This window comes from Bactrocera tryoni, chromosome 5, assembly GCF_016617805.1.
Source record: "Bactrocera tryoni isolate S06 chromosome 5, CSIRO_BtryS06_freeze2, whole genome shotgun sequence".
In the NCBI taxonomy this organism is placed as follows: domain Eukaryota; kingdom Metazoa; phylum Arthropoda; class Insecta; order Diptera; family Tephritidae; genus Bactrocera; species Bactrocera tryoni.
In genome coordinates, this window is record NC_052503.1 from 31,372,754 (window position 1) to 31,661,111 (window position 288,358).

Below are 288,358 nucleotides of genomic sequence, written 5' to 3' on the forward strand. Positions count from 1 at the left end.
ATACGTGTGCGGCGACACGTGGACCGTAGACTTAAAGTGACACCCATAACAACACACACACACACACACACGCATATTAGCATATAAAAACACGCATAGACGCATATTTGTTGCGTCGGTGTTGGCACGCATCACCAACAACAACAACAGTTGCCATCAGGCACACTGCAGCGCTCTTTAATAGCTGTAATAATACACTTAAATTTCCTATTATTTTGGCTAATTTGCACACAACTCACTCACATCAAAATTTATTGTTTTTTGTGCGCGAAGTGCATGCAACACGCAAACACACACACACATACTTTTAAGTATACAAAATCATTACCATTTAATTATGCCGTAAAGTGAAACATGTTATTATATTCAAATAGTATTTAGTTGAAAAAGTTTTATTTGAATTATGCAGAACACCATAGACTCGTATAAAATTATGCTCCACATCAAACAACAATATTCATCACTAACGTTAAGATACTTTTTAATACTGTAATAAAATCTATAATATTTAAGTTGAACAAAGTGAAATCTAGAGCAACGGCTTGCAAGTTGTCTGACAAAAAAATAAAAAAAATAAGAAAAATATTTTTTTTTTTGTAAAATGTTCAGTTTTATTTAGTGTAAGAAAAAAAATTAAGAAAAAAGTGAAAAAAATATTCAAAAGCGCCACACAGCGTTATAAAAGTAAATCGTTGCGTTAACTTTAACTGGAACGCAGTTTTAGCTTTTTTGAAAAACGAAATTTCACACAGTAAACGTAAATAACTAAAAAATAGCTATTTTCATAAAAAATATAATGAAAATTAAATTATCATGAAAAGTAACGAATTAATTAAGTGAAAGGCTACACTGACGCAAACAATAAATAAAATCAACAAAATAAAGCGGAAAGTTTAACTGAAAACTTTAAACAAATTGCACATTTTTGTAAATTTCTACCTAGATTTTCTACTATTTTATAATTTAAAACGAAACGATATGAAACAAATGCTTATAACTACTTACTATTGTAATGTATGTCTGTATGTAATATTGAAGTTGCGCTCAGCTGCTTTTTGCGGAAGCAATTAAATTGTGTAATCAAAATTCTAAAGTAAACAAAACAAAAAACCAAAACAAAAACATTAAATAAGCAACCAATACCAATCATGAGTATCTAGCATGTATAAAAAGTAAGCAAAATTAAACGAAAAAATTCAAGAAAAGTGAAAACGTTTGCGTATAAGATTTTGTGTGCGTTGTTAAGCGTTAATTTTGATTTGCAAAAATAAATTTTCAGTTTTGTTACGCTCGAACCGCATATTGTACACTGTAGTTGCCTTCCGTATTGCATAGATTGCCTGTTAAGCCCACGCCAGCAGCGCTTTGATACGCATTTGTGTTTTTTTTTTTAATTTGTTGTAATACAGTGGCATTTTTTTGAATGTGTGTTAGCAATTAGACTGTGTTCACACGAGGACATTTTTGTTGTTGATTGTTGTTGGCCGTATGCAAATCCGGGTCCGTTCCGATTACAACGACCCGAATGTCGTGGGAAAGGAGGCCGCTTTTTGTCGTACAAACCGTTTTTTGTCGTTAAGAGAACAGCGTGGAAAGACTAGAGTGCCGGCCAAGGACTGTCAACTCGGGTTTTTCTGCCGCTACAACAATAACAAATGGGGGGAGGAGGTATGTTGCTGGTGGCACGTGTGGTTTGTGTTTTTGTGCGCAACAGTTCGCTATTCTGCGTTCCTTTTCTTTTAAAAATTCTATTCACGTTGCAATAGCTCTCAGATTTAAATAAATATTTGCATTATGCTCAGAAATTTTAATTTTATTACCTCGTTTTTATATGTAATATAAAAATATCTTTGCAAATATGCATAATATAACAACAATGTTTTAAAAAAGCTTAAATAAGAGCAAAAGTTTGCTAAGCCAAAATATTTTTGTGCACCGCCTACATGAAGCGTACAAAAATTTGTGAATGTTATATGAAGGATAATGCGAAAAAATTGTGTGGCACAAGTTGTCGCAGTCGTGTCGCTCGTGAGAACGCAACCAATGGTGAATTTGCCTCTGATGAGCGACAAAAGTGTCCACGTGTGAACGCAGTCTTAGTAATTTTGAGTCGACTTCGCTCGGCTGCTGCTAAAGCCCGCCACACCGCACGTACCACAAAAAAAGTATATTGTTCTTGTTTTGCGCCGCAACTATACGTTTTGTTGCACGTGCTACCTGCAACGTAGGTGGCAAGTAATGCTCTTAAAAGTAATTCACACACGTACATATGTACATTAGACTTAAATAAACGCAGTCACACACTGACATTGTTAAGGAAAGAAAAGTAATTTCTAATTTAAATATTAATATATAAAGAAATAATTAAAGAAAGAAAGAAATAATGAAAGATAGAAGTAAATAATAATTATTTCTAAGAAATAATGAAAAATTAATTAATTAAAAAAAATAATAATAATTAAACAATTAAAAAAATTAATAATAAAAAAATAATAATTAGGTAATAATAAAAAGAAAAAAACAATAATAAAAGATCGGAAGAATTAATAAAATAAGAAATTAAAAATGAATAAAAGAAAAATTAATTAAATAAAAAACAAAAAACAAAAATAAATAGTTAACGAAAAAAATTGAAAAATATATAGAAAATAAAACTAAAAAATAGACGCATAATAAAAAAATTTTTAAATATATAAATAATTTAACCAAAAAAGAAGTAAATAATTAAAAGACGCATTAAATAATTGCAAAAACATTTAAACATTGTAAAAGCGCATACACATACATAAAATAATTGTTAAGTGAGTGAAAAAAATAATAACAATTGCAATTATAATATTAAAAAACGAGCAAAAGAAGTTATGTTATAAATGTAAAATCAGTAAACAATAAAAAAGCGAAAGTAATATTAGATCGAACACTTTCTTTTTGTTGCTTGTACCAAGATTATTTATTTTCAATGTAAAGTTTTTTTTCATTTTTGTAAATAAAGTGATATTGGCGATTTTGGAGCTTTTCAAAACGAATGGCATATATGATTTGTACGTTTGTATGTATACATGAGTATGTATTTACAGTTATATTTGGCAATGAGTATTTTATTTTTTTGTAAAACTGGAATACTTATAAAGAAGAGCAACGCTGTCCAAAATGTGTATGTATAGTATATATGAATATACATATATACATATGTCAGTATATATTAGTAAATCATGTCTGTATATATGATCCAGCAATTGTTAGAGGAAAAAGTCGACATAAATTGCTGCAGAACACCGGTCCGCTCTGAGGTTCTGGGTGCAGGAGAAATTGTCCCAATCTCCCAGCCTCTGGGTCAATGCATGTCAGTTATACATACATATATACATATGTACATATATGTATATGTATGTCAGTAGGTCATGTATGCATGTTAGTGTATCGGTATGTACCTGAGTTAGTAAAGATGTGTGTCAGTAAGTTATCCATGTTTGTATGTACGTATGTATATCAGTGTATATGCAGCTCAGCAAGTGAGTATGTACCTCAGTTTATTCATATGTCTGTCTACCAATAGTTCTTCCGGTACTTTCGCTTACACGCATACTCATAGAGTATCCGCATTTCGTCCTGTGCTCGAAAGTAGCGAAATAATTCTGGATTCATATCAACATATTGACATAACTGTTGTACATTACTCTGTCTTGGCGGTTTGATGCACTTATTTTTCACACAGCTACCAATACAGTCAAACCAGTGACAATCGGTGTCGTACCAACAAGATTTGCCGCTACCCAGCTCCTTAAGCAGTTGAGTCTCCAACATCAAGTAGCGCGCGTTCTGAGCTTGGACTCTAACGGTAAATAAAAAAATATATATATATTATATATATGGATATACTAAGGTATTATTCATCTTGTCTCTATTTGAGAGAGTTTGGTTACCTATGGTCTGCCGTTAAGCCAAAATAATCCAACCGCACTTTGCAGATTTTCACCGGATCCGGTTTGAGCATGTCCAAACGCAATACATATTCGTATATGGTTTGAAAGTTCAGATGTTTATGTGTAAAACCACTGCAAAGAGAAAGAATGCGACGATAAACTATTTTTATAAGTAATACAAAGAGGTTCAAGAGTTATTCCGCAATTAAATACAATAAATTTTTGAATATTGGAGGTCCTTATGTTTAATTCCTTTTTAATATTTGACAGCTGTCAGTATAAATTTTCCTTCTTTTTATCTATAACCCACTCTATAAGTCACTATTTTTTTTGAGAAGTCGTCATCACTTATCATTACCTTAGACAAGTTCTATAGGCTCTTGAAAAGTTCCGAGAAGATCCGTCGTTTTCGAGCCAAGTTTTGTTCAGCGATGTGGTCCATTTCTGGCTTAATGGGTACGTAAGCAAGCACAATTGCCACATTCGGGACGAAGAACACCCTGAAGAGATTCAAAAGCTGACATTTCATCCAGAAAAAATAACGGTTTAGTGTGATTTGTGGGCCGCTGGAATCAACGATCCATATTTTTTCAAAAATGATGTCAATGAGAACGTAATCGTCAATGGCGAGCGTTATTGTCATGATAAGCGACTATTTGATGCCTGACAGCTCATGATCTCGGCGACATTTGGTTTCAACAAGACGGCGCCACTTCCCAAACATCATATCAATCAATGGATTTACTAAGAGAACACTTCAGTGAGCAGATAATTTCACGTTATGGGCCAGTCGTTTGGTCACGAAGAACGCGTGATATCGCACAGTTAGACTTTTTACTGTGAGGATATGTAAAGTCTAAGGTCTATGCGGACAATCCCGCTTTGATTGAGGCCTTGGAGCAAGACATCACTCGTGTTATTCGCTAGATACCAGTCGAAATTCTCGAGCGAGTCGTCAAAAATTGAAAGCAACGGATGGACCATCTGACACGTAGCCGCGGCCAACATTCGAAAAAGATAATCTTCCAAAAATAAATGCCAAAGAATGTATTTTCGAATGGAATAAATATGCCTCATTTAATTTGAAGTTGCTGTGTTTTCATCACCCTTTATAACTCTTTCTATCAGTCAGTTAATTCCTTCACGCTTGTTTTTTTGTTCTTGAGGTCGGGTTCACTTATCACTACCTAAGGTCGAAATATCTAACAATATTTTTAAAGTATATGACAACCCTTATGGAGTTAGTGTTCTGTTAGTGGTTGTTATCGCAGCGGCCCAAAATATTCTAAACTAACTTTAAAGAATTCCGCCGAGGTGAAATTCTCTCGTCGGTTAAAAATCCAGCTCTTTCTCGGTTACCTTAACCTAACTGTTGTGGGAATTTCAGTCTTTCATATATTATCTATAGTGGTCTAGTTAGAAACAAAAGTGTCATTGCATTCTACTTTACTTTTCAAATCGTCGGCTTGCTCACGTGGACTCCTTCTTTTCCAGCTCCATTGTGGTTATACAAACAATACGATTCAAAAAAAAATAGGATTTCTATAAAGCGCTGACCGAGATCTACCTTCGCTGAGAATACTCAGCTATTTTTTATGACTAAAGAATGAGCTCAAGCTCATATTTGTGTTTCGAACATCAGGTAAAAATTGCTTGAGCCAAAACTTAAAAATAAGAGAGATCGAATGGTCACTTCTCTGTTTGTTGTGCAACAATTTAAGTATTTTGAGCAGAGTCTGAAAACTTGAGTCTAAACATTGTCCGAAAAGAGGTAAATAAATGTGGATATTACTGGTAGGTATTTAGTTACTCGCAGTTACTCACTTTCTTATCTCAAATGGAGTATGTAAATGCTCCGTTACATACATGCTTCCGCAAGTGCCCAGCATTGTTGGCAGTATTGCTTCATCTTCGAATAGCTTAGTCATCACATAGTCATTGTCATTGAAAAGGTTCCAGAAATCTTTTATTTGAGTCGGTTCATTTTCATCGACTTCGTTGCTGATCAAGCGTTTCAGCTGTTGGTAAAGAAATTGGAGAAAATAGTTTGTTTAAAAAAATACTTGGGTCATATTTTATATAGCGATGGACATTTGAACCTCAATGGAAGTTCCTAAATGCGTATACTATAAAACTATAGCTTCTGGGTTCAGTAATTGCTGTTGTTGTAGCGCAAGAAAACATATCTGCTGTTAGGCTGGTGGAATGTGTCCTTGGCCGGATAAAAATCCGAGCCTGTTCCGGTTCAAACCGTCTCTTCTACGGAATATTTTAGGCATTTCGCAGCCCGCTAATTGAAAGGTTTCACAACTGTGGGCTCCGAAATTTTAATATATATTGCGGAACGCTCAAAACTTCGGCTAACCGAAGCTATGGTACATTTCACAAGTGATTTTCTTTAGCACAAAAGGATTTAGAAAGATCTATATCTTGGTTTTAAGCGTAACTCATCAGATATTGTCATCGTCCGTGCCTACGCACCGTATAGAAGGACGGGAATTATGGGTGGCTTATAGAGTTTGGTATTTTTTTCGTCGAGAAAGGACTTTGTTTCTCAATTGTCTACTCAGTCCGAAGTAGCATCTGTTAGCAAGAGTTATTCTGCGTTGCATTTCGAGGCTGACATTATTGTTGGTGTTAATACTGGTTAAACACCATTATTATCTACCATTTCGAAGTTATGGCTCTCAACAGTGACGTGGAAGCTAAGTCGCGATTGCGACGACTTTTTGTTTGATGACAGGAGATATTTCGTCTTGTGCTCGTTCACCACCAAACCCATTTGCTTTGCTTCCTTATCCAGTCTGGAGAAAGCAGAATTCACGGCGCGGATGTTGAGGCCAATGATATCAAAATCATCAGCATATGCCAGCATCTGTAAACTTTCGTAGAAGATTGTACCTGTTCGATTAAGTTCTATAGCTAGAATTATGTTCGCCAAGAGCAGATTGAAGAAGTCGCACGATAGGAAGTCGCCTTGTCTGAAACCTCCTACGCGCTGTCAAAAGCAGCTTTATAATCAACGAAGAGGTGGTGTGTGGCGATTTTCTTTTTACGGGTCTTTTCCAAAATTGCCACACTGTTAAAGTCCAAACACTTTGTTGGGTGGGCTTTAATCTTTCACACAATATGCTCGATAGAATCTTATATGCGATGTTGAGGAAGCCTATCCCACACTTGTTGGCGCAGATTGTGGGGTCTCCCATTTTGTGGATTGGGCAGAGCACACTTAAATTCTAATCGTTGAGTATGCTTTCGTCCGACCATATTCCACAAAGCAGCTGATGCATGAGACTTATCAGTTCTTCGCCGCCGGCAGTGGGGCTGTGGGCCCGTGAGTATTAAAAAATCCGGCACTTTTCTTCTCCTACCTACTAACAATTCAAAATTTACTTAAAACTCACCACATTATCTTCCAGCGACACATTATAATTGACCAATAGATGCATTTTGACCATGTGATACAAGTCTGCAGATTTTGGATAAACATCAACGCCGTTCTTATCGCGCCATGTCAGATCGTCAAGCGATTCCGCCACCAACTAAAGGTAAAAAGTGAAATCGGTTAGTTTCGTATTGCTTTTTGCACTGTACCTTGTTTCATTCGTTGCTTTACTTGGAAATTGTAAACATTCCCATTTCTTTGAGCGGTAAATGCGTCTGGAATCCCGCGAAGGCAGTGAAAATCGCTAAAGGCCGATGGCTTCATGCAGAACTCGTCGCACAAGGCGCCGCTGGTGTGATTTAGACTGTAAGACTCGCACTGCAAGAAATCTCCATTATAATGTTCTTTCCGATATGAAGTGAAATGCATTCAATAATTTTTCAGCGATTTTACTTACGATGGGGGGTATTACACTATGTTCTACGTAGCTCCCGCAAAATATAGTGAACACACCGATCCCAATGGGTATGAGAAGAAGAAACAATAAAACAGAACGGTACAAATTGCGTAGTGCACGCGTCATTCGCATGCATGGGTACATCATTTTGGGAAGCGCCTTTTAGTTGCACAGTGTTACTGAAAAGTCTTACTACACTGCTTAATATTTATGTTTCCATTTGCATTTGCTTTGTGAATAACTAATTTTCTTTTTACCGCCGCTTTAAAGTTGTTACTCTTATGTTCTTGTACCTTGGAAGAGCCGAAAAATTCCACTAACGGCAAATTGCTGCTGTATCTAGTTTCGTTGCGAGCAGCGTAGCGAAGACGCTGATAGGGGTGGATTTGGTATATTTTGACAGATGAGGGACATGCGCAGTCGTGCCAATTCGAATTATCCCCTTGTTTTTTTTGTTTTTGAAAGTATATGTATCTCGATTGCAAGCCGGTACATATAAATACATATGCACATACCATACCTAGGTGTAAAAGGCTTCGAACGACGCTGCGATACTCCGAGTTTTTTAACTCATCTATGGAACATGTTTCTGCAGGTCTGCAAAGTAGGCCTCCGTTGCGGCGTTAACTTCGTCTCTCTGCTATATACTTGCGATTGAGGGAAGGACTTACTGCAGGAGAGAAGCAATGAGCTTTTTACGGATCAATAAAATTCTGCGGGAGAGTTAGTGGAGGAGTACCTACACTGTCTATCAGCCTATCAGCTCCAGTTTTCGGCATCTTGACCACAGCAGTGTCTTTCAGCGGAAGTGGCTGCCATAATAGTAATGGTAAATCTACTGCTCTGGAGTAGACCCTCCTTCAGTGTGGTGACCATTCACTCCGATAATAAGGCAGCGATATTAGATAACTGCGTGTTATCTGCGTTTGCTATCTGTGGTTTACTACTGGCTTGCTGTGCTTCAGACCAGCTCAGTAAGCGTTGGTCAACTACTAGCAGCGATGCACTTGAAAGATAATTCTGGTCTAAGATAAACCGTAAGAGGTGTAATGTGCTTTTCACTCTCATCATATCTTCTTCTTATTCTTCTTTAATGGCGTTTCTGTCGAAAACTCGTAACTTTGACTTATCAGATGTTGTCATCGCTTATGTCTCCTCACCATTTAGGAAGACGGAAATAACGATATTTATCGAGAGAAGACTTTACTTCTCATTTGTGTACCCAGTCTGAAGTAGCACTTGTTAGCAGGAGTTATTCTGCGTTGGATTTCGAGGCTGACATTGTTGTTGGTGTTAATACTGGTTCCAAGGTAGACGAAATTATCTCTACGACTACGAAGTTATGATTGTCAACAGTGATGTGGGAGCCAAGTCGCGAGTTGGACGACTGTTTGTTTGATGACAGGAGATATTTCGTCTTGCTCTCGTTCAAAACCAGACCGACACGTTTCGTTTTACTATTCAGTCTGGAGAAAGCAGAACTAACAACGCAGTTGTTGAGGCCATTGGTATGAATATCATTAGCGTATTATTATAGAAGATTGTACCTTCCCTATTTGACTCTGCAGCTCGTAGTATTTTCTCCCTAGTTTGGTATCGAAGGGCTCGGGTAGGACCTTCCCGATCCTGATGGAGCTTTTAGTATTGCTCAACGTCAGTTTACACAGCCGTATTAGTTTCATGGGGATACCAAATTCAGACATAGCGGCATAAAGGCAGCTCCTTTTCGTACTGACAAAAGCAGCTTTAAAATCGGCGAAGAAATTGTTTGTGTCGTTCCTCTTTTCAAGGGTGTGTCAATTCTCTTTTCTAAGATTTAGCATATGGTGAATATCAGGTTAGATTGTGACTTTCCAGGCCTAGAGCCACACCGAAAATGCTCAATCAGTTTGTTGACGGTGAACTTTAATCTTTCAAAACGCTCAATAGAACCTTATATGTGATGTCGAGGAAGTTTATCCCACGTTTATTGGAGCAGATTGTGTGGGCTAACGTTTTGTGGATTGGGCAGATCATACTTAAATTCCAAACGTCGGGCATGTCGACCATTTTCTATAAAGAAGCTGATGGTGTTAAATGTAATGATGTTAAATATTTTACCGGATACCAGTGGCTTCAGCTGTTTGGAAGAAGATGAGATAGAATCGTCTCTGTACAGCCTCCTCGAATGAACTTTGCCAGATTAAGGCAAAAATATATTGGATCTCATTATTTTAGACATCCAGGGTAAAGAGCTTAAATATAAATTAAACAGCGCTTGCGTGGCCATCTGGCAGATATACTGGCATTCGGAATTCAGTACGCCTCATGATTTTGATCATTTATATTTCCCGCTATATCTCTCGAATAGGTTTGGTCCTTACACATAACGAGAATAGATTATACTCAAAAAACTGAACACCCTAGGTCACCTACTTTCTGTATATACCACATACATATATATTTGATTGTGGGGCATACAAGTATAATTATTCCATTATTTAACTTTTTGCGTTTTTAAAATTTTCCACCTTATTTTCCGACACTCTGTTTTGTAACACTTGAGTTCTGGAATTTCACTAAATACATGTATCCATGTTACTCATCTTTTAGTTCTGTGCCAAACCGAAGGTGTTAATTAAGATTACGTGAGTCGTTCAATAAATTCTGGGCTGTGATAAATGAATGCCGATTGCATAGAACATCGCATTTCGGCATTCAGCTAATGATATAAATGTTCGGTTCTAGATATATAGTATAACAGTAATCTGTGTTTGCGCACTTAACTGATAAGGTTTTGACAAACTTTTCGCTAGTTGTTTTTGGTTTTCTTGAAGAAAGCCAATGGTTAGAAACCGTTTGTACTGAATACGACTATGAGTGTAGTGCATACGACGTTTAAATCCTTCAGCAACATAAACCACACTTGTCCATATGTGGTGAGTTACACCAATCCATTGTTAATTATCGTATTACTTGATGTTGTTGTAAATTCGAGTTTCATTTACAGGGCGTTCAACTGTTGTTGAACTTTTATCCCAAGAATGAGCTCGTTACATTGTATCTACCGAGCAGTGATTATATTTTGCTTATGGACTGGTTCTTGAGCAAGAAGAAAACGTTCGCTACCAATGTATATTTCTCATTTTACGGATGAAATGTTGAAAGTTTGCAATCATTTTGGTTTTTTAACAAACTATAAATAATAATTTATGATTAAAAATAATGGGCCTGAGATTTCAGACACGCAACCTTTTTAAACGATGGACATAATTTTAATCATGAACATGGTTATACTATATATGTACTATACATCTTCTTGTTTAATGGCGTAGACACCGCTTACGCCAAGTTAACTAGTCGCGCAAAAGGGAGGCGTCTGAGCGCCAGAACCGGGCAGCCGTTGGAAACTAAATCAAGCCTTATCCAACAACTCAAAAAATGTGGTCAAAAAATCTGGTGTGTTCCACTTAGTTGCTCAATGTCTCTTTAGATGGATCATAGGAGCAGTGGAATATGTCCCGTTTCAGTCGGCTGAAAAAGCTCCAGTTTCTCATTTCGCTGAATCTACTTTTCCCATTTCCGGAAGTTACCTACCCTTAAGTGCCCTGTGCTGACTTATAATGTTATTAAGTTTGCTTTTATCTAAAGTTTAGAGGTTTTTGGTCTGAACCTCATCAATACTATCTCAAAGTAATGTGCATTGGCATTCAGCTATCTTTTTCGTAAGCTGAATAAGTGCAGATTGCCGTAAGTCCTAAAAAGCTTGGTATAAAGTTTCATCCTTTACATATGTACATAATTTGGTTCATATGAGTTGTCTCCGAGCATCTGGAGAGTTAGGATAAACATTTTCGTGCGACGTGTTACTGTGAGTGGTGCAAGCCGAAAATGCAACGTTCGTTAGAGTAGAGGTACGCTGCTCATTGTTTTTTCTGACATCAAAGGCATCGTTCACCATGAATTTGTTCCTTCTGGATAAACCTTCAACGCTTAGTTTTACGTAGAAGTCCTCAAGAGGCTCAAACGAAGGGCCGATCGGGTCTGGCGAGACATCGCAGCCGATTGGAAGTTGCACCAAAACAACACCCGGCTCACACCGCCTTTCTTGTGAACAGCTTATTAACCAAGGCCGGCAACCCAACTTTCCGCAGCCGCCCTCAGCCCAGATGTGTCCCGTCCGGCCTGTTTTGTTTTGTTTACTTGCCTTAAAAGGCCGTTGAAAGGCAAACACTTTGAGGCGAAAAAGGGGATCCAAGCAGCATGCACTTTATCTCAAGACTATTCCGGAGAATGCCTTCAGTGACGCCTTCAATGCTTGGAAATCGCGCTGCAGCCACGCAGAAGGAGCTTATTTTGAAAATTATTAAAAAATTGTAACGATTGGTTCAATACATTTTTTTAAATCGACTCGGTTCTATTACTTTCCGAACAAACCCTGTATATACCGTGCTAGTTCATAATGAAACCGTGTCGTAATTATCGCGTTGCATTCGCTGATTAGACTGGATAACTTTTTAAAATTTTGAACACGCTTTGAAAATTGCAATTACTTAATGAGAACTAATTATTTTATGGCTCTTTAGTCAGTACCACAGAGCCTGCAAAAAAATTCACAGAATTGTGTTTTGAGACACATAGCTGCATGAAACCTTTGGTCCGCGTAATGATTTTGTCGTCTAATATCTTTCTAATATGCATATTCTTGAGTGTGGTAAGTGCGATTTCTTATACGATCAACTTATGAAATTCCATATTATTTCCATAATTAACAGACATGGGTGGCGGCCGAACCGAAGGTGTATATTAAGTTTACGAATGCGCACTGCGAGTCCTTCAATAAATCCTGGGTGGTGATTAACGAGTGTCGTTTGCGTGCGATAAAACGAGATGTGACGGCGCTCAATATAAATATATCATTTTTGCATCCAGCCGACGATATTAAGGTATGTTTGTTGTTATGGGGATTTCTTTTCTGAAATTACAATATATCAAAGTCGTTTTCTAATCATTACTTTAGTTGAGCATTGCTTACTTGAAGAAAGCCAACGGCTATAAGCCTTTTGTGCTGAATACGACTGTAGATACTTGCGAATATTTCCAGAAGAAGAATAATCCCATTGCCAATTTGGTGTTTCCATTTTTTGTACCCTTCAGTAATTTCAATCACACTTGTCCATATGTTGTGAGTATATACATACATATGTATTTCAGTATTAAATATGTATTTGGTTCTTATATATTAGATCTGTTGATTTTACAGGGTGATCAAATCGTAAAGAACTTTTATCCGAAGAATGAGATAGTTAGACTGGTTTTACCGATGGGAGATTATCTTGTGATGTTGTCATGGATTCTAAGCAAAAGGAAGACTTTTGTTACCAATGTATATTTCACTTTTAATGGGTGAAATTTTGATCTGGACATTGGACTATATAATATACTGTACATCTTTGTTTTATATAACTTCTCCACATTTTTCTATAAGTATTTTGGGTAGCAACTTTGTAGACGTTGAGGACGTATTTCAGTATCACTAGGGTTTGTTGTTTTTAAAATCGAATTATATTTATTTTGATGTTGCTCACGATTAATATTTTGGGTTTATGACAATCTGGTTTTATTTTAGTGTATTAGCATGATCTCCAAGCGAGAAGCAATTATCTTCTTAAATGATGGAAAAACATTTAACAATAAACTCCACAGGACGGTCCTTGGTCGGCAGCACTTCAGCCATCTATTTGGGGCTCCGCACTAACTTAGCCGTTATCTCTTTATTCGCTGAACTACTTCAATGTCTTTGCATATCGTTCCATCGACTGCGGTATTCGCCGTTACCAATGCGCAAAGGACCATAAATCTTCCGAAAAACGTTTCTCTCCAAAACTCGTCCATGACTCTGCACTATATAGCAGGACGAGGATGATGAGTTTCATGTAGAATTTGGTCTTTGTTCGCCGAAAGAGAGGAAATTACTTCTCAATTGCCTACTAAGTCTGAAGGACCACATGTTGGCAAGAGTTATTCTGTCTTGGATTTCGAGATTGACGTTGTTATTGGTCACCATTGCCGGTTACGTTTTAGCATTGGGACGCTTCATTTTTGAACAACGCCAAACCGTTGTTTTTTTTGTGAATGAAATAGAGCGAAGTCGCTTGGGAAGGTCGAGCAGTTTTCGTTCTTACACAGACTGTATTTTGTACATTTTCAATTTAAGGTCTTATCGAAACTGCGTCAAGTTGTTTAATAAGTCAATCCGAGTTGTTACGAATGGTACCGAATCGACTCTCCACGGTCTTCGTGTACACACTCGCAGCTAAGACTGCGAGCAGTGATTCTTTTGCCCATGGCTAAGTTTTCAAGCATATCTTTTGGGATCTCTCTCGACTTTCTTTTTGCATTAGATTTGGGTCTTTTAGTACGAACATTGAAACGCTTCATAACCAAAACATTAAACAGAATGTGTTAAAATGATCCATATGAGGTATTAAGATCATTTGATACTTTTCTGTTGCCAACACGACGATTTTCAAGCTCTGTTAATTTTCGCTTCACTGAATGTTTTGGGCCACTCAAATTCTCGCTTTCGTGATAAAGCAGACCTTACAAAGCACTGCAACATTTTCAACGTTTCCGTTGCCGTTTTTCATTGGAAACACAAAATTTCTGGTGATTTTTTCAACGATTTCGTGGCCGCTTTTCAATGGAAGCACAAAATCTTTGCTATTCAGTAACAGGTAGGAAGAAAAAAATTTTTCCCGGTCAATTTTGATCAGTCGGTACTTGCTATTCCCCTCATCCCCACATACCAGCAAATGAAAGGCTTTAATGAAATTGTTCTTAACGTATTTCTTTTATTTAAATTGAGTAATTTTTATATAATTTATTTTCATATGTTGTAATTTTATTTATTTATTTGTATGCCTTCATAATCAATAATGTTTGTTTTACGTGTTGTTGTGTTTCAAATTTCGTTACTAATTTATATTTAATATTGGTTATACCTAAAAATAAAGAAATTCATACTCAAATAATTTGATAATAATTGAAAAAAGTAATAAAAAAATAAAAAAAATTTACATAAAAAATATTTAAAAAATTTTTAAAATTTTGAAAAAAAATTAAATAAATAATTTGAAATATAAAAATTAGAAGGAAATTTGATATCTAAAAAAAATTAAAAAACAATTGGAAACAAATTTAAAACAATTAGAAAATTTAAACAAATAATTAAAAAATTAAAAGCAAAAAGTAGATATTGAAAAATTAAAAACTTTAAATAAAATCAAAATTTAACAAATAAATTTTAAATAAGTAATTTGAAATTTAAAATTTTAGTAGAAAATTTGATATTCTGAAAGAAATAATTGGAAAACGATATAAAGATTTAAAATATAAATAATAAATAATAAAAAAAACAAAAAAAATGTAAAAACCAATATTTAAAATTAAAAGTTTTGAAAAATATAAAAACTTAAAAAAAAATGAAAATAATTGAAACTTAAAAATTTATAGAAACAATTAAATATTTTGTAAAAACAAAATAAAAAAATTAGGAAAAATATTGTAAATTAAAAACAAAATAAATTTAATTTTAAATTATATTGAAAATTTCAAAATTTTTGAAAATTGATTACAAAAATATTTGAAAAAAATTAAATAAGTAATTTGAAATTTAAAAATGCAGAGAGAATTTCATATTTTGAAAAACAAGTATGAATAAAAAAATTTAAACACAAAATATTAAAAAATTAAAAGTTTTAAAAATTCCAAAATTTAAAAAAAAAATACTTACAAATTTGAAATTAAAAAATTTAGAAAAAAATTAATACAAAAAAATTTGGGAAATATAATAAAAAATAGACCAAAAATAATGAAAAATTAAAAATTTTGAAAATAAATTTAAAATTATTGAAAATTTGGTATTTTGAAAAAAAAAATAATGAAAAGAAATTAAAATAATATAAAAAAATATATTTTTAAGAAATTTAGAAAAAAATTTTGAACCATTTATAGTTCGTGAGTTTGCAGCTATAATATTTTCGTCTACGTTAGTTTTTTTGTTTTTGTTCTTTTTTTATTATTTTCATATTCTGTTTGTGTATTGCATCCGTTATTTCTTTTGTCATTATTGCATTTTTCATTTATTTATTTAACTTGTTTTTTTTTTGCAGTTTTAAATTTCCTTTATTTTATTTACTAACGATATTTTACGCTATTTTGCTCTATAGTGTATGTTGTCTTTATTAAATAATTATGTGTTCAATTAAATTACTTAAACTTACGTTACGTTTACGTTTACGTTTTGATGAACATTAAAAATTTTTATTTTTATTTTTATTTATATGTTTGTTTTATTTTTCATTTTCTTCTTTTACTCTCATATTTATATGTATGTATGTGTATATATATTTTCTAATTCTATCAACTCGTATGTCTTAACTGCAAAACAATGATTTATTTTTGTTATATACATTTAGAATAACACACAGCACTGCTTGGCATCGTTTCCACTCACGCCACAACTGAACCAAGTGAGATTGAGCTTGGTTTGAAGGAATATTTGAAGTTCATTTACGTTTTAAGTTCGTAATGGGAACGGTGTTGTATGTTTGAAAAAATTTTTGTTTGAAAAAATGTGGTCATCTTTAAACCCACATGTAATCAAGTAATTACAGCCAGCTCTGTCGCATGGAAAGCTCAACCACGCAATGCCGTTAGAGTCGATTTTTAATTACTTAGAATATTATTTATGTAATCAAATATTCGCATGAATTATTAGTTTCATTTCTCAGTGTTAACGTTTGGTTTTGATTTCGTGGCCTTACTAAATAATTTCAATTTTTACCATATTTTTTTTTTTGAAAAACTCGAAAATCTTTAATAAATAGTAGTAATGAGTTAAATAAAAATTAAAATATTAAATAATTGCAAAAAAAAACAAAAATATTCTTATTTAAAGCAAATTACAAAATGAAACTGAAAACTAAATACGAATTGTGTTGCAATTTCAAAATTGATGCTTGTCATAATTGCAACAAGAAAACTTGGAATTAGGGTTTGGACAGACTGAGGAAAAATACTTAAATGCCACTGATTACAAAACTAATTTTATGCTGAAGTAATTAAAATCAGCTGTAAAAATATTTTAATTAAATAGAGTTTGAATAGAAATCTGTTTTCAAACTTAATCAATGATTTTATTTTTCTTGTCAAAATATAATAATAGTAGTTAAAAAATAAAATAAATAATTGAAATAATAAAAACTATTCAAAATAATTTCATAATTATGTCTGAATAATGACATGAATAATTCTAGAATACTTTGTAGCATTACTTTCTCTTTCTTCCTTATAAGCAAGGAGGTATCTACATAAGTAATCGGCAAAAAATTTGTTAAAAGGTACGGTCATTCCCTAAAGCTTTTTTATGAAAATAAAGTTCTATATAATCACTTAATAACGGCAGCTATTCGTAAATGTAGCCTCATTCCTTTCATTACATTTTCAGAATAGTGCTTTGATCAGATCAGATTACTCGTAAATGTCGTAATTAAAAATTTATTCAGCTCAAAATCAATTATAGATATAATAATCATATATAATTTCAAAAACAGAAAATATTTCAGTTAATTGTTATTAATCGTTAGACTAGTTATCTATAGGTGATTTCAAATATTTTCCGTCTCACATGGGCAGTCAACGCTGACGATGCATACAAAAGTACTTACAAGTAATTATTATGACAAAATTATAAGTAATTATTTTACATACTTTATAAAAAAAACCAAAAAAAAAAAATATTTTAGTAAAGTACTTTAGAAGTATTAGTGGTAAGACTTCAGAAGAGAATTGGACGCAGTAATACCCAAAACCATACACTTTCAGTTATTATCCCTAATCGCACTACATTTTACTCAATGGAGCACATTATGGTATATAATTATGGAACCATAGACTTAAGGCCATCTCTAAAATGTTTAAATAAGCATGAAAGAATTGTTCAAACTACTCAAACCACTAGAGTATGTGCAATTGAAGTGAAACAACTCTCGATAAGGAGATGCCGAGGGTGCCGAGTAAAGTATAATTTAATTTTGACCATGAGTTAAGGCTTGAAGTTTAATGCAGAACAATGGAAAGGAACAAAGGTCATAATTTTCACTAAATAGGTATTGACCCATGTTCAAAAAAAGTGTCCAGCTGTCTCCATATCATCTTCTTCAATGCATATTTGACAAGTTTGAGGACGCAACTTATCAAAATGTTAAGTCTCACCGAGGGATTTCAGTTAAGACACCTATTTTCCGAAACATAACTTTGTTATACTTTAGCTCGACAAGATAGTAGTGCTCATTAAAGCGAGCAGAGAAATGTTCGATGTGGAAGAACTTTTGCTCAGTTCAACATGAACTCAAGAGAATTTTGCGAGTATGAGTGGGAAATGACATGCTTAAAATTTGCTTGAGCGACAAATGGTCCGATCGCTATCAAATCTTTTTTTGCATGTTGTATATTTACGTCTATCTACCAGTTTTCCATGCAAGAAACGAGCAAAATTTCGGGCAAAATTAATTTTTTTTTTAACCGCGAACATTTTGTCAATTTTTTTTATATTCTGTTTTCGAACCTATTCATTGTGTGGACTTCTAGTGAGAATTTTAGAAATTTAGGGAGAAATTTAGAATCTTAGAAGGCCGATATCACTGCAACTGTGGCTGATCGTTTCTTAGTGCCATCGGAGATCATGTGTAACTCGAAAAATATTTTATTTTTTCTTCAAAAATTTTACTAAGTTTTCTTAAAATATGTAAAAATATAAGCTTAAAGCTTTAACAATGGATACAGTGGTTTTTTTTTAATCCCAAAAATTGTCTTTTTTCAGGCTGCCACACTTAGCTGAAATTTTTCAATTACAAAAACGTGAAAATTTCAAAATTCTGCAAAAAAATTATATGTACATATCTATATAAAAAATGAATCGCCAAACTGTATGTACACTCATAACTTTTATACGACTGAACCAAATTTGATAATTCTTTTTTAAATGTTCGTCGAGGTTCAAGGATGGTTTTTACGGAGAGAAAAATTCGACTAATTGCAGGAAAATCCCTAAAAAAGCACTTTTCTTTTTCCTATACAAACGAATGAATGTTTGTTTGTTAGTAACGCTAAGAGAACGGCTGAACCAATCTTGATGAAATTTTTAGAGGATTTTCGTTGTGGATCAAGGAAGGTTTAGAAATAAAAATACCTTATACTTTTCATGAAGAAAAGTCGAAAAATTGGACAATTCCAAAAAGTAACTTTTTTCCATACAAATTTTTTTTCAATTTTTGTTTGTTTTTTTTTCAATATTATGATTTGTAAATTATTTGAATCGTTCAATTTCGGTTGCTTACTTTTTTATTCCGGCTATTCAAAAGAAAAATTATTGAAAATTATTCAGTGAGAACTTTACGTGTGTTTCACACAAAGAGGTCAATTGCAGATTGAACTTTGTTACGAAACCACGAAGAGTTCTCCCTAATATCGGTCGGCATTCTTTTTGACATCAACGTATGGCAGCCCAAGGCAAGGCAAGGCAAGAAGTACTTTCAGGATGCGGTGACAAACGTGCGGAATTATGGATCGTGGCCGATCAGCAAACGACACGATGTCACAGCATGACTTTTCAAACAACAGTTACGATGTTTGATTGACTTTATCTTGAAGCAACGTATGTGGATGTGGTGCTGTTGGATGCTAGATGTACTTTGTTGAGTGGCAAAAGAGAGGTTTTCCGCATTCTTCTTTGGATGATGGTTACACCAGATCAAATTGATGAAATCATTTCTGCGGAAATTCCTGATGACGAGAAAGATCCAGTATTATACGAAGTGGTGGAAACCAATATGGTTCATCTTTTCGGTTTGTATGTCTGACAATAAATGCATGAAACACTATCCATGTGCTTTTCTTTCGGAAACACAAACTGGAAATGATGGATATCAACTCTATCGCCTCGCTCACCAGATAACAGAACATTCAGCAATCAACTTGCAAGATTGAATATCGAAGTTGACAACACATGGATCGTACTATATTCACCATTATTGTCTAATTCACATTCAAAACTCATATCAACGTTTAATATTGCAGTTTGGTGAAATCGATAAAATACGTTTGTAAGTACATCACCAAAGGAAGCAACATGGCGATTATTGGTCTTGAACGATACGGTCGATACGTGAACTGCAATAAAGCGCTTTGTAGGATATTTACTTTTGCAATTCATGAACGTTTTCCGACTGTTGTGCGTCTCGCAGTCAATTTGGAGAATGGCCAAAGAGTGTATTTCAACCCAGAGAATACAGTACAGTCAGTGGAAACACCGCCAGCAACAAAACTAACATTGACGAGTTTTTTCTCAACTTCCGCAGTGATCCGTTTTTGAGAACATTGCTCTATTCGGAAATACCCTTATATTATACATGGCAAGGCCAACCAGTAGATGTACATTCAGGTGCGTTCTCAACTAATGCATTAGAACGAATTTACACAATCCACCCGAAAAACTACCTTCGGTTGCTATTGATTAATGTACGCGGTTCAACTTTATTTGAGTCATTGCGTACTGTGAATGGTACGGTGTGTGCAAGTTTTGGAGAAGTAAGCCAGCAATTACAATTGCTGGAACACGTTAATCACTGGAATGAAAATGAAGTTCGCACACTTTTTGCGATAATCATTTCGACATATCAGCCTTCAAATCCGCGTCAATTATGGGATTCTCGTACGAACAAAAATAAAGAAATTTAATATTCTAGGCGATTTGATACTCAACAGGCTAGTGGTAGTTGAGCCGAACACATACATATCTAGCCTATATATAAATTATTCTATTTCTGTCATTCAAAGTGACGTGTCATTATGAAACCGTGTCATTATGATCGCATTGCATTCGCGAATTAGACTGGATAACTTTTTAAAACTTTGAACACGCTTTAAAAATTGAACTTATTCAATGAGAACTAATTATTTTATGGCTTTTTAGTCAATACCATACAGTTTGCAAAAAAATCACAGCATTGTGTTTCGAGACACAAAACTGTATGAAACCTTTGGTCCGCGTAATGATTTTGCCCAATATCTTTCTAATATGCATATTCTTGAGCGTGGTAAGTGCGTCTTCTTATACGATCAACTTTCGAAATCGATGTTATTTCCATAATTAACAGACATGGGTGGAGGCCAAACCGAAGGTGTATATTAAGTTTACGAATGCGCACTGCGAGTCCTTCAATAAATCCTGGGTGGTGATAAACGAGTGTCGTTTGCGTGCGATAGAACGAGATGTGACGGCGCTCAATATAAATATATCATTTTTGCATCCAGCCGACGATATTAAGGTATGTTTGTTGTTATGGGGATTTCTTTTCTGAAATTACAATATATCAAAGTCGTTTTCTAATCATTACTTTAGTTGAGCATTGCTTACTTGAAGAAAGCCAACGGCTATAAGCCTTTTGTGCTGAATTCGACTCTAGATGCTTGTGAATATATCCACAAGAGGAATAATCCCATTGCCAATTTGTTGTACCCATTTTTTGTACCATTCAGTAATATAAATCACACTTGTCCATATGTTGTGAGTATATACATATGTATTTCAGTATTAAATATGTATTTGGTTCCTATATATTAGATCTGTTGATTTTACAGGGTGATCAAATCGTAAAGAACTTTTATCCGAAGAATGAGATAGTTAGACTGGTTTTACCGATGGGAGATTATCTTGTGATGATGTCATGGATTCTAAGCAAAAGGAAGACTTTTGTTACCAATGTATATTTCACTTTTAATGGGTGAAATTTCGATCTGGACATTGGACTATATAATATGTAACTTCTCCACACTTTTCTATAAGTAGTTTGGGTAGCAACTTTGTAGACGTAGAGGACGTAATTTAGAATCACAAGGGTTTATTGTTGTTATTGTCGAATTATATATGTATATATTGATGTTGCTTGCGATTTTATTTGTGATTTATGGCAATCTGGTTTATCTATAAATATATATATATATCGGAATATATATTCAGGGCAAGTAATGGAATCTGAAGCGCAGTTTTCTGTTTGCAAAACAGAAAAAAGTCATATGGAGTCAAATCTGGCGCATACGATGGCTAAGCGAAGTCAGTCTCAGTCATGCTAGAATGTAGCGGTGCATTATCGTAGTGAAAAGACTCTGTATTTTCTGCCCACAAATCTGATTCTTTACAATGAAATATTTTACTTAAGGGGTTATATCCACTTGCGAGGCAGAAAAAACGCGTTTTTTTGTGAATTTTTTCCAAAGAGGCATTTTATTTTATACTTTAATGGAAAAAATGTACTTAAACAGAATTTAATGTACTTTAACAATCAGTGGTTTATTTAAAAAAATATTGGATCCCCTAGCTCCTGTAGATGATGTGCGGAGAAACGTCCAAAAAAGTGCTTGGCGGTGATCAAGATATCTCTGGTCCAAATTATCTGAAAACCAAAATCCAAAAATATTTAGTTTTGTGATAAATAAATACAGGTAATGATCGAAGGTCTAGTAAAAATTTTGATTTTTGACAAAATGGCGGCTGTTCAAAAGAAAATTCAGTTTTTCGAAATTATTGTCCAAAACCTTATTCCTTCGATCATTACCTGAAAAATATATCTGAGTAAGTCGTGTGAAAATTTCAAACCGATCGGTTTAGCGGTTTCGGAGAAATTTTGATCACCGACTTTGAAAACACGGTTTTGAGATAAACGCGTTTAAAGTTTCGGGAACGGCTACTCCGACTCGTGCTCCGCCTACTTTCGAACGCTCATATCTCCGAAACTAATTTTCGGATCGATTTGAAATTTTCAGAGAATATTCTTGAATATATGTACATTTAAACAATGAAAAAAAATCGATTTTTTGAGAATCACAAGTGGATATAACCCCTTAAACATTTCGAAAGGCAGTGTTAAATTTTAGTTGAAATTTCTCCCGTGTCAATTTTGATCAGTCGATACTTGCTTTTCCCCTCATCCCCACATACCAGCAAAGGAAAGACATTAATGAAATTGTTCTTAACGTATTTTTTTATTTATTTCATTTTCTTTCATTTCTTTATTTTTATTTAAATTTCTTGCTAAATTGAGCAATTTTTATATAATTCAATTTCATATGTTGTAATTTTATTTATTTATTTGTATGCCTTCATAATCAATAATGTTTGTTTTACGTGTTGTTGTGTTTCGTTACTAATTTATATTTAATATTGGTTATACCTAAAAATAAAGAAATTCATATTCTAATAAGTTGATAACAATTGAAAAAAGTAATAAAAAAATCAAAAAATTTTAAATAAAAATATTTAAAAAATTTTGAAAATTTTGAAAAAAAATTAAATAAATAATTTGAAATATAAAAATTAGAAGGAAATTTGATATCTAAAAAAAATTAAAAAACAACTAGAAACAAATTTAAAACAATAATTTGAAATTTAAAATTTTAGTAGAAAGTTGGATATTCTGAAAGAAATAATTGGAAAAAGATTTAAAGATTTAATATATAAAATAAATAATAAAAAACCAAAAAAAAGTAAAAACCAATATTTGAAAATTAAAAGTTTTAAAAAATATAAAAACTTAAAACAAAAAATTTTAAATAATTGAAACTTGAAAATTTATAAAAAAGTAAATATTTTGCAAAAACAAAATAAAAATAAATTTTAAGAAAAACATATTGAGAAATTCAAAATTTTGAAAATAGTTAGCACAAATATTTGAAAATAAATTTAAAAATTCAGAAAAAATTTGATATTTTGAAAAAAAATATGAATAAAAAATAAAACACAAAATATTAAAAAATTAAGCTTTTTATGAACTCTAAAGTTTTGAAAAAAAAAAAAAATTACAAATTTGAAATTCAAAAATTTAAAAGAAAATGAATAAAAAAAATTTGGGAAATATAATAAAAAATAAACCAAAAATAATGAAAAATTAAAAATTTTGAAAATAAATTTAAAATAATTGAAATTTTAAAATTTGATATTTTGAAAAAAAAAATTAAAATAATGTAAAAAAGTATTATTTTAAGAAATTTTGAAAAAACTTTTGAACCATTTATAGTTCGTGAGTTTGCAGCTATAATATTTTCGTTTACGTTAGTTTTTTTGTTTTTGTTCTTTTTTTTATTATTTTCATATTCTGTTTGTGTATTGCATTCGTTATTTGTTTTGTCATTATTGTATTTTGCATTTATCTATTTAACTTGTTTTTTTTGCAGTTTTAAATTTTCTTTATTTTATTTACTAACGATATTTTACGCTATTTTGCTCTATAGCGTATGTTGTCTTTATTAAATAATTATGTGTTCAATCAAATTACTTAAACTTACGTTACGTTTACGTTTACGTTTTGATGAACATTAAAAATTTTTATTTTATTTATGTTTTATTTTTCATTTTCTTCTTTTACTCTCATATTTATATGTATGTATGTGTATATATATTTTCTAATTCAATCAACTCGTATGTCTTAACTGCAAAACAATGATTTATTTTTGTTATATACATTTAGAATAACACACAGCACTGCTTGGCATCGTTTCCACTCGCGCCACAACTGAACCAAGTGAGATTGAGCTTGGTTTGAAGGAATATTTGAAGTTCATTTACGTTTTAAGTTCGTAATGGGAACGGTGTTGTATGTTTGAAAAAATTTTTGTTTGAAAAAATGTGGTCATCTTTAAACCCACATGTAATCAAGTAATTACAGCCAGCTCTGTCGCATGGAAAGCTCAACCATGCAATGCCGTTAGAGTCGATTTTTAATTACTTAGAATATTATTTATGTAATCAAATATTCGCATGAATTATTAGTTTCATTTCTCAGTGTTAACGGTTGGTTTTGATTTCGTGGCCTTACTAAATAATTTCAATATTTATGTACCATATTTTATTTTTTGAAAAACTCGAAAATATTTAATAAATAATAATGAGTTAAATAAAAATTAAAATATTAAATAATTGCAAAAAAAAAAAAAAATATTCTTATTTAAAGCAAATTACAAAATAAAACTGAAAACTAAATACGAATTGTGTTGCAATTTCAAAATTGATGCTTGTCATAATTGCAACAAGAAAACTTGGAATTAGGGTTTGGACAGACTGACGAAAAATATTTAAATACCAATGATTACAAATCCATTACTAATACTATGCTAAAGTACATAATTAAAAACAATGATTTTATTTTTCTTGTCAAAATATAATAATAGTAGTTAAAAAATAAAATAAGTAATGGCAAAAAAATTCAAAAACTTTAACTAAAACTATTCAAATAATTTCAATTATGTTTGAATAATGACACAAATAATTCTAGAATAATTTGCAAACATTACTTTCGCTTGATTTATTCTCAGAGAGAATGTATGCAACGTTACCTTCTCTTGCTTCATTCTAAGAGAGCAGGTATCTACATAAGTAATCGGCAGAAAATGTGTTGAAAAGTACGGTTAAAGACTGTATTCCTTCCCTAAAGCTTTGTGAAGATAATAACGTCCTATATAATCACTTAATAACGGCACCTATTCGTAAATGTAGCCTTTATGGGAACCTCATTCCTTCCATTACATTTTCAGAATAGTGCTATGATCAGATCAGATTAATCGTAAACGTCGTAATTAACAATTTATTCGGCTCAAAATCAATTATAGATATAATAATCATATATAATTTCAAAATCAAAAAATTCTTCAGTTAATTGTTATTATATCGTTAAACTAGTTATTTATAGGTGATTTAAAATTTTTGCCGTCTCACATGGGCAGTCAACGCTGACGATGCATACAAAAGTACTTCGAAGTAATTATTATGACAAAATTATAAGTAATTACTTTATCAAAAAACAAAAACGAAAAAAAAAACATTTTAGTAAAGTACTTTAGAAGTATTAGTGGAAAGAATTCATTTATAGCCAGACCTCAGAGGAGAATTGGACGCAGTAAATACCCGAAACCATACACTTTCAGTTATAATCCCTAATCGCACTATATTTGACTCAATTGAGCACGTTATGGTGCTCTTGACTCTCTCGATAAGGAGATGCCGTGTGCCGAGTAAAGTATATTTTAATCTTGACCACGAGTTAAGGCTTGAAGTTTAATGCAGAACAATGGTGAGGAACAAAGGTCATAATTTTCACTAAATAGGTACTGAAACATGTTCAAATTTGTGAAAATTGTTTTGTCCATCCAAGGCTGTTTTGGATTTGTGAAACCTTGGAAAATTGTGAAACGAACAAGCAACTGGTATTAATCAAATAGAGTGGCATTAACAGAGCAGGCATAGAATTTCGATATATAGCTTGGGTTAGGTTAGGCTGACACAAATAATCTCACTTGGAAAGCTAATGATGTCCGTCCGTTGTGATGTCCCGAACTGCTGTGTATGGATCAAAAAGACCGTCACATAACGATAAAACGCCTAGAGATGATTCCTGAACCGAAAGTTCGACATGAAAAAGTGTCCAGCTTCTTCGTTTGAGGACGCAACTTGTTAAAATGTTTAGCCTCACCGACGGATTCCAGTTAATACACCGATTTCCCGACAGATAACTTTGTTATACTTTAGTTCGACAAGATAGTAGTGCTCATTAAAACGAGCAGAGAAATGTTTAATATGGAAGAACTTTTGCTCAATACAACATGAACTCAAGAGAATTTTGCGAGTATGAGTGGGAAAAGACATGTTTTAAATTTGCTTGAGAGACAAATAGGGCGATCGCTATCAATTTTTTTTGCATGTTCTGTATTTATGTATGTCTATCTACCAGGCGTTTGATCTGTTAGCAGCTTATGTATACAGCTTTCTATGCAAGAAACGAGCAAAAATTTCGGACAAAATTAATTTTTTTTTAAACCGCTGACATTTTGTCAATTTTTTTTTTTTTTTTTCGCGAACATGTTCATTGTGTGGGCTTCTAGTGAGAATTTTAGAAATTTAGGGAGAAATTTAGAATCTTAGAAGGCCGATATCACTGCAGCTGTGGCTGATCGTTTTAGTGCCATCGGAGATCGTGTGCAACTCGAAAAATATTTAATTTTTCTTCAAAAATTTACTAAGTTTTCTTAAAATATGTAAAAAATATACGCTTCAAGCTTTAACAATGGATACAGTAGTTTTTTTTTATTCCCAAAAATAGTCTTCTTTCAGGCTGCCACACTTAGTTGAAAATTTTCAATTACAAAAACGTGAAAATTTTAAAATTCTGTAAAAAAATTTAAATCTTAATTATAAAAATAATTTTAATGCAAAAAGTTTTCAATGGCATAAAAAATAACTAATTACACTAGTCAACAAATCTGAAGGAAAAAATTGCGACTGTTGTGTTAAATGGTCTGTTGGGTGTTTGAGTTGTCCTGATTACGAATTTGAGTTCGAAATTTTCCATCACGTACAGCCATTTTTGTCATTTTAGTAAATCATGGTGGTTTTTTGACCCCCACACCCCTTGACAATTATACATGTTAGTGTTTTGATTATCGGTTTCGGTTTTAGTAACCCAAAAATTAGCAAGAAACGGACGCTAACATTAATTAGTGTTATTGTTTACTCTTCAGATTGCAGATAAAGAGCTTTATAAATATTTATTTATTAATGTATTGGGTATTATACCAAAAGAGTAAGTCAACATTACAAAAAAAATATATAAATATATTATAAAACAAATTTCAAAAAAATAAAAATAAGAAAATTAAAAAATATTAATAAGTTAAAACAAAAGTTAAAATTAAAAAAAAAAAAAGTATGTAAAAACTACAAGAGAAAATTAAAAAATACTTTTAAATTTAATTATAAATTAATTCAATTAAAAATATTTGTAAATTTTTATTAATTAAATTTAAAAAGTATTTGTTAATAAAATTAAAGGCATTTTTGAACAAAATTATTCCAAATTTAATTAACAAAAAATTTTAAATTAATTTTAAAAGTATTTTTAATAAAAGTTTTAATTAATTTAATTAATTAATTAAATTTTAATTAATTATAATTAAATTTAATTAATTAATTAATTAAATTTAATTAATAAAAAAATTACAAATAGTTTTAAATTTAAATGTATTTTTTTATTATGATAAAATAAAATTAATATTTAATTTATTAAAAAAATATTTTTAAAAATTTTTTCATGCAACTGACTTACATAATTGTCCACTATTCAAAAAATTTTGTATACCAAATCTATTTTTAATAATTATCGGTAAATTTTATTATATTTACTATCATTGCTTATGCTTCAACTATTCATTACAATAGTGTTATAATTTTTTTAATTTTATTGTTATTATATGTATGTATATATATATATTATTTAAATATTCAAGTGCAATAAAATTATACCGTTACGAGATATTTCCACTACCGTTAGTTATTAGTATTTTAATTACATTGTATTCATGTTTCATTTTGTGTTTCCTTTTTTTCATAATTTTGTTTATAATGTTATATTTTTTTAATTATTATATAATATGTACAAAAAGAACATAACATTGTTGTCGCTATTTTCACTTTAAAAACCTTTTTTGGCAGTGCATTGAAAATTTTAACTATTTACGAAATGACTTAAATCATTATGCGATTTTGTTGTGTTTTGTTTTGTTGCTTGTTTTAATAATTATTTATTTTGTTTTTGCTATTTATTTGTGTTACTTTAGTTTAATGTCATTTCACTATTTGTTTTTATTTTTTTTTTTAATTTGCATTCTTATTGTTTTGCTCATTTTTTGTTGGTTAACTGTGGCGCTAATGTTGTTGTGATTTTTTGTTTTTTGTATAATGTTTTTTATTTCTAATTTTTGTATTTTTATTTATAATTTTTTTATATTTTTTATTTATAATTTCAGTATTTTCAATTATTTTTTTAAACTATTTCCTTTCGTTTCATTACAATTAATTTGCCTAATTAATTTATTATATTTGTTAATAGCTACGATTATTGTTGTCACTATTTTAAATTTACTTGTATTATTTTTCAATTAATCTAATTATTTTTCCTTTAATTAAATTATTATTTAAATTAAATCATTATTTTTCATTATATTTTACTTCTATTTTTTTAATTTTATTAAACTTATATTTACATACAGTGTTTTTTCGCACAAGGTACATTCGATTTGAATTGTTTTTCCTTTTTTAATTAATTTTATATTTATTTTTCGTTTTTGTGTTGTTGTAACACTTGCTTGTCGCGCATTTTTTGCTTGTTGATTTTTTCTTTGAATTTTCGTTTAAATTAATTTTAGCTTAATTAATTACTCAAATACGCTTATACATGTGTGTGTGTGTGTGAGTGTGGACTGGTGTGTGTCATTCAAAGAAATGCAAAAGTGAGAAACATACAACAACAACAACGAATTGCTTGGTCAAATCAAGTTACTTAAATGATTTTTGTTTTTGTTTTTCTCTTTTGTTACCTTTTCTTCATTTCATTTTAATGGAAGACAGTAGTCGTATTTATAAAAAAAAATCACACAAAAATTGCACACCGATTGCAAATGCGAAATTCTTGGTTCAAATTGCGAGCAGTGCCTTTAGAATTCTGGTTAAGTGGCAAGTGTGTATTTGTTGTGCTTCTAAGTACTTTACATATGCCTATTTTGCTTCGAATAATTTTTTCATTCAAATTACTGTTTTTTTTTTTAATTTCAGCCATTTAAATGTTTGTTGAAGAGAAATTAATTCGCAGTATTTTTTTTTTAAATTATAGGAACTTTATAGCATGAAGCTGCAGTGGTGTGTGTATTAAGTGTGCGCTCTTAAAGCTTAAAGCCCAGAAAAAAGTTCGCGGAATATCGAAATTTGTGTTATATTGTGTCACGGATTCATATACTATTAAAATTTTAACATTCAAAAAACAACCATAAAACAAAAATAAATTAAAATTTTAAAAACAGATATTTTTACAAAAAAAAAGAATATTGTAATAAAAAATAAAAATAAACTGATATTTAAAAAAAAAAAACAAATTGTATTATTTCGAACAAAAATTTTCACAAAAAATTTAATTAATAAAAATAAAAATAAATTGCAAAATTCTTAAATTCATATTTTTACAAAATCAATTTTTAATAAAAATTTTAATTATAAAAATAAAAATAAGTTTCAAAAGATTTTTTAATTGGTGGATTTCAAAATTTTTTTTTTTTTTTTTAATTTTAAAAATATATACATAAAAGATAAAAATAAAATGAGAAATTTTTAAAATTTAAATTTTTCCAAAAAACAAAATAAGTAAATCAAAACAAATTTATAAAAACAGTTTTAATATCAATTCTTTTATATTTTATTATTTCAAACAAAAAATATTACTGAAAAAAATTAAAAAACTTACACAGAGAATGGAAAAAATTTCAAAAATAATTGACAAAAAAAGAAAAATTAAAACAATATTTATTTAAAACAAAAAAATATCCTTCCAAATCTGGAGTCAAATTATTTTCGAATTTGAAAACATTTTTCAAGTAAAAACTATGTTTACAAAAAAATTTAAATATAAATATATACAAAAACAAACTAAAAATATTCAAAATTAACATTGTCCATAAAAAAATTATTCTAATAAAAAAACTAAATAAACGAACAAATTTATTTAATAAGATGTAGAATCAAATTATTTTTTAATTGAAAAAATATTGCGACGAAAAAAAATTAAAAAACAATTTGTAAAAAATTTTAAAAAAAAATATTTATTAAAAATATTTAAAATTTTATTTTATTTTGTATTTTTGTTTCATTTTCAAAAAAATTTAATTTTTTTATTAAAAAATTTAAAAAATAAAGTTTTTTTACTTTGTATTTTTGTTTCACTTCCAAAAAAAATTGTAATTTTTTCAAAATATGCAGAAAAAATATTATTTTTGCATTAAAAATAGATATTTTACAAGAAGAATTATTTAAATAAATTTCTAAAAGTAAATATTTGAACAAAAAAATAAAGCAGAATATTATTTTATAAAAAAAATTAAATTAAAATATTATAAAAAATTATTTTTAATTAAAAAAAATATTTACGCAAAAAAAAAAATATATTAAAAAAATGAGAAATACATAATATTGAAAAAATAACGATATGTATAATGATAAGTAACGGCTTAAATACTATAATAAAATATTTTTTTCCCAAAATATTAAATAGGATTATTTTTTTAGTTTCAAAAATATATTTATTTAGACAAAAAAATACAAAAAAATTTCTCAGAGGCAAAACACATGCTTACAAACTAAATAAATATTGTATACAATCAAATATTTTTTTAAAAGAATAAAAAAAAATATTTCTAGTAAATAACAAATATTAAAAAATTAACACTGAAAATTAAAACTAAATTTCTGTTTGATTTTTCCAAAATTAATAAAAAAAATACAAATATTCAAATTTACTTGAAAAAAAATTTTACAAAAAAAAATTATTTTATTAAAAAAAATATTTAAAAAAATACAACACAAAATATATAAAAAAACAATATTTACAAAGAAATAATTTACAAAAGAAAAAATAATTAAAAAAAATTAAAAAACAAAATTTTTTTACTTAAAAAAACTATTTTAGAAAAAATAAACTGAAAAAACTTTTCACTAAAACAAAAATATTCATAGTTTTGCATTATTTTATAAAAAAAACTAAAATATTTTCACTTGGCGCGCGCGTACTTTAACTTTTAGATTACTCCCTAAATACTTGAAAAACATGTATTTGTTGTTGTTTTAACACTTTTAACCTATTGCGCACGCATTTTGCTCTTTGTTTGCATGTACTTTAACGTCTTATCTAATTTATTTGTATTATTATTTATTATTATATAGTTGTGTTTTTTGTATTTTTTTTTTATTTTCAACTAATATTTTGCTTTTGTAATTCATTATTTAATCATTAATCATTACTTCTGCTGAATTGATATTACAAAATTGCGTCTTTTCAAATTCCATACGATTTACAACTGAAGTCGACTAACAACTTTACACATTTACTTATTATAAATCTACACTTTATCGTTATTTAGAATATTTTTTTGCAATTTCTTAAAATTAATATTTTCATAAGTATAATTACATATATAAAAAGTAATCTGTTAATAATCGAGCGAGAATGAGTCGTAGTCAGTGCGAGTCAAAGTAAAAGCTTTTGTAGAATTAAACGAACACACAATAAGATCAGACTGAAAGGTTTAGAATTTGCCATCGACCGATTATTTAGCTAAAGGTTGTGTCGCAGGACTTAATTACATATATGTACATACTTGTATGTTCATATTTTATATATTACAGGAAACATTAGGACAGGAAAATGTAACTGTTGTGGAACGATAGGCAGCTGAAAGTCTCCACAGAAGCTTCAAGGAATAGTATTATACTTAATATGGATCGTTTTTATTGAACATCGATAAACTTTGATGAGTAACGAATCGAAGAAACAACTCGCATGAATTATTTATTCTAGCACAATTGGTATGTGAAAGATAATACGACATTAAGATAGCAGTAAATTTACTGTTCCGGAGTGTAGCCACCATCAGAGAAATGACCATCCACTCAGATAGCAGCGCCGCGATAATAGTCAAGACTCGCTATTATAACATCGAGTGTCTTTGTGATAAGATTAGTATGGGAGCCAGGACACAGCGGAATCACATGAAATTGTAAATCTAATGAGCTAGCGAGGAAATGGGAGCGGGTCGGTGATCCCGTAAGCTCTTTTGTTCTACTACCAGATAGCTGGGCTTCGCGGGGGCTTGGGCAGCGCTGGGCCACCGTCGGTAAATACGTTTTCGGAATATCCTTTTGGACCAAGATCGATCGCAAAAGATCTAGTGATCTCTTAGATCTCAGTAAGGTGAGCCTTTCCCTAGTGGTGGGGCTTTTAACAGGCCATTGCCCTATTGGCGTCCATTCTGTAATGCTAGGATTCTTAACACACGCCATCTGCAGAAGTTGTATGAAAGAAGGTGAGGTGGAAACAATCTTTTGGAACCATTTAAAAAAGACTAAATACTAAAAGGTGCTCCATGTATGGTTGCCATACGAGTCAACACAAAAAAATACTAATAGCCCGAACTCCCATCTGCATATCGCAAGAAAATCGATGTACTTCTGAAGCGAGCGTTTACTGGTGACAAAAAGTAGGTCAACTACGATAACGTCAAGTGAAAGCGGTTTTGATCAAATCGCGGTGTGGGAGCGGATACGGTGGCCGATTCAAAACTGACGGTTAGAAATGTTATCCTATGTGTTTAATGGAATTGGCAAGGAATCGTCTACTAAGAGCTCTTACTCTATGGTTAAACTCGTATTTCGGAACTTCGTCGACCTGGAAGAAAAAATAACTACAAGGTCTGACCAGAGACTTAAATATGATACTATACCACGGAGACCAGTTAGCCCTTGAAATTCGCTCCAATCTGTTTATCGGGTTTGACCTTCTGGGGGATTCGTGATGACTGTGGCTTAAACCTAAAGGACATAATTGAAAATTCAATTTAGTGTGGAGTCGCACTGCGGCCGGGTGCTGAACTCACAGCATGGCAGAGGTTTAAGGTCGCCCTCGCACCCGAGCAAGGTGAAAACGGTTTCCCTTACCTGGTCAATCGGAGCCAAATAATATTTTTAAACTTCTTGTATTATTTGGAAGTTGATCAATGCATTGTTTTGATCTATGTGCCTTTAAGCACCGTGGGGTAAAGCCATCGCCGGCGGGTATACATATAAAAAATAACAACGACTGTTCGTCAGCAATAGGATCGTCTGAAAGAAGTTATTGCTCAGCAGCGACCAGCTTTGGTCGATAGAAGTGAAATTGAGTTCCGTCAGTACACAACCAGCCCACAAACATCGGCAGTGACTCGTTATCAGTTCCATAGGAGACTTTATTGGTGAGAAATTCGAAATAGAAATAGAACTAACTTTATAAAATACTTTCGTGGTATTAGTAGACTTATTTGAAGATTTAGATTGATAAAACATAACTAGGCAACAGAAGATCTTGCTTAATATTTTACTCTCAGCATGCTTACTGAGAGTTGAAAACTCATACTATGCTCTCTCTCATTTACGAAATGCTCTCGGCGTGTTCTTAACATCACGATCATGTCATTGAACGATGCATTCTTATAATTAATCAAAGTAAATGTTCTGTCTGGAGACTTGCATATTTTAGCGCTGTCCCCTGCTCACGAACATCTATCGCTGAGAGATACTTGCAATTGTTAAAAAAAAGAGCGGAGTTTTGTCGCGTAGTCGGACGAGTAATATTGATAATGAGACGCGGCACCATGGAAAAGGTAAAGGACAAAGCTTTCTATTAAAGATCGAACAACTGCAGTTCTTTTAGATGCTCAAATTACAGTTATGCGTAATAAAATACCAGCGCAACAACGATATGAAATTTGAAAAAAATTAAATTTTGTTTTCTGAAGAATATGTCTTATATTCGTAGCCAATGTATTGGTGCATGCGTGTACGTATGAGTGAAAGCTTAGTTATTTCTAGTGTGTGTGTGTGTGGGGTTTTGGGGTTTTGGGGCTTTTAGGTTTTCGTTTTTTGCTTCGTCGAACAGTTTAAAATCAATGTGCGCTTTAACTTAGCCTTATGAGAACTGCAATGCTGCTTGTTTTAGGGACTTTACGTTTTTTTTTGCTTGCTGTTGTTTTTGTAAATTAACTGTACAGCATCTTTACTATGTGATTTATTTAATTTTTGTTTCTTGCTTGCTTTTTTTCGAATATAATTGGAAAGTACGAGTTCCTATGCCATGAATGCCAAGTATTTTTATGCATATTATTATAATTTTTGTTTTTGTATTTTATTGACTAATACAAATTCATTTGATGCATACCTTACGCTAAGGGTTCTCACAATAATCACCTATTTCTTTTGCTTGCCTTAATTAATTTAATTATTTTTAATTAAAATAGTCGTTGTGTCACAATTTCGCATTTACTTTTTTTTTGTTTTGCTTTTACATATATGCTCGAGTGTTTTTTAGCTTTGTTTTTGTTTTTTTAATTATTAAAGTATAACTGCTTATTTTTTATTTTTTTATTTTTTAGTTTTAATTTTAGTTGCTTTTCGTCAAGCAGTCGTCGGCGTCGATCTTGCGCACTGCACGCCTGCTGATCTCGTGTTCCGGGCAACTATTTGCAAGCTTTAATGTGTGTTTACCGTTATTTTATGTCTTTCTGTGTATGTATGTGTGTTTGTGTACAGTAGAAAAGAGCGTGCGCAGCCACGCCCCCAACAACTCACACAGCACTTTGCAGCTCACTATTTGGTTTTTTGGTTTGTGCATACGGAATTTGGCATTTAATTGGGTGGTGTTGCCACACTTTTGCATTTCTTATACATATACATATATTACTCAACTTCTATTGTTTTTGCATACATTCGCATATTTAGTTTTTGGTTTTCTGTTTTACAGTTAGATTTTGTTTTGTTTGGCAGTGAACAAAGTAAATAATTTACGTCTGCTTATGCTTCTAGGTCCTTACACTCAATTCAAATAACGGGATAACACGCCGCACCTACCCAAGTATTGTGTACATTAGTAGACACTCTTCTGCTTCTTCTTATTCTTCTTTTTCTATTTTTCAATACTTATCTACAGCTTACTGCGCTTTATTGCTTTTCAAGATTGATACAAAATACATATTGACATATGTATGTATGTATGTATGTAGGTTTGTTTTTGTATTTCGAATGTCAGCCGCTCACCGCACGCCATACGCTTGACGCCTGCTGCTTGATTGCGAAGATCAAGCTTGATTGTGTAACACCAAGGAACGCTAATTGATTGCTTAAGTTCAAATACATGCCATGGATGAGTGAAGATAGGTCGCCCGAGCGCCAACTGTAGCCATAAAACGTGCTGGAAGTCGTTAGATCTGGAACTAGATCACATAACGGTAGAGCAGGAACACTTTCAAAATCAGTATGAAATAAAATGAAAGCTTGTTGGCCGCACAGTTACGCTTTATGTTTATGCCAACCGCCACTTGGGAGTCAATGAATCCAGAACTCTTAGCACATAACTGTAGTACGCGCTCAGTTTGAAAATCAGCACAAAAGTAAGTGAAAGCTCGTCGAAAGCTCCATTACACTTCGTGCTACAGCTGCCGCGACTTCAATTGCCAGCCTCGTCCAAACTAAAGGCGCGTCGGTTGAGCGCCACGACCACATACCGTTTGCCGAAGTAGGGAGAATCTGCACAAAATAGAGACACGTATACACATAGCAAACTTTTACAATTACTTCGCGCTAGCAAAGCGTCGTTCAAACGATCCAAGTGTGTTGTTGGATGTGTGCTGACAAACGATCGATGCACGTTTGCTGTCTACGAAAACTGCTCAGCGCACATCGATCGTTGGGTCGTTCGATCGGCTAGCTCACTTCTTGCGCAGGAAATCGGTATATTTGCGTGCACGCTTGCGCACCTTTTTGAAAGCATTGCTGATCTTAAAGCTTTCGGTGAAATGCTGATGTTGATGATGATGATATTGCTGGTGATTGTGATAATGATGATGTGCACCGCTGTTGGGTGAGTGCTGTTGATCGGCGCCATGCGCCTGATAATGAAAATATGGATGATGTGCGTTCACATAGGAAGCGGCAGCCGGATTGATGGAGGCCGACAAACATGGTGAAGAGGCTGGCGATGCAGGCGATAGTGGTGAACGTGGTGTTGGTGAAAATTGGCAGCTGCCACGACACGATATCAAATTGTGATCGGAAGCAGCATCGAATGATTCGAAAGAGACACCAGTCGGTACAGGCGATTGCAGTAGGGATGAGTGATGATCATCGCTTGTGGCGGTGATCGTTGGCGAGCCACAAGTGGCGCTGGAGCAACCACCAATTGCGCCTTCCTCCTCGGCAGCAGCAGCACTGCCGGCAGTGCTAGTGAAGTCTTTGGGTAGCTCACCAATGCCTAGCGGCTTGTCAAACTGTGAGTTTGCCGACATGTTTGTGTAGTCGTAGCTTGGGTAGGTGTATGGCAAGTACCCGCTGTGATGCGCCTCGCTTGAGACCGCAACTGTATCACCGCCGCGTGTGGTGTTAATGAACTTGACTTCGTTGGCGTTGCGTTCGGTGTAGTTGCCGAAGACGATATTAATATTATTCGTGCTAGACGAGAGGTTGATGTTGGTTGGTGAGAGCGGTGTGCTGCTGCATGAGGACGCGGCACAGGCTGTGGCGCCCTCAGACTCGCCAATGGCTGTGCCAGCAGCAACGTTTGAATTCTGATTTAGATTTGTCTCTTTGCTGGAGTTGCGTCGAAAACAGAATTCGTAACCGCGTACGCTGTCACCACCCTCCGAGGAGGCAGCACCGGTATTATTGTTGGCGAAATTGTTTTTATACTGGAATTCCAAGGCATTGCTTGGTTGGAATGGATAATTTTTAGAATTGTTCAACACATCGTTGGACTGTTGATTGCCCTTCGAGAGATATTGATGTATGTCTTCGCTGGTGATCTGCAGATCTTGATCGAGGTAGGTGTTACATTGGATGTAGTTATTGCAACAGTTATTGTAGGAGTCTGCCTCCTGATGGAAAAGCACTGTGGTTGATGTCTCCTCAAAATCACAGTTCAATGGGCTTTCGCGACATTTGCGCGCCGCCGCTGCTGCCGAAGTGCTTGGGCGCTCATCGTGCGTGTGCTTGCGGCTGCTGTGCTGCATGGTGTACGAACGATGCTCACTGCGATGTTCACTGCGGTGCTCACACTTAGTTGGCTTCGGTTCGCGTGGCATACGCGTTTGCTCATCCGCCGAAGTCCACGGATCTTTGGTGTCCAGCTCGCTCACTGCGCGTTCGAATTCGGTAGGTGACTTACCATCGGCCAGGAAGCTCCAACGTATTGGTGACGGCGAGCACGCATATTCGGGCAGATCATTGCTCAGCGCATCCTTTGATGTTTGTCGTTCGATGGTCACCTTTGACGGCGAAACCACAATTTTGCCGCCACTACCGCGTTTGTCCAAATCGGCGGCATCGATACCCATCTGTTTGGCACGATCGAAAACGGAAGTTAGTGAGCCGGGCTGACTGCTTGGACGGCCAGCGTTTAAGCCACGCAATGAAATCGATGTGTAACTGGGTTGTCGCTGGTGCAAACGACGTTTACGCAACGCAACCGATGCCGACTTAATGGAGTTATTGCGACTGAGCGATGAACGTGAGCCATACAGACTAGTCGAATCGGTCTGATAGCAATAATCCGAAGACGTGCAACACGACGAAGGGCGACGTGTGGAACCATACAGGTCCTCTGCGAAATATTGCGCGAGCTCAGTGCGCGAAGAGTTGCAACAGGTCTTGCGCACCAAGATCTCTTGCACCTCACGATCCACACAGGTTGGATCATGGCACGTGTTCAGCGAGGTGCTGGAAATATCTGTGGCTGAGCGATGACGTCGTGTGCAGCTGCTGCCATGTGTGTGGCTGTGATGCCGATTTGAGGAACGCGGTTCGCTATGCTGGCTATGTCCATGTGGACCATGTAAGCTTGAGTTACCGCTGCCGCCTCCGCCTCCTGCATTACCATTACCTGTACCATTTCCATTCTGTTGATGACTGTGACGCGAACGTCGGCGCCGATGATTATGCTGATGATGCTGATGTGGATGATGCGTGGATGAGGTTGGCGCATTGCCTGCGTGAGGACGTGGTGGATGCGTTAGGGATGAACGCGGCAGCGAATCGGTTTCGTGCATGTGATGATGCGACTGATGCGGTGATGAGTGCTGGCTGTGCGAGTGATGACTGTGTGGCGATGTATGGCGACTATGGTGTGGACTGTGGCTGTGCTTGCGTTGCGCTTGGTGGCGGTGTGGCGTCGGTGTGGTGGTGGATTGTTGAAGCGGTTCCGCGTAAGCAATGTGGCTGTGACAGTGAGTTGGCTGGTGCATATATGGCTGATCGCCGTGCTGTTGTTGTTGCTGCTGTTGCTGTTGCAATTGCTGCAGGTGCGCTTGCGTGTCGTCACATACAATATCCTTATCATAGCTACAATGTACGTGATGATGTTGCTGTGACTGTTGCTGCTGTTGTTGTTGTTGCTGTTGGCGTGATGTTTTCGATTGTGTTGGGTGTTGTTGTTGTTGTTGTTGATGTGGGTATTGGTGTTGTTCAGCATTCGTTGAATGTACACTGGCAGTTTCAGGAGGTGAGGCGTTCCTCAGTCAAGGCCCGCTGTTCGGGCAGACAGGTATTTGCTGACGATGGTGATGGGGCGCAGAGGCACCGCTCCGGCCCTGGAGTGTATTTCGGCCGCCTTCTAAACAACGCTCGGATGCAGCTGCATATGTTGCATAAACGAAATTGAAAAATACATCAAAATCTATATGAACCAATGAACGGAAAGCATAAAAATACTGTGCGTGGAAATAAGTGTGTATGTGTGCCTGTGTATAGAAATGTGGCGCAAAGCGTCTTCGAATAATTCATTGGGCTTTCGAAGTAACTTTGTGTGCGTGTGCCTTTAGCTAGAAAGCATTGTGTGTGTGTCCTCTTCTGTCAAGCACTTATAAATAACATTTATTCTGTCTTAGAACTAAGAAGTTGCATGCAAGTTTGAAATATCATGCTAGAAAAATCACATGCGATATCTGCTAATACTATATGGGGGCACTGAGCGATGAAAACCATATTATATTGAATGTCATGCATATACTCTATAACATATGTAAGATCTGGTTATATCATATTGATCGAATTATATAATGAAAGTGATATAATGACTACCTATTTTTGATGAATGGACGGTATATGCATGGCAGTGAAGGAGGTGAAAGTAAAACATAGAATTCATTATTTTTATGTATCGAATTTTTATGGTTATATGGTTATTTTTCTTGAACTTAGATTCGGATATGGAACACCCAGGTATCGATAAAACGCTTTGAATCTAATGGAAATCTGTTGAATCTTTACCTACTTGAAGAAAGTTGTACTCCGGAATTGTATCTCCAATAATGGAAAAGCAACCGCCCGGGGTAGGCTCGGCGAAGCAATGATCCAAGCAGAAAGAGTAGTTCTCCCTAAAATATTACTGACCTGTTTTGGTTCTGATGATATTAATATTAAATACGTTTGAAACTTAAGAGGTTACATGGGCTTACGGGTTCCAAAAAAGCAATTTTATTTATTGTTTTATTCAATTCTGCAGCATTTCTAAAGTATTTTCTTAAAATTTCAAGTTGATCTGAGTAATAGTTTCGGAGATACAGCCTTGAGAACTTGTGCGCCTGAGGCTAGCTAGGCTAAGTGTTTTTGAAGTTGGTTGTAAAATTTCTCAAGAATTACTAAACCGATCTTCATGAAATTTTACACAGGTCTTTGAGATACAATTCTTAAGGACTTGGACGAAGGATTTTTTTCGATTACAACTATTTGAACTATTTGAATTTGTTTTTTTTTTGTCTGCCAAAAATCCAATTTTCAGTTTTTTTCTTTCGTCCAAGATTTAAGTTAAGGGTTGAACTCAAAAAGTTTTTTTTTTTCACTTTAGATTATTCTGTAAGGAGTTATCCTGCCAACGCGAGCGTCTCAATGGCGTCTCAATGGCCGAGTTTAAAATATTTTTTTTTTCCAAAAAATTCTGAATTCTTTTGCCAAATTGTGTATGTTTGTAACAATTGAAAAATCTAGTGATATATTTAATTTTTTCTACGAGATAGAAATTATTGAAAAAATACTGTTTATTACCCGAGGAAACCCACATTAACCCTTAAAATGTATTAGCTAGCTTTTTGATACAGAGAAAGACTTTGTGTCAGGTTGGGTGGATTTCATAAAAATATGTATATTTATATCCTTAACAGAGTATTATATAGCTGCAGTACAAAATTAACTATCAGAATCAAGAAAAAACGAAAACATCATAACAGTTTTCTTATGACGAGATATCTTCATGAAATTCCTTTCTATGATGTGAAGGGTATTATAGCTTCGGTGCAACCAAAGATGATAGTTTTACATAAAACATATAAATTGGCGTAAGTTGAGTTAGGATGTAAGCTGGGTTTCTTTAGTTGAAATGCTGTGCTTGGGAAGTAGGCCGATAGCAGAGCTTTAAGAAACTGCTTGCTCAAGTCTATACGAATTAGGTTTAGATAGAAAACGCTTGTAATAAATTGTTGTACTCAAAAGTTTCAAAAGCTGAGTTAAGCTATTTTTTTCCATTATACATATATGTAGTATATGAGCCTTATGAAAGCAAAACACAAATTCATAAAATTCGATTTTTTACACTCTGATAGGGTGCGTGTATATAGGATATTTTCACTGTTTCCACTAACTTAGCGAGGTACTGTATGCGAATGCGTGAGTGTACGTGTATGTATGTGTGTGTGTGTGCTTTTGTGTGCATTAGTCTGCTGCGGCTGCTGGTGTCTCTTTGTTATACAAAAATTTTCTTCTGTTTATTTTTTTCATATTGATTTTGCAGTGAGCTTTTGTAATTGTTGTGAACGTGAAAGTACGGCAACTGCAACTGAACGCTACCTGACATCCTGCCGTGCGCCGAATGTCGTCGAAAGCTGTCGCGATCGTACGCATCATACTCGTAGTGGCACTTGCGCACCGGCACGGGCGTGTGTATGTTCGTGCCATAGTTGGTGTAACAGGTTGTACTGCCGGCCAGACTCGTTGTCGGACCCAGAAGATTTGTGCTATCGCTTAGCGGATATGGACCCATACCTTCAACCGTTAATGAGAACGAGGTGGTTCCAAACACTTCTTAGTTAGATATTTGTATTTTTTTATAAATGGTTCGTTGGAAATTTTCAAATTGCAGTTTGGAGTGGGAAATAATTTCATTGTGTGTAGTGTGTTTCAAGTTTTTTAAAATTATTTTTCGAATATTTTCGCACATTTTTATTAATTTATTTTTGTTTTTGGTAGTATGTAGCCCATACAATATTCATAGAGTTCCGATTTTAGTTTGTGGTGAATACAATTTCATAGGTGTTTTTATTGATGAAAATGTGCGATTTTTTGATTTTGTGTTTTTGATTGCAATACAATTTGTGACGTCAGATTGGAGCGTTGTTTTGCGCAGATACATTTGTTGTTTTTATAATATTTTAATATATATTTGATTTGATCCAATAGTATAACCCAGTAAGTTTGTGATATCATGCATTTAATATTTTACCGTAAATCAAGTAGTAATGCCGAATTGTTTGAAAAATATGAAGAATAATTAGTCGATATTTACTTTTAATTCATAATAATTAATGACACAACGGAAGACTACTTTTTTCTACAAAACATAACACAAGACATAAGACTACAGACATTTTTTTATTGGTAAAAATGAATAAAATAAATAAAAAATAATAATAAAATAAAGACAAAGAAAATTCGATGAGTAAAGTTAGTTGAAAGCGACCAACAATCCCCAAAAATTAATATATGTATATTGTAATTAAATCCAGTGAATTGCAGCTCAAAGTTAGTATGGTTTGCTTCTCTATTCCCTCCGGCAAATTCTTTTCAATATGACATTGCCTATAAGTAGCCTAAGGGGCAACGAAAAAAAATCAAATGACAGAAGTTTTCCAGAATTTAGAAAAAGTAAAAATATTTTTGAATAATTCTTGTCATTATTTTTTCTTTTCACCGATTGTTGCTCTATATCATCTGATCAAATTTGATATGGTCTGATAAAAATAAAACATTTTCAAGAGTTTTATTTCAAACCTTTATTATCGCCCTCAAAATAGGGAGCTTTAGAATCAATACGAACATGGCAATGCAATTTTCCATACATTTATTATGAGACTTGGCTGAGATGGACTTCAGTGCCTCTAGCGAAATTTAGTTTCGGCTCAATTTTGGAGTGCGATTCACTAGATTTACATATTCGACATCATATCATGCGCAACCACATCATATCTCCAGTTACCATGCGAAAATTTAGATATTTTAGTATGAGTTTAACATTGACCTTCACAGTTGTGTGGAAGAAGGAGAGGTGGCACTTTATCCTCCATTGTCCAGCCTTTGTAAGAATAAGGTTGAAATATTTCGACGGTTACAACGTTGGCGAATCAGGAGACATAGCCGAAACTGACATTGGTCGCCTAAATCAATTTTTGATCGGTCTTTACAATTACCCGGCAGAAGAACAACAAAGCGGCGGGGGTCATTGTATTGCCGGCCGAGCTGTTCAACACCGCGGCGAAGAACTGACAAGAAGCATGCATCAGCTTCTTTGTAAGATATGGTCGGACGAAAGCATGCCCGACGAGTGGAATTTAAGAGTGCTCTGTCCAATCGAAAAAAAGGAAGACCCCACAATCTGCGCAAACTATCTTAGGGTAAGCCTCCTCAACATCGCATATAAGGTTCTATCGAGCGTACTGTGTGAAAGATAAAAGCTCACCGTAGACAAACTGATTGGACCTTATCAGTGTAGTGTTAGGCCTGGTAAATCAACAACTGACCAAATATTCACCAAGCGCCAAATCTTGGAAAATACCCGTGAAGAGAGGATCGACACACATCACCTCTTGGTCGATTTTAAAGCTTTAAGAGACTGCGGCTTCGCTGGCTAGATCATGTCCTCCGAATGAATAAAAACACTCCAGCTCTGAGAGTATTCGACATATTCGAGGAAGACCTTCTCTCCATTGGAGAGATCAGGTGGAGAAGGACTTGGCTGCACTTGGTGTCTCCAATTGGCGTCAAACAACGAAAAGAAGAGCGACTGGCGCACTGTTGTAAACTCGGCTATAATTGCGTAAGCGGTGTCTACGCCAATAAAGAAGAAATATAATATTGGTAACTACGACATAATACATATATACTAGCATTATTTTCTAACCTCTTCAGCTATAAACAGAACATTTTGATACTTAAGTCGCTCAATATTCAAATACTCTCAAAGTTTTGGCGAATCGAGCACAGATTATGCATTATTGGTGGGTTAAGCTGGTTGTATGATCTCTTACACTTATAAACAGCTCTCTCTTTCACAATATAGTTTAGCAATTAATTTTTTTCTCACTGAATTTTCTTTCCAAAAATTAAGACGAATTAAAAAATGAGCAATTGAATTTTTTTTTTTAACAATAAATACAATACAATGACATATAGAAGTTATGATAATGATTACTAGTAAAAACTCAGAGTAATAAGTACATATATATATGCATATAAGCAACTAATTTAATGAATATCGGAAGCGTTCGTGATTGATTAGTAATGATGACTATAGCACTATGTATGAGCGAATGAATGGTGTGGCAAATTGTTAGTAATGAATTTGTGTAGGCTTCACACGTTGCACGAAAATAAAGTAATAATAAAATAATTAATTTGTTAATTTTTGTTAGTAGTTAATTGCACACATGACACGTTTACATCTTTACGAATACATTCTGCACAACAACACATTTGTTTTTACTTATGCTTTTTTTTTGTTTTTAGTATAACGAATATACATATCTCTATATATATAAGTACGAATATATGTAAGTAGAAATTTGTTAATTTTTCTTAAGTATATGTGGTTATACAATATTGTAGTGAATCTTTGTTTATTTGGTAAGTTGATTACTGTGTACACGAACACAAAACGACAAACAATACGGTAAAAAAACGAAACCAACAAATTTGGTGAAATTTTAGAAAATTTATTGTTTGATTCTTACGTGAGTCATGTTGGGTCTTTTCCTCAGATACCATCAATGCGGCATGTTCGATGCCAGAATTCATACTTTGTGGCTCCAAGCTATTTGTGCAGTTTAGCATACTCCTGAAATTCGCACACTCTACGATTATGTTTTAAGTGTATAGGATTTTCTTTTTAAATTTCTAAATTTTGTAAAATTTCAATTGTTATTGCTTTTTCATGTTTTGTATTTTGTTTTTGTTTTTTGGTTCATCAGTGTGACTAGTGTGCTTATAGAGGGAGTACCTTTGCTTCACTGTTAGTTTGTGTTGCTGTATGAATTTACTCTGTGTTTCTCTTTGTTTGGTTTGACTTTGTATTTTGTTGTAAATTTGTCTAGTGTTTGGCGCAAATTTTTTATTGTATACCTGAGCAATTGTGGAATCTGCGGTGGTTTTTTATCTCTCAGTGGCTTTTAAGAGGTCTCTCATTCATTTTATAAAACCGTTATGCAAGAGAATGCGTTAGAGAAATTGAGTTTAATTAAAAATGAAATCAAAAGCTTTTGAACATAACCTCAAAAAAAAAGAGTTTTTAAGAAAACAAAATTTGTGAGACGAAAATGCAAAAAATATAATTTTTGATTTATGTTAGTTTGATAAATTGCTATTTCTAAAGTTTTGAAATAAAATTAGATTAATTTCTTTAATTTTGAATTTACGGTTTTATTTGATTTTTATTAATTTTAGTTTTGTTATAGTTTTTAATTTTAATTTTTTGTATTAAAACTTACTGTAATTGAAATGTAAATTATTGTAAATTTATTTTTCATTTCAACTGTAACTTAGTTCAGTGTTGCGTTAAATTCGACGTCAATTTAATTAAATTTAATACTATTAACTTACTTTTAATTATACCAAGTTAAATTTAAAATATTAAAAAATGAATTTAAATTGAAATTTAAGCCTCAAAATTAATTTTATATAAATTTACTTAAATTATAATTATAATTTTTTATTTAATTTGAATTGTAATTAATTTTAATTTCGACTTTTTATCTAAATTTTATTACAATTAGTTTTATTTTTATTATTAACTCTCTATTTCAGTTAGTTACAGTTAATTTTATTTTTTTAACTAATTTTTATTACAATTATTTGCTAAATTTTATTTAATTTTTTATATTTTTAAATTCGTATTTGTAGTAAATATTAAATTCAATTCTGAATTTTGGTTTAAGTTTAAGTTAGAAATTTTTAGTTTTAATTTATTTTAATTATAGGAATTATTTTGATTCTTTGTTTAAATTTAATTATAATTAATTTTAACTTTTATCTAAATTTAATTATAATTAATTTTAACTTTTTATCTAAATTTAATTATAATTAATTTTATTTTTAACTTTTTATTTAAATTTAATTACAATTAATTTTATTTTTCCGATCTTTAATTTAAATTTTAATTATAACTAATTTTATTTTTCAATATTTTTAAATTCGAATTTGTATTAAAGTAAATTTAGTTTTGAATTTGGCTTTGAATTAGAGTTAAAATAATTAATTTTGATTTATTTTAATTTTAAAAATAATTTTGATTAAACATATATTTAAGTTAAATTGAAATTAATTTTAATTATGACTTTTTATTTAAATTTAAATATAACCAATTTTATTTTTAACTTCTTGTTTATATTTTATTTTAGTTAATTTTATGTTTTAATTAATTCGAATTATCATTAACTTTAGTTATAATTAATTTTTAATTAATTTTTTTTATTTTTAAATTCGGTTTTGTATTAAATAGTAAGTTTAATTTTGAATTTGGGTTTGAGTTAGAATTTTTTTAATTTAATATTAATTTTTGTAATTATAATTATAACTAATTTTAAATAAAAAGTTAAAATTGAATTAGTTATTATCTTATTTATTAATTATTTGATTTTATATAAAATTTATTTAATCTTAATTTTATTTTTAATTTTGAATTTGAGTGTGATTTTAATTTTGTTTTGAATTTTAATTATATTTGTTGTAAAATTAATATTATTTTTAATTTAAACTTTTTAATATGTTTTTTAGTTTTAATTTTTTTTAATTACATTAATTTTAAGAGTAAATTTTGTTTTAGTTTTTACTTTATGTCTACACTTAATTTTACTTTCTATTTTAATATTAGTGTAAGTTTTAATTTTAATTTAGCTTTAGTTTTAATTTAAATGGAATTATATACATATATAATTTTAACATTTTTGATTTAAAGTTTATTTCTAAATTTGAAATTTGAATTTCAGTTTAAGTTTGAATTTTAATTTTCATTTGAATTTTAATCGTTTTACTTTAGTTTTTAAATTTTAGTTTAATTACTAATTTTAAAATGAAATTTAATTGAAATTTAAATTATTAGAATTAAAACTCAAATTCAACTGCTAATTTTAATTCAAATTCAACAATTAAATTTAATCTTAATTTAAACTTTAATTTAATTGAAATTAATTTAATTTAATTTTAAAATTTCTTTTATTATCGATTAAAGTTTTAATTAAATATTAATTTTAGTTTTATTCTAATTTAAATTCAATTTGGTTAATTTAATTCTATTTTAATTTTTAATGTAATTTTTAATTTGAATTTAATTTTGATATTGATTTTATGTTTCTAATTTTAGTTATATTTTATTTTGTTTATTCTTTCTATGTAACTCAATTTTATTTTTAATCCTAATTATTATTGTGTATTTAATTTTAATTGGAACTAAATTCCTAATTAAAGTTGTTTATATTTTAATTGAGAATTCATTTACCTTGCCATTGTTTTTAGAATACATATAAATAAAAAACGAGTTTTCCTTAAGTTAATTTTAATTGTGATCTTCAACAAGACTTAATACAAACTAAATACAGTTTTAGAAAAACGGATATGTGTGTATGTACTTTAAATATATACAAAATTAAATGGGATATTTGGAAAAAAATAATTATGAAAAATCAAGTAATAAAAGTGGAGGTTTTTTTTGTGGTTCACTGTTGTTTCGAGTGCTCGGCAGCCGCATTGCGAGGGGAGATTTCAATATCGGCGGTGGAATCGCTTTGTCTGTGCAGGGATTCATCATTGCTACGGAAGAGGACGTGAATGCAACGGAAAGTAAATTAAGAAAAAAAATATGTATATAAATAATAAAAAAGTAATTAAAAAATAGAAAGAAAAAAAATTTTTTTTTTAAATAAAAAATGTAGAATAAAATTATTGTGTAAGCGAAATATATGTATATATTTTTTTGTTTCTTTTTTGGCGGTTGGCAACCCCTTTCCGACAAAAATATTCAAGCTAATAAGTATGTGAGTGTAAGTGTACGAGTTGGAGGGTATGTAGAAAATGAGAATGCATGAAGAAACAACAATTTATGAGCAAAACTTTCGCCTTCTAACTTCGCATCGTTAATGAAACTTCGAGCTGAATGACTGAGAATTTGGAATTTAGAAGAGCAAATGTAAATAGTTGAGTATGTACATTAAATTTTCAATGTTTGATGATAGATTTACGTTGAGAGTGACACGAAAGCAGGCATTCAAAGCATTCAAAATCGTCAAAAATATTAAAGGAAGGCAATACATATTTAAGTAAGTATATACTCAATATAGAGAACGAAAATGAAAACGATTCGTAAATATGTATCATTGTATTAAATTCACTAAAGCGTTTCATGGAGAATAATCCAAAACACAAACTACAAATAACGGTGGTTTAACTACGGCAAAGGCATGGCCAGTTAAGGAAGTTGAAGACTTAAAGAGTAAGCTAAAGAGAAAAGATAAACTGTATGCTAACAAATTCTCAGACTAATTCGCAATGATTTTCAATAAAAATTGTCTTTAGTAGTTTTTAAAGCGATTTTTTTTAATATTTTATTTTTATAGAAATTATTTTAAATTTCAAAATTTCGCTGCGTCTAAAAATTGTTTTATTGAGAACAGAAGTTTGTGTTTTTGTATTTTTTTCAATTTGTTGTTGTTTATCATGCAACTTACCCATACAGTCTACTATCTCGGAATGTCCTTCTGTGTGTTAACGTACGTTATTTTATTTTAATTTTTTTGCGTTTTTTTGATTTTTTTATAATTTTTTTTTGTTGTAAACGATAATTAATTAATTTTTGGTTTGTTTGTTTAACGTTTGTTTGGTTAAATTTGTAAAAAAATAATAGAAATCTCAAATTTTATTTCTCAGTGACAACATGACAAGAAAATGCGTTATGAAATTAATATAAATTTGTTTAAAACAATTTAAGTTAAGTTTTTAAAAAACGGAAGGGTTATAAAATATTAATTAATTCCTAAATTAAGATTAATTTAAAAATCGTGCAAATGTTGGCTAAAGGAAATTATAGCGAAAAAACCGAAGATGTCATGGCATATATGACTTGGCCGACAAGTGAAATAAATTGTTTTCGTAAAAAGGCATATTCAAAATTGAAAAGCCCTTGAGTTTTAGGCATTGAGAGAGTTTAAAAATATTCACAGTTTGACTATAAAAAGGCAGCTAGTTGCGAAACTAATACCGGTTGAGATTCTTTCAGTTCTTAAACTAGATTGGAATATGTTCAAAACGGACTATAGTTGATCTAAGCATAATTCAAGATGAAAATATACATTTTTGTCATAAATACCAATCATTAGCGACTATTACAGAAGAATACAAAAACTTGTAGATAATGCTGCCGAATTGTTAGTTCTGGCTGCACCACGCCATCTACTACTGAGAGGGTACAATCTTTTAAATTTTAGAGACATGATCGACCTCTCACTAGACAAATTCCGTCTCCTTGTCGTGCTCTATACAGGGCTCAGAAAGCACTTGTCCAATATGGGTATAGTCTCTTGTTAAAACTGCCCGTTTTCCGACATGGAACATGGAACTGCAGAACTCCTGATTCTAGATTGTCCAGCAATTTGTAGAAGTAGAAGCGGGCTCATGGCTCTAGGTTCCATCTACGTGGACAGGGATCACATCACCTCAGTCGCGCCCAGCAAACTCCTGGAATTGTTCGGAGTGCGGAACTTTGTGACCATGTGTGCTATAGGAGAGGGCACAATAGACTATAGGACGCAGTGCAAAGCCTCATTGATGATTTTCTATTTATCTACTTATTACTGCTCATAAAAGCTGGTCTGTTGTGGTGCTAAAAATCTAACTGTGGTAGGAAAAGTGCCTCCTCTGCAAAGACTTTTGATTAATTTTCTAAACTCACTATTGTTTTTTGTCTAAAATATGTTCGAAGCTCTATGGTAAAATATTTGCCGGGAACTGTGTAAGATTAAGTCACATTCTGTCGGCTTAGTGGCAGGTTAGATTGGCATTCATCTCGAAGGCTGGTCAAACCTCTCATGTCATTGCTAAGGACTATACCCTTTTCAAACTCCCCTCGTTTCTATTGTAAACGCTAGAGAGACTCATGGACCTGTACATTAGGGGTCGAATTCTAAGGAACGGGCTATTAAGTGCTTAGCATGCCTACAGGTCGATCGACACAGTCTTCCACTCAGTAGTGATGGAGCCCTTGTATATAAATACTACATATTACGTTGCGTTATCGAGTGGGCCTTCGAGATTATTGGAGCTCTTAACAAGCCTCAGGTCGAAGCATAACCTCTATTGTCCCTTTTGCAACAGAACGTCTGTGGCATAGTGATGAAGTGACTGTCACTTCGGAAAGTGAATTAGGGCACCCCGAAAGGTGACGAATTTTCCCTTTTGGTGAACGACCTTTTGAAGGAACTTGAGGAACGGTTCTACCAGGTGGTTGCCTAGGTATACGATGCAACTCTTTTGGTAAAAGGAAAATTCCTCAACACCGTTTACGAGATAGCCTAAGGGTATCTAAATATGGTTCCATAGTGATCAGAGAGGAATGTATTAGCCATTTATCCAAACAAAACTGAGCTAGTTTTATCTTCTAGAAGTTCCAAAATCCTTGCCTTACGTTACCTTGAGAGGTTCTATTTATCCACCGGATGACAAGGTGCACTACTTGGGTCATGTCTTTGATAAGAAGCCCTCATGGAAGCCAAACATCGAAAAAAAGTCGTTTACTAGATGGGTACTCGGTTACATTGCCGATGAGACGCCCGCATGAAATTATTTTTGAGTATATGTATGTGCTTTTTGGTTATATGGATCACATTTTATGTTTTAGATAATTTAAAGTCAAAAACTTAAGTTCCTCTTGCCGACCACTGCTCAAGTACCGATGATACTGAGATAATCTCTTTCGGATATTCTATTTAAAGGGAGGATACTCGTAGCAGCAAAAAGCCATCTTTAGCTTAAATTAAAGAAATATGCCATTTCTCCATCTCGTATTAATAAGGTACATAGTTAGAGAGTGGTAGAAATTTCCAACTGGGGTTTAGTTTTTGGTCTACTGATAGTTCAGGCTTCATTATATAATATTAGATTAATAGCCAGAAGCCAAAAATGCGTAAAATGTTTATTTATCTATCAATTTTAAGCGGAATTAAGCTTGATTCCTTATAGAATGATGTGCGGCTTGGCTATAACACTCTTCGCTTCATTCGTAATTATCTACACTTCAATAGCAAGAATAATGAGGAGTCTAGAAACCTTATTGACACTCTACCGACAATCTTCACAGAAGTGTATCGTCAACCAAAAAATATCAAATCTATTTATGCACTTTTTACGTTAACAAATTATTTACACTCAAATTATTCATATTTTACAAGTAAAGTTTAAGAACAACATTTTCAAATTGATTTAATGAAATGAGAACCTCTTACACTTCAATATATCTTTTAGTAAGTAACTCTTAAGCACTGTCAAGAAATAAGTATCTGTGGTATGGAGTTAGTATTATTGCAATTATAATTGGCAATTTGACTGATTGGATGAGAATTAGTGTATGTCTTTTTTGGCAATTTTCAATTAATTTCTCGTAATTATAAAAAAATTTTGCTCAAATATAGACATATTTATATGTAAGTAAAGATTTTATGTATGGGTTTTTATACCTTCCATTTCCGTGGCGGAACAGCGCGCATATCTCCTCGAATGTCTTATTCTTAGTCTCAGGAACCTTCTTGTAGGTGAATATCCAAAATATAGCTAAGAAGACGCTAAATGGCAAGAACGTGTAATTCTCCAATTCAGCCTGTGGGTGGGAGATTAAAAAATTTTGATTTAGAAAAGTATGTTTTTTGAAATTAAAATTAAACAATTATACTTTTTTAGATCGGAAGAGTTTATAAAAAAATATTTTTATTCTTTATAATATTTTTTTAAGTATTTTTTATAACAATTTTGGTAAATTCGTTCTTAAATATTTTCTTTAAAAATATTTTTTAATTTTAAATATAAAATAATATTTTTTTTTAAGTTTTAAATTTTTTTTAATCATATTTTTCTAATAATATTTAATTTTTGTAATATTCTTTTAAAAAATTTTCTTTATTTTTTTAATTTTATTTAAAACATTTTTTTTAATTTTTAATTTTTATGTTTACTTTAATCATATTTATTTTATGTGATATCTTTTGTAAGAACTTTTATAAACATTTTTATAACAATTTCGTAATATTTTCAAAAGTTTTCTTTATAAATATTTTCTAATTTTAAATTTTATATAATTTTTTTAGTTTAAATTTTTTAATTTATTTAATCATATGTTTGAAATAATATTTAATTTTTGAAAATATTTTTCTGAAAATTTTATTTATATTTATTTTTTTATTTTCAAAGTTGTTTAAAATAAAATTTCTTTTAATTTTTAGTTTTCATAATTTCTTTAATTATATTCATTTTATATTTTCTAAAACAAATTTTATATGATGCATTTTATAATAATTTTTTTAAAATATTTTATCGGAAGTTTTTTAATAATAATTTCTGATAGTATTTTTTTTTTATAATTTACTTTTTAACTTTAAATTTTATTTTATATATCTTATATTTGCTTTTTAAACTTTATAATTTCTTTTAATCATATTTTTAAAATAATATTATTTGTAAATAAATTCCATAAATAAAAACAATAATTTTAAAGAAAAAAAAAAAAAATTATAAAATGTATTACAAAAAATAGGAGAAAAATTAATTTAATAAACATTAAACATATATTTTTTATAAAAAAAAAATAATTTATTAAATTAAAAAAAATTATTTAAAAATTATAAAGAAAATATAAAAAATATTTAAAAATTATTAAAAGTCATTAAAACTATTGATTTTGTAATAAATTATTATTATTAAAATTCATAAAAATATTTTTATTTATTTTAATTTAATTTTATTAATTTATAAGATTATCAATTAAAAAGAATAATTCTAAAAGAAAAATATAAAAATATTACAAAAAAACTTTAAAAATTTATTTTGTTAATATTTGTTTTATTTATTATAACCTTTTTTGATATTTATTTTATAATAATTTTTTGTAGTATATTTTTTTTTTATATTTAATTTTTTTTATTTACTAAAATGTATTTTCTATGATGAAAATGCAGACCTAACAATTTTTAATAGCATTTTTAACATCTTTTAATACTTTTTAAAATATTTTTTTTTTAATAATTCTTATATTTTTATGAATTGGTTGCTTTTTATTAATTGTTTATAGTGTATTTTTTAATATCTGTTTTGCAATAATTTTTTTGTGTGTTTGGTTAAAAATATTTTTTTGTTAAAAATCTTTTTTTAATAATATTTGAAAATTTTTTTTTATATTTTTATATAAATATTTGTTAATTTTATTTAAAATATTTATAATAATTTTTTATTTTTAAATAATTATTTGTTAAGTATATTTTTTTTATAATTTTTTATAATAATTTAGTTTTAGAATAAAAGTGCTTTTAATTTACCTTCATACTGGGGAAACCAATGCCGACAACAAAGTTCGCCATCCAATTGACTAGTACAGCGATCGCCATCGCGCTGGGTCTTGGGCCTTGCGAGAACAATTCCGCCGTGATCATCCACGGTATGGAGCCGGGTCCCACGGCGAAGAAGACGACAAAGCCGAGCGTTGACACCACCGACAGATACGACATCCAATCGATCATTTCCTGTACATAACCAAAAAACTCCTATACAAAACGTGTAGTTACCGATTCTCGATGATTTGTAGGCTTTTTCTTGTTTCGTTTTACATTACTTTTGTTTAGGTTTTGTTTTTTCAAATGTAATTTCAACAAATCAAGGAGAATAAAATATTCGTAAAATATAATTTCAAATAAATAAAACATAAAATATATTAAGTAAATAAAGTGACTATGGCGTATTTGTCTAGAAATGGTATTGTTAGCTATTTTAAAATAGTTTCAACACATTGGCGCTTTGCCTAATATACCGTTAGCCTACAGAAATTTCATACAAAGTTGTTGCAAGTTATATATTTCTCATAAGATAGGGTTCTCTGTACAAAATACTTTTTTTACATTGCATTCTGTGGGGCCCTACTGCTACGGACGCTTTCATAAGCAGCGCTCCGTGCGAAAGCTTTAAAAGTTGAAAAGCTCAAAGCTTAAACAAGTTCTGTACAAACAATTGGGTATCTGAAAGCTTTAAATTTTTATTTAATTTTAATCGGTAATTTTAATTTTTATACAATTTTTTCAAGTTTGTTTTATTAATTTGCTTTATTTATTAATAAAATTATTATTATTTCGTTAAAATGACTTTTAATGTAGTGTTTGTTGCTGCTCGTGAAGCTTCAGCTGTGTGTGACTTTTAACAAAGTGTTCATATATTTTTTGAAAATTTTTAAATATATATTAAATTAACCGTTGCTTCAGCTTGTGTTTGCTTAAAATCCTACTCAGTGAAATTTTGACATTTACAAAATGACTCTGGCTTGCATTTCTCGCTTTACATACATACATATGTACATATTGCTATATATGCATTTTCTGTGTTTTTTTGTTGTTGGTGGTGGCGTTTAGCGTTTTGTGTGTAATTTGCTGAACTAAAAATATTTTGTTAGTTTTTTTTCAATAATTTGATTGTGTGTTTGCGCTTTTGGAACAGTGCATATAAATGCTTTGTAATTTGCTTTGTTGCGTGGGTTCGTGTCTAAAGTCTTTTATTTCGATTTGCACTGCTTGCCGAATTGCTTTGATTCAAGTGCTTGATTAATTTCAATTAAAATTAATGAAATTAAAAATATAATAACTCATAAGCAGAAATTATTTATTTTGCGCGTATAACTGTAAACCGTAAACCTTGTCACATACATACTGAAAACGAGTAATCTTGTAGGTGAGTGAGGTCGGCAATGCAGTTAGGACGCAGTTACAGCGCAAAATAAATGTTTGTTGCAATTTTTAAGCCATAAAATAAAAAGTAAGCACTGAAGAAGCCGAAATAAATTTAAAAAAAATTTAATTAAAAAAAATATTTTCTTGTGAGTGTGCTTTTATCGCTGAGGGTAAAAAGCCTGCCAAGTCGAGAATTTCTTTCATTTTGCAGGGGAACAGACATTTGAATAAATGAGTTTCGCTGTGAATTTTCGAATTTAAAATTTTTATACTTTTTTTAACAAAATTAATTTTGTTTTTATATCCATGCCATTTAAAAAAAGTTATCTTCTGGTAGATTTCATACTCTGGCAACTTGTAAGAATTAAAGCCAGCGTAGTACCTTCAGGTATATAAGGTCTGTTAGTTTTATGGGGTCTAAGCCACGTTTTCATCCGATTTTATTTAGTCTTGAGTCTCAAGATATGTGTTAATCTAAAAGTGAGCGGTGCCACACCTGTCGTCCAATTTTTACTCCGACTCCACTAAAGCGCTATTATACTATCTCGCGAGGAAGTGAAAGGTCTATGAGACATAAGGTACTTCTTTAATCAATAAATTAAATAATCAAATTCTGACCATTGAGAACTGGTTTTTTTAAATAACAAACGTTTGGACTCTCTTGTAAAAAGTTGACTCAGAAAAACTCAAATTTTCAGCAAAAAGCTCTTGGAGTGTTCAGCAATTATAAGCATTTTTCGCGTTTCTTTCATCAAATATTACACAACACCAACTTTCAAGCAACTTCAAAAGCTCAAAGCTTTGAAAGTTATCATCTCTTCCTATTTTACTTTCTTTCATTTAATAAACCTTACATCTTCAACTTTCAAGCAACTTTAAAAGCGTTTAAAGCTTTATTAGGCTCTCATATCTTCCCATTTTTTCTGATATTCTGGAACTACCTATCGCAGCTTCACTGATTATTCGCATATTTCTGCTATCTTTCATTAAATAGACCTTACATCTTCAACTTTTAAGCAACTTTAGAAGTTCAAAACTTGTAAAACTTTATTAAGCTATCGACTCTATCAACTTCTCATATTCTGGAACTATCTATCGCAGTTCCACCTATTATTCGCATTCTCCTATCCTCTTTGATCAAATAGAACTCTACATCACCAACTTTCAACAAACTTTAAAAGCTCAAAACTTTAAAAGCTTTTTTAAGCTATCATCAGCATTTTAAAAACGTAAATCTTTAAAAGCTCTTTTAAGCTGTCATCTCATTTTTTATATGCTTCAATATTATTAATACAACGCCCGATTGCTTCGGCATTTCTATGGGTAGAAATTCGAGGATAAAATGAACCGCTATTTATAAAGTGGTTGAGTATTATATATCAACTATTTGAATAAAATCATAGCTCCACAACCTTTAAAACGCAGTTATGACAAGTTTTTAATTTTTGTGAACTTTTGGAACAGTGTCACTAATATTTTAAGTGGGTGAGAATCGCTGAAAAATTTAATGGTTAAATGAAATTCCGTGCTTATTATGCACTTAGCTGTTTTCTCCCGATACACCAGCTTCCAGTTTATTGATATCGGTGCAAATATTTGTTTTGGATATTAATTTCATAATACCCGTTTCGAATTTTCCGTCACACTTTAAACTCATTTATTCAAATACTTAACCTAAAAACATAATATAGTGTAAACAACTCACAAATACTGAAGCATGCAAAAACAATGTTATCAGATAAGCTAAAATAGAAACAAAATAACTTCGTGAACACAACTACAGCTGAGAAAAGTCAACGAGTGTTTGGATTGCAAGCAAACGAAAAAGTTGATAACTCAAAAAATATATTTTAGGCTATGAAAGTATTTGAGAAATCAGAATTACTAAATTGAAGCGAAATGCTATTTAATAGTTAAATAAATTAGATGGAATTTGCAAAGCGTGCACATGCGTTTCAATGACATATTTTAATTTTAATATTATTGTTGTTATTATATTTATTTTTAGTTAAGAACGAGTTTATAACATTTCATGCTATAAAATATGCTGGGTATTATAACGTTCATAACGGCCTAAACTGATTATAAATATTGTTATATGATTTATTATATAATTACTAATATTTCTTTAAAATATTTCAAATTTTAAATTTTTATAAATTTTTTTTTTCAATATTTTTAATTTTTTTTTTAATATTTTTGAATATCAAGGACTAAAAATTCGTAATTTTCATTTTACTAAGCATTCCTTTAGCATGCAGTAAAATTTACCGCTAATCGAACAATTATTTTTCAAAATATTTTTCGAAATAAACATAGAATATTTTTCAGCAACTAAATCGGCGCTCTTTAAATATAAGACGACCATAGATATTATTTTTATATTTTTTCTAAAAAATAAATGCTATACAAACCACATAGACTCTTAACGACAAACGGTAAATGCACGTTTCTTTAAATTTTTTAAATTCAATACTTGCCCTTCGCCGTAAGTGGGCCGAACATTCATTGTACCGAATGTTGGCCCAACTCATTTGTTTACTTGCCTTAATTAAAAATGAAATCGTTATGAATATCGAGAATATGAACATGCCACCTAAACCGTATAGATGGAGTGTTCGACGACCGGTGCGATCCATTAACGGTATTGAGACGAGCGTCATTAGTAACTGTAAAAATTTCGAATAAATATAACCAAAAAAAAATCAATCAAAAGTTGTGCGTGCAAACCATTATGGCGCCGATGCCTATCGTTGAGAATTTGGCGCTCTCCTCCGTCAGGCCGGAGCTCATGAATAGCGATGTCGAGTAGTAGAGTACCGCATTGATACCGCTAAATTGCTGACTCAGCTGCATAACAATGCCGATAATCAATGGCGGTCGCAGTGTGGGCGAACAGATGAGCTCCATGGTGGAGATGTGGCTTTCGGATTGTTGAGCGCGTTCTTCGGCGCGCATCTCTTCGATGTCTTCCTCAACCGAACTAGAGGCACGTAGTCGTCGTAACGCTGTAAAAAAATTATATATTTATAATTTTGAGAGATGACAAGAAAACAACGATAAAAATTAGCTTTGTCGAATTTAGTATCGCCTTAAACGTAGGCAATTGTTCTCGTTATAAAACACAGCATACATTTAAGCTGTTAGCAAAGTCTCACACCTTATACACTTATTTAAGACAAGGTAAAATAAAAATTCTTATACAAATACTAAGCTAGAAGTAAACCAAAAGTAGACAACGTTTTCATTTCTAATAAAACTCTGGCTACAAAAAGGCATTTCCGTTTAGCACGGTTTAAAACCTATTCAATTTATTAAAGGAAATGAACAGTCGGGCCACTTTGAGGAACACTTTACCTAAGAACGTATCATATACATCATCTGACTTTAATTATTAATACCGTCTGAAATATCAATTTTGATAAAAAATAACAGCTTGAAATTAATTGTGCCCTAAATATAGCCAAGTTTCGCACTTATTACTTTAATGACTAAAAATAGGATCATTTAAAACAATTCGCTCCCTTTCTAGCATAAAATTATGACCTTCTATCTTAACGCTTAATATATGCAACGTTTTGAGCTATATTATGTTCCTTTACAGACCAAAAAATCAATTTGTTGCCTACACTTAGGTGCTGATGTTTAGCAAAGTCTCATACCCAAATTGTTAAAAATAGTTAAAACAATACTAATTTCTTACTATATTAGCCGCCAACTTACCTCTTCGGGCTTCCTCCTCCCATTGTTTCGTTATAAGCAGATATCTGGGCGATTCCGGGCATACCGGCAGTAATATTAATTGCAATATTGCTGGACATATGGCTAGACCAAGTAAAATTGGCCAGCCTTCATTAGTTCCTAAAATTTGTTCGATTCCCAACACTTGGGATAGTAGTAAACCTATTGTCACAGCCAATTGATTTACAGTACCTAATCCACCGCGTAAGTTCAGTGGCGCTATTTCGGAGATGTACATTGGCACCAATGATGTATTAAGACCTACAAAAAATAATTGAAAACACGCCACATACATATTTAATGCATACGATTATATATTTGTATAGAGTTAACGCACCGCAATTAACACCAATAATAAATCGGCCAAGGAATAACATTTCATAGGAATGACTAACTTTGGTAAAACCCATTAGACAAGCACCCGATATGCCAAGTACATTATTTAATAATAATCCGCCTTTTCTGTAATGCAATAAAAATTCGTCAAGTGATTACTTTGCATTAAGTATACGAGTAATTAATTATGTAATTATATAATTACAGTAATTGTATTTGAAAAATATCTCTATTTTAACTCACTCATTTGCGGCCTTTTGTTGCACTTACCTGCCGAAGCGATTGGCCATCCAACCGCCGCTGAAACCACCCAACATGCCGCCAATGGCGAATATCGACACCGCCACCGAGTACAGCTGTTGTATAAACTCCTCGCTAATATCCTCACCATAGCGATCCTTGTATACATCCTTCATGAAATTCTCAATATTCTTTTCGGGCGCATTTATCACACCGGTATTGTAACCGAACTGCAACATGCCCAGCACCGCTGAGAATATCGAGTATGTTAGGAAGAAGGTAAGACCCTGTAGAAAGCGAAGGAAAAGAGCAAAAAAAGATGCGTTGTAAATAATGTAAGTTTCTTAAAAATTTTATGGAAATGTGCGCAGTGGAATATAAAAAATTAAGCTGAGTGCAAAACTCAAAATATAGAAATCATATTAGAAACAAATTTCTTATTATAACTGTTAAGCCGAGTAAGTTGTTCCAATGTGAGTACGAGGTTATGAAGTGATTTCGTTTCTTCTAGAAAAAAAAAAAATACAATAAAAACTTGTAAAGTAAAAATTAAATTATTTGAGCGATGACAAAATATATATTTTTTTATTTACTTAGTCTTTCTACTTCAGCTAGAAGCCTTAAAAATTATATGGGTGTAGAGTTTTGGCCTTTCGTATAGATGTAGATAGATTCCAAGGACGTAACTACCATGAGTCGTACCGATAAATAATTGGAATTTATATTTTTTTCTTTTCAGGGCTTTCAATCAAATATTTGTTGTAGAGTCGAACTTTTTAGTTGATATCAAAAATGAATAAATAGGTGGACTAAGCTAGAAAAGGTTCAGTGCTTGGATAGAAAAATGATTCTATACTTCGGATTCGGCAAATTTCATGCTAAAAGCGTAAAAACTTGAAATTCTAAGGCTGACTCGAAATTTTCGTGAGAGATAAGTTTACAAAGCTTGTAGCTATTAAAATCACTATTCTGTGAATTTGACAAATTCAATATTTTGCTAATTTGTCATGATTTTTCAATACTTTGTCATAACTAAAAAGCTCTTTTCTTGATAAATTGTCGAGATGTCAAATGTTCCTGACAGTGTTTTTCATCGAAATGTTTCGAAATCCTGTAGAATTAAACTTAAATGTGTTCCACAATATTGTCTTCTCTCCCAATGAAGAATGGTGTCCAGAAGTGGTGAGGTGGACAGGGATACAGCGATAAGTCTCTTATACGGATTGGTCCAAAGTAGATAATCGGGAGGAGGTGCTTTTCAGAAAAATAAGTTACCAGAATCGCCTTTTGACTACCTGACCACTGCAGTATCTTCCAAGCATAGATCACAGATTCCTGTTCTGTCAAACAAGATATATATATTCATTTATAGTATACAGATAGCCAAGCGGCTTAGAATTCACAAAGACTCTCTTAGGGTGTCATCAAAGATGGTAAAAGAATGCCAAGATTCCTTAGTGGATCTAGCATCCTACTTCACCATAAATCTAAAAAGAATTCCAGGACATAGTATAATCCTTGGTAGCTGTGAAGCAAATGAACATGCCAGATCAGGCATACCTTACAATTATAATCCTTAAAAGAGGGACTTTATATTATAGATATTTCATCAGCAAATATGAAAGACTATATCGCTGAGAGAAAGACTATATGCTTGTTGGTTGGTTGGCTTGTCGATCTCTAACTTGGTCAACAAGCACGCAGGCATATCATAAATGGAACATGGACCACATATGTATGTATGCCGACTATTAAAATTGTAACGAAATGACATAAGAACTTTAGCAGGAGTGATTTAAGGTCATTGTTTAATTGGTAGACATCCTAGCAGACTGGGAAAACATGCAATGACTAGAGTTGAAGCTTTCCGGAGGTAGAAAAAGTAGAGAACGTAGAACAAATTCTTCTATGCAAATTTGAGGTTTAAGCTTATAGTAGGGACACAAAAAAAATATCATCAGAAAATTCCCAAAAATCGTAAACTGTTAGAGTTGGTTTGGAAATTTCGTTTTCATGACTTTATGGTGTCACACGATTTTTGGGAATGAACTCCATGCTAAGTTACGTTGTAGTTGCTGTAAGCTTATAGTTAAGACATGAACCTTTACAATGCTAAAAGGGGTAGAAATAAATATTTATTATTAGAGATTAGAAGATGAAGCTTTCTCTTAACGATTTTTTAGAGTTAGCTACGTAATTTCGATTTCATAGCTTCTTTATAGGCTAACACGATTTTTGGGAATGAACTCCATGCTGAGCTTCGTTGAAATCGCTGTAAGTTTATAGTGGAGACACGAACCTTAGCAATGCTAAAAGAGGTAGGAATAAATATTTATTCATAAATATCGGAGGATAAAGCTTTTTTTAATGATGTTTAGGTGAGTAATTCTTCAAGCAGAATATCTCGCTAGGCTCAGCTATATCTGTATGAATATATCCATATAATGCGGTATATAGACTTGATCGGTCTTTTGAAAAGCGGTAATGGCATGGCTGTAAAAGTTCAAAAAAAAAGTTATAAAAAAGGTTATAAAACATTTAAAAAATAAATAATAAATTTTTCAAAAATAAATGAAAAATATTTATTACAAAATAAAAATGCAAAGTAGAATACAAAATCAAATATTTATTTTCATTAGCTTTTACATGAGTTTTGGAATTTTTTAGCAAAAAACTATTACATAAAAATAATTATAAATAATTAAAGAAAGGATTATGAAGAAGCGGTCTGTATTGATAAATGACATTATGCGCTCAACTTTGTTGTCATACTGTAAAAGTAATAAGCAAGTGTATGTAATTCGTGTACCGATATGAGAACCGATTGTATATGGCTTTTTGGGGGTTTTTTTTGTTGTTTTATAAAGTTTTGAATTTGGCTGATTTGCACGCATAATGAGATTTTACATATTGTTGTACATGAATATAAATGAAATTCAAGTATTAATTACACAACATGGCAAATAATTTAAGCTACAAACTTGTTCTAAAAGTCTTAGCTTCCGTCTGTGTGTGTGCTCCTCCAGTCTGTCGACGTATTCGCGCAGCTCTTCGATTTCCTCTTTGACTTGTTGCACGGTGTCTAGTTCGTGCTTGATCGCCACCATGTCGCGTTTCACCTAAAATATTGTGTACAAAATGAGTTAATTGGGAAAAATTTAATGTAATATGAGGATATTGTTTTTGGAAGTGATCTTTTAAAAAATTTTACTTATATTTTTAGTCTTTAGTGATATACATTGTATATAGTACAAAATAAAGATTTATTTTAATGCTCTTAAAAATAAGTTTTATGGAATTAAGTGCACTTTTTATTTGGAAATTAGTAACTCTCTTGATGGTAGTAAAATATCTGGCAACACTGAAGTTCGTTTACTCTCGATATGGTGGATTTGTTTCAATTATTGTGTCAAATAACTGAATAGAGAGAGTGGGAGAAGGAGATAGAGTGGTGGGAAATTTAAGATTTTTTGTTGCAGAATTTGTGATTTCCAAAGAGTAAAGATCAGGGTATGATGCTAATATTTCATATATTCAAACAGCTGAACTATCTATTAATTGGTTTGAAGTTCAAACCTTAAAAGTCCAATCTTTCTAAATCTTTCAGTATATAAATATATCTGAAACGAGAAAATATGTAAAAACTCTGGAATTGTTTCTTTCTTCAACTATTCTGGGTGCGAGGTCACAGCGGAACCACAGGTAACTGCAAAGCTGACGAGCTAACAATAAGTGCTACTATCGGAGCTACAGTATCTTCGAATGTTCTACTATTGGAAAGCTAGATTTCGCGGAAGCTTGCCCGTCGCTGGGCTATCATTAGTTCTCGCGCTGTTGCAACATTTTTCTAACGCAAAATGGAACGTAAGATGTGAGCTTTTCGCCTTCAGTAAGGTTAGTCTTTCACAAGTTATGGTGTTCTAACTGGTCACTGTATTTTTCGTGTTCACGGTCTGAGGGTACAATTCTAACTGGATAGCAGTTGTAAAGGTGAAACAAGAGGTAGAAAAATCTCAACACTTCCTATTTATTTGTCTCGCGAGATCAAGGCCTAATTTCCTCGAAAGTAACTCTTTAACCATTGAGCTGGTGGGAAGAGAAAAAACACCTAAGCAGATTTTTAATGTCCCCAAGGTGCTTTTCGATTTATAGGAACTTATTATGGACATTTTTTTGCGGCTTCAAAAACTACTATATTTAGTAGTCCAAGTGCGAGTCCCATCTTGAGAATTGGCCACAGAACCTAATATAAGTTCCTCAACAGTATTTCACTAATAATGTTTCTCAAAATTATGAACATATATTTCCAAGCCTTAACAACAACGATACTCCTCAAAAGTTTTAGAGAAATTAAGAACATTCTGAAATTTTCGACTGATTTAACTTTTGAACTTTTATAGAACCGAGGTTCCCATTCCATTTATGATTGAGAAATATACGTATCAAAGAAATGTAGAAATTGTCCATAATGTTCAGAAGATTTGAGAAATCTCAAAAGAGAGAAAGAGAGCTGAATTGCCAAACATCAGAGTAACCTTTTTTTTTGAAGAGCATAGAAAGTTTAAATGAGTGTATTCAAAACTTTTGGGGACACAAAAAGTTTATAAAAATTATACGAAGAAGATTTTCAATTATTATGAAAGTATATTCACGCAATACATGTAAGTAGGAATCATTATACGTAACACCACTCGTAAAATGCATCGAAGAGCACCTTTTTTTCCTCACTTTTCGAACAGATGGTTTTTAGAGAGATGGTTTGGCTACTCGATTAACGACCAGCTGTTTTTGGTGATAATTAAAATTCTTCAGCTATTTTCCATATTGTCAATGTACACAACCAAATTGACAGCCTGGACAACAACCCTCTCTGACAGATCGAGAAGACTGCGGGAAATGCCTTAAGTAGAGCACCATGGAAACAATAGAGCATCTCTTGTGCACTAGTTACGCATTTTCAAGACTACGCTGTAAGCATCTGGAGTCTCCACAGTATGATACACTGGAGGAGGTATCGACAGTGAGGCCGCAGAGTATTTTAAAATTCGTGTTAAGCGATGACTACTCCTTTTGGACTCAGCAACTGAACTCCATCTGGTATCGCATTTGACCAAACTGGTCTATGCGTATCTTAATGGCCTACCAGATTAATCTAACCTAACCTATGGTCACTTTGTTGGAATTATATGTATCTATATACATTAAGGGAATGTAATTTAAATCTACAAATAATTAGTAATAAAATACTTACAACTCTAACTACTTATATTCTTATTCATATTAAAAGTTAAAGTATTAAAAGTTCACTAAATTTTCTCCGGACTTTCATGAAAGATTTATTTGTTTATATGACATAAGTATCTAAACTTACCACATCGCCAAAAAAAACTCACCTCGGACACTTCGCTTTGACAGCTCTCCACGGATTTGGTTAGCTCCTGCAGCTGTGTACGTATTTCACACAAGGCGACTGTCGTCTCCAAGTGTCGATCGCCTCTCTGAAGCTCATCCAGTTTGGCTGATAAATTCATGCTCATCACGCTAACTTGCTTTTGCAAACTGTCACGTGGTAACGTTTTGTAGCAGTGGTATGTTACGTGGCGCGGTGCGGCGACAATTGGACGACCATTCAAATGCAATTACATGTTATTAATTTGATTGGCGATAATGCAGTTGCAGCAAGAGGTCGACGGCAGACAAGTTGATGGGCCGCAATTGGTGTTGCAAGCAGGTGATATGCAATATTGTTTATGTTGTTGTTGTTGTTATTGATAAGTATCATTAAATCACGGTTACAGTTACAGTTGTGCAGCGGTCCATAAACACATACACACACACATGCATGCATTTAAATACATGAGTTGCATGTTGCAAGTGGCACGTTGCAGTTGATATGCATGTGTTTAGCATTATTTATGTGTAGATATATGGGTGTGTGCGTCGTTATTATTGTTTGACAAGTGATGGCGGCGTTGTGTGGCACACAAATAACGGTGAAATTCCGGCGCACAGATTGTCACGGAAATGCAGCACCGAAATCAGAGCGCGACATTTGTAGTCATATGTATACATGTTGAGTTGTATATACATATTTATATAAATATATACATATGTAGGTATGTATTGCGATTTTAGTGATTTCATGTTGCACATTGCAAGTCGAATTTGCAGGTGGCGCGGCAAGAAATGGAGAAATGTATTATATATAAGTAATGTGGCATGAACGGAGCAATGCAGTAGGGGTAAGTTAGTTAAGAATGCTAGACATTTTTTATATATATGTACTGCAATTATGAGCGAAAAATGCGAAAATGCAATTTATTTACAAATATTTATGTATATATGTATGTAGAAGAAAGTATATATGTATGTATTGCAAAATTATTTTTGAGCAATTTACGTACGAAACGCGCAAAGGAAGCAAGAAATTAAAGCATTTCACGGTAAATAAATGCAAGTAAATATATATATGTACTATATACAGGTGTATAAATATGAGTATGGAAAATTATACGAAAGAAGCAGCGTTACAACAAATGCCTTATTTATGAGTTGTTGCACGTGAAGCAGCTACATTTGTGGCAGCAATGCATGTCAAAAACGCTATATTTATTTTTATTTATTTGTAGAGTATATGAGGTGTGGATATTTTTGTATGTAATATGTACATGTATGTATGTATGTACTATATATTTTGCAGTATTTTATACCCTGAACCGTTTCAATTTGGCAAGATATTTGCACAAAATTTGGCTTGTAGTATTGTTTAAGACAGCGGTATAATATCTGAAGAAACTGTTTAGATCGGAACACTATAGCCTATAGCTGCCATACAAACTGGTCGTTCAAAATGCAGTCCTCGTATGGAAAACTACTTTATTTGACAAGGTATCTTCAAGAAATTTGGCATGAATGATTATCCAACAAAATGGTATAATAAACAAAGAAATTTTACAGATCGGAACACTATAGCCTATAGCTGCCATACAAACTGGTCGTTGAAAATGCGGTCCTCGTATGGAAAACTTCTTTTTTTGACAAGGTATCTTCAAGAAATTTGGCATGAATGATTATCCAACAAAATGGTATAATAACCAAAGAAATTTTTAAGATCGGAACACTATAGCATTTAGCTGCCATAAAAATTGACTGTTAAATATTCAGATCTTATATGGACAACTTTTTTATTTGACAAGATATTGTCATGAAATCTGGCGTGGATCATTATTGTAGGTAGATGTAAAATGTATGAAGAAGTAACTCTGATCGAACTACTATAGCGTATAGCTGCCATAAAAACTGATCGATTAAAAAGTACTTGAAAGAAATCTTTTATATTTGTGAAGGGTATTATAATTTCGGTGCAATCTAAGTTACCTGTTTTTCTTGTTTATTGCTTATTTCCATACCGCCCCCTTTTTTGTGCCCCTGCTAACCAGCTATTATTACATAAATCATACGAATAAAAACTAAATTCAGCGTTGCCGTTGCCATGGCCTCTGCAAATGAATTGAAATTCCAGTCAAAGCAGAGGACAAATGAAAGCGCTAAAGCGCTGCAGCGAAAAGGAAATTTATTGCATTCTTATTATTATTATTTCATGTGATTGCTTTATTGTTGTTTTTTATATTATTTTGCGTTTTTCTTTTTTATTTACTTGCAACATTCTTCGGCACGGCATAAAAAGCTTGGCAGTAAAAATAGCGCAGGCAATCAAATGTATGTAGAAAATAACGGTTTTTAAAATTCAGGTGAAATAGTGAATTGTGAAATGTTGATATTCATAAATTTCAACTCAAATATATGCATATGGGTGCGTGTTGTAGTGCATAAAATATGCTGTAACAATTTGTTTATATTAACTGCGGTCGGTTACACGTGATTGTCGCAGGAATGGCTTAAGGGCGTCGAGTTTTGAGAAAGCAATGATTTTTCTTTGCTTGTGTTTGTTGTAAATTTATGAAGAAATACTTAAAGGGTGACTTAAAGGGTGTTATAATATTTTCTTAGCCTCAACGCTAAATTTGTATTTTGTTTTCAGATCAAAAACTTTATGTGAGAAGGCTACAAAAAAGTTATTCAATTGAATGCAAAACAGTAGAGTAATTGGTTGCCTCCTTACAGCGGTATAAGCCCTGACTAACTTAGTTTTTTAATTATACAAATATGCGCGATTTATACCAGTTGTTTGTTCGATTCACAATTCTTCAAATTTTGAATTTCAACATGCCAGATTTGCAGGTTTTCAATTCAGTACCTACTGGTGGAAATAGAGGAAGAGGAACAGCTCCACTTCGTTAGAGAGTTGGTGGAGTAGGACCTGGCTGCACTTGGTATCTCGAATTGGCGCCAAATAGCGAAAAGAAGAAACGACTGGCGGGGTAGTTGAACATTTCGAGCGTAGATTCTTTTCAATGAAAGTATTGCTGCCGTTCACACAAGTGTAGCTGAAGACCGCAATTTGTAGATTCCAAGACGTTCTCATGAATTGAGACTGCCTCAAACCACAACCTGATAGATTTTGAGAAATGATTTGTTCGTACACAATTGTTTTCACTTAAAACCTGATGCCATTGGACCACCGCAAACGTCGTGAATTTGCTAAATTTGCATTGGAACAACTTGAAAACGATTTTCTTAAGAAAACCATCTACTCCGATGAGACTCACTTGCAACTTAGTAGTGCGTTAAATAAAAAAAAAATTGCCGATTCTGGTGTGAAGAAAATCCATAAATTATTCATAGAAATTCAATAAATTTACTTAAATTGACAGTTTGGTGTGGTGTTTAGCTTGATGCAATCATCGGTCCGTATTTCTTTCGAAAAGAAACTGGTGAAGCCGTGGAGGACATGTGAATGATGTTATATTCAGAACTTAACGGTTGTATTAAAAAAAAACTCTTGGTAATGCGATGTTTTCTTTGAAATGACTTTATTGTGAATTAAAAAGTTTGCAAATTTTCTGTGGAGCAGTTGAGTGGCTTACAGTACTCTTAGAGTGTTTTTAGATCATACAAACCTTGTGTCATATATCGACTAATGGCAACATTGTTAAAAAACTCAGTAAAATTTTGTTCGAAAATCAACATATGGATCGTCTCAATAAATTCTAATTAAAGCTCTGATTTCTGATTTTACTAAAATGGCAGCCAGGCAAGCTAAAGAGACCGATGTTACATATGTACATCAAACACACCAGCAATGAAAATCTATGGTAACCTCGAATCTTGTAGTCCATGAATACAACAAGAAATCTCAGCAAGAAATTCCTCTTTTGAAAATTTGTGTTTCTAATTGAAACACAGGTAAGGAGTGCCTGAAACTAATACAGGAGTTTTTTAGAAAGTCTACTTTGTCACGAACAAAAGTATTTGAGTATTTGAGTTACACAAAGCGTTCTGTTAAGGTCGTAAAGTGATCGAAAACTTGCTTTATGAGAACTGCTTCCTGCCAACGACGGTAATCATGAAAGTGTAAAAATAAGCAGTTTTGAAAATGGGCATGTTGGGATCTTAGAGCTAGAGGAAGGCCTCAACTTCTCATATCGATCGAGTGAGCACTCTTACCAAAGGACCTCACATCGAGTAGAGGTCTCAAAAGAGATGCTCGATAACGTGGCTAAGGACCCTACATTGATCACACCCATCATTACTGGTGCCATGGCGTAGGTTCCTGATTATGACGTCGTAACTGTTCAACAATCTAGTAAATGAGACACCAAAAATTGACCGACACCGAAGAAACTAAAATTTGCTGAAGGTGCTGAAGGTCATCCCAGTTGAGGCTTATAACAAGTGTATAGAAATTGGAATTTAACCATTGGATTGAAGATTTGCTTTATAATATGTAAACTGTTACTATTTTGTCAGTCCGGGTCAAATTTGTTCGACCCTACATCTTGCTTATTTTTAAGACTTAACCGCCGAGGAGATTTTGGTTCAGGAGTCTATTTTGAAGACGAAAATTAAGATTTGCTTTATGACATGTGCCTGTCAGTCCGGTTCAAATTTGCAGAAACACATCCAACTAATGCTTAAGTTTTAACCGGCGAGAGAAGATTTGCTTATATATAGATAACTTTATAACTGCATTAATTGAAAATGTTAAGCAAATTGAGAGAAAAAAGGCTTCGAAATGCATCCTTACGTGAATATGTTCTGCATAATTATCGGATATACTTTTACGAACTCGTATTTAGTACAACAAAACTTTAATTCAATGCCTTGATTAATACTAAACTTCTTCCGTAATATTTATATCTCCATTGTTTATTGCGTATCCGATTATACTAAAGTCATTTGTGTTATTTTAGATTTTAGTTAAATATACTATATGTATAGGTATAAAGCAGAATTTCCGCATTTCAGCTGTGCGAAGGAATATGGAATGCGCGCTGCGTCATTGCAAAAACGCCTACTGCCGATTGGAAACAAAATTGCAACAACATACCATAGCATTACAGCAGCGTAGAGGAAAAACAACTTCGAAAACAAAACAAATTTTCATTGTTGTTGTTTTTTCTACCTTTTGCACGCACATTTCATGAAATTCAGGCAGCAGCATTTCCTGCATCCTGCATATTTTATCCCTTGGACGTGTGGCGCGAACAATGCGAAGCGAAAACGATAACAACATTTACATTATGGCCTACAAAATGAAGCGATTTAAGAACTTTTCTTTTACACATACAACCACACATGTCGTTGTAAACATTTTTTTAATGCAAATATTCGCAGCTAAATTCGTGAATTTACTGGTTTTTGTAAAATTGCTGCGTTAAATATATTTCTTTACAATATTTTCAGTATGTTGCTTAATGTTTCAGCTATTTTCAACTTCATAAATTTGGCTTACTATGCTAACTATTTCACAATATGTTTCATATCCTACAAACTGTTATGGGCAAGAAATAGTAAGACTTTTTAATATAAAATTCGCGTGAAGAAACATTCGACGAAATATTTTTTCTAGATTGGTGTGGCTGACAGTGACATCTGTCGTTTTTCTGCTAAAATAGAAAGTAAGAAGACCACATGTCGATCGACATTGTTTGCCATGCGAAAAATTAATCTTACTGTGGACAGAGAATGAGCATAATTTATCAACTAACTGAGGAGCTGTAGTATTCTGAAGTGTAAAGAATGCTATTTATAATTAAGTTTCAGATTCATTCGTTTTAAATTCTTATTGCGTTATGCAGAATTATTTTGCAATCCTTTGGGAGAAGCATAAGGCATGTAAACTTCTAAAAATTAAGAGAAAACTGACTTTGTCGATGAGTTTCAGAAATTTACGCTAATTTTCGGTCTAATATTATCTAATAGATGTTAATTGTTTTGCACAAAACTGGAAGGCATTCAAGGATCTACCATACAATTTCTCTAAAGAAATGTAGTCTGTCAGTTATATTTCTACCTCACTTTTTGAAAAAAAAATTGAATAGATAATATTCTGAACGATGCTACTAAAGGCTCCGTTGCAAGAATTTATGAACACATTTGCACTCAGGAAGATCCAGTGTTCGTTGAAATAAATATATGGAAGTCATGGCTCAGTAAAATAATGTATTTTTAGTGAAACATTTCAGCTTCTGAACAGTAATAAGTTCTAAGAAGGTTGTATGGATGCCAGGTGCAAGTGGAATCGCTGGATATTGTCAAGTTGTGAAGCTTCCACGAAATGTTAACCTCGTCTCAAAACATTACTCAACCAATCTGAAAAAGAAACTAGCGACTGATATGCTAAGAGGGCTGTGGGGTGTTTGGAGTGCTCTGAATACGAATTTGAGTTCAACAATGAACTAAAAACAGCGAAACAAAAAAAAAAATTCTTTTGCAGTGTTATATCTGTAAACATAGGATCCTCTACCAATCGTATAAAGAGGGCCAATAATGCTCTTGGTACTCCAAACGCGGTCTGAAGCTCCTCGACCATTACACGGCGTACCAAAATGAGCTCATTAAACTTCAATGTTAAATCTACATTATTCTACGACTGTAAAAAAGCGAATATTGTAACCTCGGATATTTTCTGAGAAAAGATCCAGACACAATCATCCGAAACGCCGCCAACTGGTATCCACAAGGCAACGGACCGAAAGTCAACTCTCCTCTAGCCCGTATTTAAAAGTGACGTGGACATCGAAGCTTCGAAAGATTTGGAGTCAACTTAAAAGGCAGTCACAAGACACAAATAAATGGAAAAGTCCATTGTGGCACTATGGACCGGGCGGAACCATTCTGCAGGTTCGTGGTTTCTGAAACTCTACTCATGTTTTTTAAATACTACACTGTTTACCGTTAAAATTGATTAATTAAGTGAGCATAAATTAAAAGTTTATTACTTAGTTCGAATGTGCATTTAAAGTACTAGCCGCTAGCAAAAGATTTCTTCAAATTCAATATTCGCACAGGTTTTGCTATGTAAATGTGTTGAGGTCTCGAAGCAGAATTAACTTTTGCTTGCCTGTATAAGTGAGTATGCAACAAAAGAGGTGACATTACAAGCCCAACAACAACAACAAGTCACACTTAAGCACCGGATAAGCAAAGGGAAGAGAACATATGCTGCTTTAGAAGACACACATACATACATACATACGTATATGTGGCACGGCATTGTGAGAGAAACGTGCAATGCGACAAAAAGTAACAAAGTTGCCATATCGAGCGCAATGCGAGCGCACATACACACATATATATATATTTGCATGCACGTATATGTGTGTGTGTATGACGTTGCACGCAAGTGTTCGTAAAAGTATCACAGCGTATGCACCAAGCCAAATGCCATGCGATTTATCGCTGTATACATATCTATATATATGCATGTATGACTGTGTGTAGACCTACACACACACAGTTGCATTTCCGCATGTATTTTTGTTGGAGTGAAAAACAGTGCAGCATTTCCACATTTCGTAGGCACACTTGTGTCGTCTTATCTCTGCAGCCTGTCAGTTGTTGCTTTTGTTGCGCGTTGTGTCATTGTTGTTTATGCGGTGGCAGCCACCTGTAGGCTGCGGCAAGATATTAATTTCATAAGTTATGTTCTATGCTTTTTTCCCATTTTTATTTATCTCGCTGCTGTTGCATTTTTCACACAAACACACACACGCACACACTTGTATATTTTTGTGAATGTTGGAGCCCCTCTCACTGCTCGGTTTTATGTGTGAATGCATTGTTGTAGGCATAAGAAAGTTGGTTTTAGGGCGATTACATGCAAATGCCATATATTTCATTGTAATGTACTTTTAACATTGCATACTTTTAGGATTTCAATCTCGTGCACCATTATAATTTATGCATGTGGAACACTTTTCTAAGTCCATTTAGTTTTTCCCCCCCCATTTTTTATTTGAAAACAATAAAAATATTTCCGAACAACAAGTTTTCTGGTATTTACGCAACGATTTCCATATAAATGGACCGTTGGCTGTAGTTTTTTTTTGTTTTTTGTAATAAATTCGCATAAATTATTGGGCGTACGCATGGCAAAATTGCACAGACATTTGAAATAAAAAACAAATTGTTTTACAAATACATAAAAGTAAATGCTCACATATGACTCGAGGGAATTTGGAAATATCTGCGGCATGTGTGCGGAACAAGTGAATAACATTTAAGTAGAAGTGTAAAAGTAAAAGAAAAAGGAAGAAAAAAAGTTAAACAAAATCAAAAAGGAAAAGCAAAGTGTGAATACTTTTCAAGTTTGATCGGCGATATTCGATTAAAAAGAGATCGAATTTTTGTTCTCCATAATTAAAGTGAGCGGACTATGAAATGGAGTTTGCCTTGGTCGAACTCGTTATAGAAAGATTATAATTCTTGACTACTTAAGAAAATCACGGCTTACGTTGACTCAGTTTTATAAAAAACACAAGTCTACTAGTGGTACAAAGCCTTCAAAGATGGACGAGAGATCATTCTGGACGACGCACTTTCCTCTTGAACTGATGAATGTATAAAAAAGTGAAGAATATGGTGATTAAAAATCGTCAGGCAAGTGTTAGAGTGATATCAAGAGAGCTCGGAATCCCTCGCGAGTCCGTTCGAATGATTTTGATGGATATGTTGGGTATGCAACGTATTCTTGCTCGACTCGCCCTGATAAAGCTGAGTTTTTTTCAAAAAAAATACAATAAACAGGTTTCTTTGGACCGAATTTAAAGTCGAAAACGCAAGGAATAAGTACCATATGGCTCCGTGTGATTTTTTCTTGTTTCTGAAACTGAAATTGCTGCTCCGTGGAACCCGTTTTTTGTCGATCAAAGATATGAAACAAAATTCGCTGAAGGAGCTGAAGACCATCCCAAGAGTGCTTAAGAAAAATGTCTCTAGGACTGGAAAAATCGTTGGCATAAGTGTATTACATCAATAGTAAAAGTAACAACTATAAAGCTGCGGAAATTTGCTCCATTTAAATGGATAAGTCTGAAGAGAAAAAAAAAACATGTATTTTGTAATAGAATGTAACTGAATATAAATTACAGAAATATGTAGCTCAACTGGAACAATATGGTATCCGCATAAGCGCAATCGTATCGGAGTCGGATTTTTATCCGACAATTTGGCAGTATTACGCAAAATTATTTAAGAGGGTCATCAGCAAAAAAAATCCTCAAAATATTATTTTTTTTATTATCTGGAATGAATTGTATTTGAAAACATCGAAAGAAAGTACGGTTGCAGACATCTAAAAAGGCAGAAACCTCTCAAAAATTAGTCAAACCAACTAACTGATCGACTTAATTTTTTTTTTTTTGACTCAGCCACAGGCTACTAAGTATTAAAACTGAATGGGAGGACTTCATCCTTGAAGACCACCATCGTAGGAGCACAATACAATGATATACGGACGACTAGTTTTCTTTTGAATGTGAAGGCTTTGGCTTAGGTGCAACCGGAGTTAACGTTTTTTTTTTATTTTTGGCACATATTAGATCAAAATATTTTACAAAAATTAACTGTTTTCAATATTGCTAGCTTTTAAACTATAATTCCAGCATGTAAGCAAAGCCATGAATAATGGCCATTCTAACTGTAATGTTAAATCAAGAGGAACTTGTCGAACTTGTGTGCGATTAACCACACATCCTCCACTACAGTATATTATCCCCTCCACTGTAAATAACTAAGCACTATAGAAAAAAACTGTGCAATTATTTACAATAACATAAAAATAGCAAAATCTGCATAACTATTTCACCCCACCCATACAAATCCACACATACGTAGTTGTTGCTTTTTAAACACAAACGTTTACTTTTAAATCCCTCGCCCCCCACGCTCTCGCCTGCGGCCACTGGTGACCGCCGTGTGCAATCGAGTAAATAGAGAGAAAAACTAGCGCAAATAAAAACCGAGCGCCGTAGAAAAATACGAAATAAATTAAGCGAAGATGGTGGAAGGCGCGCTAAAGCGTGCAATGAAAACTAACTGACAACACATTGCATTTCGCTTTTCATTTCCACTTCATTTGACGGCAACAATTGCTGTTTGCGCGCACGATGGCAGCGTGTTGCTGCCACATTTCCGCTGCTGTCTTACCCTCACCCTTGATTGCAGTGCAACAGCAAAAAATGCATTTATATATGTATATGCATTAGGATGGTCCAAAAAAATTTGTTTTTGTTTTGCTTTCATTATTTACTTGATATACCGTAGAAATGTCATCTGAAAGAACAGTTAAAAATTCTGGTAAGGCTTGAGCTTTTTAAAACTTATTATGCAAGGCCTGGTAGCCATACAAATTGGACATTCACCCTTAAGTACTTGTATGGAAAACTTTTTCTTTTGAAAAGATATTTTCATGAGATTTGGTACAGAAAACTAGCTAAGGCTTCGCTTTAATCTGCGAAAAAATTGTACTGCTCGGATAACTATATCATATAGCTGCCACGCAAACTGATCGATACAACTCAAGCTCTTGTATGAAAAGCTTTCTTATTTGATAAGATATACTCACAGAATTTGGCATACCTCACAATTCAATGCATCTCTACAATCTCTGAAAAAATCGTTCAGATCGGATCACTATAGCATATAGCTGCCATACAAACTGATCGATACAACTCAAGCTCTTGTATGCAAAACTTTTTTGTTTGATAAGATATCTTCACGGAATTCGGCATAGCTGACAACTCAAAGCATATCTACAATATCGGAAAAAATTGTTCAGATCGAATCACTATAGCATATAGCTGCCATATAAACTGTTCGCATAGAAATCATTTTATATGCTTTTATTTTATAAAAACTTAAACTGTGAAGGGTATTATAGCTTTGGTGCCGCTGCAGTTTATAATTTCTCTTGTTTCTGATGATTTTTTTCAAAGGAAAAAAATAAAAAATTTTATAAAAAAATTTAGGCCCACCCTGACATAAATATATGGTATACAAACATATAAAAATGTTTGTGTGTGTCACAGCGAGCGACATTTGCCATTTCTTTTGTACTGCTTCGCAATTCATTAAGTGTGGAAATAAATGAATGCTTTGGCGCAATTTGTAGCCATCGACTCGGCAACTCAACAGCTCAACAACTTGGCACTTGAAAGTCGCCTCTAAACGCTTCGCAGGCGTGGTATCAAATGACAATGTTTAACGCTACAACAAATAAATGTATATATATGTACATGTATTTGGGTGTGTGTGTGTGTGAATTAAATGCCAGTGCCGGCAAGCAGTTCCGTTATTAAAGCACATTTGCCGTTAGCTAGCAATCATAAATAATATTTTTAATGTCAACACACAGAGACACACGAACACATATGTATATGCAGCATCTTTTGGCGTCAGCACACCAACAATAATAATGAGCGCTTAAGACACAACGCTCGCTCGTTGGACAAAGTGTGGCGATTGGATGGCACGATGAAGTATGCTAAAGCAGATATTATAAGCATATCTGCTTGGCTTGTATTGTTTATGCGTTACGTCATTGTATGCAACGCAGCTATCTCATGCATTTGTATGCATGTGTGTGTGAGCTCGTATAAGTGCAAGCACCGTTATGCCTGCAAAGCACATTAATGTCTTGAGATGAGTTGGTTTCACGATAATCTGCAGTAAGGTTGAAACAAAGGCAGCTCATTTCGAGCGCTCATAGCCTCATCAGCACACACACAATCACATAAATATGTGTATATATGTATATACTCAAGATTACACAATGGACAATGCAGCATATGTATATGTATAGCATAAAAGCGCTAATAACAAATGTGTATGTGTAAATATTGTAAACTGACGTTGCAGCAAATGGCTTGTTTAAGGTTCGAGGCACCACGGGGCGTATGAGTACTAAATATTGTGTGCTTGAGGGCTCAAATGAAAGCGGTTACAGTGGGTTGAATGTGAGCAATTGGTCATTAATTTTTTTTAAGTTTTAGTTTGTCATTAAAAATAATGGGTTTAGTAACGGTACTGTTGATTTTAGCCCAACCTAGAATTTTCAAAAAATTTGTAATTTATTTTTTTTGCTTAGTAAGCTTAAAATAAGAAAAAACGTTCATTTCGGCTGCAACGAAGCTACAATACCCTTCACAAGTGCTCTTTATAGCATAAAAGCGTATAAAAAGATATTTAACTTGATTTTGTTCGGTCAATTTTTATGGCAGCTGTACGCTATAGTAGTCCTATATGAACCATTTCTACGGTTTTTGTACCCTTTCATTAAAGAATGCCAAATATCGTAAAGATATTTCGTCCAATACAAAATTTTTCCTCAAAAAGACTTGATTTTGATCGATCGGTTTGTATGACAGCTATATGCTATAGTAGTTCGATCTAAGCAATTTCCACGGAGATTGTACCTTTGCTTTAAGCAATAAGATATGCTAAATTTCGTGAAGATATTTTATCAAATACAAAAGTTTTCCTTAGAAGGACTTGATTTTGATCGTCAAGTTTGTATGGCAGCTATATGTTATAGTAGTCCGATCTCTATGATTTCTTCGAAGATTGCAGGATTTTTTTGCAAAGTTATTGCTGCGAAATTTCGTGAAGATATCACGCCAAATAAAAGAAAATGTATAGAAGGAGTGAATTTTGATCTATCCGTTTGTATGGGAGCTGTACGCTATAGTAGTCCGATCCGAACTATTTCTTCGCAGATTCCACCGTTGTTTTAAGCAATAACTCGAGCTCAATTTCGTGAGGATATCTTTTAAAATACAAAAGTTTTCCTTACAATTACTGAGTTTGGACCGATCAGTTTGTATGGGAGGCTTTCAAGCCTTAAAAAATAATGGTAATTATGAGATTTTGAAATAAGTGGTATTGCTATGAGTGTGCTTGGTTAGATTCAGATTTCTTAATCATACATCCTTTATTAATTTTGTATTTTTATTTTTCAAATTTAAACTATAGAAATCTTTTAATATTGGTATTTAAATTCTTTAACAAGAAGTTTCGTGAAAAATTTCTATAAAATTGTTCGATTTGCGCTAATAATTATAAAAGTAAAAAAAAAAAATGTCCAAAAAAATTTGCCAGCTCTTTGTTCACCCTTGCCCCACTGTGCCTTCGCATTCAAACAATAAGCGTTATGTCAAAGATGAATTGCTGTAGTGTGTGCGTCGAGTGAAGCGTTATATTTAAGCACCCATAACCACACACACCCACACATATGTACATATGTGATATGAGAGTGTGTGCACCGATTGCACTTGACTTTATTAATACTTATAATGAAATTGTGGTAGATTACGGTATATACTCCGGCATGTACATCCATCAAACCACATATCATTCGTGGTGGAGCAATGTGCACCCACACGCATGCATGCAACACATAGCAGCACACTTCGAGACACTCAATTACGCTTCACATACATTTAAGCGCTGCAAAAAGTTGAAACGAAGCCACAAAAGTGTTTTGTTGTCTTGCAATTTTATGTACGAAATGCACTAAAAAGTTAACAACGAAGTTGCTGTTGCCATGTAGACACATATTCGAACATATAGTACATGTCTGTTTGTATGTTTGTAAGCAAAGTTGCAACAATTGCATATTTACAAAGCTCAGAACTAAATATTCCTCTGTATGTGTGTGTGTTTATTACATCTTGGTTCCTGCTCGCCTTTGTGGTTACCATTATCATTATTGTTTATTATTGTAGTATTAAGCGAATGTGTAGCGTTTTTGTTGAGTGCATTTTGTGGCAAGTTAATGTCACTTTGTCATAGCATTAAAACTTGCAACGAATTCAATGCAACGCAATTATGCATGCCGTGTGGCAAAGATTTCAAAGTGAGAGGCACACACACACACACATCTACACATATTTTATTAAAGTAATATGGCATAAAGTGTGCTTATTGTTGTTGTAGCACAGCAGCAACAACACTGTGTTGCGGGTCGGATTAAAGCTGAGGTCAGCGGCAAATTTAATTGCAACAAGTCGTGTAATAATTTATGTATGAAACGATGAATATAAATGGGCGTAAATGTGGACACTTAATTTCCATGGTAGCGCCTCTCTTCATTTATATACGCCCGCGTAGGAGTGTATGTGCGCTTTAAGTAGTTGTTTGGCGTGGTACTTCAAGTGAGTGCGATATTTGCAAGCACTTGAGTCGCGGTAGGTGGGAGTGTGGCGCCATGGAAGGAGTTAAATTCCCATAAATATTAAGTGTTGCACAATTTTGCGGTTGACAATGACTTGGCGGTGTTCTTCATTGTGGCAAGGTGCACACATATACTTGTATTGCATATATGTATAACTATTAGGGTGCTCGTTATTTTCTGGGTGGACTTTGTTTATGCAGACGCAACTTGAACTTTCAGCTTTTGTGCTAAAAGTAAATAAGTCTTTTATTTTTAATTCATACGTTAAATAAATCATTTAAGTTTTGGATTTAGAACTATTTGAAAAAAATTTTTAGCGAAATTTTCTCTGAAATTTTAGTTGTTTGTAAAAATGTCTACCAAAATCCCAATTTTCAGGTTTTTTTTTCCTACGTCCAAGTTGTAATTATTTTTAACTAAAACACGTAATTTTCACTTTGGATGATCCTGTAAGGAGTTATCCTGCCAACGCGAGCGCATACTTTTTTTTGAGGGGTCACCGGATATGGCGTCTTAATGGCCGAGTTTAAAATATTTTTTTCCAAAATTTCAGAATATCTTTGTCAATAGTGTATGTTTGTAACAATAAAAGATTCTAATAAAATATTTTATTTTTTATATGAGAAAAAAATTGTTGATAAAAGGCTGTTATTTGCCTGAAGAAACCCGTGTAACCCTTTAAAGAAGTAGACCTATAACCTAAGAAGTTCATATTCTCGTAGATAATTTTTCTCTATAACCAATATTTCAAAAGTTATATGCAGTAAGAATTGTACATCAAGCATTTGAACTAGAAGTACAACGCTGCGTATGAGTGATATTTATTCAACCGAATTTTTTCGGAAATTTTACAAGCATAACTTCTGTTAGATATTTGTTGTATGTGTAAATTTTGTTTTTGCCTATTATGATCTGAACATTCCTACAAGTGAATTTCATATTCTGTGTTGCTCATACAACATGGCGTACTTAATGAATTATACAATATGTGCTGCTCATACGGCATGGTGTACTTTATGAAAGTAGTACTTTTGATGTATAATTTTAATTGCGTATAACTTGTAATAGAAAATTATTTTGAAATTTTGTATGAAAAAATCAGACCTTTTTTCTGAAGCGAAAAGACGTTTTTGCTGGAATAAAACATTTTCTAAGTTGCAAATTATTTTTTGGTGAAAACAAGAACAGAGATCAAAACTTCTCATATGTGAGGAAAGTAAAATGATTTTGTCAAGATTTAAATAAAAAAAAAATACATTTTTTTAATGTTTCAACATTTTTTTAGCTCGAAAACTGAAATTTTTTGCGGGCGTTTGTAAAAAACAAAAATATTTCAAGAAATAACGGACACTCTAATATATGTACATTTATTCAGTTGCGAATTCTTAAAGTTATACAGACATTTGATAATACAATTTCCGCTAACAACTCAAATTTAATGTCTCGGTCAGCCGGTTTTTGCCACAACTCACTTGAATGTATTTTAACCCACTTTATTTCATTTTAATTTAATCACGTCATTAATGCTGTTGTTGTGTGCAACAATGTAGCGCTTGAAAAATTGCGAGTGGCATGCCAAATACTGCTTGACGTGTTGCAACACTTATTGATTAAATTTGTTATCAGCATTTTGAAATGCTTTAATTTGATGATGACAAGCCGCAAACTAAATGTGCACAACGGATATTTGGTTGCAAGTCCAAGACTAAAATTGTATAACAACATTTCAACTAGATATGCTACTAAGCTATGAAGTTAATAGTATAATTTGTTGTTGTTTTAAGAAAATTTTGTAGTTTTCGCTGAAAAAGTAATCTAAGTATTTACATACTATGGAAAACTTTGATATTTTTGTACACGCATAAATTTGTTATTTAATGAAGTAGCAATGTAAATTTTCGGTAAATATTTAAAAAAATCTCCAACTTTAATAACCGAATACTAAATATTAGCTTAAATAGTTCTCGAGTACTATTCCACATTAACAGGGACCCCTGTTCTTCTTAAATTTTCTGAGAGAGACTTAAACTTCGAATCTGTAACACATTTTTGAAAGAAAGCCTGACTATTTAAAGAATTTGTACAATCAGAGATAATGTGCATTTAACTCAGCTGATTTGTTATTCTCTGGATTTATTGTTATTCTCTAGATTTCATATAGAGCCAAAGGGGTTTTTTTAGTGTTGCTGTTCACTTAATTATATACATATACATATGTAGTATAAAAAAATTTCTAACAGTTTGTCATATTTGTATGAACATAGTGCCCATCAAATATTGTCAGTATTGAACAACAATGGCCAAACTCGCTATTTTCGTTATGCTTTTAGAATGTATTAAAACAATGAAAACTATTTGTAACAGGTTTTTCAATAGGGACACTACAAAAGTAGACCGATAGCGACAACAAACTACGCCATATTCCCCCTTTTTTTAACATTTCTCTTAAATAACGTTTGTCAAGCGTTGGGCATCTCCGTGTCGTCGTTGTTGCGAATTTTGCGAAAAAATTTTGGCCTACATCCTTACGAGATCAAATTGACGCATGAAAGAAATCGCTTGACCACCAGAATCGCCGTAAGTTCGTGAATTGGACTCAGCAACAACTTCGTCGAAAAATCATTTTCAGCAATGAAGCTCATTTGTGGTTGAATGGCTTCATCAATAAGCAAAACATGCATTATTGGTCAGACAGTAATCGAAACATGATCAATGAGTCACCATTCCATCCCGAAAATATTACGGTTAGGCGCGGTTTATGGGCCGGTAGCGGCATTGTGCCATATTTGGTTGATATGGACTTGGACAATATGTGGTCCCAACAGGACGGTGCCACAAGCCACACAGTGCATATCTATGCCAACAAGCCAGCGACAGTTGATGAACTTCGTACGAATAACGAACGTGAAACTGGAGCAGTATCGGCTGACGTATGCTTAAAAACCGTCGAAAATTGAGTTCAGCATCTGGACTTCTGCAAACGTGCCCATGGTGGCCATGCAAAAGAAATCTGGTTCCATACATAAAGGCATTGAATGTATTTTCACAGAAATAAAGAATTTTATTGATATCCCAAACCGTTTTTGTTTTATTTACTTTTGTAGAGCTCTTAGTGAAAAACCCTTTAATTGAGTTAGATTACATATTAAGTCTCCATTTGATTATACTTTTTTAGCTTAATGAAAACAACACAACTGACGCTCTAATTAGCTCTAAATATATTCAATATGTTTCAAAGCGTTGATCTAACAAGAAAGCTAAGTTCGGGTGTAACCGAATATTTTATACCCTCGAAGTTGACAAATTAGATTTCTTAATAAGTATACAATCGGATGTTTGAAAATACGAAGTTTAGCTATATTGGTACTAGGGGAAGTATTGTTATATTTTCAGCTCGTTTAGCTTGTTTACGCCTTTTAAGGTGAGATGAGATTTTGTTATTAGAAAGATATTATTTCTGAGTATTATTAAGATTTCTTACATATTGACTTATTAATACGATATAAAGTCAACCATAATTGAGAAGTTCGAAAATATTTATATTAGTCATGAGGGGCTATGGGAAGTATTGATTCGATTGTACCCTTTTTAGGCACAATGGCTCGGTTTCATAACAAACATATTATTCCCAAATTTCAAAAATAGATTTCAAAGATTTCGATAAAAAAAATCAGCCACCGATGTCTACATATTTCGTGTGCGGGTATTTGAGGGCACTATTTGTGAAACATTTTCTTCTGCTAACTTAACCCACCACGCCCGTGGGTCAATTATGTATTAATGCCTGCTCCTACAAAGCGCTTTTATACCATCTCAGTTGGCAAGTTTAATGTTTGTGGCGAATTTATTAAGTGTGTTATTGAACCTTCCAATTATCCCAAGAAATATAGCTTAACCTAATCCAAACTAATCTATCCAAAACGTATCAGATATAATCTGTTATTAGTTTTAGGTGATTCAAACAACCGTTAGTTGAACAAAAATTTTATATTCTCCATTGTCAACATTTTGCGAGCATATAAAAATATCATACACGCATTTCTAAATTACAAACGGGCAAGTATACAACACATTAATACAATAAGTTCCTGCAAAACAAATGTATGTTTATATAAGTTAGGGTTTCCGTTATTTTTCAGACTGCATTTCTTTTTAGCAATGCTTTTTTCCTAAAAACATACCTTTAAAAGTTATACGCAGTTAAAGCTCTACATCAAGCATTTAAACTAGAGGTATACCGCTGCGTATGAGTGACATTTATTCAACCAAATTTTCTCGGAAATATTACTAGTATATAGTTTATACGACTGGGTCTTAGATATTTGTTTTCTGAGTAAATTTTTTTTGTTGTTTGATTATATATATATTTTTTTTTGATTGAGTGAATTGTGTTTTTTTTTCTTTTAATTAAATTTCCTCCTTCAAAATTCGAGTCATAATCAGATTACCTAATAAAACACCGTCATGATTTGAACATGTGCTTTGATTCCCACGACAGTTTAACAGTTTAACAGCTCAACAGATTAATTTACTTTTCACAGTTACACAGCTCGCGTTAGATAAAAATCTAAATTATAACGCTACGCACTTTTTAAATCACTTAATTGACGTGCGATATTTCCTAATTAACAAAATTCAAGTATTCAAGTTTGGATTGGTGGTAAGTGGAGGTTACTGGGAATAAGTACGGTCCAACCAATTGGCATTTATGACATTCACCAACATCAATTGCTTCGAATTGCACATTAACGGTATTTACTGTTTGCATATTTTTTGCTTTTTCGCGAATTGCACATTGAAAGAAAAAAACTTGTTTCCATTGAGAAAAAAAGTATTTTGCTACATAAAATATTTGCATAATTGTCAAGTCAATATTTGCATTTGAAAGTATTAATTTTTGTACAAATTTTCGCTTGTTTTTAATTAAATTAAAAAGCAATATTTGATTAGTTAAAATAAATGTAAATAATTATAAAATGCGCTGTGGCAACACGAATATAACGGGCAAGTATACAACTGAAGCGGCAATGTTAGACGGATGGAACGAATAAATGAACGCACAAACTAACAAACGAACAAACAAACGAGTAATTAATATTTAAAAATATTTGAAAAATGTTTTTTAATTTTAATTTAATTTTTTTTAAGTTTTTTAATTATTTTTAAATATTTTTTGAATTTTTTTTTCATGGTGAAAGGCCATTTTATGCCAATTAGTTGAATATATAATTTACAAACGCCTCAATAGTTATATTGACGCGTTGTTTTTGCTTTTATTTCAATTTTAAATAAATTTCGAAATAAACAGTTATTTTGTGTCGAAATTTCATAATTTTGAATAGGCCATTGAATGGGATGACAGCACATAAGCGCTGCACAAATGTAACGGTACGAATATAAGCACGATTCAGATGAGAGGGGAGATGGGGTCAAGAGTACAAATGGTATGCTAGTGTGGTGGATATGTGTTAGGTTGGATGTGGTGACATGGAACACAGGTATGGTGACACATAGTGGGAGTTATAAAATGCATTAGTTGTTATTTTTTTAGCTATAAAAAATATATTTATGATTTTTTTCATAGTTTTGTTTGCTGACTGATGTGTATATAGAATGAAAATATACATATGTCGGGTGGTGGGTTTGTTTACTGTAGTGTGAAGTTGGTTTGGCACGAAACTGGCGCTGCGTTGGTGTGGTTGTCGGTGAACAAGTTGGATTAACACACATATATGTTTTTTTATATTTAATTGTTTACATATTATAGACAAAGATAGTGTTGTAAAAAAGCTAAAAATACATAATACAACAACAAACACACAAAGGCTTATTATCGAAATAAATATATTAAGGCGTTATAATAATAATAACATGCAGAAAGGTGTTGCTTTCATAAAAGTGATACATACAGAAGTGTTCTTATGAGTATATATAAATGTGTATTAGGGTGGTACTTAAGATGTGAAATATTTTTTAAAAGTAATTTTCATTTAAAACTGAACTGCAAAGGCACTGTTTTAGTACAGGATGCGATAAATTTTTTTGGTAATTTTTATTAGGGTGACACTGAATATTAAGGAAACAAAGTTTAAGACAGATGCTGCTGCTTTCATAGAAGTGATATGTATGTACATAAAAAGATACAAAATTGGTTTTAATAATATGTATACATACATATGTGTATTAGGGTGGTACTTTAGATATGAGAAATTTTTTAAAGTAATTTTTGTAAGTCTGAACATGTATGTACATCGACACTGTATATTGCAGGATGTGAGAAAAAAGTTTTATTTTTATTAGGGTGGCACTTGATATGCTGAAAACAATTTACGACAGATACTTTTGCTTTCACAAAAACAATACGTACATACATAAGTAATATGTAAATGGGTATTAGGGTGATACTTAAGGTGTGGCTTTTTTTCAAAGAAATTTTCATAAATTTGAGCCACACTGGCAGTATTGTAGTGCAGGATGTGACAAAAAAATTCATTAGGGTGGTACTTGCTATACAAAAAAATGTTAACAGCAGATTTTAGAAACCTCGAGCGGAACGACACCGCTGAGGTTGAGTAAAAAAAATTCTCTACGTGCATAGTCGATTAGGGTGCGGCCAATTTCCTTCAAAAATACTAAAAAAATGTAATATATTGTCAAGAATTCAATATAATATAATATATTGTCAAGTCAGAAAAATACAAAAATCACGAAGTAATTAAAAAAAATGCACGTTTAATATTTAAGCAGCACCCTAATAATCACAACCACATACCATACAAATAATTGAAATAAAATTTATAGGTGTGTATGTATGCACATTATTACCAGCTTTGCAATTGCTCTTAATGCTGTTGCTAATGAACACTGACAGTGTTGTATTTGCTTTTTATTTTTCTTTCGCGTTACTCAATACTACAACGCGTTAATTGTTGTTGTTAGTAACTTCCATTGGTCACTTTGTTATTGTTGTTTTAATGTAATGATAATAAACTACGCTTTTTTATTCCGCTTTGACCATTTGCCGGTTGTTGTATGGTGTGTGTTGTGTTTTGTGGTTGAATTCATTGCTTTTGTTGTTGTGCTTTTTTCTTTGGCAGTCTAACCGCAATAAATGAGCGTCTGCTTTGAAGTGACGCTAATGCGAAATAAACACGCACTTTGAGAAATTAAGCAAATAAATGCTTTTGTTTACTTCGCCAAATGCACAACAGGTTATATGGGCGTGGCGTAGCACCGACTTAGTAACGCTAAAGATGTGGATTAGAAATACATATACTATATACAGTGTTCCCATAGCACTTAGTTGGAAATTGCGGTGTTCGAAATGCAAATGTGCTTTAAGAATAAGGAATTCAGTTGAACCAGTTTGATTTTATGTAAGCGTTGATCATAAAGATATATGTGCATATGTATATATAATTAGAATATTTTCAAGGTCAATAAAAATGTAAATGGCAGCATTTTATATTTAGTATTAATTTTTGTATCAAATGCATGAAAAAGGAAGAGAGTTGGCATAATTTCTGCAATTCATTTTATTGCTGAAAAAAATGAAGTTTAATACGTCTTTTGTTTTCTTTCAAAGAGTATTTTATACAGATCCACTAAGAAAGATTTAACTGTATTAATTTTAATATTAAAGAAAACTAATTGCTTAAGAAAAATAGGGAAAAGAGCCTTGAGGTGATGTATGTCTATGTTTAAGAAGAAAATGAAAATGCTCGGAGATTATACTGATGCTTTGAGCAAAAATCTAAGTCAAGTTTTTTGAAGTTATATCGCTAAATGACAAGGTTATCCATACAGGCTTTTGAGATCGATCGTTCGGTTTGCGTGGCAGCTCTTGTAGTCCGATCAGCATAATATCTTTGTCGATTGCATTATTGCCTTAGAAAATCACTCTTTCTAAAGTCTATGAAAATATCTCTACACGATTTTGATCGGTCGCTTTGTAGGGCAGCTATATCTTATAGTAGTCCGATATGAACGGTTCCGGCAAATGAGCAGTTCCTTAGGTGGAAAAGAACGCATCAACATTTTTGGATATACATTATATCCTAAAGACGGTAGGAACGTGATCGATGTACTAAATGGTCCCAGTCTGGTGTCGACACACACCCGTAGAAAGAGGCTGACAGATCGTGTAGACTGCATGTCTAGAGTAAAGCACCAGGGAAGCAATGGATCATCTCTTGTGCACTTGCCCCGCTTTGGCAAGACTACGCTGTAAGCATCTGGGGTCCCCACGGTATGATACACTGAAAGAGATGTCGATAGTGTCTATGGAAATTGGCGCCATGCGCATCCTAAAGGATGAGTTCTCCTCATTTACCCAGTAACTGAACTCCATCTGGTTTCGCATGGGACCAAAACTGGTCGATGCGTGCCTCATTCGCTTACCAGACTAACCTAACATATCTTAAAACTGAGAGACTAGTCAACTTATATAAAGACTGACATGGCTAGCAATGACAAACCCGCAAAAACTTGCAATAATAATCAGTTCATTGATTGCTTTCGTTTAATAATAATTTAGTGGGGAGCTAAACAGATCGTATTGTGGTGAATGCTTTACAAAAGCTTCTCAAAAAATTTAGTTCTTCGAGAATGTTTGCTTGCCACACTATTCAATGATTTTCCTAAATGTCTACAGTTGATGACAGAAATAGAAGTAGTTATCTTTGTTTGGCTTGTAACATTTCAGTCATAAAAACAGTTCATGAATGAATTAGCAGAAATCTGCTCCGAAAACAGAATATTATGTCATGGAAGTGGATATATAGACTTGATCAATATCAAGACTTATTCGATATGATCTCCACATGAGAGCCTACGGTCGGTTAAGTGGTTATCTTACGACAACGTGCTTGGAAACAAATAAGGCTCAACAAATGCAAGGGATTAATGGGCAGAAAATTATCCGAATCCGGTTGAAATAATAATCACTGTTAAAACAGTTTTTAATAAGCAATACGACAAAATCCATGCCAAACTGCCAAAAGCGTATAAAATGTTATTCCCAGGTTTTCAAATTGTCACCATCCAGCTGCTGTAATGGTTTGGTGGGTCCTATAAAGACCCTATCTTCATTTCTGTGAGAAAGGACTTAACAGTATGACATAATTTTATTCTTGTTTATTTCTTATAGTATGATGCATTCGTTGAGTTAATGGCATGTAAAGAGGTTATTAGTGTTATGGGAGAATGCATATCGCCACCTAAAATGTAAATTAACATAACATCACTTTTATAAGTTAACAGGTGAAGAAAAAACGTTGTTATAAAAACCACTCTTTTGAAACAAAATTTGAGTTTTGGCTATAAATTGGATATATATTGATTATCATACTTTCATATTGGGACAAAATTTGAGTTTTGGTTATCAAATGGTCATATATTGGTTATTATATCTAACAGCGATTTTCGATTTTTTTTGATGTTTTTTTTGTTACGTTGGTTTACATTTAGAAAATAAATAGTATGAAGTTGCTTTTGCTGAATGTGTCTTTATTTGACTATTATCTTCTATTTCAACTGGATATCTAGAAAAAATTATGCTCTAAAATATGCTGTTCATTAAGCACTTCTTTTTGGCTGAGTGTAAGCATGCGTGGAAAGCTATTCAGAGTCCCAATCGACTATCTGCAGATTACATCTAAAGTATTTTTTGTTGAAATCCGCAACCGAAAAGGGTTATATTATAAATATATATATATTATTATATTATAAATATAATATAAGAATAAAAGCGGTCTGTCTGCGGAAGTCGCTCTGCATGTTCTTGAATAAGATGTCTCTGTTTCGAACAGCGTTTTCTAATTTCCTATTTGCTAAGTTACATTAAAGGGACAATACGGTGCTTACCGTTAGTTTTTAAGATAAAATTCAGCAGCAGTATCAATTAGAGATATTTCATTACACGTTACAATCTAAGTTCTACAAAGTATGAGGTTTCCAAAGTATGTTGGCCTGACATAAAATAGATCTTCAAGCGTAAAACCAAATAATTTATTGATTTTGGGATCATATTTTCATGAGCACTTTATAAGGAAACTATTTTTGTATACTTCAAAAGAAAATGTATACATGTAGTAATCATTCTCAAAGGTGGAAAGGCAGCAACAATAAAAGTCATTGATTCGTAGAGAGTGCATGCGCTCTCCTTTTATTTTATTTAATTTTATTTTTTTTTTATAATAAGATAATGAAACCTATATAATATTTTCAAAACTCAGCTCTACCTCAATGCAGTATTATGTATTTTAACCCTAAAAATAAGTGATAAAAGAGAACATACATCTATAGACTCTTATTTCTTTATAAAAATATATAATAATACGATATAACTACAGTAAAGTTGTGCGGTGAGTGCAAGTTCGTCATATTTAAACTTATGAAAAAATATTTTTAATTTTTAGATATAAAGAGGGAAAAATTCTAGAGAGTTTTATTTTCAAAGCAGTTATCAAAACTATATATCAGAAAGCCAAAAGTATTTAACTAAGTGCATGAGAGAGAAAGAGAGACGTAAAGAGTAGAGAAAAGAGTTAATAGCTTGCAAAATGTATATATTTTTTTTAAATCTTAAGTTTTATGTGAAAAAGGAGGAAAAGTTAATTTCAAAATTGTTAAAAAATTATTCATACTCATTGAGTGGTGTTAGAACCATTCCACTTTGTGTTTGTTTTGTGAGAGAGTAGATAGTTGATGTACAAATATGTAGTAAAACGGTACAGATGTAAGTATGTATATATATATATATATGTAAATATGGCGAGAATACAACAATACAAATATGGTTAAATACATGGAAATGGAACAAATACGAATAGTGAGTGATCGGTTGAATGAAACAGTGATGTTAAGGCACAAATACAACGGTGTGCAATAACAATTAAAGATGTATTTTGTGAATGGTGAAAAAAAAACAAAAATATTAAATGACAATCGGAATATTTAAGCTAGACAAACAATTACAAAAAAGGTTTGCAAAGCAACTGTATGACTTTTTGTTGGGAATTTTTTACAAACAGTGAATTCATTTTAAAGTGTTGCGCACAAGTAAGAGGTTGAAAAATATGGTAATCAAATAACTAAAAGATATTAAATTATTATTTTTTGTAAACATTTGTTATGCTAAGTGGCACTGATTTTTATCTCCATACTAAAAAACTGAAAGGTAAGCACTAACTCTAACTTTAGACGCTTTGCAAAAATTGTCGTTTGGAGACTTAATAATTCTGAATTTATGTGGAGTTCGCAACAAAAATTATAGGTTCTTTCGACTAGCAACGAAGGATTTTTTTTGAGTCCACTTCAAACTGAGTTCTTCACAATAAAATCTTATCGTCCCCAGATTGCTGCAAGATTAAATCATTGGAGAGTTCGCAATTGATCTAAATCTTAATAATATTTTAATTTCTTAATCCATTTGAACGAACAATATATTAAAAGAGACACTATAAATAGATGTAAAGAGTCGCTATATCTATCTTAATATCTCATGCTGGGAACCACAACATGCTGGGAACCACAGCATTTTGAAGCAAATGATCTGATGAAACTCATAAGAATCTAGTAAATAAAGCTTTAACGCTAGGTAATTAGTGTAGATTGGACTAATAGATTCAGTATTTTACCAGCACTTTTTCATAAAGGCTCATGTTTTAAAAGACAAGTCAAACAAGTAAAAAATGGCAAAGTTCGGGTGCAACCGAATATTATCCAAATGTTGCTTTAGCAAGAAGTGTTGTGTTTCGGTGGCACCAGGCCTTTTTGACGTCTCCTCGACCAAAAAAGGGAATGAGGAAATTCAAAGTGAAAACGATGCTCATTGTCTTTTTTGACATCAAAGGCATCGTCCACCATATATTTGTTCCTTCTGGACAAGCCGCCAACGGCAAGTTTTACGTGGAAGTCCTCAAGAGACTGAAACGAAGGGTCAATCGGGTCCAACAAGACATCGCAGCCGGTTGGAAATTGCACAACGCTCCGACTTGCACCGCATCTTTTGGGGCTACCTAACTAAGGCTGGCATCCCAACGCTTCCGCAACCGCCCTACAGCCTGAAGATGCCTCCCCGCCGGAATTTTTTCATATCCTTGCCTGGAAAGGCCGATGAAAGGCAAACAGTTTGAGACGACATAGGAGATTCAAGCAGCATGCACGTCAGTTCTCAAGGCTATTCCGGAGTATGCTTTCCGTGACGCCTACAATGCTTGGAAATCGCGCATCGACGCAGAGGGAGCCTACTTTGAAATTGTTTAAAGAATTGTAAGGATTGATTCCATAAATTTTTTTAAATCGACTCAGTCCTATTACTTTCCGGACAAATCCTGTACATGTACTATATATAGCTCATACGCTGACCGACATGTTTGGCATATGGAGTCAAGTCAGCCGGAGGTTCGAAAATCTTGATATTAGTTATAAGGTGGCTAGTTCTCACCAATTTCGCCTCTTTTAGGCACAAAGATATACTGTTATGAGTAAAACATGCTCTCTAATTTTTATTGAGATCAAAGTTTGGCCGATATATTCAGCATAAAATCAGGGCAGTTCAAAAATCCTTATATCAGATATATGGGGTTTCTGGGAAGCATTGATCCAATTCAACTCACTTTGAATGGGTTTTAACTCGTCTCGTTATTCTGATCATTTTCATACTGTCATCATGTTGCAAAAGTATAAAAACTTTTGTGGATGAAGAGATCATTAAACACGATTTTTTCTCGTTAAGCTTGAAATGTCTGGTTAATCTGGAGTTATTTTATTAAACTAGAGTAGACTCGTTGAACTTAAGAATTCTTATTAAACTAGTGTTGTATTAATAAAGTCGAGTTGTCTGATTAAACTCGAGGTATTTCGATAGACTCGAGTTGTCTCGTTCAACTCGAGTTGTCTAGTTAAACTTAAGAAGTCTTGCAAAATTCTTGTTGTATCACGAGTCGAGTTGTATGGTTAAAGTCGAGTTATTTCGTTAAACTCGAGTTGTCAGTTAAAACTGAAGTTAATCGGTTAAACCCGAAATTTCTTGTGTCGTTTTGCCAAACTGCTGCAACTCTAACATTGCCATAACCAAAAATTTTGACATCTCTATAATGACGTTGATGATAGAAAGTAGGCTCGTAGTTATTCAGATTGATATCAAGCGTGTATTCCGTACGCAAAAAGGCTGGCATGATATAAAATTTTTATTTCATTTACATGCCGGTGTCCTTAGATCTACTTACGAAGCACTACAGAGAGTTTTCTAGTTCTTCTTTTAGATACTATTAAGGAGACATCAAATTTGTGTTACTAACTAAATAACCTCCAAATAATCTTCAGGACTTATGGCGGCTTCCCTGTCTTACCTTCTCTAACTACTACCAGAGGATAGCTTTTGAAATTTTTGATTAATAATTCTATTATCAGCTGACTTTGAATTATACCAGCTAAGAAAATATGCTCTGTAAAAAGTAAAATTTCAGCTCTATGGCGCTTCAAGCCTTCATCTCATAGATTATGGTTGCGAAATCTCTTTTTCCAAATTTTTATAGCTTCGAATTTGACGAATCGAGAGCATAACTTTTTGTCACTTCGTGATGCCATTCATTGGAAGATTTTAACATAACAAAGCCACTTGCTCGAGCACAACACTTTAAAATAAATAAATACATATGTGTGTATATATAAAAAAATTTAAAAAAAAAAGAATTACTTACAAAAAACAAAATACAACAAAAGCATTTTGCTTATAGACAATATTCAATATTTTTATTATTTTACGCAAATTTGTACAAAAATTAAAGACCAACACTCAGGTGATAAAGACAACACTTCTCGAAATAATATAAATACCATAAATGTTAGTTGTTTTTTTTTTTTTTTTGAAACATACGAGTATATCAAAAATAAAGGCAAGTACTATATCTAAAAAATATTTATACCTGGGTGGCATTGTGTCCATCATCATTTTGTTGCTTTGGCAGGAGGGTGACACTTGCGAGGAGGAGAAGAGAGTACTACCGAAACAATGCTGCTAGTTTATTACGCTAAGTCTTACGTTTACGCTTAGGATTATGTTACGAGTATTGGGTTAAAACGTTTTTAGGAGCTACTTTGATGTGCTTACAACTTATTTTAGTATTTGGTTGACTAGTGTTAATACTTGATTTGTTTTTAGTTTTTTTTTGTAGTTTTTCTTTTTTAATTTTTAGCCAATTGCTTCAAATTCCGTTAGCTTATGCGTTTTGCTACAAATATTCGTTAAAGTTTTCGATTTTTGCGCTAAAAGTTTGGCGATTTAGGTTTTCAAATTAAGCTGCTGGAATATTCTGTTGTGTTTCATTTCTGTTTCTGTTGCTGTTTTAACCTTTTTCTTTTATTTATTTCAATATACAACTTTTCTTGTTTTTTGTTTTCTCGCCGCTTGTTGTTGGTGAATGTCTTTGTTGCCCTACAACTGGTGGACCGCGTTGCGCCGCAACTTTTCGGCTTCGGCTCTAGCGGGCCAAAACAATAACAACAATACGCTACAGAATCGTAACAAACTTCAACTGAACAGACTAGTCTTCACTGCTAGCGCGTTAATACACCGTTAGGTCGCCGTTTTCAAAGCGCTCCTCACTTACTGTTCTTTTCGTGATCTTGCTTTCGTTTAATTTTTACTTCGTATTTACCGTTTCTGTTTTCTCTCTACTGTTCTGCTGTACTAATTATTATTGTTAATGCTAATTTGAATGCTGGCAATGATAATTGTAATTGACATATTGAGGGTGCACTTAAATTAACATAATCTGCTCAGTTAGTGCACAATTCTGTTGCCGCGCGACGACGTCGGGCCGTAGTTCAGTTGGGTGGGGGGTGAGTCACAAAAAAACAAGACGTGGACGAATTGTTGGACGGGCGCATTATATACGGTTATATTTAAATAGGCGTTAAATAGAGAGTGAGAAAGAGATGAAAAACACACGATGAATGGAGGAAGAGAAATACAAAAAAATAACTGTATTATAATGATTGCATTTTAATTATAAACGTGACGCGTCAGTTAGTATTGGTGAATTGCATATACACATTTCCATAACTACTATAAAAATGAGCAGAACTGTCGGATGGATTTATGTATGAAGCATGAAGAAAAAAATAAATTTTCTTTCAATCAAAATAGGTTATGCAACAATAAAAAGTATAAATAATGAACAAACAAAACAAAATAATAAAAAATGATAGAAAATATTAAATAAAAATAGTGTGAAAAATATTTATAAAAATAATGAGCATAAAAATAGTTGTGAATCAATTCATTATATTGGCATGAAGCACAGTGAGAGCTTTTGGTATTCACCTAACACCATTTTTATCTAAAAACTTTCACACCTTCATTTATCTCAACACTTATTTTTTAGACCCTTAATTACAAAATCATATTTATGATCTCCACTTCATACACATTTGTATATAAACTTAAATCAACGTATGAGACTAGCTAGAAGTTTTTAAATCAGGGCAGAAAGCTTTAAGCATTCATGATACATTTGTCAAACCTAATATAAGCTTTTTGAATTTGCCTCTCATAGAAAAGTTTTCAGTTGGATAATGTCCCTTCTATAGTCTGATCTCGTGATTTTAATTCCGAAAGCTCTTAAAGTTTATAATAAATATATGTATATGTCACACGTAATGCTTCTCATGGCTGCTCACCTATCACCTATTTGGCTAGAGAAAAGTTCTTGGAACTACGTTTAGAAAATTATGTTACTTTAGTCTGATCTCATCGAAGTAGAAGTATTATAAACAGTTTTCTGGACTTACAGTTATGTAGATAATATTATACAAAGTTTAGATCTAAGCTCAAGTGGCAAAATTTAAAACAAAGAGAGTCCTGAAGGAGTTACTCAGTCACAAAGTATGTATATGTAAATATTCTCATCTCAACTAGAGACATAGTATTTTTCGTTGGTATAACCTTTAATGTTTTTATGACAGATGAGGGGAGTGAAGAGCTTTTAAGGCCGGTTTAGCTTTAATGCTTTTACAGCGTATGAGCAGGTTTCGCCGATATAACCCTTAAAGTTTTTTAAACAGATGAGTTTTGAGAAGAGCTTTTGGAACCAGTTTAGCTTTAAAGTTTTTACAGTGGATGAGTATGTTTCGCTGATATGATCCATACGGCTTTTAATATAAATAAGTTTTAAGACGACCTTTTAGTGCCGATTTTACTTTAAAGCTTTTAGAGCGTACAAGTAAGTTTTGCTAATAAGACCCAGTTGTTAAACAAATGAGTTTTGCAAAGAGCTTTTAGGTTCGGTTTAGCTTTTATAGCGGATGAGTAGGTTCGCTGATATGACCCTTAAGGCTTTTAAAACAAATGAGTTTTACGACGAGCTTTTAGGGCCGGTTGAGTTTAATGCTTTTACAGCATATGAGTAGGTTTCACTGATATAATGCTTGCGGTTTTTAAAACAGATAAGTGTTATCAAGAGCTTTTAGAGTCAGTTAAGCTTTTACAATGATGATCGTTCCTGGCTGTATAAAAATATATATTTTTTTTGTAAAGAGCTTTTAGCTTTTTTGTAAAGAGGTTATATATATATGTATATATGTAGTTCTGCTTATCAGATGGCATAGTCGAAAATAATTTCAGTGGTTAGTATTACTATAGATACTGTTATTTAATCTTCTTATATTAGATGACGTTACCATACTAATTTCCTAGATAATTGTAATGACCAAGTTGATCCACTTGCTACATAATAACTTCTCCAGAATAGTGTTGCCTCTTATCATGTTGAGAATATAGCCATATATTTCCATTATTATTATTTTGAAGATCAAATGAAGTTTTGAAAAACAAATCTAAATTTTTTCACTACCGAGACTTATTTTTTTTTCAAATCGAAGGAAGAAACTTGTCGCTTAGTAATTTTGTGTTAAATGCAGAGGGATGAAAGCTTATCCTTTTTTATGCTTGAAGGAGAATGTTGCAATTTTCTCTCAGAGAGTATTCCTTTGAATTGTTGGACAAAATTAACATTTATTTATAGATTAAAGAATATTTTTGTTTTACAATTTTCAGATAAGTTTTCTTAGACTACTTCTTTCAACAATAAACGATGAGCGTAACGAGAAGCTCAGGGATATAAAATAATGTGATGAGGTATGAGAGTGAATATCAGTTTTTAATTTTGGGTAAACAAAACGGACCAACGTAATAAGCTGTCCAAATGAGATCGCTCGACCTTTTAGCTTCATATTTTTAGAATATACCATAAATTTACCCAGAACGATGGCAGGCAGAGTTTGAATTGTCTGCCATCGACCAGACATGCTGAACATATTAACCCAAGTTTAGTTCTGAAGGATACTCAACATAGTTCAGACAATATAAAAATATTTTTTATGATGCTACTTAGCTCACTATGAGCAAGTTTATGAGCCGTCATTTTAAAAGGCAATTAAAGAAGCGCTGCTCTCACTTTATGTTCCATGGTGAATAATACTCGCTTACTCATTCAAATTTAACTGCATTTGGCATTAAACGAAAACATTGCATTATTAACTCTCGAAAATATTTCCAATTTTTTCTCAAAGTGGAATTAAGCTAAACAACTTTCTGTTACTGCCAATTTGTTGGACCCACAAATTGGCGAGTGTCAACTTTGTCGTTGCCAAACTAATCACGACAATGCTATCAAATTTTAATCAGTGGCGCAAATATTTCGCAAATCGCTGTGCAAAATCCAAATAATGGCAAGCCATTTGGATATTGTACGAACTCGTTTTAGAAAAATGCATTTATTTTGTTGTTTTTGTTTTTTGCATTTCACCGAATAAAACTAAAATATTTATTAGTTTATTTGGATTGCACAATAAATAACCAAATAACGGCGCATTTGTTTTATGCCACTTTGTTGTTGGCGGTGTGTGTGTATGTGCGGCTATCGAATTTGGCTGGTCGCATAAATTAATTACAAAACAAATAATTTGCCATACAAATGGCAGCAATACGTAATACGTACGTGCTTACGTCACGCATTAGAATTGCACTCGCTTCACATATATGCTCATGTGTGTGCGTGTGTGTGTGGCGCGCGTAATTTGTGTTTGGCAATGGCGAAATGCAGTTAAGTAATTGCATTTGCATTTCGGTTGTGTGAAAATAAATCACAACAACAACAAGCATAACAAATGCTTATCAACTGCCAACGCTGACTACCCAAATCCAATAAATTCCACTTTAAATTATTGCTAGGTAGATAATTCGCTTTTAATTATTAAATACTTTAAGTGCTAAAGAGTACTTTTTCAATTAGAAATGCTCCGCTAAGCTTCCGAGGCTTATTTAATGCTCGCATGCCTCGTATGATCCGCGCCGATTTGATTGGCTGCAGAGGCACACGGTTGCAATTTTTGAGTGAGAATTGCAAATGGCACTTCAGCATAGCAGAGTTGTATTTTACAGGTGATTTTAACTCACTTTTTCGGTGCTCCAAGATTTTGCTGCCTTAAATATGATTGAGAGAGCTCAAGAACTCATTTTCAGTAACAACGATAAAATCTCAATTTTGAGTGTTGAATTCGCAAGAATTTGAAATTATTGAGTAGTGAAGCAACCTTTTAAAGCCACCCTATAAGCTTACGGCGGGAATTAGATAGAATTAAATCAACGCTTCATGGCCACCCTTATATGAGATAGAGAGTTTCCTGCTCAGAATCATCTCACCTGCTTAGTAACTGAAGATCAGCAGATGTTACAACTTCGAGATTAGACCTTGAGTAACATTTTTCCTTATAACAGACAATTTTAAACAATCTTAAGCTAGAAATAAGCTCCATAGAATTAATTAATTTGGGAAATACTGACAAAGAATTTAATGCGCTAATAGAGTGAGAGTTGAACCTAAAATTCAACTCAAAAAAAAAAAAAAAAATTACAGAAGGAAGAATTTTAAACTAAGTGTTCCCACATCCAACGAAAGGAGTGTTTTTTGATTTTTCTCCCGAAGAAAATGATGGACAAGACAAAAGAAATTTGACCAACATAGGCATAGCGTTTCAAGAAGTAATTCTCAGCAAATTTGTTTTTGAGATTACACTCAATGTTAAATGAAGTGAGTTTTTTTGGAATCATGCTCAAAGCATATGAATGTCAATATAAAAAAGTTTTCTTACTAACTACTTGTAACTTAGGCAGTCATGTTCAAGGTACTTTAGGTATATTCTCGAAAAAAGAGTGACCAAGCAAAAGAGGTTATTCAAAGCTGACTTAATTTCTCATTCACATAAGGAGTGATTTTTATAATTATGTTCGAAGTATGAATGAGTGTCGCCAGTCCGGTCCGTTGCGATACTTAAAACTCCGTTATGATAGATCTTAAGATAAAACGATCCGCACAAATCGCTTTGGGCCTATCACAAATTTGTGGAGAGTTTCAGTTTCGGCTTTATCTAATGGTACGCCGAAGGCTGGACAGTGGAAGAGAAAGTGCTGGGTTGTTTCCGCTTGACACGCTTCTATACAACTTTGACAAAATTGGTCTGAGAAGATTTTTTAGCTTTATCGCATGAATGTCTATTGAACAACGCCTGGTAAGAGCCTCTACGATTGGGACAAGTTAAACTTTGTCATGGGCAACAAGTAGATATACTGCATTCTGCTCTAGAGCAAAATAATCCTCTAGACGCACAAGAGCGGGTCGTAGAACAGCGCCTGCTAAGCACACGCGAAGTCCATTTTCGTACAGCAATATAAGGCAAACTAAGTAACAAGTCGTAAGAATTTTTTCTTAATGATAGGATGACGTCAGCCACCGATTGATGGGAGAGGAACGTCTTACACCACGTGGTAAAAAAAAAACACTTTGTTTAACTTGATTTGACAACCAAGCCGCTTCTATTCGTCAAGTTGCAAACCAAGTTAGGTTACACTCTTCGACGGATGTCCGATAGCCCTTATTGTTACTGAGGGTTCATTAATTTCATCTAACAAGTAAGGGAAAGGCAATAAATAAGAGAACAATTGCTGCAAGAATAAAAATTGTCCTTCTACTATAAGAACATTGTCATCACTTAACATTAGGCTCCAAAGCAGTTGCTAAACTACTCCACCCTGAAGGGCGCTCCTCTTAACCTATCGGTATATCTTTGCATTACCTCACTCCACTACAACCGTTCTGTCGCTAAGAATACTATATATGAGGTGTTGAGGTTCGTTTCCACCTCAAATTTTTCGGGTGCTTTAGCCACCACCTTCGGCCGCACATTGTTTAAGGCTGCCTCGATGACGAGAAAGATGTCTACGGCAAGTTGCATATGAAGTTATGACACTATAGCGTGCTGAGCACTATCACCGGACATGCCTTTGCTGTAGGCATGATGGGTCCTTAACAGTTCACCCCTCAGTATGCTACTCCTGAAGTAAGAGTCCATTAGCTCCAATGCTTTCAAAAGAAAGGAGGAGAAGCTAGTGGGCCGTAAAGCATATATTCATAAATTCTAATTGAGTAAAATATTTAATGGTGGTGCTCTGAGAAGTGACTTGAAAAGGTTTCAGAATCGATTGAACTTATAGTATCAGTGCAGAGGTGCAGAAATCTCGGACTGTCGTTCATTCAAGCAGTCTAAACATTGCAGTGTAGTGCTCTCATAAATATTTATGCGCTTATACTCGGCGAAATATCGAGTTTAAAATAGACAAATTAATATTTACTATGTAAAAAGTGGCAAGGACCATGAAGCCGATGGAAATTATATGTTTAATTCTCTAACAGTACCGGTCGAAGACTAACCGATGATTTCCAGAAATAGACGAAGGTCTTAGGTAAAGAAAAATTTAAAGACATTTTAGCTCTAAAAATTTTTTATTTTATTTTAAAATTTCATTTTTTTTTTTGCGTTTCAAGACTCAAATTAAATTTCTAAAATATTCACTCCTAAGGATAACTTTCGTACGACACAATAGTAGATCTATATTTCTCACTAAGTTGGCGGGAAAAACTTAAACTAAACTTATCTGACTTTTCTCGCCATAAATAAATAGCCCAGCTACGCACTAACGTAGAGTTGATTCCAAGCAATCTTATAGTTGTACGTCTATGCAGTGACTGTTTATGTGGAGACAGTATATCTATAAGATCGCTTGGATTTATCACAGATATTCTAAGGGCGAACTTAAGGAGAAGCTCGTCTGCTAATCTAATATGCATTTATTGTTGCTCATTTGCTCTCATATTTTTTTTTTAATAAAGAAACAAATATAAAAACTTGAAAAAATAAATAATAAAAAATTAATATTTATTTACAGTAACAAGACGACGAAACAAAAAACGAAATGCATGTGAGATGAAAGCTGGATGATGAATTGCTGTTAGATATACAGACGTGAACGGCAGTAAATACACATGAATGATATGTGAACGTAAGTAAATGCGAGTATAAATAATGTGAGAATGCGAATGAGACTAAAAGTGATTGCAAATAGAAAGGTGAGGGAGAGTAGATTTCATTTGTGTACATACTCGAGAAGCAGTTGGCGCAGTGTTGCTTCGTCTTCGCCATGACATCTCAGTCGTGATTCACGATTTTCATTGCGTTCGCTGTTGTTGCCGTGTCGGGTGCGTTTTGGCGCGTAACTGAAGGAATGACGATAAAAGCGGCCACCATTATTTACGTTGCCACCACGATGGTGTGCGTCTGCGAATGGAAGACAGACGTAAAGTTACAGATAAAGGCGATGCGCCGATAACACATAGTAAATTCTATATACATATAATACAAGTACATCTGTGTGTGTGAGTGTGTTCGTAGGTGTGAAAATGTAATGAATCAGTTGTGGAAATGATGATACTTCATCTGTGTGTCTGTGTGTGTGTGTGAGGATACTTGTATGTAGATAAGATTTAAAGGATGGTTGAGTATGGCAATTAGTTTAATGAAAACTCATTTGTTAATAGACGGAGTTTTATAACTATGAGAGTGTGAGATGGCTATACATCAATGTGTTATATGTTTTATTATATATTTCAAAAGGGTATTCACTGTGTAAACATTTATTTGAGAATAAAGTTTTCTGTTTGTAAAGTAAATATACAGGTACGGCGTGAATAAATTTAAAAGTGCTTTAATGAAAGTATAAAAGAACTTGAAGTACAAGGAATGCCATATTTTCGCATTTTGCCTAACGAACCGCATTTTTTCAAAAATCTATGTGTTTTAATTTTTTTCATATTTTTAAAGTGCAATTCCTTTGACTCCATAGTACAAAGTAAACTGTCATCAACAGTAAAGGCGGTATTAACTTTTTAATGGTGGTCGGTGAGAAATTGAGAGAAAAAGTAGCTGAAAAAAATTAAAGTGTTGCCACCTGTTTTAAAACAGTATTTGTATAGAAATACCTAAATATTAACTTTAAACTTGAACGAGCTTAGAACAGACATTTGAAAATACTTTCGACTAGGGTTGCCACCTGTTTCAAGTTTGGAATTGAAATATGGTTTTTAAAGGTATGGAAACAATTTTAAGTATTCAAAATTTAAAAGAGTTTAATAAAGGAATTTTATTAATTTTTTTTTAAGGTTGCCACCCTTTTGAATATTTTATTTAAGCAAATTTTTGAATTATACGAAAATTGCAATATTTGTTTTAAGATTTAAGAGTTCAGGAAAGATATTTTATTAAATTGTTATCAGGGTTGCCACCCTTTCAAAGTTCTAATTGAAACAAATTTTGAATTATGTATGTGAAATCAATTCTTTGAATAGTTCAGAATAGGCCTCATAGTACTAACAATTGAACAATTTTAAAGGGTTGCCACTTTTTTAAGATTAATTTCAAGTATATTGTTTAATTCAAATACACATTTAAAAATTATTATTTTTTAATTTAATAAGTTGCCACCTATTTGAAAATTGTATTTGTTTGGAAGATTTTTTATAAAAATATTACAATACAAGGACTTAAAGCGTTAACAGTTATATTGTTTAAATATATGAAACCAATTTTTCTTTGTTTGTTTTTGCATTGTACGTCGTCGAATTGAAGAAAATAACAACGGAGGAATATTAAAGAGTTACCAGCTATTTGAAAACTTTATATATTGGGAATTCTCATACAAGGTTGCAACTATTTTCAAAAGTAACAAGACAAAGCGCCTTTTTAATGAGGGTGTGAAGCTGCAGAAAATCTTAGCTTAACAAAATTATTGGAAAATGTTGCCACCTGTTACAAACTTTATTTTAGGCAGCTCGAAAATTAAACCAATAATTAAGTTAAGGAAATCAAAATAGAGAGGTTAAGCAAAATGTACGATTGAAAATATTTTTAACAAGGATTGCCATCTATTTATTTATTTTTGTACATTTTTAGCATATGAAATGAACAAAGTGAATTATCGGCAACAGATTTAACGGATTTAAGTAATATTTGTAACTGTTATATACTTCAATAAAGTTGCCAACTATAAATAAATTGGACGATCCAATGATGGTATTAGCTACATATAAAGTTCGGGGGAAAATAAGTATTTCCAGGGGAACCAACATATAATATTTTGCAGCAAAAATTCTTGTTAGTTTAAAAACAATTCTATCTAAAACAAATTTTTCCACTTCGATTACTAAAAAATCTTAATAAATTTTATTTTCATAGTGAATACCCTTATTATACATATATTTTATGTAGCATATAACAGAATTTTTCGTCTGAAAATTACTCACCTTCTGGTCGCAGGCGTACTGGCGGTGAGGTCAGCTTGAGTGTAGTTGTTGTTCTTGTTGCAGGCGGGGTCTTACGTCGACCACCAAAAACATAATCGTAAGAGTCTTCGCTCAAATTGGACACTATACACGAATGCGAATGTGCGAAATATATACATACATACAAATAATTTATAGCGCATTTTTTTCGTATAAAAAAAGCCAACGAACATAAGAACTCACGAAATAAGGCGTTCAAAGCAAGTAAAGAAAAAGAAAATTAAAAATTTTATAAAATAAAAATTAGTTTCTTAAATAAATATGAACTGCAGTTATACTCACTCTACGAAAATATAATCAACGATAAAGCCACACGACAATAAATTATTTTTTTTTCGAAAATAAATATTTTTTATACATTTTTGTTGTTGTTGTTGTTTGTGTAACACAAATATTTAACATAATTGTTGTAACGTTTAATTTATTTTTATATATAATATGTGTATTTGTAATAAATATTTTTTTATTTATATTTTATTAGTTTTTTTTATTGTTGTAGTATAAACAACGCGCAGAAAAAAACACAGAAAAGAAATAGAGAACGAGTAATTTGATTTGTGATTAGCATTTTTGAAGCTTAGTAGCAGATAATAATTAGTTGTTATTGTTTTTTTCTTTTCTCTTTATTTATATAACAGACATGAATGTTCAAAAATTCAATCATGATGTGGGGAAAATACATATAGATTTAGTGAACCAGTTAAGAAAAGCACAAAAACTCTTACAACTTCATACGTTTTTAGCGAATGCGCAGGCATTAAACGATTATGAAGTGAAAAAATACACAAAAATTTTTCAAAGTTAAAAAATCGCTGAGCAACTGCGCTCTTGCGGCAGCTGCTTACAAAAATATTTCAATTCAAAAACAATGAAAGTGAATTTTTTGAACACAAAGATATAGGATTGTGCATTAAAGATTTTTTTTTACTGAAAAAACAAGCAAGCATCACACTTTTTGTATGCTGATATTCCATGACATTCAATGACAGTGAAAATTGTAAGGAAATCACTTCAAAATAGTGAAAATGTGATAGATACGTATATGGTATTTATGACAGACTGTAGTTACACTTATGTGCGTTTGTGTAAAATATTGTCAAATTTATAAAGTGTACGAGCAATCGTGTGTATTAAAAATAAAAAATAAGCTGCCATGGCGTATACGCAACCTAAAGTCAAACATAAAAGTTGGACAGCCAGGGCGTACACGCAACTAAATGGTGTCATACTGATGGTGTTATAACTATAAGGGAAAATATATAATATAATTCATACTTTTTAATCGGGCTATATTTTTGTATTTTTTTAAAGCAAAGCTATTACAGTGTAATCCGGTTATAATGGACTCCACGGGACCATGTCAAATTGTCCATTATAACCGAGTGTCCATCTAATCAGAATATAAAATTTTTTACTCAAAAAGTAAATTCAATATGTTTTTTTATTAAAGCAATAAAGTTTATGAATAAAAATACAAAATTAAGGAAATAATAAGTTTAATTAAGTCTTTTGAAAAAAGTCAGTGATTTTCTTTTGGGTGAATGCCTTATTGGCAAAATCTCTTTGTGGTTTGACTTCGAGTTTATTGATCAAATTGATTGCATCTGAACTATTCTCTTTTTGTTGAAAATATAGCTTCAGTTTCCTAGAATAATTCGTAGCGTCTTCTATTTTTGTTATAGTTTCGGGCTGTGCTAAATCTTCATCACCGGAGTCTTCTTCAAGCAGCTCATGCAGAAAGTCTTGAATTAAGTCATTGTCTGAGTGTTTTTCTGTGCCTATATTCTCATCAATCCTTGAATATTCATCAAACTTGCTTAAAACCACTACGTTATTAATTTCGATAATTTTGCTTAAAGGTTCATCGTCCTCCGGGGCGAAATCTAATCCATCAGGAATGTCTTTTACCAGACCAGCATGTCGAAAACAGTTTAGTATGGTTTCCTTAGAGACACTTTCCCATGCAACACTTAACATATTGACAGCATCTAAAAGACTCACAGCTTTTGTCGGGTTTGCTTCTTCAAGAAGGTCCATAATTTTCATCAGAAGCTGCTTTCTATAAGATTGTTTCAAGCTATTAATGACGCCTTGATCCATAGGCTGAAGAACCGATGTAGTATTAGGCGGAAGAAAATGTGGTTTAATGTTGTGAAGATAAACTTGAGGATGAGCAGGGCAATTATCTACTAATATCAAAATTTTAGTCTTGGCTTTTATAAGTTCACAATCCCATTTCTTTAAATAGTCAGTAAAGGTCTGAGAAGTCATCCAGGATTTGTTGTTAGCACAATAATCTACCGGCAACGTTTTAACGTTTTTAAAGCATCTGGGGTTGCTATATTTTCCTGAAAGCAGGCATTGTGCAGAAACAGCGGATTGTATTAAATCGTATTTAAAACTTACCAATAACCAATAATTTCCGTTTTACCGTGCCCGATGCATTAGCACAAATCATGGCAGTTATTCTTCTTTAGAAATTTTTCCACCACTGTATGTTTCACCTTTGATCTTATGTGTTTTGTCAGGCAGCATCTTATAGAAAATTCCCGTTTCGTCCACGTTAAAAATGTTGTCCATGGAATAGTTGTTACTTATTGTAGGCCAGGTTTGTAATAGCCAGTCATTTGTAACACTTTGGTCCACAGAAGCCGATTCACCACAAATTTTGCCGAAGCAAATATTATGCCTCTTTTTAAATCTGTCTAGCCATCCGGAACTGCATTTAAAATTAGCACCGACAGCTTCTCCGAATTCATTGGCTTTCATCATTAGCATTGGACCACTTACTGGACAATTATTGGCCCTTTTCTGCTGAAACCATTTAAACAGTAATTCATCAACTTGAGGATGTGTCGCAAATCTTATTTTTTTCTCTTGTCGTTGACTTTCCAATCATTATTAATTTTTTCCCGATTAATCCATATGCTCGAAACAGTCTGTTTTTTTAGGTTTTTGTTCAAGCAAATGTCAGCTTGGGAAGTTCCTCCTTCAATTTCGATTATAGCTTTTAGCCCACCGCAGAAGTTGTTTGCCTTCTTTGACTTATTTCCAAGAAAAAATGAATATTTTCTGCTGCAGAGACTGATTGTGTTTCTTAATCGAATTCGGGGAAGTACAAAATTTTGCTTATTGCCAACTGATTGCCAACTTTGTTTTGAAATTTGATTTTGAAACCTTCGGTTATAATGGACAAAATCCGATTTTATTGTCTATTATAACCGGAGTCCATTATAACCGAGTCTATTTTAACCGAGTTTTTTACATATGTTTGAACTGGGACTTGACAAAGAGGTACATAATAACAGAGTTTCCATCTTAAGCGAGTCCATTATAAATGGATTACACTGTATACTTTTTTATTAATATTTGTAATCTTAGTATTTTACGCGCTCATTTTAGAGTTAACTTTTCACATAAAAACCATACTGATATGTCAATTAAGTTATAGCTCAACTAGCGGCTCATTAAGCAATAATATATATTATGTATGTGCTTCCTTTACCCTGAAGTTTCAGTTTACCTTAAACATTCGAATTTCAGAAGATCGCTCCATATAAATTCTTTGATATTTTTGGTATTTGAAAACGTTTTGATTTCTAATATGTGATAATAAGTCACTACCTTTTAATATGATTTTTAAACCTTACAGACAAGTGTATAGTAAGCGCAATTTACATTTTTTTAAGATATTTTTGCGCTTAAAAGGCAGAATCAGTTCTTAGACTCAAGACGAAAGGATTTTTAATATAAAAGGATACCCTAAAATACTTATCAAGCTTCGTTTTTACTCAATATCACGGATTTTCGAAACACTATAAAATTGTACTTACATCCGGTCTCAAATGATGCTTTGCCTTACAGAGAAGTGTAGGAAAGCGGTGAGTTGGTCAGGAACGCAGGAATATGCAGATAGTTCCAGCTAGATAATCTAGTGGGAGGTGGCGCCTTTTCAGCAAAATTAATTATCAGTATTGCCTTCCGTCTAGTAATCCACTACAGTGTCTTTCAAGCAGAGATTACTTCACAGCAATTAATGAAGTACTTCCTGTTCTGATATGGAATGTACTTACAACTAGGAATACATTTACATATATAGAAGGTGAAGCAGCTTTGAAATCACCAAAGTCTCTTAGAGGTTTCCGTAAACGATTATGAAAGAACGCCATGATCTCTTAGTGAATCTATCATCCTATTCCACGATGTACTTGTACTGGGTTTGAGTATATAGTGATATTGCTGCTAACTATGAAGCAGATGGACTAGCTGGAGCACACAGCACCCTACAATTAAACTCCAGAAAAAAGAGGATATACATTATATGTCTCTGACTACTTGTAGATACATATTTAAACGAAAAAAATGCTATAAATATAACTGAGTCTCGGTGAAATCAATCTCTAACTTGATCAACAAGCAGACAAACATCTACATCTCTAATTCTATATTCGAAGCAAAAATTTTCACTATAAAGATTCACTTGTATCTTGAGTAATAATTATAAATCAGATCCGTGGTCGATAACCACGAAGTTTTGTTAAAAGTTGCGAAAAGGAAATAAGTGAGCTATTGAATATTGAGGATAGACTATGTCCAGTGGTATTGAGTTTATTTAAAAGTCATTTTCGCAGCTGGTCATTTGAAGTACACTGTGAGCAGCCACCTTTATATCATATAATATATTAGATGATAGCACCATAAGGCACATATGGTATGACTATATGTATAACACACATGTGACATTCGCAAACTGGCTTAGACTAATTTCAAAGATAAATCATTGTAAATAGAAGTACTATGATGTCACGGAAGTGAATAAAAATATCGTTGGAAGTATTGATTAGACTTAAGAGCTTTGAATCTGTACAAAACTTAACACACATATTCTGCACAAGAAGAGAGTAGTAGCCTCCATACTGGTATATTCTGAAATCCAACTTCAACGTCTCACTAGCGCTAATCACAGTATAAAAAAGTTTGTTTCCTCTTTGAATTAGAAATGAAATTCTTTGAAAAAAACGAACCTAAGTCATGGAAATTTGTACCGATAATTTTGGATGATATCTATAGTTCTTATGACATTCGTGCTCTACCATATATGCATTTCTGTATGTGATTCTTATAAAATAAAAATAAATTTTTTAGATGTATAAACTAATATATACATATGTATATGGGGTGTTTAGAGTACATATGTATCTTCACCTAAAATGCAAAAGAAAGTATCATCAACACAATCGAAATTGAGTTTTTTATTGCTTACGATTCACTACATCATATCACACATGTATGTGTAGCTGCCGCTGTCAGATATAACCAGTATATAACCAGTGTATAACCAATTTATAACCAATATGTAACCAATGTATTATGAATATATAACCAATGCATAACCAATATATAACCAATTTATAACCAAAACAATTTTTTTAAATGTGTTGGTTCTATTATATCGTTTTTCCTTCACATGTAAACTTATGAAAAGTTACGTTATTTTGCATTTAAGGTGACGATATGTATGTATGTATGTATGTATGTCGAATGATATGTTGAAGAATACTTGTATATAAGCAACAATAAAAACACATCAATACATTATATAACACCAATTAGCGAAGGTCTATAAAATAACTAAAATATGAAAATCAAGATCATACAATTATACAACCTCTAAAGAAACGCTTGAAGAAGGCAACTAAAGCAAAAAAGGTTAAATTCATTCAAGAAGCTAGAAAAATAGAGGGTACCAAACATATGGCTTAGTAAAAAAACTGAACAAAACAACTCCAAACAAAATAGTTGAGCAAAAAACCTGTGAAGGTTACAAAAGAAAACACCTACGAAAAATTTTAAAAAGAAATACAAAACAAAGAGTAGTCGTAAAATAGTAATACTACCGAAAAAAAGGGAATTATGCAAAACACAACAAAAAAGATTCACATTAAAAATCAAGAAAACACAGAAAATTGCATTGCATGCCCAAATATCCAAGCAGGACGTTTCAGATGATGGATATTGGTGCTGGGTGATTTACATTTAGTTGCTTGAAATATTTGTCACACCTGGAAAAACCGTTAGCGGTTGAAGCACTTGTGTTGAACGCAGTGGCGGTGGCAGCGGCGGCAATTGTCCGAATGGATCCTGGCCGTTCGAAATGGAAGACGATGGTGGTGAGATCATCGATATATCACCGCTAGTCGCCATTTCATAATTGCGGCCAGCTGAAAGTAAACACGCAGAGAGCAAAGAAATTACGAAAGTGTTTTATAAATATGTGCATAAACATTTGTTGTTGTAGTAATGAACTCAGGAGACAAACAGAATTACAAAAGAAACGCAACCGAAAACAAATTTCAACAACTAAAGTAAAAAAATATAAAAAAAAAAATATTTAAGTAGTAATTAGTAAAAATTAATGATCACAATGAAATATGTAACTCATGACATAACCATCTTAACCATATTCATTTTATGCCGGTTTCTAACAAAATCAAGATAGGCGAACTTTCCTCGAATTATGTCGGGTGGGTTCGATGACAGGATGACAAAGTAATCTTGATAGTCGAAAACGGGAAAGGAAAACTAGTCTAAATTCAACCTAACGAGAAAGGTGCATTCAACTAAGCTAGTACGTCTGCACTGATAACAATTACCACATCTTCTAATTTTTATCAGAACCTGCTGGCCTAATTAAAATATTTACTAAGTAATAGACCGACCACGTACGTTGGGGAAGGTATAAAAATCGCTCGACAGCTCATTTGTGGCACAACGCAGGGAGGCATTCTATTTCCTTTGCTTTGGGTCACCTTGATCAACGAATAAATACTTCTACTTAACAGGGAGAAGTTCTGAGTCGTCTACTATGTGGACTTTCAGGCAGAAATTGTGGGCATAACGCCAGGTGCCACGTATACTTCTGTTCTAACCAGCGTATCCATAAACCTTCTAATAGAGAACCAACTTACGTTATCCGTAGCATCAGCACTGGATATCACTCCGTTTAGTTATGCAAGTATAAGTAGGCAGCTCGGTTAAAATCTTATGGATACCCAGTCATATACGAATAAAATGAAATAAAAAGGCAGATGAACTGGCCCGCTCGGGTTTGAAGCAGTAAACTCAGGACATACTACAAAATTACTTTGAGCTAGTTAATTTGGTAATATTATTATGGTAATTACAGAGCACAAACCAATAAGATCGCAGCTTCAGAAAATGGCAAAAGTGGATTCGGCCGAATGCAGGGCATCCGAAAAGTATGATGAGACGCTAGAACATTTCGAGCCTTTAGCCGAATGAAAGGGAATATATCCTACGGCTACCAATGCTCTAACTCTAAAATAGACATTGGTTAGCTGGGATGGAAAAAATCAGGTATTTTACTAAATTGATTGAGTTTCAGCACAAGTTTTAGCAAAATAGGCCAACTATTTAAGTCACATTTAGGAATAATACGTCCAGCACGGAGTGAAGCAAGTAGCTGAAAGTGTACACGAAGACCGTGGAGGATCTATTCGGCGCCGTTCGTAGCAACTCGGACTGACGTATGGAACCCTTTGACGCATTTTACGTCGAGATCTTATACTGAAAGCGTATCAAATACAATTTGTGCAAGAACTAAAGCGCTCGACCTTTCCAAGCGACTTCGATTCGCTCTATAGGCTCTCGAAAAGTTCCAAGAAGATCCAAGCCAAATTCTGTTCAGCGACGAGGCCCATTCTTGCCTGAATGGGTGTATAAACAAGCAAAATTGTCACTGAAGAGATCCAAAAGCTGTCATTTCATCTAGAAAAAACAACGATCTGGTGTGATTTGTGGGACGGTGGAATCATCGGTCCATATTTCTTCAAAAAGGTTACCCGTTCGAACGTAACTTGATGCTCGAAATTATAGCTCATAATCTCGGCGACATTTGGTTTCAACAGACAGTGCCACTCCCCAAACATCGCATCAATCAATGGATTTATTGAAAGAATACTTCGGTGAGCAGATAGTTTCACGTTTTGGGCTGGTCTTGGGATATCACATCGTTAGATGTTTTCCTGTTGAGATATGTTAAGTCTAAGGCCTATGCGAATAATCCCGCGTCGATTTAGGTCTTGGAGCAAAGCATTATGCGTGTCATTCGCCAGTTATCAGTAGAAATGCTTGAGCGAGTCATCGAAAATTGCACTCAATGGATGGATCATCTGAGACGTAGTCGCGGCCATTTGAAAGAGATAATAATCAAAAACAAAAAAAAGGCAAAGAATGTTCTTTCGAATGATAATAAATATTTCTCATTAAATTTTATATTATTTTGTCTTTGAAAAAGCAGGAAACCTCGTAATGGATGAACCTTAATCTATATTTTTTATATAGTATATTAAGTTTGGCCCGAAGTTTGTAACACCCAGAATGTAGCGTCGGAGACCTTATAAAGTATATATATATATAAATGATCAGTATGTTGAGCTGAGTCGATTTAGCTATATCCGTCTGTCTCTCTGTATATATACGTCTCTCAGTTTTTAAGATATCGTTATGAAATTTTGTAAACGTTATTTTCTCTTCAAGAAGCTGCTTCTTTGTCGAAAGTGTCGATATCGGACTACTATAACATATAGCTGCCATACAAACCGACCGATCGGAATCAAGGGCTTGTATGGAAAACTTTCGCATTTGACAAGATATATTCACGAAATTTGGTATAGATTATTTTCCAAGGCAACAATGTAATATCCGAAGAAATTGTTCAGAACAGCTCACTATAGCATATAGCTGCCATACAAACCGAACGATTGCCATCAAGGACTTGTATGGAAAACTTTTGCATTTGACGTGGTATCTTCACGAAATTTGACATGGATTACTGCTTAAGGTAAAAACATAATCACCGAAAAAATTGTTCATATCGGCTGACTATAGCATATAGCTATGCCAAATTTAAGTGCCAAATGTAAGTGCCTAAATCCTTAAACTTCCGAAAAATTATTAAAGAATGCAACCTAGAGCATTTTTTCCTATTATAGTATGATTGAATTTTGTTACCTTTCAATAGAGCATAATCATAACGGTTCCTTATGCTAACCAACCACCAACATCAGCTTAGAGTAGCTTGTCACAGCTGCTTCCCGCTTAAACATGGCTTGTGGCTTAAACGCTTTTTAAAGACGCTTTTCTTGCTTGATGAACCGATTTGCTTGCGCTGCAAAGCAAATACTTGTAATTTCATCAATTTGTACTTTAGACTGTTACCGCTGCCGCAGCTCCCTCAATCTGTCTTCACTTGAGGCATTTGTTACCTGTGGGCCATTAGGTCGCGTGCTGCACGTTCGCGCGGCGTATTTTCGAAAGGGATAAAATCGCTTTAGATGATTTTGATTTGAAATGAACTTGAAGCCATAAAAAGCCCATTAGTGACATGGCAAATACGCGATGCCGTGGACGCTTACAACAACAATGCCAGGCTTACAAATATATGCAAATGTTTGCGAGCGATTACGCATTTGACAACATACACATGCAGCAGCATGCATGTGTCTGTGTGTGTTCCAATGTGTTTTTGCGCAAGTATTAAGATATGCAGTTAAGCACATGCGTAGCTTTTCATGGCTGTGAGCGCTTGCTTGTGTGTGTGTCGTCGTCGCTGCCGTCAGCTAAACTGTCGGTAACCGCAGCTCCACTTTTCCACAACATTAACGCAAATTGCAAAGGATAAAAATTCAAAATCCCCCATTGAATTTGAATTGGCATTCCACGCATCACTTTACCTCACACACACATGCATGCATACATGGCAGAAAAACATTTAACGTTGAAAATTTGATGTTTTTTTACGCTTTTCCATTTTTAGTGAAAAAACGCTTATCGATTAGGGGGCAGACAGAAGCAGCTATGGAATGCGCCAAAATTTAAAAAAGTGTACGCATATGGTTTCGTATACAATAGGGAATCGCTTTGCTAAAAAACTGAGCAAGTAGTCATTTGTGGGCACATTAGGGTGGTTTTTAATATGTCACTTGAATTATGTTAGGTTTGATTAAGTTAATGCAAAAAAATTACTCTGTTAGGTTTCTCCGATATTTTATTCAACAAAGCTCTGATAGGTTTGCAGACATTATGCCATGAGTAATGAAATTAAGTCATAAATGAAGGAAGGACATATACGGAAATCTATAGAGCAACTGAAACAGAGTTGGCACTTGCTAAAAATGCTCCGAAAAAACAGCTAAAATAATTTAGTGTAGAGAAATCAACTTCCAAGTATAAGCCTGTTGTGCTTTATGTCAAAAATCTCCAAAATAACGAAACTATTTTGTCAACTTTTGTCCGTGAATTTGACACAAAAACGTTGTTGGCAATGTACAAGACAATAGGCCGGCCGATCATAAACGGATATGGTAACCTATTTATATATACAGTAAAAATCAGTATGCTACACTCCGAACGCTTTCAGCAAGCCAACATCAGACATCAACTTTTGTCGTACAACAACATATATGTACATATAGTGACGACTATAAGCTGTCCAACGAACATAATGCATTCCTTTTTAAATAGCTTCCCGGGGTATTTTTTGTCAGGCGGCTGCTTGATGCTAAGCCACCGTCTAGTAACATCAAAGGTTTCTTTTCGAACAGTACGCCGGTCAGACTACCAACACAACAAGCTTCAGGTTAGCTTTTCGTTATTCACAGTGAAGCCATCAACATCTTCATCGACTGCTCCCCAGTGAATGGAGTCGACCCAGCATCCATCGTAGACGAAGAGATCGAAAAATTATTAAAGAATTCATCCTCAGTCTAAAGTGGAACCTTGCCCAACTTTGTTCTGGACGCTGTAGCAGTTCAAACTCCTGCTTACCCAGAATCGACATGTCGAGTAAAACCAGGTAGATTAGTATGTTACACGCTCTAGTGGCTGCAAACTACACCTTTCATTGAAAAAATTTTTTTTTCTTACGCCAACAGCGTAGATATTTATCTTAAAGAGCCATTGCGAGTATCACAAAATGAGCATGGATTTTCATATTTAGTAATTAGGAAGCTTGCAAATGTACAAAAAAATACATCTGAAATGATTCTATGTAATATAGCTTCCAACTTAGATTTGGAAAAGAAGGAACACTGCATTATTGAAAAATACTGAGTTTCCAGTCTCCCAAGATTTAGCGAATCTTAGTTAAAACCGAATACTCGAGCTTATTCTAGTTGATTTCTTGTATTGATTCAATCCTAAGCGGAGTAGCTCTTTGATATATTGGTACGAAAAATAGTTGAAAATGTCTTAAATCCAATTTAAATGATCATTTAAGCTCCCAGACACAAATAACAACATGATGAATAGCGATCAAAGTGTCATACCCCAATGATCGATATCAACTAACCTAAAGGTAAACACCGTTAAGACAGATATGTTACTCTATACAAAAAGTACAAGATTCCAACACGGTAACCCCCGATGTTAAACGGCATAAAGTTTGCACCGGCTGCAACAGAAAGGCTACCCAACCTACCACCAAACTGACATTACAGTGAAAGGCTCGGCAGGGAAACCAGTTCTAAGATTGGCGGCGCTATGAGAACTTTCAGCAAGAATCTACGGGCACAGCTCGAGAAGCAGGTCATCTGTAGACCACATACCTTCATGCTTTATCTGTGAAAGAAGATTTCAAGCCCCGCTACAAGACAGGTGCACGCGAATAACCAGCAAAGCTTACAACATCTATACAGACGAATTCAAAATTAGTGATGGAGTAGGCTCCGCGATCTATTACGCAGATCTAAATTTCAAATGAACCTTCAAGTTGCCGCAATATGAATTAAGAGTATCTTATCGGCAAAGGTCTTCGCGGGCAGCAAAGCTGTTGGGCTAATAATGCGGGTAACAATATAAATAACATCAAAATACTCGTCGATAGTTAAGCGGCAATTAAGGCGATAATCTCAGGTCACATTGCGTCAGAGAATGTACTTGGAAGCAAGTAGGCAGTAGAAGTGGCGGCTACCAGAAAGTGGCTGCACATATACTGGGTACCAGGCCAAAACGCATTTCGGGAAACTACATAGCCGATAAGGATATAAAAATATTCATCCACTGATCCTTTTCAGGGTATACATAAAACTCTAATAACGATACACAGTGAAATTACCGGAAGGGCTGACAGACGGATCAGGGTGAGGTAGAATGCCTGAAGCACATGCAGGATCGCCAAGCTCATGTATAAAGGAACTGAGGGAAAAAATACATGCTTCTTACTCACATGATCTCGGAACGACTTGGGGGAAGTTGTTAGCTTGTCGCGGGTTACAATTTACTGACATCACATCCGAGTCGTTAATGTGTTATATGGGAAAAACGCACGTGGCGAAGCTGAATCATATCTTCTGCTTCTATCCGGCCCTACTTAAAATTATCTCAACACAAGTATTAAAAATTAGATATCCAATCTCTATTAAACTTTGCAAACAACGTTGGATTCCTGTACGACATAAGCTTCAGCTCGTATTAATATGAACTTCATCTGGCACTACAAAAGACCTGTACGTTTGTGTATGGCGTGACAGCTAGCCAGTATAACCTAACCTTAGCCGGATATATATATAATATTACATCAAAAAAGTACCCAAAATAATTCCGAATCCCCGTAAAGTGAAGTTGTTCATAAGAGCTGAGACTCTTAAGATTTCGACGGAACGTATTGGATATACAGGTACGATATTGTTAATGAATATTTGTGTATGCTAAAGCTCTGTCGTGGGTGCCGGGCGATCTAACTTTTATACCGAGAAGCATTTGTGTTGAAAATATGCTCTGTTCCACCTTTAAAACCCGTTTTCAGCTCATTTTTTCCGGGCGTGGCTTTGAACGCATTGCCAAAAATTAAAATCGCAAAAAATCGGCAATAAAAACAAATTCTACTGCAATATCCATGCATTAGCGGTCGTACAGATTGGCGGTTGCGCCGGTTGAAGCAAATCGAATGTGTGGTCTGGAGAGGAGAGCAGAGCGCACACACTAAACCGAAGCAGGTGAAGTTGATAGTGCCAAAAAGCAGGTCACGTTGCTCTATTGGCACATTTTCAGCACACACTGAGTATATATGTACATATATGCGAGTATATAGCGGCATGCGTGCGCTTCATAATGTTATTCAAGCAAATATATAAATGCGTATGTGCGCGTGTGTGTGTTTCGGGTGTGTAATTTATGTAAGAAGCACTACGCTTGGTTTTCATATTATTTCTGAATTCAAAGCCATTTCACCCACAAAAGGGTTCACGCCAACTGCGTATGCCTAACGGTCATATCATATAGGCTGTAAGTGTCTGTGTAAGATCTTTTTTGAGGATTTTTGTTTTGAATTTTTTCAAACCGCTTCGCATTCGTTAAAAATCACAAAAATGCAAAGCATTCGCTCGGTTGTTTTGGCGCTAAAGCTGCGAGTGCGAGCATAAAAGTCGTGCAAAAAACAAAAGCAACGCATGAAATAAACCAGGCCACACTGGCTGACGTAAATATATGCACACACACATTCTTACGAATATAGTAATACATGCGCACATGCATACTGTTGGCCAAACGCACTCAATCACTCCCACCGGACGTTGAAAGGCCGCCATGTGCGCTCAAATATGTATTAGTGAAGGCACGTGTGTGTCTGCGCTTTCTTTTTGTATGGTTGTGTGTGTGTGTTGAATAACTGTCGGTTCGGTGCGGTCTTCAAAACACGTTTATGCCATATTTAACTTAAAAATTATTGGTTTGTGGCAACGACCTCATTGTTATTGCAACGGCACCTTTCGCTTCGTTTTACACGGTGCGGCGCTACACGGCGTATGAGTTATATTTTAAGCATTTTAATGTTTTTGGCAACATGTAAAAATATGCAACGACGTGTGCGTTAAAATATCCCGTTAAACTGTGTTATAAATACTTAAGTTGTAAATTACATCTTTTATATGAGCGTTGGCAGACAAACAAAACAAAAGCAAAGAGGGATAGATAGTAAAATTTATCAATGGCCCCGGTGAAATGGTAACGAGTGTGTACGAAGTTAATATGAAAACGGAATTCGTATACCATTGTACTTGTAAGACAATAAGTGTAACTGTGAATGGGTAGGAACGCAAGTTCATAAGAAGTTGAAAAAACGAAGGAGTCTTGGAAAATAGTTACCTTTGCATTAAAAATAAAATAGAAGCTCTCTGGACAATATGGTAGCTATATGCTATAATGAATCGGTCTGAATAATTTCTTCGTAGATTTCACCTTCATCTTCTCGGGAAGAAACGTTTATGAGCATAATATCGCATAAATTGTACAGACAGATAAATGAGGCTAAACCGACTCCGCTCGACATGTTGATTAAGTATATATATAGTTATATATAGGGTCCCGGCGTTTTGACCGCTTAGGATATAACTATGAAAAATCATGCTTTTAAATAAGTTGATACTTTCAGTTTTTTGTGTTCAATCATGAATATTTCCCGGAGATTTAAATTTAATAACAATTTTGGAATATCTAAATGAAGAAATTTGTCTTATATGATGAGATTTTTGAGTAAAACTGTACTTGTGTATATTTTGGCATTAAGTTAATATGAACGAAAAGCCATCACTATTAAATTCTCCTCTAGAAAATTGTCTTTCTGTAACTTTTGCTTTTAGTTCATACTACTATACTCGAAGGCCTGTATAAAGTAATGTGAAGCATGTTTTATAGGCTAATGCTATATTTACCACGAAGAATTTATTGAACCCTTACTAATTGGGAAGGTGCCGCGATGTTGATGTCCTCGTAAGATTAAAGGCTGACCTCACCGGCAGTGGAATGGACGGGTCAAGAACTGAGACGAGTAAGCCTTTGTGGCATTTACTGCAGTGACCATATAAAGGAGCGCAAATTCGGTTTGGGCTTCGTAGTGGGAGAGAGACTCTGGCATTTACTCCGTCGGATATACCTCTATCAATAATTCGCATGAAATAGAAGCTCTTCAACATGTTGCTGTTGATAGAAATAACTTCGAAGTCGTTGATAATTCCATCGACAACGCAAAATAACTCTTTTCCAGTGCTGCTTCGGACTGAGTAGGCAATTGAGAAGTACAATAAGTCTCTCATCATCCCCGTCCTGTTATAAGTATGGTGCAGAGGCATGGACGATGATAACAACTGATGACTCGGTGTTACGTGTTTTCGACAGAAAGGTGTTGCAGCAGATTTATGGTCCTTTACGCATTGGCAACGACGAATACCACAGTCCATGAACAAGACAAGCGATGACATTTACTGAGTGCAGCGAATTAAAAGGCAGCGGGTGCGCTGGCTAGCTTATGTTGTACGAATAAATGAGAATATTCTGCTGTGAAAGTATTGCAAAGTCGTTATTAAAAACTTGGACGAGATCAAAATTGATAATAGACATAACAGTGACAGTTAAGATGAGATTAGCAAAGTGGGAATTGTACCTTAACTAGAGTATGCAATACAGTTCCGCTTTAAGCCGGAAAATATAACTTGTAATCGGGGCTTAGACATAAGTCGGCAAAGATTGGGCGTAACAGCTTCTATAGCTGGTATGCGGTAAGAATATTAACCTTACTACGATTGAGCAAATATCCTTTAGAATCACTACAACTAAGGAAAGACTGGTCCTACTAAAGGTGAAACAGCTTGCGAACTACTTCGGGTGAAAATTATCTGCGACAGCGCAAGAACTAATGATACCCAAGAGTTGGTCAAGCTCCAGCGAATATGAACTATGCAGTAGAATGCATGAGTAGAACATAGCTGTGACCCAATCACATTCTATTGATGCATTTGCTTGCCTGCTCATAAATTGTACAGTTAGCTGCGATTACGGCTTAGCCTGCCACCTATACTAGTACTATTCTCGAAGTGCTTCGTTGCCGTAGATAGCGAGGTCAGACATTCATTTCATTAGCCTGCAACTGACTAGACAAATGCGCCACAAGGAGTAAATTTCACAACCAATATGTTGGAGAGAGACTTTAGGGGTTTACAAGAACAGGTGTAAAAATTGGGTGTGATTTCGCCCAATTTTAGGTGAAATTTCATGCCTCAAGAACTACTTGATTACTTCGAACTAAATATAGTGAGTGAAGTTACCAAGACATTCTTATTGTACACTGTGAAAATTAGCGCAATCGAAAGACAACAACACCTTCTTTTCATATAACATTTAACTCTCAAATTCCATTAGATAATTTCAGTATACAAATCGAACATCAATTAAGTTAAGAAAGTTAAAACAAAACTTTACACAAACACTGCCCCAAGGTATTGCATCTTAAGTACAAAATGGTCGAAATCAAAGGTGTTTAAGGACCCAAATACCAAATATGTGTACCTCAGTGCATATGGTTAATTCTATCAGTCAATTTGTAAGGTCTAGTAAGTATTGAAATTCTGGGAGCACATGTTTTTGATAACAGAATGCCCTTGTGCCTCCAATAAACTTAAAGTAAAACTTTTTCGAATTTCGGTCAGACTTTTCAGCGCTTTTATCGGCAAATATGTAAGGAATCTGATTGAAATTGAGAAACGATCTTTTTCTAATAATAAAGTATCCTCTTGTCAAAATGTGTGAAATCAGGGTAACATTTCCCCTAATCGGCAGCGGATTCTCAAACGTCCGCTTGACTTCACTTAGGTTAGATGACTGATCAATGATCGCATGTGGACTGCTATATGTATGTAGTTCCTTGAGAAGCCATAGAAAAAAAGAACCTGTGTTCGAACTTATAAAATATTGGTCATTCTGTGAGGTCTCTTAACGCATTTTTATAGGATTGACCATTCCAAGGCCTTTTTGGCTTTTTCGAACAAAAAAATTATTGTCTCCGGTTTATGTTTGACATTAGCATAACCAAAAGCCATGTTACTAATTCCAAGTCGAATAATTTCTTCAATGAATAACAGTTGGTAATGGCGAATATTGCAACCAATCAAGCGTGTTTTTCAACAAAAAATGTCTGCAGCAGTACTCTTTAATTAGGTGTAATCTCGAAAAACAAAGAATCTGTCAACTTTATCCATATTTACTCTATATTTAAGTGCTTTTAGCTATTTATTTTTTGCATTAAATGCACTTGTAAAAATATACTCTTACACGTCACTTTACTTTCTGTAGATATACATATATGGTATTCCCATACACTTCTTATACACATACAAACCTATAAAGATACGTCGTCATCCCATTCTGTCGCTTACAAATTCAGACTCACACAGAATGATATTTAAAAAGTTAATTAAAAATGCTTTGTCTGACAAAACGCAAGCAGTTAAGTACACATGTAAACCACAAACGCGCACACATTTACACATATACGCTTAGGTAAACATTTTTGCACTTACCCGGAAACAAGCTGATTACTGATTCGTTCGACACACACAAGTGATTTCAGCGATTTGCATATAATTTGCCGTGGAAAGCTGAAAATAAATGGCGACAGCGACTGCTAAATCAAGCGTTCATTCGCCTCTAATTTCAATGCGACAGCTGTGGCATTGCGTAATACAGCGCGCGCACCAACACAAGCACACAAATGTCGCGGCAGGACTGCAGCGAATGCAAAGTAAACAGAAGCGCACATGCATACATGCAAACGGCTAAGGTCTTTAACACATTTAAAAGCTAAAAGCCTTCACTGTTCAACACACACACACACCGCTTGCTAAGCGCCTCAGTGCTGGTGTTCCGCCGCAACGCTTTTAAGTGAATTGAATGCAACCTTTGCCGCAGGCGCCAAGGATAACCGTTGCTTGCCTGCCACTGTGTGCTACATACATAGCCGCATTGTGAACGCCCGGCAATCGCGCTCACACCTACTTTCAATTGCTTAACACGCTTCTAATTTTGCTGGCTTGCTGGCTTTTTGCGCTGCCTTTACAGCCTTTTGTACGCGCGGCCACGGCCGCTGCTGCCGCATGAGTTTTTTGTCTTGGCGCAGAGCAAATTCACCAACAAATCAAGTGTAGCCACGTAGGCGCACAAATATTAACACATTCAAGCGCGCACATATATACACTCTTCTTGCGCGCAACTTAACGGCCAAACACATGTAAAGCGCGCCCACGCGGTCCTTAACCTCTGGCGGTTGAGGTCGCCGCAATTGCAGATATTAGCCGCGTCACAGTTACTTTCGCATTAGCAACGGCATTGACATCAACGGCGCGCCCGCGCGGCAAAGCGTTTGAGTGTCACTCATTCACTAAACCACCGCGCGCCGCACGCGGCCATGTGTGTTAGTCCATCGGGGCAGCGCCGTCATTTATGGCAGTTGTGGCATCGCCGTAGCTTCTTCTATGTTAATGTTGCTTCATTCAGTTTCCATTTTACTTTTCCCCTGCCACTTTAACATATGCAAGTGCACGCACGCACACACACGCATCACACACTTATGCTGCTGCGTAGTTTTGTATCCGCATGGCGTAGCATACATTCAGGCGCATTGACAACATTTGCTCAGGCATCTCTTGAGTGACAGGTTTGTTTGCACTGTTTGTCTGTTTGTTTTCATTGCGTTCTTCCGCAAAGCGTGATGAATAAAATTTCTGCATGCAAAGCGTCAACTTTGTCACAAGCGCAAGCACGCATACACACACACAAGCGCGCATTCATTGCTTTAGTGACACAAATGCTTTTACAAAATTTCACAAACACACACACACACGCATACAACTTTATTCATAGATAAACACACATGGACGCGCTGACTGATTGACTGAGTTGACTAGTCGCTGGGTGCCGCTGCTGGCTGGTGGTCGCCGGCGGTTGCTTGGTGGGCTGCGAGGCCGTAAAGTGGAAAAGTGGCAAAGTGGAAAATGGAGTTGAGTCATTGCAAGTTGCAAAGTTGTGTAAAAAGTCGCAAAGCAAATATTTGCGCAAATTGTGTTGCTGAGGTTAAGTTCTATTCGCAGTCGTGAGTTCATCCTTTCACCAAGCCAGTCAACCAAGCAGCTAAGAGTTATTTACATAGATGTATGGCGGAGTATGTGTAAGTGTTGCACAGTAGGTATTATGAGAATTTTTTTATAAAAAAATATTTAAGAAGTCTTGCCGGAAAGTGTTTGTGAAAGTATTTATATCAAAGAAATTATTGAATAGAGTTGCCACCTATCGAAAAATTTGATAAAATAAAATTTATGTAAACTTTAAGCAGTTTTAGAAACCATATGATTTTTCCACCAAAAATTTAAAACAGCGTTGCCACCTGACACAAATTATCAAACTAGATGAAATAAAATTAAAAGTATTCCAGAGGTTTAAGCAACTCTTGCTGAAAGAATTTATAGAAGAATTTCATTAAAAAAATTTATTATTAGAGTTACCACCTACCAAAAAACTAAAAATTAACAAATCAAGTTTATGTAAAATTGCAGGAAGTTCTTCTGTAAAATATTTGGTACAAATATATTTTAACATAGAGTTGCCAACTGATGAAAATTATAATATTATTGTAAAACAATCTTATATTATAAAAAAATAATCTAAAAAATGTTTTTAAAGAGAACGTATCAATATTTGAACAGGGTTGCCAACTAAGAAAAAATAAAATATAAAAAAGTTTATAAGAAACTTACAGGATTGTTAATTGAATTCGCAGAAACATTTACGAAGTCTTTCGGTTCTATAAATTTTAGAACGGAGTTGCCACCTAACGAAAAAGTCTAACTCATCTTTTATGGAATATGTATTAAATATCAAAAGTTGGTTGGAAGTGGAAAGCGCAGTATAATATAAATATATATAAGTTATCTTTGATAGAGTTGCCATATGTGAAAAAGTAAATAATACAAAAAGTCTTGTATTAAAATTATTTTAATGTGTCTATAAAAGATTTAATAGAAGCAAATGGGCAATTCTTTATTTTAAAATTTTTTAAACAGAGTTGCCAACTATCACACATACTGAACACTCCTATTGCGAAATTTTGAAATGTCGTTTAGGTATTATTTAATGTTAATAGAAGTCTTTATCGAGTTGCACCTCAGACAAGTGGTTACTGTTTCATCATCTAACTCTCTATTTTAAAGTTATGAACTCTTCCGCCGGATCAAGCATATATTAAAATTCGACAAAATTATGACAGCTACTAAATAAAAATTCAACTGATATCTTACTTTGACACTGGTGAGACTGGAACTTTCATTCGAGGCGTCAAACCAGGGTTTTGTAGCATACACAGGTATGAATAAATTCATTTAACCTAACTCGAGCTGTTTTGGCTTTTCTTTTTAAAATATAAAGAGCTTGAACTTTACTGCCAATCTTTACTTAACTATGCTATCAGTTTTTTAGTATTACTAAGCCCACTGTAAATGCTCCCTCTCTCTGCTTCCAGTAGCTGCCAATACATACATACATGTACTTCTTAAACATATTTAAATGTTGCTGAATGTGTCTATTTTGACTCCATCAGCTCGACATGATTGCTTTGGTCATGAGAAGCTAACGGCGTGCATTTACCACCGATGCACCGATTGTCGTACCAAGCGAAACAACGGCACTTTGGCTTTGGTCAAAGAATGAGCTCAAGAGTTGACAGGAAACAATCTTCTGCATTTCCCAAACACACAATACTTGACAAAACTTAACTGGGAATTGTGGATTGTTAGTTTTCCGAAGTGCACATGTGTGTAGCACGCAATGTGTGCTCATTTTCAAATATATTGGTTTTAATTTAGACTGTGTGTTGAGAATTTTGCAAAAGTAGAATATAAATTAAATGACTGTAAGTATTGGGTTTAAGTTATTGTAAGCTATACATGTATTTGATACAGAAATATAAGTAGTCAAAGTAAAAGTGGCAATCAGCGAGGAGAAGTCAAAAGAAGAGCAGTTTGAAAGAAGGCGGATTTCAGATTCAAGCTGGCTATCAAAAAATATAGCCTTGGCTTAGCTTAACTGCGGAAGAGCAACTAAGTTTCAGATCTTTTACTGATCTTCAATTAAACGATCGTAGCGGAGCGCACCAAATGAATCCATAAAATAATCCTCATGATGAAATCTTTTAGTTCCTTCATAGCTTTAGCACTGCTCTCCGATACTTGAAATGGTTATCGAGTCCTGGTGGTAAGCTTGAGATAAGTTGACATCGAGGCCATCCACTTTAGGCCCAGGCAACATGCAGTTTAGAGGGGCCTGGCCATAGGAAGAGGGGTGACAGATGCGTAAGGTTAGCTGAGCATGCAGAGAGGTCATTAGAATCATACCGAGACTCGTTACATGCTGCACATATATTTGGTATGTACGGGCCGATTCTCCAGAACGAAGCTGCGCAAAGGTCTCTCTCGATTCTCGCGACAACTCGAGCTCGTCGTCTGCAATTGGTGTTGCTTTATTTACAAATACGCCACTCACTGAGATGGAGTCCGCCAGTGCATGTCTGAAGTTAGTTGCGTCCGGAGTCTAGTTGGCGTATTGTCTTATGTCGAGGACGGAGTTGAGAAAAGACCTCCTGATTTTAGATGGTTCCGCCCAAGCAAGTGGCTGAAGGATTAGTTTCTACGAAAACACCCCTGCAGAAACTGATTGGAGGAGTTTATTATGCTCCTTAACTGGAAGAATACAGGAGACATCAAGACACATCCTGTTATAGTTCGGAGTTCAGTGTTCTGGCATGTCTGAAGGTTCCTCGCCTGAGTTTAACTGCATTCAGGCGACCATATTAGTGCGGTGTAGTTGAGATGCGACGGAACGATTGTCTTATATGTTGCCAACAAAGTCTCATTGGTCTTATCCTTATTACCGATAATTCAGCAATACAATATCAATATCATCAAAACAATATATTTCTTGGATGGGTTCGCGCTAAAAGTCCGGTTTAAGATGACAATTACTAGAGGTATCTTAATATGTTTCTGGTTTTTTGACAGATAGACAACTTTCACACTGCGGACGCTGAAGTTCTGCAGTAAGAAATTTCGCTAATTGTTGATAAATATCTACTGTTTCCATCTCGTTCTCAATGTCGTACTGGGTTCGCCTATGTGGCAGTGAATATATAAAAAAGGGGTCTTATTTTGCTCTCTTTTTTAACTTTTGTGATGAAAGGTCTTAGTTTTTTTATGAAATACAAACTGGAATTAGTAGAGGTTTGGTAAAAATAAGTCCAAAAATTTCCAATAGAGTCTTTGGTGCATATATACCATTCATATGTATGTATGTACTAAAGCTATCTCGCGTTGTATAAGTGCGATCGTGCTACACTAGATGGTGCTAGAAAAATGGGATTCTCTACTAAGACACTGTCTCCTAGAGTTTTGTGATTGCTTGACTCCGCATTTTTTCAGCACGTTTTAAGGATGGGCACCAGAAAAGAGGAAATACCCCATATTTGACAGTTTTTCTCCTGTCAAGTCAATTTGAATATTATATTTGGTTCACATTTTGAAGGAGTCAAGCAAACATTTTGTTAGTTTCGACGATTCCATTTTGGTAATTTGTATGCCAAAGTTGCACCACGCTCTGGATTACCATTTTTTGATAATATCAGGATTAACGATCACGATGTACTCTCAGAAATTGGACCGTTTGCAGTAAGCAAAGGCTCAGAATTTGCCAGCTTTGACAATAGATGAGGAATTGTGTTATATCAGAACAACTCTAGGCCATAGCAATCGATACGGACTCATCAGAAGTTTCAGTGGCTTGGATGGGATCATCTTATGCACCCACTTTATAGTGTGGATCTAACACTAAGCGACTACTACCCGTACCTGTCTATGTCTATGAATAATTTTACTGGAAAATTCGCCTTGAAGGAAGGTTTTGGAAATCGACCGACCCAGTTCTTTGGCAATAGGTACGAGGGTTTTTTATGAATATGTCGAACAAACTGCGGCATACTTCAACTAAATCGAATAATTCTAAGTAAACCAAATGAGGACCTCAATTCAATGTTAAAGTAATGGAAAACTTTTTTACCTATTATACCTAAAATCATACAAAACCAACGCTATCCGCTGAACTTACGTTTAAGAGTACAATTGATACTATTTCTCTAGCATTATTTGCAGCTACAGCACTCTATAACTATTAAAATTTAATTGAATATATTTTTGTGGACGCAATAACCGCAAGAAATGCCAGTTCTGTCACTTTACTGCGGCATTGTTTAGCGGATAATTTTACTTCTTATCAGATTTTGTGTCCCCTAGTGAGAGGGGCATAGGTACACTCGTAGAACTTATTCGATTGACTTAGAGTTTGGACGCTATAACGGCTGCAGCGTGTCAACCCTTAGCACATTTATAATTTCTTATCCATTTAACTGTTTTATATGCTTATGAACTCACTTTCTCCAAGAGAAACTGAACTTAAGTGGCCACTATACCTTTTGGAAAGTCTTAAGTTCAATTCGCTCACTTACAGTCATATACTAAACCAGTAACGAAAACAAAAATTGTCTGCCATTAAAATGTCTACTCAATTGCAAGTAATTTAATTTAGCTATTCGAAAAATAGATAAGAAATAACAAGTTAAGAAGGCAATTTAGAAAATTGTGGAAGAAAATGCCGACATAACAACTCTAAAAGCAAATAATTAAAGTAGAAACGGAAATTTAATACGTTTCGAAAGAATTTCCTTGAATTGTACAAGAATTAACAAATAATTGCTGTGAAATTGGATATGTAAAAGAATTGTTTTGTTTCAGCGCCTAAAAGTATGCAATGAAGTGCATAAATCTTACTGTAAAGCATTTGCTTGATTTTATGTGTATTTCTGAGAGTGTGTGTATGCAGCAGTTTATAGAAATATGCTTTGATTGATGCCACTGATCCCACTTGATTGGGTCAAACTTAATTGAAGCAAAAAGCGGCGGAGGGCTCCATGGAAATTAAAACAAAACTGCATAACTGCATTCAAGTGCATTTGCGTATGCATAATTTTCTAGATAATAATAGCTAGAGATTTGCAGGCAGATTTGCACAAGTGTGTTAGCTTTTGTGCGTAACCGTGTGCATGAGTGGGTGGGCGTGTGACTATGGATGGCGATTTATTGTTCTCAACGCGCTGGAAAGTGCGTGCGTATGAATGAAAGCAGTGAATTTGTGAGAAATGGAATGCAGAATCATATAAAATATTATTTTGAACGTAAAATTTTATTATATATCGAAAATTTTTATATATAAATCCTAGATTTTTAAGGTTTTAAAAAAAAAGTATCCAAAATAAAGTGAAAAATTTTAACTATCGTTAATCTGGAAAGTAAATTATTTTCACAAAAATCCTATTATAAGGAACAGTCACTATTTAAATGACACTTCAAGCGCCTTCTAATCCAGTGCTCTACCAAAAACTAGTTTCCACAGTAATCAGTCGCATTTTGCCGCCTTTGGCAACTCTATGTTGGGCTAAAACCCCTGAGTGATTTATGCTTTTATTAACGCTAGATTGTTTCTTCATCCATTCAACCATTCGTTTATTCATTTAAACAGTCGAACGAGCACTTTTATTTAATCAAGTACATTTGTTATTTGTACCACACATATACATGCATATATATTGTGATATGTGTCTAACTGCGCGTGTGTGCTGCTCAACACACTCAATATGAACAAAGCAAACACTTGCTGTCTCAATATTGTGTATTGTTTACTTTGGAAATTGTCATTGAATTTTTATGAATGATTGTTAAAATAAAATAATTTAAATGCAAATCATTTGTTCTGCATCAAATCGTTTATTTAAACTTATTACTTTTTTTCTAGTAATTCCACAGAAAATTTTTGAGTGGCCTAAATATAAGGTAGGGAAAATATGTTCTATATTGTTGCGGAAGGACAGACGGTCAGTATTGAACAGACTTGTTCTCCAAACTGAAATTGGCGCTCCATGGTACCCGTTTTCAGTCGATCGAAGAGATAAAAGAAAATTCGCTGAAGGCCATCCCAAAAAGTGCTTATGAAAAGTGTTTTGATAACTGAAAATATCGTTGGCATAAGTCTATTACATCTGTTTGGGATTATTTTAAAGACGACAAAATAAATGTTAATGAAAAATCCAATTTTTTTCGCAGATCGCACCGTTCCCTTAGACCACAAACCATATTAAATTTCATATTTGAATATTTCTTGTCAAAAGAAAAAGTTTCCCATACAAGCCCTTGATTCTGATCATTTGTATGACGGTTATATGCTATAGTGATCGGATATCAGCAATTCCAACAAATGGCGGTTTATTTATAGAGTCTATGCCAGTGAGGATTTCAGAAAAGTGTGCAATTCAAAACCCAAATTCTCTGAGTATGACAACAACTTTCGCGGTCAAATAACTATGGATACTATGTGCAGAATTACATTAAGAATCATGGTTGGAGTGGACCTTAGTGCTCCAAACATGTTGATGATCGTCACTGGTTCTGCCAATGGTTCTTGTGCAGCAGTATAAGGAAATCAGTGCATTCTTTGCTCTCTCGCTTCCATAAAAGCTTCTGATCCAGGATAAATCCTAAACACTTCACTTCACATCCGTGACACTGATTCCTCCAGGATCTTGTTTTTCCTAGTAAATAAAACCAGCTCAGTTTAATTTTGGTTAAATACGAGACCACCTACGGCCATTCAATTGATTATGACGCAGAGATACTCTTTCGTCAACCAATACGCTATAGTCAAGAACTTTCTTTTCTGCATGAGTTCAGTTCATCGTCTGCATAGGCAATCACCTGGAGACTACGATTATCAAGTTTCTTCATTCAGCAGGTCGGACCCGCCCAAAATTCAAAGAATAGGAATCGAATAAGAGAGAAAACTCCAACCTATGGTGTGCCCGTACTCACATTTCACCGAGCATGTACGTTACTCCATTCCGTCACGACTTCACTCCGTCGTACAGATGACTGAAAATGAGGTGTTTGTCGTTCGATTAAATCCCAAAACTTTTCAGGGTTGCTAAAACTTCTTGCGGCAAGACACTACTGAAAAATTGAAAACGCCAACAGCGAGTTTTTTAAACCTTATCGTAACAATAGTAGGCAGTATCCGCCGACCTACTTTTACGAGTACAATAAGCGTGTTACGCTTCTGATAAATGTTCTCTTGCACTGCGCCCAAATATGTACCAGTCTATCATGCTCGCAAAAGTTTTCAGAAAGAAAAGCTTGAGCCTGGTGGGCCAAAAATTCTTGTCCATGACGTGGGAGCTCTTAACAGCCGCCGGGATGAACTTAGCTCTGACTCGCCTCCAGACCCCTGGAATATATCCCAGTTCGCATAGATGAAATCAGTTACATGACACCTTAACAGCTAGTCGCAGATTTTGTTTCTAGTCTCGAAAAGTTTACTAAAAACTAAAAGTTCAGCGACTTTCTATCAATTTATATACTAGATATTATAAGTATGATATGATAAGGTGGAATCTTCTCTTTAATCATTGAGTAAGGCCTGTGGAAACAATAGTACTTCATACTAGGTTTTATTTGTCTTCAATAATTATAGACACATTTTTTCGCTTTTCTCAAACAGAGTACTCAAACAATTGAGTTTTCACTTCAATTCGACTATTTAAGAGCTTTTCGAACTTTTCTGGAGAAATTTTTTCTTTATATACGACATATGTACATAGTAACAGTTAAATAGGCGACCTATTATCGTCTACTTGTGCTCTCGTATTCAGTATGTACATACTTCATTTAGTTAAAAAGAGAAGGATCAAATATTTTGCAATAAAGCTTCAAAGCTTGCTATTAGCTGTGATCACGAGAAGTTTCCGATGAATACTCGTCTTTATCTTAAAATTACTTTAATACTTGGTTAATAATAAGAATAACAATAATTTTAGTTTAACATGATTTTCATTATATATATGTCAAAAGCTTAAAGCTCTCTTACCATAAAAACACCGAAGCATTTCCTGGAAATACAACTTATCTGCCGATAACTCAGAACCATTCACTCAACTCTACAACATTAAAAATAATAAATATCGCACATAATTTACGAAATCACAATTAACACCTACGATGTGGCAGCATTTGTTGCAACAACACTCAAGTTGCGTCGTGTAATGAACACATGTGCGACTTTTGGCCCCGAAGCACTCAATAGATTTCGAATGTCGATAATAGCTGAAGGACGTTGAGCGAGTGTTTGGGCCAACAGCCGAAGAGAAAGACACAGCAGCTTACAAGCTCTAGCTGCCATAAGCTTAAGAAGCTTATGCCACACCACAACAACGACAACAACAACAGCAACAACTCGAGCATACGGTGAGCACAATGTGAACTTTGTGGGCACGAACATGGCCACAAAGTAAATTTCGCCATTGTTGCCCGAATGCCAAACATGTCGCAAGCTGTATTTGCATACACTCCACACACACACACACACAGGCACACGCACATGTGCGCTAATGTAAGCGCATCTTGTTTTGTTTACTAAGAAACATATTTGCTAATACATAATAGCGGGCTGTTGAAATATTCGAGTAATGTAAATAAATGAATTGGGTTTTCAGTGACGAGCACAGCACAACAGCTGACAAATACCCTGCCGCTCACGCGCCCACATCTATGCCATATGCTGCGGTAGTAAGTGTTTTACCAATACAAGAAAATGTTGCGTATTTGCAAGTGTAATTTCCCGATTACGTTTAAGGATGTGCTCGACAAATTTATCAATGGCTCACAATGCAACATAAAATGTTTTCTGTGGCACGCACACACATACACTTACAACTAAGTATATTTATGTATGTCTTTATTACAAGCTCATAAATAGAGCGAGTAGCGGCACAAAACAAGCCATCGGAGTGTAAATATTTTTGAGTTATATATACTTGTATACATATTTACTTATATATAAGCATATGTGCGTAACTCTTGAGCTTCTACAAAATGCTTGACAAACGACAATCAGCACTTGGCCGCATAAATATGTCCCTAAATGTACATATAGCCCTCCAGAAATGTATAGTTTTGTAAACTTGTGATAAATTTCGTTGTTGTCAACATCAAAAAAATCATGGTCTGCGCTGGGGCACGCTCACCCACAGGCTAAATGATATTTCCCATCAACATACTGCTGCTGCACGATGGGACTTTAGGCGAAAAAATACAGCTTGAGGAGCATAGATATTTTAAATTTGATGGAGGAGGTCGTCTAAGGAATTATTTGGATAGAAATCGATGACCTGTAAATAGAATTTACAGACAGACTAGGAAACTAAGGCCTTCGTCACAAGACTTATTCTAGTTTTTCCGATTTATTAACTGTAATATATTAAACTCCTAATATAACCAGCTGGAATTCGTTCTTTGAATGCCGAAGAACCCAAGAAAAATGTCTAGAAATTAATATAAAGCACAGCTGTAGGCTGACGGCTGCCAGACGTAGAAAAATCAAATTCTTTCGATTTTTAAAACATACACACCTGCACAACCTCTAAAACAACTCGAATTTGTATACCGGAGATTATAAACTTTTCGAGAAATTGAAAAATTTAGCATATCTTTAGGATATAGGACAAACCAGAATGAATGCTATAGTTAAATGCATAAGGCATATCCAAAAAAGAGAAAAGATAATACAAATTTGAAAAATTAAGGCCTTTAAATTATGATTTCGATTTAGCCATGTCCGTTTGTCTTTTTATATACGAACTAGTCCCTCAGTTATAAAGATATCGTTTTGAAATTTTGCAAACGTCATTTTATCGTCAAGAAGCTGCTCATTTGTCGAAATTGCCTATATCGGAGTACTATAACATATTGCTGCCATACAAACTGCACGATCGGAATCAAGTTCTTGTATGGAAAACTTCCGCATTTGACGTGGTTCACGAAATTTGACATGGATTACTTCTTAAGGTAATAATATAATCTCCGAAAAAATTGTTCAGATCGGATTACTATAGCATATAGCGTCCATATAAACTGGACACATAGTTACTAAAAGAAATGCAGCTGTGAAGGGTATATTAGCTTCAGTGCAGCCGAAGTTAACGTTTTTTCTTGTTTTAGCAAATTTGAAAGCAAAAGGTCTCTGAGTAGAAAACCAGTCTCAGTAGCACCAAAGAAAACATCTTGTAGGCAGGATCGGCAAGTAGAACGCATTAATTCAAAGGATCGTTCTAAAACCACTAAGGACATCAGGACGGATTCCAAGGACTGAACCGAAATCACTGCTAGAACTATATGAAAGAGACTCCGGGATGCTGGCTTGAATGCTCGACGAGCCGCAAACAAGCCTCCTTTGACTAATAAAAATCCGTCAGATATGGGCTATAAAGAACCAAAGCTGGACTGAAGTCTATTGAAAAAAAGTAATCTTCGCTGACGAGTTTAAAACACCTTTGTAAACAAAAATTCAGAACCTTATATTTTGTTTTGATTTTTGGGGCTATATTTCGGAAACCCATATGTTTGTATAATTCTTTGGGATTTAATTATAATGGTATCAATAAAATTAATTAAGAATCGGCGTTTTCAGTTCATCGAGATATATACGATCTTTCACTTTTTTTGGTTATGCTTTTTTGAGGTTAGGTTGACATTTGAAATATGCTTTAAATCAAAATAGTCATAACCTTAATTTTTCAAAATTATGAAAAAGCTCTTTTGCTAAAATATTCTCAGGGTTATATACATATATGTATATTATTAGAATGTTCTTGTTACTTCTTATTTAATTTTTGAGGTTAGAATTTTTATTGAAGGTAGGATTGCGACAAACCTACAGGTCAAAGCAGGGTGTCTAGAGTAAGTATATCGATTGTGGAAGATATTGCATATTCACTTACAAAATATCTTAGCATGTATTTGAGGTAAGGTTTATATGAGGGATGTTCCAAATCATTGCGATAATATATTCCCTCGGATTTTTTTAACAATATAAAAATTATCAAAGAAACATCAAATACATCTATAATATATCTATGACTCTTACGCTGTACTATACACGCACATAAATACGTATATTTATACCTATAAGTCTGTATATAATGTACAGCAGATCTGTTGGAATATGGCGTTTGCCACAGTGTTCCCCTATAAGCTTGTATCGATATGTAAGCCATCGTTCAGTTCTAATATTTACCATTACCCCTTTGTTTTCTACGTTGTCGTTGCATTATCGTTGTTGCTGCTGCATATCAGTGCTTTGCAACACTCCTTGTTGCATGTTGTTGTAAATATTGCTTAACCTGCTCTTGTACTTATTTGTTGCTTTGTTATTTTGTATTTTCGATAGCTGTTAACGGTGTTTTTTGAATTGTTGCTGCTGCTTGCTACCATGCCACATGTTGTAGTTCATGTGGCATGCGCTTGCTTGGTAAGCATTGAAAATATTTCTGTACTGTTGTTGTGCAATCAGCAAGATTTGTTACATGTAACCCCTCTTTTTGTCGACAATCCGGTCCCCATTGTGTTACTTTGTTCTATTGATTGTTATGATATGCAATGATAATACGCCGAGCGGCACGTACAATTGAATTCTGTTTACGCTTTTCGGCATTTTGTTCTTGTGCTTGTTGGTTTTTATGTTGTGACACAAAACACTTGTACATGTGACCTAAAAACAATGAAAACAGAAATGCATCCATCCACATGTTGAATTTGTTCGCAATTTGATATAGGTGGAATCCAGGAAGAGTAAGTGTGTCGTAAGATAATATTTTCTCTCTGAATTTCGAATGAGAGAACATAAGGAAGAAATCTATCTATTTGTAAAATTATGACTCTCGCTTTGGCAATGAAAAAAGTGATTAAATATAAACTTTTATGAACTCATCAACTCCTAGTTATTTAATACTAGGTTCCTAGTATTTCTAGGCTGATGGCTACAGCCATCCACATGAACAAATTGAAAAGAAATAGATAACGATGAAGGTTTCTGATGGTTTGAGACGCTTTTGTTTGACACGAAATCCTACCACAGAAGCTGTCCGACTTCACGCGGAACTTATCTAACCACCTTGAAGAACAGAGTTTAGCCAAACTAGCGTTTTGATCAAATTCAGATATTTTTTCCAGCAAACACCCTGAATATTTTGAAAAAACACGACCTCAAGCAGAGGCCGTAAAAGGAATGCTTAATAACGCAGCTGAGGAGCCTACATTCAACTGCAACGCATTCTTACTGGTGACGAGACGTGGGTTTATGAATATGACATCAAAACTTATACTGAACAGTGTAGCGAGCAAAATTAGATCAGTTGATCTTATCTTAACTTGTTAATTATCCACGAAGTTTACTTTTGCAATGAGTCAGTCGGCTTATCAACATTATCACCGACACACGCCATAAAATTAATCGAACTTAGACACATCACAAGGTTGACGGGCAAACTGATAAGCTTCTATTTTGATATTACTACGCCTAAAAAACAATGACTTCAAGATTTCTATCATCTTGGCAAAACTATTTTATATTTACTCAACTCTAACATGGCAGAGCAGTCAAGGTTTTCAGTTTTAATTATATAAATACTTGAAATAAACATATATCAAGATTATATGCTTAAGTACTTTCACAGCTAGGTTGACAGTGAATTCATCCGTGGTATGATATAAAACCAAGAAGAAAGTTAAAAAAATGTTGGTTTAAAGTTTGAATGTGTAATACCACTAAAAAGAAATTATTAAAAATTTAAATCGATATATCGAAGTTTTTAGCAGGAACAGTCATACATAGTCATGAGGAAGTGAGCAAGCAATCAGTTAATTTTCAGTTTATATTTTTTTCCTCATAAAATGTTCGTCTGTTCAGTCAGCTTTATTAGTTTTTCCGATGATGATGATTACCACTTATGGAGGCAAAAAACCGAGCATAAGACTTTTCTTACTGTTTTGTATATGCTTTTCATAATAATAATGGCTTGCCAGTCTTTTGACCTGGTCAAAAATTTATTCTTTTGAGGCCAGAACCGATTGAAATTTGATATAAAATCAATTTATTTTTTTTGATTTCTTTTCTGACCATATGTTTTTTAGGTATGATTCACGGTGATGGCAGTCTGAGATCGAAATTATTTATTTAGTTTTTTCATACGCTGATTTTATCTATTTTTATGACACAATATCTGCAGGTTAGGTTAGTTTGAAAGATATGAAGTAATTGATATATTACTCGACCTTCTGCATATATGCATACATAAAGCGTCTGGTCAATAGGAACAGAAACTATCCTTCACGAGGTGATAAATATAATACAAAAGCAGTTTACAATGGCTGCCTTTCCTGCTATAAGGGAGCTTTTAACAATATATGTAGAATTAAGAACGATCTCAACGAGTCTCAACGTGTGGCGGCATAAGCGATATGATAAGCAAATGGACAGAACTATCATATCATAAAAAATATAGCTCAGTGACATGAACTCGCTGAGTACGTAAGCACAGGAACACCTCAGACTAATGTGCTTTCTCCGCTTTTATGGGAGGTGGCACTAAACGAAATATTAATTCAATTCAAGGGAGGAATACTCAGGAATAATTTCCATCGAATATAGTTGTAACCATAAATATACGGCTATGTAGACCAATTCTCACATATGGAGTACTGACACTGCCCCCCATAGTATTAAAGTGAGAATATAATATCAAAAAATTAAATGAAATACGGAGGGCTCCTTATGCTCCGACATTAACTGCCTACAGATGTTTTCATACGGAATTAGCAACTTTTTATGTTGTAAGAGTAAAGGCGATTGTTGGCTCGAAAGGAAGAGTTATGGACATAGCGATATCCTGAACCAGCATACACTAAATTGAAACAGATCGGTCAATATCCTATCAGGGCTGAATTTTGGTAGTGCCTTCCAGATGAGAATATCATCTAGACGTGAATTTAGAAGAGGTTTAGAAGGAGGATAATATTATCTCTATGTATATCGACGATTACTAAATAGACTGCATAGCAGGAACGGGACTATTCTTCGCAGATCTTGCTATCTCTTTTCATCCGTTTACCAAACTCAGCTGACGTCTGCTAAGCGGAAGTACCAGACATAGAGAAGAGCTGTGGACTTCTACTGGATAACTACGGTGGGATACAGATAGTCACAATATATATACCTTAGATAGCCAGATGGCATTCTAGTTTTGTCCTTGCTAAAGTAAATTTCAGCGTGGTTTGCTAATGTAGGAAGACTTTAGACTCACTAGCAGATCAACTCCACTTGCCTATAATTTGGATTTCGGTCACAATGTTTTCAGCAACGAAAAAGCAGAAGAGTGGGCCAAGTCAGGTGACTATCTAGACGAGTCTGAGGTGGATGTAATACAAGTCCCGCTAGGTACCATCATGAGAGAGACAAATGCGCGATTTGAACAAATAGCTCATAACAGATAGAAATCTACAACCAATTGCCGAATAGCGAAACAGATATGGCCACAAAATTAAAAGACAAGAACTAAATACTTATTAAATATACCCAAGAAAAGTATATGTCGTCACCTTAAATCAAATCAAAAAAAAAGTTTCGAAAATCGCTATCAGATAGGCATAATAACTAGTATATAACCATTTTATAACCAAAACTCAAATTTTGTTTCAATATGACTGTCTGATAACCAATACATAACCATTTTATAACCAAAACTCATAATTTTTTTCGCTTTGAGTGGTTTCATTATATGGTTTTTCCTTTGCTTGAAAAGTGATGTTACGTTATTTTACATTTTTGGTGACGATATAGACTTATAGCCACCATAATTGGACATTGGACAATTGGAGAACATGCCTTAAGATAGTAGTCTGGTAACTTATGCCTATTGTCATGACTTCTTTAGAGGGTGGTTTTATAGGAAAATAAAAATGAATTATCTTGAATATTTAGAGTGTTTTTATTTACATATTGAAAATAAAAACAAAAAAAATAATTTCAAAAAATTTAATACTTTATTACTATTATTATTGTCACTCGAAGTTGGAACCTCAAAAAAAAATGCACGTGGGTAGCCCGGGTGATTTTGGCTCTTGATGATATCTGAAATCAAATATTCTTGATTATTCTTAATCTATAGCCATGTCATTCTGGTCGGAACTACTAAAGTTAAATTTCAAGGGTAAATAACAAAATGACGGACTTTGAAAAAAAAGTCTTTTTATTTAAGCAAAGAAAGGGTTGTAAAATAAAAAGTTAGTGTGAAAAAAATTCTAGTTAGTACCGACGAAAACTATATGTGTGGAGGATAGCCTGTTAAAATTTGAAAGAAATCGGTTAAGTAGAAAGTTAGGACCCGGGTCGACCAGAAAAACAATGTTTTGAGAAAAACGCATTTAAAGTTCAACAACTCCGAGAGAAAGAACTCCGAGGCGCTCTAGGAAACTAGTTATAACTCCTGAAAAATTTCGAATTTCTGTCTGAAATTTTCATCGCATATTCTCAAGATATCGTACTTTCAAATTAAGCAAAAAAATTTTTGATTTTTTGATCCCAAGTTACCAGACTACTACATTAAAAATGGTAAGGTCCTATAACTAAAGGGTTACTATGAAGTTTTAGCGACGGAGAAGCATTTCACTATCAAAGGGTGAGTTGAAAAGACATTTCGTCACACGTTTTCACCTTGTATACGCTAATGCTAGACATATTACGAGGACACGACATAATTATTCGACTTAAGAACATATTAGAAGTTAATAATATTTTTAGAAGAAATATAACTTATATTTTCCCTCAAGCATTTTGTGAATCTTTCTCGCCGAAGCACAACACTATTATGAGTGTTTCCAATAACTTGTTAGCACAAGGTTGCATCGTAAGTGTTGCCAGTTTGCCTGAACAACTAGTATTGTTTGTTTGATTCGTTACTTTTCAATGCTTGATAAATCCAATAGATTTAATATTAACTGATTTTTGAGGTTAGATGTTGTTTGTTGAGACCTAAAACCAAGATCTCTTTCAAAAGCTAATAGTAAATAATTTCAAATAGAATAATATAAATTATGATAATAAATTATGACAATAAATTATGATAATAAATTACAGTAAATACAATAAATTTTATTAAATCAAACACTCAACTTAATTACTTATATTCCACTGAAATAATTAACGAATCAATTTGCATTAAATATTAAATCAAGCATTTACAGTATACAATATACATTCATAATAGTAGCACATACCTCACAATTTACGCAGGCCATGTCGTTGCAATCAAACTAAAAAAATAAATGTGTCACTCCGCCTTCCAGCCGTCACGGTCACCAGATCCTATCCGTTCCTATGTGTGTTTGCCTGTGTCACGTGCTCGTGAGCTACGCGCTATGCGACGAAGAATACCACACGCAGAGACGTCAACAACAACGTCCACACCGCGTGCAAGCGCTTCGCTGCTGTCTGGCTGTGATTCGATTGTCGAACAACAACAACCAGCGGCACAGAAAACGCCTTCCAACTACTTTCAGCTGTCTCGTCTGCTGTCTGGTATCCTGTGGCTGCTACTCGAGTTTCACACACTAATGACTACTACGTGTTGCGTCGACGTGATTGGCAGTAACGCGCACAGTCGCTCGCTTAGATTAGCGAGTTGTGTTGCTATGATTTCTTTTTATTTTAATAAATTTTGACGTTTTGGGTTTAAGGTTTCTCGGTTCTAATATTATATTATCAGCTTTGCTAGAAAAAATGCATTAATGACGTTGAAACTAAGTATGGATTCACTGCTCGCCTATTTGGAGTCTTCGATTCACCAATTTACGTTTCTCTCAGTGGCAGCGCTGGTGATCTGAAAATATGAAAGAAAATTGCTGATGTTGAGGAGATAATAAAACAAGGAAATTAATATTATCTAGTGTTTATTAAACAAGATCTTTTGTTCCCTGCTACATTGCCGCTTTCGCTCACTCCTCTCTGCAACCATTCAAGTAATTACTATATTAATTAAGTGAGTAGAGATAGGCGCACCCAAAGCGACTCACAAACACACATACAAAAACTTAAATATACTCAAGGGTATTCAGCAAGGCTGTTGGCGCTCACAAAAGCCCAACGCGTGCAGCAGCATTGCATGCAATCACCAATATTGTAATTCATATCAAGCATCGAGCGTTGAGTGAGTGAGTTGCAACATTATTATTAATTTGGCGTGGCACTCGTAGAAGTTCGTCGTTCGCATTGAATTCACCGAATTGCATTGAATTAAATTATTTCATTGACAGAGTGAAAATTGCAAACAAAGCGCCAAAGTAGCGCAACTGTGAGCAGGAGCTTAACTGTTAATGAACAAAGTTTCAAGTACAGCGAAGAGTTTTAATGTGAAGAGTGCGCGTAATGAATAAATACATCAATGCGCTGATTTATATCTGCCATCTGTGGGTGGAGTAATGCACCGAAATATATTACGTATACGACATGGTGTACTTGATTTTATTTCACCATTGATAAAAGGTATAATATCATATAATAAATTAAGTGGCGACTTGTATGAACTTGTTAGAGCAGACATTTAAAATAGTGAATAAAACAGCTAGAGAATAGATCTGACAAAGTTATGGCAAGTCAGTTATGGCTATGGTAAAACACTTTGCATATTTTTGACAATATCGCTGCAGAGAGAGCACCATTCTTATTCTCCAAACTGATAATTAATTTGTGTAGTTTTGCAGTAGGTATCACATAGAAATAAACATATGTATATATTTTAGGTAGTTAAATATATGGTATTTATTATAGGTAAGGTGTCATACCTAATGTGACAATCCAAAAAAAAGTGATTTTGAGAATTAAAAACACCAGAGCATCAATTGTTTTAAAATTTTCAGAGTAAACAAAATATAACATTTAACAAACAAGAAGTGGTTTTCGAGTTACACGGCGCTTAATAGAGGTTCTGCACTGCACTGTAGCGATTACTACCTTCTCTGTGGAGGAAACATTAATATAATTCTCATTGAACTAGATGATATTATGCATACAACCCGACCGAAAAAATCAAAATTTAAAAAAAAAAAGTTGAACTTTATCAAAAAATTGTGGTCGTTGCTGGCCAGCAAAATTTCAGGTCAAAACTGTGGTTGATCATTGTTTAGAGAACTATGTACAGCTTCAATTGCATGGCGAATAACCCTCGGCCAGAAAAGCCTTTCAGGTAATGCGGATGGGTTTTAGTACAGTTCATATATTTGTAATTCTATACGGAAGCATTATGAAGTAAGATTATTTGCGTTCATTATTTTATATAACATGTAAACACTGCTAAAATGAGAAATTTATAAAAATATTATTTTAAAAATATTAAACAATTTTCTTCTTAATTGCCCTTTCAATGACGAACACGCTGATCGAAGTGGACGCCCTAAAGCCGTTGTAACCGAGGAAAATATCAAAAAAGTCCGCGCAGCTCACTTTTGACCAAACACTAAAACGAGTTGATGATTCAGAGCAGTGTTTGAAGATTTTGAAAAGTAATAAACCCGATTTTTCGCGTCGATATGTGACAAAAGATAACAAATAGCTGTATCGTTTCACTCCGAAGTTCAGTCGACAGTCATCCGAGTGAACTGCTCGCGATGAACACGCTTCAAAGCGTGAACAAATGCAACACCCGACTGGCAAAGTTATGGAGTCTGTATTTTCAGTTGCGCATGGCCTATTTTTTATAGGTTACTTTAAACAAGAAAGAACCACCAAAAATTACTATAACATAGCGTTAGTAAAAACATCTGAGCGAAATTGCCGAAAAACGACCAATTTTGAAGGAAAAGATAATGCAGTATCATCAAGGCATTGCACCAGGTCACAAGTCAGTGAAAACGATGACAAAGGCTCAGATTCTCAGATTTTAAAAGAATACTAGTTGGGACGAAATTTTCGCGGAATGAAGAGGTGATCCTCGAAACTGAAAAAAAAATTAATTTTGTCTAAAAAATATGTTTTACTATGATAGGACGGATACTTTTCAATTGATCTGTTATGTCGGTTTTGATTACGATGAACCTCTGATTTGATATTGCTCTCACACAATGTCAGTTATTCTCTTATAATAGTATTATCCTAAATTTTCAAGTTGATCTGAGTAATCGGAGATACAGTCTGCGTGCGCTCGTGGCTAGCTAGGCTAAGTGCGCCGTTTTTCTCGAAACTGTGTTTTTGAAGTCGGTTGGCAAGATTTCAAAAAATTTTACACAGGTCTTTGAGATACAATTCTTAAAGACTTAAACAGAGGATTTTTTTTTCGATTACAGCTATTTGAAAAAAAAATCGTGAAAGTTTCACTGAAATTTTAATTTTTTGTAAAAATGTCAGCCAAAAATGCTATTTTCAGTTTTTTTTCCTACGTCCAAGCTCTAAGTAAAGGTTTTAACAAAAGCACACATTTTTTGACTTAAGATGATCCTGTAAGGAGTTATCCTGCCAAGCGCACCTTTTTTCGAGGGGGAACGGGAAATGGCGTCGCAATGGACGAGTTTAAAATTAAAATTCAACAGTTTTTGGTATATTTGTAGCAATAAAAAATCTAATAAAATATTTCATTTTTTTATGAGAGAAAAATGTTGGAAAAAGGCGGTTTTTTACCCGAGGAAACTCATGTAAGCCCTTAACGCGGTTGAAGTCAAGTTGTTATGAATCGGATTAATATTGGCGGAAGTAATGTCAACAAGACGCAATCCCTAGTATTCTTTTTTTCTGTCTTATGTCGGCTCTGATTTACATGCGCCTTTATTATTGTGATATTGTCCTCACTCAATGAACAATTTATAACTCTGTTTATAGCGGTAAACATTTGGACTAAATTATATAAATAAATTTGGTTTTATAACTGAAAAGTGTAAATACGCAAACCCACTTTAGCGATTCGGCATAAAAAAGTAAAATAAATAAGTTACATAAATCATGCAAGCCCCACCCTTGTTTGGACGGAGGAAAGTTATTAAATATTAATTTGTGTACCTCTTGTTCAACAATATTCAATTATTTTTCCCAGTTGTCAAAACAGAAAATGGAATAATAAATTTTATTCATAAATATGAAATATAAAAAGTTTGCGCTCAAAACCTCCCCGGGGTCACAGGTGCGCTCCTTTATTTCCTCGATTGACACTTCATAAAATAGATGACTTTTGAAAACAGAAAATAAAAAAAAATATTTTCAATTAATTTTTATTGCGCAATAATTAAATGCTCATCAAAAGAGCTGCACTTTTTAAAGCGATCGATTTGTAATTAATATTAATTAACTGCTACTCTCAACACAATTAAATATGCAACATTGCATTATGCGCGCCATTATTTAATTTATGTACATGGAGTAGTATTGCCACTGCCATTCGTCATCATTTCCGTTGATAATCGCAATTATTTATAGATCCGCAGTAGATGTTTTGTTATTTCCCAAAACATTAACGCCGCTCGAATGGCCACCTGACTGACGGCTACGCCGCCGTCCGCGCGCCCGTCTGTTATCCTTAATCTCCTGTGTGCATATTAAATGCATTTAATAATGCTAAGTGCCTGCCAGCGCATGGTGGCACCAACCAACCGGCGCAGCAGCGCTTGTGCCAGTACACGCTACACCGTTAGACGCAACGCAACGCAACGCTTTCGCCTTTCGTACTTCGACGTGTTGACTGACTTTAGTGAAGTTGAAGTTACAGAAAAAACACAAGTTAAATAGAGAAGAATAGCAGGCAATGGCACACCAGACGGTGCAACCGATACTGGTGCACTTCGGCACCCTATTTACATTCTGCAAGCTGCTCGGCCTTTATCCACATAACTTGCAGGCATTCCGACGCGTACACTCGCTGCAAAGCAGCAAAATTGGCACTGCAATTGTTGTTGCCACTATGCTTGCTATTGTTGTACTTTACAATTTGCTCATATACTTTTTCTCGAGCGAGGATCACGAATTGAAAGCTTCACAAAGTGAGTATTGCGCTTTTATACTACAACTACAACGAGTTAAAACATAACGCATCACCCTGTAGGCACGCTGACCTTCGTCATTGGCATATTTCTGACGTACATCGGTCTCGGCATGATGATCACCGATCAGTTGTCCGCTTTGCGCAATCAGTCGAAAACTGGCGAGCTCTATGAACGCATACGCGCCGTTGACGAACAGCTCTTGAAGGAGAATGTGTACGTAGACATTTCGAAGACAGCGAAAAACATACTTTTAATGATCGTACTCACGGTCGTCTGTGAACTGATCATTTTGATATCCACCTATATAACGTTGGTTGAGCTCACGGACTGGAAGGCGATACTGTGGCTGTTTTCTTGTTTTCCAACCCTTTACAATTCGTTGGACAAGATTTGGTTTGCGAACACTTTGAGTGCTTTGAAGCAACGCTTCTTTGTTATCAACATGGCGCTCGAAGACATGGTCGAGTCGCATGAGCGACTTAAGCGTTGGACCGAAAACGGTGGTGATGGTGGTGGCCAGATTTTTCGAAGACCATCCATTGCGAATGTCTCAATCGATCCGTCGCTGGAATACTTGTATAAAGAGCTTACTCACATGGAGGCGGTTAAGGCGTACAATATGGCGCGGAATAAAATTTCACCAAGTGAGTGCTAAATTGTTGTGTTGATTGTGGCAATTTTAAGGTAAAATTTGTTTCGATTTTGAAAAAAATTTTATCAAAAGTGATGACTGTGGAAGATTTTTGTTTAAATATTCATCATTTTTTAGTTTAGACTCGCCATGAAAGTAGGTTGACTTGAGTCCTTGTGACTAAAAACATGCTTTACGAACATACACGAATATGGAATTATAAAGTTATAATTTTTTTTCTCTCACAAACTATTACGGTCTTTAATATTATTATGAAAAATATAAGTATTTCCCTTTCTACACATCAAGCCTAATTAAGCGACTAATTGTTCAATTAACGAAAGTAAGGCAGTTTAGTTAATTTTTTTCTGAAATTACCATTCAACAGTTCAATGAACATTAATTTTCGAAAATTCCTAATGATCAGTACAATTAACTAATTCCACAATTCACATTAATTGGAATCTACACGCAGAATTTACAATCAAAATTAAGAACAGTTTCTGTCATCTGCTAATTGCTTGAACTAAATTTAGTAAATTTTAACAGAAATACGATGAGTCATTAATTGCTTCTTTTAACTGACTCATTTGAGCATGGCATGTAATTACAGGCAATTGTAAGCTATACTTGTAGTAGGTCTGGGTGTTAAAAATGATCTACAGAATTGAACAGTGTTGTCCTTTATCTTTTACCAAATAATCTGTAGATACAAAACCTTACACAGCGATATCTAAAGTAAAAACATTTTCTGTAAATGATCTAAATTAAGACAAATGTTGACTGTTTATATCTGCGGTCATCTGGAGCAATATGATCTAGGAGTATGAAATTAGGGACCAAATACCCTTATTACTTGCAGTAAAATCTCTCGTGTTAAAAATTGAGCAAACATATTTTCAAACTACGAATATATAAATGCAATGAACCTCGTCTTGATTTTTGAGCGGTTTTTTGGTTTCGGCTCGTTTTTTCCTCCATTCCGATGATTGTTGACTTATTTGCATCTCAAACTCATAAATTCATGTCTCATCGGCAATTATAATTCTCTCCATGAATGTGGGATTGGAATTTGTGCTATCAAGCATGTCCAAAAAGACTGTTTACGGTACTCTTTTTGAAAAAAATTCAGCTTTATCAGGACAAGTCAAGCAAGAACGCGTTTCAACTCAAAACATTAACCAAAATTATTCGAGCGGACTCGCGAGAAATGTCAAACTCTCTTGTCATCTCTCTAACACTTCTTCTTCTTCTTAATTGGCGAAGGAGGATGGAGTCATGTGTAGAAGTTCACGCAAGTGAGGAAAGTTCTCTGATCGCCATTCACTTGGGAGTGGCCAGAAACGATTCTTTTACACATGGCTCAAGCAGCTCACTACTTCCGGTCTTTGACCAAGTATCCTCTGAGTAGCCTAAGAACATCCGTTCGAAGGCGAGCTAAAGTGAGAAGGCGAAACATCCCCTATATAGGGTTGTGCGCTTGCTTTGGGACCCGCCACGTAAAAAACACCCCCAGTGCATAGATATAACCAGCCTCGGATGAGAGACCCCCCTCTCTAACACTTGCTTGATGATTTTCCATCACCATATCCCTCACTTTTTTAATATGTTCGTCGTCCAGAACGAGGCATGTCTTCACCGATCTATCGCCCGTCTTTGGATGCTGTGTACCACTCGTAGGCTTGTGTTTTTGACAAAACTGAATCACCGTAAGCCTTTTCCAACATTCGCAATAATTTCGAACACGAAATTTAGTTCAAAATACAAAATTTAAGACAAATACTTTGTTCGATATTTTTATCCATTGTAAAAATCACAACACACTACTGAGGTCTACTGACTTAAGCAGCTGCTATAAACAAACTGATTGATAAATCGCGCTCATATTTGGCATAGTATCTAAGGACAGTCTTACCAACCTAGAAAAATACAGTTTTTGGAAATACCATTAACCTTAACAGTCAACTGGAGTGTATGTGACAACTGTTTATTTCCGATGCGAAGATTTTGTAAAGCGAGTTTGCTCCAAATTGTGAGTTTCCAATGAAATCACGGCCGCGAAATTGGTGAAAATGTCCCAGACGCATTTTGTGTAGTCTACACTATCACGAAAATACGTATTCTAGTAACATCAAGCATTCGGTGAAGGTTTACGACCTAGTCATTGAAAAGGTTAAAAGTTAACAGCGCTTGGAAATTATGGTGTTAGTCAGAGGGATAGCAAATGATCTCAACATAGCTAATGAATCGTCTAAACTATTTTGGTTCGCGTTTGTGTAAAAAGCGTGTCAATTCTATATTCGCACCAAAAGACCTGAGTGCGCCGACACATTTTAGCCGAACAGTTTTCTACCAAACAAGAAGCGGCGGTCATCACTCAGCTGCCATTTTCGCAAGATTTATCTTCCTTTGAACTATTTTTGAACCAAATAAATGTGTTTAAGGGAATGCGCTGTAGTTTTTAAACGATTTTAACCTTTTATATATACTTATTTTTAAAATGCTGTGTAAAATTAAAACTGTTGAAGGAAATTTTTTTTTTTAAATATTAATTTTGTTTATGCCTTTTCTATCTATCTACTTCACTTATACTGTGTTAATTTAATTTTTCTCGGGGCTCTCATTGTCACATTAGAAGATGCTTAAAGCCATGGCAAGTTTAAAGAAGTGAGACTAGCAAGGCCCAAGGAATAAGAGAGAGTTTAGGTTGCTTATTTTTTTATAAATTTTTCAATATTTTTCGCTCTTTCAGTTTTTATGTACGCATTCGTTATTTATTTCATTTAATTTCCTATATGCGATAGCTTAAGCTTTTATTCGTCAAAGCTTTCATATTCCAAAGCATTCGCATTCTAAAGTTTACATATTCCAAAGCTTTCATATTTGGAAGCTCAATTTGAAGCTTTCACTAGCTAATGTGAGAAGCTTTTATAAACTAATGTTTTGAAAGAAAACTCGTTGCTCTAAGTTACTTAATTCTTCTAGTAGAAAACATATTCCCAAAATAGAAGTAACGACTAACAAATTATAGGTACTATTTATATCAAAGTGAAAATAGTACATTTCTTCTTCGAGACTTATTTTCGACGAACCAAAAACTCATACTCAGCGATGTAATCACAATAAAATAATTAAGATAGAAAGAAAAGAAATTTTAACGAGTAGAAAAACCCATATTCAGTTGTGCTATTGTTTGTTCTTTAGGAAAATATTTTTAAAATTTTGTTTCGCCTTGTAATTTAGTTCCCAACATTACTAATAGATCCTTCTACTGGTCAATATAATAAATTATTTTCTTCTTGTCATTAAGGCAATCAACACACTTATTAAAATTATTCAAATTCCAGACATTGAATTATAATTTTTCTATCGCAGTCGCACACTCCCTAAACTCATTCGGCGATGCACTGGAGACACCAAAGAAGCCGTATAAATACACCAGCCAACCGCCAACATTCAATATGGTCTACGAAAGCGAACTCAATAAGGATATCGAAAAGGTGGAGGAGAAACTAAACAATTTGTGTCAATTGCATGATGAAATCTGTGAAATTGGCAAACTGGTGAACGAGCTATGGAGCTATCCGATATTGGTGCTAATGGCCTACGGTTTTCTCATCTTTACAGCACAATTGTATTTCTTGTATTGCGCCACGCAAGGCCAAGTAAGCAGTTTGATTGAGCAGCGCGTGAAGTAGCGTTTCTTGCTACATTTTCTCTTAACAATGGTCTCCTTTCAGGCCATACCATCGCTGTTTCGCTCGGCGAAGAGCCCCGCCATAACGACCATTTTCCTCAGCTACACCGCCGGCAAATGCATCTATTTGATTTACCTCAGCTGGAAGACTTCGCTGGAGTCGAAACGCACCGGCATTTGCCTGCACAAATGCGGCGTCGTGGCCGACAATAATTTGCTCTACGAAATTGTAAGTGCACATCTATTGTTGTGTGTGTGTGTGTGTGTGTGTGTGTGAGGCTGTTGGTTGCTGCACATTTGAGTGCCCATCAGCTTTCGCATATTTACAGCCAGACATTTATAATGCGAATTCTCAATTGTATCCTTGTTATTCCCGGTTTGCGTGCGACTATGCGAAATAGGTCAACCACTTATCACTCAAATTACTAAATCACTCAGTTGATTTCTCTGCTTGCGGTTTCTTCACCCTGGACATGGAGACGCTCTATGGCGTAAGTGGTCGCAGCTTAATAACCATTGTATGCGCATAATTGAAAACTATAATTTATTATTGTTGTTCTTGTTGTTGTGTTCATGCACAGGTGAGTGGCGGCATTACGAGTTACCTCATAATTTTGATACAATTCAATTTGGCGGCCCAGCAGGCCAAGGATGCCTCAAATGCTGCGGAGACAAATTACAATACGATGCTCACCACAGAGGCTGGCAACACCACAGCGCTGATGGACTACTTCACCACCACCTTTATGCCGTACGCACAAACCGATCTCTATTAGTGCTGCGTGGCGCTGCTGCATTCGTATATGTCTGTGTTTGTGTTGGCAAAATCTTTACAGGCTGGCGATTCATTTGAGATTTAAATTGCCATAAATTTTGCACATTTAATTCACTATTAATCAAACACTTTGAAATTCAATGCGTCGATATATCAATTTTACCGTGTCTTTGTATTTTGTAGTGTGTGTACATCTCTCTTATATAGACATATGTATATACAAATGTCAGATTTATTGCTTCACATAAATACAGTTGAGTGCATAAACTCTTATTAATGTGCTGACCATTTAAACGTTTAAGAGCGCATTAAGAAAATGGATACTTTACTGCAAGGTGGCAAGGTGGCAAGTATGTCAAAATGAATTTTCATAAAAGTTTGGCTCATAATAGTAGTTTTAGCATCAAACTCAAGTTCAATGAATGTCGATAGCAAGAGACTTAAGAAATGTGTTCTAAGAAAATAATCTGGAATATTTGGTTTGCTTCTGTGACTGATCCCGCATATTGGTAACCTGCATACCTTTGTAAATATCCGACGTTTTTGAGCCAAATTTTGTTCAGCGATGAGGCCCATTGAGGGAGAGCAATCTGAAGAGCTTCAAGGGCTGCCACTTCATGTAGAAAAACCAACGGTTTTATGTGGTTTGTGAGTCAGTGTAATCATCGGTCCATATTTCTTTAAAAATGATGGCGGTGAGAACGTACCCGTCAAAGGTGGTGCCACTTCCCACACATTGCATCAATCAATGGATTTATTGAGAGAACACTTCGGTGAGCAGATAATTTCATGTTTTAATCCGCTCGATTGGCTACCAAGATCATGTGATATTACCCCGTTAAACTTTTTCCTGTAAAGATATGTAAAGTCCAAAGTCTATGCGGACAATCTCGCTTCGATTCAGGTCTTGAAGCAAAATATTACGCGTTTCATTCGCCAGTTAGCAGTCGAATTGCCCGAACGAGTCGTCGAAAATTGGACTCATCGAATGAATCATTTGAAACGTAGCCACAGCTAACATTAAAAAAAGATAGTATTCAAAAAATAAAAGGCAAAGGATGTTCTTTCGAATGACAGTAAACAAACCTCAGTACATTTGGAGATTCTGTGGTTTTCATTAAAAAAGTAGGGAACCTCGAAATGGGTCCCCCTTAGTTTGATCTGATGAACTGATTCTCTCTCTTCTTCTTCCAAGCCGCTTATGCAATTGGTGCCCGGAAAAATTTTCTATCCAACCGCATGCAAGAAGTTCGCACATTGTCCAGTTAGAAATTCTACAACTATTGTAAGTTGAACTTCCATGAGGGTAAAAGAGCTCACTACACCTCTTATAATGTACCCTGAGCCTGACGTACCATTTAACAGCAGTTGTAGTTGACCAACGCTTGCTGAGCTGGCCTGAGACTCAATTATACAGTAGTGAGCTGCAAGAAGTCACCGACCTTCTCTACCCACTTCCATTGTGCAGCTAGTCAGACTAAAGTGCTTGACTAAGTAAGCTCATCATCTTTATAGTTTCCTGCAATACCGCTGTGGCCAGGTCACCAAACCAGTCTGATTATGTAATAACTCGTTGACAGAGGTAGGAATCTTGACATTCCTACTAGTTTCGAGCATAAAGCGAGAACACAACTAATAGCGCCACTGTCGGATTGGATATTCTTTTCTCTGAAGAAAGCTGCATTCTAAATCAGATAATTTCCGACAGTACGCACCTTTACTAACCCTCCCGGCGAGCTTTGATCTATGCGTAAAAGTGTTCACCGCGCCTCTGCGAATTCTTCACTTCCCATACGTTTCTAAAAGCTATATGAGCAGAAAAAATATTAAAGGCGTTTTGGTGATAGCTGTATACAATTACAGGATTGTTTAACTGGCCTTACAAAAGGCTTTACGAAGTGGTGGTGTATATCTGATCCTCCGGCGTCTTAATCTTAAAGGATGAGCTATCTAACCAGAGATCCAAGGATTTTCAGTCTTGATCTTTCGAATTCGACACCATAACTAAGGAAGTTAATGAAATGGTTATATTTCAACTTTTTCCAACAATATCTATATCTATATCTGGCAGTACTTTTCTCAAACGAACCGCGTGGACACCGATCAGAAAACAACCTCTTGGACTGCAGCATTTAAGGGGAAAGTGAACTATGTTAAGCAGTTATGCTTCTGGGTAAGCAGTTACAGTTGTAACCCGCACCCTGGAAACGTTAGTTACCCTTGTGTAAGATGTGGGGTCGCGGTTAAAAGAGAGGAAGATTCACCAGAGTCACTCCAACATATTCGGTTTAAGGGTTCGCAGCAATTTAATTGCAGTGTCTGTTCACCAGAAGTGCAGCTGCGAGCTGGTGTCGGTCTTGAAACAAATGGTTCGCTATATGAATGTGTATAAAACTGCTATTCTTCTAGCGAGGTTGTGCGCAAGCTGTGGAACCCTGCACGTAGAAAGCACTTCCAATAAAAAGAAAACCAACTTTTGAGGACGACCACAGCAAACGAAATATGAAACTGAGATAAGCCAAGTAACAGTTGTCAAAAAGACCAACTTCGTTAACACTATTGTCTCATTGAAGATCACACGTCTAAAAAAACAAGGGTTAAAGCCACAAAGTAAATTGTCGAGTTGAATCAGAGAATATGCGGGTACTCGCTTAAATTGTATATTCAATTACTATTGTGATTGACATTTATGACAAATTAATATACACATTTTTCCGTTTTCTTTGATTTTAAAAACTTAAGACTTAAAAGTAAATATAATAGTTTAAAGAAGATAAAACTAAGGTATTATTAAAATATTTTTTCACGGAAAAGTATTGTGTCTCCACCAAGAAAGACGCCTAGCACAATTGCGAATGCGCCGGAAGCAATGTTAGTGCAGAGTTGCAACGTCGGGTATAGTTTTATATGTGGGATCTCCAAAACAGCGTCAAAAAACATTTGACCGATAGTTGATATTATTTTCCTATACAAAGTTTTGCATTTGCAAAGAAGGTGCTTTATAGTATACTCTTCTTCTACCTCTTTACATATTCTATAATAGTCATTGTATGGTTTTCCCAGTGCACTGGCTGGTCTACCTATAGGACAGTAAGCTGTTAGCACTCCTATAAGAGTTCCTATGTCATTTTGTTTGAACTTTGATAGCCGATATGTGCGGCACACACACACACACATTCCATTCATGCCACATTTGTCTGCTTATTGAGCAAGTTAAGGATTAATTCCTAAGAGCCTCAGCTATGTTTAAAACATAGTTTATCTGCCTCGCAGTTACCAGGAATAATAATATGTCCTGGAACCTTGAATGCTAGCTCTACCAAGAGCTCAAGGCATTCCTTCATTATCCTTGAAGCCCTAAGGGACTTTAGTGGTTTCAAAGCCACTTGGCTATCTACATATATGTTGTATAATTGAGCATACTCTTTGTCAGAACAAGATGGCTTTCTTTAATTGCTCTGATTGGAAGCCACTGCTGTGGTCTGCTAAGTTACAGGCAGGCAACTCTGATAACTAATTTTGCTGAAAAAGCACTACCTTTCACTCATTTATCTAGTTTGAACCCATCCGTATTGATACTTCTTCATGTGTCCCTGACCAAGTCGTCCCTTTCCCACTCTTCTCCGGAAGGAAAGCCATATTGGGTACCGAATTCAAGTTCTATTCATTATATTTTATTCAATAAGCTTTTTATTCTTCTATTAAGCCAAGGCTGACTTCTTTCTTCATTCTATAATATATATAGAGTTTTTCAATAGGCACGACAAAAGTAGACCGACGCCATTTGTTTCTCAATCCAGCAACAAGTCGAAATTATTAAAATTTAGTACCGAAGTTCGGAGTCAGTGGCCGCAACTTTAAGAGTTATATTAAATATATTTTATTCTTCTTCTTTTACTTTACTGGCATAGAAACCGCCTACGCGGTTATAGCCAAGTTAACAACAGCGCGGCTGGCGTTTCTTCTTTTCGTAAGGTGGCGCCAATTGAAGATTCCAAGCGAAGCCAGGTCCTCCATCACCTGGTCCTTTCAACGGAGTGGTGGTCTTCCTCTTCCTCTGCTCCCCCGGTGGGTACTGCGTCGAATACTTTCAAAGCTGGAGTGTTTTCGTCCGTTCGGACGACATGACCTAGCCAGCGGAGCCGCTGTCTTTTAATTCGCTGAACTATGTCAATGTCATCATATATCTCACACAGCTCAACGTTCCATCGAATGCGATATTCGCCGTGGCCAACGCGCAAAGGACCATAAATCTTTCGCAGAATTTTTCTCTTGAAAACTCGCAACATCGACTCATCAGATGTTGTTATATATTTTATTCCTCTACTAAAATCATGAATTAAAGCCAACCAATCAACGCCTTCGAAGCACTTGAATAAAAATTCATTTAAATTTCATTAATTAATGCGGTAACGCCGGACAAATAAATTCATTTGATTGCAATAATATAATTACTATGAAATTCATACACAAAGGAGGCGAGAACAACAACAAAATCGCCAATAATTAACACTCAATTTGCAATTGCACACCACACATACACACGCACACACCCACGCGCGTGCTTTAAACATAATTGCTTTGTTGTATTAAATGTGCGACCATCTTCGGTGAACCGCATGATGCTGGCAGCGGCAACTGTGGCAAGCCGAAAAATGCCGCCACACCAACTACGAGCGGTATTATAGCCACGTCGCATATCAACATTTTAAATCATCTCATTATTTTGCATACATTAGCACTTTTACAACTGGACCGTCCGTCCAACACACGTCCATCAGCAGCACTCAGCCACTGCTGAGTATTCATTAAAATGACCTCAAACACTTGAAGCATAATTACATTGCAGCCACGTCTATCGGGCGCGACGTTAGATTTCGAGCACTTCAGCACTAGTCAAGCACTTGCTGTTTTGTGTATGTGTGTGAGCGTGTGTGTGTGTGTGTGGCTCATATGGTTGACTGATATTTGGCTGACAACTCGTTGGCTCGCGCGCAACGGTAACATGAAACTGTAAATTGAACAAAGTGAGTAATTATTCAGGCATTTGTGGCCGCCAAACCACTGGCGCCACCACTTACACCCGCGCGCGCGCAGCAAACCAGTGCCCAACAGCCGCCGAATTGGCATTCAGTCACTCGTTGCAACACTTTGCTTCCGCTCGTTGCCATCGCATGCATCTATTAATGCAATTTACAGTTTTTGTCAACTCGAAATATTTCGCTGCCCAGCAGGCAACGTTTTCCTCCACCAAAAAAAAAACAATTACAAAAAAAAAAAACACAAAATGGAGCAAGCGCAGCAAAAGCGGCTAAAATAAAAAGCGCAAATGAGCTGCATGAGTTGCCTGAGTTTGAGCCGTTCACTCGGCTTGCCTCGCATGTTGCATGCATGTTGATGGTGGGGTTGCATGCAACTGCCAGCTCGTCACTTTCAACGCCATCATCATCGTCGTCGTCGTCGTCATCGTCATCGTCACAGCTTCATGCATAAATGTTTCGAATTAAAAGTTATTCCACGAAATGCTGCCAACATAAGCACACACACACTCAGCTGCATTTGCTGGCGCTCGAAGCGGGGATGGCGGGCGCAACGGGCGGCAGCCTTCACAAGCGAGCGTCATTTGTGAGCCCTTGTACGTCGCGCGCATTTCTATTTGTTACATTTCGTTGGCGCTTTGTCGGCAAGTTACTGTGAAAACAAAAAGTTTGTGGAAAAAAAGTAAGAGAAAAACGAACGTTGCATACTTCAGGGCGCATTTGCTGTTTTTATGCGCTGTTCGCCGTTTAAATAGCGCGGGTGAAAGTTTAGTTGCGCAGAGGAAGCTTCGATGAAACCATTTCATAGTTGTGTGCACCGAAATGTTAATGTCACAGTTGTTCTTCCGCTTACCGCTTCCCGTTTTCCGCTGCCCGGCCAAGCGGTTATAGTTCGCCCAGTTTTAGCGCCAACTGCCAGTCATTAGCGTGCCGTTGGCTGGCGGCGGAGAGCGCAGCGCAAAAAGAGTTATAAAAACGGCGTCTGAAGGGCCAGTAATGTCAGTGCGGTGTGCCATGAATACTTAAGTGCATATGGGTGTGCGTGCGTGTATGTGTGCGGGGCTGCTGATTAACATGCACGTGCTTTCATTTCTGCTACGCCGATTATATGCTTGGTTTGACATTGTATAAGCTGATGACTTTAGTATTTTGTTCAAGTTGTGGAGTTATTTAATAATAGAAAATGGTTTTCAGAAAATAGTAGCGTTTTTGGGCGGCTGATAACTGTTGGCGCCAGCTGCTCTCTGTATCGAAATTTTTTATTTCAAACATATCAAGAGCGTAGGGTAATCTCTTAATGGTCAGTGTAGCGTAAGCTTGCATGATATTTTCAACATTTTTTTTCAGACAAAAAATAAAATATTTTTCAATTGTTTTGAGAAATTAGAAAAAGGAAATTTTCAAAACTAGGTCTTTACGACGTCATTTTCAGCAGTCGCTCGGCACTAAACCGCATCCGCGCTGACATCAGAACTCAAAATTTTAGTCGTTTGTCTATTTTTATTCAGTTGAAAAATTGGTGGGTAGCATGCAAGAACAATAGAATTGTTTTATTTTGAAATTTCCTACCAGATGTGCTCTGTATCTGCCTGCAAATTTATTCAGAGTACATATTTTCAATTCCGCAGCTATGAAGAGCCGAACTTCGAAATGATAGTGAATCGAAATCCTATTTTTATACTCTCGCAACAAAGTTGCTAAGGAGAGTATTATAGTTTTGTTCACATAACGGTTGTTTGTAAGTCCTAAAACTAAAAGAGTCAGATATAGGGTTATATATACCTAAGTGATCAGGGTAACGAGTAGAGTTGAAATCCGGATGTCTGTCTGTCCGTCCGTCCGTCTGTCCGTCCGTCTGTTCGTCCATCCGCCCGTGCAAGCTGTAACTTGAGTAAAAATTGAGGTATCATGATGAAACTTGGTACACGTATTCCTTGTCTCCATAAGAAGGTTAAGTTCGAAGATGGGCAAAATCGGCCCACTGCCACGCCCACAAAATGGCGGAAACCGAAAACTTATAAAGTGTCATAACTAAGCCATAAATAAAGATATTAAAGTGAAATTTGGCACAAAGGATCGTATTAGGGAGGAGCATATTTGGAAGTAATTTTTTTGGAAAAGTGGGCGTGGCCCCGCCCCCTACTAAGTTTTTTGTACATATCTCGGAAACTACTATAGCTATGTCAACCAAACTCTACAGAGTCGTTTTTTTCAGGCATTTCCATATACAGTTCAAAAGTGGATGAAATCGGATAATAACCACGCCCAAAGTGTGTTAACCGACTAACAAGAAACGTCAGGAAAACTAAATTTTACTGAAGAAATGGTAGAAGGAAGCTGCACCCAGGTTTTTTTTTTTTAATTCAAAATGGGCGTGGCGCCGCCCACTTATGGACCAAAAACCATATCTCAGGAACTACTCAACCGATTTCAATGAAATTCGGTATATAATATTTTCTTAACACTCTGATGATATGTACGAAATATGGGTGAAATCGGTTCACAACCACGCCTTCTTCCAATATAACGCTATTTTGAATTCCATCTGATGCCTTCTCTGTATAATATATACATTGGGAAATGAAAATACAATTCAATGCTCAAAGTACACAAATTGATCTAATCAAATTAATTTTACAGCAAAATAAAAAATATGCAAATTATTATCACTTTATCATGCGAGAGTATAAAATGTTCGGTGACACCCGAACTTGGCCCCTCCTTAGTTTTTTTAGTTTGAAAAATTTTCTTCAAAAAATCAGTGACATACAAAGCCTGCGGTTTGAATAAAAAATTTTCTTCAAAAAATCAGTGATATACAAAGCCTGCGGTTTGAATAAGACTACTGGAAACCAAAGAAGAAAAGGTATGTAATCATATCGAAGGGCCGTACATATCCATAACGGTACTTTTGCCTTAACCTTTCTCTATACAACTGTGAAAGATAACACTTAATCGCATGTACGCATATTGGAGAATAGATCTACGATTGTGTCAAGATGAACATTTGCTGGTAGTTCAGTGGATCTCCTGCATTCTAATCTAGGACTGAAGAATCTCGCAGTCCCACGAAGTCCACAGGGCCAGCGCTAGATCGCAAGAGGACAACAGCAGTGTCCAGCTCGTGCTTAGTGAGGTAATCAAGACCACAGCGGCCTTTTTTGCGCAGTCATCGGCAGTCAAAACACCAAAACAAGACTAATAATAGAGTAGCATAATATTTTTAAGTTATGTCGGTTTGAAACCAAGAAAATCATATCCTTTTAGAAAGGAAAAGGTAAGAAACTTTGCCATTACTCCCAAATTTCGCCTTTTCATAAAATGTTGTGCAAGATTGTAATTTGCTCTAATTGATTTTAGCCTTACTCTTTTACCCATCGGCATAAAAACAAAACCTGCATTTTCGTAATCGTTAGTCGTTGCCGTTCAACGTGTAGCTCTATTTTATTCGTGAACTAGGAAAACATGATCGTTTGGTAAAACATACCCTATGAAAGGTGCATTTGTTTTAGCCAAAAATGTTAAAAAATTATATTTATCCTGATTTTAATAGGTCCGTTTAAATGGATTGCTGCGGATTTTTGATCCATCGATTTATATGACGGCTATATGTTACTGTAGTTTCATCCGAACAATATGTCAGAAGGTTGTTACATTATATTGAAAACTAAAATTCGGCAACTTTCGTCAAGCTAGCAGTCAAATAATAAAACTTCACACACGGATTTATTTTGGTCGATCAACTTTTTTGGCAGCTACATATGTACATCTTATAGTGGTTCTGTAAAATTGTTACCTTTTTTGTCTACTCCCGTGGAGTAACAGCATAGCATAAAAAGCATTCCAAATTTCACAGATTTAACCCACCAAATCAAAATGAAAACCAAACCGAAAATAATACTTTTAGTGCAACTAATCAAAGAACAGATCCAGCTGAGCATCACTTAATTAACTGTTAGAAGTTATTCAAAGCTCAACACAAACAGCGCTCACAGAATGTTTTAATCGGTTTTCAATGCACGGATTTGCTACAGAACATTGCAACAAGCCATTTGGGTGCAATGATAACGCAAAAACAACAGAAGAATAGCAAAAATAAAGAAGGAGAATGAAGAAGGAGTGAAAAAATCGAGTTAGTAGCATTCCCAAGGCGATGTGCATACATACGTCGTCGTCAATGCGATTGTGGCAAGGCGATTGCCAGAAGCAAGAAAATAAAGTAAAGATTTGTGAGAGAGCCAAATTCAGCTGATTGGCATGAAGAACAAGTTGTAGAGGAACGAAGAGAAGCAAAACCCAAACCAGTGCATGATGAAGTGTAGAATTATGATTTTTTGTTTTTGAAATTCGCACTTCTTTTGGAGACAGTTGCTAAGCAAAAAGAACCAAACTTTATACCCTTGTCACAATGTAAAAGTGAGAGTTGTCCAGCTGTAGTTTTTTTCATTGTTTTTGCTTTTTCTTGCCTTTTTCTTATGATTGTAGTTTTTTCAAATCAAGTTTTTCTAGTAATTTTAATGAGGCAACATTTTTATTGAGCAAAGAACGCTATGAAACGGCTAACAAGGCAACGACGAATCAATGAAAATGGTTTTACACGTTTCTAAGCTAATTCTCTATTCCATGTATCTATATTTCATCCAGATCCAGATCCAAACGCCAATATAAGAGAAAATTATTATACGGATTGTGGTTAAAATCAGTTTCTGAAGCGCAATTCGTAATTACATTGCCAGATTAGTTAATTGATGTTCGTGTTTAGACCAAAAAGAAGTTGACCGTCGAATTAATGATCCAGTATGGAGATATATGTATATCAATTTTGGCTCCCATTGATGTTGTTATACAGAATTAACTGAGAGCTTCTGGTTGCTGTCGAGGAATAGGAATTCATTCTTCTAAAAACGCCTGTCGGGCAATTGTCATTCTCATATCATAGCGACGAAACGCAAGGAAACAGTAAACGCAGTCGATCTATATATTTATATACTTAGAGGAATACGAACTAGTAATTTTTTAACAATCATGCAGTAAGAATGGTGATTCCTCACACCAACTGCCAATGCTCTCTAAAAACGGCATGGTTTAAGGCACTATACCAGTGTAACCCATGAAAAATTAGGAGATTTTCGTGCGTTTTTTTAACAGCAAGCACTCGCGATCGAGTCTTTCGAAGTTCTATAGTTCAGCTATATTTTAAGATTTTTTTTTTACAAAAATTTTGAAAAATGTCAGAGTTATGTGCTATCTTGGGAGGTGACAAAAAAAAGGGTCCCAGCTGCTCTCATGTTTCCGGCCAAATGAGTAGCTGAAACAAAACAAATCAAAAAATTTATTAAACTTAAAGATATTTCCCATACAAATATCTGAAAAATATCAAAAATTAACAAAATGGCGTAGTTCTGAAAAAAATGTCGCCTTTTTAGGTAAAAAATGGTAATTTTTTTAACGGCAAATTGATAATTTTCAACTAATCAAAAAGATCGTAGATCATTGTATAGTAAATATCTATATATTCGACAATATTCAGTTTTAATTTGAAGTCGATCGGTCAGTTTCTCGTTGAGTTATGATGTCAACAATTTTGAAAAATGTCGTTTCGAGAAAAATGCGTTTAAAGTTTCACTTATAAGCGGTCGCTCTTTACAACGCTGTCATTCAAAAACTATTCAAGATACGACCTTGCCGATTTCACAGCATATTTTTGGAAATATAAAAAATGGAAAAAGAAAAAAAATTTTGAAAGTGTCGCACTGGTATAGCCTCTTAAGCATCTCAGTAATCTTGTTTCAGCTCACCCGTTTTCTCCGACATACATTCATGCGAATTATCTGTCATCGAAACAAATCCTCTTTTTTAGAAATTTTAGTTCATTTTTAATCTTCTTTTCAGATTAAGCCAAAAGTTCTAACTTAATCTTATCGGTTAAGGTTAAACTCAATAGACGAATAGCAAACGAAATTTTTCCAAGTTTTTAAAACCAATGGTCTAACTCGTTCTATTCATGCGTCATTTGACCGCTTGTCAGTACTATTGCTCAAAGAGCCGCTAATTATCTAAGTAAGAAATTATATAATTATCTTGGTTAGAAATTGGTTATAAAGAGCTTTTTATACCCTGAAATATATACATATAAATATTAACAAATAATCTGTATATATGCGAATTAGTCCCTTGATTTCTGAGATATCGTTGAGAAATATTGCACCTGTTCTTTTCTCACCAAGATACTGCGCATTTGTCGGTACCACCAACAGCGGACCACTATAGCATATAGCTGCCTTACAAACTGAGCGATTAAATAAAGTTGTTTTATGGATATTTTTGTATTTGTAAAGGCTATTATGGTTTAAAGGTACTATTCACTTCGTGCAACCGAAGTTAAGGTTTTTTCTTCTTCGTAATATTTTATTCATTTGATGAGGTCTGTGAGACCTTTAGGTACTAATGAATCTCATGAAAGGAAGAAGCTATGTGTAAGAAACTGTTTTGTGTCCCTCATACACAATTTTATAGACAACAAATTGAACCGCTCTAATAATGACGTTTATCCATAAGTCTCAGTTCAAAACCTACCCTATTCATTAATATTTAAACACTTTCTAAATTTTTTATTTCACATTTATGCAGTCTATTGTTTTCGCATGAAATCAAGCGTGCTCCTGCGATAGCATGCGTCCTCAATACACGAGTTGTTCACAGTTGAAAATTTAGTATGCTTCAGCGGGACCACACTGACCGCACTTGGCGCCAATAAACTTCTTATTTCAACATTCACACACTGCACGTATTCATTAGTTCATTCACGCGTTCATTCACTCATTCATTGTGTGCAATCATTCCTTAACTCATTCCCTCTTTCGCTCGCTCGCTCACTTATTCATTTGCGTAATGCGCTCATCTATTGTTCCACTCAAGCGTTCAAAGTCGCAACGCAATGGCGTGAACCGGCCATCGGTTGGCTGCCCTGAACTGGGTTTAAAACGCTCGACTCGCGCACAAACGACTCTGCTTTCGCATGCATTGCTTGGCTGGCTCCGCCACGTTGCGGTCGCGTTGATTTATTCATGACGTAAAGTTGGCATTTAGGTGCTAGGCGCTTGAAAGCTGGCGCTGCGTACATATATATCGTATGTATGTATGTATGTATGTAAGAATTTTACATGCACCATTATGCGCATTTTAGTGGCCTTTGCTCTCTCGTTGTCCCTTTGTGATGACGATAATGCAGCTCAACAATTCCCCAAACTCATACTTTGCCGAGCATCCTGCCCAAGCAGACTTCATATGTTGCATTGCTGTTGGATATTTTGTTTTTCATTACTATGGTTCACCTTAGTTATTTTTGTTGTGACAAATTCAAAAATGCCTTATTAACGAACTGTACATGGCCATGTCAGTCTTTGGCGAATTTGTCACGGTTACACCATCCGATTGCGCTAGCGAAGCACGCAGCACGCGTGTATGTCTATAGGTTTGTGATTTTATAGTATATAGTTACTGCTAGACATATGAGTAGATATGTACGATATAATATGTATATTACTGGGTATCATGTACATTTCTAATGAAGCACAGTTGACCACTTTCGTTGCCCAAAAGCGCATTACAGCTGAGGTTAGCCGCTGCTATGAGCGCAGCGTATGTGCTGCATGTGGTAAGTTTAGAAAATGGGGAAGAAAAAGGTGTTATGATAGGAGAGGTCAGCAATGTTCGATTCGTACTGATATTGGACTCAAACAAACTAAAGTTTGGGAGAGTAGAGTCTAAACGACCCTTCTTAAATCTGAAATATTTGAAAGCTTGCCCAATCGCTTAGTCAAAATATATATTTATAGAAAGACATAAATATGGGAAGTAAAATATGTAAAATCTTGAAAAAGACTTTGGAACTAGAAAGGTTAGGATTTTTGTAGGCAGAACTCCATCAAAAGAGTTCTACTGAGCCACGTTATTTCATACAAGCACCATTTAAATCGAACTAGAGTTACTTAATCAATAATAATTAACTTGATTTTGATTGATCAGGGTAGAATAAATAGTTAAAAAGGAATATCAAGGCGAACATCTTAGATCTTGGAACACCAACCAGGTAGGAATTAATCCTTAAGATTTCATATGCAGAAACATGGTAAAGACGAATCGGTAAACTGCAGAGGATCATGTGATCTAGGAAATTTTTCTTTGCAAATGTTCATCCTTTTATCATTTGAGATGGAAAATCTGGCATGGCTCAAAATGTTTCAATTCAATATTCAATATTGAACGGCTAAGGGAAAAAACTCCGAAATTCTTTCAAATCCCCCGATTTATTAAATGTTGCTCAGTTGGTTCTGACTTGAGAGCACAGTGGGTCTAATAATGACATAAGTACGGCCTCTTTCCATTGACGTTCTTGCAAATTCTATTTCCCAATCAGCCAGCAAACCATAGTCAAGAGCGCTAAGTGAAGTGAGCTGACTGCGGCGGAAATTATTGATCTGCTATTGCAGCTATAGGAAAACTCAGTACTGGCAACACCCAGGTAACTTTAAAGCTGGCTGGAGAGCTGCACAGGCACAGCAACGTTCTCCCCAAGAGAGAATAAAAATTTTTGCAATTCTCTCTGTGAACAGCTTCCTGCGATTCTCTCCACAATATCATCTCTTTTATAGGAGGCTTGGTACGGGGTCTTCTCATTGTTTTTACAGTAATGTTTTGAAGTTGTGTATGAGACAAGGTATCCCCTAGGACTTTTCTTCATGCACAGCCCATCACTCGATTACCTCGGAATTTTTTCTTAGTTAACGGATTTCATGTAAGTAACGGCGAATAGCTTTCAATATAAAGAGTAGAGCTTTTACTTACTGACAACCTTACATGAGTATGAGTTGAGTTGAGTTTACGTCAAATAGTTAGACCTTAGCCATACAGTATAAGATCTGACAACTCTAACTCTGATTAACTGTTTACAATTTGTCAATCCTGGTAAAACTAGGTAAGGATCGGATTAGAGGAGCTTTCAGTGATAAAAACAAGATGTTACTTTCAACGAGAATGGTGCAACGAAGCTTAAATAACGCCTGGTGCACATTTTAGGAATGAACGGCGCTCATCATGGAATCATGAAGTCGCCAAACCGAACTCTGGCAGCTGCTCCTCTCTCCATATACGGCGAGAGAGTTGTGGGTGAGAGTTGGATGAGAGGGGCAGTGAGCTTCTTTACGGATGCGCCAAAGCTTGGGGGAAGGTTCGTGGAGCGTTTTACCGTCAAGCTCCTGACTCTATCAACTCCAGCTTCAGACTTCTTGACTATTGAAATGTATTCAAGGCAAAGGTTGCAGCCGCTAAGATAGAAGTAGATTTAACGCGCCGGAATGCAGCATCTTTCAGAGCAGTGCCATCCAATCAAATAGCAGATCGACGAAACTAGCCTTGAACTCATTAACAGTGCGTTCAGGACTGGTCAAGGAGGGCCTAACCTCGCTATAAATAGCATCAAAGATATTTGTAATAATATGTATGGGTGTCAAGCCACTTCGGAATCGCAGGAAATTGTATGTCTGATGAACTAGCCAGAAAATGCACTCTAGAAACGCTATCGAGAGAATGGGAGCGGGTCGGTGCTCCTCTGTACTCTCATGTTCTACTACTCGTACTAGATTGCTGGGCATCGCGTAAGCTTGGCCAGCGCTTGGCCACAAACGATACATGCGCTGTTCAAAGCATTTGGCTCAATCTCGATCGCAAGAGATCTAGTAATCTCTTTGCCCTCAGTAAGGCAAGACTCTCCCTAATTGTGGATTTTTTAACAGGTCATTGCTCTATTGAGTTCCACGCAGTAAGGCTGGGAATCCTACCAGACGTCATCTCCAGAAGCTGTATGTAAAAAGATGAATTGGAAACAACTCAACACTTCTTTCTTGACTGTCCCACATTTGGGAAGTCAAGACTGAAACACTTGGGAACGCATACTTTCAGACATCCCATCGAACTGGCAAGAATGGAAATTAAACGCCTGCGAAAATTTGTGTTTTGCTAATTTATAAATTCGAACACAGGAGTTCTTCTTTTCTATGGCTTCACAAAGGACTACATATAGTAGTCCACGTGCGATCTTGGATCAACCATCTAACCTAACATAACCTAACCTAAGATATCCTTCTTATAGGACCAATACAGTAATTCCGAGATACGAAAAAACAGACAACTAAGCTTTAACCAAAATTTGAGTCGAGAACAATTCTATGCTTACGAGTATTATTTGGAAGAAATTACTATGGGTATAATAGGTAATACGTGGTTACTTTTTCTTCTACTTTTTGCTGCAAAAACCTTAACATTTCCGAAATAATTAATTATTTAACTTTACACGCTTGCCTACACATTTCACCAACTTTCTGCACACCCTCACTCGCTTCAACTGCACTCGCCACGCACCGCCGACCAACGACCAACAACTAAGCCAATTGCAGAAATTTAATGAAAACTTGCCGCACGACCTTAACTTTGGCGCCCACAGTGGATTTCCGCCGTAGTTAAACCGGTTGCAAATGCCAAATGTGACCACGACGAGCTGCCTTGGCCAGCAGTCACAGCGGCCAAAGCGCGCCGAGTACGCCGTGTACGCCGCTTGGTTGTCACAGCGCAGGTAATTTCGTATGAATGAAATGTAAAGTTCACATATGCAGCTCAATGTACCCACACACCCTCACACCATCGCACACACACACACACCCATACACAGTTGCAAGGGGTCGAGCACAAATATTGTTGCAAGCTTATTCACATTTATACGTAACGTTCAACGACTCATGTGCGCCACTAGCATGTTGCATGCACCATTATGCGGCGCACGTCGCGTATGAGTGCTATTTAATGAAACTTTCATTTCGCTTGTCTTAAATTTCGCTGGAGCTTATAGCGCGCACATCCACATATACACAGACGGCACCTACATCCACTGGCATTTGTAGTCAGCTTTACAATATTATTGCGCTATATTTACAACAACAACGGAATGTGTTTTGGTAGGCGAATTTACATTTTCTTTAATAAACGATTTCATTTTCACAGCAATTCCGTCAGCGTCCCCGTACCCCTCTCTTTGCGCCACTCAATACATTCAAATCCTCTTTATTTGCTGTTTTTTTTTGGTTTGAGATTTTCTGTATTGCATTTTATTTGCTCAGCATTTTGTCATGAATATTTAATCAATTGCTCTCTGCTCGCCCCAAAAACTAGCAGTTGCCGCTGCTTGTCGCCGCTCGCTCTTCACACCGTCACAGCGTCACTCAGCAACTCACTTAGCTCACTCACTAGCTGAGCTGATTGCTTTGTTTTGCCGCGCTCTGCTGGCATTCTTATGACCCAGTCGCGTTCATAAATATTGCAACCGATTTCATACTACTTTTTCCACTTTTTTTACTTTCCGCTTTCTTTATTTTATTCATAAGTTTGAATATTGAAAAGTTTTGACACCCACTTGGGCTAGTTTTGCTCTTTTGATTTTTGCTCACGCCGCGACACTGAGTGCTCACAGCCATGGCGTGCTGTCTGTGTGAAATTTCAGTTGGAAGCACTTTGTTGTATTTAAAATGCACAATTTTATGAATGCCAAATGTATTGCAAAATTAAATTGGATTTAGATTGAATGACACCTCCGAAGAGACTTTATTATCTACACTCAGAATTGGTTAGTTTTTGCAACTCTGAAGGAAATAAGTTTTGCTAAATTCATCAAAATTATTATAATATTTAGTAAAAATCACAATCTGTATTTGAGTGAGCCTTTGAGACTGATCAGAAGATTATCAAATATAATTGTGGTCATATACCTTCAAAATGCTTAGACTTTTGAGACATCATATATAAATGTATATTGGTTAGGTTAAGTCAATCTAGTTAGCCAATAAGCCACGCTTAGACCAGTTTTAATCCTTTGCGATACCAGATGGAGTTCACTTGCTAGGTACTTGAGAAGTAGTCATCCTTTGGGATGCCTGCGCTTGACTCGAACTTTAACAGACTCTGCGGCCTCACTATCGATACCTCCTCCAGTGTATCATAGCATGGAGACCCCAGATGCTTACAACGTAGCGTTACCAAAGCGGGACATGTGCACAAGAGATGCTCCATTGTTTCTCTGTTGCCTTGTTCTAGACATTTCCTGCAGTCTTCTCGGTCTGATACATACTTACAATATACTTATGTATAACATATAAGTAAATAATTGGACTCAGTTCAAAGTGGAGTTTTTCCTTCTAGTTGTGGTGCATAAATGATAGAGATCGTAGTATGTCGACAAAATGTCTAGAACCTGTCATAAATTCACTGACCGAAAAAGAGACAGTATTCAATTAGGACAGCTATCATTGCGGTGAGTTTCCAAGAGTTAACTGTTCAATGGACTTTCTGAGTCCCATTCTGAGCAAAAAGGCATTCGCAACTCCACAAGTGGTGATTACTGACAAACGCTCGCTGAACTCGCGCAATACCTATAAATCCAACGCGCGAATGCACGAAGACTTACAATGGATTAGGAGTCAGTCAGAAGATACTTAAATGTCCTTTTCTCTCTCATGAAGTACTTAACACCTAGTACGGTGATTATGTGGAAGGTACATTAGTTGCGAGTATATAAGGTTTAGCGGATTGAAGTTCCGCACTCCAGCTTTTGATGCTTCCCCCTACTATAAACTAGGGGAACCGCTGCTCGTTCCCATCCTGATGTCTACAATATCGATTCCAATGACGATTCCGCTGTGACAAGGTATTCAGAGAATTTTAATATGGAAGTAGGTTTATGGTCCTGAGTGGGTTTATACCTCCCTAAAAGGAGCCATCCTTCGAAGAAGTAAATCTGCTGCTACCTTAAATGCTTCCACTGCTTTAAAGACACTGTGGTGGGCTGGCAGCCTGAAACAAGAGTTTACTGAAGGCTTCTGACACAAGACTCTCGCACCAATTTCCTTTGAGCTTCGATACAGCCACATCCTGTATTGCCATTCTTCTCTAGTGACTTCGCGCCAACATATCTTCGAAGATATGTGTGGTGAGAAGACCCTTCTAGAATGATTTTTTATGACACTCATATGATGCAATCGGCATATTTAGACCATGCTATTCGGTTGTAAGAAAGGTAAGACTAGGTTCGGTTATACTGACTGACTTTAGCGCCTTACATAGACCTGCGCGTCCTTTGTAGCGGCCGATTGAGGATCTGTGTAACTTCAATTCTAATTAAGTTAAGTATTAGTCAATGCTTTTGGCGGAGTTTAAACGAGAATTCATATCAAATGTTGAAACTTCCTCTAGTCCCTAGAACTGTGAAGCTCCAAGATATTTATTTCCAGATAAGGTTGACAGCAGCGTCTGTCTCCAGCTTATTTCCCTGCAATTTCTGCATGAATCATCGGTAATAATACTCATCTTCCATCTAATCCTAATCCGTTTCTCAGCCCTTCGGAAATTTTATTGTGTATCGTTTTTAGCGTCTTTTGTATTCCCTGCACTAGTTCTGCAGCCAGATGGATGGAAGTTGGCAATCTTATTACCTCTTTTGTTACGCGGAATGCCCATGCTGTTTAAAACGCTGCTTCTAAGAACATTCTCCGATGTAATGCAATATGGGATTATTAATTAAACAATCAATCAATCAATTAATGTAATTGCCGATTGGTCAGTTATTACTTGATTTGTACTCAGTTTGGTGTGCCAAGACTTACTACGGAACAATGTTCGGTGCATAAGTTGTATTCAGCGATGAAGCTCATTTTTTGTTGAATATTTCAGTTGTGGGTTCAGTATGCATTTTGAAAAAGTGCAGAAATCTAACTGAAGTTTGCCGAGGGCCCGTAAAGCATCTACTTTATGTGATTATTAAGCATAAATAAAGATTGGATAAATATATAACGGATCTTTGTAACGACATTATTGGTTAGTTAGTCTGTAACTCATCCCAAACTTCACTTAGTGTGTTCATGAACCTCTCTCACCGTTACCTAAGAAGAACGAATCGATAAAGTACTTCCATATAAGATATTAAACTCTTCTATCAAAAGAGTAGGCAATCAATTGAAACGCCCCCTTTGTAGCGAATCAGCTGGGATTTTGGATTTAAACGAAATTATAGGCTTTTGGAGTAGGACTTAATTTATTTTTCTTAATGAAAGAATAAACTTTGGACATGAAAAGTTGGTCCCTAGCTTACGTTAGGAATGTAAGCTAAGTAGTTTGCGCTTTAAGGTTCGCGGTGAAGATAAAAACTTTTTTTGCGGGTTGGAAAAATAACATTGAAGCCACAAGCTAATCAAATACCCTACCATGTTTGTATGTTTCCTTACAGTACTGCTGTATTAATTATAAGAGCCGCCATTGCCAATCGCCCACAACACACCAGACATTATGTGGAAAACCGCATATATGTATATATTTACCGTTATTAACCAGCAACCACTAAGTATGCATTAAATCGCTTAAGTATTCCAGTAATCAACATAACCGATACCGTTGCAATAGTTAACCACACACGAGCGCATCTTTTAAAGATTAGCGGCAAACGGTTATTACATCAAGAGCTTTTCGCTTAAGCTTTTTATGCACGACTTTTAAGCTTAACCCCGTTTGGCATGACTCATAAATACTAATTTAAAATCAAAACAAACAGACGCAGACACCGCGAGTGCCGCAGTCGTTGCGGTGAAATTGCAAATGTAGCAGCAACAACAACAACAAACGCAAAACGCTGCCACTGCAGCTGCAACAACAGCAACAACAATAATAACAACAGGGAGGGGTTAAAGCAGCAGATTAAAGCATACTGATATCTGAACGATTAATATTAATTTCTGCTGCTCTTCCTGTCAATGCAAGCTGACAACCGCTGTGGTGGCGGCGCGTGCTCCCCTCGCGCCTGCAACGCTGCATTGCAACTCAATTTCTTGATGTTTTCATAAAGCGAACATGCTCATGTGTTTCCAATTTTATTTTTCTTCTTTTTTATTATTTTCCTTTTAATTTTTTTCGCTTCGTTTGTGTGTGCGAGTAAATCGAGCTTAAGTGCGCATTTCTGTTTTCTCTCTGTGTGTTGTTTGCTTTCCTGGCAACTTTACGCGCAGCGCCTTGGCTGCAACCACAGACGTTTGCCTCACGCCGCAGCAGCGCTTCTGTGCTTCTGTTGCAGTTTTTTCTTCTTCTTTTTTCTTTTGATATCCTGCATGCATTTTTATACTTGCTTAAGTGTGTGTGAGTGTTTGCGTGCGTGTAATTTTTCCATAGTCAGCAGTCAACATTACAATTGCAATAGTAATAACAACAACCAGCATAAAATAGCATTCACAAAGCAATCATCTTTATTAACATCATCCTTGCCGGGCTTCATCATCGTCATGCCGACATCATTATTAGCCAATAACGCATACATGAACACACACATATATATTTATTTTCATATTTGCAAAAGGATACGTCGGAGACCCTACAAGGTATATATGATATACATACATACATACTATAAATGATCACCGTAACTAGCTGAGTCGGTTTAGCCGTATTCATCTGAATATAAGCGAACTAGTCCCCCGGTGTTAACGATATCGACTTGAAATTTTGCTTACGGCTTTTCCATCCTAAGGAGCCGCTTATTTGTCGGAACCATCGATATTGGCCCACTATAGCATATAGCTACCATACAAACTCGCCGATTCAACTCAAGTCTTTGTATAGAAAACTTTTTCATTTGAAGCGATATCTTCACAAAATTTGCAACGAATTAATAACTATGACATTACTACAATTTCTAAATAAATTGCTTAGATCGGACAACTATAGCTTATAGCTGTCATACAAACTGACTAATCAAACACAAGTCGTTGTATGAAAAAAACTTTTTTAATCGACAAGATATCATAACGAAATTAAGCACAGACTATTACCTAAACCATTACTGCAACATGGGAAAATTGTTCTGATCGGACAACTATATCATATAGCTGTCATACAAACTGACAATGACTGAATCAAACTCAACTTCTTATATGAAAATTTTTTTTATTTGACAAGGAACCTTTACGAAAATTTGCATATATTATTATTCAATGCATTGTCACAATCTGCAATGAAATTGTTCAGATTGGACTACTATAGCATATAGCTGTCATACAAACTTACCGATCCAACTCAAGTCCTTGTGTGGAAAACGTTTTTGATCTACAAGATATAGGAACTAAATTAAGCACAAATGATTACCTAAATCATTACTGCAAACTCCGAAGAAATTGTTTAGATCGAATAAATATAGCATATAGCTGTCATACAAACTGAACAATAAAACTCAAGCCCTTGTATGGAAAACCTTTTTTATTTGAAGAGATATCTTTATCAAATATAGCAAAGATTATCACCTAAAGCATCACTATAATTTGCGAAGAAATTTTTCAGATCAGACTACTATAACATATAGCCGCCCTACAAACTGACCAATCAAACTCAAGTCTTTGTATGGAAAACTTTTTCATTTGACAAGGTATCTTCACAAAATTTGGCATAGACAATTAACTAATTCATCGCTAAAATCTCTGAATATATAGTTCAGATCGGGCCACTATAACATATAGCTGTCATGGAAACTGGCCGATGAAAATCAAAATAATGCTTTGTCTATACAGGTATATGCTATAAAAATGTACCTGTTAAGGGTATTTTAGCTTAGGTGCAGCCAAAGTTAATTTTTTTTCTTTTTTTTTCGCTTTTGTTGTGGTGCGGGCTCAGGAGATTGCTACTCGGCATGTCTATGCTACTTATGCGTTGTAAAAGAAAAGACGTGTATGCGCTTTGGATTATGACTTGATGGATATACATTTACACACAAACTTATAAAAGCAGAGATACACAGTTATGCAAGCATAAATATACAAAGACACATAAACATAAATGTATAATATTTACTTAATGATTTTTTAGGTTTTTTAATTAAATCATCAGCGCTGCAAGTTGCAAGCAAGCGTATGCATATTTACCGTTATGTAAGCGTACTCCTTCATGGCAGTACATAAGTGTCCAGAAATATATAAATATGCTTTCTCATAGCACATTAAAATTTCACTTCCCACTCTCGCTTTGTTAGTGTGCATCGCAATATTCTCATTAAACACTTTAGTTTATTCAATATGCATTTTAATCATTATTTTTGCTCCCACCTACAATAACAACAAAGCACTGCTGTACTTACATGCACCACCTTTAATTGAGATAGTCGTGCTATAACCGTTGCATGTATGTATGTATGTATATGTTGTAAGAGTCGCGCATATTTTCCCAGTGTAAATATTTATAGCTATAAATACCCGGATGGCATTACAATTGATGGCGAATTAATTAAATCAACTTCACTGAAATATTATTAAAATTGTAGGAAATTTTCGAACGATTAAAGCAATTTCAAACAATGCAATGGTTAATGGTAGTCTTCGATTAGCCGAGACTGAAAATTGATGTCTTGTATAAATAGCATAAACTGGTATAATCACATAGAGCTAGCTTACCAAATGAGTATAACACCTTTCATTAGATAACCAAATTTTGTCTTTGAAATGATGAATAGAACAACTAACTGCCATAAATCGCATAAATTGGTATAATCACGCAGAGATAGCTTACCAAATGATTATAATGTGATTGCAATTGTTAGGATCTCAGTCAGGATAAGTAAATTGCAGAATACATGAAAATCAGACTAATATCGAGATAACATTTTCATAAGCAATACGTAAATCAGTATTCGAAGCTCGATTTCTAGAGTTTTCATTCTCATTCTCCCTCAGAACAATTTCGGATAGCTCTCGCAGGCTATTACTTATTCTATGTATGAAATTATTATCAACAAGGAATCATATAATATCTATGAATGGTTGTTCATTTCTACGAACCGAGAAACAGAAGTGATCATAAAGCATTATATATTAATAAGTAAATATATATAGCATATTCTAAACAGATATGAATGGCATTACTGATACAAGCGAATCGATTATACTCCTGACATCCTATCAAGAGATAAACATAAGTAAAATTATCTTCAAAGCTTTAGTTTTGTCGGAATAAATCAAACTAACTAACAAACATTTATAATTATAAAAAAATATAAAGTATACTACTTAATTAAATTATCACATTACAATAAAGTACAGTTCTTTATTCAGCTACATTTTGCATGAGCTGAATAAGCGCTGAATGTCAATTGTACAGTAATAGCACGACTCTATACCCCAGTTTCCAAGTGATCTTGTATTCAGCACCATTCAGCTAATATAACCTTAAGTTGAATAGAACTGAAAAGCACGCTATAAAGCTGCTTCTGGAGCTAAGGATGACATAGTGCGAAACATTTCGTTTCAACAGCGAGCACTCGAAACTCATATATTTTATCGGGTATTTCAAAAATAGTTATGGCATTTCGTTCTAGAGAAAATTGAGGTTAAATAAAAGAGTAATTCTTGATTGAGTCATTCTTGCTTAGCATATATCGTCACAGTCATAGTTCTTTAAACAGAAATACATATGGGATCAACGTATTATAAACGTTTAGAAACAAGTAAGGAAGGGTGAAGTGCGGTTGTAATCGAATATTTTATCTCTTGCAATCAAAGTCCGGAAAATTGCTTCATTTTAAAATATTGGAGTGAGGGTTAGTATCTACCATATTTTATCTATTTTTTTCCAATAACACATATTATGAACGGGCCACACACTAATAAAATGATCCCTGGGTTTCATTAAGGTACTCAACATGCCATCATCAATCTGCTGGCGTAAATTCAGCTGGGTGGTCGAAAATTTTCACCCGATTTTATCCATTTAAGTCAGAAAGACAAAGATCCCGTAAAAAGGAATCGACACACTTCACCTATTTGTGGATTTTGAAGCTGCTTTTGACATCACGAAAAGAAGCTGCCATTAAGCCACTAAAACGGCTCTGAAAACTGACTTTCCGTTTCCTCCAGGTTGGGCAAAGAAGCGAAGCAAATGGGCGGGCAGAGAACGAGGGCAAGACGATTCTCGGTAGAGACGCTTAAGGGATTAATCTTGAGCGATTTCAGTATCTTAAGCGGTTTAGAATATATGCGTATTAAACCAATTAGAAGGCGAAGCCGTGCATATTTTTCCAAAATTTTTAGAACACAGGTGTCGCTTCCAACTGGGTATCCTTGTGTCAAATTACAGCTCTAAATCTTCATTTAGTGCTAAGTTATTGTTTCAGACTCGAGCAAATGGCGTAGAGTGTGCGTGGCAATGGTCCGATTGCGTCCATCTAGGAACTCGTTCTCGGTTTTTTGCAAAGAAGTCAAGTGTGTACCAAGTTTCATTAAGATGTCTTAATTTTTACTCAAGTTACAGCTTTCTTAGATGGACAGACAGATATCCGATTTTAAAGTTAGCAAGTTTTATTTGATACAAATAACTATTAGGCGAACAAAACTATTATACTCTATAGCAGCATGTTGCAAGTGTAGAAAAATGTTAAGGTTTAAGTTGCTGTTACTTTCTTCTCTTCTTTGCGCTCAGCATAGAGTGATTTTCTAATTTTGCGCATTTATCATCATTTTATATACTTCGTAAATATAATACATCTGACGGCGTTGTTCTTGAAAACCGTGCTTTAAATTTCTTCGAGGGCTTAATCATTCATTTATTCGAGCATTTCAAAATTATATACGTATATACAGCACATGTATGTATGTACTTATGTGTATGCAATGTACGAAATGTTTGTTTAAGAGATAAGAATACAGTGACTCCGTTTAAGAAGCCGAAGAAAATTATAAATAGCGGGCAGCTGATCAATGAAATCTTATGAATATTGACGGCAAGTACATACTAATGTGAATGTGTGTGAATGAGTATATGTAGGTATATTTGATAACCAATGTACGGCATAAAAAATCTCAGACATTGCAGACAACATTCAATCTGATTAAAGAACAGTTGTCGCCATTCACAAAAGCTTAAAGAAGCACAGTTCTTCCTACTTCTTGAAATGACGCAATTGTTTTTATATTATTTATAAATGTTTAAGAAATATTTCAGCATTTCACAGAGATATTTACTTAGTTATAAAGCTTTATTTTATAATTAAAAGTGGAGTAGAGAAATTAGGCCGCATACTTCAATTATTCATGGTGAGATGCTTTGTCTGCAATTTCTGTATATTTCTTAGTCAATTCTTCTGTATTTATAAACTTCAAATTATAATAGTTTTGTAAATGAAGGATTGTTCGAATAACTAAAACTTGTGAAGATAAATATATTTTGTCTAAAACTATATTCTTGCGGTTTGGCATATTTTGATTATTGCTGTATTGTCCCAATACTCCGAAAATGCTTTCGAAAGCCACAGCAGTTGGAAATTGTCTATAAGTCGCTTCGAAAGCAAGGAAATTTGGTGACATATGATTTGAAACCAAGAATCACTGAAATACTCGTATGATTTTGAATGTATGTTTTAATGCTAAAAAATAAGTCGATTTTGCATCGGATCGTAACTGGTGATGAAAAATTTACCCACTACGGCAATTCTTAATTCAAAAAGTCATATGTGAAACCTGACCAACCAGCAAATTAACGGCAAAGCCACTCTCTCTCTGAATTTTGTGGGATCAAAAGAATGTGCCATATTCCGGGCTTCTAAACAACTTTCCATCATGAGAACGCTCGGACTCTTGTTGCAAGACCGATTAAGAACTATTTGGATTACACTGGTTGGGTAGTACTCCTCACCCACCATTTAGTCCAAACCTTGCCGCTTCTGACTACCGTTTGTTGCGGTTGATGTGGAAAGCCCTCATTAGAATAAGATTCACATTAGAACAAAGTATTAAAAATTTGCATTATTTAATGTTAGATGTCAAGCCGACGTAGTTTTTTCGGGATGTAATACACAAATTGCCCGATATTAGAACAATCTTATTGCTTCGGCCTTTGCAATGTCAGAAATGGATGGTACTGTCTTCAAACAGAGTTAATGTAAATATCTCAAACTAAAAACGAATTATCAGTCGAAAATATTTTGCCTTGATACCTTATTCTGTTGAAATGAGTGAAATTAGTTGAAAACCTGGACAACCTCGACGACTTCTCATACAACGGTTTGAGTTAAACTTACTAGAAGTACAATTGCACCGTCTACTAAGATAATATTGAACCAAATTCAATTCATATTCAAAATGAGAAAAATTGTTCGCTTCTCATTTAATGTCAGTTTGAATCTCTTCTACTTCTTTGACTTTTAAAGTGATGGATTACTTTGGTGTTCATGAAGGCATCGAAAGAAGAAAAGAACTAATGCTACAGATATGTGGCAACTATCATAAAAAAATCGGGGCAATAAGTCCATAATTCATTTATCTCTTCGAGCCGTTCGATATCAAACGAGGTTTCATACAAGGCTACTTCCTATGTTGCGACTTCTACAATATATTTTTGGAGAAAATAATATAAATACAGAAGGTACAATCTTTTATAAGGTGTTTAGCTGCTGGCATACGCCGATGATATTGATATCATTGGCTTTAACAACCGCGCCGCTTTCCCCAGACCGGATAAAGAAGCGAAGTAAATGAATTTGGTAGTGGGCGAGAGCAAGACGAGATATCTTCTGTCATCAAACAACCAGAATAGTTCTGCGGAAGATTTATGGTACTCGGCTATATTCGTGTAAGCGGTGTCTCCGACTATAAAGAAGAAGAAGATGTATACCACTGAAATTATATCGGAAAGTATTTTACAGAACAGTGTGATATTGGTTATAATGTGAGATATATCAATGAAACAAACACGATTTAGTTAAGAGGAGTTTAGTATCACATACAAGTGGTATCGATCAATAGCGTATCTCCATCATATAAATGCTTGGAATAATGAATTCTTCAGAAAAAGATTTTTGAAAATATTTCAGACAATTTTAATTATAATAAATTGCGTCCGTAAATTAACGCTTAATTACTTGATATCTGCTTCGTACTTCATGTCTGAACTCTCATTTTCACAAAAAATAATTCAGAATTATTTCCTCACAATTCATGAACCAATTTTACTTAATTATTATTCTTAATTATTTTTAAAGTCGCCGCCAATTTTATTGCCCGTCTGTCGCTCAAATATTTTGCAATACAAATATTTACGACTTTTTGGTGCCCGTCGACTTTTAACCGACAAAGTCAATGAACATAACTCAGTCGGTCATGCAATTTGCCAAGTTCGAAAACCGAATCAAAATTACAGATTTTTTTACAAGTTGCTTAGCTTAGCTGTAACAAGAGTTAGTGAACTTCAACGCGAGTATTTGCAAGTGCGGAGAAATCAATCGCGCTAAACTTGTTGTGCGCATTGACGTGAATAATTGTGGAACCGGTTTATGGGTTTTTCGATACCAATAACATCAGACACTATAAGTATATGGGCTGCTTAGAATGCGCTTGTGTTATAGACACTCATACAAACAAGCATTTACAAATCTATGCGGTGGGTTTAGAAAGAAAAGTAGTGACCATGGCCGTAGGGTAGGGGAGCGGTTAGGTAACTGCATGTACATATATATACTTATATATATATATAAGCATGTTAGATACATATGTGTATATTTATGTGAGAATAAAAATTTTTGTTAAAAGGTGGAAAATGGCTTATAAAAAATCACATGACTTTTGAGAATTTTGCAAGGAAATTTTTAAATTTTTTTGGAAGCTGTTTTCCTTAAAGTAATCTTCTTTTCTGGAGGTAGTGAAACTGCTTAATTAAAAATATATATTTACGATTTATGTTAGCTTTTGTTATAAGTAGAGATAGGCATCAGATCTGGACATTGCTTTATGACGTCGACAGCTACTAAAAATGCATCTAACATCGAAAGCATCGACAAAACGACTTGAGTTCATTACAGTTCAACTAAAAGAACGGATTCCGATTAAAGGCATGAGATCCAAGGAATCTCAAATATAGTCTGGCAACAGTCGTTAGAATCAATAGGGAACTGCCCATCTCTTTATATGTACTTCATATAAACGCAAAAAATTCAAGCACTAGCTTCTGATCAGATTATTAATGCCACCATGTAGATAACGCTTGAACGGACGGTTAATGTAAGAGAAAAATTTCTAGAAGAAAAAAAAGATCACTGCATATCTTGCGATTAAACCAGGGAAAAAGCTGCAAGTACTGATAATTGACCAGCGTTAATGGAAATACCAGCCTGGTCTTTACTTCTGCAGTGCCCAACGAAGCCTATACGAGCACTCATACAAGTTTTATCTCAAGCATCTGAAATAAATTATTGAAGAAAACTTTCCTTCACACCGGAATATCAACCGCTTAGCGAATGACGGTCGCATCAGCTTCAAAACCGCTTAAGTGTTCTGAAACTAAACCTTAGCGACAGTTCCCCAAGAGCTTATAACTAAAGCAGTAAAATACCACCAACCTCTCCGCAGCCTAAACCACCATTGCTGCTAACAAGTGTTGAATGGCATCTTCTCTATACTAATTACCAGTTGAGTTGACAAAACAACGGTGTAATTAATTTGATATCTAATCGTGTGTTTCAGAATTTCTAGTCTAGTTTCTTGTTACTTCAGTAGATTGAACTGCCGTGTAAATAAGCTTAAAGTTCTGCTTATTATACCCGAAACCTAACGGAATACGTAAGCGAACACATAGTAATTAGTTTGATTTTACGAAATTCGGAGTCTGTCCCTATCAGAGCAAAACAATTAATGGAATTGAAGTTCCCAAACTTGTTTTAATCACATTTGCGTTCATGACGTCTATTTTTTATCAGATACCACATACTATTTTTATTCCCACTAATTATGATGTCTGCATAGCTGCAAATTAATTTCAGCTGCGTACTTAAAAAAAATAATCTTTTAAATACCATATACCTATTAAGTACTTACGTGCTAAAATGTCAGAGAGATATTTATTTAAGTTTTTTGTTTATTTCTTAATAAACGAGCCGATCTAAAACTGGCCTCGAATACATATTATTATATTGGAAGGCGAAAAAGTCTTTTCGTATTTTGTCAATGGTTGTCATGCAGTCGTATATTTCCAGTGCTACCAATCATATTGTGTCATACCATATAGTCTTGGAAAGAATAAGCTTCAATTATTAAAAAACAAAAAATTAAATTCGGGGAAGTCGAAAAAAAAGTTCCAGCTGTTCAAAAATGAGTGAAAATAATGAAGAAAATCGCTATATTTTGAAATTTTTGTTTAAAAATGGGAAGTACATATGCCACGCAAGCCCCAATAAAGTTTGTGAAGTTTACGGTGATGATGCTGTATCAGTTCGAGTAGGTTCGATCGCTTCCGTACTGGAAATTTCGAAATTTCGACTTACTCTCATGAAAGTTTTACACTGATGGAATAATGTCCCTAAGGGAAAAATGGCAAAAAGTGCGCTACCAAAATGGTACATATTTGTTTATTATATAAAAATAAATAAGTTGAAGTTTGATTAGAAATACGAAAATACTTTTTCGACGACCCAATATATTATAACATAATATTTTATTGCTTTCCTTACTAAAGGTAAGTAAATACTAAGTAAACGACTTCACAAGTTTCAAAAACTAGTCAAAGCGATTGAGATTTTATAACTTCTACGGATCCCAAAGAATATAATATAGTTGTAAGTCAACATTTAATCACTTCAAGTTTTTAAAGTAGCACACCAATTCATTCTCGTATACTCATAAATTCTATCAGCTACTCAAATTATAGGTTCCTTTCTCTGGACGGAAGCCCAGTCAAGCATAATGCAATATACATATGTAAACGCCAAGTAGGTATGTCTATATAATATATATATATTTATTTATGATATGGAGAGGTAGCAGCTATAAACGTATTCGCTTTAGTAAGAACAGCGTTAGTACCAATTAGATAATTATCGCTTCAAAGAATGATTACAGTCTTTATAATTTGCATAAATGTCAGCTAAATTCAGATTGTATAGTTAAATATTTATGCATAGGTATGTATGTCGTAAATTTTGTTTACACTTTAGATGTACTTAATGATAATAGAATAAAGACAAACGTTTATAGAGAATTTACGATCGTTTTAGTGCTGATAAACACGAATAGTTCTTATATGGAAATGAGCTTGCACAAATAATCATACTCGAAGAGCTAGAGTGATCCGTGGGAACTGGAAAAGCTTCAAGCGATTTTCAAAATTTGTATATGTTAAAACAGTGTAAAGAAAAAGGTTCTTGAAAAAACAAGTAAGAACATTCATCATCGTTGACCTTATAATCACTATTAATGGATCAATAACTAATAAGTTCATGATTTTAAATAATTGCAATAAATTAAAGTTGTGGAATTACTTAGGTATGTTATAGTTAGTGTAATTCATGAACTGATTTTAACTAACTAACTAACCGTTACCAAAATATATTGTGATTTTATTTTTATTTATTTATTAAATGAAAAACAGTAATACAATTATAATCTTACAGAGTAAGAAGCACCAGCTATTATTTCTTTAGTTTTTAGTTTCATTATATTAGGTACAGGATTGGGGGAAGTGCTGAATCGATTTTATTTATAACTGAGATATACGCCTGTCAGAAAAATACACCCTCATGGTTTCATTAATTTAGTTTACGGCCTCAGGTAGCTCATTAGCGCTATATATCGGCAGTAAAGGCGATTATGACTCACGATATATTGGTGTGGTAGCCAATAATATATATAACTACTTACTAATAATGGAAAATAAATACGCGGTAAGACGTATGGAAAGCACACAAAGAACAAAAGACATGTTTTGTAAGCAAATGGCAGCGAAATCAAATCTTAGACTTAGGCAATCTTCCCTGTTCTTCGCCAGTAGTAAGGGATATGATACTATGATACTTCAAAAATTCACGTTTCTACACATTACAATGGATTTTCGAAGCCCTGTAGAGTTGAATTTAAATTCGGCGCCCATATTACTTTCCCTTTTCTAGGTGGATAAGCGCCCAGCGATAAGCATCTATACGTATGGCTTCATACTAGATAAGAGAGTGGGATGTGGTGTCTTTTCTGCAAAATTAAACACCAAAATCGCTTTACGCCTACCAAACCACTGCAGCGTCTTCATAGCAAAGAAAACAGCAATTAAAGAAAACATTCTTATTCTTACAAGGAGTGCGCTCATAACAAGGAATATATTTATAGTATATATACAGAAAAGCGAGCAGTTTTGAAATCACTAAAGTCTCTCCTCAAAGATAGTGGAAGCTGTCAGAAAATAGGAGAGGAGGAGACTATAAAACATGGAATTTTGGACCCGGTGATATTACAATGCCTAAAGGTCTAGGTGTGACGTTAGACAACTGTTATACCTACCTACCTATTTCAGATCGACTGATATACGACTGATATAGTACTTGACATTCCATCAATTATAGGCACTGACGTCTCGCTACCAGTGAGCCTTGAAAACTAATATTTCGATTTCGATAATTTTTTATATAAGAAATTGTCATCTTACAGTGATAATATATTTCTGATATATTTACTTCCTATAAAGTGAAAGACGCATGGGAAGGAGACGTGGTTGTGAAACCATTAATTTTTCCAGCTATACCATAAGCATGACTAGAGTATATTATGAACTAAATTTGGTAGATATCGCTCGAGCAGTTCGTGATATATGAAATGTCATCTTAGACTGACGGTCCCACCTCCAAAGTCTTATGTGTAAACGGATTAAAAGTATGAGGTGTGGTCAAAAAATAACAGGAATCCTAAAATTAAAGTAGTGTTAGAATAGCCCAGTTTTATATTTTTTTTACTATATTATTATAGCTAACTGCCCAACGAACGGCCAAAAAACCGCTTTTGAATGTAAAAATGAGACAAAAGCGCCTCCACTGGAATAAGCCGCACAAAAGTTTGATCCAGCTTTGGAGGAAAGTCAAATTTATAAAGTAATCCAAAATAAACTTTTTGGTCCAGAGGGTATCAGATCGTATATTCACTGAAAAGTTGACGAACGTTTCAAAAATGAGTGTCTCAGGTGTTCCGTTAGGTAAGGGGGAGTCAGATAATCTGAGCGTATTTTCACCGCATGGTGCTAGAATGTTGAGCTTGATTGATGGAGGTATTTACGCAATTAAATACCAACAGCTAGTATATGAAAACCAGGTCCCTTAAATTGCAGACAACTCTTCTTGTGCGGACAACGCAATTTTTCTGTATGTAAGAATAACATTCTCTGCCTGTTGCTTGCAGACATGCCTTTATTAAGACTTGCTTTTGTTCTTGTCAATAAAGGGCATCGAGTTTAATAAAATAAAATTTATTGAAATTTCTGACATTTGAATGGCAAACCACTGGAACTGCAGTCAACTCAGCTGTTTTCTATATATTTGTTTGGAGGTACCTATATAGCAGTGGTATATATGTTAGTACATACATTTGTTGTATACACTAAATGTATTAGGGTGGGTCAAAAAAAATATCGAAATATTGGGTAGTCGAAAAAGTCATTTCGTATTTCTAATCAAACTTCAACTTATTTTTTTATATGTATTTATAAAAATAAATAAATAAACGAATATGTACCATTTTGGTCGACTACTTTTTGCCAAGTAGTTGGAAGAGAGATATAAATTTTTCTATCAGACAATAACAAAAAAACTGGAGAACCGGTTCGTTTTTTCTGACCCACCCTAACATGAATGCAGTTGCCTGTACAGTTGTATGCAGCCGTTGTATTTGCTATTCACGTGAAAGTCAAGCCGCAGAACAACGTCAATGAGACAACAACCGCCACCACACGCCACCGCAGCAATGTAATTTATTTAAATTATTGCACAATATAATGGATAAGTAATTGTTTTTTTTATGGAAAAGCGGATATTTCCAAAGAAAATTATGCACGACGCTGCGCTAATACGCATAAAAACAACAATAAACACCTTTACTTACATTCATAGATATGTCTATATGCTGGTATGTATATGTAGTTTACCGATTACAACAACTAATTACACTGAATTTTTCACAAATTCACAAACATATAATCGTTAAATTCGGCACACACGAACTACAACGCGATTTGCTACGGAAATTATTATTTTTGCTTTGACGCGCGTCTAAATTCCCCAATAAACAAGAACAACGACCATAAAAACAAAATACTTTCGATTTGCAGCAACCGCTTAGGCGTTCAGATTAGCCAAAGTTTTCGGAGAGTAATCAAAGTACTAAACGTCTAAAATCGTTCAAAAAATAATCATTTTCGCAAATGCTCAGAAAAACAATCGAAAACTTCGAACAAAAAAATTTACTTTCACATCGAATTATTCCCCACACCCGACACAAATGTCAACAAAGCAGAAGAAACAATAAACTAAAGCGCAAACTAAGCTGCCTTCGACTTGAATCGCGTACACGAGACTGACTGCCAGCCGCGCTGAGTGATCGCTGAGTTATTGTCAAATTGTGCAGCGGTTCAAGACAAAGCCAGTTATTTACGAACCTCGGTGTGAGAGTCAAATATTATATTGAAAATAAAGCAAAAAACTTAATTAAAGTCTCATATCGTAAACGCCGCACGATAGCGCGCTACGTGGATGCCAGAAAAGCGATTACGAAGCTCGATTAAGAACCGGCTAGTCATGTTTATCAGCTCGCATGCGCTCTCAACCGGCTACGCCAGCGTCTACAGCGGCCGGCAGCGCGCCCAAACACCTGTGTGGTTGATACATATATCAAACGCGTTTGCGCTCTCTGTTGCTTGCTTGCTGTGAGCTTATCAGCTCATTTAAATGCTATGCAGCACTCTCGCAGTTTACCAGATCGTTGCTCGTGGTTGAGAGGTGCTCTGTTTATAATTTCTATATAAGAGTTTAATCTTATAAACATGTATGTGTACATATGTAAATAAATATATATGTATGTTAATAAAATATATATATACGATATAATTTATATATGCATGTCTCGTGCTGCTAAGCTTAAAGCTTTAGTTGTAGATTATAGCGCTGAAAACATACATATGTATAATGAAGAGGTAAACAATTCAGTTAATATTGAAATTACTATAGCTGATCGGTGATTAGCATGGCCCCCATATGCTGAGTTATAGCATTGAGTTCGACTTTCATTTCTACAAAAACAAAAATAAAATTATAAAAGTGTTACCTTTCTCAACTGTGACTTTCGGGTCTCCGAATAAATTTATAAGCCATGGAAATCTTAAAGTCAGCAAAACAACTTAAGGTTCCAAGTAATACTAAATCCAATACCTAAAACGAAAAGTATGAAAAAGAAAGTTTTCCGAATGTAGGAATTCCACTCAGAAACTTATAAAAGTCGTTGAAAATCAGCTTAACCTAGTTTCTTCTCACACTAGTGCTAACATAGCGGCTGAAATGAATTTCTGTATAGATCAGTGTAGAAGCCTTTAATTTTAGATTAAAGCCATTGGAAACGAAATTAAATTTCTAATTAAGGCTTAAAAACGGTTAAAATTACAAGTCCTATAGCAAAAAGTCGTATGGCAAAGTTGTAGCTAATGAAAAGATCTTCAACTTTTGTATAAACAACTTTTTCATATAACCTCAAAATTTAAGTAAAAGAATCAAGTATTCAAGTTTCTATTACAATCAAATAAAAACTTTTACGAAAATTGGTGTCAATTTAGTTACTTATGTCCTATTACAATATTATTAGATAAAACCATGCAGAAAACCTTAGTTCGACCAAAAATCGAAAAACAGAATTTTCAGCAAAAAATTCTCCCGTTAATATATCAGATTTTTTTAAGAGTCAGTAGGCCTTATATTTGCTGAAATCTCTACTTTCTAATGGCATAAAAAATATATGCATCACCCTGGAAAAATTTCCCCGAAAAGTCCAAAAAATTTACTCAAAATGGTATAATAATTGTATGGCAAATTTCAAAATCTCGAAAAGAAAATGTATACACAGCTTGTCGAAAGCTCAGAAAACAGTATACAAAAATTCCCTACTTAGTCAATTGCTAATTATATGAATCGTACTTAGCTTAAGGAGGAATATATTAGCTGGCCAACATTGTAATTGGAAAACTCTCTTAAGAGTGCAAATTTGAACCATTAAAAATTCATTAAAATTAGCACTTAATTGGCATGTGAAAATCATAAAGGAAATTTATGAAGTGTTCTTAATAAAAAGGCCACCTATTCTATGGGAAAATAAAATTTCATCAAAAAAATGTTGAAAATCCGACATAAATGACTCAGAAAACGTTCTGGCTGTATGATATGGAAGATTTCGTCTTTATTTTCACTGTCTTTGTTAAATATATATTAAAGGAAAGTTCTGCAAAGTTACGAGCTTACGGAAATTACGGAAAAAAATATCAGATCCGGTCCGGTTTTTATAAACACTTTCTGCGATGGCCGCGTTTCATACCTAAAATATCCAGCAAAATCATTTGAACGGACTCGCGATAGATGTCGAGCTCTCTTGCCATTTCTATAACACTTATCTGATAATTTTCACGCTTTATATCCTTCAGTTTTTTAATATGTTCATCCGTAGAACAGGTCGAAGGTCGTCCAGAACAAGGAATGACCTCTCGACTGTTTTAGAAGGCTTTGTACCATTCGCAGTGATTTCGTACATGAAATTTGGTTAGAAATACAAAATTTAAGACAAGTTCTTTGTTCGATATTTTAACCATTATAAAAATCGCAGATCACGACTGAGGTGTACCGACTTAAGGAGCTGCTGTAAACAAACTGATTGACAGATTGCGCTCATATTTTGCACAGTAATTAAGGACGGTCCTACCAACTTAGCAAAATACATTTTTTTTAAATATCATTTGCCCAGGGAATTTATTACAATTTCCGGTTGCTTTTTTGTCACAATGTACTCATTCAGGGTTAGAATAAAGGTTTTAAAGGCTGCAAATAGTTGAAGCTGTATGGAGAATGGTGAGTTGGAAGCATCGGTGCACCTTCCTGTCACTATTCAACCTTTGCTAAACTAAAATCAAAGCATCTTGGCAGTCTTACCTTCTGCAATCTTGACAAATTGACTGCGTCAGGCTCAAGCTGCTTTGTCTATATGCGAAGGGCTTTTAATTACAACAAACCGACATTTCTACGCTTGCAAGTGTGATCATTCGTGAATTTACGAATATTAGTATGATTACTTAACATAATCTAATAGGAAATAATGCATATTTCGCTAAAGGATTTTGTAAGAAGGCAAAATACGGCTTGGAACATTGTGGAAGGAAGCTGAAACTGCACGCAAAAGCCACTGCTATACTGTAGGAAGGATCTAATCTAATGCCTGTTAAAGTTCATAGCTTCAACGCGGCGGAACTTAACGTTTTAACTAGTTTTCTTTTAAATTTTATCATAAAAACATTCACTGTTCTTATCGCAACGCCGAATTTTATTATCTGTAATAGTTTTATCAGTCAAACATCAAACAATATTTTAAAATAGCATAATGTTAGCCTCGAGTGCAAATTGAATCGAATGAATGTCAATATTGAATCACGTGTTTAATAGAACTCGAGATCTTGTGTTATGATTAGGCAAATTTTTGTGCTTTCATTTGTCAGGTATTCGATAGTGGTGCGTGCGCTTTTAGATAAGAGTCATTTGATACCCGATCAGTCTACTTCCATGCGTACTGCTGCTTGAGTCAGACAAGAAAAGAGTAAAAACCACAAAAACAATATTTACCACTCTAACAACAAACAAGAAAAATAATTAGCAAGTAAGGAAGGGTTTACCTAGGAAGCAGTCGAACAGTTAAAATGCTAAATATTAAAGGTTAGTGAATTGGTTACAAATGCCTTCCATATTCTATAGTAAAAATTTTGGGAATGACTTCTATATCAGCTGCAAGTCCAGATGGACAAACGAGTATATACACATCGCGCAATCAAATTTTTTCGTCATACTGGAAGTCATGTGTATAAGTAGATGGTTAAATATGTAGGGTTAAATATGTATATATTTATTGAGAATATACATATTTAACCCTACATATTTAACCCTCTACTTATACACATGACTTCCAGCTACTACAAACAGTCGGGAATACGTAACCCGACTTTTATCTGGCCAAGTACTGTCAACTTCGCAACATTCTTCTGAATTATTTCAGCAATGATTTCAATCATTTTACCGTAATCAACATGTTGCGAGGGCATAAACATCGAGACTTAATCGGCGAATCCAACAATTTCTTACAAAACAAGAAATACTATACATATTTCTTTTATCAACGAATTTAATAAGCAGAAAGGTAACTACCTCATTTTTGATCTAAAAATAAACTGGCATTACTTCCAGAAAACAGAACTTCAGTAGTGAAATTGATTATTTTTTAGTTACCTCTGGCAATATAACGGGTTTTTCAATAAGACAAATCGCTAAATCGGCCGATACTTCTGCTATTTCACGTTCGATATTCGTAAGAAGTTCATCAACCGTCGCTGGCTTGTTGGCCAAGATCATAGACTTGACGTAGCGTCGCAGAAAATAGTCTAACGGCATTAAGCCGTACGACCGAGCGACCAATGGACTTGACCATTTCGTGAAATAACACGTTCACCAAACTTGATTTTCAATAAATCGATTGTGACATTTGCTATATGGCTTGTGGCGACGTCGTGTTGAAAACGCATATTGTCCAAGCCCATAGCAATTAATTCGGGCCAAAATTATTCGATTATCATTGAGCGGTAGTGATTCCCACTCTCAGTAACGTGCCGGTCTTGATCATCACGGAAGGAATACGGCAAAATGACGCCGCCGGCCAACAAACCGCACCAAACCTGAAGATGATTATTCGATGAAAATCCGGATCATTTTCATGTTGTTGTTCAGCCCAATTCACGAACATACGACGATTCTGGTGGGCAAGCGGCTTCTGTTCTTGCGTGAATTTGATCTTTTAAGGATGTAGGCCAAGATCTTTTCGCAGAATTCGCCACAGAGATGCTCAACGCTTGAGAACGACGTGTGAGAGTCTAAATTGGGGTTTCCTCAAATGATGCAGTAGCGGCAGCAATATTCCCGACACTACGGGCACTTCTTTGTCTCCCTGGCGCGGGACATTTTGACATTTTGCGCTGTGCGTTTGGGTTCAAGTTTTTCCACTTGACGCTCAATTGTTGATCTGACAGGATGGTTATGACGACCATAAATTAGACGTAGCGCTCTTAAACTTGAGGCCACTGACTCCGAATTTCGGTAGCAAATTTCAATAATTTCGAATCGTGGTTGGGTCCTATATCTTTCATAATGAAATTGCAAACCTTACTGAAAAGAAATGTCGAAAGATCTACTTTTGCAGCGTCCCTATTGGAAAACCCGTTATTTGAGAAAAATATATCGTCTCATATATTTGTGGTAAATTTAATTGCCTTCGAAATTTTCAATTCAGAAGTAATTAAAGTTATCGTAATAATTTTTTTTAGCGAGTACCAAAATTGTAGGAAAATAGTTATACTTTGCTTTCGATTTAAAATACTGCTTCGACCAAGTTCTATTGCGTAAATTATCACTGCGTCACATCAGCAGTTTGAGTCACAGTTGGGAGAAAGAATGTGGGATAGAGAGAGTGAGGAAGTTGAAAAGATAAACACTTTGATTAATAAAAATTGAAGGGAGAGTTCATGAAACAGTTAAAGCTGTCGACTTCACAGCAGAACGTTCGTGAAAAGATGGTTTGAGGAAGTTTCCTGTAGCGCTTGAAATTTTATTTACCTTAGAGAGTTACCGCTAAATCATAATAATAATAAAGATTTGTGATATAAAGAACTTTATGATAATCTCCGTCTGAGCACTGAATGGATGCTCAACCAGACTAAATATTTTATCACCGTTTTATGTATGTAATTCATGACAAAATAAGAAGGAAAGTTAATTTCGGCTGCACCGAAGCTATACTATCCTTCACTGATGCCTTGCCGATAGATCAATTTGTATGACAGTTCGATCTGATAATTTTCGGCGGAGTATGTAGTCTTGTCTTAGATAATAATAGACTTATGACAAATGTCATAAAGACATCTTGACAAATAAAAAAGTTTTCTATACGAGTGCTTGATTTAGATTGGTCAGATTGTAAGACAGCTATATGCTATAAAGGTCACATATCGGTGATTCTGACAAATGAGCAGCTTTTTGAGGAGAAAAGCACGTATGCGAAATATCAGTTGGAAATCTTAAAAACTGATGAACTAGTTCACGTGTAGACAGAAGAACAGACAGATAGATGAACTTAAAAAGATTGACTCAGCCCGTTCCCGATGGTTTCTTCCGGTTGTTATTTAATTCATGAATGGGTTAATCTATCTTATACGTGGTATAATGTGCGCTAAAATGAGTTGCATATCAAAGTCATCATATACTCATTAGAACCTAACCTACAAAACCAAGGCGTTAATGATCACTGCGAGCGCTTAATAACTGCATACTAATTGAAGTTACGCCATTTTCTTTATTTTGCTCGCCGCCTGTGCGCTATGTCTTCATAATTCTCCTTTTAATTGTGACTACTCTTCGCTTTTGTTGTTGTTATTGTTGTACTAGTGTCAGCAACATTACAACTTGCACAATTTGCATGTGTTGTTTATTGTTTTTGCTGTTATTGGTGTCACAATGCGACATGCAGGGGTTAGTGTGTAATTATTTATGGTGTTCATTTGTTTTAGAATTACAACAGCAACAACAATAATACAATAATGAACAATATACATGAACTGAACTGAGCGCAAGCGGGGCAGAGTGGATGTAAATGCAAGAAAAATATGCGAGAGAAAATTTACAAAACGTGTCATTTCCATGCCAAGCGCACGGCCCTCACTCATTTGTTATATTGGCGGGGTGAAGGATAAGGCGTAGGGCCTCAACGTCTTTTCTTTCTACCCATACTTCCTCTTACGTTCTTAATCTTATGTATTTGTTTAAATACAAATATAAATAACAGCGCTCATATGCGTATTTATACTGTCACATGGGAAGGCACATATACTTGTCTGCCGTGTGTATGTGTGGGTTAGCACTTGCCGCAGTTGTAGAGGATAAAGAATATGTTTTATAGGTTCTATGTGTGTAGTATGTAAATATTTACTAACATGCCCAGTAGAAATTAGAGATAGATTGAAATAGAGCTGACAGTGCTAGATGAAACTCTGCGGTTAACTATCTAGTTTCGCTCCAAACAAAGAGTATCGTTCTCGTGATCTTCGGTTGTTATCAAAAATAATAAATAATTTATCAATTTACCTCCTTGTTCGAAGCACATGCTTAGAGCTTGACTAGAGGTAGTTGTCTCTAATTGTTTCGAACTGGATGCAGGCTTTCTGTGATAATAATTGTTTGTTTGATATTTTTTTTCTGATATTTTCATTTGAGTGGAAGGTTCCCTGAACTTTATTTAATGCAAAACTTTTTTCTACAATAAAAGTGCCAAGTAATCGCTTCATACATGATACTAAGGACAAGTGAATAGATCGAGAGAAAGGTTGAATGAAAGGGAGAGTGATAGTGAGAGGGAGATTAGGCGGATACGGAAAAATAGCGGTTTTAATACTTATATCTCTCGAAGTTTCAAAGCTGCCTAAACAGCCTACCCAATATTGAGAATATGAGAACGTCAAGAGCTTCACCATAAATTTCTGGCCTACATATTGTTAGATCATCAGTTGTCTATTTCTGCTGACGAATTATTAACCGAACTTTATTAAACGAAACTTCTTCTTTATTTTGTTTCAGGTAAAGGGTTTTTATATGGATTAATTTTGCCTCCAAACGTTGAGTTTGAAAACTGAATGCGTCTTAGAGATTGTTCCTTAGAAATAACTAGGCAACATATTTTAAAGTATTTTAAAGATTCTCGTTCGGTTAAGAAATAATGAAATATAACTTAACATAACACAATTTGACATAACTTAACTTAACTTTATTTTACTTTATTTAACTTAAATTAGCTTAGCTTGGCTTAACTTACCTTAATATATCTTAAATTAATCTTAAACATAAACTTATACTTAACCTTAAACATAAACTTAGACTTAAACTTAAATTTAAACTTAAACTTCAACTTGAACTTAAACTTATACTTAAACTTAAGCACAAACTTAAACTTAAACTTAACAAACTTAAAATTAAACTTAAACTTAAACTTGAAATTGAACTTAAGCATAAACTTAAAATTAAACTCATAGTGTAACATAGCTTAACGTAACCTAACCTAACTTAAAGTAATAAAAATAACATTCTAGTACAACTCAACGTAATCTAACTCAACTTACGGTAATAAATATAACATAATTGCTCAACATAACTTACTATAACATTGCGTAACTTAATTCCAACTCATAGTACAGCATAACTTATAATACTATAACTTAACGTAACCTAACTTAAACTCATAGTACAACTTAAAGTAACTTAACTTAACTTAAGGAAACTAATACAGTAAAACATAATTTACTATTACGTCACTTAACTTAACTTGACTTAACTTAGCCAACCTTAACTTAAATTTACTTAATTTAACTAAACTTATTACATAGCATTTCATTTTCGATAGCATTTATCGATATCTTAGTTTTTAAGTGATTTTCTAAAAATTCTAAAAAATTTTTGACAGTTTTAAATTAAACTAGGTACTCTTTTGTTTCAATAAGCTATTTTTACCTGCTGTAGTATGCCACAGCGCATTATCCCATATACTTACTACTAATTATCAAATACAAAACAGCTAAACCTGCCCGTCCTAGTAGACGCATATGTCTGCAAAGAAGCGTTGGTGAGAAAAAAATGTGTAAAAATCGCTTGGTCTCCCAAGGCGACGCCTCCGCTTGTACTCGCCTACTTCCGTCTTGCTTTCCTTCCTTCAAGTTTTCAACCTACAGCCATATGCCTAGCATACTTTCAGGCATATCATTTTTAAGAACAACATGTGCAAATACGAGCCAAAATACAATCTTAAGCCCGCACACTCACTCACACTTGTATACACGCTGGGCGCATTTGCGCGCACGCAGTCTGAGCAATAAACGAGAAGTTTATACGAATAAATAATTTAAAGTAGAATAGAAAGGACGTCGTCTGCGTCGGCTTTGTCCTCGCTGCTCGCTGTTTTGTGTAAGCGCGACTACACCCCGGAGGAAATAAATTTACTGCGCCTACAAGCATGCACCTTTTATTTTTTGTTTTTGTATTTTATTTTTATTCTTACACTTTCCGAGTTTCTAAGCGAAGACGCGGTAGCGACAGCTGGCAACGACCGAGCGACCCACTTTTGTTGGCATCTAGCGCTGGGCAGCAATGTGATTACCTCAAGACTGCGATGAAGGCGTAGCAGAAAAGTGCGATATGCGAAGGCATAAAGAGCGTATAATTGCCGCGCGCTAAGGCGCTTGGAGCACCGGTGAGCGCCAAGCGACGCGCCAACGACATGAGAAATGCGTGCGACGCATGCAGCCGAGCGGTCAAACGGCGGACTGGAAATGCACTGCACGGCTGTTTAGAAAACTTCGGGTGTATGTGTGTGTCGCATTGGCGGTTCGATGCTACGCCGCAGTGACATAGTAGGCAATGGCGCAGCAACGTAAAAGTTTTTGCACATAATGGCCTCGAAATTTGCCACAGAAACTTATAATCGTTACTTCCACGCTTGCCACGCACTTAACTTAACACGGCTCGGCATCTATGCCACTGAGCTGGCCGCATACGGGAGTGTGTGTCTCAGTGTTTGCTTAGAAGCGATAGTGTCGCGCGTACGTGTGTGCGCATCGACAGCATGTTGCAACGCCGCAAAGTAGGCAAGTGGAAATTACAGTGATAATTTACTAAAACGGTCGCGCGAAATTGAAAAACTTTTGCGAAATTTTAAATTCGCACACATCGCTTGGCGGCAAGCGAAGAGTGGCAATAAAAACGGCGAGGAAATTAAATAAAATAATGCGAAATCAATATTGGTGCGTGCTAAGAACTGAAGAAATAACATGATACTATTTATAAGATCATGCGCCTAAAAGTATGCTACGCTAGGATGCAAAAATTACATTACAAATAAAAAAGAGGAAGAATAAGAAATAGTGATGAAAGCATTATGGACATATAATATATATTGATAATTGTAAGCAACTATTTCTCTGCACTTAGATAGTTGTGAGCAAGACACCTAAAATTAGACTATGCTAAAAGCCGAAAACTATGCTACAAATATAAATAATGTCAAAGAATAAATAAGAAATAGCTGCTACGTTGATAGATATTATTTTCTTTAATTTACAGTTAGATATTTATTCCAGCGCCTAAAACTATACTAGCCTTAATTATTGGTGAAACTATCTGAAATATTAGCTATATAAAAGCGATTACATATGTTGAATATAATATTTTTCAGCACTTAAAAACTAATGAAAAGTTAAAGCGCCTAAAATTAGACTGTTGCAAATGCTAACTACGCAAATGAAATTTATTATAAAAATTGTTAGCCTACATAAAAACGATTTTCTTGAAAATAATATTTTTCAGCATATAAAATTAAAAAATTAATTTAAGCGCCTAAAAGCAGACTATCTAAAACACCAACTACGAAAATCAAATTTTGTATAAAATTAGTTATTTAATGCTCTTTATGGCAACTTCAAAGCGATGTAATATAATATTTTTCTGCAGTTAAAGGCCAAAAATTGGTCAAAGCGCCTAAATTTAAGTTTACTTATGCACGACTTTTTTTAAGAGAATTATATTTATTGTAAAAATTTGTGAAATACTTTGTAAAAAAGCAACATAAGAGCGATTTAGTTGAATGTAATATTTTTCTGCACTTAAATAAATCAAAGCGCCTAAAATTAGACTAAAATTATACCCATTTTAGGCTTTAACTGCAATAATTTTAATAAAATTAGTTAGAAACTGCTCTTAGGCTATCCGCAAACAAAGCTATATGCTCGCTAACTTAAAACCCAAGGATACGGTCAAGCGCCAAAAAGTATGCACTTAATAAAATGCATTTGATAAAATAAGCTTAATAATATATGGCAAAGCGAGACTTATTTTATCAGACCACAAGTCGCAATATACAACCAGCAGACACCCACTAACCGCCTCGCGCCTTTAAATATACCACACATTTTACAGCTTAAGTGAAAAAAGTCACCAGTAGTAATAATTAAAGTTGTTAATTAACTTTTTTTCAGTTATTGGCTGCGCCCCGCTGACGTGTAAATTCGCCAAATTCCCTTAGAGCGTACACAAGCGCACAACAAAAACAAAATAAAAAGACGCAGAAAACACTCTGGTTAGCACCCGAAGCGGCGGCAATAGCCTGCGGAGCGAGTATAAAATCGCCATTGCCGCGTGCGGACCGGCGGATGTCACACATACAAAGAGAGAAGAAGAAAAAAGTTTTTGTTGAAAAACTCAATAGCGAAAATAACAACAACAATGGCATACTTTTCAACCATGCGTCACGTTTTCAATTAAATGACACAACATGCCAGCTCACGAGCCGCCGCTGTGCAAGGCACACACACACACGCAGCTGCAGCGCTGCTAACGCATGTGCAGTTAAGTGATTACAAGCGCGCTGAGTTTATGTCTATATGTGCGCGCTTTTATTAAATCATCGATGTTGACGCATAAATGCAACGGTTATCAGCAGGAAGAAGCGGCAGCTCCAGCTGGAAAAGTGCAGCAAAGAAGTATTGTTGTATATATGTATGTACATACATACAGTTCATAGATTTTTTTTCATAAAATAAATAGAGCAAAATTCCGAAAACTTTCTGCAGCTGAAAATAAATTAATTTTTACATTGAGTCATCTAAAGGGATTCTGGCCCTATGTATGGATAAAGTATTAGACCTTGTTGCAATAATGCTCCACATTTTCTATTCCTTTGAAACCCAAAATCGAATCTACATACTACCTCCCTTTTAAGATTTCCAGCTTATGTATACTCTTAACTGTATCTCCTATAAGTGAGAAGGTCAGAAGAACTATCACAATAAGCTGTACACTTTTTATAACCTGAGCAGGGAGCCTTCGGTTCGCTGGTCTGTAAATACGTGATTTTATATTTCGCACACCTCCTTTCCTAATCACAGAGCTACTCATTTTTCGGAACCGCCGATATCGGAGCAATCTCGAATACAGCTGTCCTCCAAACTGATCGCTCAAACTCAAGTCCTTGCGAGGAAAACTTTTTTATTTGACAAAGCGTCTACGCATAATTTGGCATAGATTATTACCCAAGGCAACCATACAATCTCCGAAGCAATTGTTCAGATCGAATCACTATAGCATATAGCTGCCATTCAAACTGATCGATCAAAAGCAATATTAAGACACTTCATTTGCTTACAGCTTAAGTTGGTACACATTCGTAGTTTACAATGGATAAAAATATCGAAGAAAGAATTGGTCTCACATTTTATATTTCTAACCAAATTTCGTATACGGAATCATTACGAATGTTGAAAAAGGCTTACGGTGATTCAGTTTTATTAAAAACGCAAGCCTACGTGTGGTACAAAGCCTTCAAAGATGGTCGAGAAAACATGCCTCGTTATGGACGACCTTCGACCTCTTCAACTGAGGAAAATGTTAAAAAAGTGAAGGATAAGGTGCTTGAAAATCGTCAGGCAAGTGTTAGAGAAATGGCAAGAGAGCTCGACATCACTCGCGAGTCCGGTCGAAGGATTTTGGTGGATACTTTGGGTAAGAAACGCGTTCTTGGTCAACTCCTTCCGATAGAGTTGGATTATTTTTTTTTTTTTTTTCAAAAAGAGTACGATTGTGACCGAATTTGAAGCCAAAAGCTAAAGTACCCACCGAATTCACCAGATTTGGCTCCGTGTAATTTTTTCTTGTTCCCCAAATTGAAATTCGAAATTCCATCGATCGAAGAGATAAATAAAAATTCGCTGAAGTAGCTGAAGGCCATCCCAAAAAGTTCTTATGAAAAGTGTTTCGAGCACTGGACAAATCGTTTTCATAAGTGTATTACCTTTGGTAGTGATCACTTTGAAGGTGACAAAATAAATATTGATGAATATTTTGCGTTTTATTTGCAATTTCTAGGACCATTTTTTGTCACGATGTATGTGACTAGTGGCATCTGTCATACTTTTACATGGCATGAATTGCTCTTTATGGTTCAAATATGTTCAATGAAAAGTTCATTTATATATTTTTATAACCGAAAGTGAACTTAAGAGACTAATCTGTTTCAGTCTTTTACGTACTGGTCATCTTCTCTAGTTCTAGTGGTTGTAATATTTGACAAATAATCAATATCCAATTGGACCAGTTTATAGAATTATGTAGCTGGATTTAATAACTAATTATTCTTCTCAAATATCTATCAGTAATCCGATAGTGACTCAAAACTTGCAGCATACTCAATTTCTCAAAACAGACATAAGGAAAAGCACCAATAAACAATAATCAATAAAAATGAAGTTTGACTATCCCTTACGTCCATAACCAGTTTGAGTTTAGCTGTCATATCGTGGACACGCTTGTCTCTTAAACATAGGTGTGATATGATATATTTCTGAAATTATAGCCTTCCTAATAAAATAGTATTCGGCAAAAATGCGATCAAAAATGAAAAAAAACCGGAGTTGAAGGCTAACCATATGCCACTTTTCCAAAGTCTTGCAAAACTCGAATTCGGTTTAAAGCCCTAGATCCATTATTTTGGAGCGCATAATTTGCGAAAATATGTGAAAACCCGAAATAAGAAATAGCGTTAACTTCGGTTGCACCGAGCTGGATTCCGATCGATCAGTTTGTATGGCCGATGTCGACGGTTTTGAAAAGTGAGCAGTTTCTTAGAGAGAAAAGCATCTGTGAAAATTTCAGATCGGTAGCTCAAAAATTAAAAGACCACTTCGATTTATACAGACAGAAGGGAGTAGAGACAGACCGACATGGCTAAATCGATTCAGCTGATCATGCAGATCATTTATATATACATATATATAAGCTTTCTGAACTTTCCTTTTGGATATTACAAACTTCGTGACAAACTTAATACACACTGTTCAGGTTATAAAGAATCCAGTGCATGTAAGTACGTTCGCATATATGTACATATATCTACATATCTACATAATTATGTCCGCATATAGGCATGTATGTAATTATATATTGCATACGCTCGCCCATAAGCAGTCAGTTGTGAATTTAAAATCACTTTGTTTGTTGTTTTACCTTTTGTGTGTATTTATACCTTCGCATGCCGTTAAAATTAATTATTGCATACCTTTAGGCGCTGCAGCCTTTATCGCGCTTTATGAAGGACGACTGTCGTTCTCACACACATACATATGTATATGTAAATATATAAGCATATAAATGCATTTTTGTGCGACTCAATCACAACAATTTTATTAACAACAACAACTACAGCAACACATGCACGTAACTCCCTTTAAGCGCAGCAACCAGCGCCGGTTGAAGGTGCAAATAAATATTTGAGCTTTAAAATGCATTTACTTAAGCGTTGTGCATTGCAAAAAAGCTGTTGAAAGTGATGGCTGTTTGATGATGAAAAAATTCAATACCGTTATTTATCAATGCATTTTGCGTAGAATGAATAAAAAGCGCTTATCTTTCTATATAAATTATGCATGCATGTGCTTGGTGGTGTGTGTACTGGCAAATTTAATATGACATTTTAGAAATTAGAGCAGAAATGTATTGATTTTGGTAAAGAAATTTTCGGCTTTTTAGAATATTTTGTGCGCATTAAAAAGAATTTTATTCAGCAAAAAAATCTGTTGATAAAGTTATGCTTAGTTGGTATGCTTTTTATGTTCGTTAATATAATTCATGAAAGTAATCCCTCTATTTTGATGGCTACATTTTAATTGATAAAGAAAAATTGAGCATAAATTTTGTTTTGCTGAATGAAATTCCAAAGCTCTCTAGTACGAGTATATGTATTCTATATATTAAATTTTAGAATCAAAATTATTCGTTTTCTTACTAACAAAATATTAAATTTAACAAAACTGCATAATGGTGCACAAAAAATAGACTTTAAACAGACTTTTACTATATTTTTTCCTTTATTTTTTACGTTGAATATCTCATAAACGCTTCACTTATTCGAAAAATGATACGAGCCATATTGGCAGAGCAGTAAATTTTCTATGGAACTGTGAAATTTTTCTCTGCACTACAAAACTCATAAGAAAAAAAATTCAATACAAATATATTTCCGAAAAAATCACAAGAGATCATTTTGTAGAGCACTCAATTTCTTACAAAATCTATTAAACAAAATTTGTTTTTAAGTAGCTGGAAGCGAGATATGAAGTTTTGTATCTGGTTATAGAAAGAAATAGAAAATAGTAAGGTAGAGAATTTTCTCACTAAAGAACTCATACTAAGGGAGATTTTCATAGAAGTGACCAAGAAACTATTTTTCGGCGCACGAAACGAAAAAAAGGAAAAGTCCTTCATAAATGCAAACTGCAAGAATTGCCAGCGTTTTCATATTTCCCAAAATCATATTGAAATATTTCGCGGTATAAGAACTAAACTATGGAGAAATGAGAATTTGGAATTCACCATGCATCAAATGAAAATAAAAATAAGATAAAAGTCTTATGAGACTCTTATTTGAAACGAGTCAGTCACTAAAAGGAAACTTTGGAAATGTTTAAATTGTCCAGCTCAGTTGAAAGTAGATATCGCTAGCTAACCGACATTCGGTTGGTGAGTGGCGAATGTAAATAACTGTTTAGACCACACAGGCAGGCTTTAGGGATCGCCTCATTGTGAAATTTTCGAAAAATCGATTTTGTTTTTGTTTCATTATCGGATAGTATACACTATAATATACATTTTTGAAAACTTCAACATTAAAAAAATCGCGAAAATCAGTGATTTTTAGGACGGTCACACTGAGATGATCCCTTAAAAATGATACAGCAAGAGATATGCAATATCCAAGACTTTATTATGTTGAATTTAACAGGATTTCATCTGTAAGATTTTCGATAAGAGAACAAAACTCGCGCATAATAGAAAAGTGTCGAATCGAAAGCGGTTGTTGTAAGTGGCTAAGCAAATGGCTTACTAACCTAGGCTATATGGAGAAAAATTCGATCCATTTTAACGTGCAATTGCTTCACCTCGCTAAGAAATTAGATGAACATTTGTAATAAAGGTGGCCATACAAAGTTTTTTTATCGTGTATAGTGTGGAATAACTATATGAAATAAATTTGGATTAAGCGAAGTACTAAAATATTTGCTTAATATAAAAATATATGTCCAAGTGAGATCCATCCCTACGGCCTAAGCCTAATCTAGACTGCCAATATACGAAGTAAAGTAAAAGACATTTTAGAAAGATGCGATTTACATTCTGAACGTAATTTCATTATGCTATTTTCATAAAATCCTTTCTATCTACTGACAATTTCTTCGTAAAGTCTGAGACAGTCGATTTTCACAAGCTTATTTTGAGATCAATATCTCATCAGCAAAATCATTCGCCATAGACAAAAACAGGTAGTAGTCACTTGGTGTTAGATTCGGTCTATGAATTAGGTGTACATTTTATAGTAGTTTTTTTTCCTGCCAATCCCTCCAAACACATAGCAACACCTTCCTTACCGGCAATCCCCATTTTCTTCACCGGAAACCATCCGCATCAGAAATGAACCCATTTTATTGGGATTCAGCAACGAGGTAGTGTTTACTTACATTTGAACTGACGATTTCCAGTTTTTATTGATTTTTTTAATGAAAAAATAACCGGAATGAAATCTATATAACCAAAATTGCGAGTTATTGCCTGTTACAGTAGCAGAACCATAATTTTTATTAATTTTTCAGCCTTCAAGACAACTCTAAAACATGGTGTGTTTATCTTTTGCTGATACCCATCTTCGCCACGTGCTGACAAAATGTAGAGTGAATATGTCACAAAACTATCTGCTAAGTTTCTTACTACGAAGTCAAATATCTCTTAATCTGCCGAATAAGTTGACTTGTGTTTCGTCTACTTGATAAACTCTTGTCTCTGTCTATTTCATACTTCTTGGGAATTTTACAGGCGTATGATGGCGTGTTTCATAGTCTAATCTTCAAGCCAATATTTTTCGGTACCTACTGAATGGTCTATGGGCCCTACAAACATCTTTTACCAGATTTCGCAAATGTGTTGGGGTTAAACTAGAAATAAAAGTTTTGCTCTTTCGATTGCGACCCGGAACTAGACTAACACAGATTAAGAGTGCGCTCTTGAAATGAAATTTTTACAAACTCCTTTAAGTTTATAAACTCATGAATGAATGAAATATTTACTCGGATCCAACGTTTTCGTCGAACAAAATGTAGCAATAAATATGTACCAACACACTTACATACAAATTTATGCATACGCTTACGATGAAAATTTGTGAGAAAGCAAGCAACCGACTATGAATGTTTCAAAACATTGCAAAATGCATTTATGTAAGCATTAATGCACGAAGGACGGACTACAAGCAATTTATAAATGCTTCTATAAACTTCGCCGAACATTTCCATCTACATACACACATACATACACTAGTGGTAAGAGTTAGAAAGCAACATTTTACAGCAGTGAAAGCGAACTTTTCATACAACAATTCAACAATTCATGAAGTGAAATGTAATACCAAAATACCAAAAACAAAGTAACTCGATTTACTGATGGTCAGTCCGTCAGTCCGTCATTCACCAACTAGTCCATCAACAGTCGATTTTTTAGTTGGTGAAACTTGCTGCTGAAAGTCAGTGCCTGTGGGTGATAAAGGAAAAAGAAAAAAATAATTGGAAAGTAATTTTCATTTTCAGTTTCGGGCGTTGGTTTCTCTTTTACTTATAAATATGCTTCGTTGGGTATTCTAAAAGCTGTCAGATAGACTTCATATAGCTTCCAAAGGGTACTAGGTTGACAGACGCTGTAACAATATTCACAGCTTTTACTAAAAAACAAGCAACTAATTACAAACTATACACTTTAGAATCAGTACACGGCATTAGCCCGATATCAACATGATTTTTTTTTATATAACAGCTGATATTTGTTTGAAGATGACATTAATTGGAAGATTTTGATCAAAAATATACTAGTCCAAAACCAGTTAAAAGCGTACTTTTTAGTTGTATAATGGATAAAACCGGCTTAAGTTCGAAAGATTAAGAAATAGGGAGTGATAGATGGAGTGAGCTGTAGTCTAGGACATTTCAATATACAAACACTTTCTAGGCAAATAGACTGATTTCTCTTAAAGCCTGAACTGTTTGAGACGCTTGTTCGTTGTAATGCTCAAAACTTCTAGGCATAGATCGAAAAGACCGTAGCATATTTACAAAACCTAGAGCCTGTCACAAATTTATTGAGGCAGCCAATAGCAATTCCACCCAATTCGACGGGTTCGTAGAAAGTATGGAAACCACTATGCTTAAATCTAAGCTAAAATTGCCTACATATTTCCACCTCATATACCTCATTGCAACTCTGACAAGTTTCGTACGCCAATCTTTAGTCTCACCGCCTGAGTGCCAATAGAATTCCAGTCTATCTTTGTGACGATGTGAGCTTAGCTAAGAGCAAGCAATTCAATGGATCTTAGACGTTCCCATCTGGGCGAAAAGGCTTTAGCAATCCAATAAGTTTTGGTAATCTAGCAAAGGCTGTCCGCCTCCTGGAAAGCTTGCGCGAAGACTATAAATCCAGCGAGCCCAAGGCCTATTAAACTTCTCTGTAATCGCAGTGAACGCACACGTTCCTAAAAGAAGCCGCGCTTCGGAAAAGTAAATTTGCTGTTACCTTTACGAATACCATTTCTGTTCAAAAGACAATACAGTGGTCTGGCACTCTGAAACAAAAGTTTATTCAGAACTCTCGACAGAAGACTTCTCGTCCAACCTTGCCCTTGATTCTCCAGCCATCCGTGAAAAGGCGAACTGCGCCTCTTCGAAATCCAATGCGAAATAGCTCGTGCCAACAGGTGCTACTTCGTACTGACTATGTAATTGAGAAGTAAAGTCTTCTCTCGACGAACAAAGACCAAATTCTGGAAGTCACTCATCATCCCCGTCCTACTATTTGGTGTAGAGGCATGGACGATGACAAAATGTGAAGGCGCACTGCGCCTCTTCTCCAGCGACTCTGCCTTGCCTACATATATACGGGGAATGTGCGTAGGGAATATGCCGCTAGGAATAGGCTACCTGGTCAAAATGATCTGTGTAAAAAGTAAAAAAAAGTAAAATAAGTGTGAATTTCGGAATATCCCACTATGGGATCCTTAATGTGTCCATTTTATCAAAGTCTGATAGCTTAGTGGACTTATCTCCTCACTTGTGACCTGGTACCCTATAGAAGTGGAATCGCTTGTTCCTGGTGATACTCTCTAATGCCACTCTGCTAACCAAGACACTTTTGGTCGATATGCAAAACGAGTTTGTTGCCTTCATTGCTTCTTGACTGTCTACGTAGACGTATCAGAAGCTAGCTCCGCGACTTTCTCAATTGCAAAGCCAACTACTACTGCAGTGATCCGGCAGTTTAAATGACTCTCACTGGGCGGTATATTCCCGAACTAACTTCGCTCTCCATTTTAAAGTAATCCAGTCAAAATGAACATATATTTTTTGAAATTTGCATGGATTTACTCTGCAGAATACATGTAGCCCACACAATTTTGAGTGCGAACTTTTTAGTTCTTCACATAAAAATCAGTCTGAGTGTTAAATAGTTACTGAGGACGGCGAAGGCGTCACTTTGTGTGAATAAACTTGTGCTAATCGAATCATGTTAAGAAATAGACTGTTTATTTGGCACCTATGTTAAGCCATTGGACTTCATTTGACCAGTTTTTGGTTTTGGTCACTGGTCAGTAGCGTATCCGGATTGACCAGCTATGAGTTAATTGATTTAAAAGCCTCACATCTCTAATCAAACACCCTTCTTTATTCGCGAATTTTGTAATAATTGAAATTTTATTTTGAAATTTGAATTCGTTTAAGGCTTTTCAAAGCATTTTGGCAATCGCTCTATTCAGCATCTTAATTTCTCATTTGCACTCTATCAACATCCACGATCCACACACACACTTTTGTATGACCATAAGTAAATAAACAGCAAGTGAAGTAAATAAATTCCAAACTCTTTCGAAATCTGCAGTCTATGAGCTTGAAGCGAAAAAAACTGACACACATCGAATGCCGAAAACTTTGCCATTTGCCACAACATGACAGGCGCTGCCACGAGAAGCATGAAAAATTGGAAAATGACGAAACAGCAAAGTAAAAGTCACTCACAAATCACCAAATTTTCGCATAGTTAGTTACAGTGTTTTGCATATTCCGTAGCGGAAACAGCGAAACAAGCGCACGAGCTGATGAACCTGCGAACTGGCGAACTGACAAACTGACGAACTGACACTCACATGCCCGCCGACTCGCGCGCAATACAATTTCGTCTACAAAGTTGGCTCGCAAGTATATAGTATACATATACATATATCCGAGTATGTAAGTTTTGCTTTGCCTTTTTTCTTCTAGCTATTTCATTTGTTTCTGTGTTCCGCTATTTTATTTGACTGAAAGTCGGCGAGAAAAACTTGGCAAATGCATTTCATTAATGTGAAAACTTTACAATTGACAGTGACTTTTCATTACAACACGATCTTATGGCCCGCGCCAACACACTGCGCTGCATGTACTCCTATATACTATATATACAGTGTTGGTCAGTTAAATAGCTACAAGTGATAAAATGGAAGATACTTTTGCAGTCAACGTTTACAACTTAAGACTTTTGGTTAAAGATACTTATTTAAAATTATTTTTTGATATAGAGAACTATAAATCACATTGCATATACAAATGTACATACTACTTTCGGAAAAAGTAGTAAAACTTTTTAATTTATATTTCGTCCGAAAACCATTCGACCAAATATTTGTAATATTTTTCTGAGTTGGTATGACTGTCAGTGACATTTGTCATTAGTGTTTAGTATAGTTTGTCTTTCTGAAGAAAGAGTAGTATTCAACAGAGCAGTGCCATTAAACTTTATGTGCGAAATCAAATTTCTGGTGCCGAAAAGTTCAGAATGTTGGAAAAAGCCTTCGGTGATAATTATTTATTGTGGGCAAGTTTTTTATGTTGGTACAAAATATTCAGCGATCTTACTGGCATCGTTGGAATATAAGAAGGATCAGTGGAAACCATTTTGAAAGATCATTTAGCGCTAAGGAAAGTAAAAGCACAATTGACTCGAAAAACACTCAATTTTTTCGAAAAACGGCTTTAAGTTAATGTCTGTAAGCACTGCTTTCCGACTACTAGAATGTCATGAAACGTATTAATACTGGCGACAGCAATCGGCAGCCAGCAGTCATGGATCTATGCTTACGACCCGGACACAGACGATCAATCAAGTCAAAGCAGGTGACAAATAAAGGTTATGTTTACAATTTTCTTCGCTAATCGAAGTGTGGTGGTTCTTCCGACCATCTAAGCTGTCAACAAGTTTGGATCCCATATTTTAGACCAAAAGTATGTACTTTCACATCCTCGCCATTTTTCTTTATAATTTATGAGATATTTATTGTATGTAATTAAAAAAAACGATTTTTTCATATTTAGATAGGTTGTACATTTGAAAGACGTACGACTACTTCAATATATTCCTGGAAAAAATATTTCGAGCTGCAGATAGAAATAGAAAATGTACATTGTCGGTGTACGTCGATGACATTGATATATTACAACTACCGCGCCGTTAGTTCTGCTTTCTCTAGGATGGACAGAGAAGCGAAGCAAATGGGAACTTGAAACCGTAAAGAATTTCGTTTATCCTGAAACCAGCCTTACAACAACTTCAGCTTCGAAATCCAATGCGAAATAACTCGTGCCAACAGGTGCTACTTCGTACTGACTATGTAATTGAGAAGTAAAGTCCTCTCTCAACGAACAAAAACCAAACTCTATAAGTCACTGATCATCTCCGTCCTGCTATATGGTTTAGAGGCATGGACGATGCCAAAATGTGTTGGTGCGGCGTTACAAGTTTTCGAGGAAAAGGTTCTGCGAAAGATTTGTGGGTCTTCGCGCATTAGAAAATGCACATACCGCAGTCGTAGAACATTGACATAGTTCAGCGAATTAAGAGAGTCCCGCAGGGGCACTCCGTTGGAGAGATCAGGTGGAGAAGGTCCTGGATTCGCTTGGGATCTTCAATTGGCGCCAAACAGCGAAAACGAAGAACGACTTGGGCGCTGTTGTAAACTCGGTTATAACCGTGTAATCGATGCCTATGCCAATAAAACACTAAAGCTTCTTCTTTTTCAATACCTATCCTCCACCAGTAACGCTACAATATCAAAGTCAAATTTTTTACGATGGACGTGGTACCCCGCATATTGGAATGAAAACTTATTTATCAGGATCTATTCAACCGATATCAACCATCTTTGGTATATAATACTAACTTGACATTCCCATATTCAAGTGCAGAGACTATCGGTCAATCTCAGAGTTATATTATATAAATTCGGAGAGAGTAATTTTCTAGTTCTATGTCTAAACTGGGTTGAATCGGATTAATCATTTATTTAGCTCCCACACACCTAGTAGTTAGAAAGATTTTCCAACTTCCAGTGAACTTTATACCACATATACCGCAAACTTCAGGTAAAATTTGGACTTGAATTCATATAACTAGCAAACATTTGTACCGGTAGGTATATTCCTGGCTTTGATCAAGACAAGTTGGAAGAGTATGAAAGTTCGGTTATACCCGATCTTTGCTCTTTTTTACTTGTTGACATTTTTTTTCGATGGTGTATCATTGAGATGGCCAGAATCACCGCAGTAGTGGTGCGCTTTTTTTGGCGTCGACAAATGTCACGGGTAATTTTCTAACTTTTTTCTTATAAAAAACTCGATTGCGTATTCATTACGTATGCATAAATATAATATTTTTTAATTCGCTTTTTACGTTGACGTAATAGGTGTGCCTCTTACGTGGGGTTTATTCTATAAAGGCGATGACTGAGTTAGGCAAGTGGTTGAGTTATTGTAACACTCAGAATCGGAAAAGAAAAAAATTATAAATTTTAGAAAACCGTCGAGCACCAAATCTGTAACAAATTTTCTCAGAAAATTTAGCAATTTTTCGAAAGTAGCCTAAGTAGATATTGTCACCTAAAATGTAAAATAACGTAACATCACTTTTAATAAGTTTACAGGCGAAGGAAAAACATATATGTATGTAATTGAAACCACGCAATTTGAAAAACAAAAATTTGAGTTTTGGTTATAAAATGGTTATATATTGGTTATCCTACTGAAACTAAATTTGACTGTTGGTTATAAAATGGTTATATATTGGTTATCATACACTCATATTGAAATAAAATTTTAGTTTTTTTCATAAATGGTTACATGTTGGATATCTTAAACACATATTGAAATGAAATTTGAGTTTTGGTTATAAAGTGGTTATATTTTTGGTATTATATCGGACAGAGATTTTCGGTTTTTTTTTTTGGTGATGATATGTAAGTCCTAATTTGCCGCCATAAAATCAAGAGAACGACAATATGATGCCCAGCAAAAGGTATGGTACATAGCAGTTCCTATTAATATGAACGCTGCTGTAACTATGTAACGTTGTGATTTTTGGCATATTGCAGTCGCTGCTTACTCAATATTCGTTGTGCTAAGACAACGTTTGAATATGCATTGGAAATACTGGCAAGGGGCACATAAATGAACGACTGCCTGTTCGGAGCACCGATTGGAGTGCCGCTGTGAGGGACTTAACGCCTACAAAAGACAGACATTGGCGGCTGTTTGCATGTGTGAATGCAAGCGGAGCTGCAATGATTTGATGGTTGACTGACGTGAGCGACGTGCAATGCTTTCGGCTGGCTTTTGCTGCTGCCACAGCAATAGTTGCCCAAAACGTGGAAGCAAGTGCAACACTATGCCCACTATTACCCTTCGCAGCCCTCCGCTAGCGCCGTCAATTAAATACTAACTAAAAACATATTGCGACGAGGGGGGGAGATTAACATAAGCAGGGGAAAATTATTAAAATTTTCGGCAATTTTCGGTTGTCAGCTTGTTGCCCGCTTTTCGCGTTGCCACTCGAGTGCCTCGGATCGGATGGCATGCAAATAGCAGCGACTACTTTGCGACACGCTAAATTATGTTACTGTGTGTGTGTGTATGTGTTTGCAACACAATCACAGTAATTTGAATGTTGCTCCCATTTTGCGATTTTTGACACTACTTTCGGTTAACTGCCCGTGGAGCTAGTGGTGGCGCAACCGCCAGCCTGTTTGTCTGCCAATTTGCGAATATGATACAAGCGGCAATCAGCTGCATACACACACACACAAACACATGTAAAACATAAAACGTAAATAACAATAATAATAACTACGTGCAACACAGTTAAGTAAGGCTTCTGCTTCGCTCTGCGGCATTCAAATTTAGTCGCCTTACGCCATTGTCCTTTGCATTTCGCTTACTCATGCCATTTCGTCGCGGCAAAGCACTTGCCTTTATTTATTTGCCCATTCATATTTGTTTTCTATTGTTTTTATTGTTGTTGCGCTGCATGAATTTCAACTTCTTTCACGTTTTTTGTGCTTGGCGTTCAAAGCGTAGCGTTCAGCGTATTTAACACCTACTTCCGCTCCGTTTGACGTTATGCAAATTCGCGCAACACGGCCGTAATCAACGGCAACCACCGCCAGACACCAGTTGACTCGACGGCCTCTGCGCGCCGCCAACAACAAGCGCGCAACTCGAGACGCCAACAACTTCAAGCGAAGCCAGCCAAAGTCTTTGTTAACCAGTGTAGTAGTGCAGCTGAATGTGTGTGTGTGTATTTATTTTTTTTTTTTTGTTGTGTTTTTGTTTGTCGGCGTATTGTGTACTAATATTTTGGCAGCTTTATCGCTGCATTGTGGCAGTTTGCGTCAACCCCACCTGCTGCTCGTTAGCTGGAGTCAACGAAATAATGGACCGCCTCTTTTGCTTTCTTTATTTCGCTGCTTTTCGGCTGCTTGTTCAACACTGACTGTATTTGTGCGGAACATCAGCAATTACATATTATTTATTTACTCCTATTAAATTGTGCTTGGAAATTACGCTAGTACATCAATTACTTGGCTTATTTGTTGTTTTTGTCTCAAAATTTATACTTGCCTTGCCTGGTCTAAGGCAGCGGCACTTTACTGCGCTTAAGTTTTGTACATATAAATTTTACAGTTACAATGTTTGGTTTTATTATTATGCGTTTGAAACCCAAGCCATGTACTTAAAGGAGATTGTGTCAATGTTGCCAAAGTTGCTAAAGTTTAAAGGTTCTACGACAAAACTTGCTGCAACTGCCACAGCTTAATAATTAAAACCGCAATTCTGATAAAGTTCATCAATCCAAAAAAAAGCAATTTGTTGCGATTATTTTCCTGTACAGAGCCAGCCTTTCATTCGCATAGAAGATGATTCACGGTCTCCTCTTCTACTTGTATACCAAATAAAACTCTAATAGAAGTCATGACTCTAAGACCTAAAATGTTTGTTTAAATGTACAATGCGTGTTGGATAAAAGAGGTGTTTACCGATACTACTCCTAAAACCAAAAGAGCCACCCGAAGTATACTCTGCAGCCACAGTTAAAGTACCTTGCAATACGCGTGATATCAAACGACTCAGCTGAGGTACTAGCCAATATGGTGCCGATTGACATCCAGAGAGACGAATTCGCGCGATGACAAATTTCATGCACATACTGATTCCCGACGTACATTGGCGGATAGATAGACAACATGGGGATCTTGACACAAATACTCAGTGCCCATGAGTGCTTTGGAAGTTAGTCCGTATTGTCCGACCTGTTCCGAGAGTATTGAAGACTTCAAGTTTAAGGGAAAAGCTGAAAACCTAACTTGACGCGCCTTTTTTGGTCTTGACTCATGCGGCAGCTTTCCCTGAGATGATTAAACTTTGGTTTCCATGTCGTAACATTAAACCCATGATTCGTCCCCAGGTTTGATCTTCTGGAGCAGATCTAGTACATCGCAGACTGATTTAACTTTTTCGGAGCAGTATCAACGCGACGCTATTTTTTATAGAAAGTGAAGTTTTACAACATTCTGGTAGTCGGGAAGCATTATTTCACAGACGTTAACGTGACGCTGTTTTTCGAAAAAATTTAATGATTTTCGAACCAACCGTGCTTTCACTTTTTTAGGTACAAATGATCTTTCAAAATGGTTTTCACTGATCATTGCGATATTTCCACGATGCCAGAAAGATCCGAGATTGTTAGTCACCAATTCTCAACCATCAATTCCTTTATTTTATTGACGTGTTGATCATCAGTTGATGTTGATGCCGTACTTGGAATTGGATTATCTTCAACGCATTCTCGACCCTCTTTGAATAATTTGTACCAAACATAAATTTTTTCTAGCGACAAATAATTATTACAAATATCCTTGGTTCTACTCGTCAAAAAGTTTTCTATGATTTTTTTTTTCTGAACCAGTCCAGTTCCTGCGATATGTCATTAAAATTTGTTCACAAGAGTTCGAAACGTAACGTAGAATTAATTTCGAAGGTTAACCCAAATATCGGATGTAATTTAGTTCTCAAAATTAATTATATGTTAATTTCAGTGAGGCCCAAATAAAGCTCACCAAAAAAGATAACAAGTTTCAGGTACGTGGTTTTGTCTGAGTTATCTGATCGTTTCTATTCGAGTAAATTCTATGAAGAGTTACCAGAGAAGAGCATTCGACCCTAATATGGGATCTGGAGGATGTGTTTATAAACAATCGCTGCACTCTATATGCTAGGGACCTGTTTCTAAAAGTGCTCAGAAACCACGTTTATTAAATTTGATACAATAAAAAGCAGCAGAGCATTCTAACCGCATGTTCACTCGAAATATGTATATGCAAGCAATCTTCTGAATAGAGTAGTAGGAGACTTCCGGTATTGCTTAAGGAGGGAGCCTGCTTTAGAGGCTTCAAAAAATCTATATCTTCAAGGATTTTTTTGGAAAGGAAAAAATTTCTGATTGAAATGAAACTTTCAGGATTTATTCTTATATATTTGAAGAGTCTTCTCAAACTTTTTCATTATTATACATTATTATATATTATTATACATTAGTTTCAAGAAATTTACGGAGGCGCCTCGAGTGTGCAATTTCTGTGTGGCGGGCAAGATGCAGGTCGCAATTTTCATTTGAAACAAAAAAACAAAAGAAATGTTTAATTTTCAATAGTGTAATTCCTAGATGAACCAAGAAAATTCAACAAAAAGTGAAAAATTAAACAATTTTTTGCAGATTAAAATAAAAAATGCATTAAAAAAAAAATTCTTTAAATCGTTTAAAAACCGGATCAATGTTAACTTTCTTAAGGTATTTTAGGTTCACCTAGAAGAAAATTTAATTCCAAATACAACGCATTTTGATTCGTTTCGATAGGACGTTTACTTTTTTTTTCTATCCTGCCCGCAAATTAAGGCAAATCGTAAAAATGAAAAACCGAGAAATCGCGCGTCAAAGTTTTCGCTTTCTGCCAAATCGCTCATACATATATCTGCTAGACGCTCGGTCACTATTTCCCTTCTAGCTCCGAAAATATTTCGAATTCCCATCTAAAACTTTGGGGACATATTCTTAGATTGTTTTTAAAGAGATTTAAGCAAAAAAAATAATCATCGATATTTTGAAGCTTCTAAAGTAGGCTTCCCCCTTAAGGTATATTTGTATTGTACTATACTCGAATTTTCCGGTCTGGAAAGGTATCTGACAAGAGAAATTTTAAACAATCAGTGGTCTTGCTATCTTTGCTGCGCTCTGAGAATTTATTTGCTAAGCACCTATGTTGTTCCCCTTTGCTTTCGTTAGTAGATGTTATATGCAAGTTCTTAGCCTTTGGAGTTAGGAATGAAAACTACTTACTGAGATGGTTCTATCTGTATTATACCCCAAGCACATTTGAGAGAAGACTCTTCCTCACCCATGATTGAGCATTTCGTGAGCTCTCATATCATTTTGTTTTAATATTCATTCCTATAACAGATCTCCTTGCCTGCCTGTTATAACAAGTCTTTAGTGGAACTTCTTGCTTTAAGTTTCTGGTTTGCCTAACCTTATCTTAAATAATGCTTTATTTTAGGCCATTTCATTTCGCACTCGTTTCATTTCAATTCACTCCTTCGCATTTCTTGCGAGTTGTCTTTGTATTTTATTTTACTCGAGCATATAAATGTTGCACACCACCACATGTGCCGCAGCCAACAACACTTTAAGCGCTTAAGCCCTGTTAATGTCTTCAATCAATCCAAAACGCAACATTCAACCAAAATTGCCGCCAAGACAAGACACTCACACACACACAGAGACGCGCGCACACCGCTGTTGGCCGTAAAAAGTGACGGAAATGTACTGTTAGACTTGACACGATCGATAAAACGAAGATAAGAGTTTCCGTTGGGTGTCACTGTTGGTGGTGCTGTTGTTGTTGATATTGCTGTGAATCTTGTTGTTGTTGTTATTGTTGTTGTTTTCGGTTTTTATTGTTGTTTTTCGGTTTTTGTTGTTTTTTCTGTTTTTGTTGTTTTTATTGTTGTTGTTGCCCACGTTCTTATTGCCGTCGCCATTGCCTGCAGAGTGGCTTCCTGTTGCTTTTGCGCCTGCACGGACAGTAACGACCACTGAAACAACAACAACACCGTGGCAAACACCAACGCCAAAGCCATTACCAACTGTGTTGCAATTATTGTTTTGTCGTCTACATTTATTGCTGATATGGCCATCACTTTGCTAAGTGTACTTACCAACAAACACATACATGCACACTTACGTTTATATATACATACATATATACAATATTTATATGTATTTGCAGTGTCGCTTTATTCAAGTTGTCCACTTCGACTTTAGACGCCGCTTGCGCTGTAGGCGATAGCTGCCACGCATACATATATTCACACACACATGCATAAGCATACATAACGGAATATAAATATATATTGAGCTACATATGTATGTATGTGTAGGTATCATTTGCTAACCTAACCAGCTGCCTTGGGTGCGTATGTGTATGTGTGCGTGTCTGTTTATATTGCTATTCTACTAATCTTCAGCTTCGTTTTACCATCATACACTACTCGGCCACTTTTGTTTACTTTAGTTGCTGAAAACATATATTTTTTTCTCCAAGCACCCTCTCCCGCCGCGTGTGGGCTCCTCTTGTAGCCGTCGCTGTTAGTCATAGCATAGTTTTAGGCGCTTAAGACATGCTGACTGCCAGGGATAATGGCAGCATTAAAGTGCGCCTCTGAGCAAAAGGATACAGAAGTGGCTCGTACATATGGCTACACAGCGCCTGGCTAACGGCTAACAACAACACCAAGAACATTAGCAGCAGAAACAACAACAACAGCAATGACAGCAGCAGTGACTACACAATGACAGGCAACAATGACAAAAAGGCTAAGTGACAACTAAACTTAATGGCACTCAACACACAGAGGCAGCGGACATTAGCCTCATTGAATTGAATAGCACAAACAGAAGAGACAAAATGGCGAAACGAGACACAGCACGGAGCACAAATAGCATATACAGTTCAACCAACAACAACTCGCAGCGTAGCGGAAGGGCGCTGAAATTGGCGCAAATGGCGCTGTGTGGCCTCACACAGGCTCGCCTGTTGGGTATTATCTACTACTGGAAGGTGCGAGTGATGAGTTGGTAAAGCATGACAAAATATTAGGACCACATTAAGATAACACGCTGTGAAAGCAGCAGCAGCAGAAGTGACGTACAAAAGGGAGCAGCAAAAACTTGGAAATCACTCAAACTCACATGTGTGAGTAGCGTAACTACACATGCTTATATATTGATAGCCTAAAATCGCAAAAAAGTCAAAAAAGAGAGCGAGCAATATTTCGACAAATGCGAAACGGATAATGCACGACGGCCTGGCCTCGGCCGAAAACGATTTGGCATACCAGCAGAGGCTTGTAAACATAAACGATCACAGCCAAGTGAGTGCGGTAAGTGAGCACACAACAAAGGTATTAAATCACCGTTATATGACGCCATTATATGGACGGCCTATGGTGGCTTTTGTCGCTTGTGCTGCTTGTCGTACAATTTCCGTATCCGCTGTGTAGTTGTAAGACAGATTTAGTGAGCGCTAAACTGGCGGTGAGAACTTTGATGATTTTGTGGTGGGTCTTAATATGATTTAGTCTGTGTTTAAGGTATAATAGAACCCAACGAAAGATAGTTTTTTATATAGATCGGAAATAAAAAAGATATACTACATAACAAGACAATTATCAAAAAAACAGAATAGTTATAAAACAACTGTAATGGTCTATAATTTCATCAAAATTGGTTAAAAACCGCAGATAACAGACGCTGATAGCATTAAATTAACAAGCAGACTGAAAAATTCAAATCACGTTCGTGGAAAAACAATTTTTTTTAGCAAAGTACGATTTTAACATCTGATCAAATTTGACCCGGACTGAAAATTTAATATATAAATTTGTGCGAGATCTGATTTCCATATGACAATTACTGTACAACTTGGCAGTTTTTTGCTTATGACGCGAATAGTTGTCCTGCGATTTTTACTATCAGCGTTAGGTTGCGTTCCTGAATGTCTACATCAAATGGATAAACTACTGCCTTACGTAAAACTGGCTGAAGTACAAACAGAAGTGTCACCTATTTCGAATACTAATCCTTAACTGAAGTTTTAGGTAAAGCCACTTTCCTGTGCAAGAGAAACGCGCCGAAATTATAAAGTTTGCGAAGCCAAGCAAGCCAGAGAGAAAATATTTGTTTTTAAGAGAATAATATAAGGACTGTACCGAAAAGAAACTGCACACTTTCAATTCAATATTTCTCACGAACTAACCGGTTGATCACATTGCGGTAAGTACCGTTAGAAAGCGTGATCAGTTCTGCTTCTATTGTTTTTTCTTTCTCCGTTATTTGTTATTTCATTTTCGCGATGGGTCGAATCAAAGAGCACGTGCGTAAGCAAATTGTGCACAATTACTGCACTGAAAAAAGCATTTCATATAGAAAGCTTGCAAAACGGTTTAAAGTCAGTGTAAATGGTGTAAAAAATATTATAATAAAGTTCAGTGAAACCTGTTCTCTTAAGGATTTATCAAAAAGTGGGCGAAAAAAGGCCCTAGTGATCAAAATCTTGAAGCAAAGGTGTTGGCCTTAATAAACGAAAATAAATCAATGTCTGTGCGCGATTTGGCGAAAAAAGCTAAAACGAGTGCTACTATGATTCAAAGAGTGAAGCAACGGAATAACTTAAAAACTTATAAAAAACAAAAGATTCCCAAAAAAAGTCAACGACAAATAAAAATAGGGAAAACAAGACTACGGAAAGTTGTACGAACGTTTGCTAAAAGATTCTGTTGAGTGTGTTATAATGGACGATGAAACATACGTAAAATGGACTCAAGAACATTACCAGGTCCCCAATTCTATACAAAACAAAAAGATGGTAATGTCGACCAGTCAGTGTCAACAATTGAAATAGAAAAATTTGGCGAGAAAATACTCATCTGGCAGGCCCTTTGCTCTTGTGGCCATAAGACCACTCCATTTTTCACAGAGGGTACTATATCGGCCGACAATTATAAGAAGGAGTGTCTAAACCGTCGCCTAATACCACTTTATAAGAAACACATTGTGTCAACAATATTTTGGCCTGATTAAGCCACAGTGCAGTATGCTCATTATACTTTGGCATTGCATTGTCAATTTTATTAAAATAGAGGAGAACCCTCCAAACGCTCCAGAATTTCGCCCAATAGAGGGCAATTGTCAAACGGAATTTGAAAAATGATCATCGAGTAGCCGAAAACGTCAACGAATTTAAAAAAGACTGGCTTAAAGCAAGTCGAGCCGTTACAAAAGAAGGTGTGAAGAATTTAATGAAGGGAATTAAACGAAAAATTCGGCATAAATTAAGAGAATAATTTTTTTTACTAGTTTTACTTAAAAGTGGATAAAAACTCTTCTATTTGTTATTAAAAAAAGTTACAAGCAAAAATTAATAAAATCCGTTAAGTTACAAATACAAAATTGTGTGCAGTTTCTTTTCGGTACAGTCCTTAGTAATTCTGCTGACAATGAAGCATCGTTCAGAAGCATCCTGGCTCCGAAAAAGCAACATTATAGTCAATGCGACATTGCGAATGTTACCTTCAATATGAAAACAGGAGATTTCCCTAACGTCAATCTCAGGCAAACAATCATCCCAAAATTCATAAGCAGTAAATATCTCAGGATGCACTGATATAGAAGACTGATTTGGCAGCAACACATAAAACCCAAACGAGATCAACTTAAAATGAAAATCAGAAAAATTCACTTGTTACTGGTAACTTAAGCAAAAGTTGATCTTAAAAATAATGTTAATTTCAAATTAAATCCAAATCTAGGGAAGCGCGAAATTCAGAAAATCAATTCAAGATATGTTAACCGGCTAAACTGCCAGCATAATACAAACCTACTGGACAACAGTAAAGAGACTCCCCGACTGCAAAGGCTGCATCCCTTAGACTTACTATTTAACGGATGATGCAAGTACAAGTACTTTTTTCAATAGCCTTTTTTTGACAGATTACAAATGAGTTGTGTCAAGCTGTCACGTTATTTTTGTTCAGTATTGCTTGGCATTTCATCATGAAAGGACTTACGCCTAAAAAGCTTTTACAAATCGCTCAACTTCAATCCGAAAACTCACGCTCTGTAAAGAATGTGTTTCGCGAGCTTCGTTCATCTTATGACCAACATAATCTACTGAGCGCACGATTCGCAACACCCATCTTGAGTCCTAGCATTCATTATAGGATAATGTTCGACCGAATAGATGGAGATCTTATATTGAAAGCATAAAAATTACAGCTTGTGCAAGAACTGAAGCACCTCGACACCGCCTCGCTCTTTGGGCTCTTGAAAAGTTCCAAAAAGATGCAAGGTTTCCGAGGCAATTTTTGTTCAGCGATGAGGCCCATATCCGGTTCAAAGAGTATGTTAACTAGCAAAATTTTCCGCATTTTGGACGAAGAGAATTCTAAAGAGATTCAGGAGCTGACATTTCATCCAGAAAAGACAACGGTTTAGTGGGGTTTGTGGGCCTGTGGAACCATTGGTCCATAATTTTTTGAAAAATGAGGCGGATGAGAGCGTAACCGTTAATGGCGACCGTTTTCGTGCTATGATAACCGACTATGACCGACTAACCGACGATGACGGCTGAAATTGAAGCTCGTGATCTCGCCTTCCACACATCGCATCAATCAATGGATTTATTAAGAGAATACTTCGATGAGCAGATAATTTCACCTTTTGGGACGATAGATTGGTCACCAAGACCGTGTTTAATCACAGCATTGCAACATCAAATATAACAAGTTGCAAATTGCATTAAGCGTTGGCCACTTAGCAGACTATTTTTCCGGCAACTATAAAGATTTGTGTTGAAATATGATACATAATGTTGTTTTTTGTTAGACCAGTGATATTTCTTAACAAAAAAAAATTACACCGATTATAACGATCTTTTTACTAACATTTAATCAAGAGATCTCAGTTTTGAAAACTAGCGATCTTGCTCTTGAGAACGGAGACTGCCTTCCAGATGAGATAAAAACGATGGATGCGATAGCAATTCGAAGAAAGTTTCGATAGTTTTCACTCATTCCACTATACAATGTTTTAGCTCAATTCCGAGCTCGAGCTCGTGAATGGTTATCGACCTACTTTCCACAGAAATTTATTGTTAAAAAGGTTGATGCTATCAAATTAGTGTAACTTTTGTCAACCATCCATCATCGGCTTAACGTATAAAATTAATATAAGTTAGATCTGTCAGCCAATTTACATTAAATACTTGCTTGTCTTTTTCGCAACATGTGAGCTTGGTATACCTGAAAATCTGTTATGACCATGACATTAGACAAAATAAGCTCTGTTAATTAAAAAAAAAAAATTTTCCACAATTTATTGGCGCAAAGGGAGCTCGCGGGGCTACACCTCGTTGTCGTCATACAAACTAAATTAACAACATTATAATGACAATGGCTTCCGTTGATTCTTCTTTTAATCGAGCAGAAAATGCACCCAAGCTGACTTTCGAAACCTCACTTAAAGACCTTGTGTGTTGGCAACGAATAATATGGCAAATGATATTCAAATTTCGAATAAGTCGAACCAAAATCTCAAAGATTGAATTGAACATAAACCTGCGACTGTTTGTAGACCATTCAACCCTGAAAATCTGCAATCTGGTATTAGAAGTATTAGAAGTGGTAGTTTAGAAAGACGGATTGGGAAGAGCCTGTTTCACTTAGTGTAGGTATAACGCTTATAACCGCTCAAGCGGTGTCTACGCAATAAAGAGGAAGAAGTTGGTGTGATCTTGCCAAACGGTAAAACGACTTTCGGGATTGGTTGGTGGATTTTAACACAATAGCTTGGCGGATAACTAAGGATATTATAAAAACCCGTCATAGAAATGGGAATGGAATCATTTTTTAAACGAGAGCGTACGTAACCTTGTTAAATACGAGTAGACTAAGTATTACAGCATCAAAGCGATTTTAAAGGGCCTAGTTCGAGTATTGAACAGAAGAGATATAGTTTCTCTATTATGAAAAAGCTTTTTTCGAACAGGAATTCCCTTCGTTTTTTAGGATGAGCCTACGCATACTACCTTAGCAAATAATAAAATAACATTTCCCATTCTTCTCTACGATTGTCTGCAATTCTTCTTCTTCCAATAAGAGTGATAACTAAAAGTCACAAAAGGGATCTGGGTCATAACTAAAATTAGTTTTTTAATGAAATTTCAGTAAATAAATACTGTTTTCAATTCTACGATGTTCTATATGGTACATCATAACTAAACCCTTACATTTGTATGCAGATGTATGTGTGATTATGGCATTTAAGGGCGTAGACAATTTATCACTTTGCATTGCGAATTCCCTTGAATGTCATTTGCTGACTTTCTCACTGGAACCCTCAATGTTGGACCTGAAAACCACCAACACATATGCCATTAACCACCGACACGATACATTTGCAGCTGTACCGTACTGTGGAATGGTCGGTGCTCGTCATTCACTCACGACGTGCTCTGCAAGAGGCCACTTATAGTCTTTATTTTCGTTTTTTTTTTGTTTTTTTACTTTAATTCTGTTTGTATGATTTTGTTTTATCTCGGATCCTTGTGTGCTCGTTTGTAAACAAATGCTCGGTTTCAAGCGCTAAAGTGTATAAATAAGCATAGAAAAGCAGTTATGTGAGCAGCCCAAAGTCATCAGCACTTTGTCCGTTATAAATGACTGCCAAGCAACGCATGGACCCACACTAGAGCATACACGTGGAACACATTGGCCATAAGCCTTATCACACATACATACATATGTACAACAGTTCGGTTTTGTCTTTTTGCAGTCTTAAGTATGGAGATTTTTTGAAAAACTGCTCATTATGCTGGCACTTTTAATAAATAGCGCACCTGAAAGCGATGAATTACGAGTGGCGAAGATAGTTGCTGCATTCAGAGCTATGTTTTTTAATTAGTACACTTTTACTTTGCGGATTTTGAAAACGAAGAAACTTTTCCCGTTTTGACATTCTACAAATGGCTTCCGAACACATTACAGGTTGGTTAGTGGAGCCAAAAACAAAAAAAAACACTTCAGTATACCATATTTAGTAAATAGAAATGCAATATTGCTATGAATGACATGAATGCGGACTTAACCTTTTCAAATATTTCAAGTGAGCTGTAACTTTACTTGGAGGTCACTGCTGTCATTACTGGTTAGACATGTGTTTGGTTAAAAGTTAAAGCACTCAGGTAGAAAGAGTGAAACAAAATGTTGACAACACCCTTCACTTCCATAGGATGAGGACGTGGAAATATCAGAGGACTGAGGTATAATGCAAAATGCTTTCTAAAACAATTCTAAGTAACCGATATATTGGTTAGTCGAAAAAGTCGAAAAGTCTTTCCATATAGTGTTGGAAAAGTGAGATTTTAAGCTTCATTTAACCATTTGGGGAAGTTGAAAAAAAGTTACAGCTGTTCAAAAATGAGTGAAAATAATGAAAAAATTCGCAATATTTTAAAATTTTTGTTTAAAAAAGGAAAGAATGCCACGCAAGCCATCAGTATCAGTTCGTGTAGCACAACAATGGTTCGCACGCTTCCGATCTGGAGATGTGATGATACGCCTCGCTCTGTTCGACCTATCCTTGAAAAAGTCGATTAAATTGTGAAAAAGATTCACCAGGACCGTCACATAAGCAGCCATGATATCGCTAAATAACTTGACATTCATCATCAAACGGTTTCAAACCGTTTAAAAAAAAAGGCTGGCTACAAAAAGATGTTGGGTACACATGAATTGTCTATGAAAAATTTAATTAATAAACATCTCCGATTCTTTGCTGAAACGAAATGAAATGGAACCATTTCTGAAGGGAATGATAACAGGAGACGAAAAGTGGATCAAATAAAACAATAATGTGCGAAAAAGATAATGGTTCAAACGTGGTAAAGCTCAACAAATGGTCGCAAAGCCAGGATTGACGCCTCGAAAGGTTATGCTGAGTGTTTGGTGGGATTGTCACCTATTGTGAGCTGCTCCAGCATGGTCGAATGGTTGATTCTACATTTTACTGTCAATAACTGATGAGTTTGAAACAAGCAATCCAAAAACGGCCAATACTGATCAACAGAAAGAGATTCGTCTTCCATCAGGACAGCGCTAAATCTTTGATGACTCGGCAAAAACGGGGTCCGCTTCCCCAAAACATCCCAGTTTGATGCATTCACCATATAGCCCTGACCTTGCACCATCGGTATTGTTTTGGTCAATGCAGAACTCCCTTAATAGAGTAATGTTGGCTTCATGAGAAGCCAGTAAAAATTACTTGTCACAGTTTTTGCCGAGAAACCAGAAAAGTTTTACACTGATGCAATAATGTCTCTAGCGGAAAAATAACAAAAAGTGGTCGATCCCCTCTCTCACAACCTGTAAACGGTCCATCACAGTAATTAATTCCAGTATACTGTTAAGTGTTATTGAGGCGTTGTGGTCATCACTCGCATCCATGGATCCAAGGCACTTAATCCCGCGCCTGCAGACTGCTATGCAATTTAGCGTTAGGTGCTCGGGAGTTTCGGACTCCATGTCGCAGAACTCGAAGTTTGCACAAGTTGCTGGATCCATATTTAATAGATGCTTTTTAAGCTTATTAAAACCAGTATAAAATGCGACAAATAGGCGGAACTTATCTCTCGGGAGATTTATTCCATTTTCGAACCTGGTGAGATTGTAACCAACCAATAGCAACTTTACCTGGTGCATGCATGCCGTAATACAACTATACGGTCTTACCACGTTAGATGCAGTAAGATCAGCAGCCAGTTCATGCCTGGATATTCTTTGTGACCTGATATCCAGATACGGTTCACTTAGTTACAACCGGATAAGCTATTCAGCCATTCTATGCACGCCTGCTCTATTAGCCTCGTAAGCTGAAATTGCTTTAAGTGCCGTTTGTTGAGTTTTCATATCGATTTAGATAGACAGATTTATCTTTAGACACAAACTTATAGGAAAAACTTGTGAAAAATGCACGGTAAACGTTCCGTAGGTATGGAAAGTTTGATATGCGGTCCTGCGACTCTCGCACCAATTCCTTCCGACGTTATGGAGCCGTCGTTGTATTACTGAATTATACTATCCCTTAGTAGTAGGTTGTGGAATCATTCTATTCAGCCTTACTGCCAAAGGTAACATTTCTGATAATACTGTCTCTTGGGAGAAGAGCTGTGTTTGAAGAATTGTGTTTCAGTGCTGCGCAGCTTCAGGCAAGTCTTTGCACTTTCGAAATTAAAATAAAGAAGATATATAATGAAGATCAACATATCCGTCGTAGAAGGTAGTAGATGTAGTAGCTTCCGGCAAGTGGCTGCATATGTACAAGGTTACAGGCCACAAAAGAAATTTGGGATCAAAATAGTTGATGAGATTGCCAAATGTGCCTTTCATAAGGACAGGAAATACACAAGTCGCTAAAACTGGTACAAAATTAAATTACTGTAAGGGTTGACAGACGTAGTGGGTTGAGATAGAATGTCTTAAGATCATGCATAATCGTCAAGAGTGTGCACGAAAGTCCCGAAGGAAAACACGTATGCTTTTTACTCACACGATCTCGAACGAACTGCAGGACGGTTGTTAGCCTAAAGACAGGTCACAATCTACAGACAGCACATGCAAGCCGGATGGAAATATGTAACAACGATCAATGCAGAATGCATTGCTTCTGTCCAGCATTATCTTGAAATCTTCTTATAAAGCTAGAAGCTTGGCAGTTCTAATGACTAGATTAAGTATCAAAAATCGATATGAGGTTTCTCTTAAAAATCCAAAAAACTGAACTTTCATCTGTGATTAACAAGAACCAGTTGCTCTATGTTTGACCTAACTGACGGTCAGTATAGCCTAACCTAACCAACCAGTTTCACACTAATTCAAAACCATTTATAGTTATCTGTTTAAATTTAAATCTTCATACATTTTTTTATTTTGATTTTGTACAGATCTTCCATGTTTTCATTGAAAAAATAACTATTTATCATCTTAGCTCCATATTTTATTCAACCAACTATCCATAAAAACACATAGAGCCCTATCTTTCTCTGGCTCCTTTCGGTATGGATCGCTTTTCTCCTAGCTAAGGCCTAGTTGTGAACTGACTAGCTTGAAGCTCAGCTGTCTGGTACCAACACAAGTTCATATATAACACTACATACACACAAAAGCATATAGTACAGATATTCATTTATAAATCTGGCACTCACCAATCGCATGCTGTCATTTCCAACGACCCACTCTCTTAACGACAAAGCAATGTAACGCTGCAACAACAGCAATCTGCAAGTAAATGAGAACAAGAACAAATATTTCATATAAGTAGAATAAGACAAATGTGCGAAAAATCCTATCAATCATTTTACAGCGCATCTCACGCCTTCTCCCTTCCCTTTATATGTAAGTCTTCACATACACATCTCTTATACAGATCTAGCTACACACTCGCATATAATTTTTGCAACATTTTTGTTGTGATTACATTCTTATTTTATTTCCTCTTTTGTTGGCTTTTCTTTTGCCTTCGCTTGCAAATACCCCGAAGTCGTTTTAAATCGTTTTAAAATAGCTAGCACGTTCATAAACCGTCACCTACACCGGCCATCCTTTGCCTTTTGCCTTGACTTGACTCACAACTTGCCAACTGCCACAGCTAACTGCCTGACATGGAAGGCCAGTCTTCCGCTCGTACTCTGCTCCACTTTCAATATTTTTTTCTTCATTATTTTCTGTCATTGTTTTTGTTGCATCTTTATTGTTGCAAATCTGCGAGAAATAGACGCTGGGGAGAAAATCGCAAACAACAAAATTTTCGCACTCAGCCAAGACTGTGTGGCACGTCTTCCATCAAATCTGCTGACACAATGCTTGAGAAAAATATTATATGGACTTTATGTAGTATGTGTTGGTGTGTGCTAAGAAGCTCTGGGTAGTGGAGACTTTGTTCCTAAATTTTGGTTGCATTATTCATATTCATAAATATTTGAAACACTCTGTGCACTGAGGCTAAATTACGACGAAGATTGAACTTACGAAGGTTTAGCACGAGAAATTATGTACAATAAATTTTTGGAAAAGTCCATTATTGAAGACAAAATAATAGTCTTATGAGGATGTGTGCTGCAATAAAGTAGACGCTATTTACTACTTCAGAGATTTCGGTTGTCCAGGGCTTCCAATATGATTTTAGGACTTTTTTAAAAGATTTTTTTAAAGATCTCAATTAGTTAAAACAAGTTAAGTGTTAATTGGCTCATAATGTTTGCCTTTAAATTTTGATCGATTAAACTTACATAATTAACATTTGACAGCTGTCTGAAATATATTTCGGATTTGTTTATTAAAGCTTGAGGACAATACTTCGATGAAATTGTGTTTTCCGTTTTCAAATATATGCTTTGTTGATTTCATAGTATAAACTTTACAGGATTGTATGAAAACTTTTACAAAAACTTTATCTCTATGAAAGATTAATGGAGCATTTAGCAAAAATTCAAACTAAACTTTTCAACATTAATGAAGAAACCTAATCAATTAAGTGGACGTTCGATTGGGTTAATTGAGAACTTCTTCTTCTTTTGCACTACACCTATACGGTGGATCGGTCCTGCCTATATGCTTTGCGAGTTGAACTAGTTGCACATACCAAGTGTAGACAGGTCCCCATGTACTTGGCTCTTCCATTAGATGCGTGAGCGCCCTTTTCCATCCATGGGTCTCGAATCGAATTAGCTTTTCTACGGAACATTATCTTCCATACGGAGAAGAGTTCTCTAGAATGCTCCAAGTGCTTACTCATCTCGTTTCGATGAATAGCACGGAAATGATTAGGACTTATAAAGCGTAATTTTTGTTCGTCTAGAGATGAAACTGCTTCACAATTGCCTACCGATCCCAAAGAAGCGCCTGTTGGTTAGAGTTATTCTGCGTTTGATCTACAGACTTAGATTATTAGTGAAATTTATACTGGTTCCAAGATATACTATATAATTTCGTTAACTCTATCAAATTTATAGTTGCCACCAGTGATGTAGTTCTCAAGTTGCATGAAAAATTTGTGTGCGCCCTCCAGGTGAGCAACTTTGAGTAAGATTCTGTTTCACGGCATGGAAAGAGGCAGTCTTGACGGGCTCAGCTGAATTTGTTCGCTGGATATGGGACCCGCCACGTGGAAATGTGATTCCAATGGAAGGAACATGTTAATTGATATCACTTGTATCAAATATAAGCCCAGCGTCTGTCAGTCTGTCTGCATATATACGATCGGAATCAAGTTCTTGTGTAGAAAACTTTCATATTTAACGACAATCTTCACGAAATTTGGTATGAGTTATTGGTCATAGAAATAATGTAATATTGGAAGAAATTGTTCAGATCAGCTCACTATAGCATATAGTTGCCATACAAACCGAACGATCGGAATCAAGGGCCTGTATGGAAAACGTTCGCATTTAACGTGGTATCTTCACGAAATTTGACATGGATTACTGCTTAAGATAATAACATAATCTCCGAAAAAATTAATCAGATCGGATTACTATAGCGTGCAGCTTCCATACAAACTGAACACATAGTTACTAAAAGAAATACACCTGTGAAGGGTATATTAGCTTCGGTGCAGCCGAAGTTAACGTTTTTTTCTTGTTTATAATTTCGTTCAACATGATTTTTGACGAGTCCAAGAGCCAGCGTTGGAGTGATTCTCCGAGCTCCAGTTATGTACAGCGAAGTGAGCTTCTGAACCCTTTCCATTGGATTTCGGTAGGTAGATTTCTGTAAGCCTGTCCATCACACAACTGCACTTCTGCTAGATCAGAATTCTGCTAGATCAGAATACAATAGCTGTATAGTACCACTGCATGAGAAAGTGAGAAGGCCACACATTGTGTCAAGCATTTGTCTACACGCGTAAATGGCATTGCTGGCCTTGAAGGAGTACACCCATGAAAAGATTTTGTACTTAATAGGTTTTGTGAAATTTTAAACAATTTGTGAAGTAGGGTTGCCACCTACAGATGGTTTTTAAACTGAATACAGCATCAAATATGTTTCAGATTTGAGCTGTTGAGAAAGGCTTTGGGAAAATTTAGAAAAATATTGGAGTTGCCACCTAAGGAAAACTGAAAAATAATAATGATATAAATAAAGAATTTCAAAATGATTTTTTTACATGGGTTTGGAAAATATTCAATTGAAATTACTAATTTGTTTGCATACAGCTGCCACCGGTTTGAAATCTCGGGCTCTCAAGAAGGTTTTGTGAAATGTTAAATAATTTGTGATATATGTAGGGTTGTTACCTGTAGAAAAGATTTAAAAAGACTTTCCGAAAATTTAGATAACTTTTGTACTGGAGTTGCCACCTATTGAAAGCTTAAAAAAGCTGTGGCATAAATAAAGAGTTTCAAAACGCTTTATGGTTCATGGTTTTGGAAAACGATAAAAGCATATATTTTTTTAGAGTTGCCATCCGTTGGAAATTTTTGAAAACCAAAAAATTTTTTAAAATGTATGGTAAGCCTCGAAAATTTAAACAATTTTAAGAAATGTCAACAAATATTGCAAAAGGGTTACCGCCTTTCTAAAAATTTCAAAAATAGCAAAATACAAATTATGGCATCAAACGCTCTCTAAATCACTCTTCATCATTCAATAGAAACTCAATATTTTTCTTAAAGAAAATGCTCTCTTATACGCGTATTGATACATTAACACTATTGTATAGGTGTTAATGAGACTTAAAAAGTTTATAAAACTTTCAAATGCAAAAGCAAATTCTGAAACTGCGAAATATGTTGTTTGAAACAAGCTGACCGCTCCGTCCATAACTTCTTGATGTTTAAATGATTAAGTGGCAAAAGAGCGCCACCGACAATCTCCTGACAAGATAAGCACTCAAAGGATGCCAAAGGATAAGTGAGAAGACAACGAAGCCAAAACTGCAAAACCAAAATAACGCCAACCACAAAATAGAAGACGAAGACAGCACAGAAGAATCAAAGTTCGGCGAAAATACGACACGAAAAAAACAAAAAAAGAAGAAGAAATTATACTCCGGTGACCTGCTTTCAGCAAAAGCCACAGACCAGCTACCCAACAACGCCAGCGTTAATGCGCAACTAAAGAAGTACAACAACAACAACAAAACAATAACTATGCTATGCCACGAAGCTGGCAGATAATGAAAATGAGCCGTGCACGAAACAAAAGGACAAAAGTGAGTGGAAAAATTGTGGAGCTGTAAATTTACTGGCGTTGCATGCCACACGGTGCATGCGGCAAAGTGTATGCAACAAATTGTGCAAAATGTTTAAAGCTAAATAAGCTTGCTGCCGCTCATATTTCTTGCAAACTTGCTGCTGCCAGCTGCTGTTGTTATTGTTGTTGCTGCGGATGCTGTTATTGTTTCACCGAGGCAAGCTGCATGCAACGGCGGCAACGCGGGCGGGCGGCGCGCTAAAACATGCAAAGAAGCCGAGCACTTTGAAATCGACACTGCAAATCACTGGCTTGTCTGTGTCACAACAACAACAATAATAACAGCAAACCAGTGCACTAACAACAACAAGCAACGCAGTGTTAAAAGCAAAAATAGATTGCCAAGACATCTGCGGCTCATAAATGACGTCAACGCGAGCATTTGCAGCTGCCACTTGGCACTTGACTGCAGCGGCGTCGCGCCCCGCCTGCCCTCACCATGGCTTATTTTTTCAACTCTCAGAGACTCCCCTTGCGCGACGCCGCCGCCACAGAGAGACGCTGTTCTGCTTGAGCGCTCCTTATTGCTGCGCTAATGTGTGTCAGTGTGTGTGGGTGTTGGTTCATGTATATATATATATATGTGTGTGTGTGTTGCTAGTTTTCTTCTTTCACTTCAGCAAATCGACACAACTCTTCGAAGGTCGGCCGCCGCTGCGCTGATCCTGTGTTTCCCGCTATGTTGTGTGCTGCATACATTTAGGCGCAGTAGCTAGGCAATTGTTGGCATTGCACACAATCATTCACTGTTCATGAAGCAAATCGTGAAATCGTGCTGCAAATTTTCAATTCTCCCCAAGAGCAGCTTCCCATAAGCAACACATAAAAACATTGCAAAACCAACAACAACAGCAAACAGACAATGTGAAAAGTCCTGGGAGAACAATGCAACAGAAATTCAAATTCAAAATCCAAATCAAAACGAATGGGAAAATGTAAAACTGGCGAAGTATGCATATAAATACAGTAAGTGCAAATGAAAAAGTCATATTGAGCAACTACAAAGAAAGCCAAACGAAGACAAGCTGCAGTCGTATAACGGCAAGTTGATGGAGTGTTAAATGAAATTCACTCGCTTGTTGGCTGCTCTGTCGAACTATCGAGCAGGCAAGCAAGCAACGGTGCAAGGCAAACAAATCTGCGCCGAAAATACATTGAAAGGTCCGAATCGCCTGAGAGCACTCGAGTGAAAGCGGCTTTAAGGCACGTTCACATACAAAAGCACGAGTGCAGGTGGTTTCTTAGGCGAGCGAGACCACCCAAGTGCCCTTCATTAGCTGATACAATAAGCTTGCGGTAAGGTTGGTTTTAAGTCAGCAATTCCAGAGAGTTTGGTAGATAATTATCAAAAAATCCTGCCTGTCGCTGGTAGTAAAGCTAGAGCTACCTAGTCGATTTCAAAAATCATAATAGTATCCAAAAAGTTGGAATTGAGTTTTCTAAAGGCTTACGATCAATTAAAATTAACAATTTAACCGAAGTTAATATTCGGTCATTCACTAGGTAATTACATATTTTTTAGTAAAGCTTAAAAGTGAATTTTTTATTGTGTAAAACATTTCATTAATTTATATATTCTCCACTTTGATCCAATACATTTTGACATCTTTCGAGGAAGATATTGATTCCATGCTCAAAATATTTTTGATTTTTGGCAAAAACCAGTTCACGTGGTTTTTGACATCACGATTTGAGCTAAAGGTTCTGCCATCAAAAAAATGTTGCATATACAGTCTGAAGAATATGAAGAGCATTGTAGCATATCTCATTCAAGCTGCAAAAAATTTGGCGAATCACCAAACTTCTATAAGGTCTCGCATTATCCCGGTGGATACACCTTTTCTATTGATCAATTCAGGCCTTTACTCTTGGAATGCATCATTCAATTTGTCCAGTTGATCACACTTAAGAATTATAATAATTGTAGTATTGTCGGATAAAACCTCAAACTAAATGATACCTTTGAAATCCCACCATACAGACAACATACATTTTTTTTGTGTCTATTGGCTTTCGAAGTGGCTGGAGATGCTTTTTTCCTTCTGAGTCCATGATCACTTGCGCTTTACATTCTTGTAAACAACGTACTCTTCGTCAACAGTAACACAGGGCTTAAAATATGCACCACTTCTTTCATGTTTGATAAGCAAAGCACAGTCATTAATGCGACGAAGCAAATTACGTTCTGTAAAAACCTGAGAAACCCATATGTCAAGTTTGAATTAAAACTGTGCTAGCGAACGGCCCGAAATTAATGAAATTTTAAATGTTTGGTAAATATGAAATTTAAAAATATTTTAACTTCATTGCCACTTTCTTGCTCTTCTTTACTGGCGTAGACACAGTTTACGTGGTTATAACCTATTCGAGACACCAAGTGCAGCCAGGTCGTTCTTCACCTGATCTCTCCAACTGAGTGGAAGTTTTCCTCTTCCTCTACTTCTACCGGTGGATTTTGAATCAATTAACTTCAAATTTGAAGTTTTATCTTCCATCAAGACAACATGACTTAGCCAGCAAAGCCTCTTTCTCTTTATTTGTTAACCTATGTATGTCAATATCGCCGAAAATCGTGTACATCCCGACCACAAATTTTTCACAAAACACTCCTTATGCCGACCAAATGATGTCATCGTCCATGCCTCCGCACCATATAGAAGGACGGGAATGATAGGGACTAGCAGAGTTTGGTCTTTGTTCGTCGAGAGAGGACTTTACTTCTGAATAACCTACTCAGGCCAATGTAGAACCTGTTGGCAAGAATGATTCTGCGTGGGATTTCGTGGCTGATATTATTGTTGGTGTTGATTCTGATTCTAATATAAAGGAAAATATCTACGACTTCAAAATTATGACTGTCAACAGTGACGACAGGAGATATTTCGTCTTGCCCTCGTTCACTACCAGACCCATTTGCTTTGCCTTCTTATCCAGTCTGAAAAAAGCAGAACTCACGGCACCTTTGTTGAGGGTAATGATATCAATATCATCAGCATACGTCTTCAAATATTGTACCTGCTCGATTAAATTCCACAGTTCGAATTATTTTCTCCTGCAGCAGACTGAAAAAGTCGCACAATAGGGAATCTTTGTGTCTAAAATCTCGCTTGGTATTGAAACGCGCGGAGGGGTTCTTCCCGCTTACATAGACGTATCTAGTTCAGACAAAGTGGCACTGAAGCAGCTCCTTTTCGTGCTGTCAAAAGCATCTTTGAAATCGACAAAGAGGTGGTATGCATTGATTCTCTTCTCACGGGTCTTTTCCAAGATTTGGCGCATCTGGTCGATTGTTGATTTTCCGAGTCTATAGCCACACTGGCTATTTTTTGCCGGTCTGCTTTAATTTTTTACATAATACGTTCGATAGAACCTTATATGCGATGTTGAGGAGGCTTATCCTATGGTAGTTGACGCCAATTGAGCGGTTCCCCGTTTCGTTGACTGAACAGAGCACACTTAGGATCCAATCGTTGGGCATCTTTTCATCCGACAATATTCTAAATATAAGCACATGCATGCTTCTTATCAACTCTTCGCCGCCGAAGAGTTTGATTTACTCGGCCGGAAGCCCATCAGTCTCTGCCATGTTGTTGTTCTTGTTAAGAATGCCCAAATTTTTTATTTGCTAGCGACTGATCCGTTAGCTTGTTCAATAACAAATGAATCCACTCGATAAAACTGTCGGTGACATTCTTCAAGCGGGTAATAGCTATTCGAACCTCATATAAATGTGTACAAAACTGAATTCCACCTAACGACTCATAATTCATTCTAATACGCACATTCAAGATCATCGTACCTTAAGTCATCTTACTTGAAGTCGAAATGAATGAATTTAGAATACAGAAAACTATGTTAAGAAACTTAGATATATCGAGTGTCGAGCATATCGACAAGATCAATGACAAAACTTATTCGAAAAGATGCCAACCCAAATTAGACTCAACAGATGCAAGCGACTTCTTCGGTGGCACGTAGTCAACGTCCTTCAAAGTATTCTTTTTGCAAGTTTTCAATAAGCACAACAACAAAATCTACACAAAAACTTCCAAATACGTGCAAAATGCTATTTCAAGGTTTCAACTTGCCCGCCATTTAGCTCCTATAATGATTTGTTGCGGAGTCTCCTGTAAAAGCATTACACCTCTTCACTTCTGTGTAAAGGGATACAAACTAAGGTATAAGTGGCTGGCTGTTTCAGAAAATGTGATAAAGCAGTTAAGCAATACTCTCTTCGATGGAAAGCATGAGATTTTTCAGCAAGACTCTGTGCCAGCACAAAAAGTAAAAAAACCCAGCAATGGATTGCAGGCAATAATCCTGCTTTTCAGAGCTGCCGCTGACAAGCCGTCTGAAAGTTAAAATTTCTATTCACTCTGCTACTTGTGACTGCAGTTGGTGAAGATGGCCTAATTAAGACTCCACAGAAATTGGAACTGGAAAAAGAACTTAGATAGTACTTATCCACAGATAAACACTTATATTTAGAAAAATACTTAGTTACTCGCATTCGGATTTATATTTGTGTTCACACTCTGAAAAATTCCTGTTTCCTGTTCAAAAATATTACACACTTTCTTATTACACCAACAAAAGTACTCATTCAATTGTGACGCAATGCAAACAAAAACCTTAGGTAGCTCAGAGAGAGAAAGAAGTACACCCAGAGCATGTTTCAATCAAATCAAAAATGCAAACACCAAAGGGTGTAAAAAACCCGAAAGGCCAAATAGAAATGGAAGTTATGAAAAACCAGTGAAACAAAAGCACCACAAAATTATTACAAGCAAAGCAAAGCGAAAAATTTTCGCCAGAATTCGCGAATTGAATACAAATTCTGGAGAATTGTAGCATTTGGATGATTTCAAAATTGCAATGCGCTGGCAGCAGCATGCAACAGTGAGCCGATGGCAACGCTACACAGCTTACAACAACTTAGTGGTCATATGCAGCGAACTGAAACGCCGCCGGCAGCTGAGTCCGAACAGCGTGTCGGTATGTCACCGGGCTTTGAGCTGGAACTGTGCTTATGCGTATGTACAGTGGTGTGCATGTATGCAGTTTTCATTTCCTCACGCTTTCGCAGATTTCCTTAAGCAAAAGCGCGCGCCGCCTTTCTTCTTAAAGCAAAGAGAGATTTTTTAAGTTTTTCTTCAGCTTCAGCGCCATTTAGTATGCGCTTCACAGCAACTCCTTTTAATGCAATATTTTCACAGAAAAATCCAAGTAAACTTACGGACGACTGCACAAGCATGAAGCGAATGAAGCACACGCAGCACTGCAATGCCAAATGAAAAGCGAAAATAAATAAAGAATAAAAGCGGTGGCAGCGACCATGCAACGATGGCGGCGAGCGGGTAAAAATCGGCAAGGCGACGCAGAAGACGCACCGACTGCAACGGAGAAGTCGACAAATCGGAATAAATGAAAGCATAACCAGACTTCATCACCAGTGCAAAATCTAAAAGAAATTTCAATAATGAAAAAACACAAAAAAAAACACCAACAAAAAACACTGAAAACACCAGAAAGAATGCGGCAACCAAATCGGGGACACGCTGCAGCATTAACTCAACTACTTGACTATCTCTGCTCGTGATTGTGTGACCAAGAAGCGCGTAGAGAAAGCAGAAAAAAACGAAACGAGTATATTTGTGTGTGCGTGTGTGTGTGTGCGGGTTTAGAGTGCGCGGCAAAAGCTTTTACCAAATTAAATATTGAAACAATATGCAACGTGGCGTGGTGTGTATAGAATTTTAATGGAATTGCTTAAGTAAGTAAGCAGATTTACTGCAAATGACATGTACTGCATATTTAGTGCCATTTCGTAGATTACGTAACTACACGCGCAAACAATGCCATTACGGCCACTAAACACACACACACACAAATGTATGTATGTATGCATATACATATATGTATAGCTACATCTGCATATGCCGTTTAAGCAATGACATCCTAAGCGCACTACCTGCCACTTGCCACACATGATCTACAACAAGCACTAAAATCAACCGTTTTCTCTTTGCGCGAGCTGCGCGTGTCGCCACAAGATGTTGCAACATTGTTGCTTTGCTTCATCAGCGTCGTGGAAATTGAAATTTTATGCATACACGGCGAAATCATTTTGCGAATCACAAAGTAGCTTGGCCTCCTTACCACTGATTTGCAGAATATCTCTTTAGATCTGAGGTTTATAAAGATGGCTAAGAAAAATACTCTTACAAACTGGCAGAAGAGTCTTATGTTTGCAAAAGAAAGTGGAAAATTAATAGTCCAAATTTTCACCTCCTATCACTAGGCCTGAAGGGAATTATGGGCCATGCAATGACCATTTTTGGTCTTTTGCGATACTAGATTAAGGTCATTTATTAGGTCCGTGAGGAATAGTCATCATTTAGGATGCCCGCACTTGAGGCGGATTTCAATGAACTCTATCTATACCTCTTCCAGTGGGGACCCCAGATGCTTATAGCTCAGTCTTGCCAATGCGGGACAAGTGCACAAGAGTTGCTCCATTGTTTCCGTGGTACTTTGTTCTAAGCATTTCCTTCAGTCTTCTCAATCTGTCAGCTCCACTCTGCGGGCGTGTGTCGGCACTTGACAGTGACCAGTTAGTATTCCGATCATATTCCTCCAGTCTCTTCTGTCCAGTGCCAAAAAGAATTTTATGTACTTGCGATCTACCATTTCACATATGACTTTATTCGTTTTGTACTCAGGTAGCTCGTTCCATCGGGTTTTGATTTTCTTTACCATGCTTCTGTCCAGACCGTCGTATAGACATTGCATGGGGTTTATCGTTCACTATTTCATTGCCCTGATGTCTTTGTGACCAGCCACCCAGTAGAAGTGAAGTTTCTTACTTCTGCAACACTTTTCTCTGCCGTCTTGCTTCCCAAAACACTTATGGCCGATATGCGATTCAAGGTTACGGCTTTGACTGCTGATTGCCTGTCTACGTAGATGTTGTTCATAACAAATTCGCGCGCGACAAATTCTTTAACCTTCACTACCTATCCACCTACAGACACTGTAGACATGGATAAAATAGGATGACCGTCGGTCAGTCGCTCAAGAGAGCGAAAAAGTTCTTCTTCTTTTTCCGCGTTTATATTTACAGCGTTTTCTTAGTCCAAGCCTTCAGGAACTGTGGCACCCGTGTGCTGTAGAGCTGTTTTGTGTATGTGTGACCGCTGACGACACAGCTTATAGGATTGCTCTGTCCGCCGTTGGTAACAGCCTCGTCTCCCATTGGATTAATATCCCAGTCCAATTCGTTCCGTTCTTGGCTTTCATATTGGGTTTTGTTATTCGGGGATCTCTGCCTCTAGCTTTCTATACCTACCGTCATGTATCTCATTATATTACCCATTCACCTACATCTTATGATGCATATAGCAGTCCATCATAAGGGGATGATTGGGAAAACATAGCTTTCGCTAGGTGCCGCCTGCCTGCAATGTAATGTTTCTGACCAGAGCCAGCTTGCAATCATAACATTGTAAGCAGCGACACCCATTGCCCAGTTGACCCGCGCGATGGATACAGCAAAGAGCAATTTTTTTCGATCCCATGTAACTAACAAGCCTTGCCAACCAGAAGGTTTTTCTCCAGCTATAGTCTTTGCAAGTGGAAGAGTACGAAATGTTTACACGGAAACTTAGACCTTCCTTTCCTGTGTTATTATGTTTCATTCACGAAGAAGACCGGAATCACTGGAGGACCTTTGGTTTAGCGCCGTCGATGATCCCGTCTAACACGAACAATATTTAATTTGACCTGACCTGCTTTACTATTCTTTCCTAATATTATTCCCTGGTCTTATTTTACAAAAACTACAGAGTAGGTGGCAAATAATTGATATAAGCCCAAAACGGAACTCGGTTATAAAAACATGAATTCAGTAGCGACACAAGTTGACATAGCAATGAAGCGATCGTGGTCCGCTCAGATTACCACGGCAGTTGGACCTACGTAAATCAAAAGAGTGCGAATTTCTATCTGTAAACTGCTTCTGAACTTTCGAGCATTCCCCAAATCATTTCGGGAAAGTTTTCTGTAAAATGATTTGGGATTCATCTTTTTCATGACCTAAAATACTAGTATTTGCGTGGCACAAACCATTCAGTGAAGTTCGGAAAGTCATGGAAGGCTTATCACACGCGAGTCATCTATCCAACTGTCTGTTAATGAGGATAACAACGAAAAAATTTATAGAAAATAGGTTTGAAAATGGTCCAGTTGGCATGATAGATAAATAGCAACAAACCTCTTTATCTCTAATGGATTGACTACAGGCATTTCGATTAAGGGGGTATTCTAGTCTAGAAATTAAAAAAAAAATCGATTTTTTTTATATTTTCAAAGTCTAACTATTCAAGAATACGTGTACAAGAGGATTTTTCAAAATTCAAATTATTTTCGGAGATATAGGCATTTTTCTGACCCGGCATCCAAACTGGTTCGGCCGGAACTAATCGAACAAAAGACTTCACGCGAAATTTTAAACGCGTTTTTCTCAAAACTGACTTTTTCGGAACGATATCCATGATTTCTCAAGTTCTACTAGACCGATTTACTTGAAATTTTTATTGAGTCTTCTTAACTAGGAAGGTTGAAATCATTAGTATGGTCAGGTGGAAATTTTTAGAGACCCCCACTTCGTCAGCTCATAATTTTTGAAATTTTTTTACTTTTTTTAGTTTTCAATTTTTTTCTGTACTCTTCAAAAATTGACAAATAACTATTAAAAAAATGTATAGTAAAAATATTAATTGCCTTTTTTCACGACACTTTAAAAATTACCTGAAATTCATGCTTCTAGACCAGAATACCCCCTTAATGTTTTAGTTATGTAGCGTGGAAATGCTAGACTCGTAAAAAAAGACCTAGATCTTTTTTAATATTAAAATATTTTTTCTCAAATGGCCGACTTCTGAGGGACTAGGTATTTGGGATTCTACTATATCTGGCAATACAAATACCTGCAGAGCTCATGTTTGGTGCGACAGCTAGCCAGTGTAGTCTAACCTAACATATTTAACCATCAAGAATAACTGTTAGATATAAAGTACTATATATACGCATGTATGTACAATAGATATTATTGTCCAAGTGTGTTTTGTGGGGCGGGGATAGAGAATTGGGTGCATGTAATTGCAGAATGCCCGATATACTCGAACATTAGGGGTCTGGGTGGTATGGAGATTAGCTGAACTGATCGATATTTAGATGTTAGCGGTCTGATCTCCACTAGACGCAATGCCGAACAGTTAGGTTCGTTTTCGTATGAATTTTTTTGGCGGCGAAGACTCTTAGAGATTAGCTTCTTGTGCGAATGGTGTGTACGTATAATGTGCGTTTGGGTCCAACAATTGGTCACCAGTTCAGAGCAGTATCGAAGCTCCACTGGTAGTAGTTTCGGCCACGAGGTCTGATAAGAAACTTAATTATGTTACCACGTGCAACATCAGCCCTTGGACTGCTCATGCGGACTGAACCTTCGGGAAGTATCGTGGTGGTTGTGGTTAAAACCAGAATGCGTGAAGAAAGACCTTTTTTCAGGTGAATGTGGAGTTGCATGGCGTTGGGATGCCGGACTCAAAGTACGGTAAACATTTTAGATGGGCCTCGAACTCTACCAAGGTGGTTAGTGAGTCCATTACACACTGCCAATCAGAGCGCCGTGAGGTAAGGCTGATACCCATGTTAAGCAGACCGAACGTTGTGCAAGTGCGTTCTGGCATTTTAGGATCAGAACATTGGAAGCTAAAGAATCGCTAAACCTACTTTTCTTTTATTAGGAAATAAAAATAGTGAATTCAAATGAAATCAAATTACAAAATATATACATATATATACCAAATGCACTTCATCTTCACGATACGTATTTTACTACTTATGTATACATTTGCCTCATACCCAATTGTCCCAAAATTCGCAGTGTTTAGCACACTAGTAAAAGTCTTTTTTGCCAAAGAGTTGTTGTGCCGTTACTTAATTATGTCATTCGCGTGCTCGCTTTGCCAGTTAAACTCGTAAAAACCAAATAATTCTGTTGTGTGCTGCATGACTGCCACTTTTATGTACATCTCCACAATATTATGGACCGCCGCAGTTGGGCACCTTGCAACAAAGCATTTACATGCCACGCACTCGTAAAAGCGTAAGCGAAGAAAGCAAACGAGAATATGAAACACGAGCATAAAATCGTACGCCAACGCCTTAATTTCCATTAAGCCACTTCAGTAACTGCATGACTGTCAACTTGCCCCTCACGGCCGCCTGTTACTGCTGCTCGCCCGCAGCGCAGCGCCTGCCATTGCATGGCCATCTTCCGGCGCATTTTCGCAGTTTTTCGACATTTTTCGCGATGTCTCAAGCGCCGGCAAGTCAATAAGAGGCAAGTAGGCATTAATAGTGTTGCGCTGTTGCACACAATTTTTATGTGTGGCACATAAAAAATGCATCATTACCGGCCGCAGCCACCGTCACCAACGTTTTTGCCACTTCAGCATGCACATTCGCGTTTCGCGTGTGGCAAACACACACACATGCATATAAAAAAAGAATATGACATATATGTGTAAGTGTGTGTGTGTTTTATACCCTCAGTATATTAAGGTTGCTACCAAGAAACGTCGAAGATCTTATAAGATATATACATATATACTAAAGATCAGTATGACGAGCTCAGTCGATGCCTATAACGTCTGTCCGCCTTGTATTTAAGCAAGCTTGTTCCTGAGTTTTTGAGACATCATTGTGAATTTTTGCACACGTCCTTTTCTTCCCAAGAAGCTGCTTACTTGACGGAATTGCTGTTATCGGACCACTATAGCATATAGCTGTCATACAAACTGATCGATCAAAACAGAGTCCTTGGATGGGAAAATTTTTTAGTTTTCGAGATATCTCCACGAAATTTTGCACCGCTTATTATCTATTGCAATGATTCAATTTGCCAAGATATTGCGCAGATCGGACCACTATAGCATATAGCTGTCATATAAACTGACCGATTGAAATCTTGTCCTTGCATGGAAAACTTTTTTATTTGTAAAGATATCTTCACAAAATGTCGTATGCAATATTGCCCAAAGAATCGGTACTATCTCCCAAGAAATTGTTAAGATCAGGCTAATATAACTTACAGCTGCCATACAAACTGTTCCATCAAAATACAGTCCTTGTATGGGAAACTTTTTTATTTGACGAAATATCCCCACCAAATTTCCTACCAAATATTGTCCATTGTAATGGTGCAATCCCCTAAGATATTGTTTATATCGGACTACTATAGCATATAGCTGTCAAATATACTGATTGATCAAAATTAAGATACAAATTTTGAAACGCTTTTATATTATGAAAAAATGCACCTGTGAAGGGTATGTAACCAAAGTTAATGTTTTTTTCTTGTTCTTGTTTTATATGTGCACCAGCACATGGCTGAGAATAATGCGACGCATGCAACATTGCCGAAAAAAGTCAAATGTCGCCAACAATGGTTTACTGCAGGTGGATAAAGGAATGCATGTGTGTGTGTGTGTATGCGTGTTTGTGCATTTGTGTCGCATAACCAAATCACATCCTTCCCGTTCGAGTAAACATGTGATTTTCCGCCAAAGTATGCACTAATGCGCTGGTGTGGCGTGTTGTGTGGCAACAACCACCGAAACGTGCCGCGCTTGCCGCCCACTAAACCCCTCGGTTGTGCTTGGATCAGCACGACAATCGTGCAATGCAAAGTATGCAATGTATTATTTGCGAATTTTATTTTCCTCCTCAGACCTTTGCATAAGTAAACAGCCAACACGCACGCACACACACACACACACATGTGACATGAATAAGGCAGGATCCTTTGTGACTCAAATAATAATGCAGGCGAGAGCGCATATGTGAGTGGTTACACATAACTATGTTTATATATATATATTTTTATGTATGCATGTATGTGTGTATATATGTGTAGTCTGTGACAACTGCGCTCCCTTGTTTTCGAGTGTCCTAATGTCGTCGTTGTTGCCCTGGTTGCCCTCCCTACTAGCTGCTTGTTGTTTTTATTGTTTTTTTCACTTCTTCTTCTTCTTGCTGTTATTTTGGCGTGCATTGCGGTATATGCGAATTTACCTAAGTATTTACCAACATTTTTTATTTTTTGCATTGGCTTTGATGTCAGCGCTTTGTTTGCGCGTGTGTTGGTGCATACTACATTTGTTTATGGCAAATAAATCCCCAAAATACCGGCATTTTCTCGCATTTTATTCTTTTCTTTACACGCAAATTTATTTGGTCTCATTTCGTTTGGCTTTCTGCCGTATTTACCGTTAGCTCGTTGTTTAAATAAATTATTTGCCTCGATACCCCGGCAGTTAGTTTTGAAGTGCATATATAATTTAATTTTTTAGACCACTACAAATGGTTGGAGCAATGCAAGTATCTGTTGATTAGTAAAATTCACAATTCTGATTTTGGTGTTCACTATAAACTCTCGAAATTAATTCTAAACCTTGACTAGCTCTAGATCTTTGTGCTTTTCGAAACAACATGACTTCAAGCTCAATGTGCTTCCAAGTAAGATCAAATAAAAGCAAATACCGTGTATTTTTTTTCTTTCAAAGGTTTTGTTCTTAGAAGGCTTCATTTTGCACATTCCGCCGATCTTTGGCAAATGTGCACAGTTTTGTTCGACAAATTGTCTGGTAATCTCATAGCAACACTATCGCTCTTACTAGCAAAATTTGGAATTTTTTTTCTTTTGAGGCACATTTTTCAATAACAAAGTCATTGGCCGGAGACAGATACAGGTAGTAATCGGTTAATGTCCGATTGTAGCTATAAGGCTGATGCATAATTTCCTCAGAAACCAGCTTTCGACTCTTAATATTATTTATTTCTGAAATGTCAAAATTGATTTTTGTGGCCTGGTCTTGTCCTGATAGGACATAATTCGTCTACTATTGACTAAGGCTCTCCGCTTCTGAGCAATAGTTTCTTTCAGATGATCCAATTGTTGGCAGTACATATTCAAATTAAGATTTTGATCGAATGAGATCTTGTACTATATCCCTTGCCAATGGCTCCGAAAACGTATACAAACCTTTACAACCATTAATCTTGATATTGTCGATAATTAGCTTTCCTGAATGTGACATATCTTTGCCATCAAAACTATGAGAACAGAATCAACGATACAAAGATTGAACATAACTGTCTGTTATTATACCAGGACCCCAAACCCTATTCAAATTCTCAGCCGCTTTGCTGGAGTTTTTGCCTTTTATAAAGAAAAACTGTAGTATTAGGCGTATTTTCTTCCGGTTGGTGATCATCTTGAACGTGTCTGAAACAATTCTGAATCAAGCAATCGCTGAACTGTCTAAGAAGTTTCCCTGTTTTAACTATAAAATTATATCCTCCTTTCGCCAACTAGTATTAACGAGATCGCACTTACACAACACGAAATGCAGATAACTAAAACCAACCAATAATGGATTTCCTTTTGCTAATCTTATGCATATACCGGTTTTTTGGCTTAAAATGCCAGGCTAGTCTCGAATAGAAAAAAAACGATTATATTTATATCTCATCGCGGGTATAAAAAATTAGCGATCAAAATAATAATAGACACGCCACATAGCAGACCCATAGGGACAACAAAAAACGCCATATTTTTCCCTGCTCTTTTGACATTTCTCTTCAGTAAGGCTAGCCATTTCATCATGGAAAGACATACGATCCAACCCCGAATCGAAATTTATAAAATTTACTACCGAAATTCGGTGTGAGTAGCCTCAAGTTTAAGAGCGCTACGCCCAATAATTGCCGCCAAATCAACAATTGAGCGTTTGGTGGAAAAATTTTAGTACAAAATGTTCCCGTGCTATTGAGACAAAGAAGTGTCCATAGTGTCGAGAACATTGCTTTTCCTAGGTCATGAATTGAGGAAGCCCCAAATTAGTCTCTCACACGTCGTTCTCAAGCGTTAGGCATCTCTGTGGCGAATTCTGTGAAAAGATCTTGGCCTACATCCATACAAGATCAAATTCACGTAAGAACTGAAGCCGCTTGACCACCAGAATCATCGTAAGATCGTGAATTGGACTGAGCAACAACTTGAAAATAATCCGGATTTTCACCGAAAAATGATCTTCAGCGATGAGGCTTATTTCTGACTGAATGGTTTCGTAAAATAAGCAAAAAATGCGTTACTGGTCAGGCAGCAATCCACACATATTCCATGAGTCACCATTGCATCCTGAAAATATTACGATTTGGTGCGGTTTATGGGCCGGCGGCGTCATTGGGCTGTACTTCTTCCGTGATGATCAAGACCGGCACGTTAGTGTCAATGGGATGATCGCTCAATGTTAAGCGAATATCTTTGGCCCTAATTGGATGATATGGACTTGGACAATATGTGGTTCTAACATAACGTCGCCACAAGCCACACAGCGAATGTCACAATCGATTTATTGAAAACCAAATTTGGTCAACGTCTTATCGTGCGGAATGGCCCAGTCAATTGGCCGCCTCGGTCGTGCGATTTGACGCCATTAAACAATTTTCTGTGTGGCTACGTCAAGCCTATAGTCTAAGCCAACAAGCGAGCGATGATTGATAAGCTTCGGACGAATGTCGAACGTAAAATTGCAGCAGTGCCGTCCGATTTATGCTTGAGAACCGTCGAAAATTGGCTTCAGCGTCTGGACTTCTTCAAGCGTGCCCGTGGTGGCCATGCAAAAGAAGCTGAGTTTGATATGTAATGCCATTGATTGTACTTTCACAGGAGTAAAGAATTTCATTGATATTGAGAAACCCATTATAAAAAATTTTCTTATTTGACAGGATATCTTCATGGAATTTGGAGTTTATAAATTTTAATTCACAACAACATTTATTAATTTTATTCCTATTTCATTCCCTTTAAGTGAAGTGAGCTATAAATTTATAAAAATCTCAAATAAAACAAAGAAAAATATCTAAATTTTTCCTGCAAAGACAAGAGAGAGAGAGTGTGAGATAGAGAGAGGGAGAAAGGAAAAGAGAGAGAGAGTGTGAGATAGAGAGAGGGGGAAAGGAAAAGAGAGGGAGAGTTTGTAACTCAACTACTTTGGTATGGGTGAAAATTTTAAATAATTTTAAGTACAGAGTTTTCGAATCGAACTCTATAATAACTACGTATTCTGATTTCTCTCAATGCTTTTATTGTTTTTAATTATACTCTACCTCAGATTATTTTCGAGTTAAACTAAAATAGTCGGTATGAACGCAACAAAAGCCGTATGATTGAGGAATATTAGATAAAAATATATTCCAATATGAAGATATCGAATAAGAAACTTGCTAAAATAATCACGAAAAATAATTAATAAACTATACTATTTATATACTACTGCTTGTCTCGCTTTAATGGCTGATTTCAATGTTTCTGAACATTATCATACTTTTATTTATTTATTTCTTTAAATTTATTCAGCATCCACCTCGCACACATACATATGTATATAGCTTTACAAAGGCACACAATTTTAAGAACACCCACACACAGCTTTAAGTACCCACACAGGCACATACAACTTTACAAATAAATATACACATTCACATACATAGACATTGACACATGCCACCTGCCAATCTTGGCGGGTTGCGAAAATTTAATTATGCATAATTAATGCTGCCACACAACTTCTCCAACTATGATTACAGTTACAGTTAACGCAAACTACCAGGAAAGCTACCGCACAATACCTACAATAACAACGATGACACTGCACGGGAAGCCACAATTAAGCAGAAGCAATCGCGTACACACAGGCAAACAAAGCCGATTTTGAGGCAAAGACATTAAAGATTTACCGTTAACAGCAACAACAGTGTTGAGTATTATAAATGCAATGCAGAAATTAAAACAAATATATTATAATAATTGAGGTTTCTGTTAAAAATAATTTCCTTGGAATTTATTTTCTTCGAAAATAAACAAAAATTTTTAATAAAAAATTTCTGCAGCAAAAATATTACGTAATAATAAAGCATAAAAATTTGCCTTTATGCTCGGCAGATTTGCAAATTTCCAGCCATTAATTTATAATTTTAATGTTTCAACTATTTCTCGGCGCTGTCGGGGCACGAATGCACGGGCGCTGCAGAAAAGTTATAATTTAGTCCGGCAGTTCGCAATCGGGGGTATAAATAATAATAACAATAACAAATCCAACAACAGCTAACGGATAATAACAATAACAAATCCAACAACAGCTAACGGATATGGTGACACTCAATTATACATGTATGTGTGTATATATATATAGACATGTATATTTGTGCACTTATGTGTGGCACTGCTGTCAATGCTATGTCAATGGCGCACCTGAGCGCCAAGAGAGGTCACACAGCCACGCATACACATCCACACGTTTTCATTGAAGAGAATATATACATATGTATGTGCACATACATAGCATACATGCAGCTGTAGTTGTGCTGACGTGTGCGCCCGTGTGGTTTCCAACATAGTTTTCCATAAATAATAAAGTTTTCCAAGTTATTTGGCAAAGGTAGAAATATTACGTATACGCCCAGTGCGACAGCAGCAGCCAACACGCCACCTTTACTCACGAATGCGAGTATATGTGTGTGTATTTGGTTGCAAGGGGTGTCGCAAAATTATCGGTAAATGTTAATTTTAAAGCTGGCTTGAAAAGTGAGAAAATTAATTGCGAATTGTGGTAAATTTTGTGAGAGTTTCTCTCTGAGTATAATATTTAATGAAGTGTGGTGCAAGCGTGCTCTAGAAACTTTATAAAATAAAATAAATCTTGAACACTTTTATCAATACTGGGTTTATATAACTGCAACAAACATTTTTTTAAACAAGTTAATATAAAGTTAATAAAAATATATGATTACACTATTTAAAAACATGTTAATATCTTTTGTCAAATGAAAAGAAATGTTCTCTTAAAAGGTTCAACCATCAGATACATATAGAGAAATTATTAAATAGAATATTATTAAAACGAAAACTTATGATTTTCGTGAATATTTGATTTCTAGATGGACTATAATCTCTCTCTATCGCCTTGGTCACCTCACACAGCAATTTTTCAGAAAGTAATATCGTTGCAAGTTCAGCATATGTATTTCTAAGAAACTATCACATCTCAAGACTTTAAATGAACTTATATTCATTTATTAAAAATTTTTAATTGTCAAATTCCTGGTTTGCTAGAAAATTTTTGGACAACGTTCAAAAACTTTTCCAGGCGAGATATTCCTGATCTTTCAGTTTTTCTTTAAATCTTTTTTCCTTCATCATATCCCCGCGTTGATTTTTGTCTCCCATAGTTTAAAGAATTTTTCTTTCACATATACAAATCCTTTTTTTTTCTCCATAGCCATATTTAGCCTCTCATTAACAACAACTCTTACTTTTTATATTATTGTATAAAAATGAGAATCTTCAGGAGTTCTCAATCCTAAAAATGGAAGGTACGATCTTTCCTGTTGTAGTTTTTGACAACAAACAAAACATTAACTAATGTGGGAAGCACCTTCAATCTAAAGTTAATCCCTCAAGTTATAGCTCAGTTAACAACAGTGCGCCAGCCGTTTACTAATTTGACGCCAATTCGAGATACCAAGTGCAGCTGGGCCCTGCTTCGTTTGAGCTCTCCAGCGGAATGGAGGAATTTCTTTGCTTCACCGGTGGAATCCTTATAAAAGCTTGATGTTCGCATTCATTCGGGCAACATGAATTAGCCAGCGTTACCGCTGTCTCTTAATTCGCCGAATTATCTCAATGCCTCGGATGATTTGTGACTTATAGCGTTTGCTTTTTTTTCGTCGGGAGAGGACTTTACTTCTAAATTTCCTACTCTTCCGAAGTAGCACCTATTGGCAAGAGTTATTTTATGTTGAATTGAAATTGGTGTGAATACTGATTATGACTATCAACAGTGCGACCTAAGTGGTGAATGCGATGACTGATGATAGGATATATTTCGTCTTGTCCTTATTCGGAACCAGACCCATATGCTTCGCTTCTATATTCTGTTTGGAAAAAGCAGAACTAACGGAGCGGTTGCTGAGCCCAGTGGCTGTATCAATGCCATCGGCGTACGCCAGCAGCTGTACACTCTTGTACCTTCCTTAGTTATATTATACATACATATATATGTATTCTCCCATAGTAGGAAGTGAAGTTCCACAAAACGCCAGCAATTATATTCCTACTAAGTATTATGGGATATATTTTATAAAATCGAAAAGCTTTTGGCTATAAGTTGTCAGTATGTCATATTTATGACATTATATTGTCAAATTTACGACTATTTGAAAAAGACAAATACACATAATTCAATATACATATTCGTGTACTTCAAAAGCTTTGAGGTAGTGCCATGACACCTTTAATAGTTACGTTCGATAAAAAGGTTTATTTGTCTTTATTATACTAGCAGTTTTTGTTCCATCAAAATCAATGACATTTAACTGTATCATTGTTTTTATGACAAACTTTGTTAAGACTTCTACAAGCAAATAGATAAAATAGGAAAATAACATAATTTGTCATTGCACTCATAATAGTGCGAAATGTCGGTTCAGCGGATTTCGACATTTTATTGTTATGTCAGTGAAACGAAATGCTATTAAAGTTGTACTGCTGTCAATTCCACGTCATTGACTTTGACATAATGGCAACTTGTCATTAGTCTGAAATTCAACCAAGTGATAAATATTTATTATAAAATAATATTTCGAAGATGATTGTCATGTTTTGGTAGTTATCTTAACTTCACCTCCATCTAGTGTATATAAGTATCGAGAGCAGTTTGGTCCAGATGTTTTATATCATATTATGAGAATAGGAATAATATGAGCGCCACATATTGTTATGGTACGTAAAGTAATATTTTATTAAGTGTGGAAATTTATTATAATTATATGAATACTTTAGAATATTAATTGATGTGTCTTTCCTTAAATTTTAAATTAAATGTTTGGTACAAAAGAGCTAAATTTTCGGTGAAAAAAATTTCTTCGATATATTATTTAATCATGATGGCATATACATGACTACTTTTAAAACATCTAAACATAATTCCAAAACTCAAGAAATCCTAAAATATGAAACAATCGAACCTTGATTGTGCCTTAAATATAACTTTAATTTAACTATCTTGTGAAAAATATTTTGAGCTTTGTTTAAATTCAATATCCAGTCAATTTTCTTAAAGCGAAATGTTGTCTTTTGAGCAAATTTCATTATAGCATTCAATTGGGAGCTACAAAAGAAACCGATTGGAACAGCAAACGACGCTTTATTTTTCCAGCTCTTTGGGCGTTTCTCTTCAGTGAGGTGTGCCATCACAGCGGCTACGCTGGCTAGGTCATGTTGTCCGAATGGACGAAAACACTCCAGGTCTGAAAGTATTCGACGCAGTACCCGCCGGGGAAAGCAAAGGAAGAGTAATACCTCCACTTCGTTGGAAGGACCAGGTTGAGAAGGATCTGGCTTCGCTTGGAATATCCAAGAATGACTGATGCACTGTTGTTAACTCGGCTATAATCGTGTAAATCAGTAAAGAAGAAGTAAAAGGTTTGGCATTTCATCATGGAAATGAAATTATTAAAATTTACTATCGAACTCGGGTCACCTGTCTGATCAATTGAGCGCCTAGTGGAAAAATTTGAATACACAGGCACAGCACAAAGTGTTTCCGTGCCAGTGAGACAAAGAAGTGTCGGTAGTTTCGAGAATATTACGACCAAAATATAATATTCGCACCAATTGAGGAGGAGCCAAATCAGTCTTTCACACGTCTTTCTCAAGCGTTAGGCATCTCTGTGACGTAGTTGTGGCAAATTTTGCTAAAAGATCTTGGCCTACAACCTTACAAGAACAAATTGACGCAAAAAATGAAGCCGCTTGACCTCGAGAATCGACGTACCTGTATGTTTGCGTATTGGCTGAGCAACAACTTCAAAATGTTCTCCAGCGATGAGGCACATTTCTGGCTGAATGACTTCGTCAATAAGCAAAATATGCGTTATTGGCCAGACAGCAATTCACACATATTCCGTGAGACAACATTGCATCCTGAAAATATTACGGTTTGGTGCGGTTTATGGGCCGCCGGCATCATTGGGCCGTACTTTTTCCGTGATGATCAAAACCGGCACGTTACTGTGAATGGGATGTAGCGATTCGCATTCACAGTAACGCTCAATAATAACCAAATATTTTTGACCGGAAATGGCTAATATGGACTTGGATAATATGTGATGCTAACATAACGGCGCCACAAGCCACACAGCGAATGTCACAATCGATTTATTGAAAACCAAATTTGGTCAACGTCTTATCGTGCGGAATGGCCCAGTCAATTGGCCGCCTCGGTCGTGTGATTTGACGCCGTTATACTATTTGCTGTGAGCCTACGTGAAGTCTATGAAAACAAGCAAGCGACGATTGATGAACTTCGTACGAATATCGACCGTGAAATTGCAACAGTATCGGCCGACTTATGCTTGAAAATCGTGGAAACTTCTGCAAGCGCGCCCTTGGTGTTCCATATATAATATAATGACACCAAATGTACTTTCACAGGAATAAGAAAATTCATTTATGTCCCAAACCCTTTTGGTTTTATTAAAAAAAAAACTTTTGAAACGCTCTTTTTGAAAGACCCAATACTTTGAGCTTTACTTAAATTATCATGCTGTCAAATTTCCAAATTTCTTAAAGTGTTTAATTTTGAGCAAATCTCTTTATAACATATAATCTTATAATTAGTATAACTAGATAACAGATACACTCTAAGAATATGACTTTTTCATAGAAATTGATATATCATTAAACTTATAAGCATTTTTGGCAGGCTGAGCGAACTATTTTGTAATCTTTACAGCGAGAATTATACATATCACAAATTATGGCTACCACATGGCATTATTTTATTTTAAATATAACATTTTGGCATTTAGAACACCCGTTACGCCAGAAAAGTATGCCAATATGATATATTAATATATATACATATATATATATATGTACAATATAAAATATATATTTGCAAAACTTCCGCGCGCTGTCACATCCACACCTTTGTCGTTCGCTTGTGCTTTGGTTTCAGCAAAAGTGCTCGAATCGTGTCCTGCTGAGTGTGAGAGTGAGTTTTAATTGCGTTTGTGTGCGAGCATTTAAGCATTGCTTAAACTATATATGTATGTGTGTGTGTTCGCGCGTTGCCGTGATGGAACTTGAATAGTTTTCTTATTTGTTTGGGTTGCAACTTTGTTTGTTCTTCTTAATAGTTTTCACTTTACTCCACTTGTGTCAACGCGGTGCTCCCGCCCTCGCGGTGCGCGCTTGCAGGGCGTTTTGTTTTTGTTTATGTCACTGCTATTAATGTTTCCTGTACACAGTTTGCTGTGAAGTCAGTGAAGCAGAATTTGCGAAACGCACTTACAACTCTTAACTTGTACGAAATATTACGCGCGACCGCACGTTCCAGCGATTGGAGGTCGCGCGACCACAAAATGTGAAAGCGCCAAAGTGCTATCTTGCTATCTTACTATCGTGCTCTAGCGCGCGCACCTTCACAGTGGGTCACTCGGCGCCGCCGCTGACCACACAGCGTTTCAATGACGACCAGTAAATCGCTTACTGCGCGTTGTTCGACGTACGCGCGTTCTGACGCAAACGCCATCAGTCCTTGAGAAAATTACTTGAGGCAGCGGCGCGGCATACCGCGTTGGCGCCACCTTCGCTACGCGAACCACCTGCCAATCACCGCACGGCGCAGCATCCGCAAGCCGCGTAAGCATTTAAGCGTTACACACCTGAGCGTACCAAGTGTCGCTGAATCGTAGGTTTCATAGCAGCATTGCACCAATGAACGAAAATCAGGCATCGAAGCGCAACCACAACAAACAGCGCGCATAAACACCCACAGCGCAGTGTAGCATTGCCGCAGCGCGCCAAAAGTTAATATAATCGGAAAAGTGTAAAAGGCGCGCTTGTAAATGGGAGCGCGCAGCGCGGTAGTGGAACGCGCCGTTAATAACAAAGCAAACGGATGCGCTACTCGTACTTGACGTAAGCGCCGTATAGCAAAGCGATGCGCTACAGTACTTAAATACACAAAAACAAAAACGAGCATTAAAAAAAAAAACACCGTTAGCACGTAGTGAAAAAAGACCGACTTTGTTGAAATTTTTGAAAGCTCAAACGCGAAATGAAGCCCCGCGCGCAAGAATTTTAAAACAAAGCATAAGCACCCGCTGCGCGCTGCTGTCAATAATCACATAAAAGCTTTGCACAATAAAGCAACAAAGCGTGCCTATGACAACAAAAATATGCTCGCCAAAGGTGCACTGCTTCAAATATTAAACGGAAACGCGCCACAAGACAGGCGGTTGACCGCCAAACTGAAAGTGCAATAAAGGCGCAAAGCCAAACAAAATAATACCGACAGCAGCAACAAAAAAACTACAACAACAAAAAAATTGTAACAACAGCAAAAAATAGCACGCGCATAAATGTCACCGTGTGGTAAACGGTGCTGAGGCTGCAAGCGCGCTGGGAAATTAAAAAAAAGCAAACCAAAGTTGCACGTCATACATTGCAGGGACGAGTGTGTGTGTGTGTGCGCGCTCGGTGGCTGGCTTTTGTGAGCGCTCCGTTATTGCAGGTGTCCATCATTGACTAGGTGTTAGCCGCAGCCACCAAGAGTTAAGGCCACATGAACACACGCGCACATCGGTTAGAATGTCAACTAGCGCTCAGCAACTAAAACAACTACAATATTGTGCATATGACTTTATTTGTTGTTGTTACATTTTTTTACACTTTTTGCCGCAAACTTTGTGACCCGCTATGTCATGTTTTCTATTTTTTTTTCGTACACTATTTTGACGAACTTGCTCTTAGCGTTTTATTGCCGCCACTTTCTCTCGCTTCTTGCCGCTCGCTCGAACCACCGTGTGTAGTGTGTTGTTGTGGGATCACTTTAATCCTTTGTCGCGGATAATTAATAGCAATAAATGTTCAACAAACAACGACATAATTTATGTGGTGTTTTTATGAAGACACTGGAATGCCAGGAGAGCGTAAAAGACACCTGATACGGTCTGAATTGTTTTTTTTTTCTTTTTTTGTAGATAGTGTTTAAAAGGCCTAGTTATTATTTATTACGCTATTTAACTATTAGTTATTCAATGCGCAAAAGACCATCAATATTCCGCAGAACCGCTTTTAGATTGAAAAAGACGCACGATAGGGAGTCGCTTAGTTTAAAACCTCTTTTAGTATCGAACGGCTCGGAGAGGTCCTTCCCAATCCTGATGGAGCTTTTGATATTGCTCAAGGTCCGTATATACAGCCATATTAGTTTTGCGGGGTAGATGTGGTCCATTTTTCATAGGTCTTTTCCAAGACTTGGCGCATGGTGAATATCTGACCAGTTGTTGCTTTTCCCGGCCTGAAGCCGCACGGTGTGTTTCTTTCTTTCACACGGTACGCTACCCTTACAGCAAGCTTATCAATCAAAATTTTTAGCTGTATAGTGATCAGCCCTTTCTGATGGGATCTATTGGCACTTTGTAGATTAAAATCGACGTAGAAGATGCCAAGGCTTCCGTGAGGTATAATGAAGGTCCCTCTGACGAAGAGGAATGCTGCAGTTAGTGACCGACGTTCCGCCTTAGCACTATATACTATATAATATATAATATAGGTTTCTAAAAAATTCATGAAAGTATTTTTTTTGTTGTCGTAACAAACTTGAAAGGTAGCAAGCTTCCACTCCGTACTACATTAAGGGCGTTCTGTATTGACGGGAAGAAAAGGTGGTCTAAAGTGGTAAGATTTGGGATACAATACGCATGAGACTAAACTTCCAAGTCCTCCAAATAGCTTTCAACCAGCCGCGCTGCATGAAGAAATGCTGCTTTGTCATTATGTGCAGACGCTAATTCTAGGCATTTTCCGCAACAATTCACTTTAATTTAATGAGTTGTTGTTGGTAGCGTTTCACATTAATGGTTACACACCACATCGAAAGCTCATAATACCGCACGCCCCACTGACTTGAACAAAGAAAGAGATTTGCATTCATAGATATTCAAGTTGCCATTGACTTGACTGCTGGGCTAGGTTTCATATATAATTTGTCGGCTTTTAGGGTGGTCGTAATTAACCAATTTTTCATCACTAGTTACAACCTGCTGCAAAAGTGATTTTTTTTTGTATGTAGATTTACAGCGACTTTTCTGACATTCACAATCGTGTTTCAACGTCTCTTGTCTTCCATTTTAATGTGATTCAAGTTCCTGCTTGTGAATGTATCCGGCCGCTCTTAAGCGTTTTCTAATTGCTGTCTGAGTAACTACCAGAGATACTGCGAAGTCTTTTTGTGTTTGGCAACAATGTTCCAAAAGTAATGCTTCCAGTACCTCATCTCCAAGCTGTTTTGAACACCGAGCGCCGTGAAATATATCACCGTTCAGACTCCTGAAAGGTGGGCAAATGCAAATATAATTTTTTTTTTTTTGAAACCGTGTTTTTGAAGTCGGTTGGCAAGATATCCCAAAAACTACTGAAATGATATTCATTTTCCACAGGTCTTTGATATATAATTCCTAACGACAAGAATAAAGGATTCTTTTTTGAATTACAGCCATTTGAAAAAAAATTTCGCGAATTTTCACTGAAATTTAAATTTTTTTGTAAAAATGTCTGTCGAAAATCCAATTTTTAGTTTTACTCCTTCGTCCAAGTTCTAAGTTAAGATTTTAACTAAAACAAGTATCTTTTTCAATTTAGATGATCCTGTAAGAAGTTATCCTTCCAACGCGGGCGCATCTTTTTTCCGAGGGGACGCCGGAAATGGCATCGCTAAGGCTGAATTTAAAATATTTTTATACCCTGAACAGGTATATTAAGTTTGTCACGAAGTTTGTAACACCCATAAGGAATCGTCGGAGACCCTATGAAGTATATATATAAATGATCAGTATGTCGAGCTGATTCGATTTAGCCATGTCCGTCTGTCTGTCTGTCCGTCTGTCCGTCTGTCTGTATATATACGAACTAGTCTCTCAGTTTTTAAGATATCGTTTTGAAATTTTGCAACGTCATTTCCCTTCAAGAAGCTGCTCATTTGTCGGAACGGCCGATATCGGACCACTATAACATATAGCTGCCATACAAAACTGAACGATCGGAATCAAATGTTTGTATGGAAAACTTTCACATTTGACAAGATATATTCACGAAATTTGGTATATGTTATTTTCTAAGGCAACACTGTAATCTCTAGAAAACTTGTTTAGAACGGATTACTATAGCATATAGCTTCCATACAAACTGAACACATAGTTACTAACAGAAATGCACCTGTGAAGGGTATTTACCGCAAAACTAATATACAACCTCTTATTACTACCAAGGTCCTTTCGAAAAGAATTAGTAGCTTTCTGGTGTGACAATCAAATAATAACACTACTAAACCAATTTGAAGAAAAAAATCAGTACGACTGATGTGCTAAGAGGTCAATGGGGTATTTGAGGCGTCCTTACCATGAATTTACGTTCAAAAATTATCCATCATATACAGCTAGTTTCGTCATTTTAGTAAATGGTGGCTCTTTGACCCTTACAACTTTTGACCACAACACAAAAAATCCGTATTAGGAAATTTGTACTATCATTTTCGGATTAAGGAACCCAAAATTAGCAGGAAATAACATCTTACATCAGGACAGAAGGATGGAGCCATGTGTAGAAGTTCACGCAAGTGAAAAAAGTTCTTTGAACGCCATTCGCTTGAGGGTGCCCAGAAACGATTATCTTACTTAGGCAGCTCACGAGTTCCGTTTTGAGAACATTCGTTTGAAGGCGAGCTAAAGTCAGAAGGCCACGTAAGAAACACCTCCAATGAAAGGATCAAAACAGCTTCGGATGAGAGCCTCTACGTATAACCTCACAGCCGAAAAATGTCTGTAACCTAGTGTAATTAATTAAAATAATTTCAATAACAAAATTTCTAAAATATACAACTGTTTACATTTGTACTCGACCCTTAGGCATCGAAGCCTTAATAACACTTTATTCACACAGAGTTCGTTTGAAATCCACTTGACTTACAATTTCCAACGTGCAAATACACACCGAAAGTACTACTTCAATGAAATTTCACCAGTTTGCTTTTGCGCTGTGGCAGCAGATATGAAATTCCACTTCAAACTTTATCAATAAAAGTGTGTAAGAGAGAGAGAGAGAGGGACAGAGCATGTAGAAGCATTTTTAAGCATTAAAATGGAAATATTTTTCCAAACTGCATTGTAAGATTTCATATTTCTATCGCCCTCGTAATGCAACTATTGTTTCTGCAATTCTAAAGGAACAACAAATACATATATATTATTGCATAACAGTAAATGCTGCTATTTCAATGGGGAAAGTTGAATAATGCGTTGGCCAAAGATCCCCCAGCGGCCATAACAATTGCAATACTTGCAATACACCATTATTTGTATGTATAAGAGAGTATATTTTTGTAGGTGAGTGAGAGCGTAGTATCCAGGGAAGTCACAAAGAGTGAGCTGACATGGAGGAGTGACACTTAGGGGCTTCTAGGAAGCAACCTAAGTAATACAATCGTAAAATATCAACAAACAAGAGTAGCAAAAACAATAGCGCTTAGGAAAAGAGGAAAAAGAGAGGAATGAAATTTAAAAAAAATTAACAAAATTTTCTAGTACTAAATTCTCAAGTGCTGAATGTATATATTACTTTCTCAAAGAACAAATTGACCAAGCTGCAATAAACTTTTGCAACACTAGGTATTTACTAGCACTTTGAGATGGAAAGGGAGAGGGAGAGAGAAGAGATTTTGTTGCACACTTAAAGCGATTTTTACTACCAACAGCCAAAAGTACACACATTTTATTGCGAGCAAGTTGGAATAGATTTAGTTTGTGGGTATTCGCGCAAGTATTTTAAGGCGAAGAACGCGTGAGAGCCAATGAGCAGTAGAGCTGAGGAAAAGTTGTGGCAAGTGAGGGATCGCGTTTGCTTAAACCTAATTGCGTATTCGAAGTTTCATTTTAATAAGCTTTCGAAAGTGAAATGTACGGATTTTTACTGCACTAACGGTAGTAGTAAATAAAACGTATGTGTTGCATGTAGTCATACTCGCACACACACAAATAATTTTGCGTAAAGCATTAGCCCAGCTTGAGAGGGAAGCAGGAAAGCAATGAAAGGGTCAAAGGAAAATCAAAATGTTTTATTACTCACATCTCCAGATAAAGGGGAGTTCACCACTTTTATGGCTCGCATCATTTTTATTTGCTTCCACCCCCCAACATTTAACAGTTAAAAGCTATGGAGAGAACCTTAAAGATTCGATTTAGCATTGCAAAAAATAAGTAAGTAAAAAAAAAAATTTTGCAATATACCTGCCGTAATAATTGTTGTGCGGAATACAGAGAATTTAATTCATTTGCTCATCACTTCGAAGTCAGTTAAACTACTTTACGCCAAAATTATAATGTTGCTTTAAATTTTTTATATATTTATAATATTTTATATATACCGATCACATCGCTTGAATCGCGGTCAAACTATCCTTGGATATATGATAATGAGAAAGATCTAAAAGAACTAACATTGACGGACAATTCCCTCATCTTCGGATTTTACTCTTCCGTCTTACTGTCTCGTTTCACATTCTACTCAGCAAAGCAGGAGACCTTTACTCTTTTGCTCATATACTAAGTGTTGTCTATGGATACAGAATCTCATAGAGAAACAGCTGTCAAACCAGCTGTTAAAATCAACACATGTGTTGCCTCAAGTATACTTTAACAAATTAACACGACATTTTTATCAATATTGACGATTCTCTCCCCTCTCAATAGCATCAGGCACCATTTACTTATTTACTTGTGTGGTTTATATGCTGAGCCCATTGTAGGTCCATATTTTTTTGAGAATCTGACTTGACGGAGCCTATCAAAATAACCAATATTTTCTAGCATTTGAAGCCAATTTTGTTAGCAACCTCAACAGGATTGACTTTCATTGTCTTTTGCCGACAGCGAATATTAGATTTTTTGATTTTGACTCATTTTTGGAGCACCATTCGCTCCGTTTTTAGACAAGATCTCAAGATCAAGTTTATAAACTCACTACGTTGTCAAGCATCTATTTTGCAACTTCTACTCCACGCCGTGCTTGCAAAAAAATTGAAGTATTTTGGAACGAGTCTAGCATGGACACACTTAATACTCAAAACATATCCAAAATAATTCTATAAGATCTATAAAGAATGTTGAGATGCCTTGCTTTATCTCTGCTACCAATACGGCGATTTTCAAGTACTGTTTCTTCAACTTGTCTAACCAGAACAGCCACCGCCCTACAATTATACTCCAGAAAGGAGGTAATTTATATGCCTTCTACCGCTTGTGGATATTTAATCGAAAAATATGTTATAAACATAGCTAAGTTCTGGTGGAATCAATCCCTGACTTGCTCAACAAGCAGGAATACGTGGCATGAATGGAATGTGGGCTGCACAATGCCGTCTATTAAAATTTATAAGGAATGATATAAGAACTCTAATAGGAGGACTAACAGGTAACTGTCCAATAGGCAGACCTGCTAGTAGACTAGGAACGGCATACTCTGTGCCCAAAAAATAAGGTGACATTTGAATTTAAATTGCGCGCGTCGAAGGATTTGGAGAATTATTTTTTTTTTAGGTTGGTAGTGCTGTCAGTCACATTTATGTCAAATTTCATGTCAAAATATTCATTAGTGTTTGAGATACGTGTCGTTTTGTGAGCTGCTAAAAGTGAGTTTTTCGTTTTTTGTGATGTCGAAATTTTGGAAAAAAGGCGTCGCGTTGAAGTGTGTGAAACGATGCTTTACGACTACCAGAGTGTCATGAAACGCATTACAACTGGCGATGAGACTTGGATCTATGCTTACGACCCCCAAACAAAAGATCAATCGAGCGAAAATCGTGCCAAAAGAGAGCCGAGATCAAAAAAAATCGCGCCAAAGTTGCTCAAAAATCAAGGTCATGTTGACGGTTTTTTTCCGATTATCGTGGTGTTGTGCATTATGAATTCCTTCCAACCGGTCAAACAGTTAACAAGGAATATTATTTGAACGTTATGCGTCGTTTGCGTAACGCTATCCGCCTAAAAAGGCCGAAATTGTGGAAAGACAATTCTTGGTTTTTACACCACGATAATGCACCATCCCATACTGCCCTCGTAATTCGTGATCATTTCACCAAAAACTCAACCTATATCGTTCCGCAACCACCGCATTCACCAGATCTGGCGCCGTGCGACTTCTGGCTGTTCACCAAGCTCAAAAGACCGCTCCGGGGTCACCGTTTTTATACGATAGAGGAGATTCAAGCCGCAGTGAAGACGGAACTGAAGGCCATCCCGGAAAGTGACTACAACCAGTGTTTCGAAGATTGGTAAATCCGTTGGCATAAGTGCATTGCATCGGGAGGGGATTACTTTGAAGGGAAATGAAATTGATTTGAAAGAATAAATAAAGAATTTTCAAAATAAATACAATGTCACCTTATTTTTTGGGCACAACTATTATAGGCGCTGTCAGGAGGAAGAAGTGGAAAGCAACTATTTGTCGAAGGTGTCATGACCACATTTGCTAGGTTGCACAGATAACATTTTTCGTGCTGCTGAAGTTCATCAGAAGTCCAGGGCGATTCTAAGAGGTGCCATTAGAGTAAAGGGACTTTAGTTCCGATGGTATGGCAATGGGCTTTCCCAAGGCCTAGGTATATCAATAGGTAGCCACACTACCTACCTTATACAATTTATCCGGTGTTATCGTCATTAGCGGAACAGTGGTTATGGACGACTCGCATGAGGAAGGTTGCCGATGATTTCATGACCTTCATTGAATGCTTTGTGCCACTCAAAATTTATGATCGCGATGAAGTGGGCTCCTCAAATTATTTCCGTACTGTTTTTCACGACTCCGTAGCTGAGTTGCAAACACTTAAGCACACGCGATGCTTTTTTTTTTCTTAAATTCCGCCGAGAAGCCTTTCGTATCCTAATAAAACTTCAACCGAACACGCTTTATAAAAAGGTTATATCCAAAAAAAATTTCGATTCGATTTGCGAGCGTCTATTTGAGTGTACCAGGTTGAGACAAATTTGATCACAAGCTACAATCGCTTTACTACGATGAACTTGACCGAAGCATAGCAAGAAAATAACTTCTATTCACCGACCAGAGTAAGTTTTCAGAGAAACCTTCAATAATATATTCTAATAAACCTGCAGTTTGTCTAAGAGTTTAATTATTCAATCGTATATTTAGATGATGTAAGACCTACACATCATTTTTTAATAGTTTCCTAAATTATGTTATCTTAAGGATCGCTAAGAATAATAAAAACTTAACATTTGCATTTTATGACGACTAAATAAGTAACTAGAAGTTTCCCGTCATATGTCCAACTCTCTCGGCTATTTCGATTTGTCAAACTTAATTATGATTAAGAATCAGCAAAGTCATCAGATGTCTGGACTCATTTGTGCGCAATTACGAAGTTATTCCCACGGGTCTAGGCAACATTTTGTATTTACAAGTGTTTTTCATTAACTCAACTAAACTGGCAGTGTTGCCTGACCTTTTTTCCTGCTTCAGTGCAATTAATAAAAAAACTCAAAGCTCAAACACGCGAACTGCAGAGAATTTTTTTGTTGTTTGAGTATTTTTCAATAACTACAACTACACTCAATAAATACATGTATTTGTATGTGTGTTTGTGATACACCTCCGAAACACACACATACACACATTCGTTTGCCGCTTCATGTGCACACAAATTGAATTTGCATGTGTAAGCCGCACTTGCCACACTTGCCACGGCACTGCGCACCATTTGCTCCCTCCACTGTTTTTTCTTGCTTTTGTTGCAATATTTCATCCTTTGACTTTATTACTTTATTTATATGTGTGTATGGGTGTTGTTTCTTTTTTTTATTGCTTATTGTGATATTTTATTGCCAAAGCAATGTCGTGTCAATCGTGTGTGTTGGCCCAGGTATGCTGTTTGTCGTGTTGCACGTTGCAGCTGCATGTAAATTTATGCAATAAACAACAAAAGCCAGCGAAAGTACAGATTAAAAAAATTCCAAAACTAAAATTGAAGCTAAAAATCCGCGTTGATTACTCTGACACCGAAACAAACAGTTAGCTGTTGGCCAACTGGGCGGACGCACGCGTTTGTCCATGTTGCACGATTGAGGCGACAACAAACAGTGCAATACTTTGCATGTCACGGCGACTGTGGCAGGGACATTTCTAACGTGACGATTCGCGTTTATTTGACGGACTACGTGCCTCGTCGGCTGCATGGACTGACGCAATGCCAGATTCGCTGACTGATTGGGTGCGGACATGATTGATAGATAGCCGATGCGCGTTGTACCGTGTTGTTGTTGTTGCAAATTGATTGGAAGTTGTATCGCGCTGCTTTTGTTGTAACATAAAAGTATTTCTAATTTAGCTTTTGTTAACATAACGGACCAACTACAAGTGTATAGTTATTATGGCAGTGTCTTTGCTTGGAAGGGAACTTGTATATATGTATGTATTGCATTATCATCGTGTGAGGACCTACTTGTAAAAGTCTTCCGGTCGCGTCGGCGAGGACGAGGTCGTTACTTTTGATAGTTTGTCTGCTATTTCAACATTTTTTTAATAAGTTGGTATGACTGGCAGTGATATCCATGCCAAATGTCACACCAAAATAATAATTTTTTTAGTATAATTATTAGTATAGTATTAGTATTCAGTATACGTTTGCCTTTCTGAAGCAAATAAAGTGCATTCGGCGATTCTTAATGTGAGTGAAATTATTAAACAAAGAAACTCCCTTAATTTTGTGTGCGGAGTCAAATTTCTGATGCCGAAGCGCTCAGGATGTTGGAAAAGGCCTTCGGTGATAATTATTTATCGCGAGCAAGTGTTTTTGATTGGCACAAGTTATACAAAGATGGTCGAGAACGCGCTGTCAACGGACCACGTTCAGAACGGCCTGTCGATAAACACATCAATAAATTAAAGGAATGGACGATTGAGAATAGACGATTAACAGTCAGAGATCATACTGACATCGTTGAAATATCGAAGGAATCACCATTTTGAAAGATCATTTAGACATAAGAAACTTGAAAACACGATTAGTTCCAAAATCACATATTTTTTCGAAAAACAGCGACGCGGTAACGTCTGTGAAATAATGCTTTCAGATTACCAGCATATACATTATTATAACTGGCCTTGAGTCTTGGATCTATGCTTACGAGCCGGAAACAGATGATCAATCGGCCGAATATCGTGACAAAGTTGAATTGAAGCGAAGAACTCACTTCAAAGCAGGTCAAAAATTAAGATTATGTTTGATAGTGTCCTTCGGTTATCAAGGTGCATTGCACTCCGAATTTCTTCCGACAGGTCAAACTGTCAACAAATAAAACTATTTGTGTGTTATACGTCGTGTGCGCGAAGCCACTCTTGGTTTTTGCACCAAGATAATGCACCATCGCATTCTGCATTAATTCTTCTTGAGTTTTTCACCAAATTTTCAACCAATATCGTGCCACAACCTTCGTATTCGCCTGATTTAGCTTCGTGAGACTCCCGGCTATTCAGCCAACTCAAACAACTGCTCCGGGGAAAGGGCTTTGAGTCAATTGATGACATTAAACTTGAATCTCTACACGCATTGAAGGCTTTTTCGCAAATCGACTTTCAAAACTGTTTCGAGCATTGAAAAAAATGTTGGCACAAGTGTATTGGGGGCAAGCAGGATTACTTTGAGGGGTTAATCTCTCATATACCGATATTGTTTAACTCTACTCTTATAGTGTAATAAAGTAGCTTTTTAAAATATTAAATTCGATTTCTCTCGTTTTGTTTAGTTTTAACTTGTACGTATTGGTTGGTATTAAATATATACTGAGTAAATTGGATAGTATTTGACCTAGAATAATGTGATTTGACAACAAAAATGATCAAGTATTGATCTTAGTCAGCTTACAATATACCACTCATCTAACACTCCTCTTTCTATGGTCCGACCACCTCAAAGCAGCACATTTCCTGTACCTATCGTTAGTTAACTTCGATGACTACCAACTCGAACCTTACCAACCAAGCGGTGAATGGTTAACCTATACAACAACACCAACGACGTACCGTAAGCAATTTAGACAAGCGTATGTATAATAACTAATATATTAAATAACCTAAAAGCAATTTGTTTAAAAATTGTTCTGATTTGAAAAATAAATGTAAAATATCAAATACTTTTATATTTGCTTTTATATTTTTAATAATCATTACCTCAAAACAATAACTGTTGACCAACCAACCAAAAGTTTCGCTTACCTGAAAATATTCAGAACAGAGAACTTCATTAGAAATGTTAAGAAAGAATTATAAATTTATTATAATTTATACATAAAAAGTAATGTTAAAACAAAGAACAGAAAGGAATATTAGTACAAGTTTTCTGGATACCAAATAAAGAGCAGGAATTAGGTAAATAATAAATCAGAATCGCTTTTCATCTTTCCTTAAGCTTTGCTTTTAGTAGGTAATAAGTAAGCAGAGGAGATTTTTTCTAATTTTATTACACCTCCTTTATAATAGCTATGGTAGCTCGAAATTTTAAAGTTATAAAATATACGAGAAATGATATGCCTGTTTTGATTGACGCTTTATCAATTAAATCATAGTTGGACCGAACTTTCAAAGCGCAGAACGCGCAGTGCTTCCAATATTTGGTCAGCACAATCGCACAGCAACGTCAGTGATTCGTTATTGGTCGCACCACATATACTGTAGTGGATATGCGCATTCCTAAAGACCCTGCGGTGGAAGATTTTGGGGAAGGATCTAATTTTAGGGTTTACAAAAGTAGAACTGAAGCCAAACGACGATCCAGCGCGTCACATATTCAGTAAAGAAACCCTAAACCATCCCGGCCACAGATCTCGATTTTCACAAAAAATCTTGTTCAGCGATGGAGCTCACTTTTGGTTGAACGGGTACACTAACGAACAAAATTGTCGCATTTGCAGTGATGACAATCTTGCATAAGTCACTGTTTGTTATGCTCTCTGAATAGAGGAAATCATTAGTACATATTTCTAAAAAATTAAGCTGGACAAAATGTTAAAGTCAATGAGGAATGCTATTGAGACATGATTAACAACTCTTTCGTGTCTAAATTGGAGGATCTAGATGTGGACGTCGTAACGTAATCAACTTATAGAAGAAAGCTGTTGGGACAGGTGGTCGCCTTGAGGGCCCGCCGGCGTGGCCATCAAGAACGTGCCATTTAACACCGCTGTACTATTTTTGGTAGGTTTATGTAACGATTGATGCCTTGGAAAAGAATAGTCGGAGCGTTATCAAAAATTCCGTTGTCTGGTATTTATTCGAGCTAGCCCGTCATACTTTTGGCCGTAATATGTATAGTTTAGCGGGTGATCCCATTAGAGGTACTTTTTTATGCCTTATGCCGCGTTGTCTAAATTTGGTATCAGCAAAACTAATACGGCTGGTTAAACTGACGTTGAGCAATACCAAAAGTTTTGTCAGGATCAGGAAGGACCTCTCCCAGCCATTCAACACAAAACGAGGTTTCAGCGACTTCTTCAGTCTGCTGGATAAAAATAATTCGAGCGGCAGAACTTAGTCGAGCAGGTATAATCTTCTACTAAAGCCTGCTTTCTTTAGACTAGTTAAGGAAGCAGAGCAAATGGGTCTGTCAGTGAACGAGGGTAAAACGAAATATTTCCTGTTATCAAACAAACAGTCGTCGCACTCGCGACTAGGCTCCCACGTCACTGTTGACAGTCATAACTTCAAAGTTGTAGATAATTCCGTCTATCTTGGAACCAAAATTAACAGCTCAACAATGTCAGCCTCGAAGAAGAATTACTCGTATTCGAATAGTTTATCTAGAGACTTTTATGGGTTCAGAGCTCAAAAGAACCGCCTCATGGAGAGAAAAGAACGTGTGCAAAATTTCAGATTTTTATCTCAAAACCTTTATTATTATATGTATATACATATATCCACTTATAACTTATAATTTATTATTATTATTTTATTACCATGCCATTAGAAATGTTATGAAATCACTGTCTTGACTGCTTTTTGTTTTCTACCAAGTATAACCAAGCGATTAAGAATTGAGAGATTAAATTTTATTAAGTTCTCATAAAGAACTGTCTTTCCTTATATACATAAATAAGCATTTGATCTCAATAGATCAGAGTTCAAATAACCCTAAAATCTCTGACACATTACCAAGTCTATTACGTTCAATTATTCATACACTTCCGTCTATGCTGACAAACGCCAATGGGACTTCCGCATTGCGTCCACTCCAATTCCCAATGGACGAGGAAGAATTTTAAATCAGACACACCAGATGCTACATTATTCAAGCGCGCGTGCATTTATGCAACCCGCAAACAAAATTCGTTTGATAAAAAATTGATTCAGACAGACATATGTGTGTATGTATGACACATAAACCAACATTCGAATTTAAAGGCTTTAATAGACTTGAATAACATGGAACAGCATGGCTTGGCAGCAAGTTGCAACAGAAGTCACTTTTAATTTTACATAAAAACTGGAAAATAATGGATTGCAACGATGCTTGCAACACTTCAGCTCGAGTTCAATTCCCTGGTTGGAAATTTAAAAAGCAAAGCGAACGACGAATGAAATTAAATGAGTTGAAAGCGAAGACAGGCGGCCAACTAAAACGAAGCAACGGCTCCACGCACACACATTGCTACTGTGGTATTATCGTGGCCGGCCGAGTGGTGCCGAAACGAGTCTAGCAACCGGACACCGCAATCACCTCTGGACAATAATGTCAGTGCCACTCACTTTAGAGCAGCGAACAAATAGTCAAAACCACAGGCAATCTGGTCAAAAAACCAACCGAACGACAGTGCAGCGGCCGAGCGTGCAACGGCACCACAAGTATACAGTTAGCTGCACTGCATACATACAGTTATACTATATTTATGTGATTTTATGGAACGGCAAGTAGCTGATCCCAGTAGCCTGGGGAGATGAAGCTAATAAGATAATCCTGTGCAGGTATGCCAACAAACACATACACACACGCACACATTCATCAGGGGGGAAAACACTAGAGGCATATCCTGCAGCAAAATGCAAGCTGCAAATATTCACTTGCTCTCCGGTGCGTTGCTTAGGTTTGCCGCATTTGCTGTGGCAGCACCCGAGTTCTGCTATATTTTTTGGCACAAAATGCATAACAAAGTTGGTTTTATCTTTAAAATTTATTGTAAATTTGGGAATATGTGCAGCGTCAGTGGCAATTGCGGCACACAATGCGCGCTTTGTTTGAGGCGGTGCTCTATGGCAGCGGCAGCGGCTGTGGCAGCGGCAGTAGCTGAGTTAGTCCATCTCAGGTGGCGAGTGAGTGACTTGCACGCTTGAATAAGTAGCTGCGCCTGTCGCAAGAATGCCGGTCCATAAACTTGGCAAGTTGTAAGAAACTTGTCTGACACTTGTCTCCATCTCCCTCACGCGTCCTCTTGCTGTGATTCTGTGATGCGATAAAGATAACTGAAGACCATAAGAAAGTGAGTGAAGACACTGCTGTCAAATAGTAAGAGTGAGGCATTATATATACAATATAATAAATACAAAAGGAACAGAGTTATATTATTGTGCGTTATTTTCAGAAACTGCCTGTTAAAGGACTGTATTTCGTGTAGGTTTCGAGAAAATAAATTTGTAATATTTAGGGAAAATTATTTAAGAAACAAAGCTGTAAAATAAAATATTTACCCCTTGTATGTGTTGTTAGAAAGAATGCTTTCTAGCTCTATAAAGAAATTTATACATAGGCTTTTTGGATTTTTAAAGCCCAGCTCCGAATTCAACCATTATTGGAACTTTGTTAAAGGCGATTGGTCTTTGAAAACATTAATTACTTTTGAAGTAGAAAAGCTTGTATTCGAAAAAATATGAGGAGGTCATATGTACATAAATAAAAGAATTTGCTCTCTTTCATCAGGGTTTCAATATTTCAGTTTTGTTCTGTTAGCAAGTTAATATTATTTAAAAGGATGCCAATTCTAATGCCATTTTCAGTTTCGATATGTTCTTAGTTATCAGCGCCATTATAATGAATAAACCTGAAAAAGACTTCGTACTACCCTTTTGCTTTGACCAAGTAAGATATGAGTAACTAAAAAATCTTAGTACTTAATTCTTGAGGTTTCTGCTTTAGCGAAACTGTGTTTGAGATACTTTGGCTCTCATATATTAACTATGACTACTATCAACTATTCAAACATATTTCCTCAGTAGAGTTGCGACATTTGCTCCATCTTCATACATTTGTAAGCATCAAAAGGCATATTGCAATCACTCAAACTCAAACTCCCCATCGGACATCAGTCACAACACGTAAGCTCAAGCTTTTTTTGAATAAAAATACTTTATTTTTATTTCAAATTTTTCTGGATTGTTGCCTGTTTTCGCCAGATGTCCGCAATCAAGACACCAAAAACTCCTCCTGAGACTTTGCTTAGCAAAAATTCTGCACACTACCCAACGTATTTTGATCTTATGTGCATCAAGTAGTATCCTTGCCGCCAACGTGAGTAGGCTAACCATGGCAGTTTGGGTTCCTAAGTATGATACTCTGTTGCTCTTAATCGAGTTTTTTTTTATCAATATTGCTCAATTCTTTTACTTCTGGGCGTATAACCTCGGCAATGTCCTTTTAAGATGTAATCTCGTCAAGGTCACGTATATCTACCAAGACCTAATGAATTAGAGCTTTTATCTGGGCATTTTCTTCCAGTACTTTAGCTATTTCGGTCTTGTAGACCCTGTACTCTTCATCTATGCCTTTGGCTCTGATTTTGACCTTTGACACAATTTTCTCTAGTTTCTGCAAAGTAACATTTTCTCTGTCATCAGTTTTTACTATGATTATAGCATCAGGTTGAGTTGGCGACTTATGTATTGTCTTCTTTGGTGACTCACGTTTGACCTCAATCCAACCATCTTGTTTTCCCATTTCTTTCTCTTTATCTTTGATAGGGTTATCGCACTTTGCTTCCTTCAGAAACTTCAGTTTTATTCGCCACTTCCTTATGGGTAATTTTATTTTTCTTAAGCGGGGTTCTTCGCTTTGGCTGTACTTCGCCGGGAGGTTCACCAAAAAATTTCATCGTGCTTTCTCATTTGCAATGTGCTTCTTCTAAGGTTTGTCGACACTAAGGTTTTCGGTCAGGTATTTACTCAGTTTTGGTGCTCTCTTAAAGGGTCTGTTTCCGCAATCGTCATCCCTTAGGTAGAATTTTGCACTTTGTTATCATCAACACTCAAGCTTCCAGTGCTGCTGCTTAATACGATGCCAAAAATTTGGCTGCTGCTGCTGTTGCTATTATTTTTATGTCTCGTGTTATTCTCCATATGTTTTGATCTTGCTAGAGCATTGTGTGCAGAAGCGGGCTGAAAAAGACAGAAACGGGTGTACCCTCGAGGAGACTGCGCTCACCCGAAGAACGTAGACTACTACTTCTGCAACCAATGCTCACTCCCTGACCAGGGCACGAAAAAGCTGGTTCCTGAAACACACCGCAATCAATAGAACTATTATGTTCTACATTAGATAACCGAGGACGCCCTCACTTGCGATCTTATCGGCTTTGCAGTTCCCAGCGATTCTGCTGTGACTGGGCAGCCAAACTCGTCTAATGTCAGATTAATGATAATGTTGTTAATAAGGACGTATTTTTCTTTCAGCTTACTGGCACCGAATTCTGCTGCCGGAGTGAAGGCATACCACCTAGAAAAAATGTATACTTCGCAACGGTACGTCTACTGAAAGACTTCCACTCTTGCTTGAAATACACTGCAGAGCTCTAGCAGCTTGAGATAAGAGTTGATTGAAAGCTCCCGTCTGAAGACTACCACACCAACCAGCTCTTGGGGCGATACATCCATGAAAAACTAACTGCACCTATTCTTTAGTGACTCTGCACCACCCACAAGTTCCTTGTACCTACGTGCGCGGAGAAGATATCACTTGAATTAGGTTCGGCGAGCCATGGTCCAGGTTTTCAGGGTTATGTGACAGTGAAAGTGAACAAATTTCGGAACGTCCCTTATTTGTTCCTTTCATATACAACTTTTTTCTTTCCAAAACGGATTATAGAGCGAGCTTATCTTGTAAGCATTATATCAAAGTTTAATATTTGATGACATGGACTACATTTCTTAAGATATTACTGCAAGTCAAACCGAGTAAAAGCAAATGTTAAGAGAAAGAGTTAAGAATTACAACAGTATTCAAGCATAAACTCACATGCACACAAAGACCAGGAGCCAAGTGCAAATTGAATTAGGCACTCACCGAAGCGAATGACAATGCCACAATGCGGCATGAAATATTCACAAGCGCAACGACAAGTCGACAAGCAAAGCCAACGCTAAATAATCAAAGATATATTCAATTCACAGTCACCTTCAACCCGCACACCCACACACCCACACTCTCACAAACACACACACACGCGCACACGAGCTTCGTCCATTTGTGTTTTAGCTTTCACTCGCTGCCAAGCTCGCAAGGGCCGAGTGCAAGCGGCAAGGATGAAAGTGCCACATGTGTATATGCGTGTGGCATTTGCGTGTGCGTCGGCGCGCATGCATGTGTTGATGACACTCTTTTCTTCTATCGCACACAATCGCAGCAATAACGGATAACGAATTCTGCAATAAATTTCTAATGATGTTTTCAACTGCAAACTTAAATTGATTGCAATTCAATTCCGTTGCATGTGCGGCAACTTGTGATTGTTTGCCTCGGTGTGCATTTTGTGGCATAGTGGCATGTTCGCATGTGGCTGTCAACAGCATGACACACGCCCGATTGCCACACCGATAAAGTCCACCTGCCACCACCCCACCACTCACCCGGCGCTTGTCTAACTGAGATTGAAGCGTGGCGTGGCGGTATGGCTTGCCAATGCGCTCAATCAATGCGTCAATCAAAGGGCTTTCAACAATTCCAAAAGCGTGCAACACACAACCATACACACACGAACACGAACACTCACACAAACACACGCCTATGAGAACTCAACTTGGCTAAGCAAGCATGTGAAGGGCAACCGCACCCCAGCCGAGCAGTCAGCACCCAACGCCATCCATGCCGACAAAGCACAAACACACGAAAACACCAATGCCACAGCCGAAGCAGCGAAAGTGCAACCCGATGTGTGCATCAGCTGCGTAAGCTGACATTTCAAAGCCGCTTTTGGTGGCAAATGCAACGCTGAGATTTGCAATAGCGTTTAATTGAGCGCGGCCAGCGGTGGGCGGTGCGCAGCGTTAAGGGCGTGGCGTTAGCCGAAGCGCCATCAATGCGTATTGTAAGTAAATTGAAAGTAATGATTGAACGCCGCCGATAATGAAGACGAATGATGGACCGCTCACCGCAACACACACTAGTGCATTAGTGCAACTGTATTTATATGTACGTGTATGTGTGTGCTAGCGATACTAGGCGCAGGTGTTCACTGCACGAGCTGCAAATGAGGAAAAATGATAGGGCACTACAAGGAGATTTGCTGAATACAATATTGGCGCATTGAAATAGACGGTCGAACAAAGTTTTGAAACAGTTGCCAAATCGAATTTGGTGCGCGCAATGCTGTTGCCTTGAATTGCAGCCAGAAAGTGGGTTAACAAGTATTTTTTCGTTAACTCATGTGGTAGAGTCAGCTACGACTTGTAGTTTATCTCTCACCGCGTTGAATCGCAGGGATGCTTTCTGTAGTAAAAAAAATACGTATTCTTTATTTATCGGATGTAGAGAACTTTCGGAGCGATCAAGCGACAACTGAAGCTTGCAGAGAAAAGTTTTGGGATTAATTTTCCATATAGGCATTCAAAATGTTTTTATCCACGTATATGCTTATAGCGGTTTTGTAACCTCATAGCGGAACAATGTAATAAACTACAACTCTGAAAATTTATCTGAGTAGAATGATGCTTCTCTTGATTCGCTGAACTATGTCAATGCCGTCGTATATCTCGTACAGCTCATCGTTCCATCGACTGCGGTATTCGCCGTTGCCAATGCACAAAAGACCATAAATCTTATGCAAAACTTTTTCCTCCTAAAGCCGACTCATCAGATGATGCGATTGTCCATGCCTCTGCACTATATGGCAGAACGGTCAGGATGAGAGACTTATATAGTTTGACTTTTGTTCCGCGAGAGAGGACCTTACTTCTCAATTGCCTACTCAGTCCAAAGTAGCACTTGTGTTGATGCAGGTTCCCAGATAGACGAAATTATCTACGACTTCGAAATTAGTCGAGTGCGACGACTGTTTGTTTAAAGACGGGGGATATTTCGTTTTACCCCCGTTCCCTTCCAAACTCATTTGCTTCGCTTCTTGGTCCAACCTGGAGAAAACAGAAATAACGGCGCGGATAATGATATCGATGACATCACCGTAAGCCAGCAGATGTCAACTCTTATAGAAAACTGTACCTTCTCCATCCAGTTCTGCAGATCGATTGTTTTTATCCAGCAGCAGATTGAAGAAGTCGCATGATAGGAAATAGCCTTGTCTGAAACCTTGCTTGGTATCAAACGCCACAAAGAGGTCTTTCGAAATCCTGACAGAACTTTTTGTATTGCTCAACGTCAGTTTACACAGCCGTTTTGGTTCTGCGGAAATACCAAGTTCAGACATTCCGCCATAAAGACAGTTCCTATTCGTGCTGTCGACTGCAGCTTTAAAATCGATGAAGAGGTGGGTGTGTCGATCCTTTTTTCACAGGCCTTTTCCAAGTCGATAGTAGATTTTCCGCACTGATATAATTGGATTAACACACTACCCTCTTTAAGGCCATACATATATGCGATCTTAAGTAGGCTTATCCCACGGTAATTGGCGCAGATTATGGGGTACCCTTTTTGTGGATTGGACCATAACGTGCAAATGATGCTGATGCATGCATTTTGCATTTGCAAGCTCATCGTACTAGCTGTTCTTCAGACCTTTACGAAAAGTAATTGTTTTGTTTGCAGCTGCACGTAAGGGGCTTGAAATACTGGTCCACAGTTCCCTAGTAGCGAGTTGCTGATGGGTGCTCTCAAAGAGCAGGAGCGCAAGTCGTTTAGAAAACCGTTCCGAAGTCGGTTGTGATAGTAGCTCCTCGACGTCGTACCTTACCTGTGTTTGTTGACGGACGTGCTTTGCTGTTCAGAGACACTTCCGCTGTAGCTGGAACAAGATAGTGATTCGAGTCGATGTTAGGTCACGTCAAGGATACTGGAGACGTGTCGTTCATCTATCACAACATGATCGATCTGGTTACGAACTTTTCAATCTAGAGACAGCCAATTAGCTTGAAGAATTTTGGTTTGCTGGAATCTAGTACTACAGGCAACCGTACTTTGGTGCCCGGCGCAGTGGTTGACCCGTTCGACTAAAACGGCACTGAAGTTAATTTTATATTGATTATTTTTAGGATAATTCATTAAAATGTACGAAGTTAGGGCTGCCAAACATATTCACTTACGTTAGTTAAATATTTCTTTCGACTCCTGCTAGGTATGGTAATGACAGCATTTTCAAGATTGAAAGCAGGCTTAGAATTTATAAATGATAATTTTTTATGAGTATAGCAAAATATTTATGGGCTTATATACATACAGTATATGAGTAATGCAAATAAAAAAACTTTTTTATTTTTAGTTTTCTACAATGCTATCTTGAAGTGCAGGTGACTTGGTGCGCTAAACGCTGGAAGTGCAATGTGCCATATTTTAATTATATAATTCATAACAACGAAGTATTTCACCTTTCACTCTTTTACTGTAGTTGAAACATTATGCCGTACGTTCTGTACGTTAAACTGGCCGAATCGATTGTGATCGGTATTAACCACCTCAACGAATTTGAGAGTCTGATGAGGCAGTTATTTGTATTGGCATCTCAAAGAACTGTTTTAGTTTAAAAGCAGTCCCTCCGATGCTGATAGTTAAATATAACAAAAAAGTATTGACTTGATAGTTTTTATTCTTTAGTAAGTTTTTTTCATCCATTCAAGCCACTTGACCTTCAAGGCGACACCATCTCGCTCTATGGGTTGTGAAAAAGTTCCATGAAGATCCGACGTTTTCAAGCCAAATTTTGTCCAGCCCACTTTTCGTTCAATGGTCATGTAAACAAGTAAAATAGCAGCATTTGGGGCGACGAGCAACCTGAAGGGATTCAGGAGCCACATTTCATCCCCTAAACCAAAGGCTTGATGTGGTTCGTGGACCGTTGTAATCAGCGATCCATATTTCTTAAAAAATGATGCCGTTGAGAACGTAACCGTCAATGGCGACCGTTATCGGGCCATGTTAACTGACTATTTGATGACTGAAATTGAGTCTCCTGACCTAGGCGACATTTGGTTTCAACAAGACGGCGCCACTTCGCACACATCGTTTCAATCAATGGCTTTATTGAAAGAGCACTTCGGTAAGGAGATTATTTTCTCGTTTGGGGCCGGTCGACGTGTCATTTACCAGTTATCAGGCGAAATGCTCGAACAAATCATTGAAAATAGACCATCTGAGACGTAGCTACGGCCAACATTTGAAAGAGATAGTTGTCAAAAAATAAATGCCGTTCGAGTGATAATGAACATTTCTCGAAATTGATCACCCTTTAGAAATCATAGTAACAAGTGTAGTCGATTCAGTTTTTGAGATATCTCTATTAAATTTTGCATACGTTTCGTTTCCCCAATAAGCTCTTTTTTTCTTGGAACGAGCGATATTAAATCCCTCCAGCACATACATAGCTTTCATTTAGACTGTATAATCAAATTCATGCACTTGTATGGGGTTTTTTTTTTAACAAGATAACTTCAAGAAATTTGGGAACGATTACTTCAAACACGACTGCGTAATCTCCGAAGAAATTGTTCAGATCGAAGCAATATAGCATATAGCTGCCATACAAAGTGAACGAACGAAAAGAAGTTCTTGTTCGGAAAACTTGTTATTCTTTGAAAAGATTATAGTTTTTCTTGTATTTTGATAATTCATAAAGTAAATGCATTTATTGGCGACTTTGAGTAAAATGATTTTTTTCTTTGGTCTAATATTAAAAAACAAAAATAACGGCTTTGCTTTAGTCTATAAAATACTACACTTAACTATTATTTGTCAATGTTCAACCGCTTTTTGCTATATATTGTGGAGCATTGCAAAGCAATTTATCCAATTTCATAATAAATCACTACACCTTCGCGCATAAGTTCACACCTTTCGCAGGCGGCTTTCATAACTTTGCCAGCATGAAGTGCTACGACTAAGCAAGCACTTAAGTACTCGTCGAAATTACGGCGAAAATCCATCAACATTTGCATTTTCCGGCCACAGCCAGGGCAAACACAGCCGTGGAAGCCTCAGCGGGCCACACCCAATCGGTGGTTGCTGCCACAAAATGCTGCTGCTGCTGCAACGGCGACAGCCGCACTTAATCGACGCACTCAATCGGCTGGGCAAAGCGACTTAAGCAACTCAATCATTAAAATTGACGAGCGCAGTGCGAATAGCAAAGGCACCAACCACAACCAAAACCATCATAACAACAACAAAAACAAGTAAAACATTTATCACATTTGCTGGCGTTGGATCCACCCATGCCACACGCATGCGACTTCCATTTCCAGGCGCCAGTTGGCTTTTTTTCAAAAGTGGCAAAAATGAAAATGCTAAAACAACACCAACAACAACTGGCACGAAAACGGCAAAGTGCGCGTGAGTGTGAGCGTGAAAAAGCGAAAGTCAAAGCGAAAATTGCAAAGTGCAGCCAACGATCAAACACCCGAGTCATTGTTATATTGCTGCCACATGACTTTTGACATGCCACACAAACACACACACCCACATTCATATATATGTATACATTCGCCGTATTTGCATATCAAACAAATGCTCTAAACTTCCGCTCTACTTTTCGTGCCACACACATATATTCTCACAAACGAACACATATACACATCTGTAGGTTTGCTCGTGTTTGTGCTAAGTTGCACGCCAAGAAATTCGCATACAAGTTTTTAGATTTGCCACGCCGAGCATTGCGATTTTCCGCTTAACTTTGCGCTTTGTGGCATGCAACCAGCTATGCTACAGTGTACGACTGTACGCCGACACATATTTACATACTACATATGCGAATGTGTGTGTGTGTGTGTGTGTGAAGGTACGCGCCATTTGCAAATAAGTGATGGATGCTCGGTTGATGCATGTTGCGGGTGTGGCATGTGGCAGCTGGTTGGCAGTTGGCAGGTGCAGCGACAATTGTGTTGTTTACTGCTTCTGTCGCTGCTGCTGCTGCTCATTTTTTCCCATTTGCTGCCATCGCAACTGCCAGGCAAGCGTCACAATGATAGTGTCACTCACATGAGTTGAACTTATCACTCACACACACACACAAGCGGCATGACATCCACACTGATTTGCAAGCACACCTACGCGTATATATATACATATGTATATATATATATATAGATATATACATATGAAGAGTATATATATAAATATAGAGTAGCTGAAATGTAAACGTGCACGAGTTGACTAAAGCGAAAACCTGCGTTGGATCCAGCGACGCTTGCGAAAATTAGCAGCAAAACTGCAAACAACAGAGACAAATATGAACCGTTATGAAATAATATTTTTAAAATAATTCGAGTAGAATTTTTCATCTAAGAATTCCATAAGCATATTCAAGTGACCATTGAAAAACACATTAACTTCGGTCGATCTCAGGCTATAGCCGCCTTCACAAGTGCAAAAGATTTCATACAAGGACTTGATTTCCAACCGCCAGTTTGTATTACAGCTATATGCTCTAATGTTCCGATCTGTAGAATTTCATAACAGATTGTAACGTTGCCTTGAAAAATGGTTGGTTGATTGGTTAAAAAAACTATCATTAAAACCATTAAGTTCCCGGATGGTAATCAATGTAATCCAGGAACTTAGTGGATTTGGTAGAACCCTGTTGCTTTTCCACCAACCACTTTTTCATCTGTCCAATGTCCCTTAAGTTCGAGTATTGGAAGCTGCGGAATATGTCCCTTCTCATCGGGCTGAGTATTCGGTATTCGCATACCAATATTCCAGCGTCACATCATCCTGTGCGCATGCCCTGCATTCCACCAAATTTACTTTCCGTTTTCTAATGGTGCGATCTACACTGTTGCTAAGCTGCCTTTTGCTTAAAAGAAGCAGCTTTTTGGTCTGTCCATCATTAACATTAACCCAAAGTAACTTTTGTTATGCCCTAACTTTCTTGTGCTTCAAGACCTGAGGTGTACTGCTAGGGTCGATTGCTTCAAACAAACCTTGAGGTAGCCAGTTTAGGGAGATTATATTTCCAGCTGCCCTCAAGCGGACCAGCTCTTTGTCTTTTCATTTCCTGCTATTCTTATAATGCCGGGTATCCAGATAATATTAACTGAGTAGCCTACTAAAAGTCTAGTAGTAACGAACCAGCTGGCCGTAAGCATTGCCTCGTACCTCACGTGAAAGTACATTGGTCGGATGTCGAAAAAATAATCTCGAGAGTCTTTGTTGAAGTAAATAGTTTTCATTGCGCTCGTAATCCTCAGGCTGCAGGGGTTTAATACAGCACTGGTGGTGTCACGAACCTCACTTTAATGCAATGGATCTTCTGCAGAAGTTCGAGATTGGGAGAGCTTTGGACGCACTACTCTCAATGTGTTCTCTTCAGCTTACTTCCTTATCTTAGAGACATTTGACTAAACTCAAGAGTGGCTGATATTGCAAAGGCCCGATTAAGATTCAACCTTGAACAGAGGGCAGTGAGATCGTCCGCATAACGGAAAACTTCGAAGTTCTCCCTGTGGAGAAAAAGTAATAGTTCGTTGATTAAGGTGACCCCAAGCAAGATGGATATAATGCTCCATCAGCTCCCTGAAAATCGGAAAGAACCACTTCGAGCCGTTTGATAACAAATGAGGTACGAGTATTAGATTGGATGATTCCATCTCGTGTGCCTTTTTCAATATAATATTGGAAAAGTGATACTTGCCGCTAATAAGAACAGCAGTGGCACTCTCAGTGCTACTGGAGAACGAAGATTATATTGAAATCTTAGGCTTTTAGGACAGGAAAAGAAGTGAAAGCAGTTGTCTTGTGGTGAGCGAGGAAAAGGTAAAGTACTTGAAGGGCATACATAATGATTCGTCTGTTTTTGGAAACAAACCCACTGTTGGGGCCTGAAGATCGAGCGTGGAATAACTCTTTAAATGGAGTAGACAATTGAGAAGCAGATGCCGCTGTCGAAGTACAAAAATGTTACGCTATAAGTCTCTTAATATTTCCGTTCTATTAGATAACAGAAACATGAACAATTAAGAATAGATATGAAAAAGCAGTTGGAGCAGTAGAAAGAACCAAGTCTTTAGAGCCATCTGCGTGAGCGATGAGTACCGATTAAGATGGAACCACGAACTGTATGAGCTCTACGGGGACATGGATATAGCTAAGCGCTTACAAATCCAATGAATGCGTTGTTGAAGCTTTGTCGTATGCATGGAAGTCGAAGTTTAAATGAAAAACTCTTTCAACCAGAAGCCCATAAGCGAACAACGAAAGTAATGGCCCCAAGCATCCGATGATCTTTTGATACAAAAATTCAAGCAGAATTAGTATTTAGTTTTTAATTTCTGAACTGAATACCGCAATCCGATTAATGACAAGCATTATGAACATATATATAAATCAAGAAGTAATCTCCACTTTACTTATAATTCAAAACTATATCAAATTAAAAAATTGATTTTTTTATCCAGTTCGTGCAATGCAATCATTTCAACACTTCCTCAAATGTGTGGTTTTACGCATTTCATATCCGGTCATCACTTGCAAAGCCACTGGCTGAAGGGCAACAGCATTTAAGTAAAGCGGCATGCATGTGCACATTCGCGATAAGTGAGTGTTAGATTTGTGCGGCAAAAGCAGCATTAGACCCCACTTAACACATGCAAAATAAACAAAATAATAATAATAACTGTACAGTGTTGATAGTAAAAACCGTTAAACACTCTGTGCGCGCCGTGTCAGCTGACAAGATTGGAGTGACAGCGAAAAATCAGCATCAAAAACATTCAAAGCTCGTTATATCCTGCAATGTTGCATGTAATGAAAAAACAACAACAACAAAACTGCAACAGTGAAAAACAATGTCAAAACAAAAGCGTTTGTTACGTGAACTGCATTCGTGGATTTGGTGTGTTGTTGGCGTCGGTGACGTCGTTGCCTCAATGTGTTGCAATTGTTGTTGCCTTGCTAGCTGACGTCATTTGTGAAATAGTGCAATGTAGCATGCCACATTTGACCATTTGGCTGCTTTTGTGACCTCGCATGTGGTGGATTAAACGTGAAAGCAAGTAAAACCTTTGGAAGTCTTGTTGATTTTGGCAAATTTTCAGGTTGCGTATACGCCGTGGTGTAGAGCAGGAAATAAGAGGTAGAAACACATATGAAGGCAGACTGAAAACACAAATGAATTGGAAAGATCTATATAATTTTCAGCATTAAATTTCAATACCGACATGACAGGGAAGGGGATCATAGGACCTTATATAAAATTTACACAATGGGCGTGGCATTGTCCTCTTTTAGGTGAATTCACGCCTATTCTTTACTTAAAATATCGGTTAATCTGTGACATAAATTATTGAGAGTCGGAAAAAATATTTTTATGATAGCAAAAATGTGTCAAAAATGAGTAAATTCGGGTGAAAACTTACAACAACAACGCTTACGCGGTTATAGCCGAGTTTACAACCACGCGCCAGCCAGTCCTTCTCTACCTGGTCTTTACTCTGCTTCCCCCGGCGGGTAAAGCGTCGAAATGAATCTGGTACCATAGATAACTATATTTCGGGGCCCAGTAATGTCGATCAGCCACAACCCGTTTGGGGATGCTTCATCATGGCGGCTTAATTTACCGACCGTTGTGCCAAAGATACAATATTTGCCCACCCTGGCGTTAAAGTCGCACTCTTAGAAGATATCTTTGATCATATTGTCCTTCTCTTCCCTCCGGCGGGTACGCAAATGAGCGATATGTTAAAGAACTTCGCTTTGATGTGGATTGTGGCTAGACGTTCGTCCACCGGGGTGAATGCCAGGACTCGGTGACGGAATCTCTATCCCACCATGAATCCCACATCGAATTTGCGCTCTTTTATATGGCCACCGTAGTTAATGCTACAAGGATCTACTCGTCTCAGCCCTTGTCTCGTCCATCGCATTTTTTGAATGGCAGTGATGTCATCTTTCACTCTAACGATGTAATTTATCTTAGCATGATTAACTTTATTTAGTATACGCTGTTCAATTGTACCCAAAAGGTTAATCTGGGGTCCAGCCTTAGATCAAGGTAGTTTTTTTGCTTTTTGTGTTCTAAGAATATCCGTAGTCGTTTGCCTGCTGATCTCAAGGGTTATGTGATTATTTGTTAGCAGTAGTAGCTCTTTTTTTTGCGTAGCGAGTTAGAAGTTGTGTGAGTCGAGCCACGCTTGCGTCCGTATCATGCCCTGATTAAGCTTTCTTCTCGATTTTTCTATGTCTCTTGCTGCAATTACTGTTGCAATGTCGTCCACGTAGCCAATTAAGTACGATTCGTCTGGCATTTCGTGTTTTAATATTGCGTCGTAGCTGATGTTCCACAAGTCTGGGCATAGAATGGATCCTTATGGTGCTCCTGACGTGACCGCAGAAGTTTTCGAGAGCTTTAATAAACTCTCTCGCTGTTATATTTGGCACAGATGTGGCTGATAATCATATTAAATTGGAAAAAAATATTTTGACTAACGGGGTTTCACGCGAAATTTTAATTAAAAAATCTTACTATTATTTGCCCACAGTAGTATATTGAAATAGCAGACAAACTTACCAAAAATAAAGGACCTGGACCGCACCGACGCGACCAGAGAACTTTTTTCCCATAGGTCCCCCACGATCAAAGCGGAACTAATACAGGAGGAAACAAGTAAGGAAGGGCTAAGTTCGGGTGTCACCGAACATTTTATACTCTCGCATGATAAAGTGATAATCGAGATTTCATTATATGTCATTTACATATTTTTCAAATACCGTATTTTTGTAAAGTTTTATTCCGCTATCATGATTGGTTCCTAATGTATATACATACTCGTATTATACAGAGAAGGCATCAGATGGAATTCAAAATAACATTATATTGGAAGAAGGCGTGGTTGTTAACCGATTTCACCCATATTTCGTGCATGTCATCAGGGTGTTAAGAAAATATTATATACCGAATTTCATTGAAATCGGTATAGTAGTTCCTGAGATATAGTTTTTGGTCCATAAGTGGGCGAGGCCACGCCCATTTTCAATTTTTAAAAAAAGCATGGGTGCAGCTTCCTTCTGCAATTTATTCCGTAAAATTTTGTGTTTCTGACGTTTTTTGTTAGTCGGTTAACGCACTTTTAGTGATTTTCAACATAACCTTTGTATGGGAGGTGGGCGTGGTTATTATCCGATTTCTTCCATTGTATGTATATGGAAATGCCTGAAAGAAACGACTCTGTAAAGTTTGGTTGATATAGCTATAGTAGTTTCCGAGATATGTACAAAAAACTTAGTAGGGGGCGGGGCCACGCCCTCTATTCCAAAAAAATTACTTCCAGATATGCCCCTCTTTAATGCAATCCTTTGTGCCAAATTTCACTTTAATATCTTTATTTATAGCTTAGTTATGACTCTTTATAGGTTTTCGGTTTCCGCCATTTTGTGGGCGTGGCAGTTGGCCGATTTTTGCCCATCTTCGAACTTAACCTTCTTATGGAGCCAAGAAATACGTGTACCAAGTTTCATCATAATATCTCAATTTTTACTCAAGTTACAGCTTGCACGGACGGACGGACAGACAGACATCCGGATTTCAACTCTACTCGTCACCCTGATCACTTTGGTATATATAACCCTATATCTGACTCTTTTAGCTTTAGGACTTACAAACAACCGTTATGTGAACAAAACTATAATACTCTCCTTAGCAACTTTGTTGCGAGAGTATAAAAAATAAAGGATATGTAATGGTATAGTTGTAACTGAAATAGATATTCGAGCACCTAAGAGACGGCTACAACACCAGATGACTTAAACATATTATCTTATTCAGCAAAATATCTAAAATGATATCTCACAGAAGACTGAAGGTTGAGCAAATATATGGACAGATTAAGAATGAGCTCCCACGAAACGAGCTTCTATGGATTAAAGCTCAAGACGCCGGCACGTATTTCTGCGATGCAGTGACTAGAATAATGCTGGCGCTTTTAGGACTCATGTAGCCGAAGGAAAGTTATATTAAAGCCATCAATCCCACAAGCATTCCAGATTTTCTAAGAGCTTTGAAAGAACTATATGAGAAGAATTGGAGGGTACAAAAGACCTATGGTTGCGGTACATATCCTCCCTTTATTTTTGGAATACGCAGTAAAGTTTTGAAAAAAACAAGTAATAATTTTTCCAATTAAACGCAATCAGTTTCATCAAAAAACACAAGCTTACGAGTGGAGATCGTTGGAGACATGCATCATTCTGGACGGCCTTTGGCCTCTTCAACTGATGAAGATTTTAAAAAAGTGAAGGATATGACGCTGGAAAATCGTCAAGCAAGTGTTAAAGAGATAGCAAGAGAGCTCGACATCTCTCGCTAGTCTGGTCGAATGATTTTGAAGGATATTTTTGATAAAGCTGAATCTTTTTTCAAAAAGCACACCGCAAACACGTCTCATACTTGATCGTGTGAATTCTGGTACCACATTCATTGAAAATATTATAACTACCGATGAAAAATTGGTTAATGAGTTTGACTTGTATGTGCAGGTCAACAATCATCGGAATGGAAGTCGCTCAAAAATCAAGGTGATGCTTATTGTTTTTTCGATATTCGTGGCTTAGTGCATCTTGAATTTGTTCCGGAGGTAAAAACGGTCTATAAGGAATTCTATTTGGCCATATTGAGGGTTTTGCGTGAGAACAACCGTCAAAAACGGCCGGAATTGTAAAGAACAATTCATGGATTTTACACGATGATAATGCACTGTCGCATCTAGCCACGACTGTAAACAAATTTAAAGCCAAAAACGCAATGAATACCATCGTATTCACCAGATTAGGTAAGAGTTAAAACAAGATTCGCTGTAGGAGCTGTAGGAAATTCCAAAAACTATATATGAATAGTGTTTCGTGAACTGGAAAAAAAGGGTGGGGACTACCTTGCAGGTGACAAAATAAATATTGATGAATAATTAAATATTTTGCATTTTATTTACAATTTCCGGGTACTCACACAATATATTTCAAGTAACTAAGCCTCATACTCAAACTTGACGTAGTGTTGCGATATTCTTTATCTATGCTGTCAAGGTTGGCCACTTTGAATTATAGACAATTTTTGACAGCTATTTAGTTTGGACGCGTTTTGGTTCGCCTTCGATTTTTGCACCAAAATGGTTCACTTTTCATCAAAAATAACGTCGCGTTGACGTTGCTCAAAAGGTGTTGGACTCAGTCTGCGACAACACAGATCTGCTCCAGAGAGTTATAACTGGGGCGAATCATGGCTTTATTGTTATGACGTGGAAACCAAAGCTCAATCAGCGCAGTGGAAGCTGTCGCATGAGTCGAGGCCGCAAAAACCGCGCCAAGTTAGAATGTGAAGGTTTTGCTAAAGGTTTCTTCAATTACAAGCGCGTCGTTTAGTCTCTCAGTATTCGAGACCCTCAGTAATTCAGACATCGATCTGAAATTTTCATATGACAATTATAAGACAAAACTCAACACTATTTTTGAAAGCTGTATTTCAAACTTGTTATTCCACATAACTTCAAAATCTTCAAGAGATCTTTTGTCTACATAAAACACTTATAAGTCGCCACAAACAACAAACGACAGCCAGAATCCAATAACAGCCAACTTAAACATATTTTTTTCGCGACTAAAGCACTTTAACACTTTAATTGTCCGAATGTACAATAGCAATAACAACAAAAAACAACAACACACATATATATATATGTTTGTGTATGACCATGACGCGTTCAGCCGTCGACGCCGTTGCACGTTGCACGATTCTCATTTCCACTGCACGCGCTGGTGTTCAACGCGAAATGGTGTCAGTGTCGCGTTTTTGCTGCGCCACACTTATCCTTGTGTTATGTTATGCACTAATTGTTGTTGTTAAGTTATATACATTTTCACTTTACTTTGCTTTTTGCTCGATTACTTTTTGTTACAGTAAATATGCGCGGAGTAAAAAAGTTTAATGCTCATTTCGACATTAGTGCGCCGAGCGAGCGCGTCTCCTGCCTGCTGCCTCCTCCATGCCATCCATAAACAACCCACCAACACCACCGAATGATCCACCCACCGACCGACCGTTGGAACCACCGACCGAGTGACCGTCAGGCATCATCCGTCAATGTCGGCATGTTGATACTTCGTCAACTTGTCAGTCAGTCCATCAGTTGCCAGTCTGTCACTCAGTCAGTCAGTCAGTCAACCAGGCCACCAGCTAGCTGGCCATTTACGTTGCATTAGCTGGTGTTGGAATATGACACATGCTACATGCCACATGCACTCGCACTGCCATTAAATATTGCACACCAAGACAATGCGTTCCACATTCTGACAATAACAACAACACGAATAAGTGTGGCAGCAGCATTGCGGGCATGTTTCATGGTCAAAAGCACACTGCCGCTGTTGTTGTTGTTGTTGTTGTCACTACTGCCACTAGCAACGCCACGCCGCGTCTCAGCTTAGTTTAGCGCAGTTGCCACACATTGTTTCACTGCTGTTTGTTGTCCATGTTGCGCTGTATTGCGTGTTGCATGTTAGACATTGTGGCTGGGCGCTTCATAAAGTTTTCAATACCAGCAAGTGTATAAAGTTCACGCCAGCAAGAAACAGCACAACGTAGTGGGCTGAACGTGGCAGGAGGAAAAAGTATGAATTTTATAGTGGTGCACAGTTATTAACTTCAAGTGCGCACACATACACACGCGCATATTAAATAATATACACAAATACACATACCTGCTTACACTAGCGCTGAAAAATAGAGCAACACTGCAAGAAGTGCTACTTTTGACTGCTTTCTTCAAGGATTTGCCAAAGATTGGCAATTAACAGTGTTGTCACATGGTTAAAGACGCCTCTCAACACTGGTTGGTTATGTTATTGATTGCTCGTAAGTGTTACTAAATTTCGTCTATGTTCATGGAGCTCAACGGTCAAAAGTCATATTGGTAGCTGACCTTAAGAGGAAGACTATTTTAGCTGTCCTGTAAGGTTGAGTTCGGGATTGTCCCCATTATCGATTTAATGGACTGCTCCAATTCGGTCTGATTTCCGGGTTTTGTTTTGCATGACTTAACTCCATAAAAAAGCCTAGTGCAGACAGGTCCGGTGAATTTGGGATCAGCGAAAAATGGAGTTTCTTGATATTAACTTGTTTTCAAATGTTCATTGAAACTCCGCAAAAATCGGTCTGGCTATGTGTGCTGTTGTTTTGTTTTACTAGAGTCATCCCTGTTGGAAGGGATGGCACATCCGGCAGAGTTCTGGCTAAGATAAACTCAGTCAACATCTTTAAATAACGGTGCCCTTTGACAGTTACTGTTACACCATATTCTTCAAAGAGGTATGGTCCGATAATACACTTTGATGGAACTGCGCACCATACAGTGACTCGTTCTGGATGAAGTTCCGCTTGGATTATTTCTGGTTTCGATTCAATCCATTTACGGCAATTTCGCATTTTTACACTTTACTGTTTAGATCAAAATGAGTCTCGTCTGACATAAACAGGCAATTTATCAATTTATTGTCTTCTTCGGTCTTTTCAATCATTTTTTTTACAAAATTCCAGACGAAAAGGCAAATCTGGTGGTTTAAACCGACTTGTCATTTGTACTTTGTAAGGAGATATTGTCGTCCGAATGGATACAAGCACTCCAGCTCTGAGAGTATTATACTCAGTACCCGCCAGTGAAAGTAGGGAAAGAAAAATATCTCCATTCCGTTGGGAAGAATAGATGGAGAAGAAAAGCAGGAGATAGGTTTAAGTCAGCTTTAATTATCCGTTTTAATGTCCGTCTGCTAACTCTGCAACTATTGGATTTGCCTAAATTAACGATGCAACAGCAGCGATTGTTCCTTGAACAAGAAAAATATAGATATCGATGGAAAGGTCTTCTTGCGAGACTTCTTGCTTTCTTGTTTTACAACAATAAATACCTATATATTACTAGATAGCCAAGCTGCTTTGAAATCAGTAAAGTCTTCTAGGCGTTCATCGCAGCTATTGAGTTAATGTCTTGGTCTATTAGTGAATCTCTCATCCAATTCCAACAGGTTTCACAACGCAGTGAAATTTCTGGTAGCTGTAAAGAAGAGGCTATTCTGAGCAGGCACTTCCATACTAATAGACGACGGTAAGAGGGAATTTATTTGCCACTGGCTACTTCTTAATATTTAATAGACAAATTTGTTATCGATATAGCTGAAGCTCTCTGCAGACAATACCTGACTTGTTCAGCATGCAAATAACATGTAATGTAATAGGAGCCACCCTTGCCGATTATATGTGTGTATATTCACAAGAAATGACATAAAAAATTCAATAGAAGTGCTATCAAAACATGCCAGCACACTCTGGATACACCATACAACTTTCATTGTAAATAGAAACAGCCAAGAGGTAGAAGAAGAAGAGACTGTAGAACTTCTTTTACGCGGATGCTTTGGTTCGGAGAACACGTAACGACCGGTAGTGGGTTCCTACACGATGTATCGGAAGTTACACATATACAACCTTTTGAATTGCTGAACTGCGTTAAGAGCACAGGATGGTTCAATGAGTACATAATTATTCCGCTTCAACTGCATTAATCCGAATTAATTCAGAAGTTAGTACAGATAACTCCATTGCTAACTCCCATTTAATCCTCAATATTTTAGAGAGTAAACTGCATTTTCGTTGGCAACATTATTAAAAATGGCCTATTTTAATTTATGATGCAGTTTTAAAAAATAACGTGTTGATTTTTTGTATACCCTGAACAAGGTATATTATGTTTTTCACGAAGTTTGTAACACCCAGAAGGAATCGTCGGAGGCCCTATAAAGTACATATATAAATGATCAGTATGTTGAGCTGAGTCGGTTTAGCCATGTCCGTCTGTCCGTCCGTCCGTCTGTCTTTATATATACGAACTAGTCCCCCTCAGTTTTTAAGATATCGTTTTAAAATTTCGCAAACGTCATTTTCTCTTCAAGAAGCTGCTCATTTGTCGGAACTACCGATATCGGACTACTATAACATATAGCTGCCATACAAACTGAATGATCGGAATCAAGTTCTTGTTAGGAAAACTTTCACATTTGACAATGTATCTTCACAAAAGTTGGCACAGGTTATTTTCTAAGATAATAATGAAATATCGGAGGAAATTGTTCAGATCGGCTTAGTATAGCACATAGCTGCCATACAAACTGAACGATCGGAATCTAATGCTGGTATGGAAAGCTTTTGCATTTGGCAATATGTAGTCACGAAATTTGGTATAGATTATTTTCTAAGGCAACAATGTAATCTCCGAAAAAATTGTTCAGATCGGATTACTATAGCATATAACTTCCATAAAATCTAGACACATAGTTACTAAAAGAATTACACCTGTGAAGGGTATATTAGCTTCGGTGCAGCCGAAAGTTTCTTGTTTCTTTAGTAAAAATTGGTCGGCTTCCCTAACGCAATGTTTATCTTCTATAAATTTTCATTGAAAATATTATTAAAATGACAATCAGCTGTTTACGAGAGTTTCAAACTGGCATAGTGGCCATCTGACACCTACAAATTTGGATCTGATTAAGTGCGCTGTTAATTGGATTAACGCTGCCGCCTGTCAAGGCTATAGCCCACATATCTAAAGAAAAATGTTTTATTTTTGTGCAATGTGATTCTTTGATTCTAAGTTTACCCTTATAAATCATATTTACAACATTTCTTAAGGCCCATCATCATAGTTAACTGTTATAATGCATATGACATGTTTTTAATCGACCTGCTCCCAACTCTAATTACAAATATGTCATACTGAGCTGATATGTGATCCATCATAATATCAAATTTAATGAGTGCTTCACAATTCATGAATGACTAGTCCAAACCCGTGGCTCCGCCCGCTCTTTATTGTCAAGGATATCATAAATATCTTCACAGTCTCTGCATCTGCATTCTATACACATACATATGCTTCTTGTTACAGTTATAGCAAAATCGACGGCTAAAACCCGCATAGTGGTGTATGTAAGAAAACACAAACTTGATCGTTCCTTTTAAATAATGCACTGTTCTGTGCAATGCTTTAGGAATATTTGTGATCACGTTATGGACTCATCTCAAGTTATGATTCCACTTTTCACTATCACTATCAGCATAATTCATATATATGTGCATGTAAGCAAAAACTACTGTAACCAGTAGCTGTGTAATTTTATTTTTGACATACGAAAAAAGCGTTTCAGTTTTATATACTAGATATACATATGTAGATGTGAGACCTTTTTATTGCTTTAATTATTGTTATTATTTTTTTTTTTGGAGAAATGAAATATTCAAATGATTGCTACAAAAATTTATTTTGAACAAATGCTTATGATTTGAAATATAATTTTTAAATTTATGAATTGTATTGAATATTTTGGTTCTAAGCTACCTCCCCACCTATTTTCAGCCAAATCGGTTGAGTCGTTCTTGAGTTATAAATGGTGTAACTAACACGACTTTCTTTTATATATATAGATTCCTCTTAGCATATAAAATTAGCGACCTTATCTAGCACTTCCAATTTGAGAAGTTTCTACATATCAAACATATATTTGGCGACGGTGTACCTGTTGAAGACTTTCGTTATTCTAATTTGTCAAAATTATCGCAACTTTGTGTAAGCAGTTTTGTAATGGACTCAAGACCATTTGTCGTACTGTGAGGTTGACGTGCAGAAGTTTTCACAAAATACTTGTTCTTAGCACTTTAAGAGAATATAAGTCACGATGAAAATTTTCTGTGATGTGTGCAACAAACATTAACCAACTCGCTGAATATGTTTTTTGGTAAAGTCAAATCAACTAATTGAGCCAAAGACTGCTGAATACAATTTTTCAACAAGCTTCATGCTATAAAACACATGAACAAATTTCATCTGTACCTCTGATCTGATTTAGATAATATTTTTAAATCATGTTCGCTAAGAGATAGATATCATTCATCACATATAATATACAAGTAAAGTAAAGTAAAGGTATGTACAAGAGATTTTGAAAGAATTAAGATTTTAGTTTATATTTTTGAGAGGTAATATCTAAATAATATATCGTGTTTTCTTTAGGTCATATAGAACTTTTATTACAAATAAAATACAGAGTACGCAATTGTTGGGACTGAACCTTACGAAAGTCATCCAATCAGCATTTGAAACTCCACCAATACCCTTAATCTCTCTTAAAAGTGCTCAGCTATCAAATAATGCAAGGAATATGGGCTTTCAACTTAAAAAGAGCTGTCTAAGAGAGTCAAATCACGTAATCCAGGTGAGAAATTAACGCAGTCTACGACCAAGCTGAAGAAATGCAAGCGAGCCTGGAAAGCCCTACAGAACGGTGATATAGATTTTTATCTATTCTTTGTAAGCCAAAAGAGCCCCTTATCATTGGGAAAAATTTGATGGCATATTTTAAAATCAAATACAGTGGCTTACCAAAATGGAGGCTAAAGTCAAGATTATGTACCCAAACAAATGAGTTTAAAGGTATGAATCCTTTAAAAACTTCTTGTGAGATGTAGAGAAAGTTTGCCTACGCGGCATGCATTCTGGGTAACGCTAAATGATCTGCGACCTTGGCTTGACATGGACATAGTTAGAACTATTAGATGTATTGATTTGAACCCTGGTTGGCGTCGGAGAACATTCCGCTCCCATCTTTATTAAGTTGGTGTCGTAGTAGGTACAAGCTGAGCTGACTCTTTCTTTACGCTAGTTGGCCCTAAATATATTTCCTCAAAACAGCGTGCGGCAACATACGATTTGGCCTCTTAACTGCAAGTAGGACCATATAAGGCGACTGCCTTTCTAAGTGCAGGATAGCGACGCTGAGGAAGAGAAAAGGTCGTAAGCAATCTCAACGACACCGTACAGTCCGTTTCCACGACAGTCGGTTCAAGTAACCGAAACGGACCCAGATCACCATTCCTTGAAATAACTTCAAGAATGATTTCCGCCGCTACAACAACAACAAGCCGTACGGTCTCCCGGGAAAAACACCTTCATTTAGTGAGTAGAAATCGCAACTCCAAAAGAGTGATGGAATTACCGGCGCATCGTGGCCCACTGTCGCAAGGGTCGGTAAGTTAGTTGGTATCTGTAGGAATCTACTAACAGAGCATCTACTAACAGTCGCGAGAGCACTAGTAGAGGAATATGTTCTCATGGAGCGCACGGTGTGCCGCTAAGAATGTACGCTAAGCTCTATGTGAGGAAGCATATGACGGCATATACAAGGCTGGAGTCTGACCATCAGTTGGCAGCCAAGATTTTGGATTTAACCTAACTTTATATAGATACTATATATATAAAAATCTTAAATACTAACTGGGTATGGAGCATGTGATTGACAGAATAGCAAAGTCTCCAATGCATATAGCACATAATTACAATAATAGTTTCGGATATACAGCCTTGAGAACTTGTGCGCTCGAGGCTAGCTAGGCTAAGTACGCCGTCTTTAAACGCGAAGCTGAGTTTATGAAGTCGATAGGCAAAATTCCTCGCGATCTACTGAACTGATCTTCATGAAACTTTACACAGGTCTTTGAGACACATTTCTTAAAGACTTGGATGAAGGATTTTTTTTTTCGATTACAACTATTTGAAAAAAAAAATGTTGGGAAATTTCCATTTTTTTGTAAAAATATTTGCCAAAAATCCAATTTTAAGTTCTTTGTTTTACTTCGTCCAAGCTCTAAGTTAAGCTTTTAACTAAAACATCCTGTAAGGAGTTATCTTCTCAATGCGAGCGCATCTGTCTTCCGAGGGCCGTGCTTAAAACATTTATTTCTCCAAAAATTTCAGAATTTCTTTGTTAATAGTGTATGTTTGTAACAATAAAAAATTCCAATAAAATATTTGATATGAGAAAAAAGTTGTTGAAAGAAGGCTGTTTTTACCCGAGGAAACCCATGTAACCCTTTAAGTAAAGATTAGATTACTTTGAAATGATATGAAAAAAATTCTTCAAAGAGCAAATTGTTAGAATTCTCGTTCTTAACAATATTTTTATTAAAACATTTTTTTAAACACCTCATATACCTAATATCTTCACCGCTACTGTACATAAATATGCATGTAGACGCAAATAATGCCACACGACAGTGGTAGTGCACCACCAGCCACTATGCTGTAGCCGACTTTATGTTTTGCTGAAATTATTACGAACTCGCTGTATAGCCAACAGGGCGTATACGCAACCAGGGCGCATAGACACACCAGAGCAACGCCTGCGGTACATGTTACTCATACGCACCATTGACCCAAATTCTAAATACACACCAACGCTTTGCATGCATTTGCATATAAGCAAGTGTATGGTTATTAGAAATTCACACACACACATACATATATATTTTCGCTTTAACGAAAATTTAATTTAAATAATCAGACCGAGTTACTGGCCATTAATTGCACGATTTCCCAAACGGCAGCAGCGCCCGCCGCCTACAGCATATGTGCACGTACATTAAAGCTTTTCCAGCTGAACACCCTTTATATGCACTCAATGACACACACAAACACATACAAATATAACCAAATATGCATATGTATACGCTCTTAAGTATGTGTGTGAGTGGCTTGAGCGCCATTTGAGGCGCTTCCAAATATTTGCTGGCGCTGGACGTCAAAAATTTTAATGCTCCAAAATTTTCACGCTCCGCACACAAACAGGCAAAGAAGAAGAAGAAGCAGAATGAGTGCCAAAAAAGTTAAGCATTTTTGGTTTTCTGTTTTTCTCTTGCAAAAGCGCTTAAAGTTAAATGGTCACTGGCATAAAAAATCAAAAAAAAAGAAAGAAAAAATCAAAAACTAAAAAGAAAAAACATTTTCAGCAGCAAAAAGTGCAAAATTGCACACAAATGCCACACACACACACAAACGTGCCATGCAGTCGCCCTGCACCCTGCCAGGCCTTCGCTGACCGAGTCTGTTGGCAACGCGCCGCGCTCTCGGCTTCGCATTACTTTTGCGCACACACATCAAATTAGCTGTGGCTGTGACGCTAGCGCCAGCAATAGCAACAACAACGCAGCAGCACGGCACAGCGGCGGCAGCGATGCTAGCAGCGCTCGAGGTTTTTATTTCAACGGCTCTTTAAATATTTGCCAAGTATGCCGCAGCAAACTACATTCACTAAAAATAGCCAAGCGCTAGTGAGCGCAGCAGCAGCACAAGTCGAAGTGCGCACATGTACATCTATATACTTATACATTCATATATATTTAACTGTTGTCTGCCGTTAGCATTTTAGCTGCTCATTCGCCCGCTGATTGTGGATCGCAAGCCAAAAATTACTTAAATATATAATGAACTCACATTCACGCATACACATATAAGCAGCGAACTAAGCATTCGTTAAATACATATATGCAAAGATAAACACAAATACACACACATATATACATATAAGAAAATATCATATATGAACCCGCCACATTTAGACACACGCTCAGCCAACTTCCCATACAAACAGACAATTTGCTCATATCTGTGAAAATACATGCATATGGGTGTGTGTGTGTAGACTTTCGCTTGGCTTAGTCACTATTGGTCAGTTTTAACATTACTCCTGCACCGCCAATTGTCCAGCTTTATTGGTCCGGCAAATATGCGCCTGAATGAAAACAAATTTCGGTTAGAAATATTTTCGCGTCGGCAGCGGCATGCGAAGTGTTAACGGCATAATGGCGTAATGGCCGGCATAGCGGAAGTACCGTTGCATTTGTCAGCGCTCAGTTGAATTATAAGCGCAATGGCAAATGCTAATAATTTAACGGGAAATAATATCACTCGCGAGCCGAAGACACAAGCACATGCATATTTATAAAATTATACATGCATACGTAAAAATATACACATTTGCAAATATATAAAAGCTCACATACATCAAAACTATTTTAAAAGCTCACTCACATACACACCAACTTCCATACAAACTCCAACTTGCATCATGCAAACGCTCATCTATTCACACATTCATTCGAGCATTTCTATAAATATAGCGCTGACACTAAGCCCACATGCGCTCGCACTCATACACTTTTCTCTATTGATGGCAAAGAATAAGTCCACATTTTATGGTTTTCGATTTATTTTCAATATTTTGTAATCTGGTATAAATATTTCAAAAACTGCTCGGTGCTTAGCGAAAAAAGAAGAAATTAGAAATTGATTTTCATAGATGGATGTAATAAAAAAGCTACGAAAATTCCATACAGCCTTACTTAAAAAGCAGAATATCTCGAGAAATATTAATGATATCGATTTTGACCTTGGACCTTTTTTGTAGCAAATAAAATTTCCTACAAATTTGTCCTGCACATTTTTTCTATAGCTCAAGTCATTTAAGAGATATATACAAAAAAATGCAAAGTTCTTGGAAAAATCGGGTTTAGAGCCCCATACTACCTCGCCGGTGTGAGTTACGACTTTGTTGCACTGGTCACTTTTGTAGAGTGAACAATTCTGAGAAATATGCGTGTAAAGTCAAAGCGATGCCATAAAATACCACTGATCTGTAGGAATTTAAAGATAAAAACTCACGATTGTAGTGTATTTACTATGGAAAATTTTTACAGTCCTTGGTCCAGTTCTTAATGTTAATATTAAGGGCTAAAATTTTCGGGGAATTTTTTTAGTGCATTTCTAAGTAAATTTCGTGACGGAACTGAAAAAAATTAATTGTTAAAAAAAAAAATATACCCTAATGTGACATATATAATAACGTATAGTAAATGAATATGCAGTCGCAGACTAAAATTCGTGTTTAGTCAATAGAAAAAAAATTCAAATTAATCGCTTGTAATACTCACGCCAATATTTCAAATGATTTTCCATGCTTTTAGAAGCTCATGAAAAATTCAAATACTAGAGCTACCAAACCAAAAGAATAAATTCGGGTGGAAACGATCATTTTAAACTTTCGCAATCTGCAATGACCAAAGGCAGGGTTTTGGAAAACTTTATATTAAACATGCCAGAAAGTGCTAATTTTAGATGCAACCGAAGATTGCATACTCTTATAATTTGCAAGATTGAAATCCAGTGAAATACCTTAAGGTGCAAACTGTCAACTAGGATCGGACAGACATATACCAACGACAAAAGGTTTGTTAGAAAACCGGAAAGTATTATACCAGATATATGTGTACATCGTCACATAAAATACAAAATAACGTAACATCACTTTCATGAGTTTACAAATGAAGAAAAACGATATTATAAAAATCACTCATAATCAAACAAAGTATGTGCTCTGGTTATAGAATGGTTATATAATTGATATATTGGACAGCGAAAGCTTAAAATTTTATGATACTTTTACACTCGCGACCACGCAAACCTTACCACTATATTTTCTTAAATTTTTTAGGACTTTTTCGTTTCTCCGGGATTTTCTTCAATTTTGTTTTTTTCGTGTTTTTAGTAAGCATAAGTAAATTGAACTAATATACATAGTTCTAGTCTAATCTAATTATAATTATAGTTTTAATTTATTACGTTTAATGTGTAAAACACAAATTAGCTTTTCTGTGCTTATACAAAAGCGGCCGATTTTATTGTTTTTAAACTGATACAGCTACTAAACTTCGCGTTTCAATTAAAAAAAAATTTATAAAATATTGATTTCAATTATAATGTAAATGAAAATAATTTAAAAAAATTAAAAATATCATTTTATCATCGCATGTCAGTCTCTTACATTTCGAGCTTATTTTGTAAAGCTCACTGTCTTTCAAATATTTTTAATATTTATACCCTGAACAGGGTATATTAAGTTTGTCACGAAGTTTGCAACATCCAAAAGGAAGCGTCGGAGACCCTATAAAGTATATATATAAATGATCAGTATGTTGAGTTGAGTCGATTTAGCCATGTCCATCTGTCTGTCTGTCCGTCTGTCTGTATATATACGAACTAGTCCCTCAGTTTTTAAGATATCGTTTTGAAATTTTGTAAACGTCATTTTCTTTTCAAGAAGCAGCTCATTTGTCGGAACTGTCCATATCGGACCACTATAGCGTATAGCTTTCATACAAACTGAACGATCGGAATCAAGTTCTTGTATGGAAAACTTTCACATTTGACGTGGTATCTTCACGAAATTTGACATGGATTACTGCTTAAGGTAAAAACATAATCTGCAAAAAAATTGTTCAGATCGGTTTACTATAGCATATAGCTTTCATACAAACTGAACACATAGTTACGAAAAGAATTTGTTTCTTGTTTTGATTAAGAACAAGTCGTTAATTTATTTCTATGTAAATAAAAAATTTCTATGCAGCAAAAAGTACGTCTATAAAGTGTGGTCAAAATATGCACAATACTTGAAAATTTTGAGTGATGAGGTTTGCGGGGCGACGAGTACAGGGAATATGATGTACTGAATCGTAAGCAATAAAAA

The 288,358-nt window shown here is 35.8% G+C and overlaps 7 protein-coding genes across 7 annotated transcripts in view; 4 read left to right on the plus strand and 3 right to left on the minus strand.

Moving 5' to 3' along the window:
• Positions 1 to 1,300, plus strand: part of LOC120777399 (diphosphoinositol polyphosphate phosphohydrolase 2) — a 4,468-nt gene extending 3,168 nt beyond the window's left edge. The window contains exon 5 of the mRNA XM_040108695.1: positions 1 to 1,300. This exon is cut by the window's left edge and continues 292 nt beyond it. The gene's annotated coding sequence lies outside the window, so the exon portion shown is untranslated.
• Positions 1,301 to 2,824: 1,524 nt separating this feature from the next.
• LOC120778584 (divergent protein kinase domain 1C) lies at positions 2,825 to 8,187 on the minus strand. The gene is made up of 6 exons (XM_040110451.1): positions 7,766 to 8,187; positions 7,540 to 7,686; positions 7,328 to 7,465; positions 5,748 to 5,941; positions 3,924 to 4,055; positions 2,825 to 3,832 (listed from the first exon to the last, which is right to left on the minus strand). The coding sequence occupies exons 1-6, from the start codon at positions 7,910 to 7,912 to the stop codon at positions 3,547 to 3,549; spliced, it is 1,044 nt and encodes a 347-aa protein (XP_039966385.1). The 5' UTR covers positions 7,913 to 8,187; the 3' UTR covers positions 2,825 to 3,546.
• A 4,189-nt stretch (positions 8,188 to 12,376) lies between these two features.
• On the plus strand, positions 12,377 to 13,154 carry LOC120777103. Its single transcript, XM_040108239.1, has 4 exons — positions 12,377 to 12,458; positions 12,520 to 12,690; positions 12,765 to 12,929; positions 13,008 to 13,154. Exons 1-4 carry the CDS (start codon positions 12,390 to 12,392, stop codon positions 13,152 to 13,154), a joined length of 552 nt encoding a protein of 183 aa, XP_039964173.1. The 5' UTR covers positions 12,377 to 12,389.
• A 7,615-nt stretch (positions 13,155 to 20,769) lies between these two features.
• LOC120778046 lies at positions 20,770 to 21,711 on the plus strand. The gene is made up of 4 exons (XM_040109721.1): positions 20,770 to 20,904; positions 20,965 to 21,135; positions 21,210 to 21,374; positions 21,449 to 21,711. Exons 1-4 carry the CDS (start codon positions 20,839 to 20,841, stop codon positions 21,593 to 21,595), a joined length of 549 nt encoding a protein of 182 aa, XP_039965655.1. The 5' UTR covers positions 20,770 to 20,838; the 3' UTR covers positions 21,596 to 21,711.
• A 13,490-nt stretch (positions 21,712 to 35,201) lies between these two features.
• Positions 35,202 to 180,762, minus strand: LOC120779133 (glucose transporter type 1-like). The gene is given in 11 exon segments (XM_040111336.1): positions 35,202 to 39,102; positions 44,465 to 44,568; positions 51,449 to 51,588; positions 53,297 to 53,500; positions 57,238 to 57,360; positions 57,422 to 57,699; positions 58,415 to 58,693; positions 58,770 to 58,894; positions 59,039 to 59,295; positions 137,416 to 138,017; positions 180,263 to 180,762. Coding segments are annotated over 10 exon segments (4,446 nt in total). The 5' UTR covers positions 137,437 to 138,017; positions 180,263 to 180,762; the 3' UTR covers positions 35,202 to 36,187.
• Positions 61,743 to 108,539, minus strand: LOC120779131. Its single transcript, XM_040111335.1, has 5 exons — positions 108,385 to 108,539; positions 102,284 to 102,406; positions 100,088 to 100,262; positions 64,402 to 64,567; positions 61,743 to 62,127 (listed from the first exon to the last, which is right to left on the minus strand). The coding sequence occupies exons 1-5, from the start codon at positions 108,524 to 108,526 to the stop codon at positions 61,945 to 61,947; spliced, it is 789 nt and encodes a 262-aa protein (XP_039967269.1). The 5' UTR covers positions 108,527 to 108,539; the 3' UTR covers positions 61,743 to 61,944.
• On the plus strand, positions 141,921 to 147,343 carry LOC120779130 (gustatory receptor for bitter taste 66a). The gene is made up of 6 exons (XM_040111334.1): positions 141,921 to 142,155; positions 142,218 to 142,802; positions 146,165 to 146,454; positions 146,530 to 146,715; positions 146,888 to 146,977; positions 147,068 to 147,343. Exons 1-6 carry the CDS (start codon positions 141,921 to 141,923, stop codon positions 147,260 to 147,262), a joined length of 1,581 nt encoding a protein of 526 aa, XP_039967268.1. The 3' UTR covers positions 147,263 to 147,343.
• Positions 180,763 to 288,358: the final 107,596 nt, after the last annotated feature.

Bases quoted from the DNA above. Each gene is read 5' to 3' on its own strand.
- LOC120779131 (XM_040111335.1), bottom strand. From the start codon at position 108,526: ATGGCGACTAGCGGTGATATATCGATGATCTCACCACCATCGTCTTCC. The intron at 102,407-108,384 runs GTGTGACAAATA...ATTCGTGTATAG, and splicing joins ACCGCTAACGGTTTTTCCAG to TGTCCAATTTGAGCGAAGAC. The intron at 100,263-102,283 runs GTGAGTAATTTT...TTCCATTCGCAG, and splicing joins AGTACGCCTGCGACCAGAAG to ACGCACACCATCGTGGTGGC.
- LOC120779130 (XM_040111334.1), top strand. From the start codon at position 141,921: ATGGCACACCAGACGGTGCAACCGATACTGGTGCACTTCGGCACCCTA. The intron at 146,716-146,887 runs GTAAGTGCACAT...TATGCGAAATAG, and splicing joins ATAATTTGCTCTACGAAATT to GTCAACCACTTATCACTCAA. The intron at 146,978-147,067 runs GTAAGTGGTCGC...GTTCATGCACAG, and splicing joins ACATGGAGACGCTCTATGGC to GTGAGTGGCGGCATTACGAG.
- LOC120778584 (XM_040110451.1), bottom strand. From the start codon at position 7,912: ATGATGTACCCATGCATGCGAATGACGCGTGCACTACGCAATTTGTAC. The intron at 7,466-7,539 runs GTAAAGCAACGA...TTTTACCTTTAG, and splicing joins GGAATGTTTACAATTTCCAA to TTGGTGGCGGAATCGCTTGA. The intron at 4,056-5,747 runs GTGAGTAACTGC...TTCTCTTTGCAG, and splicing joins ACTCCATTTGAGATAAGAAA to TGGTTTTACACATAAACATC.
- LOC120777103 (XM_040108239.1), top strand. From the start codon at position 12,390: ATGAAACCTTTGGTCCGCGTAATGATTTTGTCGTCTAATATCTTTCTA. The intron at 12,459-12,519 runs GTAAGTGCGATT...CATAATTAACAG, and splicing joins TATGCATATTCTTGAGTGTG to ACATGGGTGGCGGCCGAACC. The intron at 12,691-12,764 runs GTATGTTTGTTG...TCATTACTTTAG, and splicing joins ATCCAGCCGACGATATTAAG to TTGAGCATTGCTTACTTGAA.
- LOC120778046 (XM_040109721.1), top strand. From the start codon at position 20,839: ATGAAACCTTTGGTCCGCGTAATGATTTTGCCCAATATCTTTCTAATA. The intron at 20,905-20,964 runs GTAAGTGCGTCT...CATAATTAACAG, and splicing joins TATGCATATTCTTGAGCGTG to ACATGGGTGGAGGCCAAACC. The intron at 21,375-21,448 runs GTGAGTATATAC...TTGATTTTACAG, and splicing joins ATCACACTTGTCCATATGTT to GGTGATCAAATCGTAAAGAA.